Source organism: Oryctolagus cuniculus, chromosome 7 (genome assembly GCF_964237555.1).
Source record: "Oryctolagus cuniculus chromosome 7, mOryCun1.1, whole genome shotgun sequence".
In the NCBI taxonomy this organism is placed as follows: Eukaryota; Metazoa; Chordata; class Mammalia; order Lagomorpha; family Leporidae; genus Oryctolagus; species Oryctolagus cuniculus.
This window is the reverse complement of record NC_091438.1, coordinates 43,853,059-44,128,788: the sequence shown is the minus strand read 5'-3', so window position 1 is coordinate 44,128,788 and position 275,730 is coordinate 43,853,059. Positions and strand designations below refer to the sequence as shown.

The window sequence follows — 275,730 nt, the reverse complement described above, 5'->3', positions numbered from 1 at the left end:
GAGGAGCAGGTAATGAAACTGAATGATGATATGCTCGAACCCACTCCTTTCAGTCCCCACTGCACCTCCACAGCCTCAGGGAACTTGGCAGAGGAAAGACTGCGCGGTCACAAATCGGGAGACACAAACACAAACACCTTGCTGAGCTCTCTGGCCTCCCCTCCTCTCCCTCCTCCCCTCCTCAACACCCTCTTTATCTTTCTACCCTTCCCAACTCTGGAAAACACTGGGTTACCAGAGTGGAAAAGATTCTTGGGTCAGCATCTGGAGCCTGAGGCCTCAGACTGTCTCCTACTTTTCCTGAAATGGGCTCACAGGTGGGATATGGGGTAGGGGTGGGGATTCATGGGGTGGTGCAAGTGACCTCTCCATCAGAGGTGGTTGGGGAGCCCAAATCAGGGATGCCTTGCTGTCAAATTGAGGCATTTATGAGGGCCATTGAAATTGAAATCTGTCTTCTCAGTGGTCTTAGCCTTTTGTTCAGAGCTGGGGAGGGTGCTGGGGTAATAGGAAAGGTAGAATTACAAATGAATACCACTGACTCACTATCTTACTCCAAAGGTATCTTGCCTTCTTTTCATCCTCCCTGTTTAAAAGTGAAAAACGCATTCTTGTAGACCGACGTTTCTGTGATTGAGAAGTTAAGTGTATTGTAGTTTCTAAGCAAGGGGAATGGGAGAACAAGATAGCACATCTCCACCTGAAGATGTTACAAATTTGTCCCACTAACTAGACGCCTTTTTCCTCCTCATCATCCTCCCATTCCCCTGCAGACGGGCAGCGGGCAACGTAGCCAGACCAGCTCCATCCCGCAGAAGCCCCAGACCAACAAGTCTGCCTACAACAGCTACAGCTGGGGGGCCAACTGAGGCCCTGCCCTCTTCTCCCGGTCCCATCTCCTGAGAGGGCTTCTCAGCCTGGAAACTATGGAAACAGCATCAAAGAGAGGAAAATGGGGGGAGGCCCGCTGCCCCCACCCCAGCGGCCCACCCTATGCCTCAGCTTCATGTCTGTCCCATCCCCACCCTGCTGTGTGTATTATAGGATTTGTATTTTTTTGTTTCCTTCCTTTCCTCTTCCTCCTCCTCTCCCCTTGCATTCAAGATTATGAAACTTTGCTGTGGGCCCTGCCCTGCCTTCATTCCTCCTGTTCACCCTGGTGGTGGATGGGTGAAGTGGGGAGGGGGGCCCCCAAATATATATCAGCCCAACAGCCCTAAGTCTCCTCCTTTATTATTAGGAAAACAAAACAACAACAAAATGGCGTCATGAATATGAACAGCATTGTCAGATGAAATTAGTTGAAGTGTTTTTTTTTTTTTTTTTGTACTGTGTCCTCGAATTTAATGGATTAATGTGTCTTGTATATATAAAAAGAAAACCTCTACCTTCAGCCTCTGCCCATTCTTGCTCCGTCTAGGACATCCTCAGTCTCGCCGGTGACCAGCTTGGTGAATAAGTATTACTGTACCAACTGGGCCGCCTCTGGCGGGCCCCGAAGGCAGTGGAATAAAATATCTTCGCCCTTTAAGAACTCTGACCTTAATGTGCTAGTATCTTGCCCCCTAAGAATCTCACAACCCGGTGACTGGAAAGAACCACCACAGATCTCCATTTCCTCAGAAACCGCTGCGTCGAAGGGAGAGGGGTGCAGGCGGCTGGCCGGGGGGCGGACCCAGGGGAGGAAGGGCGGCGCCCAGTCCGAGGACGACCTGGCCCAGCGCGGGAGCCGCCGCAGCGGCCGTGCCCACCCCTGAGACCAGCAGGTCCAGAGCGGGGCCCGCGGTGGGCACGAGAGCACCTGGAGAGACGCCTTCAAAAGTCAACGGCATGGAAACTTCCTTTCCGGGGCTCTTCGCTAACTTCCCTTCCCTTAGCTCTTAAACTTCAAGTCCTTTATCTTGCCGGCTGCAGAACTTTAGAACAAAGAACCCTGTATAGTTAGGACAAACTCCTAGGACCAGTAGCTGGAGAGAGGAAGCTCCCTTGCCCCCGTCTCTCCTCAACCCTGGAGAATGGTAAAGCATTTTGTCCTCTCAGACGTCATCCAGATCAGTGTGGAGACAAAGCGGAGGGCGCCACGGAGCCCAGGCAGCGTCTGCAGGCAGTGGGCCACCGCTGCCGTCCTCGGGCGTGGGGCGGCGGGGCGAGGAAGGGTCTCGGGCCGGTCCGTTACGCGCTCGGGCTGCCCTCTGGCGGCTTTTTCCGGGAGACCATCAGAGTCGAACTCTCGAAACCCCTGTTGGATCGGGTTGGTCGACAGTAAGGAAAATCGACTTAGGATGGCGGAGATCACTGGGAAGTGGAAATGCGCCGCGCCCGCTCCCCTTGCAGAAAACCGCTCTCCAAAAGGTTGGGTGAACACAGCTTTTCACGTTTCAGAACCCTCCGCCCCGCTTCCCCGCCCACATCCGGCTTACAGACGTTTTACGACAATTCGTCCGGATCGCGGGTTTGCTTTCCGGTAGCGTGGACGGACGCTCCGCTCGGTTTCCGACACCGTCGCGCAGGCCCCCTCCTGGGCTACGTGGGGGGGAGGGGGTTCAAAGGTTCAAGTCCCAACACGGGAATGAGCCTCTTTGACCTCTTCCGGGGCTTTTTCGGCTTTTCTGCACCTCGGAGGTGAGAGTAGGTCCGGGTCAGAGAAGGGAGAGGCTCTTCTCGGGGCTGCTTGACCCCGTCACCCTATTTCTTGGAAAGAAAAAAGAAAAACAACCTTTCCCCACCCTGCAACTTCTGCGGAGCGCAGGAGGTCGCAACCTTGAGCACTCACCCCGGGACAGTAATCAGGGCGGTCGTTAAGAGGCGGAGAAACAGTAACCTAAGTCTCTCCTACCTAGGGTGATGCAACAGGGACCTGGGCGGGGAAGACAATGGGGGCTTGGGGAAGAGGAAGTGAGCCAGGTCCTGGGGAGAGGGGAGGGGCTGGGGGGCGCTGAGGAGGCACGGGGGAAAGATGCCCTGAGGGGAGTTGCAAAGTCAGGACCGACGGATGAAAACAGGAAGAAAAGCCAGAGCTGTCCGCTGATAGATTTGGACCTGACAACTTGCTTTCCAGTGGCCCCGCCTCCCCCCCCCCCCCCCCCCAGCTTCCTAGACCCCGCTTTTGCGTACTTTGGTACTTTGATTTCATGGCTTAAAACAGTGCTGAAATCTTGGTGGCCGATCTGCCTCCGCCTTCAGCCACAGAGATCCCTTCTTTGGAGGGATGACTCGAGATGAAGATGAGGATGATGAAGAAGAGGAAGAAGCCACATGGGGCCATGGGAGCTCCAGGTTTCCTGGTTCCCAACCCCCGGAGGAATTTGGATTCAGCTTCAACTTCAGTCCGGGAGGAGGGATGCGTTTCCATGATAACTTCGGCTTTGATGACCTAGTCCGGGATTTCAATAGCATCTTCAGCGAGATGGGGGCCTGGACCTTGCCTTCCCATGCTCCCGGTGTGTGGACTTCCCGGAGGGAGAACCCGTGGTTTCTAGGGGGCTGGTGGGTGAGTGAGCTTGCAGGGAGTGGGAAATGCGAGAAGGCTGATGATTTCAGGGAGCTTAAAGAGCCCAGGCTCTTTCCCACCTGCACCCTTTCTGCAGAGCTTCCAGGTCCCGAGTCAGAGCCGGCTGGTGAGAGACCACGGCGGGGACAGACGCTTCGAGACTCAATGCTTAAGTACCCAGATAGCCACCAGCCCAGGATCTTTGGGGGGGCCGTGGAGAGTGATGCAGGAACTGAGTCTTCCAAACCAGCAGCAGACTGGGGCTCCCAGAGGCCTTTCCACAGGGTGAGTACCCACCCCGTGTGAGCCTGAAGCCACTAACAGCACAGAGACCAGGATCCTCCTCGGAATCCTATACATTTGAGTTGGAAGTCCAGGCCTTCCACTTAACTCTGCTGATTTTACGTTTCTTGTAGGATCTCATTGGAGGGAGGGAGGGGAATGGGAGTTCTGTTTCTTTAAAAAAGAAAAAAAAAAATCCACCGGTTTAGATGAGTGCTTGTCCTGGGAAGCTTTCTTGGTAGAAGGCCGTGGAGCAGTAGGTAGAGTTGTCGGGACCGCAGGTGCTCCTCCTGGGGGCGGGGGTGGGGGGGTCAGGACTTAGGAGTAGTTTGAGGCTTTCGCTTCGGAAGGTGTCTCTTCATCTGTGTGGCTTCTTCTGCAGTTTGATGATGTGTGGCCTGTGACTCCCCATCCCCGGGCCAGAGAGGACAACGGTGAGTCTGGAGAGAGGGCGCGTGTTCCGTCCCCCGTCCCCCGCTGCAGATCTGCCCTGCCACACTGGTCCTCTTTCTTCCCCTTGGACTCTGTCTCCTGGTTCTTAATCTCGGTGCCTTTCCAGATCTTGATTCCCAGGTTTCCCAGGAGGGTCTTGGCCCAGTTCTGCAGCCTCAGCCCAAATCCTATTTCAAGAGTATCTCTGTGACCAAGATCACTAAGCCAGACGGGGTGAGTGAGTGAGAGAGGGGAGTGAAAGGAAGCCAGCCAGCGAATGCCCTGGAAAGAGGGCTCTGTCAAAAGAGACCGCTGACTCGCCCTTAGTGATGTTGGCAACATGGCGGGGGCTTCTCCCTGCAGGCCGTGGAGGAACGCCGGACTGTGGTGGACAGTGAGGGCCGCTCGGAGACCACGGTGACCCGGCAGGAGGCAGACGGCAGTCCGAGAGGCGGTGAGTTAGGGGCACGGTTCAAGGGGGTCCGCCGTGTCACTGCCTGCGGAAGGGACGCATTCTCTGTGGTCTTTCGTATTCTCTCCCCTTGCCCCGTCCAGGCTCTTCAGTGGCTTACTGTATGATTTTTTTCCCTTAGATCCAGAATTACCGAGGTCTCCATCCCTGGATGATGCCTTTTCCATCCTGGATTTGTTCCTAGGACGTTGGTCCCGGTCCCGGTAGCCTTGTTACCCCTCAGGGGTCTCCAGGTCCCCCTGCACTGCCCACCATCAGCGAACTGGGCTGCTTCTCCTGCCCACTTCAGGGGCTTGGGTGTGTGCACCAGGAGGCTGGGGCAGGTCAGTGTGTCACCTGCCCAGACTGACCAATAAAACCTCTATTTATGCTAATTTCTTGTTCTTGGTTTTGTCAAGGCTGTTTTATTTCCCGGAACCATGCAGAGCTTCTCAGATTATCTTGACTCACAGCCTTCTCCTTATTTGATTTTTTTTCCCCATTTCCAAAACCTGATTTGATAAGGAAGGATCAGATACCAGCAGAAAATCATCTTCGTACGAGATGACATAATTTCAGGAACATTCCTTTAAAAAGGATGCATCAGATTCCAAAAAAAAAAGGGGGTGGGGGATGTGTGTACCCGGGGTAGCTGCTTCCTCAGTCAGTCTCAGGGTCACTGAGTAACAGTTGTGAGATGATCTGAGGGTCCCGTGGATAAATGCTTCTGCTCCACTGGCACTGGCTGTGCTTCTGGTTTTTTTTGTTTGTTTGTTTTTGTTTTTAACTTTTATTTAATGAATAGAAATTTCCAAAGTACAGCTTATGGATTACAATGGCTTCCCCCCCATAACGTCCCTCCCACCCGCAACCCTCCCCTTTCCTACTCCCTCTCCCCTTCCATTCACATCAAGATTCATTTTCGATTCTCTTTATATACAGAAGATCAGTTTAGCATACATTAAGTAAAGATTTCAACAGTTTGCTCCCACACAGAAACATAAAGTGAAAAATACTGTTTAAGTACTAGTTATAGTGTGCTTCTGTTTTTATGTACATTTGAGGAAGTGTAAGCATAAGTAGCACAAATATCCCTAGTTCCTTTTCTCATCACGAAGGTTTTCACACTGGTTAAGAGTGACAGATCTGGGGCAGGTGTGCGGCACAGCGGGGTAAGCTGCTGCTTGGGGGGCCACACCCCTGTCAGGGTGCTGGTTTGCATCCCCTGTGCTCCAGCTCCCTGCTGACGCACCCAGGAAGGCAGCAGATCGTGACTCAAGTACTTGGGTTCCACCCATGTGGGAGACCAGCAGTGAAGCTCCTGGCTTCAGATCAGCAGAGCTGCAGCCATTGTGGGCATTTAGGGAGTGAACCAGCAGATGGAAGACCTCTCTCTCTCTTTCCTCTCTTGCTCTGCCTTTCAAATAAAAAAAAAAATATTAAAAAAAAAAATCATAGTTGTATTTAGTGGGACATATCTTCCCCCCTTTTTATTATTCTCTAATTTCTCTAGTATATAAGAATACTACAAGAGGGGCTGGTATTGTGGTTGAGTGGGTTAACTGCTGCCTGCCTATGGGGTACTGGTTTGAGTCCTGGCTGTTCCACCTTTTTTTTTTTTAAAAAAAAGATTTATTTATCTATTTATTTGAAAGGCAGAGTTACAGACAGAGAAAGACAGAAAGGTCTTCCAACCACTGGTTCACTCCCCAAATAGCCACAATGGGCAGGGCTGGGCCAGACCGGAGCCAGGAGCTTCATCCAGGTCCCTCAAATGGGTGCGGGGGCCCAAGGACATCTTCACTGCTTTTCCATGCTATTAGCAGGGAGCTAGATCAGAAGTAGAGCAGCTGGGCTGGCGCCGCAGCTCAATAGGCTAATCCACCTAGCGGCGCCGGCACACCGGGTTCTAGTCCCAGTCGGGGTGCCGGATTCTGTCCCGGTTGCCCCTCTTCCAGGCCAGCTCTCTGCTGTGGCCCGGGAGTGCAGTGAAGGATGGCCCAAGTGCTTGGGCCCTGCACCCCATGGGAGACCAGGAGAAGCACCTGGCTCCTGGCTTTGGATCAGTGCGGTGCGCTAGCTGCCGCAGCCATTGAGAGATGAACCAATGGAAAAGGAAGACCTCTCTCTCTCTCTCTTTCTCTCACTGTCCACTCTGCCTGTCCAAAAAAAAAAAAAAAAAGTAGAGCAGCTGGGACTGGAACAGGCGATACTAGCGCTGCAGAAACAGTCTATAGCAGTCTCTACCTGCTACACCACAGTGCCAGCCCCTGTTCTGCTTCTGATCTAGCTCCCTGCTACCATGCCTGGGAAAGCAGTAGAAGATGGCCCAAGTGCTTGGGCCCCTGCACCCATGTGGGAGATCGGAAGAAGCTCCTGGCTTTGGATTGGTACAGCTCTGACCATTACGGCCAACTAGGGAGTGAACCATTGGATGGAAGACCTCTCTCTCTGCCTCTCCTTCTCTCTCTGTGTTACTCTTTTAAATAAATAATTTTTTTTTAAAAAGGTTATAGATATCTCCCAAAAATGAGTTAAAGAATACAAAGAAAATAGAATTACAGCTGTCATGGTATTTGGGAGTTGATACCACAGATCAATGATGAAAGGTTGAGTTGTTTGGGGCTGGGATTGAAGTTGTGGCATAGTAGGTTGATCCTCCGCCTGCAGCTCTGGCATCCCATATGGATGCCGGCTCTGGTCCTGGCTGCTCCTCTTCAAATCAGCTCTCTGCTGTGGCCTGGGGAAGCAGTGGAGGATGGCCCAAGCACCTGGGCCTCTGCACCCATGTGGGAGACCCAGAAGAGGATCCTGGCTCCTGGGTTTGGATTGGCTCAGCTCCAGCTATTACAGTCATTTGGGGAGTGGACCAGTGGATGGAGGACCTTTCTCTCCGCCTCTCCCTCTCACTGTCTGTGACTCTATCCCTCAAATAAATAAATAAAATCTTAAAAAAAAAAAAAAAAAGCCACTACCTGCAATGCCAGCATCCCATCTGGGCGCTGGTTCAAGTCCCAGCTGCTCTACTTCTGATCCAGTTCACTGTTAATGCACCTGGGAAAGCAGTGGAAGCTGGGTCCAGGTACTTGTGTCCCTGTACCCATGTGGAAGACCCAGTTGGCTCCTAACTTCAGCCTCACCCAGACGTGACTGTTGGAACCATCTGGGGAGTAAACCAGCAGATGAAAGACATCTCTGTGTATCTCCTTCTCACTCTAACTCTGTAAACAAACAAACAAGATTTTGGAAAAACTGGGGGAAAAAATAAAACAGCATTGGATCTCTAATACATTCTGGTCCAGACAGATTGAAGACCTCTTTCTCTCTGTCTCTCCCTCTCTCTGTCACTTAGCCTTTCAAAAAAAAATAAATAAATATGGCCGGCACCATGGCTCACTTGGTTAATCCTCCGCCTGCGGCGCCGGCATCCCATATGGGTGCCAGGTTCTAGTCCCAGCTGCCCCTCTAACAGTCCAGCTCTCTGCTGTGGAAGGCAGTGGAGGATGGCCCAAGTGCTTGGGCCCCTGCACCTGCATGGAGACCAGGAAGAAGCTCCTGGCTCCTGGCTTCAGATTGGCGTAGCTCCGGCTGTGGCGGCCATCTGGGGGAATGAACCAATGGAAGGAAGACCTTTCTCTCTGTCACTCTCTCACTGTCTATGACTCTACCTGTCAAATAAAAAAAAATCTAAAAAAAATAATAAAGCCTTTTTTAAAAGGCCAGCTTCCAGGTTATCCCTCACTGGGCTCTCTGGGGTACCTGCTATGTGTATCCACAATTTCCGAGCCTGAAAATACTGAATATTAGCAAGGATGTGAGGAAGTGTATCCCTGTTATACTCCTTGGGAGAGTGTGGATTAATGCATCATTTTTTTTTTCTGTAAAGCAATCTGGCAACACTCTGAAATTAAATATGCACATGCTGAATGAGCCTGCAATCTTCTCTGTGGTACATGCAAGGAAAGTTGTGTCTAGATTCACAAGGGGTCACATCTAAGAACATTTATTGCAGCATCATTTAGGGAAGCACTGTAAGAACTGCCTGTTGGGATTTTTATTTATTTGAGAGGCAGAGACATCTTCCATCCCCGGATTCACTCCCCAAATGGCCTCAGTGGGTGGAGCTGTGCTGATCAGAAGCCAGGAGCCAGGAACTTCTTCCAGGTCTCCCACAAGCGTGCAGGGGCCCAAGTGTCTGGGTCATCTTCTACTGCTTTCCCAGGCCATAGTAGAGAGCTGGATCAGAAGAGGAACAGCTGGGACTAGAACAGGCATCCATATGGGATGCTGGTGCCACAGGTGGAGGCTTAACCTACTGAGCCACAGTGCCGGACCCACCAGGTGCTTCTTCTGGGTCTCTCTCCCACGCGGGTGCAGGGGCCCAAGCACTTGAGCCATCTTGTACTGCTTTCCCAGGCCATAGCAGAGAGCTGGATCAGAAGAGGAGCAGCCGGGACACAAAACAGCACCCAAACGGGAGGCTGCAGGCAGCAGATTTATCTGCTATGCCACAGCGCCGCCCTGAGGAGTCAGTATTCTTAAAAACTTCCTGTGGCCAGTGCTGTGGCATAGTGGGTAAAGCCGCTGCCTGCAATGCCAGCATCCCATATGGGCTCCGGTTCGAGTCCCAGCTGCTCCACTTCCGATCCAGCTCTCTGCTATGTCCTGGGAAAGCAGTAGAGGATGGCCAAGAGCATGAACCTCTTGCACCCGCGTGGGAGACTCGGAGGAATTTCCTTGTTCCTGCCTTCGGATGGGCTCTGCTCCGGCTGTTGTGTCCACATGGGAGTGGACCAACAGATGGAAGACTCTGTGTTTCTCCCTCTCAGTAACTCTGCCTCTCAACTAAATAAACAAATATTTTTTTAAAAAAGTGAAAAATTCAGCAGAGATATTAGTAGCTGCACGATACAGAGAAGAGAGTCTATAGCTTAATTCCAGGCCCCTTACAGGCACACACATGCCACCACCAACAGCAACAACACCAGAAGAGCAGAGCAGGATCCAGGATTTCTACAGACTACTGTCTATCATGAGCAGTTTTCAACAAAAATATAAGACAAGCAAAGGGACATTAAACTATGACTCATATACGAGATTTTTAAAAAAGATTGTTTATTTGAGAGCCGGCGCCGCGGCTCACTAGGCTAATCCTCCGCCTAGCGGTGCCGGCACACCGGGTTCTAGTCCCGGTTGGGGCGCCGGATTCTGTCCGGTTGCCCCTCTTCCAAGCCAGCTCTCTGCTGTGGCCTGGGAGTGCAGTGGAGGATGGCCCAAGTGCCTGGGCCCTGCACCCACATGGGAGACCAGGAGAAGCACCTGGCTCCTGGCTTCGGATCAGCGCGTGGCAGCCATTGGAGGGTGAATCAACGGCAAAAGGAAGACCTTTCTCTCTGTCTCTCTCTCTTACTGTCCACTCTGCCTGTCAAAAAAAAAAAAAAAAAGATTGTTTGTTTGAAAGAGTTACAGAAAGAAACAGAGAGAGAGGTCTTCCTTCCACTGGTTCACTCTCCAATTGGCCACAACAGTCGGAGCTGTACCAATCCGGAGCCAGGAGCTTCTTCCAGGTCTCCTATGTGGGTGCAGGGGCCCAAGCACTTGGGCCATCTGCTCTGCTTTCCCAGGCCATAGCAGAGAGCTGGATGGGAAATGGAGCAGCCAAGACAGGAACTGGCACCCATATGAGATGCCAGCCCTTCAGGAGGCGGCATTACCTGCACCACAATGCTGGCCTCTTTACGAACTTTTAAAATCTCACTGGGGCCAGTGCTGTGGCATAGCTGGTAAAGCCGGCACCGTAGGCTCCTGGCTTCAGTCTGGCCCAGCCTTGGCTGTTGCCGCCATTTGGGGAGTGAATCAGGGAATGGAAGATCTCTCTCTGTCTCTCACTTTCTATAACTCTTTAAATAAAATAAATAAATCTTTAAAAAGTCAGTAAAAAACTGAAGCTGAGTCATCCAGTTGTCGAATTTAGCAAAGATTTCAAAGCAGGTACAGGGTGCAGGGGCCCAGGGACATGGGTCATTCTCTGCTGCTTTCTCAGGTACATTAGTGGGGAGCTGGATGGGAAGTGGAGCAGCTGGGACTTGAACTGGTGCCCATAAGGGATGCCCACAAGTGGGTTCACCCGCTACGTCACAGTGCCAGTCCCTCTTGCTCTCTTTTTTACTCTCTTTCCCTCTCTGTCACTCTGCCTTAGAAATAAATAAATAACTCTTAAAAAAAAAAAAAAAAAAAAGGAGGTCTTTTAGGCAGAAAGGAAGTGACACCAGATAGTAACTGGAATCTACAAGAGGTATGAAAGCCCTGGAAATAGTATGCGGCAAGTCTGGAAAACCTGGATGCTGTGTCTGGGTGTCTTCTCTCAGTTTCCTTAAAAATGCCATGATTGTTAAGGCAGTAATTACAGCGCTGTGTTGTTGAGTTTTTAACACGTATAAATGTAACATATTTTGCAAAGAGGTAATATATTTCCCAAAATTGGCATAAAGGAGGGGAGAGAAATGGAGATATATTGAAGCAACGTTGGTCCAGGATTGAGAAGGAGGATCCAGGGAAGATAAAAGACACCACACACACACACACACACACAAACACACACACACACGACAGCAAAGTGACAGACAAATGCAAACATCAATAATTACATTAAATGTGAACAGACTACACTCCAAAGTCTTCGGACCAAGATTGTCAGGATAAAAAAACAAGAGCCTAAAAATGAAAAGGAAAGAAACCAGTGATGCAGGAGGGAGGAAGGCAGGCTGGGAGCATCATGATGGGTTTAGAATTGTGTATATGAAACACAAGAAATCTGTAAATATAAATAGAAATTTTGAAAATTTTAAAAATTAAGAAAAAAAATTGTAAAGCAAGATCCAATCATATGCCATCCACAAGATATGTGTTCCACATCCAAAGATATGCACAGGGTGAAAGTCAAAGAAAGGCCACACAGACAGCGACCACAGCCTGTCTCCCAGAGAGGACAGAGGGGAGTGAGGCGGGAGGCAAGAAATATCACTTGAGGCCGGCGCCGCGGCTCACTAGGCTAATCCTCCGCCTAGCGGCGCCGGCACACCAGGTTCTAGTTCCGGTCAGGGCACCGGATTCTGTCCCGGTTGCCCCTCTTCCAGGCCAGCTCTCTGCTGTGGCCAGGGAGTGCAGTGGAGGATGGCCCAGGTGCTTGGGCCCTGCACCCCATGGGAGACCAGGAAAAGCACCTGGCTCCTGGCTCCTGCCATCGGATCAGCGCGGTGCGCCGGCCGCAGCCGGCCGCGGCGGCCATTGGAGGGTGAACCAACGGCAAAGGAAGACCTTTCTCTCTGTCTCTCTCTCTCACTGTCCACTCTGCCTGTCAAAAAAAAAAAAAAAAGAAAAAAAAAGAAATATCACTCGAGACGAAGAGAGATATTTCATAACGATCAAAGGGCCAATACATCAGGAAGACAGAGAAATGATAAATGTTTACGTACCCACGTGAGGCACACTTGAGTTGCAAGGAGAAGTAGCCCACTGAACAGTTACAGGTAGGAGTCTTCCTGCCCCTCCCTCAGAACTGCTAGAACAAGTGGAAGGATCTGGATAACACTGTCAACCAACCTGACCTAGCCGACATGGAAACAGCCAAAAAGAGCAGTGAACAGTATGTTCAGGTTCACCTGGGAAATTATCAAAGTCCAAAAAATAATTCTCAATAAGTTTGAAAGCAAGGGGCGGATATCATGACTCAGCAGGTCAAATGGTGGCTTGGGACACGGCATCCCATTTCACTGTCACTTGGAGTCCAAGCTATGCCACTTCTTTTTGTTTATTTTTTATTTGATTTTTTTTTTTTTTTTTTTTTTTTTGGTCAGGCAGAGTTAGACAGTGAGAGAGAGAGAGAGAGACAGAGACAGAGAAAAAGGTCTTCCTTTTTCTGTTGGTTCACCTCCCAAGTGGCTGCTATGGCTGGTGCGCCGCGCCCATCCGAAGCCAGGAGCCAGGTGCTTCCTCCTGGTCTCCCATGTGGGTGCAGGGCCCAAGCACTTGGGCCATCCTCCACTGCCTTCCTGGGCCACAGCAGAGAGCTACACTGGAAGAGGAGCAATGGGGACAGAATCCAGCACCCCGACCGGGACTAGAACCCGGGGTGCCATTGCCGCAGGCAGAGGATTAGCCTAGTGAGCTGCGGCGCCAGCCTATGCCACTTCTTAACCACCTTCCCGATGACACATCGTGGTTCAAGCGCTTGGGCCTCTGCCACCCATTCAGGAGGCCAGGCTGGAGTTCTTGCCTCCTGGCTTCAGCCTGGCCCAGCCCTGGCTGTTGCAGCCATTTGGGGAGTGAAACAAATGGATGTAAGATCTTTAGCTTTCTTCCCCCCCCCCCCTCTCTCTCTAACTCTACCTTTCATATAAATAAATGAAATATTTTTAAAAATGCTTGGGATGGGGGCTGGCGCTATGGATTTAGTGCCAGCATCACATATAGGCGCTGGTTTGAGTCCTGGCTGCTCTAATTTGATCCAACCCTCTGCTATGGCCTGGGAAAGCAGTAGAAGATGGCCCAAGTGCTAGGCCCTCTGTACCCATGTGAGAGACCTGGAAGAAACTCCTAGCTCCTGGCTTCGGATTAGTGCAGCTCCAGCTGTTGTGGCCAATTGGGAAATAAACCAGACCAGCGATGGAGGACCTCTATCTCTCTCTCTCTCTCTCTCTATCTCTGTGTGTGTGTGTGTGTGTGTGTGTAACTCTGACTTTCAAATAAATAAATAAATCTTTTAAAAAAATACGTGGGATGGGAGCCGGCGCAGTGATGTGTTGGTTAAAGCTGCCGTCTGCAGTGCCAGCATCCCATTCAGGCGCCGCTTCGACTCCCAGCTGCTCCACTTCCCATCCAGCTACTGGCTAATGTACCTGGGAAAGCATCAGAGGATGGCCCAAGACCTTGGGCTTCTGCACCCATGTGAGAGACCCAGAAGAAGCTCCTGGCTCCTGGCTTTGGATTGGTGCAGTCCCTGCCGTTTCGGCCATCTGGGGAGTGAACCAGAGGATGGAAGACCTCTCTCTCTCTGTAATTCTGTCATTCAAATAAATCCTTTTATACATAAATAAGTAAATAAATCTTTTAAAAATGCATGGGAGAGGGGTCAGCACTGTGGCGCAGCGGGTTAAAGCCTGGGCTTGCAGTGCCGGCATCCCATATGGACACCGGTTCACATCCCGGCAGTTCCACTTCCGATCCAGCTCTCTGCTGTGGCCTGGAAAAGCAGTAGAAGATGGTCCAAGTTCTTGGGCCCCTGCACTCAAGTGGGAGACCCAGAAGAAGCTCCTGGCTCCTGGCTTTGGATCAGCGCAGCTCTGGCTGTTGCGGCAAAATGGGGAGTGAACCATCGGATAGAAGACCTCTCTCTCTCTCTCTCTGTAACTCTGACTTTTGAATAAATAAATAAATCTTAAAAAAAAATAGGTCTCTTTAAAAAAAGAGAGAGAGAGAAAATGGAAAACCCAAATAGACATATCTGTATCTGTATATCAAGTAAAAAAAAATTAGAATTTAAAATCTTTTCCTGAAGAAAAGCTGGGCCCAGATGTTTTACTGGTGTCTTATATCAGAACTGGAGGTAGAAGTGAGATGCTATCTTTGGGAAATGGAGAAAGAGGAATATGTCCCAGCTGATGCTGTGACACGGCCAGAGAATGAGGCCACGTGAGAGCGCCAGAGCACTATGCACACAGGTGCAGATTTTTCCAACAAAATATTGGCAAACAGAACCTAGTAACACATTAACCAAATTATTCACTGTGACCACAAGTGGGGCTTCTCCCAGCAGTGGTTATGGTTGGTTTAGCACACAACTGATGTGATGTCATGTTCGTACAAAAAAGACAAAATCCGCATGACCGTCTGGCTAAAGACAGAAAAAATACCGGACAAATCCAACAGCTGGGTGGGAGAGAAACCAAGGGAGGCCGGCCTGGTGGCACAGCCTCAATGCCAGTGTCTGAGCTGACCTCGTTCTCCGTTGCCTGCTTCCATCCAGCCCCCTGCTAATGCGCCTGGGAAAGTGGTGGATAGTGACCCAAATACCTGGGCCCCTGCCTCCCACATGGGAGACCCAGATGGAGTACCTGGCTTCAGTCTGGCCCTTCCCCAGCCCTTGTGGCCATGTGGGAAGTGAACCAGCAGATGGAAGATGTCTCTCTGTCTCTCCCACTGTCATTCTGCCTTTGAAATTGTCGCTCCCCCTCTTCGTGGAGGAACGACACTAAACCCTGCCTGGGCTTCATATCCGAGTCACGGCACCATTATGTCGCTCCCCCTCTTCGTGGAGGAGCAACACTAAACCCTGCACTGTTCTTTCGTCTGCTCGGCCCTCCCCGGGTTTGCTGCTGGTTCTTCCCGGGTTGGCTGCTATCCCTTCCACCTCCGTGGAAGGGCAGTTCCCCCTGGCCGCATTCCCCACTTCCGCAGGGGAGCGGCACACTGCCGGCCGGCTCTCTCGGGGGCTGCACAGGTGTTCCTCCAGCTAGATGTTCCCCTTAGATGTTCCTGGTGAATGCCGTCTCTCTCCTCCTTTATAGTCCTCCTCCGCCAATCCCAACTCGGCTGCCCACACGCCGAGCACGCTGCTCTCCTCCAATCAGAAGCAAGTCCTACAGTTTATTAGCTGAACTGGAGGCAGCTGTGTAGAAGCTGTTTTCTTCTCTCCCAGCACCATATTGTGGGAGAGCAGATGCATAGAATAAGTCTTAATTCCAGTAACTTAGTCTAGTCCGAGTTGCTCCCCACAGAAATGAGTAAATGAATAAATCTTTTTTTTTTTTTAAATAGATGTAGGTGGTGGCTTTAACCATTACGCCACAGCACCAGCCCCAATAAATCTTTTTTAAAACCTCAATAGGGGCCAGCGCCGCGGCTCACTAGACTAATCCTCCGCCTGTGGTGCTGGCACCCCAGGTTCTAGTCCCGGTCAGGGTGCCGGATTCTGTCCCGGTTGCCCCTCTTCCAGTCCAGCTCTCTGCTGTGGCCCAGGAGTGCAGTGGAGGATGGCCCAGATCCTTGGGCCCTGCACCCGCATGGGAGACCAGGAGAAGCGCCTGGCTCCTGGCTTCAGATCATCGCGGTGCACTGGCCACAGCGCGCCGGCCTCAGCGGCCATTGGAGGGTGAACCAATTGTAAAAGGAAGACCTTTCTCTCTGTCTCTCTCTCTCACTGTCCACTCTGCCTGTAAAAACAAACAAACAAACAAACAAACACAACTCAGTAAGGCCAGTGCTGTGGTACACTGGGTTAATGCCCTGGCCTGAAGCACCGGCATCCCATATGGGCACCAGTTCGAGACCCGGCTGCTCCTTTTCTGATCCAGCTCTCTGCTATGGCCTGGAAAAGCAGTAGAAGATGGCTCAAGTCCTTGGGCCCCTGCACCTACATGGGAGACCCGGAAGAAGCTCCTGGCTCCTGGCTTCAGATCGGTGCAGCTCCAGCCATTGCAGCCAATGGGGAGTGAACCATCAGATGGAATCTCTCTCTCTCTCTCTCTCTGCCTCTCCTCTCTCTCTGTGTAACTCTGACTTTCAAAAAAATAAATAAATCTTTAAAACCTCAATAAAACCTCAGCCTGGTGAAGGGTGTCTACAAAAAGCCACTGTTGGCCGGTGCCACGGCTCACTTGGCTAATCCTCCGCCTGTGGTACCGGCACACCAGGTTCTAGTCCCGGTCGGGGTGCCAGATTCTGTCCCAGTTGCTCCTCTTCCAGGCCAGCTCTCTGCTGTGGCCCAGGAGTGCAGTGGAGGATGGCCCAAGTGCTTGGGCCCTGCACCCACATGGGAGACCAGGATGTAGCACCTGGCTCCTGGCTTCAGATCGGCACAGTGTGATGGCCATGGCTGCCATTTGGGGTGGGAGGTGAACCAATGGAAGGAAGACCTTTCTCTCTGTCTCTCTCTCTCTCACTAACTCTGCCTGTCAAAAAAAAAAAAAAAAAAAAAAAAAAAGCCACAGTTAATGTCATCTTCAGTGTTGTCAGATGGGAGTTCCTCCAGCAAGGTTAGGACAAAGCAAGAACATCTGCATTTCCCACTTCCATTCGGCACTGGCTGGGGTAAGAGAGACAAGGAAAGGGGTAAGGAACGAGAGAGGAGACACGGACTGGGAGGGGAAAGTAAGATGCCTTTATTTATCAGCACATGACCCTATACTTGGGTAATTATAAGCGGGTGTTCACCTTTGTGTGCATCTAATAGGACATTCCAGGGGCACGGGGGCGGGCGCAGAACACGTCCCGTGTGTGCTGGAGGTGTTCAGCAGAGCTGGCCTCTGATGAGTAAGCGGAAGATGCTCCCCTGCCCTCACCCCTGGCCAGAAACTGTGCAACAGCTGTCTCACAGGCCTGACCCCACGAACGTGCAACAGGCAATACTGAGACTGTTGAAGAACTCCGCTGTGGCAACGGAAGCATGTGGTGTAAGGACGCTAAGCATATATCGCTCTAGAAACTGAAAGTGAAAGTAACCTTTTTCCTTCTCTTTTGTCTTTTAAAATGTTTGCATTGCATTTATTTTTTAGTTATTTGAAAGGGAGAGAGACAGAGAGAGATCTTTCACCTGCTGATTCACTCCCCAGATGCTGGGGGCTGGACCAGGCCAAAGCTGGGAACCAGGAACTCTATCAGGTCTCCCATGTGGGTGGCAGGGACGCACCTACTGGAACCATCCTCTGCTGCCTCCCAGGGTGCACATCAGCAGGGAGCTGGATCAGAAGAAGTACAGGTTGGGGCTGGTGCTGTGGAGTAGTGGGTAAAGCCACCGCCTGTAGTGTCAGCTTCCCATATGGGCGCTGGTTCAAGACCCGGCTGCTTTACTTCTAATCCAGCTCTCTGCTGTGGCCTGGGAAAGCAGTAAAAGATGGCCCAAGTCCTTGGGCCCTTGCACCATGTGGGAAACCCGGAAGAAGCTCCTTACTCTTGGCTTCAGATTGGCCTAGCTCCGGCCATTGTGGCCAATTGGGGAGTGAACCCGCAGATGGAAGACCTCTCTCTGCCTCTCTCTCTCTCTCTCTTTCTCTAACTCTGACTTAAAAAAGAAGAGTAGGCACTTGGTTATGGAATGTGGTGAGAGGAAGACAGAGTGGGAGAGGGAGGGGGAGGGGAAATGAGAGAGGGAGAGGGGAGGAGAGGGAGGAGAGAGGGGAGGAGATGAGGAGAGGGTAAGAGATGGAGGACATGGTCGCTTCTGGTAATCTCCAGCCTGGAACACTGGGAGGGTGGCTGGTGGTTGGCAGCCCTGGACACAGATGCTGGTCACACATTTTGTGCAGGTTGGTTGGGGTTGATCTTGGGAGATGCACCTTCAAAGAACTGAAGAGGGCAGCATTGCGCAGAAGTGGCTGACACAGGGTGTGGGTCCAGCGGAAGCCTCAGTAGTTCTGGAATTGAGGCAATTCTTCAGACTGTCAAAACTAAGTCAAAAGCGCCAGGACTTCGAGTGTCCCTGCACCAGCCAATCCCTGGCCGCCGGAAATCCACTGGGAAAGCTCCAGACAACTTTTTTTTTTTTTTTAAGATTTATTTATTTGAAAGTCAGAGTTACAGAGAGAGAGAGAGAGAGGTCTTTCATCCACTGGGTCACTCCCCAGATGGCTGCAATGACCGGAGCTGCACTGATCCAAAGCCAGGAGCCAGGAACTTCTTCTGGGTCTCCCACGTGGATGCAAGCACTTGGGCCGTCTTCCACTGATCCAGCAGAGAGCTGGATCAGCCGGACCTCGAACCAGTGCCCATATGGGATGCTGGCACTGAAGGCAGAGACTTTGCTATGCCACAGCGCTGGCCCCCAGACATTTCTTTATGGACAAAGGTAATTTCCAGTGAGGGAAGCAGCTGTGTGGAGCAGCAGCTAACATTCCCAGGACTGGGGGTGGGCTCCCCACCCTGGCCGGGGGTCGGGGGAACACTGCCCTGTCCACCGCAGTTCCCCACTTGCACTGCTCTTGTTCTATTCAGATCCAAATCTAAAAAAAAAAAAAAAAAAACCAAACAAACCTCATTTTTATTTGAAAGGCAAAGTTACAGAAAAAGAGAGCAAGAGAGACACACAGAGAGACTGCTCCATCTGCTGGTTCACTCCCCAAATAGCCGCGATGGCGGGGACTTGGCCAGGTGGAACCCAGAAGCCTGGAGTTTCCTCCATGCCTCCCACAGGGGTGCAGGAGCACAAGCACTTGGGCCATCCTCGGCTGCTTTCCCAGGCCACAGCAGAGAGCTGCATTGGAAGTGGAGCAGCCTCATGGGATGGCAGTGTTGCGTTAGCAGCTTAACCCACTGTGCCACAACGCTGGCCCTCAGATCTGGATTTCTTATGGTCAGTTTGCCTTGTTGGGAAAAGCTTCTACATGATTCTAGTTGGTTTTCTTTTTTTGGAGGGAACTTCAAGAGAAGGGTTAATAGGCAAGTCAGTAGCCTTTACTGCTATGATGGTTTTTTTTTTTTAAATTTAAAAAGCATTCCAAAAATTAAAAAAATTAAATAACAACAACAAAGAACACGTATTGTGTAACTGCTGAACTTCTCAAGATGGCCTGGATGGCGCACCAGCCGCCCCCTGCGGCTCGGGTGTTGCTCCTTTACAGAACACACGCCTGAACGTGCGGGGTGCAAGCCTCAGGAGCCTCCTCCGTCCAGTCTCACCACTGTGTTTCGGCTCTCAGCCTGCTGCTCCGCAGGGCTGCCATGTTTGCCAGTGGTCGCTTCCGGCTCCTGCAGAGGCAGCACAAACCGGTGAGTCTCACGGCGACGCTTTCCAGTCGGTGACGTTCCTTCGTCGTCTCCCTCCTGCGGTGGCGACCAAACAGAACCCTACAAGGGCTCTCAAGGTCTGGAAGAGTCTCATCACCCTCCGCTGTACCACCGATTATAGATTTTCCTTGCCTGTGGCCAGCACCCGGCCAGGGCCAGGCAGGCAGGAGCGGGACGACCCGCACCTTCTCCCACGAGTGCAGGCGTGCCTCCACGCCGTCCTTAGCCCGAGGTCTCTGCTGTGAACACAGCATGGGAACGCCAGGAGAACCCACCGGGAACGACCCGAATGCCAAGCGGTTCCTCCTGTGGCCCGGCGCAGCCAGCTGGGCGAGTCCTTTCCTTGCGGGCTTCGCTCTCGCTCAAGGAAAGACAGGGAGGTTCAACTGGGACGCTTGGCTGTGAGCCCCCAGGGGAAACAACCACAGCTCTGCTTTCCAGGATCTGGAGGCCCTCCAGATCGAATTCCCTGAGGTGTTCATTGTGTGTGAAGGTTGAATTTCTAGCCCAGAACCATGCCGTTAATTCTCAGCATCACGGGGTGGCCACTGACGGGGCTGGGCGCTTGCTCTGGAGCGCCCCCTAGGGTACTGTCTTAGAGCTGGCCCCTCGGCTGCCTCTTGTTTTGTTTTTTCCTCCAGAAGAATCTTACATGCATTTTTTAAAAAAAAATTTATTTGTTTATTTTTTTGAAAGGCAGAGTTACAGAGAGGCAGAGGCAAAGAGAGCTCTTCCATCCACTGCTGCACTCTCCAGATGGCCACAATGGCCAGGGCTGCACAGATCTGAAGCCAGGAGCTAGGAGCTTCTTCCAGGTCTTCCGGGTGCAGGGGCCTAAGCACTTGGGTCATCTTCTACTGCTTTCCCAGGCCACAGCAGAGAGCTGGATGGGAAGTGGAGCAGCTGGGACTCGAACCAGCACACATATGGGACACCAGCAGTGCAGGCTGGGGCTTTGCCACAGCGCTGGCCGCGGTTCTATCAAGTTGGTGGCCTTTGAGTGGAGCCGTGTAAGACTGGTGGGGCCCTGGCCATGTGCGGTTGCTGCAATGTCCCATCCCTTGCTGGAAAGAATGTAAGGGTGAGGACTGAATACTCCAGAAACCTATGGAGAGTGGTGCTAGCTGGGTGCTCCCAGGGCAGGAAAGGCAAGTCCTCAGTAGCCATGGGCTCCACATCCATGGGTTCAACCCACTGTGGACCCAAACATTCAAGAAAAAAGTTGCAGGGGCCGGCGCTGTAGCATAGCAGGAAAAGCCGCAGCCTGCAGCACTGCCATCCTATATTGCTGCCGGTTCGAGTCCCAGCTGCTCCACTTGTGATCCAGCGCTCTTCTATGGCCTGGGAAAGCAGTAGAAGATGGCCCAAGTCCTTGGGCCCCTGCACCTGCATGGGAGACCTGGAAGAAGCACCTGGCTCCTGACTTCGGATGGGTGCCAACTCTGACTTTCAAATAAATAAATAAATCTTTAAAAAAATGGGGGGCTGGTTTTGTGGCTTAGTGCGTAAAGCTGCTGTCTGCAGTGCCAGCATCCCATATGGATGCTGGTTCGAGTCCTGGCTGCTCCACTTCCAATCCAGCTCCCTGGCAAGGTACCTGGGAAAGCAGCAGAAGGTGGCTTGGGCCCCTGCACCTGTGTGGGAGATCCAGAAGAAACTCCTGGCTCCTGGCTTCACCTGGCCCAGCCCTGGCTGTTGGGGCCATTTGGGGAGGGAACCAGTGGATGGGTGCTTGCTATCTCTCTCTCCCTCCCTCTCTCTCTGTAACTCTTTCAAATAAGGAAATAAATCTTTTTAAAAATGTGTGTGTCGTCGGTTTGCACCTACTAGAACACGAACACAAGCTCTAGGAGGGCAGAGCCTATGTTTTGTTAATCACTGCTGTTCTCCTTTCCTTGCTGAATGACCCTGATTGCATGGAGGCTTGCAACAAGCAGTAGGATGTGGCCATGTGCACCATGGGGTAAAGGTGGTGCGCATCCAGAGAAGGGAAGGTGGGGCTGAGTGCGAGTGTGAAGTCCCCAGCTCAAGCCATGGCAGGAGACACGAAGACAGCATTCTCTCACCAAGACAAGACTGCATGAAGGAAGTGCAAGCATTTAATTGTGTGGGTTCCACTCCCACAGTCTGTGGTCTCCAGGCCAGTCTCTCTGGAAGTTTACTGAGCTCTCCAAGCCTCCAAATGCTTTGGAAAAAGGCTTCCCGTGGCAGACAAGAGGCTCTGTGGAATACCCAATGGACTGTGAGAAAACAGCATTTGAACTCACTCGGCCATTAATTGTGTGATCCTGGTGGGGGAGGGGGAGCGTAAGGCTCAGTATCCTTATCTTGAGACTGGGACTTCGAGAACTAATGTTATCTGAAGCAGGTACTTCCCTCCACCTGTGGCATGGGTGGATGCCAGCCCCTGGCCGGCAAGTGGACGAGGGACAGAAGACGTAGAGCAAACTCCAGGCTCTGGCTGCACACATAGCATGCCCACGTACGCCCGCCCTCCCCTGTAGCCCTTGCACGTGCACAAAAGGCTATGTTCTCCAGCCCACACACGTGTGTGGACATTAGCTGCAGTTCGGGAGCCGAGCTAATTGGTTTTAAAGTCTCTTTCTTATCTTTCCCCTGGTAGGCAGTAGCTGGGCAAGTAGCAGTGTGGCTCTGCAGACAGAGGGAGCAGTCGCTGCGACACGGCTGTCCCCACCATGGCCTTCAGTCAGCTCCAGGCAGAAGTCAGGGACCACCTGCGGATCCACAACCTCCTGGCCCGACAGTGCCTGGCAGAGTTCCTGGGTGTGTTTGTGCTCCTGGTATGCAGGGGCGTGGGGGGAGGTGGACAGAGGTTTCTGGATCCTGCTGGTCTCCTGCCAGCCTCTGTTTTCCATCTTTCACCCACTTCCCTGTCCTCTTCCTCCTCATCTCTCCCCCTTCCTCTCCTACTTCCTCTCCCTCTCTCTCTTTCATTCCAGTCCCTTCTCCTTTCTCACTTTCCTCCCCTTTCTCCTTCCTCTTCCACTTCTTCCATTTCTGTTTCCTTTCCTCTTTTGCTTGTCTCTGTTCCCGCCTCTTGGCTGTTCCCTGAGCCGTCCCCGTCTCCCTCTCCTGGGTCCCGTGTTCCTCCTCTCTCCTTTCCCCCACAGCTCATCACCCAGGGCAGCGTGGCCCAGGCTGTGACCAGTGAAGAAAGCAAAGGCAACTTCTTCACCATGTTCCTGGGGGGCGCTCTGGCCGTGACCGTCGCCATCTACGTGGGCGGCAACGTCTCAGGTGAGGAGGGTGGTGCGTGGTCATCGGGGAGGGCAGCGAGTGTACGTGAGCGTGGGAGTCTGGTGGCGGTGGTCACAAGGCACATCCCTTGGTGACTCACGGACATTATCTCCCTAAGCTTTGCCAGTGCCCTCCCTGGACTGAGATACGCCTTTGCCCTCACCCAGCCCCTCCCCTTTCTGTATCTCTCCAATCCCCTTCCTCACACTGATCCCAGGCTCGCTTGGGAGGAATCTAAGGCAGGGCATTGAAGTTAAGTGCTATCCTTGTGTGCCCCTGCAGCCCTCTGGGGCTCCTGTCTGCCCAGGACCTCACCTGCTCCTTCCCCATCACTCGGGGCATCAGCCTGTCTGGCTGGAGCCTGAGACCCGGCGTACTGCAGCGGGAAGGAGCAGACAGGCCCAGGCGCACTGTGCGACCCCGCTGAGTCACCTACACTCCTGCGCCTCAACCTCCGAAGCTCTACGATGGAAATAACATTGTGTGCCTTGAGTGTTGTGGGAAGCAGCAGCGGCATGGCAGCGCCACTTAATGGACGCTGGTTTTCTTTCTTGTTCCTTCAAGGGGCCCACCTGAATCCGGCCTTCTCCCTGTCCATGTGCCTCCTGGGACGCTTCCCCTGGGCCAAGCTCCCCATTTATATCTTTGTGCAGCTGCTGTCTGCTTTCTGTGCCTCGGGAGTTACCTACTCCGTCTACTACGGTAACAGAGGGGGCAGGGGCGGGGCACCTGTGTGTGGGCGGGGGTGCCTCGGGAGGGTTTGGGTGAGCAAAGGTGGAAGCCTGGCTGTTCGTCTTCCCTGAAGATGCCCTGCAGAACTATACAGGTGGGAACCTCACAGTGACTGGTCCCAGGGAGACGGCCTCCATCTTCACCACCTATCCTGCCTCTTATCTGTCCCTGAGCAACGGCTTCTGGGACCAGGTGGGTGTGAGGCAGAGACCTTTGGGATCCCAGGCTACTACCGTCTAGGGGAGACCTTTGTCCTGTCCCTTGGGACCCCAGCCTACTGTCCAGGCTCTGGGTGGGATGTGGGGTGACAGTTGTCTTGGCACCTGCCCCGCTCCCCCTCCTCCCACCCCCAGTCCCAGCTGCCTAGGTTGGATGAAGCCGGATGACATAGATCCCTTTACTTCCATCAACTCCAAGGTTCTGGGCACCAGCGTTCTGATTGTGGGGCTCTTGGCCATCCTGGACAGACGGAACAAGGGCGTGCCTGCCGGTCTCGAGCCAGTGGTAGTGGGGCTTCTGATCCTGAGCATTGGCTTATCCTTGGGTGCCAACTGTGGGTACCCACTCAACCCTGCACGGGACCTGGGCCCACGGCTCTTCACCTATGTGGCTGGCTGGGGCCCTGAAGTATTCAGGTGAGAGAAGCAGCTCCTGGTGCTGTGCTCCACTGCCCTCCCTCTGCTAATGGCTCTGGCCCTGGTGCCCAGCTCTCTCCTCTTAGCACAGTATCCCTTCTGCAAGCCCACACCCCTCTTTAGAGACCCCTTTCTGCCCTTTGCAACAGAATGCTAAGATCCAGAGGTTGTGTTCTTGGGCCCGTCATATTATCTTTCGGGGCACTAGTGACGTCATCAGCAAATTGCGTATAGTCAAGAACTCCCTATGGCGAGAGGCTGGACCAAGCCCTCCTGGGGTTCCCTCCCTAAGTGCTATGCTTTAGTGTTAAGAGATTCTCTTCCCGGTGTCCCTCCCCCAGAACTACCACTGCTAGTTGCTGTCCTTGGGGAGAGGGGCTAAGGGAGCCACCCCTTATATCTCCCTTTTGTCTTTTGCTGGCAGTGCTGGCAACGGCTGGTGGTGGGTGCCCGTGGTGGCCCCTATGGTGGGGGCCGTCCTCGGCACGGCTGTGTACCACTTGCTGGTGTCTCTGCACCACCCGGAGGACTCAGAGCCAGCCCAGGAGGCGAAGCCTGCCCTACAGACTCACTCGGTCCAGACGCTGGAGTGTAAGCTGTGACCATGACAGCCCTCGCCTACCTGGAAGGCCACTGGGGACAGCCACCCAACTTGCCTGCCAGCCACACGGCCACTCTTCTTTATGCCAGATTCTCTGTGTACCCATCCGGGCAGCCCTTCCTCCTCAACCGGGAAAGATGCCAGACACGGGCGGACTGCAGGCAGACGAGGGTCAGGAACTCACGCCCCTCACCCCTGGCCCCACGAAGGGTATTCTGACCCTCAGGGCCTCTAGGAACGCAGGAGCGCCCAGCAGCCGCCAGGGGGCGCGCGCCCGGGGTGCCAGCCTGGGGGACCCCACGGGGCGCCAGGGCCCGATCACCTAGCGCGGGCCCGAACCCTGGGCACTTCCCTCCAAAGCCTGGGCCCGACTGCACCTCCCAGCTCTCGGAACCTCGGCGCCGCCCGCCGTCACCCTCACGGGGGCGCCTCCCTTACGCTGGGCCGCCCGCAAAGGTAGCCGAGGGTGAGGCACTGCCTCCACCCAAGGGGCGTGGTGCGGGCCGAGCACAGCCCTCGAGCCCTCGAGCCCTCGGAGACGGGCAGAGAAACTGAGGCACAACTCGACAGCTGGACAATCGGGGCCGTGTCGTTCAGGGAGGGGGTGCAGTCCAGTGAGGCGATCCAGGGCGAGGAGAGAAGGCGAAGGGAGTGGGCGGTGGCCCCTAGGGGCGTGATTCCGGGAGCGAGGGGAAACCGGCGTGGAGGAAAAGCCTCGTCGTTCACCGCGTCCCCAGCCCTCACGCCCCCCCTCCCGGGAACGTGCTTTCCGCAGGGAAGGCGGCGTTCTCCCAGTCCCTTCCCTCCGAATTAAACAGAACACCTCGGCGCTACCTGGCCTCGAGAATCGTTTGTTTCAGCCGCGGGGAGGATGCGAGGGCTGGGTTCCCGGCCCTGGAGCTCCCCGCGGGCCGGTGAAGACCCTCCCCCTGCCCCGCACAAACATGGCGGCCGCCGCCTCCCCTCCTCTCGGCCCTCCCCGAAACCCCCTCCCGCCCCCCGCCCTCTGCTGCCACTTCCGTCACTTCCGCCCCGCCGTGGCCGAAACTGACACAAAGTAGCGGGCCGAGGCCCCGGGGGGAGCGGGGCCGCAGCTGGGGGGGGCGGGAGCCCGCGGGGAGCCGAGTCGAGCGCCCCCCGTCCCAGCCCCCGGCATGGGCAGGACGGGGCCGCCGGGGCGGGCGCCGAGCGCCGAGCGCTGAGGTGAGGCGAGGCGAGGGGAGGCGAGGCGGGGGCAGCCGGGGAGCGGGGCCGGGAGATGCGGCCGCGGGCCGGAGAGACCCTGGTATCGGGAGCTGCGGGGATCCGCGGCGGGCAGTGGGCGACGAAGGAAAGGGGGGTGTCTGGGGGAGCCGGGAGGCTGTGGGCAGGGTGGGCGGAGAGGGTGCCCGCGGGGCGCGTGGAGAGCCGAGGCGAGGTTTCTGCAGCAGGGACGGAGGGGTGGCCGCCTGGGGGATTGTGTGCGTGAGAGCGGGAGTCCGGGTCCCCGGGGGCCGGGAGCCCGCAGGAGGGAGCGTGGGGCAGGCAGGCGCTGTGCCAGAGGAAAACCAGGGGGGACCAGGAGCTTTGGCAGCTCCGCGCTGTGGAGTCTTGGGTTCTGCCCATGGCCGGCGAAGGTAGCCTGGGATGGTGTTGGTTGCTTGCGCCTTGGATTCCATGTCCTCCTGTATCCCTGACCGGCCAGCCTCCGCTGAAGGAAGAAGTCTTGGTTGGAAAGGAGAAGGGGCCAGACCTAGGGGAGGAGCTGCTGTCCTCCATGGAGCACTGCCTCTTCCCGGGACTGGCTATTTTTATCCTAGATGTGGCTGCAGAGGGGGCTGGGGCTGGGGCAGGATGGCCAGGCAGGGCGACGTGGCCGATGGGCTTGACTGGTTCAGAAAACCCAGGCTGGAGGAGACTGCGAAGGAGACAGAGGGGGTCCTGGTTGCCAGGTCTCCCCCTCCCTTTCCCTTCCTGTCACTGCCGCCCCCCCCGGGGGGGGGGGTGGAGGTCTGGGGCAAGCCTGCTCTCCTCTTCCCCCGGGGTCTTAGAGGTGAAACAACTTTCCTGGTCGGTGTCCAGACTCCAGACTCCTGCTGTCAGCTCTTTCCTCGAACTCAGACCCAGGCCTCCCAGGTCCGAGTGTGGCTTGGGGCCCCCCTCCCCCTGGTGGGATGGGGTGACTTGTGATGCCTACCCCTGCATCCTCTCCTTGAACTCCTCCCTCTGCACCCCACCCTCCCATGACTCAGACTGCAGACTGGGTGGAGACCCTGGCCGGGGGCCCTGGAGGAGAGCTTGGCATCTTTCAACAAAATGTGGGTGAGGGATTTTCTTCCTGAGCCTGACACCTTGCCGGCCGTCACCGGGGAAGGGCCACACTGGAAAGGACTTCTGGCTTTTCGGTGCTGCCTGCGCTGGGGAAAGGAGAACTGGTGTGGGTGACTGGGCCGTGGCCAGAGTCTGTAATTACAGAGGCTGGGCAGACAGGCAATTAGTATCTTGGGGCTGGCCGGCTGGTGGGGTGCGCCCTGTAGACTGGAGACAGAACCAAGGTGGGGGGGGGGGGCAGAGACCGCCTTCCACTAAAAGAAAGGAGGTGACTGGCTGGCAGTTTCCTTTGGGCAGGGTTGAGGCTCTGTGACCCTGCCTTGTAGGCCAGGCCTTACAGCTCTTTAGAGGAAAGAGTACATAGGAAGGTGGAAGGGAGCAGAGCCTGCCTAAGTGATGCTGCCCCCGTGCGCACCCGGGCCATACTGCCTGGACTGGGCTTGAGGTGGGAGAGAGGAGGGGGACTCCCTGCCAGGGCTGGCCCAGAATGAGAGGAAGCCATTTGGGGACAGGCTGGCAGGAAGTGAAGGCTGCGCTCACAATGTGAGCTCCCTTGCCGGAGGTGAGAATGGAAGCCCCAGGGTGGGGGTGGGGGTGGGGGGATTGTAAGCATTTTGAGAAGGGAGGAGCCTGCCCACCCTGTTTCCTGATGTACTGCCAGGTGTTTCCTGGCTGATGTTCCCTCCACCCCACCCTTTGGGGGAAACTGTGCTTTCTAATAAGCACAGCCACAACTCTGCCACCAGGAGGGCACGTGAGAGCACCCGTCACCCCTGGGACGGATACCTTGAGCCCTGCTGACAACGGCTAGCCCCTTCTCTCTGCCCCCCACCCTAGCCTTGGCTTCTGCCTTATGGCATCTGAGGCAGAGGCATGAGGGAAGGTGGTGCCGTAGGCCCCTCTTCTCTCTTGGACCCATCAGGGCCTGGAAGAGGACAGGTGCTGGTCCGGGAGGGGCGGGGGCAGAGCTGGAGAGGGCTTTCGGAAGGAGCCTGCTGCAGGGAATGGAGGGTTACCTTCAGCTTCTTGACCTCTCGCATCTGTCACCTTCCTGCAGGGTCTCCCATGGGACTGCTGGGACCTTGCTGGGTGAGATGGCACTGTGTGCAAAAAAGCGCCCCCCAGGTAAGACAGGCAAGGAAGGGAATCCCCGAGACCATCAGAAGTGGGTGTTGGTCAATGTGGCTCAGGGAAAGGAAAGAGGGACCAGTGGTAAGGGTCCGAAGACAGAGACATTGAAACCCATCTTGGGGGAGCCTAGGAAACGGAATTCTTAAACTGGATCCCTGACCTGGGATCTCACCCCAGCCCCCCCACCCGGAAATACCTATACTTCTATCTCGGGGCACCTGCAGCTCCCACTTCCTGACCTGGGGAGCTGTGTGCTTGGCTCCCCTCCATCCTCTCGCTTCCCCGGTCCCCTCTGGTCCTCCTGGTTTTCCTGCGGGCGGGGTCGAAGGGAGGACAGCGGTCGTCCCGGACTACGCTAGCAGCTCGCTCGCCCGCAGTGGCCGGGCTGGAGGGGGCTGGGGGAGGGGGAGGCGGGGCTCGCGCGCTGCCTTTCGCCTACGCGGCGCGCTGGCGGGCGGCTGCCCTGCAGCCCGGGAGCGGGCGGGGGCGGAGCCTGGGGCGTGCGCACCGCGGCGCGGCCACTCAGCGCGCGCTGGCCTCCGCGGGGGGCGTGGGGGCGGCATCCGCGGCGGCGGCCGCGGCGCGGCTCTGCTCTCGGCGTCCCCCAGCGCGGGCGGCCGAGACGATGGCCTGGACTGCGTGTGGCGCGCGTGCCCGATGGCCGGGGCTCCCCTCTGAGCGGCCACAGCTCCTGCGCCTCCCCGGGGGCCCACCCCGTCGGCACCGCTGAGGCCGAGGACAGACAGACATTCTGCCCTCCCCCGCTTCAAGCCGGGATCATGACGGTCCCCAAGGAGATTCCCGAGAAGTGGGCCCGGGCGGGGGCGCCTCCCTCTTGGAGCCGAAAGAAGCCCTCCTGGGGGACAGGTAACGGGAGGCAGTGCCTAGCAGCTCCCTTGCGGCCGGGATTCCCCCCTTCAATTCCGTAGCCTCCCCTAACCTTCCCCAATGCTCTTTCCAGACCCGGAGAGCCTGGCTGTGAAGGCTCCAGCCCCTGCCTGCTTTCTTTGCATGATGTTTGGTGATTGCGCAGGGTCTCAGCCCGAAGGGCCCCCTCTCGGGAAGTTTCTGACAGTGAAGTGGCTTGGCTGGCAGGGACAGCGCTGTGCCCTGGTGTTATGTTACTGCAGTGTGCTCTGCAGGGGTCTTGGGAGGCCCCAGGAAGGGCCTGGGAGTGCTGCCCTTTGCCTCCGGGACGGGTGGAAGACATGTTTAGTGCCTAACCAAGTTACTGCCTGAGGTAGAGGTGACCCCGGGGGTGGGGGGGTGGCGGGTGGGCTGGGGAGCCCTTCATAGGAGCACACTTTGTTCTGAGACCTGAACTTGGCACCTGCCTTCCAGGGCCTGTGTGGGTTTCAGGATAGATGAAGTGAAATAGATGTTACTGAGTGACAGATGAGCTGTTTAGGAGAAATGTGTGCAGATGGTACAAAAAGGTGATTGAGAGCCAGCGTTTCTAATACATTTCATTCTTCCCTCCTCCATCTCTGTCTCCGTCTGCATGACCCATGTCCCTGACCCCCCCCCCCCCATCTCTTACTTGAAGATGAGCTTTGAAATAAGGTGATGTCATTGTGGGCCAGTCAGAAGCTGCTGCTGGCACCATGTGACAGGCAGAGGCTCCGGTAGGGGCACTGCACGTGGAGCTGAGATGCTGCCGCAGAGCAGCTCCGGGGCACAGTGACCCTCCAACTCGCCACCCACCTCACCCCCCAGGATGGAGGAGGGCTGTGCCTGCGCCTGGGTCTGCAGTGACCCCTGGGTGGGCCGGCGGAAGCTTTGTCTTTGGCTGTCCCTCCCTGGTTGTGAGGAAAAATGCATTGATAGCAGCAACAGAAGGGTACAGGGATTCCCCCAGCTGGGGCTCCTCCTGGGCGGTGGGGGAGAGGAACCGAGTGCACCCAGTGGGGACCTTGACAGCTGGCCGTGAGGGCAGAGAACTCTGAGGGTAGCCTGCAGCGCCCTGTGGCCAGGCTGTGGTGAGAGGTGGACTAGAGAGGAGAATTTGATGCCACCTCCGGTGTGGCGTGCACTCCTTAACACCGTATTTATTCTATGGAAAGAACCAGGGGCCCTTGGTGGAACCCCCACAGAGTGGGTGTGGGCCTGACCAGGTGTGGGTCCAGGCCTCGGTTGGCTCCTCCTGATGGCAGCATCGTTCTGTTGCAGAAGAAGAAAGGAGGGCGCGGGCTAATGACCGAGAATACAATGAGAAATTCCAGTATGCGGTGAGTGACTCCAGACCACTCCTCGGCTCCCCAGCCCGGGCGGAAGGCACGGGACATCCGAGGTCGGGGTGGAAGGCTGACTGCGGGAGGGGCGGCGGCTTCCCTGGCTGCTCTCCATCTGCTGTGCTGCTTTTTTTTCCTGCCACCACCTATCCATCAGTGAAGCAGGAGATGCTGACCCCGTGACCCTCCCTTCCCGCTCCTGTTTCTGCCTCCCAACTTAGGTTGCTGACTTTGGGGGAAGCATCAAACTGGTTTTGGGTTGAGGCTGGAGACTGCCTCATTTCTTTAAAAAAAAAATATTTATTTATTTGAAGGGCAAAGTGACAGAGAGGGGAGAGACGGAGATCAATCGATCTGCGGCCTGCTGGGTCACTCCCCAAATGCCTACAGCAGCTAGGGCTGGGCCAGGCTGAAGCCAGGAGCCAGGAACTCCATCCAGGGACTCAAGCACTTGGGCCATCACCTGCTATCTTCCCAGGCACATTAGTGGGAAGCTGCATGAGAAGTGGAGTAGCTGGGACTCGAACTGGCACACCCATAGGGGTGCAGACGTCCCAAGTGGCTGGTGGCTTAACTTGCTGGTCCCCAGTGCACACCCCCTGGAAGCTGCCTCATTATTTTCTCTCCCACTGCCACAGAGTAACTGCATCAAGACCTCCAAGTACAACATCCTTACGTTCCTGCCTGTCAACCTCTTTGAGCAGTTCCAGGAAGTCGCCAACACTTACTTCCTGTTCCTTCTCATTTTGCAGGTGAGTGACCTGTTGTAGATCCTCTGCAACTCACAAAGCCAAACAAAGCCCAGCAAGAGGAAGGTCTAGGGGGAAGGAGGCAGGGGGTGGGGCCTCAGAAGCATGCTCCTCTTTCCTCTTTGCAGTTGATCCCACAGATCTCTTCCCTGTCCTGGTTCACCACCATTGTGCCTTTGGTTCTTGTCCTCACCATCACAGCTGTTAAAGATGCCACTGATGACTATGTGAGTTGTTTTCATTCTTCTACCTGTTCCCCACTGCACACCCTGCATCCCTCCCCACAACGTAGAGCCACCTGCACCCAACAGAATTCCTTGGTGACCTTGGCACCCTATACCTTCTGCAGCCAGATCCATGCCGTCTCCTAGAGGCTGTATGGGGAGGGAGTCAGGAAGGGAAGTGATGTGTGAATGGGTTTGTATAGGCATTACCCAGCATGCACTGAGGCTCACAGGTGGTCCCGTTTTCTTGGAGCAGGAGAAGGTGCCTTACCTTTCTCAGTTCTCTTTTCAGTTCCGCCACAAGAGTGACAACCAGGTGAATAACCGGCAGTCTCAGGTGCTGATCAATGGAATGTGAGTCCTGTCGGAGACCGGGGCCCTGGGGAGGACGGGGTCCCCCGAGAACCTCTCCAGCCACTGACAGCCTCGTCCTGTCTTCTCCTTGCTCAGCCTCCAACAGGAGCAGTGGATGAATGTCCGTGTTGGTGATATTATCAAGCTAGAAAATAACCAGTTTGTGGCGGTAAGGGACGAGGCACCCTTCCAGGCCTACCGGGTCTCTTCCTCTTCTTGAGCAGACAGGGAGTGAATGCTGATTTACTGATTTCCACCCGTGGAAGGAAGGAAGTTGTCTTGAGTGGGGGACTTCAGTGCCATGTGAACGTGTTGGGGACTGGCCATTCTTGCACTTGGTGCTGAGCAAACCGAGGCTCCCCGGTGGAAAGAGTGAAGATCAAAGAGTCCGTTGCGGGTGGAGGTTTGGTTTCCGTGCTTCTCATTAGGTTCTCCCCGCAGGCGGATCTCCTCCTCCTCTCCAGCAGTGAGCCTCACGGGCTGTGTTACATCGAGACAGCAGAACTAGATGGGTAAGTGGCATGCCCGAGTGTCAGTGCTCTCCTTCTGCCCCCTTAGGTGTAAAAAGATTGTTTTTGAGAGAGTTCCCAGGTCTGGACTCTGGGGCCTTTTGGAAAATTTAGGAGTAAGAAAAGTTTTGGATGTGTAGAAGTACGCCACCACCCCTTTCCCCCAGCCCCTGTGTTTGCTGGGCTAAGCGGTGGGTGCTCCCCGGTCAGGTGGCCCTAGCTGGACTCTGGCGGGTGGGAGAGAGCCGGGACTCAGGAGACTGTCTTTCCAGAGAGACCAACATGAAGGTGCGTCAGGCAGTCCCCGTCACCTCGGAGCTGGGCGACATCAGTAAGCTTGCCAAGTTTGATGGTGAGTTGTCGCAGAGAGGTAGCCTTCAGGGGTGGAGGGGGGTTGGCTTTGGCATTTCAGTTTGTCTTTCCTTGTTGCTGGGCTGTGCAGCTCCCTGGGCTTTTTTGGGAGTGTCAGGTGGCTGCCGTTGCTTTGAGTGGATGGTCATTTCAAGGGGACCTCACAGCTGAAGGCCCCTCCCTTGCTGTGTGTGTCGAGAGGCGGTCAGCGTCTTCATTTTGCGTGTTAGCTCAGAATAGGATATGCGCTCCTCCAAACAAGACAAACTGCAGAGCGTGGGAAACGTTAATATCCTGGTCCCCGTTCTCCCGCTCCTTAGGCGGCCACCTTAACCGACATATCCATTCATACTTTTCATACACGTTTATATAAATATGATTGAGTGCAATCACACTATACCTAAATCTACTGTGTAAAGGAAGCTACCCGGCCCTTTTTAATAACTACGTGACATTTCATAAACTCGGTGTTGCATAATTTATTCACTGACTGTTCAGTTGTTTCTAGTCTTTTGCTGTCCAAATAACACTTTGATAAAACTTGTGTGACTGTTGATAAAGCTGGTGTGTGCTATTATTTCTGCAGAGTGGAGTCCCGAGGTGGGGTGGGGTTACTGGGTCCAGGGATACTTGTACTTTTGATATTAGTTCATGCTGCCTCATTGTTGTCCTGCAAAGCTGTGTCAGCTCACAGTGCCACCAGCGGTGTGTGGATGGGCTTCCATCTCCCTTTGTTCTTTCTCTTGGTTTTGCCATCTTGAGGTCAAGCCGTAGACCGAAGCTTGCTCAGTGACTCTCTTGTTTTCCCTCCAGGCGAGGTGATCTGTGAACCCCCCAACAATAAGCTGGACAAATTCAGCGGCACCCTCTATTGGAAGGACAGCAAGCTGCCCCTGAGCAACCAGCACATGCTGCTGCGGGGCTGCGTGCTGCGCAACACCGAGTGGTGCTTCGGCCTGGTCATCTTCGCAGGTGACGACGGGGAGGGTTGCTGCTCGGCCTCCCTCTGCCGCGGGCCGTGAGGCGGGGTGGGTCGGTAGAATGCGGAAGGTAGGAAGCTTCTGGCCCTGAATCCGGGCCTTTTGCCCAGTCCGCATCTCCGTTCGACCCTGATGTCCTCCAGTCTGGGGATCCGGGCAGAAGCCCAGGGGCGGGTGTGTTACTTAGCTCTCATAGCCCTTTCCTTCTTTTCTAGGTCCAGACACTAAGCTGATGCAGAACAGTGGCAGGACAAAGTTCAAGAGAACAAGTATTGACCGCCTGATGAATACACTGGTGCTCTGGGTAGGGGCTCTCATATTTGACTCCCAGCCCTTGCCCTCTGGTTCTCCCTGGGTGGCGCCCTTTGCACCCATCTCTCCTCCCTGGCTGGCAGGCAGGCAGGCTTTGGGTTTGGCTCTGAAGCCACTGGAAGGTTCGCTCCTCAAAGGCAGTGTTTATTTCAGGCTCCTTTTAGACTTGGGAGATGTTATTTTAAAAACCTTAGGAACGTGCATGAATCAACAACTTAAAGAAACTAAAACAAATCATCCCTTCTCTGGACTGCAGTTACAGTGGTGACTTAGTGCAGCATGTGACCTTCTGTTTGCTTTTGCCAAGACAAGGAGCCCTTCATGGGATTGAAGAGGGAATTGAAAGAAAAATCTCCATTTGGAAGATGGTTCGCAGGGTCTTTGCCCCCAACTTCTAAGAAGGAAGGATCCCAGAGGGAACAGTTCTGTGTTAGTTTATGGCAGCTCCTGAATCTGTCCCTTGTTCAGCTGGAGATCTGAGCACTTTGTCGGGCTCCCCTCCCCTTCCTGTACCCCCGCTGCCTGCCCCCCTACATTACCAACATGCAAAGGCTGGAGCCAGCCTCTTTGAGACGTAGCGTAGGCCCTGCTTTTAAAGGTGTGTAGAAACCTAGCCTGGGCCAGGGGTTAGGTTTAGTGTGCAGATGCTCACGTTGCCCCCTAGTGGTCCATGGGTACCAGGCTGCTCTGCTTTGTTCCCAAGCCTCAGTGGTAGAGGCAGCATTGGAAATAGATGTCAGGAATTAGACCATGGGCTCAATATTTTTCTTTCAATCACCAAGACTTTAGTTTCTGATGTTTAAAAGTGTTTTTTTTTTTTTTTTTTTTGATTGCTTGTTTGAATGATCGAGAGACACAAAAAGAGACAGATTTCCATTCACCAGTTCATTCCCAAACTGCCTCCAACAGCCAGAGCTGGGCCAGGCCAAGGCTGGGAGCCAGGAACTCAGTTTGAGTCTCCCACATGGGTGACAGGGGCCCAAGTACTCAGACGTCTTCTGCCGCCTTCCCAGGGTTTACATTAGCAGGAAGCTGCTTGGGAAGCAGGACCTGGCCTCAAACTAGGCACTCCGATGTGGGACGTGGGCATCCCAGTGGTATTTTAACTGTTGTACCAGACGTACCAAATGCCTGTCCCATGTGACTTCTGACTAATCAAGAAATCTGTATTTATGAAGATGTGGTTTGTTTCCCTGGTTAGCAAAAGAGAGGAAAGGCGGGCATTTGACACAGTGGTTCAGACACCACACACAGCATCCCATATCGGGGTACCTGGGTTCCAGTCCTGGCTCTGCTTCTGATTCAGCTTCCTGCTGAGATGCACCCGAGGCGGCAGCAGGTGATGGCTCAAGTACTTGGGTCCCTGCTTCTCACAGGGGAGAAATGAATTGAATTGCTGTCTCCTGGCCTCAGCCTGGCCCAGCTGCAGCTGTTGGAGGCATCTGGGGAGTGAACCAGCAGATGGAAGATCTCACTGCCTCTCAAATAAATAAGTAAAAAGTTATTAAAAAGTTTAAAAAGAGGACAGTGTGTTTGAGATCATGACGAATATAGTAACTTGGCTTCTTTGTTGGCTTGTGGAGGCTCAGCTCAGGTGAGTGGATACTTTGTAGTAGACTTCCTCCTTCTGTTGACCGTGGCTCACTGCAACTCCTACTACCTCAGGAGATTCCTGGGAGTTCCAGGATGCCAGGCTGATAGCTGCCAGCTCTTTGATTGTCCCCGTTACACAAATGAGAAGGCGTGGAGAGAGAAGGCCACGTGGCTGTCAGTGGCCCACGGGAACCTGTCGCTAGTTCTGGGTGCTTTCGGTAGAGCGCGCTGCCAGCTTAAAGATGCCTGTGCCTTTAAGGACTCAGGACTTGAGTAGTGACTGCCTTTAGGATGCACTTGGTTTTGAGGGCCTGCGGAGTGTCAGCCAAGCCTCTGCCTCTCGTTCTTCCCCAGATTTTTGGCTTCCTGGTCTGCATGGGGGTGATCCTAGCCATTGGCAATGCCATCTGGGAGCACGAGGTCGGGATGCGCTTCCAGGTCTACCTGCCCTGGGACGAGGCAGTGGACAGTGCCTTCTTCTCCGGCTTCCTCTCCTTCTGGTCCTACATCATCATCCTCAACACCGTCGTGCCCATTTCACTCTATGTCAGGTACGTGCTCTCCCCCCTGGGGTCTCTGCAGAGAGCCCGGCTGCTTCCTTGGAAAGCTCTTTTCTCCGAAGGTGAAATCCTGGAGAAGAAACGTGGGGTCCTCCTCTTTCTGTGCGGTGAACATCTTACGTTCTCTGTTATCTGTGCGCACAGCAAGGTTGTTACCGCGGGTTCCTGGCACTTTGGATTGTATCAGAGCAAAAACCACATTTATTTATTCAGCGCGCATTTATTGCATACCCTGTGTTTGCACACGTGTGTGTGCAGATGAGTGTGCTCAGTGTCACGGCACAGAGGTGAATGGGGCTTCTTTCCCCTGGGAGCTTGTCTAGCAGAGGAAGAAAAAGCTAAACGTGTCATAAAGCCGGAGCAAGTACTGTGGAAGGCATCCTACTTAGAGTCTTCTGTGCGTCACCAGGGAATGCAGAGATGTGTCAGGTGGCCTCTGCCTTTGAAAGCAGCAGGCCAATGGTGGGGTGGGTAGGAGAAGTGTCACGGTTCCACGCAGGAGGCGCCAGCTGCCCTGGGGGCTGGGACTGCCCTGCTCCTGTGCAGGTCATCAGGGCATGTGTTAAAGAGGCAGCCGCTGCACTGGGCTTTGAGTGCCGGCTTGGAGAGGGAAGGTGGAGCCGGACACAGAGGGCTGGGAACGAAGGCTTGAAGACGGAACTGAGGAATGGCGTGGGAGACGGTGGGGCAGGAGCGTGGACTGTGAGTGAGGGGCTCCGGGAGATAGGACTAGAAAAGTAAGCTAGCCCCTGACTGGGGAGGGTCTTGAATCTTTGCCTGTTGACTTTATGCATACTAAACTGTTAGAAGATTTTGGAGAAAAAAAAAAATCTAAAGAATCTGTTCTCAAAATGCATTCTAAAGGAATCTAAAGGGTGCTTCAGGCACTGTTGGCCATCAGTGCAGCCTGAATTGGGGTCAAGGAGATGGGCTGTTGGCGGCAAAGAGGACGTGAGCAGGGACTGGCCAGTGAGGGCTGCAGGGAGGCGGGGATGCAGGAGGCTGACGGGGGTCGAGGGTCGGAAGGAAGAAAGAAACTCACCCATTCAGTGCTTTGCACTTGTGATAAGGGAGCCTCCAGCCTTTTTTTTTTTTTTTTTGTAAACATTTATTTATGTATTTGAAAGGCAGAATGATACAGACAGAGAGAAATAACTTCTCTTTGCTGGTTCATTCCCCAAATGTCTGCAATAGCAAGGTCGGGGCCAGGCTGAAGGCAGGAACCAGGAACTCCATCCTGGTCTCCCATGTGGGTAGCAGGGGCCCAAGGGCTTGGGCCATCCTCTACTGCCTTCCCAGGTAAATTAGTAGGAAGCTGCACCAGAAGCTGAGGAGCTGGGGCTTGAAGAGGTACTTCAGGTATGGGGAGTTGTCACAGGCGGTGGTCTAACCTATGCCACAGTGCCAGCCCCAGCTGGTTACATTTTTTTTTTTTAATATTTATTTATTTGAAAGGTAGAGTTACAGAGAGGCAGAGAGAGAGAGAGAGAGAGAGAGAGAGAGGTGTCTTCCATCTGCTGGTTCACTTCCCAAATGGCTGCAGCAGCCAAAGCAGTGGTGGTCCAAAGCCAGGAGCCAGGAGCTTCTTCCAGGTCTCCCACGGGGGTGCAGGGCCCAAGCACTTGGGCCATCTTCCACTGCTTTCCCGGGCCATAGCAGAGAGCGGGATCGGAAGTGCAGCAGCCAGAGCTTGAACCGGCGCCCATATGAGATGCCAGCACTGCAGGCGGCAGCTTCAGCCGCTACGCCACAGGGCCAGCCCTATCCTGTTACATTTTTAAGGAAATGCTTTATGGAGGTACTCAGAGCTCTGCCTATTGTTCATCTCTGTTCACACAGATTTCCCAAGCAATCCTTACCCCGCCCCCCAAGCGTCTGAATCTTAGTGCTGACCTCAGTGAGAAGATAAACATTTCTGAGCCGAGGGTGTGCCGAGTGGGCTTTCCCAGGGCGTCAGGAGGAGGGGCAGGGCTCTCCCAGGGCGTCAGGAGGAGGGGCAGAAGGTTCTTGGTTTAGTCCTGCCTGCTTGTTAGCCATGTGACCCCAGGCAGATCCACAGTCACTCACACGTCACAGGGTGTGTCTTCACACGTAGAGTGAGAACAGTAATACTTCTCACCTGTACAAGGAAAATGAGAATTGGATTTTAAATATTAAGTTCCTCTGCAATCAGAGTGGCAGCAGGTCTGGCACTGCCCTTGCGTCTCCAGGTCATTGCTGTTGAAACATTCTCTTGCCTGCAGCCTCACTCTGTTTTCCCACCTCTGGCTTTGCTGTCCACATTTTGTGCCTAAGGTCACTCGAAGCCCTTGGTCACTGCCCAAGAAAGTTTTCTTTCTGAGTCTGGTCAGGTGACAGTGTGTACGTCTGGGGGACGACGGGAGGGGGGACAGTAAGCTGTGTGGGAGCAGGTTGTGATTCCTTTCCCACGATCTCACTTTGCCTGGTGGTGGCGGGGTCCCAACAGGAGCCCCCGGCAGGTCAAAAGCAGGGCTCTAGTTACGGCCCTATTGCTCCACTGTAAACATGGGGTCCTTTCTGGAAATGAGGTCTGTCCACGTCTCCAGGGTACTGATCAGCAGAGAGGAGTGCACGAGATGTTAAAATGTGCTGGGGTGAGGGCGCCGGATTCTGTCCCGGTTGCTCCTCTTCCAGTCCAGCTCTCTGCTGTGGCCCGGGAGTGCAGTGGAGGATGGCCCAAGTGCTTGGGCCCTGCACCCCATGGGAGACCAGGAGGAAGTATCTGGCTCCTGGCTTTGGATCGGCACAGCACACTGGCCGTAGTGGCCATTTGGGGGGTGAACCATCTCCTCTCTGTCTCTCTCTCTCACTGTCGAACTCACTGTCAAAAAAAAAAAAAAAAAAAAGTGCCGGGGTGGACGTGTGCTGTGGCAGGTAAAGCAGTGATGGCAGCAGCCCATGTGGACCCTGACTCGAATTTGGCTCCTGTGCTTCGGGTCCAGCTCCCTGCTAATGTCCTGGGGAAGCCATGGAAGACAGCCCAAGTGTTTGGGCTGCAGCCGCTTGAGGGACCCAGATGAAGCTCCTGACTCCTGGCTTCGGCCTGGTCCAGCCCTGGCCATTGCGGCCATTCAGGGAATGAACCAGTAGATGGAAAGATCTCTCTTTGTCCTCTCTCTGTAATTGTGACTTTCCAAATAAATAAATATTTAAACAAAACAAAACCTTATGCCATTATAACTTGATACAAAGGTACTTCAAAAAATTTGTGGAACATGCAATTGAAAGAGAAGATTATTTTGGTGCAAAAAATTATTTTGAAGCCCACACCCTGTTTTTCCATGATACACATTTTCCACGAACTTTTGAAGACCCCCCAGGTATCATTCCCCAGATTGTCTGGGCCCCCTTGCTCCCGGAGCCAGCACCGGCACGTGGCCTGAAGGCTGCAGAGCTGGGGTGAGGAGCCCAGGCGAGCGTGGAGGAGAGCGCTCTGCCGTCCGGGGGCAGGGAGGGTGGCTCCAGAGCCAGCCCCGGTCTTCTTCCCTGGGACGGCCCCTCCCTGAGGGCCACGGTCTTCTTCCCTGGGGCGGCCCCTCCCTGAGGGCATCTGCGTGGCCGTGGCGTGCACAGCACCCTCATTATTTCTCTCTCTTTTTTCTCTCCCCCTTCTCCCTCGCGCTTTCTCTTGTTTTTCTCTGCATGGTTTCTGTATTATTAGTCCTGAGGTAAGAACTGGCTGAGTGCCTTGTCTGCAGTCCCTTTTCCTCCTCTGCCTGTGCTGTCTGTCCTGCCCTGGCCCTGTGTACCTTTCTGTCTAGAGCGTCAGCAGGGGTCGGGGCCGGGGCCGGGGCCAGGGCCGGGGCGGGGAGTTCCCTTGCTGGCCGGCCGTAGGACGCCGGCTCCACCTGCAGGCTCTCCTTGCCCTTTCCTGCCCAGGTGCCTGTGCCCAGGTGTCTTCTCCAGTCTCGTTTCTCCCCAGGCCGCAGGCCTGCAGCAAAGGCCCCTGTAGGTGGGGCACCTCCTCCCCTTCTTGCCCCAAGCGTCGCCTGCTTTCCCCCCTGTGCAGCGTGGAGGTCATCCGCCTGGGCCACAGCTACTTCATCAACTGGGACAAGAAGATGTTCTGCACGCAGAAGCGGACGCCTGCCGAAGCCCGCACCACCACGCTGAGCGAGGAGCTGGGCCAGGTGGAGTACGTCTTCTCCGACAAGACAGGCACCCTCACCCAGAACATCATGGTCTTCAACAAGTGCTCCATCGGCGGCCGCAGCTACGGTAGGGCCGGGCCTCCCCTGGGAGGGGGTGGGACCGGGAGCCCCGCAGCTCTCTGACGTTGCTTGTCCTTCTTTCCTACTTGGGCCTGAGGAGCCCTGAAAGGGTCCTTCCTGTATCCCGTGTCGGGAAGCAGATACTGAGCCCTCGGCCTGGTCTCGGCTCTAGGCAGTCGGGGAGCTCCTTGACTGTCTGAAGTGAAGCCCAAGACGCTGGCCTCTGGGCATCCTGGCCAGGTTGCACCTTGGCCGTCCCAGTGGAGTGCTAGACTCTCCCCAGGCTGCCGCTCGGGGCCTTCGTGAGTCTGGAATGTGACCATGCTCTTTGCAGTGTGGCCCCATTGCTGTGGCCTTGCGGCTGAGCTGCTGGGATGGCTCGGGACAGGGTGTGCGGGGTCTGACTTTTGGGCACTGTGACCCCTGGTAACTGCTTTTCGCACTAACCTGGACCTTGAGGTCAGTTGTAAGGCTTGGTCTGCTGTGTGGGCCTAACGGGTGGCGGGCACCCAGGGAGGCCCACTGGGCGGTGGGCACCGTGACCCTGTCGTGGCCACTGGGCGGTGGGCACCGTGACCCTGTCATGGCCAGGGTTCTGGATCCAGGGTGCCTGTTGCCCCCTGTCTGCAGGTCGGCAGTGTGAATGGGGGTGGCATCCGCTTGTCTGTTGGGGTTGGTTGAGGATTCCGGGCGCTTGCACTGGGGATTCTGTAATGGGTGCTTTTCCCTGCTGCTGTAGAGACCACCAGCTCTGACATGGCTTCTTCTGTCCTGGCTGTGTGTAGGTGACGTGTTCGACGTCCTGGGACACAAAGCTGAGCTGGGAGAGGTAGGAGCCTGTCTCCATAACTGTCCCTTGTGCCAGCTAAACCTGCCCTGTGTGCCTGACCGGAAGCAGTTGCCATGATTAGTGATGTGTTGTCTGGGCAGGTGTGGAAGCTGCTTGGCAGAGGTGGACAGGATACCGGGCTGTCCTCCCGAGGGCCGGGAGGGCAGCGGCACCAACCCCCACTCCCCGCCCTGGGGGGCAGCTCGGCGGCCCAGCCTTTCCTGAGCGCCTTCCTCCCCGTTCCAGAGGCCTGGGCCCGTCGACTTCTCCTTTAATCCTCTGGCTGACAAGAAGTTCTTATTTTGGGACCCCAGCCTTTTGGAGGCCGTGAAGATGGGGGACCCGCACACGCACGAGTTCTTCCGCCTCCTTTCCCTGTGTCACACTGTCATGTCGGAGGAGAAGAGTGAAGGTGCGTCGAGGGGCCGGCCACTCCCTCTTCACCCGACTCTGCCCTGTAGGGGGGCTGCAGCTCCCTGGGGGCCCGTGGCCGAGAGGGTTCCCCTTGGACCAGGCGTGTTCTTCCTCCCGACCCAGGAGAGCTGTACTACAAAGCCCAGTCCCCGGACGAGGGGGCCTTGGTCACCGCAGCCAGGAACTTTGGCTTTGTGTTCCGCTCCCGCACCCCCAAAACAATCACCGTCCACGAGATGGGCACAGCCATCACCTACCAGCTATTGGCCATCCTGGACTTCAACAACATCCGCAAGCGGATGTCGGTCATAGGTGAGGGCCGGAGTGGGTGAGGGGCGCCTGCGGACCCTTGGTGTGTTTAGGTCGTGGGTGTGTTTAGGTCTTTGCCTGCTGGATTTTTCTGGCACTTCCTCCCGCTGCCCCATTGACAGTGCGGAACCCAGAGGGGAAGATCCGACTCTACTGCAAAGGGGCCGACACTATCCTGCTCGACAGACTCCACCACTCCACCCAGGAGCTGCTCAACACCACCGCTGACCACCTGAACGTAGGTGGGGGGGCCGGGGCTGGCAGATGCCTCTGCAGCTCTCCGTGGCAGCGGGAGGGGGTGGGGGCGCGACTGTGTTCTGTTTGGTTTTTCCATATGTAAACTTCGGGGGTAAAATGCGATGTCTGATACACATGCACACGGTGGCTATTGTAGCCAGGCAGATGCACCTGTGTGCTGTCTCACCTAGTGACGTGTGTGTGTGTGTGTGTGTGTGTGTGTGTGTGTGTAGGGATGGAATCCCTGAAACCTACTCTCGGCATTAATGGTCCTCCAGCTGTCCGTTAGCTCGGGTGTGACTGCTGACTCTGCCCCCAGGAGTACGCAGGGGAAGGGCTCAGGACCCTGGTACTGGCCTACAAGGACCTGGATGAAGAGTACTATGAGGAGTGGGCCGAGAGACGGCTGCAGGCCAGCCTGGCCCAGGACAGCCGGGAGGACAGGCTGGCCAGCGTCTACGAGGAGGTGGAGAGTGACATGATGGTACGGGCTGCCACACAGGCTGTGGGCGGGTGGGCGGGGCTCGTGCCTGCTCCTCTGGTGCCAGGGACCCTTGTGGTGTTTTCAGTTGCTGGGCGCAACGGCCATTGAGGACAAGCTGCAGCAGGGAGTACCCGAGACCATCGCCCTCCTGACGCTGGCCAACATCAAGATCTGGGTCCTAACCGGAGACAAACAAGGTGAGACTCAGTGGGGCAGAGCTGCCCCCGGACGCCAGCCCTGTTGGGCCTTGCACGGAGCCTCGGCCGTGGGGAGGAGAGTGCTGACCTTGTCAGGTGCCTGTCCATAGCTCCTGCGTTCTCTTGGTAGAGACGGCCGTGAACATTGGCTACTCCTGCAAGATGCTGACGGACGACATGACCGAGGTGTTCATAGTCACGGGCCACACCGTCCTGGAGGTGCGGGAGGAGCTCAGGTGAGCAGGAGGCTGAGGCTGAGGGCAGGGGCTCTGCACTCCCCGTGGGGGCTCCTGGACCCTGTTGAGGCTTGGATCTGTGCTTGGATCCCGGCTGCTGTCCTGGAAGACTGCTACTGTTTCATTGCCACGTCCTCAGGAAAGCCCGGGAGAAGATGGTGGACTCCCGCACTGTAGGCAACGGCTTCACCTACCAGGAAAAGCTTTCTTCTTCCAAGCTCACTTCAGTCCTGGAAGCCGTGGCTGGCGAGTACGCCCTGGTCATCAATGGCCACAGCCTGGTAAGCGTCTCCATTGGCTGCTGGGGCAGCGTCCTTCCGGAGGGCACTGTCTCCATGCGCTCTTGGATCTTACCTTGTCCTCGGTGCCCTCGGCTTCAGAGGGAGCTGTGGTCCTTGAGGGGACCGAGAGGAGCTGAGTCTCCAGAGGTCTCCCAGGAAGACTGTGGCGCTCAGGTCCCTGTGTTCCAGGCCCACGCACTGGAGGCAGACATGGAGCTGGAGTTCCTGGAGACAGCGTGTGCCTGCAAAGCCGTCATCTGCTGCCGGGTGACCCCCCTGCAGAAGGCGCAGGTGGTGGAGCTGGTGAAGAAGTACAAGAAGGCCGTGACACTGGCCATTGGGGATGGAGCCAATGACGTCAGCATGATCAAAAGTGAGTGTGGACTGTGCAAGCGTCTGGGCTCCCACCGAGGTCTCGGGTCCCGGAGTGGTGGCAGAAGGGGCTGGAACTCGGAATCTCAAGTGTGCAGCCGTCTTCACTCTCTTGTCCCCTCTTGTCTCTGCAGCGGCTCACATCGGTGTGGGCATCAGTGGGCAGGAGGGCATCCAGGCCGTCCTGGCCTCCGATTACTCCTTCTCGCAGTTCAAGTTCCTGCAGCGCCTCCTGCTGGTGCACGGGCGGTGGTCCTACCTGCGCATGTGCAAGTTCCTCTGTTATTTCTTCTACAAGAACTTTGCTTTCACCATGGTCCACTTCTGGTTTGGCTTCTTCTGTGGCTTCTCAGCTCAGGTAGTCGGCGTTCCAAGTCCGCGGTGTTACGTGTCTGTAGACTCCTTAAGGGTTGTGGGTGTATCTGCCCCGTTCCCCACTTCAGTCTGCCACAGCCCAGCAGCTGTCTGGTGTATGATTTGAAAAAATGCTGTTGTGGGCGTAGAGAAAGGAGCTCCAGACAGTCCCGTAGGGCCCCTGTATGTCACAGAAACTGTCGTCCTGTGCTGATTGACAGCCAAGAAAGAAGCAAGCGTGCATGCTCATTTCTGATTGGTCCCTGTTCTCTTCCAGACCGTCTACGACCAGTATTTCATCACCTTATATAACATCGTGTACACCTCCCTCCCAGTCCTGGCCATGGGGGTCTTTGATCAGGTATGGGGGAGTTCGGTGGCTCAGCGGGAAGGGAAGGCACTGTTGTGACGCCATGCGGTGGCAAAGGCTTGGGAAAGGAGGAGGCTGGGCCAGGGTATGTCCTTGACCATCATGAGCTAAAACTACAGCTTTTGCGGCCTTCTGTGCTGTCCGGCCCTCGCCCCAGGATGTCCCTGAGCAGCGGAGCATGGAGTACCCTAAGCTGTACGAGCCTGGTCAGCTGAACCTGCTCTTCAACAAGCGGGAGTTCTTCATCTGCATCGCCCAGGGCATCTACACCTCCGTGCTTATGTTCTTTATCCCCTATGGGGTGTTTGCCGAGGCCACGCGGGACGATGGCACACAGCTGGCCGACTACCAGTCTTTCGCAGTCACCGTGGCCACGTCGCTGGTCATCGTGGTCAGCGTGCAGGTATGAAGCTGGCCGTCCCTACAGCCGCTCTAGGCACCACACTCCTGTCTCTTGGAGGGCGGAGGGGCTGTGAGGGGTGCTCCTGCCTATGACGACTCCTTTTTGTAGATTGGGCTGGATACAGGCTACTGGACGGCCATCAACCACTTCTTCATCTGGGGCAGCCTCGCTGTCTACTTTGCTATCCTCTTTGCCATGCACAGCAATGGGCTGTTTGACATGTTCCCGAACCAGTTCCGGTTTGTGGGTGAGTCCCCGTCTGCCTCTCGGATTAATGAGGAGCCACAGCTGTTCTGGGACCAACAGGGTATCGGCCGGTCTGCACAGTAGGGACCCCTCACTCAGTGCTCTTTGTGTGTCGGGTCCCCTGCGGGTGCTGTGGAGATGGCAAGGTGTGTCTGACCCAGGCCCTGCCATGTCTGTGGACGTGAAGAAGAGCATGCCAGGCCGTGGGAGGGCAGGGCTGAAGGAGAGCACGGGTGGTGGGTGTCAGCGTCGGGTCACCTCCAGAGGTGGCGGCTCTGGGGGCTGGGGCAGGGGAGGCTCCAAGTCACTGGCTGTGTCTGGGGATCAGAGTGCACCAGCGAGGGTGGGGCGAGAACCCCTGTTGAGGATCAGTGGGAGACGGGCTTCCAGGGGCACTTGGAAGTCTCAGAATGCCAGACCGCCAGGTTTGCATTGGACTGGCTAGGAGTATTTAGTTGGAGGAAAAAGGGGAACAACATCAAAAGATTACTATATATATTTTTTTTTGTTTTGTTTTTAAAGATTTACGTATTTAGGCGGGCGCCGCGGCTCACTAGGCTAATCCTCCACCTAGCGGCACCGGTTCTAGTCCAGGTCGGGGCGCTGGATTCTTTCCCGGTTGCTCCTCTTCCAGGCCAGCTCTCTGCTGTGGCCCAGGAGTGCAGTGGAGGATGGCCAAGGTCCTTGGCCCCTGCACCCCATGGGAGACCAGGAGAAGCACCTGGCTCCTGCCTTCGGATCAGCGTGGTGCACCGGCCACAGCGCGCCAGCCGTGGTGGCCATTGTAGGGTGAACCAACGGCAAAGGAAGACCTTTCTCTCTGTCTCTCTCACTATCCACTCTGCCTGTAAAAAAAAAAAAAGAAAAGAAAAGAAAAGAAAAAAAAAGATTTATGTATTTATTTGAAAGGCAGAGTTACACACACAGAGAGAGAGAGAGGTCTTCCACCTGCTGGTTCACTCCCTAAATGGCTGCAAGAGCCAGAGCTTTGCCGATCCAAAGCCAGGAGCCCAGAGCTTCCTCCTGGCCTCCCGCGTGGATGCAGGGGTCCAAGGACTTGGGCCATCTTCTACTGCTTTCCCAAGCCACGGCAGTGAGCTGATCAGAAGTGGAGCAGCCAGGACTGGAACCAGAGCCCACATGGGATGCCGGCACTGCAGGCAGCAGCTTTACCTGCTGTGCCACAGCTCCTGCTATAGAAAGATGGAACTGATAGTGTTGGCCAGCAGGAACCTTCTGTAGTCACCAAGCACAAGGCTGCTGAGCCCTGGTGCCGGAGTGGCTGTAGTGGTGTCAGAGAGAGGCTGGGTGGGAGGTCCTGCCTCAGTTGCTTCAGATCTGTTTGCCTGTGCAGCCGGTCAACATCCTGTCAGCATTCACTATATGCGAGAGAGACAGAGGACCTGCAAGTAAACAGATAACAGTGCCTGGAACTAATGAGTCCTGTACAGACCGTCAGGCAGGGTAGAGAGTGACAGAGTAGTTGGCCAAGCCTCTTGGGGAAGGGATATTAGAAAACCTGAATAAGGGGCAAAGGAGCAGGCTACGTGGCTCCACACGGAGGCCTCTGCAGCCGCGGGCCTGGGGAGGAGTGGAGGAAGGGAGGCGCTAGGTCGGGGGAGGGGTGGTGAAAATCTATCCAGACACTTAGAGCCCTCCCAGGGCAAAGTGAGCACTTTGAGTTGTAATCTCCATGTGACAGGAAACATTGGAGGGCCGTGATCGGGGAGTGTCGTCTATTGATGCGTGTTCTTAAAGGATGACTTTGTCCTAGGGGACAAAGGTGGGGGCGCCCATCTAGGAGGCTGTGACAGCAACACAGAGGAGGATGAGGGCGGCCTGGAATGCCGAGAACGGTGGTTGCAGGCCGTCAGTGTTTCGGACCCGAGGGGGAGAGGAAGGCTCCCGATAGACAGCCCAGTGTTCTGTGCGAGCGGCTGAGGGAGTGGTAGCATTTCCTAGCTGGGAAGATGAGAGCAGATTCGAGTGGAGGAGCCATGTTCAGCCAGGCACGTGGGGTTGAGGTGCCTGTTCGGTGTTCCACCGGGATGTCCAGTAGCCGGCTCTCGGAGGAGTGGGGCTGGGGTTTGGGGGCAGAGTGTGGAACTGGAGTCAAGCGTGGAGGTGAGATGGTTAGAGGGCAGGCAGGGAGAGGGAAGGTGGAGACAGCTGGAGTTTGGAGATCGGAGAAGTGGAGCTGCCAGAGATCGAAACCCCCAAGTCAGGAGGCTGCCCTGGCATCTGCTCCATGACTTCTGAGGCCGCTGCCTTCTGTCCACCCCCAGGAAATGCCCAGAACACCCTGGCACAGCCCACGGTGTGGCTGACCATCGCGCTCACCACTGTCGTCTGCGTCATGCCCGTGGTCGCCTTCCGATTCCTCAGGCTCAGCCTGAAGCCGGACCTCTCTGACACGGTGAGGGGCCAGCCGCCGGCTCCACGGCAGGACCAGTGCGGCAGGGGGGCCTCTGCTTGCACCCGCGTGCAGCTGTTTCTGGCTCCTCCTTGGGCCAGACGCCTGTGTGCCCACCCTGGGTGCTGTGGGTCCCTTCCCCCTGGGGATGTCCCCTGACCGCCGGCTCCGTCCCTGTGTCCCCTCCTCCAGGTCCGCTACACCCAGCTGGTCAGGAAGAAGCAGAAAGCCCAGCATCGCTGCATGCGGCGTGTTGGCCGCACGGGGTCCCGGCGCTCCGGCTATGCCTTCTCCCACCAGGAGGGCTTCGGGGAGCTCATCATGTCTGGCAAGAACATGCGGCTCAGCTCCCTCGCGCTGTCGGGCTTCACCGCCCGCTCCAGCTCCAGCTGGATTGAGAGCCTGCGCAGGAAGAAGAGTGACAGCGCCAGCAGCCCCAGCGGTGGGACGGACAAGCCCCTCAAGGGCTAGAGGCCAGAGCTGCAGTGCCCTGAGCAGGTGACCGGAGCACGCGGGGCTGGCTGGTCTCCGAGGGGACAGTGCCGGGGAACTGCTGGTCCTCACGCCCTGTCTCTCCTCCCCGCTGGACTGTCCTGCTGGGCCCTCCAGGGTGCTGGGGCAGCCCCTGGCTGAGGCCCCTCCCACCGGCTGGGAAGGTAAGGGGCGTGGGCCCCCAGGGCAGCGCGGGGGCCGAGGCCTGGGGCCCAGGTGTGGAACCAAAACCCAAGAAAAAACTGTGAGAGATTGGGTCTGCCCTGTGCCCTTGCCCTGCCTGGGAGCCCACAGGGAGACTCACCTCCGTATTTTTTTACTCCTATTCCCCAAGAGGGGCCCTAGTGGCCCTTGTTCCTGAATTACACAAGAATGTATCATGCCGGGAAGCCAGGGGCCCGCTGGGGCCTGTGGGCCCCTCACGTGGTCCCTCTGTCCTCCATTTGTGTTTGTATCCAGTTTGTTTTTGTCTTTTATTTGGCAAGTGGAGGAGGCCTTTATGTAACTTTTATGTTGTGGTTGGTGTCTTAACTGGTGAGAAGAGGAAGCTGGCACACACTGGGGTGCCCCAGCCTGCTGGAGTGGTGGGGAAGAGCCACATCTCGGGGTGGGGGGCTCCAGCAGCTGGGGCTGTCCCAAGACAGAGGAGCTGATGAGGGGGCGGTACCTTTCAGCCGGAGGGTGTTGGGAGAGTAGAGAGGAGGGTTTGGGCCTGTCTCCTTCCTCACCTTGAGAGTCAAGTGCTACCCTCTGCCCCCAGCAACGCCCCTGCCCATGCTCCTGGACCCTGGGCTGGGGCCTGGGAAAATGGCCCTATCGGTTTCAGGGAGCCACAGCTGGGTATGAAATTTGTAGAGAACAGGTAGTTTTCTTTCATTTTAGAAATCTAGGCCCAAGTTCATTAGCAGACTCCCTCTGACCCTCCTCCCTCCTTGTCCAGCACTTTCTTGAACCTACACCCCAGGTGAGGCCGGCCTGGAGGGGAACCTGGCCTCTGTTCTCCTCTCCTGGTAAACAAGGGGCCCCGGCCCTCTGGGCCCAGCACCTGGCAGAGGCCGTAGAGCCGAGTGCTGGGTGGCCCAGGCCAGCAGCCCGCCTACTCTGCACAGGCCTCAGTGGGAGCCTTGGCCCAGCCCGTCCTCTCTCCCTCCACCACCCCTGCGAAGCTGTCCCCGGAATTAGGTGTTGGCTGGGTAGCTGCTGCCGATCAGCCTTGGGAAGAATCCTTGCCTTCGAATGCTGTGGAGCTGGGCGTGGCATGTGCAGGCCTTGAACATCTGATGCGGGGCGGTCCTGGAGCTGGAGGTGGCTGCGACGGGGTGGGGAGGGCTTTGACAGGGAAGTCCCTTTGGCCACAGTTTACAAACCCAGGATCATGTCTGTCTGTGTGTCTCTCAAGGTGAGAGTGATTTTTATACCAAAGAGGAATTTTTTTTTCATATTTGGTTTGTCTATATTATATAAATATATATATACAATTATATATATATATATTATTTTTTTGGTTCTCTCTCGTTTTTTAGGGAGGGAGGAAAGTACCAAGTTGCATTGAGCTGTAATTAAGGAACATTCTGTATAATTTATGACACATTTCTATACTTGCAAAATTATATCATTTTATGGATATAAGAGAAAAAATACCTTTTTATAAAATTCCAATTTCTGAGAAGTGTGTAATTTGTCTCTTTTCTGCTCTTTAAGCGAGACTAGGGGTTAGGAAGTCAAGACAAAGTGTCTGTCTACTGGGGTTGGGGGGTCCACCTGGGCGAGCTGGGGAGACGGGAGCCTGGCTGCTGTGCGGGCCCTCCCCAGTGGAGAGTGTTCAGCGGGTGCTGGGTGCTTAGGACCTTGACCCATTTGCTGTGCCGAGCACAGGCCACCCTCGTTCCTGGGCCGCGCTGGGTGGCTGAGTGCCTGCAGGAAAACCTCCGGGAGGCTGGTCCGTGGCTTTGCCTTTTGCCCTCCCCCCAGCCCGCCTGTTCCCTGCTGCAGCCTCACAGCCGCACGTCGGAGACCCTGGGTTGTACAGACCAAGACTCAGAATTTGAGGTCAGCCCTGGAAGATGGGGAAAACAGAGTGGAGTGAGGCCCAGGGCTAGGGTCAGTACAATGCTGATGGCCGACAGTGGCCTGACCCGGCCGGCCCCCAAGCTGGCCGCCGCCTCCACCCCACCAGTCTGGTCCCTCACCTCCCTTTCTTCTCAGAAACAGAGTTCCAAGGAGGCTCTAGGCTCAGAGGGAAGGCTTGAAGATAAGATCAGTTTCCCTCTTGAGAACCAGTCCCGGGGGCACAGCCTGATCCCTGCCAGCGACCATCAGTGCTCAGTCTCCTGAGGCTGGTTCCAGCCCCACCCCGCCCCCAGCACCCCTGTACTTCCGGCCTTCCCTTTCCCACCACTGCTCAGCTGTGGGGAGCTTGCAGAGGACAGCGGTGCTGTTCCGGCCACAGAGAGGATTTTCTCCCTGCTCCTCAGCTGCCTGAGGCTCTCTGCTCACCCTGTCTGAGGGGCAGGGCCACCACTGAGGCTCACAGACACGGCTTCCACCTGTGCACAGCACGGTCTCGCACCTGCGACTTCCCACTTCCTCCCGGCTTGCTACAGGTGCCGCTTGACCCAACTCCCTCCCTGCAGGAGCTCAGGGAGGACTTGGGCACCCGCCGTGCTCCTGTGCCTTCCCAGGGGTGCCATGCCTGTCTGATGCCCCGGCTGTGTTCACCCTTGACCTCCTTTCTGAGAGCATTGGTCTCCCCTCACTAGAGTTGCACACCCCGGGCCCCGCACATCTCCCATTCTTCACCTTCCACTGGTGCGCAATGCGAGTCCTGCAGTCTCCCCTTTCCTCCTGGGCACTCACTCTTTTTAAATAAATAATTGTTATCTCATAGATTTTTTAAAATTTTTATTCAAAAGGCAGAGTTACAGAGAGGCAGAGGCAGAGAGAAAAGTCTTCCATCCACTGGTTCACTCCCCAAATGGCTGCAACAGCCAGAGCTGGACCGATCCAAAGCCAGGAGCTTCTTCCAGGTCTCCCACACAGGTACAGAGGCCCAAGGACTTGGGCCATCTTCCACTGCTTTCCCAGGGCATAGCAGAGAGCTGGATTAGAAGTGGAGGCGGGACTCGAACCAGCGCCCATATGGGTTGCCAGCACTGCAGGTGGCGGCTTTACCCACATTGGTCTCTTGCTGGTCATGCTGCTTGGGGGCAGTCCAGTGCTGGATCAGCCCATCTTTCGGGGTGAACCTCACGCCGTGGAGCTCAGCACTCAGCACGCTGCCTGGCAGCACAGGAGGCGGCAGAGCTGGGAATCTGAGGTCACCTTTCGCCGCCTTCACCTCTCCTCACCTCCTCCCCACCACTTCCTGCCTTGGCCTCAGCACAGGGCTCTACCTCCTCCTTCCCAGAAATGATGAAGCTGCAGTGCCCTGGGCCACGATTTCCCCGTAACTGTGACGCCACACACTTATGCCCCCAAAGTCAGGCCATTTAGATTGGGATCCAAAACACAAAGAAATTCCTGGGCTCAGGACCACCTTGGGTCCTGTCAGGGAAAGCAGAGCGCGCAGGTTGGACCCGCGGACGCGCAGGGCAGCACCACCTGAGTGCAAGGGGGGGAGGTGCTGAGCAGGACTGCGGGGTGGGGGTGGGGGTGCTGCTCTTGGGAGATTCCCAGCGGCTGGGAGACTCCCTCCACCAACCTCGGGGCCGAACGCTCCCTCTGCCCTGTTTTCAGAATGCTGGGGAAGGCTGCACCTTTACCTTGGCATGCGGTGGGGGAGGGTCTGTGTTCAGAGCGCTAAGGTCAAGGATAGCTCTGGCTAGCTCTGGTTAAAGAGAAGTTCTCGTGAAAGACTTCAGCGCTCTACGCTGTCCCGGCCCCTGTGAGAGACACTGACCCCTGATGGACCTTGCCAGCCCTCCCTGGAAGCTTCTGGTTCTCAGTCGCCAGCAGCTCCCTGCCGACACCCAGCTGGGAGGGTCTAGCCTTCATCTCTGTGGGCTGAGAGAGCAGCCCTTCCCCAAGAGCAGTCTTCCCCAAGCATTTCCCAGGACCTAGGGCTCATTTATACATAGATGTGCGCATGGATGTCTAGGACAGGTGTCTCCTTTAAGAAATGAGTACTTTGGGGATAGGCATTCAGCAGTGGTTAACATGCTTCTCGGGAAGCCTGCAGCCCTATCTGAGTGCCTGGGTTTGAGTCCTGACTGTTTCTGATTCCAGTTTTCCTGCTGCTGCCTACCATGGGAGGCAGCAGGTATTGGCTCAATTAGCTGGGCCGCCGCCATCCACATGGGAGACCTGGAGTGAGTCCGGGGCTCCTGCCTTCAGCCTACACCAACTGTACAGAGTACTTGGGAAGTGAACCAGAGGATGGAAGATCTCTCCCCTCTGTCTCTGTCCAGTCTCACTGATTTTGAATAAATAAATAGCAAATTCCGTTTTTAAGTTTTCTTTCTTTCTTTCTTTCTTTTTTTTTTTTTGATTTATGTATTTATTTGAAAGAGTTACACAGAGAAGGAGAGGGAGAAAGAGAGAGAGAGAGAGGTTTTCCAACCACTGGTTCACTCCCCAGTTGGCTGCAACGGCCAGAACTGAGCTGATCCAAAGTCAGGAACCAGTAGCCTCTTCCGGGTCCCCCACATGGGTGCAGGGGCCCAAGAACTTGGGCCATCCTCTACTGCTTTCCCAGGCCACAGCAGAGAGCCGAATCGAAAGTGGAACAGACGGGACTCGAACTGGCACCCATATGGGATGCCAGCACTGCAGGCGGGGCTTTACCCTCTATGCCACAGCACCTGCCCCAGGTTTTTATTTTTTTTAAGTGGATATTTTGGACAGAGAATGAGGGAGCCCAGTAGGGCAGCCTGAGGGAGGTATGCCAGGACTGGAGATTCTGCAGAAACCTGGCCTGGATAGCAGGCCCTGAGCCCCCAAACCCTGAGCCTCCTCGGGGAGGGCACAGCAGGGGCTTGTGTGGGCCTCAGCACCTTGGTGAGGAGAGAGCCCAGGTTTAGTCAGGGGCCTGCAGGAGGTGGGTCAGGTGGCAGGAAAGGGCCATGTCCTCATCCTGTCTGGCTCTGAGCAGCCACTCTTAGCTCCGCAGTGCGCACCGAGCCAGCAGTGCCGCTCTTATGGGATAGGGGTGCTTCTGCCCGAGGCACTGGGCTAAAGGCTGCAGGGGCCCCGGGTGCGCAGGGGAGGAGGGTGGGATGCACAGGGCTGCTTTGCACACTGTGTGCGGCGCGGGAATGCAGTGGAGAAGGCAGGTGGCTGCCTACTCCAGGGCGCGGCTTCCGAGACACCTGTGGGGCTGGAAACTGTGGAAGGGAGCGTGGGCCTGGAGAGAAACACCCAAGTCCGCCCTGTGGCGATACAAAGGATCCGGGAAGAATACGGGCTGGCGGGTGAGCTCCGAGGGTGTTCTCTGGGTCCACCAGCGACAGCCAGACTTTGCCCTGGCCTCTGGAGCCAGCCTGGTGGGCGGGGCCAGCTGGCCGGTTCAGCTTTTCTGTGTCCCCAGGTTATTGATTGTTTTGGCTCCAGTCTCCTTTGAAAATCCAGCGGAAGTTGTGCTGTAAAACGCTTGTGTGCGTTCACAAAGTACTTCTCTAGTTCCTCCTGCGCCACTTGGGCTGGCCGTGGGTCAGGGCAAGCCAGCAGCCCAGGCGTGTGTGCGGTGTGTCCAAGTGGGAGGAGTTGGAGATGAGGCCAACAGTCTGGGAACGAGGCTCCGTCCTCCCTTGATGGATGCCTTCGCAAGGGCTTGCGAGGCCAGCTCTGAATTTATTTTTTAAAATATATATATATTTATTTATTTGAAAGATGGAGTTAGAGAGAGAGAAATCTTCCTTTCACTAGTTCACTCCCCAAACGACCAGGATGGTCAGGGCTGAGCCAGGCTGAAGTCAGGAGCCAGGAGCTTCTTCCAGGTCTCCCACATGGGCGCAGTGGCCCAAACAAGGGCTATCTTCCATTGCTTTCCCGGGAGCATTAGTAAGAAGCCGGAACGGAAGTGGAGCAGCTGGGACTTGAACCCCCCTGACTCAGCCTGGCTCACATGGGCTGCTGGTGTCGTCATAGAAGCAGCTCAGCCTGTTGTGCCACAGCGCCAGCCCCCAGCTCTGATTTTTAGATCTTTGGCTTCCCAGCCCTCAGCCTGCCCGCTTTCTCTTTGCCTCTGCTCCCCTTGCCTCTACTCTGTAGTGTGTGAGGTCTTGCATTCCACAAACCACAGCTTACAAGTCCAGCTCAGGCTGCACCCCGCCGGAAGGGTCTACTCTTTGAAGGGCACCTGAAGTGTGTGTGTTGGGGGGTGGTGCTGCATAGACCCTGGACAAGTACTTGGGGCTCTGTGGGTAGAAAATGCATGTTGAGAACAGGGTTGCAGGTGAATGACCCCCTTTTAAGTTTTCGACCTGTGATGGGCTGATGCCTTCATAAACAATGAAAATGGAAAATGATTGCTGCTTGGATACTGCAGCAAAGTCAAAGTGTCTAAGTTCTGTGCTTGGCTCACTGTGGACCACTAGCAAGCTGCCTGTTGGCGGTTGCAGACCCACACTCTGAGTGGTCCTGGCTGGAAGGAGACACTGTGGGGTCCAGCTGGGCGAGTCCCCAGGCCCCTCTGACTCAGCATGGCCAGAGGAGGGCCCTCACTGATGACTGATGGTGGTGGTGGTGGGGGGTGCGCTCCATCAGCCTGACCAGTAGTGCTTCTTGCTTGAGTCTCAGAGTGGTGTAAGGGAGGTACTGGCTTTTGAGATAGGGACCCTTGAACAGCGTGGAAACTCCCAGATCATGACCTAGACCTCCACCAGGCCAAGGAGAGCGAGGGAATCAAGACAGAACACATACTCATAAGTAAGAGAAACCTGGTTACTATACAGAAACCTTTGCTCTTACATAGCCCTCTACACACTGAAGTATGGGCTCTCCAGAAATAAGATGCCCAGACGCTGTGATGGCCTTGCTGGCCTGCTGTCGCCTTGTGCCGGTTGGAGGAGCCCCGGGTGCCCCCCGCCATGTGCCGCTGGCTGATCCCTCACTCTGCCTGCATTGTCTTCTGGCTCCTTGCTTGTGTGAGTGCGGATTCTAATCACGTGTTGGTTTTCTTAATTCTTTCCTCCCAGTGTTAATGTCTTTGTTCATAAAATGTTTACTTTGAGCTTTTGAAATCATAGCTGAGTGACAAAAGGCGGGCCCCAGAGGAGAAGGGGTGGGTGGCGAAGTCCAAGGAGGAGGCGGCATGGAGTGCCTGGCACCATGAATGCCTGGGACTGCTTAGGGCGACGGTGCAGGCTAAGCAGGGCCTCAACACAGGAAGGGTCAGCTGACAAGAAGATGCCTGCAACTGCGCTTCCACCCCTCCACCACAGTCTGTACTGAACGGCTGGAGGGGTGGCGCAGCGGGTTAAGCCACCATCTGCAGCGTGGGCATCCCACATGGGCGCCTGTTCGAGTCCCAGCTGCTCCACTTCCAATCCAGCCCCCAGCTAATGCTCCTGGGAAAAGCAGTGGAAGATGGGCCAAGTGCTTGGGCCCCTGCGCCCACGTGGGAGACCTGGATGAAGCTCCTGGCTCCTGGCAACAGCTCAGAGCTGGCTATTGCCGCCAGGCTTCTAGGGAGTGAACCAGCGGATGGAAGATTCCTCTCCCCTCCCACCCCTGTCTCTTCCCTTCTCTGTAACTCTTACAAAGTAAATAAATCTTAAAAGAAACAGAGTTGGGGCTGGTGCCATGGCTCACTTGGTTAATCCTCTGCCTGCCGCGCCGGCATCCCATATGGGCTCCGGGTTCTTGTCCTGGTTGCTCCTCTTCCAGTCCAGCTCTCTGCTGTGGCCTGGGAGTGCAGTGGAGGATGGCCCAAGTGCTTGGGCCCTGCACCCCATGGGAGACCAGGAGAAGCACCTGGCTCCTGGCTTCGGATTGCACCGGCCGTAGCGACCATTTGGGGGGTGAACCAACGGCAAAGGAAGACCTTTCTCTCTGTCTCTCTCTCTCACTGTCCACTCTGCCTGTCAAAAAGAAAGGAAGGAAGGAAGGAAGGAAGGAAGGAAGGAAGGAAGGAAGGAAGGAAGGAAGGAAGGAAGGAAGGAAAAGAAACAGAAACAGAGTCACCCTTGGTAGCCACACCCGTTGGGAAAACAAGGCATCGCAAGATGCATCCACAGACAAAGGCTCACCCAGTGGCTGCCTTGGAGTCCTGTCCGTGACACTGTTAAGTTTCCAGAAAGAAAGCCTCTATTTTGATGAGCTCATAGAAACTAGTAAGCACTTCTGTAAATCTAAAAATAGTAAAACTCAAGAATTCCTAGAAAAAAAGCAAATAATGCTGTACGTGTGCTGGCTGTTGAGGACAATTTTAGACATTGGCTGAAGGTAAAACTCAGGGGAAAATGCTTTGTTTTGAATTAAGTGAGCCACTGGTTGCCGGATGACAAGAAGTAAAAAAAAAAATTTCATACTGATGGCAGTCTAATACATAGCAGGAAAATTTCTGAGACAGCCTCAGCATTACAGCATTTTTAAAAAGATTTATTCATTTGGCCGGCGCCGCGGCTCACTAGGCTAATCCTCCGCCTTGTGGCACTGACACACCAGGTTCTAGTCCCGGTCGGAGCGCCGGATGCTGTCCCTTTTGCCCCTCTTCCAGGCCAGCTCTCTGCTGTGGCCCGGGAGTGCAGTGGAGGATGGCCCAGGTGCTTGGGCCCTGCACCCCATGGGAGACCAGGAGAAGCACCTGGCTCCTGCCATCGGATCAGCGCGGTGCGCCAGCTGCAGCGCGCTGGCTGTGGCGGCCATTGGAGGGTGAACCAACGGCAAAGGAAGACCTTTCTCTCTGTCTCTCTCTCTCACTGTCTAACTCTGCCTGTCAAAAAAAAAAAAAATTAAAAAAAAAAAGATTTATTCATTTGAAAGGCAGAGTTACAGAGAGAGAGAGACAGAGACAGAGACAGAAAACGAGATCTTCCATCTGCTGGTTCACTCTCCAAATGGCCACAATGGCCAGAGCTGAGCCGATCCAAAGTCAGGAGCCAGGAGCTTCTTCCAGGTTTCCCACATAGGTGCAGGGGCCCAAGCACTTGGGCCATCCTCCACTGCTTTCCCAGGCCATTAGTAGGGAACTGGATTGGAAGTGAAGCAGCTGGGACTCGAACCAGCACCCATATGAGATGCTGACATCACAGACATTGGCTGTACCCACTACGCCACAGCACCGGCCCCAGCATTACAGCTTTTAATTAAAACTTGTAGATTTTCCTCTGGAATATATAAGTTATGGAAGAAAGCTATTTAACAATGTAAGTTCAAGCGGCTGAGGTGTGTCAGAGCAAATCCTTAAACAAACAGGACTGCTATCAACCGACTTGTACCGCGCCAAGGTTCAGACTGTGAAGCCCTAACCTCCAGCGCCTGTACTTGGCATGAGGACGTAGGTGAGGTTAAACGAGGTCACGGGGTAAGGCCCTGATTTGGCAGGATTGGTGTCTTTATAAGACACCAGCCACCACTCTCCCTCCGCCTGTGCTCAGAGGAGAGGCCGTGTGAGACGAAGCAGCCTCTGCAAGCCAGGAAGAGAGCTGTCCGCACAGCGCAAACCCCGGGCACCTCCACCTGGGCCTGCCAGCCTCCGGAACTGAGAGGCCAGCTCTGCCGTTTGTGCCGCTTTGTCGTGGCCACGGGGCTGGTAAACACAGGCAGATTTGACAGTTTTGTTCAGCTTAGAAGGCAACTCTTTGGGGGTGGGCGTCGTGGTGCAGCAGGTTAAGTTGATGGCATCCCATCTCGGAGTGCCAGGGGTTCCAGTCCCAGCTCCTCCACCTCTAATCCAGCTTTCTACTGACACACCTGGGAAAGCAGTGGGTGATGGCCCAAATGCTTGTTCTTCTACCCACGTGGGAGACCAGGATGTAGTTCCTGGCTCCTGGCTTTAGCACCAGCCTAGTCCTAGCTGTAATGGGCATTTGGAGAGTAAACCAGTGGATGAGATTCTCTCTCTCTCTCTGCCTCTGAAATAATAAATAAACATTAAAGAAAGGGACCGTTGCTGTGGCTCGCTTGGTTAATCCACTGCCTGTGGTGCCGGCATCCCATATGGGTTCCGGGTTCTAGTCCCGGTTGCTCCTCTTCCTGTCTAGCTTTCTACTGTGGCCTGGGAGGGCAGTGGAGGATGGCCCAAGTGCTTGGGTCCCTGTACCTGTATGGGAGACCAGGAGGAAGCACCTGGCTCCTGGCTTTGGATCGGCGCAATGGCCATTTTGGGGGTGAACCAACGGAGAGAAGACCTTTCTCTCTGTCTCTCTCTCACTGTCTAACTCTATCTGTCAAATAAAAAAAATTATAAAAGAAAAAAAAGTACTATTGGGGCCAGTGTTGTGGTGCAGCTGGTTGGGCTTCTGCCTGTGATGCTGGCATCCCATATGGGCGCCAGTTTGAGTCCCAGCTGCTTCACTCTGATCCAGCTCCCTGCTAATGAGCCTGGAAAGGCAGTGGAGGATGACCCAAGTGCTTGGGCTCCTGCACCCCCATATGAGACCCGGATGAAGCTCCTGGCTCCTGGCTTCAGCCTGGCCTGGCCTTAGACTTTGCAGTCATTCAGGGAATGAGCCGGTGGATGGAAGATCTCTCTCTCTCTCTCTCTCTCTCTCTGCCTTCCAAATAAATAAATAAATAGATTTTGGTAAAAAAAAAAAAAAAGCATTGTAACCATTTTATTTTTTAATTTATTTTTTTAAAGATTTATTTATTTATCTGAAAGAGTTACACAGAGAGAGACGGGGGGGGGGGAGAGAGAGAGAGGCAGAGAAAGAGGTCTTCCATCCACTGGTTCACTCCCCAATTGGCCACATGGGCCAGAGCTGCACTGATCTGAAGCCAGGAGCCAGGAGCTTCCTTTGGGTCTCCCACATGGGTACAGGGACCCAAAGAACTTGGGTCATCTTCTACTGCTTTCCCAGGCCATAGCAGAGAGCTGGATTGGAGGTGGAGCAGCTGGGACTTAAACTGGCGCCCATATGGGATGCCGGCACTGCAGGCAGGCAGCTTTACTGGTTACACCACAGCATCGGCCCCATAACCATTTTAAAATGTACAATTCAGTGGCATTAAGTTCATTTATAATGTTGCCAAGCAACATTCCACATGTGGGCTCCCAAGAAAACAAACACCAGCCAGGAGTTGTGCCTTCTGAGAAAAAGAACCTTTGTTGACAAGGTGCCAAGTAAGGGGATGGGGGGAAAATCCAAACCCATTTCCCGATTCAACATGGAGTTCGGGTAAGTAGGGTGCGCCTGGGTGGCACCAGGTGACGGGACGCCACGGGTGCAGAGAACAGGGCTGTGGAGAGTCCTTGAGCAGGTACATGAGCTGGTCTCGCTTCCACGTGCTTTGCGAGCGCAAGGACGGCTGCTGGTGTCATGGGAAGTGTGGCCCGCAGCCTTGAGTCAGCGCTAAGGTGAGCCTGTCTGTACGGTCTGCAGCCGTCCTTTTGGCTGTGGCTGGTTCCGTCTGGTTTTATCAGTGGCCCTAAAAGGCAACTCACCAGATTTTTAGCAAAGACAACTATTACAGTCTAGCAAGTTACTGTGCAACAGCCAGGCAAATGACTATAATGGGCAGGTAGGCTGTTAGGCACCTACGGGAAGCTTGCTGTTAAGCAGAGTGGGGGAGATTCTTCATCGCCGATGGCTTCAGTATGTTGTTCAACTGTTACCTTGTCTGCTTCATTCACCCAAACAGAAACTCCATATCTCTTCCCCTCTCCCCAGGACCTTGGCAGCCACTCCTCTGCTTTCTGTTTCTGTACGGGTTGGTCTGTCCTGGATATTCCATGTAAATTGAAATATACAGTAGGTGGCCTTTTGTGTCTCCGGCTTCTTTCACTTAGCATGATGTTTTCAAGGTTCATCCATGCACTTTTTGAAAAATAAATTTATTTATTTATTTGAAAGGCAGGGCAACAGAGAAGGAGAGGGAGAGAGAGGTATCTTCTGTCTGCTGGTTCACTCCCCAGTTGGCTGCAACAGCCAGAGCTGTGCTGATCCGAAGCCAGGAGCCAGGAGCTTCCTTCGGGTCTCCCACATGGGTGCAGGGCCCCATGACTTGGGCCATCTTCTACCACTTTCCCAGGCACAGCAGAGAGCGGGATGGGAAGAGGGGCAGCCAGGACTGCAGGTGGTGGTTATACCCACTACACTGCAGCGCCGGCCGCTGTTTCCACCTTTTGACAATCGTGAATAGCGCTGCCACGCACACTGTGCGCAAGCCGTTGTCCGAGTCCCTTCAGCTGTTTCGGTGGTACACCCGGAGTGACATTGCTGGCCATATGGCAAGTCTGTGTTTACCTTGCCAAGGAATTGCCAGACTTTTCCACGGGGGCCACCCTGCCTTCCATTCCCGCCACAGCCTGCGAGGGTTTGAATTTCTCCACATGTTGGCAACATCTGTTATGCTCTTAAAAGGGGAGGCTACAGAGCAGTGGAAGGTGTGGTGGGCCCGCCGCCCACACGAGCTGGCCTATCAGACACTTTGTTGGATGAAGGATGCCAGGCACAGAGACAGCCTTCCACACGGGTTCATGTGCACCCAAACCACGAGGCAAAGCCAGCAGTAGTGTGAGACCGAGGAGGAGCCTCTGGGACGCCTTGGCCAGGTGTAGAATAGGTGTAGAAATGGTCTTTTCTTTTTCTTTTGAAGACTTATGTATTTGAAAGGCCCAATGACAGAGAGAGGGAGGCACAAAAAGCAGATCTTCTCTCTGCTCATTAACTCCCCAAATGCTTGCAGCAGTCAGGGTGGGGCCGGGTTGAAGCCAGGAGGCAGGAACGCCATTCGAGTTTCCCACATGGGTGGCAGGAACCCAAGCACTTGGGCCGCCATCCACTGCCTCCCAAGCACCTTAGCAGGAAGCCGGATTGGATGTGCAAAGTAGCCAGACTTGAACCAGGTCCCCTGCTAGGGGATGTGGGTGTTCCAAGGGGCGGCTTTAGCTCTATGCCACAACTCTCACCCACAGGTGTAGAAATGTTCTGTATCTTTATCTGGGTGGGGATTTCAAGGATGTATAGCTATGCCAAAATTCATTGAACTATACACTTCAGATTGATACTTATAATAGCTATCTATATTGCAATTAAAAAGTTTATTTAAAAATGTAATGTATCACAAGCTTCAATACACCCGATATCTAGAAATAATTCTGGTAAGTCATCTACCCACACAACGACGAGCTGAGAGAGCCCCTCAGGCTCTGTCCCAGAGACCCCCATCTCCGCGAAGGCAGCCGCTGTCCTGACTGCTGTCATCGTAGATCGCTTTGCATCCGTGGACTGAGGCAGTACGCACTCCTTTGCGTCCGGCTTCTTTTACATTCATGAGATTCACCAGCACCTGCTGCGGCTCTCTTACCCCAGGTCTCCCGCTGCACTCCGCACCCGGGCCCCCAGAGCGTCTGTTCTCAGACTGAATCGTGCGCGCTCTTCCAAGCTGACTGTCTCTACCCGGGAAGTGCTGTGCTCTGTCCGTGTGTTGGAGGGGAGAAGTCCCCTCACTGGCTCAGATGCACCTGGGTCCGTCCCTGACCCCTTGACTGCTCCAGTGCTGGGTGTGTGTGTGTGTGTGTGAGTGAACAGTTGTGTAATGACCACCAGTCCTGTGCGCAGATGTGCAGGGGATGGCGTTGCTCTGTGGCAGCTGAGCCCAAGCCATTCTTACTCCTGGTTATATTGTTATCCATAAGGAAACGGGGCGCCGAACACAGAGGAGACAGGATACAAACCCACAGCCAAAACGAATTTATTCAAGAAAAATACATTCACAGAGGTGGGTGGCCAACCGCCAGCATGCACGGAGACCGGACATGTGGCAGAGGGCCAGGCCTCAGCGGGCTGCGCCTTATGTATCTCAGGGTGGCCTAAAGGGGGCGATAGACAACGGAGGTGAGTTTCTCCACGTTTTTTCAGGTTTTGCAAGGGCTTTCAAACCTGGAAAACAATGCAGGGAGCGGGGTGGGGAACAATGCAGGGTGTGAGACTGAGCTGCTCTCTTCAAAGGATGCAGGGTAAGCGGTACATTCCGATTTTATCTACTTCCTGGCAAGGAGCTAGAATGGCCGAGGCTTCTGTCTTTGTTCCGGTCAATCCTGACTGAGTATGGATAAGGAGATGGGGCACTGCTGGTTTCTTTCTGGCTACTTCCTGCTGATCCGGGGCGTTGATGCGGGGCGGGGTCTCTGTACTCTGCATGGGATTGATGAAGAAGAGTGGTCTTGTGTTGTGCCTTTGGGATGGCTCAGGATGCAGCAGTCATTCGTTCCTACAAGAACTTTTCACCCGGAGCTGGCAGGGGAGGGGGCCGAGCCCCTGGGGAGAGTCAGACTGGTTCCAGGAGATCTAGGCCATCTTGTGTGACCTTATGGCTTTAAATCACACCTCCAGGGTGGCTGCAATCTTTCACCCAGAGCTAGCAGAGGAGGGGGGTCTGAGCCCCTACGAAGCCAGGCTGTCTCCAGGAGACCCCCCCCACTATCTCCATGAGCCCCAAGCCAATCAACACACATATGTGAAGCCCCCTGTCCAATGGGCACCCCCAGTAAGATGACCCGATGCCTTCAAAACCCGGGACACTTCCTCAAAGCCAGCGGCGGGCTCCGGCACTCCGCCTGGGCTCCTCTCGGACCAGATGCTTTTTCTGTCATTTACCAATCAAATAAAAGTTTCTTTTCTGTCTAATAAAAGTTTCTGCCTCTTTGCAAATTGTTTCCTGGCTTTTTATTTCTATACTAAGCCGAGGAGAAGAACTCCGGAGACTCGCTCCAGCAACCCCCTCCCCTCCGTGACTGGGAATAGGTGTGCGCCTGGACACTCCGTCATGTTTGGTGCTTACGTGCTGGTGGGGATGGAGCTAGTCTGGCCTGCTTCTAGCCCCAGGCTCCCTCGTTTCCAACCCCTGGCTGCTGTCAGGGCTTGGGGCGAGGACTGCTCTGGCTTCTTGAAGCTGCGTGGGATGAAGTAGGGACACTGTGGTCAAGACAGGGTTCCAGCAGGAGGAGACCTCTTTGGGGGAGGGAGGCAAAGAAATGGTCTCCATTCGAGGTTTTGTGCGGATGGCCAGCTGGAATTTTATGGCTTCAAGTCTGGAGGAAACAGATCGAAGAAGCAGATTAAATACACAGGGTCTGAAACAAAGGACAGAGCCTTACTAGAGGACCTAGAGAAGGTGCCGTCCAAAGCAGCAGGGAGTTTTCCCCTTGAGGGGCAAATAGAGACGGCCAGGAGGGGCCAGGCATTAAGGCCTGGCCAGGTATATGTGAGGCCCAGACCTGTCTCTCTTCACATGGGGTACTGGAAGAGGCATCCTAAGGGAGGTGGGAACCGGCTTAGGGAAGACACCCCACTGACTCCCGTTACTCAGCTGGCCTGAACAGGTTAGTATCGAAGAGGCGGCATCTCTAAAAGGACATGTAAGGTTCTGCCTGCAATGTGACTGACCCTGGGCCATCCCCTTAGCACCAACCAGCAGTGTGGTTACTTACGGTGTGGAAGCTGTGGGGAGTGAAGGGATCTCTCAGCTTAGGGCGGTCAACATTACCAGTCTGGGTGCAACCCGGAGACAGCAAAAAGCACCTGATCCCAAGAGAGAGAAGCCCCAGTGGATCAAATGTGTGTGTGTGTGTGTGTGTGTGTGTGTGTGTGTGAGAGAGAGAGAGAGAGAGAGAGAGAGAGAGAGAGAGAGAGAGAGAGATTGTTTTATTCAGGGCAATTTGGAGCCGGAACGGTGAGGGGACAGTGCCAGGAGCCCAGGTGGGAGAGAAAGGCAAAGGTGATTTCCGGAGAGCCCTCTCCCCAGCCTCCTCCTGGGCAGACGCTGGCCCCGAGGGCTTTCAGGTGGAGGGAGGAGGCCCAGCCCACCTCAGCGCGGCCACTTCTGAGGTCACTCTTCCCCTGCCACCCTTCCTCAGAGTGCAGGGGCAACCAGAGGGCCAACTTGCAGTGTTCTGGCTCCTTAAGAGACTCAACTAATCTAGAGCCCTTCCCTCCCCTCCCCTCCCCTCCCCTCCCCTCCCCTCCCCTCCCCTCCCCTCAGGTTCATTACCTTGGGGGTAGGGGTGGGGCTCCAGGAAGAGGATGGGTGTGGTGCCTGGAGGCGGAAGTGTACATCTTGATTGGGAACCTTGAGGGTGGGTGAGGGCCTGGGGGGAGGGGGGGCAGGGAAAAGAGGGCACCTGTAAAGTCCCAGCTCGGTGGGACTGGAGGGAGAGATTGACTCGGAACCCAGTGAGGACGTGGCTGGCTGTGCTGTCGCGGCTTCACTGTGGCTGCAGACACACGGGCACCTCTGTACCCAGGGTGGCGCGGGCCTGCTCTTCCTGGCCAAGCCCGTCATCTGTCCTTGCCTGGCAGTCAGGGTGGGCCTGACAGTCCTTGCTGCTGGCTCCCCTCCTACGTGGCCTGGGGCCTGCTCTGTATATCACTTCGGTCTGTAAGGCACTCCGAACTCCTGTTTGGCCTTGTTCTGCCTCCACGTTTGGTTCACATTTCACTCAGTGTGGAATTCTAGGTTGGAAATCCTTCCCCAGCGCATTGGTTTTGTTTTGTTTTGTTTTGTTTTGTTTTCAGGATTCACTTATTTATGTAAAAGGCAGAGTGACAGAGAGGGAGACACAGAGGTCTTCCATCCACTGGTTCACCCCACAAATGGCCACAAATGGTGGAGCTGGGCCAATCTGAAGACAAGAGCCAGGAGTTTCACCCGGGTCTCCCAAGTGGCTGGCAGGGGCCGGAACACTTGGTCCATCTTCCGCTGCCTTCCCTGGCACCTTAGCAGGGAGCCGTCAGGACTTGAAGAGCGCTGCAGGTGGTGGCTTAACCCTGGGCACCACAACGCCGGCCTCTCCCAGCACTGCTGGTGAGGCTGAGCCATGCTGATCCCTGGTTGTGTTGAGCAGCACACAGAAACACACAGCGATTTACACGGGGATTTCACTACAACAGAAGAGGATTCTGGGGGTACTTGAGGGCTGGGGGTAACACACATGGAAGAATACATTTGAAAGCTGAGGCTTCCCCTAAGGCATGATCCAGAAAGCATCAAGAAATGAAACTGGAGGGCAGTATTGGGCTGAGAGGGCCACTGGTGTGTGGGCCCAGGTGAGTCGTGGCAGTGGCCAGGTGTGTGGGGGGGTCTAGGCTAGGGAGTGGCAGGAGGGCCACAGCACAGCAGGGCGGGGGAGGGGGGTGTCTGGACTGGAACACCCCAGGGTGGCCTTTAGTATGCAGGGGGTGGGGCAGCAGGAAAAGCCCTCCCTGCCTCCCCCAGCCTCTCCAGGGCCTTCTGCCCACAAAGCTGCAGAGAGATGCCCGGAGCTGTCACCCCCACTGTCACCGAGCTGTGAGGGTGAATGTGGAGCCGAGGAGGGACACATTCAGAACCGGCGCTCTGGTCCCTAGTGGTGATTGTTTTCCCGCTCCCTGGAAGTCTGCAAACTTCCTTCAGGGTCACCTTGGTGTGAATCCAGGATGGAACAAGGACATAAGCCTGAGCCATTCTCCCTCACTGCCCACATAGATAAACACTGAAGGTACTCCTGGCCCTGGGATCTCAGTTGAGTCTCTCACCCCCATTGCTTTCGTACTCACCCCTACAGCCACAGGAAAGACCAGTTCCAGGAATCCCCCTCTGCCTGCTGCCCCCTACCCCACCCCCCGCCCCAGCCCTCCTATGTTCCATCATGGGCACGTGGGCAGTCGGTCCCCCAGCTCTACGGATTTATTTTCTCTGAATAAATTCGGTCTGGCTGTAAATTTGTACACGGCCTGCTTTCCATTCTGCACCTCTTTTCCTAACAGGCTGGTGCCCCGTGTGAGGAGGCACCATCTGCAACTCTTCTCCTGACACCGTTGTCTTCAGTGTTTCCTTGGTGTGAGTCTAGGTTCATCCCTCGTTCCAGGCAGGCTGTGGGCCTTCCAGCCCAGAGACTCACGTGCTTTAGTTCTGAGAAAACCCCTTGAATTATCTTACTAATTTCTTCCCCTCCACTTTTCTCTTTTCTCGCTCATTCTTCAGTGTACTTCTTGGACTGTTTCTCTGATTTCCTTATCTTTTTTTTTTTTTTTTAAGATTCATTTTATTTATTTAAAAGATAGAGCTACAGAGGGAGGTAGAGACAGAAAGAGAGGTCTTCCATCCACTGGTTCACTCCACAGATGGCTGCAAAGGCCGGAGCTGCGCCAATCTGAAGCCAGGAGCCAGGAGCTTCTTCTGGGTCTCCCACGTAGGTGCAGGGGCCCAAGCACTTGGGCCATCCTCTACTGCTTTCCCAGGCCATAGCAGAGAGCTGGAGCAGAAGAGGGGCAGCCGGGACTCAAACCAGCGCCCATATGGGATGCTGGCGCTTCAGGCCAGAGCATTAAACCGCTGCACCACAGCACCGACCCCAAAAGTAATATATTTTAATATCTTTCTGGAAAAAAAAAAGACTTCTAGGGCTGGCATTGTGGTACAGTGGGTTAAGCCTGTGATGCTGGCATCCCATAGGAGCACCACTTTGTGTCCCTGCTGCTCCACTTCTGATCCAGCTTCCTGCTGTTGTGCCTGGGAAGGCAGTGGAAGATGGCCCACATACTTGGGCCCCTGCACCCATGTGCAGACCTGGACGTTGTTCCGACCCCTGGTTTCAGCCTCGCTCAGCCTTGGCTGTTGCAAGCATTTGGAGAGCGAGCCAGCAGATGGAAAGTCTGTCTGTCTGTCTCTCTTTGTAGCTATGCCTTTCAAATAAATAAAAGTAATCTTGAAAGAGATAGAGGGGGCGTCGGTGCTGTGGTGCAGTAGGTTAATCCTCCGCCTGTGGCGCCAGCATCCCATATGGGCTCCGGTTCTAGTCCCGGCTGCTTCTCTTCCAATCCAGCTCTCTTCTGTGGCCTGGGAAAGCAGTAGAAGATGGCCCAAGTCCTTGCACCCATGTGGGAGACCTGGAAGAAGCTCCTGGCTCCTGGCTTCGGATCAGCGCAGCGCCGGCCGTGGCGGCCATCTGTGGAGTGAACCAACAGAAGGAAGTCCTTTCTCTCTGTCTCTACCTCTCACTGTCTGTAACTCTACCTCTCAAATAAATAAATAAAATCTTAAAAGAGAGAGAGAGAGAGAGAGAGAGAAATAGAGATCTTCCATGTACTGGTTCACTCTCCAAGTGACCAGGAGCCTGGAACTCCCTCTGGGTCTCCCGCGAGGGTGGCAGGGCCCCAAGCTCTTGGGTTGTCTTCCTCTGTCTTCCCAAGTGCATTAGCAGGGAGCTGGGTTGGAAACGGAGCAGCCGCGACACCACCAGCTCCCTGATATGGGATGCCGGCCTCACAGGCAGTGAGTGGCATAACATGCTGCACCCCAACGCCGGCCCCCAATGTCCTTCCTGCACAGAACCCATTTTTGCAAATTGCTTTTCATTCGGCTTTCGCTTGTTTGCCTGTATCTTCCGTGTGAGGGTTTCCCGGCCACTTGCGAGGGGGCACTGAATCAGCCAGGTCCCAACAATGAACACGTGGTTCATTCCCAGGAGGCTCATTTCAGGAAGGTTTTCTTACAAAGCAGAGTCCAGGGGGGCTGTGAGCTGGGGCTGAGAGGCGCAGGCAGCCTTCCACGACCCACCCACTGCGGCGCAGCAGAGGAACAAACCCTGAGCTCGCGCCCCTTCCCCGCTCCTGTTTTCTTCCTGGGCCCCGCCTTGGCCAGGCGAGCGGGCAGTCAGAGGTGGGGGATCTTGCTCCTGCGGTGCACACCCGGGCTCCTCCCAGGGCGGCAGCCGGGAAGACAGGCCGCCAGGGGTTGTGGAACATGGAGACTAAGACGAAGACTGCAAGTGTGTAAGAGTGTGAGTGAGTGTGTGCATATGAGTGTGTGTGAATGTGTATTTGTGTGTGTGCGCATGACTGTGTGTATGAGTGTGTGTATGTGAGTGTGTGTAAATGTGCATAAGAGTGAATGTGTGTATGTGTGAGTGAGTGTATGTGTGTGTGAATGTGTAAGAGTATGTGTGCATGTATGTGTGTGCATGAGTGTAAGAGCGAATGTGTGTGCATGTGTGTAAGTGTGTGTATGTGTGAGTATGTTAGTGTATGTGTGTATGTGTGAGTATAAGAGTAGGTGTGCATGTGTGTGTGCGCATGAGTGTAAGTGAATGTATATGTGTGTAAGAGTGTGTATGTGTGAATGTAATAGTGTGTGAGTATATGTGAGTATGAATGTGTGTATGTGTGAGAGTGTATGAGTGTGTAAGAGTATGAATGCATGTGAGTGTATGTGTGTGAGTGAATGTGTTTGTGTATAGGGGGGTGTCGCTGGTGGATCTTTAGGCCTCTCCTCTTGGGCTGGTCAGATTTCCTAGGGGAGACTCCCCAGGTCTGGCTCCCGGCGCTGTGATCCCTGCCAGGAGCCGAGAGCTGGGGGGCACAGATATCTTCCATCCTCCTTTAGCAACTGTGTGTGCTCTCCCTGTGCCAGGTGTCCCCCGGCTGAGAGGCCCTCTGCTGTGCCAGGACCAGGCAGAGGACCAGCCTGCAGACGCTGTGGGGGAGGGCGAGGCGGGGGGAGCCGGAGCTCGGCCTGCCCCTTCCCTGGCTGCCTCTGTGTCTGTCTCCTCCCAGCCGCACGCAGACACGCTCAGTTCCAGAAGGCCCTGGAGCTGCCCGCTCTTGAGGCTTTGGAGGATTTGTGGGCGGTAAGTGGGGCTGCTTCACAGCTTTCCCTGTTGACAGTTTAGGATTTGGTTTCTTCTCTTTATTTGTAAGATTTATTTGAGGGGCCGGTGCTGTGGCATAGTGGGTAAAGCTGCTGCCTGCAGTGCCACCATCCCATATGGGCACCAATTCAAGCCCCTGTTGTTCCACTTCCAATCCAGCTCTCTGCTATGGCCTGGGAAAGCAGTGGAAGATGGCCCAAGTCCTTGCACCCACATGGGAGACCTGGAAGAAGCTCCTGGCTCCTGGCTTCAGCCTGGCCCGGCCCTGGCCACTGCGGCCATCTGGGGAGTGAACCAGGGGATGGAAGACCTCTCTTTCTCTCTGTCTCTGCCTCTCTGTAACTCTGCCTTTCAAATAATGAAATAAATCTTAAAAAAAGAGAGAGATTTATTTGAAAGACAGAGTGAGAGATACAGACAGAGATCTTTCATCTGCTGGTTCACTCCCCAGATGGCCACAGTGGATCAGAGCTGTGCCAGGCTGAAGGCAGGAGCCAGGAGCTTCGTCCAGGTCTCCCACGTGGGTGCAGGGGCCCAAGGACTTTACCCAAGCACATTAGGCAGCTAGCTGGGAAGTGGAGCAGCTGGGACCAGCACTAGTTCTCACATGGGATTCCGGCATCGCAGGTGGCGGCTTAATCTGATGAGCCACAGTCCTGAGATTTGGTGCTGTCAAGTCGGAGGCGTCAGTTACCACCCAAACCCTGGTGGTTTCCTTGGCTCCTGGCTGGTCTCTGGCAGTCTCAGACCTTCCTTGGCTGAACGGCAGTGTGTTTGGAGTGGGCTCATGGGAGAGGGGCAGTAGAGGGCTCTGGGCCAGGAGCAAGAAGTGTCTTCCATGGCTTGTCCTTAGCTCTTGGGGCAGGGCTTGGGCAGGGAGATAGCAACGGAGGCCTGGCTGTGTGGGGCCTCAGCCACTTCCTGTGGCTTCCTCTGTGGTGCCTCCACAGCGTGTGTGCACACATCACACTATACAGGGCTATGCTAATGCAATGCCTCCGTTTCTGAATGCAGGCCAAATTCTCCCGTCTTCGTGTCTTTGTTCATGCGACTCCTATCACTGGGGTCTTCTCCCTCCCAAGGCCGCCATCTCTACCTGTAGAAATGTACCTACATGGCCCAGCTCCGAGCCGACTCCCCTCTGAACCTGCTGCCGTCGCACGAAATAGGAACTTCAATGCTCAACCCTGTGACGAGGCACGACCCCACCCCGTCTGGGAGCTTCCCCCCTCCACCTGGGAGCTTTTCTTTTTCCTTTTTTTTTTTTAAGAGTTATTTATTTATTTGAGAGGCAGAGTTACAAAGAGAGGGAGAGACAGAGAGAGAGAGAGAGAGAGAGGGAGAGATCTTCCATCCACTGGTTCACTCCCTAAATGGCCGCAACAGCCAGGGCTGGGCCAGGCTGAAGTTAGGAGCCTGGAGCTTCTTCCAGGTCTCCCACATGGGTGCAGGGGCCCAAGTACTTGGGCCATCTCTGCTGCTTTCCCAGCCTATAGTAGAGAGCTGGATCGGAAGTGGAGTACCCGGGACTCGAACCAGCGCCCATGGGATGCAGGTGGAGGCTTAGCTGACCAAGCCACAGCGCCGGCCCCTATCCGGTAGCTTTTCATCAATGTAATGAAATACCTGAAAGAGCCTACTTTTGTAAAGACAAGAGGGGTTCATTGGGCTCACAGAGTGGGAGTTCACACTGCGAGATTGGGTGGATGCCCCTGGCTAACCTCTGGTGGTGGCTGTGTTGCTGACGGAGTCCCACAGTGGCAGACATCATGCGGTGAGAGATGTGTCTGTCTCTGTCTTTCTCCTTGTAAACCCATCTGGCTCAGAGCTAAGATTCTGCCTGGGACACCTGCATCCCATATCAGAGTGCCTGGGTTTGAGTCCTGGCTTCACTGCGACCCCAGCTTCCTGCCAGTGCTCACCCTAAAAGGCAGGAAGTATCGGCTCGCATAGTTGGCTTCCAGATTGAGTTCTTGGTCCCTGGCGATAGCCTGATCCAGCCCTGGCTGTTGCAGGCATTTGGGGGACGAAGCAATGGATGGAAGATCTCACTCCATCTTTCTGCCTTTCAGATAAATAGAATAAAAAGTAAAATAAGCCCACCAGGATTCAGTCATCGGGGCTTCACTCTAATGAACCAATCGTTCCTGTCGGTCACTTCCCAAAGGCCTTACTTCCAAATACAATCGCTGGATCAAGTTTCCACCCTCTTTGTACCACTAACATAAGACTTGGGGGTCTATATTGCATGAGGTCAGGAACCAAATCACATTCAAACTACCGCACAGGGGCAGAACAGCCGAGACTCGAATGAGCGCTCTGATCTGGTACAGGCTGGCTACACCGCAGAGCTGGCCCCTGAGAGTACTGATCCAAAAGTTCCTAAGGTGGCGGGGGGCCCTGTAGTACGGTGAGTTAAACCCCCTCTTGGGATGCGGGCATCCCTCATTGGAGTGCCAATTCAGCTTCCTGCTAATGCACCTGCTTCCTGCTAACGCTCTCGGCTCTGGTCTGTTCCAGCCCTGGTTGTTGCAGACATTTGAAGAGCGAACCAGTAAATGGAAGGTCTCTCTCTGTTTCTCCCTCTCTTCACTTTTCAAATGAATAAATAAATGTTAAAAAAAATTAATAGCTTAAAACTGCCAAACACACACACACACACACACACATCACCAAACGAATGGCCCACAATGCCGCCTCTGTCGCCCTGAGGGGTTTGGCAGTAAGTCCATCTGCAGCACTGCTTCCTGAACTTCTGCACCCCAGAAACGCCGCCCTCACCCCGCGGTGACTCCATCCGCACTTCCTCCGAGATCCTGGTAACTCCCAGGCTGTATTCTGCGCCCACGTCACAGAAGTGGAGCTCCTTTTGTGTCCGTCCTGCCAGGCTCACCCATGCGGTAGCGTGCGTCAGGATTCCTGTCTTCCCAGGGCTGAGTCACGCCTCGTGTGGATGGGCCACGTTTCCGCTATCAGTCACCTCCTGAGGAAATTTTGGGTGTTTTCCAGCTTCTGGCGCTTGTGAATAGGGCTCGTGTCTGAGCCTGTTTGCTGCTGCTACGACAGGATTCCCACGCGCAGCAGTGGCTCCTGCTACTGGAGGCTCGCAGGTCCAACAGCAGGGCGTCAGCATTCGGCAAGGGCCTTTGGGCTGTGTTGTCACGCGAAGGAAGGGCGCCTGAACACGAGTGCGATAGTTCGGGTCGAACTCTTTTATCAGTTCTCTCTTGTGATAACTAGCACATTGCTGCAATAATGACATTAATTGCCCAGTCAACTCTTTTTTTAAAAAATATTTATTTATTTATTTGAAAGGCAAAGTTACAGAGAGGCAGAGACAGAGAGAGACAGAGAGATCTTCCATCTGCTGTTTCACTCCCCAGATGGCTGCAATGACTGGGGGTAATTTGATCTGAAGCCAGGAGGTTCTTCTGGGTCTTCCACGTGGGTGTAAGGGACCCAAGGACTTGGGCCATCTACTGCTGGATCAGAAGTGGAGCAGCTGGGACTTGAACTGGTGGCTATATGGGATTCTGGCACTGTAGGCAGTAGCTGTACCCGCTACACCACAGTGCTGGCCCTGCTGTTGGAATTTTGATAGGGATTACCATGAGTCTGTAGACTTAGGGTAGTATTGTCACCTTAGCAATATTAATTCTTCTTTTAAAAAAAGATTTATTTATTTGTTTGAAAAGCAGAGATACAGAGGGAGAGAGATCAACCTCCCATCCTCTGGGTCACTCCCCAAATGCCCACAACAACCAGAACTGGTCCAGGGTTGGGTCAGGTAAAAGCCAGGAGCCAGAAACTTCTTCCAGGTCTCCCACGTGGTTGCAGGGGCCCACGTACTTGAGCCATCTTCTGCTGCTTTCCCAGACACATTAGCAGGGAGCTAGACTGGGAGTGGAAGAGCTGGGACTTGAACCGGTGCGCATATGGGATGCTAGCACTGCAGGTGGAGGCTTAACCTTCTGTGCCACAGCACCAGCACCAGCAATATCAATTCTTCCAAACCATTAACATGGGATGTCTCTCCATTTGTTTAGGTCTTTAAAATTTCTTTCAGCAATGTTTTTTAGTTTTCTGTAGGTGCTGCTCTAGAGTACAGAAAAAATATTTAGACTTGGGGCTGACGCTGTGATGTGGTAGGTTAAGTCTCCGCCTGTGGTACTGGCATCCCATATGGGTGTTGGTTGGAGTCCTGGCTCTTCCACTTCTGATCCAGCTCTCTGCCATGGCCTGGGAAAGCAGTAGAAGATGGACCAACTCCTTGGGCCCCTGCACTCACGTGGGAGACCCAGAAGAAGCTCCCTGAATGGCTCCTGGCTTCGATTGGCCCAGCTCTGGCCATTGCGGCCATTTGCAGAGGGAACCAGCAGGTGGAAGACCTCTCTCCTCTCCTCTCCTCTCCTCTCCTCTCCTCTCCTCTCCTCTCCTCTCCTCTCCTCTCCTCTCCTCTCCTCTCCTCTCCTCTCCTCTCCTCTCCTCTCCTCTCCTTCTCTTCTCCTTCTCTCTATAACTCTACCTCTCAAATAAATAAATAAATAAATCTTAAGAAAATTTTAGACTGCAGATAAACAGTTGAGTGTCAGTGGAAGTGGGTGGGGCAGGAAGCAGAAAGTGGCCCAGCGAGCATCGCCAACATTGAAATAGCAGGTTGATGAGGAAGAGGCTGGGAAAGAGACTGGGGAGGCCCCTCAGTCTCTAAGCGAAAGAGACTAGGAGGAGAGTGTCGTGTTGAGGAATCCAAGAGTGTATTAAGGAGGAAGGAAGGGCTGGTGTCGTCTTGTAACGGGTTAAGCTGCGGCTTACGACGCCGGCGTCCTTTGTGGGAGTGCCTATTCTGACTCAGCTCCCTGCTGATGCACCTGCAGAAGACAGCCCAAGTCCTTGGGCCCCCGCCTATCATGGGCATATCCACATGGAGTTCCGGACTCCTGGCTTTAGCCTGGCCCCACCCTGAGCTTAAAAAAAGAGAAAAGAGGGCCAGTGCTGTGGCACAGCATGTTAACGCCCTGGCCTGAAGCACTGGCTTTCTATATGGGCGGCGGTTCGAGTCCCAGCTGCTCCTCTTCCGATCCAGCTCTCTGCTGTGGCCTGGGAGAGCAGTGGAAGATGGCCCAAGTCCTTGGGCCCCTGCACCCGCATGGGAGACCCAGAAGAAGCTCCTGGCTCCTGGCTTCGGATCGGCACAGCCCTGGCTGTTGTGGCCAACTGGGGAGTGAACCATCGGATGGAAGACCTCTTTCTCTGCCTCTCCTCTCTCTGTGTAACTCTGACTTTCAAATAAATAAATAAATCTTTAAAAAAAGAAGAAAAAAGAAAGATGTGATTGAGAAGCCCTAGAAACATTAAAAACGAGGGTTAAAATACATATTTTAATTATTTAAAAAAAGGTGTCTATTGAATTGAGTGTACCGGCAGTTATTTCTTCATAGCTCTTGAAACATCTGAGATGATCTATTTCCTCTGTGTGTTTCTGGGAATTGATTGTCTCAGTCAAATGCCTGCACCGTGAGGACGGCCTTAGTCATGACCACTGTTGTTATGTGCCCAGGCCAGTGTTGCTGAGAAGTCTCTTGGCACAGGGCTGGAGAAGGAAAGGGGCCTTTAGAAAGGGCAGGTGCAGGGGCCGGCATTGTGCCATAGCTGGTTAAGCTCCTGCCTGTGACATCAGCATCCCATATGGCTGCCAGTTCGAGTCCCAGCTGCTCCACTTAGGATCCAGCTCCCTGCTAATGCTCCTGGGAAAAAAGTGGAAGGTGGCCCAAGTCCTTGGGCCCTGGCCACTCATGTGGGAGACTCCGGAAGAAGCTCCTGGCTTCGGCCTGGCACAAGGCACAGCTGATGGAAGATTTCTCCCTGTCTCTTCTCTCTCTGTAAATCTAAAAAAAGAAAGGAAAAAAAAAGACAAAAAGGCAGCTGCAGGGGGGAGAGGCGGGTGGAGTGAGAAGGGAGTAGGGGTGAGGAAGCAGGGCCAGTAAGTTCTGCTCTTTCACTTAGTGTCATGTGAAGTTTGGGGAAGTGACCAGAGAGGGACAGCAGTGCAGGGGAATTGTCCTTTTCTCAGCATAGGAGAGGAGGTCAGTCAAGCTGACGGGAAGGCTCAGGAGAAGGGGCATGGCTCAGGGCCCAGGGCCTGGAGAAGGCAGGAGGGGCAGAGCCTGGGAGGTTTGGGCCTCGGAGGAGAGGACACACCTTCCACTTCTTTATCCCTGAGTTTGTGTGGTGCCAGCATCCAATAAATATTTATTAGAAATGTAATATCTTTCCTACTGATACACGCTAAGTTAATACTGTGTCCCTGGCACTGGGCTAAGAAAGCCAAGTCTATTGTCTCATTTAATCCTCATGTGCAGCCTAGAATTTGTGTCCTAGTGTTGAGAAAGGTTAGCTAATACAAAGATTTGAACTCAAGTCTCTATGAGTCAAAAGTGTTTTTACATTTTTATTTATGTGGTATTTATTCTTTTAAATAGCCTCACTGGAATGTAATTCACTACCCTCCCTTTTAAAATATTTATTTATTTATTTATTTATTTATTTATTTATTTGCAAGTCAGAGTTGAGAGAGAGAAAGAGAGAGAGATCTTCCATCTGCTCCCCAGATGGCTGAAATGGCTGGGGATGGGCCAGGCTGAAGCCAGGAGCTTCATCTGGGTCTTCCACAGGGGTGCAGGTACTTAGGCCATCTTCTGCTGCTTTCCCAGGTGCATCAGCAGGAAGCTGGATCAGAGGTGGAGCAGCCGGGACTCGAACCAGGCGTCAGCGGAGACTATGGTGGTTGGGCATGAGAGTGCAGCTGCAGCATCTTTTCAGCTTTCTCCTTCCTGACTCTCTGGAGGCCCCTAACTCATCCTTTTAAATGTGTGATCACATGGCTTTTAGCATGTTCACAGATCCCAGTGTGTAATTATCACCAGTCAATTTCATTTTTAAGGATCTATTTATTTATTTAAAAGGCAGAATTACAAAGAGAGGGGGAGAAACAGAGAAAGAGAGAGAAAGAGATCTCAGCTGCTGGTTCACCAATTTTATAACGTCCTCCTTCCTTTGAAAAGAAACTCCATCACCATTAGCTGTCACTCACTTAGTCCCTCCTCCTTCGCTGTAGGCAACCACTAATCCACCTTCTTTTTTTTTTTTTTTAATATTTATTTATTTATTTGAAAGGCAGAGGCCAAGAAAGAGAGAGAGAGAGGCGGCGGGGTGGGGGGTGGCGGGGAGCGGGGCGGGTTCTTCCATCTGCTGGTTCACTCTCAAAATGGCTGCAACAGCTGGAGCTGCGTTGATCTGAAGCCAGGAGCCAGGAGCCTCTTCCAGGTCTCCCATGTGGGTGCAGGGGCCCAAGAACTTGGGCCATCTTCCACTGCCTTCCCAGGCCATAGCAGAGAGCTGGATCGGAAGTGGAGCAGCCGGGACTCAAACTGGTGCCCACATGGGATGCTGGCACTGCAGGTGGCAGCTTTACCCATTATGCCACAGCGCCAGCCCTCTACCTTCTGTCTCTGGAGTTTCATGTGAATGAAGTCTTAGAATCTGTAGACTTTTGTGCCAGGCTTCTTTCACTTAGCCTAACATTTTCAAAGCTCAACTGTAGTATACACCATGGATTAGTACCTCGCGCCTTTTTATGGCTGAATACTGTTCCATCATGTGGATATACTGTCTTTTGTGTATCCATTCCTGCTGATGGAAGATTGTGTCATTTCTACACTGTAGCTGCTGTGAGCATTGCTGCTGTAAATAGCTGTGTACAAGTTACTGCGTGGAGGAAATGTTTTAGCTTCTTTGAGTAAACACCCAGGAATGGAACTGCTGGGTCACCCTGCGTTCACTCATTTGAGGAACTTCCAGGCTGTTCTCCAAAGTAGCTACACCCTTTGAGATTCCTACCAGCAGAGGATGAGGTTAGCCTTCCTCGCATCCTCTTGCAAGCTTTCCCCCTCTGGGACGTGTCGCTTCAAACTGGTGTGCATTGTGGGGACAGGGAAGTGTGTCATGTATTTGGGGAAGAAACTTGTGAAAATCGTGAATACAAACAGGATTTGTTTTCCCCTTGGAGGGAAATATCAGCAGAAAAAAAACAGGTTGTTTGGTAATCTCTGCCTCTTCCTCTGACTGCCGCAGGTGGTGAGGTTGCCGTAAAGCCGACGCACAGATTGTTATCGGGCTGACGTTAGCCGGGCATTCACTGGGGGATGCTCAGGACTGGCCTGGGTCCTTGGAGGTCGATTTCTCAATGAGTCCTCACAAGAATCCTCTACAGGCGCAACGCTAACTGCTTCCGCGTTACAAGTGAGGAAAGGGAGGTTTAGAGAGATTTTAGAAGTTGCCCAAGGTCCCCCAGCTGGCCAGTGGCAGAACTGGGTCTGAGGTTCGGGAGTCTACTTACCCGGGGGTCTGCGCATCAGTAGCGGGACCTCCACGGCTGAGCCCTGAAGCCCACTGCGGAGCGCGTGCTCCCCCGGGGTGAGGGAGAGTCCCGCGGCCTCTGCTGGGGCACACGTGAACAAACTCGTGTCTCTGTGAAATCCAAGTTTGGCCTGCCTTGCAGGAAAGGTGGACCGGCCGGCAGAAGCCCCGTCGCTGACAGGAGATTGACTGGGCGGCTCCATCCACTGCCAAACAGTTTTCTAACCCCTAACACTGTTCCACCCACCAGGCTTCCAGAGGTGGCCTCTGGGAACACCCAGTGACCCCTGTTCATCTTCACTGGTGATATAATGAGTTACAATGAACCCGTATTTGAATGGACTTCTCTGTCTATAAAGAATATGTTGTAGCACCGGTTCGAGTCCCGACTACTCCATTTCTGATGCAACTTCTCGCCAATGCACCTGGGAAGGCAGCAGAGGGTGGCTCAAGTGCTTAGGCCTCTGACATCCACATGGGACACCTGGATGGAGTTTCTGGCTCCTGGCTTCAGCAAGGCCCAGCCCTTTTAGGGGATAGCATATACCAAGTATCAGCGTTGCTATGAACACGTTACGTATGTTAGCTAATTTAATTCTCCTAGGAGTCTGATGAGGGTACGTTTGCTTTCCAGACTTTGCAGATAGAGAATTGAAATACAGAGAAGTTAAGTAACTTGTCCAGGGACAGATAGGGAGTGACAGACTGAGCTGTGAACCCCGGCAGTCTGGCTCCTGAGTCTGTGGACAAAGAATTATACTGTGTATTGTTTTCAAAAAGTCTATATTCTCGAAGGACTCTCATGCTACATCCCTGAGCAGCATGAGTTAGCTCCCCTTCTCCACCCGCCCCATAATGCCTCCGGTTTGTATGTGGATCTTCAAGCTCCTAGTTTGCTTAATCTTGTAATTGTGATGCTTTTTGCAAAATGTGGTAATGGGGCCAAGCATTGTGGCGTAGCAGGTAAAGCTGCCATCTGCAGTGCCGGCATCCCAGATGGGCGCTGGATCTTACCCTGGCTGCTCTGCTTCTGATCCAGCTCTCTGCTATGGCCTGGGAAAAGCAGAAGATGGCCCAAGTCCTTGGGATCCTGCCACCTATGTGGGAGACCCGGAAGAAGCTCCTGGCTTCAGCCTAACTGAGCCCTGGCTGTTGTGGTCATTTGGGGAATGAACCAGCAGATGGAAAATCTCTCTTTATCTTCCTCTTTCTCTGTAACTCTGACTTTCAAATAAATAAATACATCTTTAAAAAAATTTGAATTGTGGTTTTATATGTGTGTGTATATGTGTATGTGTAATTTACCATTTTAGCTATTTTTAAGTGTATAGTTCAGTGGCATTAAGCACATTCCCATGACCGGGCAATGTTCTCCAGAACCGTTTTCATCCTGCAAATAGAAGCTGTGCACATGAAGCAGTAACTCCCAGCTCTGCTCCCTCCTCCCCGCAGCCCTGGCAACCACCATTCGCTTTCTGTCCCTGTGGATTTGACTGCTCTGGGCACCTCACGAGAGTGGAGTCATTCGATAGCTGTCCTCTTGTGTCTGGCTTTCTCTCTTTCTCGCTCTCTGTAAAGATTGATTTATCTGAAAGGCAGAATGACAGAGGGGGAGACACAGAGGTCTTTCATCTGCTGGTTCACTCCCCAGATGGCTGCAAGCCAGGGCTGGGCCAGGCCAAAGCCAGGAGCCAGGAGCTCCATCAGGTCCCCCATGTGGGTGGTAGGGACTCACGTACTTGAGCCATCCTCTGTGGCTTTCCAGGAGCATTAGCAGGCAGCTGGATTGGAAGCAGAGCAGCCAGGGGTTGGGGGTCCCAAGTGACAGCTTAACTCCCTGTGCCACAGCCGTGTATGACTATTTCACTTAGCATGTCTTTACCATGTTGTAACTTGTGTTAGAATTTCCTTATTTTTAAAGATATATTTATTTATTTCAAAGTCAGAGTTACACAGACAGAGGAGAGACAGAGAGAGAGAGAGAGAGAGAGAGAGAGAGGTCTTCCATCTGATAGTTCACTCCCCAATTGGCTGCAACAACTGGAGCTGTGCCGATCTGAAGCCAGGAGCCAGGAGTTTCTTCTGGATCTCCCACACGGGTGCAGGGGCCCATGGGCTTGGGCCATCTTCTACTGTTTTTCCAGGCCACAGCAGAGAGCTGCATCAGGATTGGAGCAGCCGGCACGTGAACTGGTACCCATATGGGATGCTGGCGCTGTGAGCCAGGGCGTTAACCTGCTGTGCCACGGCACCAGCCTCTTCTTACTTTTTTTTAAAAGAAATTTTATTTATTTGAAAGATGGGAGAGAGAGAGAGAGAGAGAGAGAGAGAGAGGGGGATTTTTAGCACCATTCTTAGAGGGCTGATAAATGTTTGTTCCCTTTCTTGTAGTATTTATAGAATGCCAGAATTTCATTACTGCTAGAAAGCATCACAATTCAAATTAAAACAGAAGTCCTGTGTGACCCAGCAGTCCCACTCCTGGTTATATACATAAGAAACAGAAGGCAGGCACTCAGACACGGCTGCACATCACATTCCCGGCTGCATGAGTCACAGACCAGACGTCCACTGCTGGAGAGGTGGACAAACAAGGTGAGGCACATACACACAACGGGACCTCACGTAGCTCTGAAAAGGAAAGGGTGACACTTGGCTTAGCGGGGAAGATGCTGTTTGGGATGTTTGCTTCCCAATCCCGGAGGGCGTTTGCACACCCGTGCCTGGGCCTCTGACCTGGCTTCACTCCCAATTCCAGCTTCCTCCTAGGGCACACACTCAGAGGCAGTGATGGGCCCCTGCCACCCATGTGGGAGACCTGGCTCCTGACCTCAGCCTGGCCATTGTAGGCATTTGAGAAGCAACCAGTGGATAGGAGCTCTCTCTGCCTCTTTGGCTTTCAAATAAATAATAAAACAAACAAAAACAAAACACAAACCCATGGGGCTGGTGCTGTGGCACAGTGGGTTCATCCTGTAGTGTTAGCATCCCATTTGGGTGCCAGTTAGAGTACTGGCTGCTGTACCTCCAATCCAGCTCTCTGCTAAAGGTGCCTGAGAAAGCAGCGGAAGATGGCCCAGGCCCAGGTGCACCCATGTGGAAGACCCGGAAGAAGCTTCTGGCTCCTGGCTTTCCTCTGGTCCATCTCTGACTGTTGCGGTCATTTGGGGAATGAACCAGCGCAAGATCTCTCTCTCTCTTTATGTGTGTAGCTTCCTCTCAAATAAATACATCTTTTTTTAAGAATCAGCATTTCAAAAAACAAACCCAGATCATATTGAGGTGTGTCGCAGACGGTGAATAGGACATCATTTTGCCAGAGCTGAGGGAGCTGTGAAAACCCTTAGGCTGTAAAAGTGAGGGTGCTGGACCCTGGCTGGGGCCTGGCTCTGAGAGGGCAACTGGCCAGGGCCACTGAGTTCACAGCCTGCGGGCACGGCCCCCCACCCCCACCCCCCGCCAGTCTGTACTGCTGCCTGGCCATACACCTCTTTCCAGGCTGATGAGAGGGGAGGAGGAGAGGGGTTTCTGGGAGGAGCGCCTTCCAGTAATTACTGAGTGGGGGCAGGTGGGGGGCCGGGGAGGGGTCCGCACACAACGCCACCCCACCCCACAGCCCTTCAACGAGTGGCTCTCGCCCTTACTGGGCGACTCACAAAGTGACTGGAGAACAAATGTGACTGCTTTCAACCCTGGCCGCGGAGCAGGGCCGAGCCTGGGGGGTGGGGGCGGTGTGGGGATCCCAAACAGCCGCTTTGAGCCAGGCGCCGTGGGCTCCGGACCAGCGGGGTCACCAGCTGCCACCTTTGGCCAGCCCCGCCGTCTCTCGAGGCCTCAGTTTCCAGATCTGCACAGCGAGGGAGGGGGAGCCGAGGACGACTAAGGCCCTTTCGGGTTCAGAATCATCTTCTGTGCGGATTCTGCGGAGCCACCCAGAGGCCCCTCTCTGAGAAGTCGGGAGCGAGAACTTGTTGCCGGGCGCCCGTTAGCCCAGAACTGCCCCCTCTAGGGGAGGCAACCGGGAACTGCAGGAACACTAGGGAACCAGAGGGAGTCTGGGGGACCAACAGCTGGTGACCCAAAGCCAGAGGCTGCTCCTCTCCTCTCCTCTCCTCTCCTCTCCTCTCCTCTCCTCTCCTCTCCTCTCCTCTCCTCTCCTCTCCTCTCCTCTCCTCTCCTCTCCTCTCCTCTCCTCTCCTCTCCTCCCCTCTCCTCTCCTCCCCTCCCCTCCCCTCCCCTCCCCTCCCCTCCCCTCCCCTCCCCTCCCCTCCCCTCCCCTCCCCTCCCCTCCCCTCCCCTATTTGCAACCCTAAGTGCCCGCTGCGATGGTAGGGACAGACGTCCGGCAGTGACTTTGGCCCTGGGCCCACAGAGCCTTCCGTCACGGAGAGTCCTGGGCCCGTTGCCAGACCTCAGGCTGACGCTGCCAGTTATCAGCTGTGTCTTCTTGATCGGTCCGGGCACCTCTCTGACCCTCAGTGCAGCCGTGTGGAAATTGGAGGCATGAACACCTCCCAGCCCGAGGGGAGAGCAGCCCAAAGGAGCCTGTGAAAACACCGTGGCAGCAGCAGATGCTGGCTCAGAGGTTCGCAGTGCGTGCTTGGTCTTTGCTGCTGCTTGGCTGCAGGATTTCGGCCTTTTGGGGAGTGAAGCAGCTGTGATCCAGCCCTGACAGTGTCTCGTTCCTCTTTTCTGCAGGCCGCACACACTCCCCATTCCCAGCCTGCCACCCACCCTGCCACTGTAGCCAACGCCACATCCTTCTGGGGACCAGGAGGCCTGTGGGAGACACTGGGGACCCCACCGGTGCTGGCATGAGGGCAGGTCAGGGAGAACGACGCAGGTACGTTTGCCTCCCTTCCTTATCAGCACTTCCTGTAACATCTTGGAATGCTGGCCCAAGAATTCGAGCTTCCGCTCAGTGTGGGGGTGGAGGGAGGTCAGAGAGCCTGCTCTGAGTTGCCCTGGGGAGGGCCACGTTGTGCCAGGCTCTGTGTGGCCATGGGGGTGGATACAGAGCTGAGTTTTATGGGATGGCAGGGAAAGTGGGGTAGCAAAGACGATCTGAGGGCTTAGCAGGTTCTGAGGACCTGGTAGGATCTTGTGGATGACAGGGTTCCAGGGAAGCGGGGAAGAGACCAGACAGCTCCCTGGAGAAGGGATCTAAGCTGAGTCTCAAGGGTCAGTAGGGCAGAGGACGAAGGAAGTGAGTGCGTGGCAGAGGGGACAGCTTGAGAAAAGGTATGGAAGTGAGGAGCCGTAACTAATACTGTGGAAACGTGATTGTGTGCAAGGCATAGCGATGCAGAAAATGAGCCTGGAAAATAAAGATAGACCAGATTTTTTAAATAAAAAAAAGTATTTATTAGAGACAGAGTAAGCTCCCATCCATAGGTTCATGCCCCAAAGGCCTACAGCAGCCTGGGGCTGAGTTGGGCCAAAGCCAGGAGCTGGGACCTCCATCAAGGCCTTCCACATGGGTGGCAGGAACCCAGCTACTTGGGCCATCACCACTGCCTCCCAGGGTCCCCATTAGCAGGAAGCAGGAGTGGGAAGCTGGAAGAGGGAAATGAACACAGCTACCATTTATCTTTTTTAAGATTTATTTATTTGAAAGTCAGTTACACAGAGAGAAAGAGAGAGGGAATCTTCCATCTGCTGGTTCACTCCCCAAGTGGCTGCATCAGCCAGGGCTGGGCCAGGAGCTTCTTCCCGGTCTCCCACATGGGTGTGGCAGGGACTCCAGTACAGCTACTCTGATTTGGTATGGGGGCATTCTAACCATCATCTTAACCGTAGGGTAAGTACTCACCCTCAGACCTCTTAATGTGAACTGTAACCCTAACAGTTTGTATATTGTTGCTCTTACCTTATAAATCAGGAAACGGGCTGAGAGAGGTTAAGTGACTTCCCGAGATGCACTGTCAGGAAGAGGCAGAGTTGAGATGGGAACTGGATCCGCCTGGCTCCAGAGCAGAGGCTCCCCACCGGGGGAGAGAGAGAGAGAGAGAGAGAGGGAGAGAGAGACAGAAATGCTTTGATTGCAGAAGCCAGGTGGGGCCCCAGTTGCTTGTTCTCGGTTTCAGCATCCTCTGCTAGACTCTCCTATGGGGCAGCCACGTGGCCTCACGGTGGAGACACCTGTGTCCCACATCAGCGAGCCTGGGTTTGCTTTCTGGCCCTGGCTCCTGACTCCAGTCTCCTGCTGATACAGACCCTGAGAGGCAGTGTGTGGGTCCCCACCAGCCATCAGAGACCCAGAAGGAGTTCCCCGTCACTGTGGGCACTTGGAGAGCAAACCAAAGGAGGGTGACTCCTCTCTGTGTCTCTGCCACCCAAATAAGTACAGAGCAATTTTTGAAAGACAAGGAAATTCTCCTATCTGAGCCAAGGCCCTTAGCAGCCTTCCGGTTTCTGTGGTCCCACACAATATTTTCAGGTCTGCGTGATCCACAGAGAGGAAGGGGCAACCACAGTGGGAACCACCCTGCCGCCCTTTGGCAGCCCCATTTTAAACAACAGGAGAGAGCGCTGATGGCCAGTGTCCTTTCTTCCCATGTGCTGGCCTGGCTGAAGCAAGCCCACCCAAACAAGCCCCATCGTGGGTGGTGTCGGTGCTCGTGTCTGGTGCACCCAGGGGGGTGGTCCCACCGGCAGATTCAGATGTGTGGGGTCTGAGGACTGCACTTCAGGAGCCCTGTGTCTCTGGCCCATGTCCTGCCCCTCTGGGGTACTGTCCGGCCGTCCCCACTCCAGCTGACCAGGAGCCCTGGTCTGGGGTTAGGATCCACCTGAAGCCCACCTTGGGGATGCTCAGTCTCCTGAGCAATCGCTGGTCGAGAAGCTTCTTAGCCTGAACTCATTTCAGCTTTTTTCGTCCTCTCCAAATTTGGCTCAGGAACCACCGTATCAGTTTCAGGCTATGTGGGAAACCTTGGTGGGCCCCTTCCTGCAGTCCCTGTGGTCAGTCCGGGGAGTCAAATGCTGGTTTCTGTCGAGTCGGGAGGGTGTGTGCGCAAGTTCTGACATCTGAGGGAACACCTGTGGCCCAGAAACTGTGACAGGTGTTTAGACGCCAGCTTCCAGAATTTTCACTGTAACCCTGTCCAGTGTAGGCTCCTTCTTTCTTCCTTTATTTATTTGAAAGGCAGAGTTACACAGAGAGCATTAGAGATCTTCCATCTGCTGGTTCAATCCCAAATTGGCCAAAGCCAGGTAGAAGCCAGAAACTTCTTCCAGGTCTCTCACACAGGTGCAGGGGCCCAAGCATTTGGGCCATCCTCTCCTGCTTTCCCAGGCCATCAGCAGGGAGCTGGAAGTGGAGCAGCCGGGACTCGAACCTGCGCGTGTAGGGGATGCCGGTGCAGGCGCGCTGAGCGCACCCCGGCGGTCTTACTTCTGACAGGTGAGGATAGGGAGGCTCAGATTGTGAACTGCAGTCACAGCCGCGGTAGAGGGCAGGTCTGGATGGAAACCCAGGTCCCTCTGAGCGACTCCAGAGCGCAAACCGGTTTTTTCTCGCCGCTGCTCCGCCTGTGAGGAACAGAAGCCGAGCGCTCCAGAGAGAGGAAGCGGGAATCTGCTGGGGTCAGACCCAGACGCCGGGGGTTTTAGGGCTCCGCAGGTGACTCTGGCACACCCGGGGCTGCGAGGCGCAGCTTTACTGCGCGGGGCCGCGGCACACCCAGGTGCCTCTTGCACAGCGCAGTCCTGCTCACGAAACCAAAAATCAAAAGCGAGCGGGTGAGCGGCGGCGGGCCTGAGGGAGGGGCCCGCGGGCCCCCGCCCTCCCTCTCAGGTGTGGCGCGGCGGCAGGAAGCCACCCCCTCCGGTGGGCCGGGGCGCGGGGCTGTTGCGCCATCCGCTGGGCTTTCGTAACCGCACCCTGGGACCGCCAAGAGACGCTCCAGCGCGAGTTCCTCAAATGTTTTCCTGCGCTGCCAGCACCGTCTGCCGCTCTGAGTCATGTGCGAGTGGGAAGTCGCGCTGACACCGAGCCGGGCCAGAGGGTGCCGCGCCGGGCCGAGGGACTCGCGGTGCGCGCCGCGCGCCCGCCTCCCGGGGATGGCGGCTGCCTTCGGGGCCCGAGCCCGCCTTGCCCTGGCCGCCCGGGTCACCAGCCGAGGAGGAAGCAAGCTGGCCGTCCGCTGCGCGCTGCTGGCCGCCCTGCTGGCGGTGGGGGCCGCGGCACTGGCCCCGGGGGGCTGCCCCGTGCTGGGTAAGGGCTTGGGCGCCCGCGGCGGGCTGGGCAGCGGGTGGATAGGGGAAACCGCCGTGGCCACCGCAGTCAGCGGAGAGATTGGAGCTGGGGAACAGCGGTGTGACAGCTCCCCTTTCTGTGGCGAGCTGTGCTCCCTGCGGGCACAAGGTGCAGGCCCAGGGCCGACCGGCTTGCTCGGGCGCCCCCTGCTGCGACTTCGGTCTTGGGCCCCGCGCGCCCCGGGGCTGTCTGGTCTGTGGCTGGGGAGCGCCCTGCGGTCTGTGCGCAGGGCTAGGTGTGTTCTCGGGAACCCGACTCTCCAGTCTGTTTTCCGGCGCCCCGCGTTTAAGTCTCGCACAGCTGTGCCCGCAGTGGCGCTAACCGACGATGAACGCGGGCTGCCCCTAAGAGGGTGCTGTTCCCTGCAGCTGCTTAGGGCCAGCCCTCCTGTCCCCCCTTGCTTTGGGGCTGTGTGTGTGTGGCACCCCTCTTGGTTCTGCCCCAACGGCTGGGTGTCTGTGTGGGTGACTGACAGTGTGCGCTGGCGCTGAGCCACAGACCCTACCTCTGCGGCTCTCGCGTGGTGGCACCAGCTCTGGCCAGCCGACTGCTCTCCTCCCAAGAGTGACACTGAGCGGGAGGCTGGTGAGGGACTGGGACCTCCTGAGGCTGGTCCAGGCTGGCCTCCCCTTTGAGACCAGGGTTGGAAGCCCTGGAGGGGCGGGGTACTTGCTCCTGCTGAGTGGTGTGCCCCACTGCGGTCCCAGCTGCCTGTCTGGTCTTTCCTCTAGAGCAGCTGGGCAGCTGCCAGTTCCAGGTTTATTTGGGGGTCTGAAGGCTTCTTTAAGACTACAGTGGAAAATTAAGGGGCAGCGTGCCGGCTTTTGGAGCAGGTGCTGTCGGCTGTGGCTCTAGCTACTCCGACCTGCTGTGCTCCTGCCCCGGGTGAACACTCGGCTGGGTCTCTCCCAGCTGCAGGCTGTGTGCTGCAGCTGGAGGCTGGGTTCCAGGGCCTGCAGCCTCTCTTCTGCATGGTTGTGGTCCTTGTGCTTGGAAGAGGAAAGGGAGGGACCCCTTTTTCAACACTGGCAGAGCTGCCACTGGTGATGGATGTCTCCTGCTGTTTGCTGAGCCCCTGCTGGATCCGCATGTCACTTTGTCTGACAAAGAGGAGGCTGAGGGTCAGAGAGGTGGAGAAAGGAAGTTCTCAGGTGCGATGGGTGGAGGCCCACCCCCTCCCGTGACTCTAAGACCCACAAATGTAGAGTTCCACCAGTAGGCCGGGCTGGGGGTGGCTGGGGACAGTGGAGACTCTCTCCTCTGGCTGAATGCTGGGGTGGAAGAGGCTGAGGGAGGGGAAGTGGAGGTCTGGGCCTGCCCATCATGGTGTCAGGGGCGGGCAAGGCAGGGTGGAGGTCTTGGTGGGCTTCCTCGCCTGCCACTCTGCCTGCGGGACAAGGCACCTGCCCCAGGGGCCACTGCTGCAGGTGCCGCTTCCCTTTGCTGTTACGTGGCTGCCAGGTCCTTGGCTACAGCCTGCTACAGCCAATTCCCCCTTTTCCTGGGGGGTCCCAAGGTTTGGACAGCCTGTGAAAGGCAGAACTGAGAATCTGGGGAGGAAGTGAAAGCCCTCCCGGTTCAGAGGGAAAATGCAGAAATGTCAAAATACCCAGCTTCTCTCCCACACCCACACACCCAGCCCGTAAACTGGAAGGTGAAAAGAAAGAACTGGTACAGGAAGTGTGGAGCAAATGAGTGTGTGTCCCGCTCCAGAGCAGCGAGGGGCAGCGGGCAGCCGAGCTGGAGCTGGCTTAGGGAGTCCCCCGGCTCTCCAGCCGGCACGGGCTCACCTGCCCCGTGCCCAGGCAGAAGCTGCCGGTGCTCCTCAGGTGTATCTGCTGTCCAGGGGGCCTGGACGTCTTCCAGACGCTCTGCTGGGCTTGGCAGGCCTGGATGTGGGGGAGTTTCCTCTTCCTTCCGCAATGTAAGCAATGCACAAACAGGCACTTGTTGCACCTTTAAGTATCTCCAAGTCTTGTTTTCAGCATCTAAATTTCTCTTTAGGGCAGCCTCTGCTTTGCCCCTGGGGCCGACCTGCACCCCCGCCTCACCCTAAATCGGTATCTGTTGCAAGAGCGGCTCTGGCCCTGGCACCAGATTTGGGGCATTGTGAGTGTGGGGTGGAGGCTTGGTAAAGCTGTCGATTCTGGGCCCTCACCCCAGATTTATGGAGTGTGAGCGAGCAGAGGGGAGGGAGGTCTGGAAACGTCCTTTCGGCTGCGTGCCGCTCGTGAGTGTTTAGGCACTGCCCGGTTTGAGGATGTCCACCCATCTGGTGTGACTGAAGACTTGGCTGGAGTCCTTCCATCACGGGACTCCCCGTGGCAGAGTCTCTCCCAGTTTTGTCCCTGTCCCTTGTTTGTACATCGCAGCAAACATTGGCTGGATTCCGGGAAGTCTGTGAGGCTCACATGGGATCAGCCACACAGATTCCTCCCAAGAGGAGATGGTCAAGTGCAAAGCATCACGCCTGGGCTGGCCCCCCCCCCCCCGCCCCGCCCCGCCAGGTGTCTGTAAGAACTACACAGTGACCTGGTCGCTTTCTCACTGCCCTGAACACGCGCCTCTTTCCTCTTCTCTTCTTTTCCTGTCCCGCCAGGCCAGCCTGCCTGGCACAGACGAGACAGGCAGGGCGTTCCCGGTCACCAGATCTACCCTGGGTCTGAAGCTGCAGTCTCTAATGCGCAGCCACTGGCCACCTGCGGCTTCTTACAGGTAAATTAATTACAAGTCCACCAAGTGAAAAGTTAGTTTTGGAGCTGCGCTGGTCACCTGTCAAGTGCGGCAGAGCTGCGGGTGGCTGGTGGCTGCGGTACCGGACAGCGCGGCACAGGGCAGCCTCCCCATTGTTCCAGAAGATTCTCCCGGGTGGTGCTGGCCTGGAGCACCGAGCAGCTTCTTCCAGAGGTTTTCCATTGTTCCTTTTATTTCTCTCTGACTTCCCCTCTCCTTTAGCTGAACACCGCTCTCTTGTGCAGACAGTGACGCAGGCTGTGGAGCCAGACAGCTCTCTGCCCCGCCTTGCCATGTGAAGATGACTTGACCTTGGGTAAATGCTTTAATTTCTGTGAGGCTCAGTGGCCTCATCTAGAAAACATAAACACTGGGGCCGCTCTGTGGTGTAGCAGGTAAAGCCGCTGCCTGCCACGTCGGCATCCCATGTGGGCACTGGTTCAAGTCCTGGCTGCTCCTCTTCTGATCCAGCTCCCCGTTAATGGCCTGGAAAAAGCAGCAAAAGATGGCCCAAGTGTTTGGGCCCCTGCCACCCGTATGGGAATCCCGGATGAAGCTCCTGGCTCCTGGCTTCAGCCTGGCCCAGTGCTGGCTGTTGTGGCCATCTGGGGAGCGAACCAGAGAATGGAAGATCTCTTTCTCTCTCTCTCCCCCTCCCCCTCCCTCTCCCTCTTTCTCTGTAATTCTTTCAAATAAATAAATACATCTTAAAGAGAAAACATAAAAATCCATATAATCAATCCTCCATGTCTGTGGAGTCCACATCCGCAGATGGATTGGAAATATTTTTAAAAATCACATCTGTACAGACTTTTTTCGTCATTTACTCTGAAAGCAATGCAGGATAACAACTATTTGCGTAGTATTTACATGGTACGAGGTAGTACAAGTCGTCTACAGATGCTTCAGGTCCACAGGAGGATGTGCAAAGGTTAGACACCAATGCTATGTCCTTTACGTAAGGGGTTTGAGCTGCCGTGGCTCTTTGGTATCCTCGGGGCATGGGTAGAGGCCCTGGACTCAATATCTCCAGGACACTGAGGGATGACTGTATTACCTCCCAAGGTTGTTGTGATTCACGGAGCTAAGTGCGGTGTTACGCAGAATGTTAAGAAAATCACTAGCACGCAGGAAGTGCTTAGATAAGAGGGCTTCACTGTTCCTTTATTCTAGAAATATGTATATAAATATATATCAAAATATATAGCAATATCTAGCTATACTGTGTTCTAGGCACTATTTTAAGAGCTGGAGTTGTAGCAGGTGAACCAATTAGACAAAATCCCCAGCTTATGGGAGCTTCCTTCTAGTGCGGAATGTTACTGAATGGTGTAATGTATAGTATGGTGGCTACTTAGCGCTAAGAGGGGAAGATAAAGCAGGGAGTCAGGCCCTGTGCGTGTGTGTTGGGGACAGGGTGGCTGTGGAGCAGGTATTCTACGTGGGAATCTGCAGTGAGAAGACCTACAGGGAATATGAAAATATTAAGTGAGTCCTTACACTCCCACCTTGAGCGGGAAAACTCCTGTGGCCTCTTTAACCACCTGTTCTATCTGAGGGTCTGCTCCAGTCTTCCACACAACTCCCAGGGGTCCTGGGTGCTGGAGAAGCTGGGGGCTGTCTCTGCAGAGCCCTTGTCTCCGGCTGAACAGGGAAGTGCTAAATGTCAAGTCATCAACTGTAAGCTGCATGGGAGGCTTTGCAGAGGTGGCCCTGAGGGTGCGGTAGCAAAGGGGAAGATGGCAAAGAGTGCTCTGAGCCTCAGGCTGTCTGTGTAGGTGAAGCCCCTGGGGACTTTCTCCCGGGGAGTTACTCTGTGTGCTTTCCCCTCCCTTCTTGCCTCCAGATCAGGGCAGAAGAGGCCAAAAGTCCCTACTGGTGAACTTCTACCCCAAGGAGTGAGCCCAGAGCCCCTACCTTCCAGCAGCTCCCCATGGCACCTGTTCTCTGCATCGGTGCCTTTCCCATCAAAGGATCCTCTGGTCCTCCCGTCTCTATGGTGGCTATGGTTGCCATTGCCACCTACTGAGTGCTAGCTGTGTGCAGGGAACTGGGCTCACCTTTTGCATGCGTGATCCGGTTTACTCTTGGCAACAGGAGCACTGGCCCCTTGCACGAAGGGCATAGGCTGCAGCCCTGCTGCACCGGAGGTCATCGGTCAGTGGTCACTGCTGCCTGGGTGGAAACGGAGTTGTCCACTGGACAACCTAGGGGAGATGCTGAGAAGGAACTGGACACCGGGCTCAGAAACTGGGGAGTGAGGACGGAGCTCCAGCTAGGAATCTGGGAGTCGTCTGTGGGCAGATACGGTTTTAAGCCTTGCGATCACCTTGGGTGAGGATGTAGGGAGAGAGGGGAAAGGCGCCGGGCATGAGCCCTGGGCGCACCCACCCTCTGAGGCTTCAGGACGGGGAGCCAGCAATGAGGCAGTGCGGCAGGGAGCAAGCAGGTCAGGGGAGCTGGTGTTCTGAAAACTGGATGAGGACGAGGTTTCCAAGAAGAGGGAGCTGTGTCATCAGGCAAGAGGATGGTGGGTTTGACCAGGAGATTCGGCAACAGGCAGGTCACTGCTGGTGACCTTGACCTGGGGAGTTTTGGCAAAGTGGGAGCCAAAGGCCGGTGGGAGAAGATGCAAGAGAGAAGGGAGGGAGGCAGTTGGAGCCAGCGAGTGTAGACAGCTCTCGAGGAGGCTCGCTGTAAACAGGAGGAAAGCAGTGCAGGGTGCCTTGGCGGATGACAGGGAGGTTTTTTTTTTTTTTTTTTTTTTTTTTTTTTTTTTTTTTTTTAGATGAGCCTACGTCAGCATGTTTACTTGCTAAGGGAGAGGATCTGGTGGAGACCAAACAGTTGACAGAGAGGTGAGAATTGCTGAAGCAGCTGAGTAGGCGAGATGAAACCCAGGCTGCAGGCGCAGAAGTGACAGCCCCTGCTCTGCACCTGGCTGTGTTCACATCACCTGTGTTGCCAACGGCAACCCCTCTCCCCTTCCCCAGAAAGGGGCAGCAAGGTGCTCCTCTCCTTTCCCAGTGTCCTCATGGGGAACTGCCACACCACAGGACGGGGTGAGAGTGCCCGCTGCTGTAGGGCCCCGGGGCGTGTGGGGGCCGTCGCATGGTGGCTTGCTCCTTCTGTTCACCCTTCCGGTCAGATGGCCTTGGTGTGGCTGCTCATCGCTCTGCGTGAGCTTCCCCCATCTCAGAGGGGCCGCTGATGTAGCCGGCGGGCAGGCCTGTGTCCCCGCTGTGCACACTCACCTGGGAGGGGACCTCTGGCTGAGGCATTGCAACCCTTCGAGCATGGTAATGCCCTGGACATGGCGACAGGGAGAGTGGTGCTTGGTTGCCGTCATGGACCCTCTGAGCCTGTTTTGATGGGAGGCCAGGGGGCAAATGGTGTTCATGTCGTGGGAACCACCATGGCAGTCCCATCTTTGGAAAGCTTGCGGGTGTTCTAAAGCACTCCTGAGAGTTTCACATTTCCTGTCTCTCTCTCCTTTTTTTTTTTTTTTTTTTTTTTTTAAGACTTATTTGAAAGGCAGAGCAACAGAGAGAAACAGACAGACATAGACACAGGGAGGGACGGAGACAGAGAGACAGAGATATCTTCTGTCTGCTTTTTCACTCCCCAGATTTCTGCAACAGCTAGGGCCAGGCTGAAGCCAGGAGCCAGGAACTCCATCTGGGTCTCCTACGAGGGTGGCAGGGCCCTGAACACTTGAGCCATCTTCTGTTGCTTTGTGGAACAGGGACCGGCGCTGTGGCATGGTGGGTAAAGCCGTCACCTGCGGCACCGGCATCCCATACAAGCATTGGTTCAAGTCCCAGCCTCTCCACTTCTGATCCAGCTCCCTGTTAATGAGCCTGACAAAACAGCAGAAGATGGCCCAAGTGCTTGGACCCCTGCACCCGGGCGGCAGACCTGGAAGAAACTCCTGGCTTCTGGCTCCTGGCTCCTGGCTTTGGATCAGTCCGGCTCTGGCTGCTGTGGCCTTTTTTGGGGAGTGGACCAGCAGACAGAATATCTCTCTGCTTCTCTGTAACTCTGCCTTTCAAATAAATAAGTTAATTTTTTTCTATAGATTTCATTTATTTATTTGAGAGGTAGAGTTAGAGAGAGAGAGAAGGAGAGACAGAGAGAGAGGTCTTCCATCTGCTGGTTCACTCCCTAAATGGCCGCAACAGCCAGAGCTGGGGCGATCCAAAGCCAGGAGCCCAGAGCTTCCTCCAGGTCTCCAACGCGGGTGCAGGGGCCCAAGCGCTTGGGCCATCTTCTGCTGCTTTCCCAGGCCACAGCAGGGAGCTGTATAAGAAGGGGAGCAGCTGGGACTCGAACCAACACCCACATGGGATGCTGGCGCCACAGCTGGAGGCTTAGCCTACTACGCCACAGCACCAGCCCAGTCAAGGCTTGCATGCTTGACCATGGGGCCCAATGGACTAGAATTTATTTATTTATTTATTTTATTTACTTGAAAGTCAGAGTCACAGAGAGAGCAAGATCTTCCTGTCTGCTTGTTCACTCCCCAAATGGCCACAAGGACTGGAGCTGGGCCAAGCCGAAGCCAGGACCTTCTTCTGGGTCTCCCACATGGGTGCAGGGGCCCAAGCACTTGAACCATCTTTTGCTACTTTTCCAGGGGCATCAGCAGGGAGCTGGATTGGAAGTGGAGCAGCTGGGACTTGAACCGGTGCCCATATGGGGTGGTGGGGTTGCAGGCAGTGACTTAGCCCATTGTACCACCATGCTGGCCCCTTACTGAATCCCCTTTCAATGGCCATTCAGTTGTTGCCCAGGTTGCTGTCACAGACAGTGCTGTGAGAAATAGCATTGTGTCTCCTGGAGGTTGTGTGTGTACAGGTGCACGTGCAGGATCTAGTCCTCAGAGCTGAACTGAGAGGTCAAAGGCCCTGTGAGTTGTAATTTTGAGAGTAAATGAGAGGTGTACCAACTTATGCTCCTCTCCCAACAGCACCGTGAGGGTGCCTGCATCCCCACACCCTGGCCAGCAGTGCTCTCTAACTGATTTGTATGCAGAAAATGGTATCTGTATGGAATTCATTTGCATGTATCTTATCTGAGATTGTATGGGTTTTTCCCTGATAACATACATTTGTATAATCTGTTTCTGCAATCTGCCTATTCATATGCATTGCTCATTTTTTATTGGGATGTTGATCTTTTTTATCATTTACTGGAACTCTTAATGCCTTTAGTCCAATCCCTTGTGATGTGAGTTGTGAATCTTTCCAGTTCATCATTCAGCTTTTTACTTTTTTTTTGGTAGTAGAGGGTGTTTTTTGCCACACATTTTTTTAAACTCAAGTTAAATTTATCCACCATTTTCAAGGCTTCCAGGTTTTGTGTCATGTATAATAAGACCTTCCCAGTACAAATATTATTTTATTTATTTACTTATTTTTATTGCATTTAAAAGGCAGTGTGACACAGAGAAGGAGAGACAGAGAAGAGAAAGAGATCTTCCATCCAATGGTTCACCCCCAAAATGCGCACAACAGCCAGAGCTGGGCCAAGCTGAAGCCAGGAGCCAGGAACTCCACGTAGTCTCCCACATGGGTGATAGGGGCCCGAGCACTTAGGCCATCATCCACTACTTTCTTGGGTGCATTAGCAGGAAGCTGGATTGGAAGTGGAGCAGCTGGGACTCCAACTGGCACTCTGATATGGGATGCTGGTGTTGCAGGCGGCAACTTTACCCTCTGCCACAGCACCAGTGCTATGCCAGTATTATTTTAAAAAGTCCTCTCTCTGCCCACCCCCGATTCTTTTAAGAATTTTAGAAATTTAAATATTTGGTCCATTTTGAATTTATCATGTGTGAGTTCTGAAATCTGGTTCTGCCATGTTCTCTAGCGATCACCAGACATTCCCAGTATTGAACAATCTACCTTTTCCCCACTGATTTTAGAAGTTAGCTTTTTTTTTTTTTAAGATTTATTTTATTTATTTGAAAAGCACAGAGAGAGAGAGAGAATCTTCCATCTGCTGCTTTACTCCCCAAATGGCTGCAAAGGCCAGAGCTGGGCCAGGCCGAAGCCAGGACCCAAGAGCCTCTTCCAGGTCTCCCACGTGGGTGCAGGGCCCCCAAGGACTTGGACCATCTTCGCTGCTTTCCAGGCGCATTAGCAGGGAGCTGGATCGGAAGTGGAACAGCCGGAACTGGAACCAGTGCCCGTGTGGGATGCGGGCATTGCAGACGGCGCCCCAGCAGTTACACCACAACATTGGCCCCTAGAATTTACCTTTCAACCAAATTCCTGCATACTTGGATTTCTGCCCCTTGGTGTGGTGAGCAGTTAGAAGCACACATTCTGAGGCCCAGTTGTCTGGGTTTTGGATCCGGTGTCACACCTGATTAGCTGTATAACCTCCGCTTCCTCTTCTGTCAGATAGGGTACAGGGAAGTTCAAGTCAGGGACCCAGGGAACACACTTGGAGCAGTGCCTGTTGGAACTTCCAGTCTCTCCTGTCGCTTTCTCTTTCTCGTCCTGCGCCAGTGCCGCACTGTTTTAATTACTGCCACCTTGCGATACACCTTGATACTTGCTGCAGCAATCCCCTGTCGTTGCTCTGCACTTTCAGAATTTTCCTGACCGTTGTTGCTGGTTTACTTTTCCATTGGAACTTTATAATCAATCTGCCTACTTCCAACAAAAAAGGGCTTTCTTTTTTAGGATCAAGTAAACTTCAGATTAATTTAGGGGGCATGGACCCATTTATTTATTTATTTGAAAGATTTATTTATTTATTTGAGAGTCAGAGTTATATGGAGAAGGAGAGGCAGAGAGAAAGGTCTTCTATCTGCTGGTTCACTCTCCAAATGGCTGCAACAAACAGAGCTGCGCTGATCTGAAGCCAGGAGCCAGGAGCTTCTTCTGGATCTCCATGCAGGTGCAGGGACCCAAGGACTTGGACCATCTTCTACTGCTTTCCCAGGCCATAGCAGAGAGCTGTATCGGAAATGGAGCATCTGGGACTTGAACCGGTGCCCATATGGGATGTGGGCACTGTGGACGGCAGCTTTACCCGCTGTGTTACAGTGCCAGCCCCAGCATGGACCCATTTATAAAGCTGAGCCTTCTGCCACCAGAAAACGGTTGGCCTGATGGGGCTTATTTATAAGGAAAGCGCCTGTCCAGGCTTCCCAAGGGCGGGTGTGCCTGTTGCACTTCTGTCTGAATTACTTCCTTCACGGTGGAGTGGAGTGAGCAGGCCAGTGTGTGCAGGTGTGTGTGGGTTCATGAGCTCTTGGCCTGGGGTGTAGGGAGGGGGAGCTGGGGGTGTGCACTGCAGTGTGGGGGGACCTTGGGCCTGAATGGGAGTGTCTGGCAGTTAGAACCTGTGCACAGAAGAGTGACAAGTCGAACTACTTGACAAATGCTCATAAGCCCAACACAGCCCTGGACCCGGCCCTCAGCTCCAGGAGCCGCCCCAGGTGGAGAGGGAGTCACACCTCCCCCTGGGACTTTAAATCCTGGTGTCCTCTCTAGAGAGGTGAGGAGGGAGGGGGTTGGCAGGTGCAGCATGCGGTGGGTGGGGGGGCAGCAGGCAGGTCCCCTCCACACCTTCCTGAAACGCCTTGCAGAAACCCCGACTGGGACCAGGCTCCTGGTTAGATGCCAAGGGCAGGCACATCCAGAGCTGGGACAGGAGGATCCTCCGTGCTGCACTCCTGGGAAGGCCAAGGGCCGTGGAGGTGGCCAGGAACCCAGAACATGGAGCCCAGGGGTTGGGCGCCGGCTGCACCACATGCCGGTGGCATGACTGTGGGGCCCCGGTCCTCCTCCTTAGGAAAAGTGAGCAGGTGGCCCCGAATCCTCATGAAGAGCCTCCTTATCTTGGCACCCGCTCGCTGGCACTGCCCCTGCCCTCTGCCTCCTTCTGGGCAAAGTCCCATGAGCATCCTCCCTGGCCATCAATGCCTTCCTTCCCCGGCCTGCTCAGCACTGCCTTAATCTGTATTTCTCAACCCTCTCCTTGGGGTTAGCCCAGGGTGGGGGCCTTGGGTGGTTCGCCACCCTCCGTAGATATCTTTTCCTCTGATTAGTTTATAATTACAGAGGGTGACCAGGCCTGACCTTTCTGGGCTGCGGCCAGGTGGTTATCTCGGGTGCTGCCAGGGAGGAGGGAATGTTTTTGTCCTGAGGCCCGGGGCCTCCCACAGGGTCTCTGAGTCAGCCTCCAGCTCTACCTTTTTATGGGTCCAAAGGAGCCTCCTGCCAGCCTCTCTCCCAGCCACAGCTGCGGTCCGTGGTGGCTGGAGAGGAGGGCCCAGCCAAAGTCAACACTAACTCCGCCAAATACAAGACAAATACGAGCAGGTACAAGAAGCACAAGCAGTTCGCGGGAGGGCAGGGGCGGGCCTTCCCTGGGGAGCCTACAGGGCATTGTGGACAGGGAGGGGTTGAGAGCTGAGTTAGGGAAGGGCTCCCTGCACCCCCCCCCCCCCAACACACAGCTCAGAGCCTGGAGGAAGCCTCGAGAGAGCCAAGGGGTGACTCCTCTCCTTTCCTCTCCTCTCCTCTCCTCTCCTCTCCTCTCCTCTCCTCTCCTCTCCTCTCCTCCCCTCCCCTCCCCTCCCCTCCCCCCCCTTTCTTTCTTTCTTTCAAGATTTACTTATTTGGAAGGTAGAATGACAGAAGAAGAGAGAGATGAGTGAGAGAGAGAGAGAGATTTTCCATCCTCTGGCTCACTCCCCAAATGGTCACAACAGCCAGAGCTGGGCCAGGCTGAAGCCAGAAGCCTGGAACTCCATCTGGGTCTCCCACATGGATGGCAGGGGTCCAAGCACTTGGGCCATCCTCCGCTGCTTTCCCAGGTGTGTGAGCAGGGAGCTGGATTGGCAGCAGGGTAGCTGGGACATGAAGCTGCGCTCTGATATGGGATACTGGCATCAGAGGCGTCAGCTTGACCCACTGCACCAGCCCCAAGGGGGTGACTGGATGTCTGAGAGAGACCCCCATGACGAGGAGGCTCACTCACACCCCTCACAGCCCAGGGTCCCCTCCTTCCCACTCTGTGGGAGTGGAGAGGTCTGAGAAGAGCAGGGAGGAGGTGGGGAGGAAATTGGGAGAGAGGTAGACGGAGGCTGGGCAGCCTAGAGGAGGGGTGCTAGGTAGTGGCGGAGCAGAGCGAGGTACCTGGGCCAGAGGAGCGGACGGCTTCGCACAGACCCACCTGTGCCCTGAGCAGATCCCTGCTCGCTGGCGGTGTGTATCTGGGCTGCTTTCTTAACTTCTCTGATCTTGTGTTGCCTCAGCCATGGGTCTGCCTCCCCACAGGGCGCTGTGAGGGCTGGAGGGCCCCTGGGTAAGGCACCTGGCAGGGGTAGGGATTGTAACGGTTGTTCCTGCAGGGGGCCAGGTTCAGTCAGGAGAGGTGATGGAGAGCCCTGGGAGCTTGTCCTGGCCCCTGTGGGACCCAGCACTACATTGCTTTCCATTTGGATCTGAGGTGCCTCATTCTTCCAGAAACTTCTCAGCACCCACCCTCTTTCAGATTAAGCCCCTTCTGGCTGAGAGGGGACCCGCTGGCTCCTCCTGACCCCTTCTGAAACCCTGGGCCATGCAGTTGAGAGATTGGGTGTTGCTGGAAGCCACTCTGGGGCTGCCAGGTGGCCTGGGCAGCCGGGCCCTGCGTCCCTGCTCTGGGGCCGCGGCATGGGATCAGCAGGCAGGAGCTAAGCCGGTGTCCTCGGTGGCCGGCCTGGCAGCTGGCTCACTGTTACATAAACGGGGCCAGGAAGCTGAACTTGTTTTTGCTGGCAAGAGCGCAGTGAGCTGCAAGACAGTTGAGAAATATGTGTCTCCGTGCGCGTGTTTTTCTCTGGTTATTGACATTTACAAGTTTACTTGGAAAAGAGGGAAACAAGTAGAAAAGCAACAAAGCTGTCCGGGTTTCCGGCACTGAGGTTGGATTCCAAACAGGGAAGAACTCCTCTCTCCAGAGCTGAGCTGCGGGGTCCCTGCTAGAAGGGCGCCTGGGCCGTGGGGAGCGGGACTCCGCGGCCCACAGGGCCGTGGGGAGCTGGGGCTTGCTCGCCAGGGTTTCCTGGGACCTTTGTTCTCTCCCCTTTGAGAAATGGGAAGCCAGGAGGTCGTGGGAAGTTCCCTCCCCTAGAGCTCTCCAGGGAGACTGACGCGTTCGTCAGAGGGCACTGGGCTGGCCTGGCCAACAGCCTTCTCCCAGAGTTAGCAGCTGTGAGAATAACAGATCTGAAGACGCACTGGAGTGGGTTTTCAAGGAGGGTACGGTCCCCAGCGAACAGGTGCACCTCCTGCTCTTTGAGAGCTGATGATTGGCATGACGGGATGCCAGCTTGCAGGGGTGGGGGCCACCGGGGGGCCTCCACCTCCCAGCCTGGCCCTGCATCGCTCAGGGACAGGGACAGGGACGAGCCCACGCTGCCTATGAGTCGCTGGCAAGAGCAGGAATAGAATTCGGGTCTCGTGACAGCTCAGAGCTGCTTCCTCTGTGCCACACTGCCTTCCCCTCTCAGAGATAGCGGGGTGCTGAGCTCGTGCCAGCCCAGCCGCACCCGTGAGCCGTCAGTGACCAAACCGAGGCCCTGGCCGGCGCAGGCAGCAGGCATGGTGATGGCTGCAGAGCAACTTCTGGGAAGTTTGTAGCAAGTGAGCCTGCCTCCACTGGTGTGTTTTAAATTTCAAAAACTTGTTTATTTTTCTTTATTTAAAAGGTAGAGAGATAAAGACAGAGATCTTCCTGCTAGTTCCCTCTCCAAATGCTGCCAACAGCCGGGGCTGGGCCTGACCAAAGCCAGGAACTCATCACTCAATCTGAGTCTCCCAAGTATTTGAGGCATCATCAGCTGCCCCCCAGGGTGTGCCTTAGCAGGAAGCAGGGTGGGAAGCAGAGTGGCTGGGACTTGAGCCGGGCACTGTACTCCCATATGGCCGGTGGGCAACCCAAGTGGCCTTAACCATTGCACCAAACACATCCCCCCTGTTTTAAATTTTTTTTTTGACAGGCAGAGTGGACAGTGAGAGAGACAGAGAGAAAGGTCTTCCTTTTCCATTGGTTCACCCCCACAATGGCCACTGCAGCCGGCGTACCGCGCTGATCCAAAGCCAGGAGCCAGGTGCTTCTCCTGGTCTCCCATGCGGGTGCAGGGCCCAAGGACTTGGGCCATCCTCCACTGCATTCTCTGGCCACAGCAGAGAGCTGGCCTGGAAGAGGAGCAACCGGGACAGAATCCGGTGCCCTGACCGGGACTAGAACCCGGTGTGCCGGCGCCGCTAGGCGGAGGATTAGCCTAGTGAGCTGAGGCGCTGGCCAAGACTTGCATTTTTAAGAAAGCAGCTCACACTGGGTTCTAGTCCCAGTCGGGGCGCCGGATTCTGTCCCGGTTGCCCCTCTTCCAGGCCAGCTCTCTGCTGTGGCCAGGGAGTGCAGTGGAGGATGGCCCAAGTGCTTGGGCCCTGCACCCCATGGGAGACCAGGAGAAGCACCTGACTCCTGGCTTCGGATCAGCGTGGTGCGCCAGCCACAGCGCACCAGCCGCGGCTGCCATTGGAGGGTGAACCAACGGCAAAAGGAAGACCTTTCTCCCTGTCTCTCTCACTGTCAACTCTGCCTGTAAAAAAAAAAAAAAAAAAAAAAGAAAGAAAGAAAAAAAAAGAAAAAAGAAAAAAGGACAGGCACAGGCTTGCAGTCTGGGTTCCAAACTGCTGAGCAATCGCTCAAGGGTGGATGCTAGATTGCATGTTCTTTGCTAAATTTCAGCCTGTGCAGCGCCTGCCACGCCCTGCCCCCTCCCTCCCCTCTGGCACACCTCCCAGGTCCTGCATATGAGGCTGGTCAGGCTTGGGTGGCAGCGTGTGAATGTGGGGCTCGTCTCCCAGGCAGGAGCGCCCCTAGGGGCTGCCCCCCACCTGCTGTCCTCTGTGTCTCCCCTCTCTTGTGGCCCTTCTCTCCTAGGGAAGAGAGACGCAGGGACAGAACGAAGGCTGAGCCCAGGGAGGGTGCCTTTTGTCCACCTGAGCGTCCGGCCTGCAGGAGCAGCATGGGCTGAGGCTCCAGTGCCCAGCGGGGAGGGAGCGCAGAGCCGCGAGTGTGGCGGGCTGCTCTCTGGCCTGAAGAAGCTGCTTGTCCTGAAAAATCCGCCCTCGCCCCACCCACTCCCCAGTGCCTCCTGCCCGCCAGCTCTCTCCTCCTCCCTGGTTGTAATGACAGATCCAGGCAACACCGTGACACACACATGCAAACATGCCGCGGTACTCTCAGAAGTTCATGGTAAATGCAATTAAAGGATAAATTTATTCTGGTGCAAAAAAAAAAAATCAAAAGATTTATTTATTTATTTTTGACAGTTGAAGTTACAGAGAGAGAGGGAGAGGTAGAGAAAGAGAGCTTCCATCCTCTGGTTCACTCCCCAGATGGCTGCAATGTCCAGGGTTGGGCCAGGAGCCAGGAGCTTCCTCTGGGTCTCCCACGTGGGTGCAGGGGCCCAATTGGGCCTTCTTCTGCTGCCTTTCGCAGGCCATTAGCATGGAATTGGATCAGAAGTGCAGGACAGCCGGGACTTGAAACAGTGCCCGTGTGGGATGCCAGCATTGCATTTGGCAGCTTAACCTGCTGTGCCACAATGCTGGCCCCAGGTGCAAAACATTTTTGAAATCTATGCATACTGTGGATCTTCAAAAAGTTTATGAAAAAATATTCCTTTTTTTTTTTTTTTGATAGGCAGAGTGGATAGTGAGAGAGAGAAACAGAGAGAAAGGTCTTCCTTTTGCTGTTGGTTCACCCTACAATGGCTGCCGCGGCTGATGCGCTGCAGCCGGTGCACCGCGCTGATCCGATGGCAGGAGCCAGGTGCTTCTCCTGGTCTCCCATGGGGTGCAGGGCCCAAGCACTTGGACCATCCTCCACTGCACTCCCTGGCCACAGCAGAGAGCTGGCCTGGAAGAGGGGCAACCGGGACAGAATCCGGCGCCCTGACCGGGGACTAGAACCCGGTGTGCCGGCGCCGCAAGGCGGAGGATTAGCCTAGTGAGCCATGGCGCCGGCAGAAAAAAACATATTCTTGAAAAAAAAAAAAAAAAGCATGTATTTCACAAATGTCTTGTACCAAAATAAACCCTTAAGAAGGGGTTTATTTTCATGTATTTGAAAGGCAGAGTAACAGAAAGGGAGAGAGAGAGGGAGAGGGAGAGAGAGAGATCTGTCTTCTGGCAGTCTCCCCAGATGGCCACAATGACCAGGGCTGGGCTTGGCCTGGCTGAAGTCAGGAGCCTGAAACACCATCAGGGTCTCCTGAGTGGGTGGCAGGGGCCCAAGCACTTGGGCCATTTCTGCTGCTTTCCCAGGTGTGTTAGCAGGGAGCTGGGTTAGGAATGCAGTAACTGGGACTTGAACCTGTGCTCATATGGGATGCTGACTCTGTGTCCCAACACCAGCCCAATAAACCTGTTGTTAATTCCTTTTTCCACAACATTTCTGAAGTATCCTTATACACGCACACACACACAACACTGTAGAAATATGTATACTCACATCTCATTAGAAGATGACTATAAGTGACTTGTGGGGAATTTAGAAACTACAGACAGAGAACAGGAAAAGAAAGAAATCAGCTGTAGTCCTACCATTTGGAGAGGGGGAGGAGGTCCTAGGAGGGCACTGCGTCCCCTTCAGAGGCTGCTGGGGAGGTCCCCCGCCCCCAGGGGTCCTGACACTGATGCAGAGTTCTGGGTCAGGAGACAGAGGCGTGCGGGCAGGGGAGGGGCACTGCCTCCCACTCTGACTTCAGGAAGAGTGTTTTCTTATGGCCTTCTGAGTATTTGTTGTAATTGTTCTGCGCAGGGTGCTTTTAACGCACAGTTAACACCACATTGTTCACGGAGTGCAGGGCTGTGACAGACAGCACTGGCCAATGGGTGGTTTATAATTAATCATTCCCTATTTTAAAAAAGCCAACAACCAGTGACTCAGTTGTAAAGACTTAGAAAACCATCGCTCAAGCTCTCTGGCACAGGAAGCAGCATTGTGTTGTTCCCTGCAGTTCTGCTTTTGTAGAAGAGAGGAAAAAAAGTCTTTTTATTTGACATTTCTCCGGGCTGCCCAAATGCTTTGGCCATTGTTGGTGAGCACAGGAGCAGAACAGCCCCTGCTATTGTTTGCACTGGTCACTGCACAGGGCCAGTTTCCATCTGCCCTGGGGCAAGGCAAGTGACCGCAAGGACATGTGTCCTGAAACAGGCACAGGCAGAAGCAGAAGAGAGAGCCCCCTCTGCCCCAGACTCATTTTTTCTCTCTGCACCAGCTCCTGGTTGGGAAAAGCTGGCTCCTCTGCCCACCGCACAACGTGAGAGGCACAGCTGGGCCACCAGGGACCACCGTGCCACCTGCCAGAGGTGCTCCTGGGAGCCATGGAGTGGCGACTCTGACCCTGTGGGCACCTCCTGGCTGTCCTACATTAAGCAGACACTTATGAAGCACCTACTGAACACTCTGATGGGTGATTAGCAAGAACTTACAGTCTTGTGGTCGTGGTTGGAGGTAGGGGCCTGTTTAGGTGCGGGTGCTTCAACAAGTTCATAGAACATGCATATTATCGGTCAAGTCCATGTTTTCCGTGAACTTTTTGAAGTGCCCTCATGTACTTGCATGTCGCTTCATGATAGGGTGGTGTATTCTGAGGATGAGCTGTTGGGTGACTTTTGGTTTTGTGTAAACATCATCTCATGTACTCACACAACCTCCATGGTATTAAGTCAGTCACCTGACATGGCCTCTTGATTCGATTAAGAAATGTAGTGGGGCTAGCGCTGTGGTATATGAGTTAAACCATTACCTGCAGTGCCGGCATCTCATATGGGCATTGGTTCAAGTCCTGGCTGTTCCGCTTCTGATCCAGTTCCCAGCCAATGCACCTGGGGAAGCAGTGGAAGATGGGCCAAAGTACTTGGGGTTCTGTACCCACATGGAAGACCCAGATGAAGCTCCTGGCTCCTGACTGGCCCGGTCCGACCCTGGCTGTTGCGGCCATCTGGGGAGTGAACCAGCAGTTGGAAGATCTCTCTCTTTCTCTATGTCTCTCCTTTTCTCTCTGTAACTTTTTTTTTTAAAGATAGATTTATTTATTTGAAAGTCAGAGTTACACAGAGAGAAGGAGAGGCAGAGAGAGAGAGAGATAGAGAAAGAGAGAGAGAGAGAAGGGGGGGAGAGGTCTTCCATCTGTTGGTTCACTCCCCAAATGGCCACAATGGCTGGAGCTGCGCTGATCCAAAGCCAGGAGCCAGGAGCTTCTTCCTGGTCTCCCACATGGGTGCAGGGGCCCAAGGACTTGGGCCATCTTCTACTGCTTTCCCAGGCCACAGCAGAGAGCTGGATTGGAAGTGGAGCAGCCGGGGCCCGAACTGGCGCCCATATGGGATGCCGGCACTGCAGGTGGCGGCTCTACCTGCTATGCCACAGTGCCAGCCCCTCTGTAACTCTTTCAAATAAAAAAAAAATCTTAAAAAAAAAGGGGCTGGTGCCGCGGCTCACTAGGCTAATCCTCCGCCTTGCGGCACCGGCACACCGGGTTCTAGTCCCGGTCGGGGCGCTGGATTCTGTCCCAGTTGCCCCTCTTCCAGGCCAGCTCTCTGCTGTGGCCAGGGAGTGCAGTGTAGGATGGCCCAAGTCCTTGGGCCCTGCACCCACATGGGAGACCAGGAGAAGCACCTAGCTCCTGGCTTCGGATCAGGGCAATGTGCCGGCCGCAGTGCACTGGCAGCAGTGGCCATTGTAGGGTGAACCAACAGCAAAAGGAAGACCTTTCTCTCTCTCTCTCTCACTGTCCACTCTGCCTGTCAAATAAATAAATAAATAAATAAATAAAAGAGAAATTAGGGATTGTGTGAACCTATTTTTTTTAAAGATTGATTAATTGATTGATTTCAAAGGCAGAGTTACAGAGAGGCAGAAGCAGACAGGGAGGTCTTCCATCCGCTGGTTCACTCACCAAATGGCCACGACTGCTGGAGCTGGGCTGATCCAGGAGCCAGGAGCTTCATCTGGGTCTCCCATGCCAGTGCCAGGGCCCAAGAACTTGGGCCATCTTCCACCACTTTTCCAGACCATGGCAGAGAGCTGTATCAGAAGTGGAGCAGCCGGGGCTCAAACGGGTGGCCATACGGGATGCCAGCACCACAGGTGGTGACTTTACCCAGTGTGCCAGCCCCATGAACCTAATTTTCACAGGAGGCAGGGACAGGTGGTTGGCGTAGTGGTGAATATGACACTTGGGTGCCGAGTCTGCTCCTGAGGCCAGCTTCCTGCTACTGCACAGGTAATGACACAAGTGCCCAGGTCCCGCCCCCTGGGCAGGAGACTTGGCTGGAGTTTCCAGCTCCCAGCTTCAGCCTGGGCCATCACAGGCATTTTGGGAGTAAAACAGTGGATAAGCACTCTCTGTCTACCAGTCAAATAAATAAAGTCAATTAATAAAAATTTTAAACATTAAAGTAAGGCAACAATAAACCCAGAATTCACAGTGTGTAGGTGAGGCAGCTGGAGGATGGGGAAGCCCAGGGAATTTTAGACAATGATCATAATCATTTTTTTAGATATTTTTTTGTTCTAAAGGGAGAGAGAGAGAGACCGACCCACCTCCGTATACTGGTTCATTCTTCAAATGCTTGCAAAAGATGGTGCTGGGCCAGTCTGAAGGCGAGAGCTAAAAACTCAGTCTGGATCCCCCATGTGGGTGGCAGGGCCCCAGTGACTTGAGCCATCACCTGGTGCCTCCCGGGGTGCTCCTCATCAGGAAGCTGGAATCCGAAGTGGAGCTGGGACTGGAACTTGGGCCCTCGGACATGGCACGCGGGCGTCCCAAGTGGCATCTTTAGCGCTATGCCAACCTCTCACCCCGACATCTTGGCATGAGCTCCTGGGTGTTTTATACTTCCTAACTGTTATGTGCATCACACACATTAATTTGCATGTGTTCAATGTCAGCAAGTGAAAGGGAAACTTGGAGGGTGGCCAGGCAGGGTCCAGCGCCGGGTGGAGGCCATCTCTGCCCCTTTGACGCCTGGGTCCCTGGTCCCTGAACTGTGGCCTGTGGCCCATCTGGATGGTCAGGCTCGCCTGGCTGTGTGTGTGTGTGTGTGTGTGTGTCTGTCTCTGGCTCACCTGGGAGGGTGAACCTTACTTTTTCCTCACTGATGGCCACCAGGCAAGAGCTGCAAGCTCTCTTCCCTAGCGAGAAGGCTCGGCAGGTCAGAGGGAGACCCTGTGCTGGTCCTTGGTGCTGGGAGCGTGGGCAGGCACTGGTCAGGCGCTGGCAGCTGCCAGCCCTTCTGGAATCTTGGGCAGCTTTATTGCTGCTGTTGGTGGTTGACACACAGTGATACGTGTGGTTCGAAGGACAAAGTGTGCTCAACGTGAAAACTGGCCACATGCCCTGGCCTCCATTCCCTCAGCCAGTGAGCTGGGTAATTGATTGGCTAATAAATCAGACCAAGGTGATTGAGCTAATTTCTTTCTTAGATTCTATGAATCTATAACTCATACTCCAAATAAAAACACGTACTTGTTCCTTTAATCTTTAATCTTATTTTCCTTGAGCACACATGATTTTTTTCAGGGGTGGGGAATGTATTTGTGGGGTTTTTGTTGTTTTGTTTTTACCTTTCGATTTGGGCTTTAGAATAAAAATAGTAGGTCCTCGGTTGTTTAAGGACAGGTAGGCGCAGGGTGCCAGGGGAGCGTGGGGCTCAGCTCACTTCCTGGGGCTCCCGGGCGTCTCCTGACTCCTTTCTGCTTGAGTTACCTTCTGTATCCCGGGCTGTCCCACTGTGACTAGCCTGTGCCTCCGCGTCTTCCTGGGCACCGCGTTCCCGGGAGTCCCGCCTGGCTCCCTGGCAGGCATTCCCAGGGGCATGCATTCATTCGGGCACTTGCCAAGTGCTGGGTGAGGCGAAGGCTGAGTGTGAGAGGAACACAGTGGGACAGAGCGGACAGGGACCTCTCCAAGGGCGCGGAGAGCTGCGGCCCCACGGGTCAGTGGGGGCAGCTGGTAGAGGGTCCTGGGGCCCACATAAGCTTGGACTTTGTCCTGTGGACTCTGGCAGGCCTCTGAAAGTTTTGCTAAGTAAGCGAGTGGAGTGGCCAGGGATCAGGCAGCCGCATAGGCAGAGGTGACAGTGGCCTGGGCCTGTGTTTGTGATTTGACAGACGTGTAATACCGAGCCTTCATGACCGCTCCAAATCACACATGGAGTCCCCCTGTCATGCTGCTGTGGGCTCGCTGATCGTGTTACTCTTTCCCTAGAGGTGGCGAGCAACGTGGTGAGCAGCCAACCGGGAGCCAGTGTCACCCTGACCTGTCCAGGTGAGGAACTGGCAGACAATGCCAATGTGCAGTGGACGCTTGGGGGTCCACCGGAGACCTCACGCCATGGCCTGTGGGCTGGTGTGGGAAGGAGGCTGCTGCTGAGGTCGGTGCAGCTCGGCGACTCTGGAAACTACTCGTGCTACCTGAACGGCTATCCCGTTGGCTCTGTGTGCCTGCTGGTGGACGGTGAGTCTTGCACCCAGAGTGCTCTGATGCTGGGGGGGGCGGCGCCGATGCCTGGGTGTTCCCCAGAGATGCCCTGCTGACCCTACTAGTTCCTTGGACCAAGGATTTTGGGGAAAGGCCCCTGACACCTGCCAGTGAGATGCCAGGGGAGTGTCCTGCTGGTCAGGGCACCAGGCTGCTGGCAAACGCTGCCCGGCTGGCCTTGTGAGTTAGGACTTATGGCAGGCTGGGTAACAACAGCGTGGGGCCCGGGGCCAGGCCACCTGGGCTTGAATCTGCAGGGTCTTCCACCATAACTAAAATTAACATAGTATGAAAACGTTATGCATAGATCACAAACTTTTTTTTTTGCATGGAAATAAACTTATCCTTCTTTCTTTTTTCAGATTTATTTTTATTTATTTGAAAGAGTTACAGAGAGAGGTCAAGACAGAGAGAGGTCTTCCATCCACTGGTTCACTCCCTAAATGGCTGCAACAGCTGTAACAAAGCTGATCCAAAGTTGGGAGCCAGGAGCTTCTTCTGGGTCTCCCATGGAGGGGCAGGGGCCCAAGGACTTGGGTCATCATCTACTGCTTTCCCAGGCCACAGCAGAGAGCTGGATGGGAAGTGGAGCAGCTGTGACTAAAACTGGTATCCATACGGATGGAGGCACTTCAGACCGGGGCTTTAACCTGCTGCGCCACAGCGCTGGCCCCAAATATCCTCTTAACTTCTCTGCCTTTCAGATTCCTTTCTGATGAAAGAAAGTCAAGTTTATTACCTTACCTTAGAGCTTTTGCAGAGATGAAATGAGTGTGTGTGTAAAAATACGAGGGATCACTTGGGAGCTCAGTGTACCTGTGCATGGTGCTGAAAACGACACCCGTGCTGAGCTCAACAAAGATCCCTTCTTATGTTTAGAGTTAGCAAGTGCTTAGCTGCCGCCCGCCTCAGTGAAGGCTTGGTGGAACAGGTGTCCTGGATGCCAAGCCCTGGGCTAAAGCGCCTTCTCCCCTGAGCCTCATCCTCTCCCTGAGTTAGCTCGGTTAGCCCTGGGCCGCGTCCTCCTTCCCGGCCCCGCCTGCAAACACTTCTGGGCGTTAATCCCAGTCTCCATTCAATCTGTGTGTGGCCGAGCTTGGCCGTGCTGTCCTGGGACAGGACAGGCCCCAGGGCCGCTGGCAGGGGCTGAGCCGAGCGCCCTCCCTCGGCAGGGCGAGGCCGTGCAGCCGCAGCCCGGGAGCCCCGGCGTGGGAATGGCCGCACGCCCCGGGGAGCCCCACCCCCTCCTCACTCCGGCTGTTCTTTCAGTTCCCCCCGAGGAGCCCCGGCTCTCCTGCTTCCGGAGGAGCCTCATCAGCCCTGTGACTTGTGAGTGGCGTCCTCAGAGGCCGCCGTCCCCGACGACCAAGGCTGTGCTGGTGGTGAAGAAGTTGTAAGTGCCCCGGACTGGCTGCGTGTCTGTGCCCACCCTGTCCTCACCGAGGCCCCGCAGAGCGGCGCTGGCCAGCCGCGGATGCCAGATTTTATGGTTAGAAAGTAACTCCTTAGGCAGGAGGAGGAGGAGGAGGAGGAGGAGGAGGAGGAGGAGGAGGAGGAGGAGGAAATGGACGGGAGCCTGGAGACTTGGGTCTGGCGCTCAGCTCAGGGTGCTTCTGCTGATGGCGCTGTGGGCCATGGGTGACCGCTGAGCGCCTGGGGAGGGAGGGAGGTGGGGAGGGGAGCGAGGCCGTGCTTTCCCTGAGGTGTGCCCACTGTCACCCGCTAAGCCCACCCACTTGTCTATGACCTGAGCAGCTGTGACCTCAGCATCTGCCTGGGGCTCTGGGAGATGGCAGGTGAGCAAGTGAGGTGCTACCCTCCCCCACCGCAGGCTCAGCCTGTAGCCCAGAGACCCCACCTCACAGGCTTGGATGGGGGGGCAGTGCAGGGCAGGAGACGGTCATGGCCTCTCGTGACTGCGCCCATCAGCAGGGGGCGGGGATGCCTGACTCACTCAGATGTCTTCAGTCTCCCCAAATCCTTTTCGGGACTCCCCTGCCGGAAATGCTGCCCCCTCCTTGTGAACTCCTCCTGCGCTCCCGAATGCCCCACCGTAGCTGCTGGGGGGCGGCATGTCGGGGCACCCTGCCTCTCCCGCAGTGCCCTGAGGCTGTCCTGCAGCCTCCCTTGATTGATTTCTGCACACTCCCTGCTCCCACCAGTGCCAAGAGCACAGAACCTGGTAGGAAGTCAGAACTCACCATCCACCTGACACCCAAGTGCTTGGCTGAGCCCTCCCTGCGCCGCACTGGGCACTGGACTGTGTGATTTACAGATGTTTCCCAGTTACTCCTAACAGACCCCTAGGGGGTGAGTGCCATTAACAGTCCACTTTTTTTTTTTTTTTTTAAGATTTATTTGCTTTGAAAGGCAGAGTTGCAGAGAGGGAGAGAGAGAAGGAGACACAGAGAGATCTTCATCCGTTGGTTCACTTCCAAATGGAGGCTGGGCGAGGCTGAAGCCAAGAGCTAGGAGCTTCTTCCGGGTCTCCCACATGGGTGCAGGAGCCCAAGGACTTGGGTCATCTTCCACTGATTTCCCAGGCACATTATCAGGGAGCTGGGTCAGAATTGGAGTAGCCAGGGCTCAAATTGGCGCCCATATAAGATACCGGCACAGCAGACAGTGGCTTAACCCATTGTACCACAGCATTGGCCCCAACAATCCCACTTTGGGGGCTGGAGTTGGGGTCCCTTAGGTTAAGCCAGTGACTGTTGGCAGTCGCATCCCATATGGGCACTGGTTCAAGACCCTGCCGCTCTACTTCCTATCCAGCTCCCTGCTAATGCACCTGGGAAAGCAGCAGATGATGACCCAAGTTCGTGGGCCCCTGCACCCACGTGTGAGACACAGATGGAGCTCACGGCTCCTGGCTTTGGCCTGGCTCATCCCTGGCCATTGCAGCTGTTTGAAGAGTAAACCAGCAGATAGAAGATTCTCTCTCTCTTTCTCTGTCATTCAAATAAAATCTTAAACCAAATTCCCATTTTCAAAGGAGAAAACAGAGACTCAGGTTGAATAGCTTACTCAAAGTCGGAAAAGCTACGCACAGCCAGGCCAGCCCGCTCTGGGATTCAAACCTTGAAATTACACTTAGAAAAAGCCTGAGCTTCTAAACCCTGCACCTCCCCTTCCTGAAACCGTGCAGAAACAGAGAGGGAGCTCCGCCCTCGCTCTGTGTCCCACAGCCTGAACGGCCCGGCAAATGACTTCCAGAAGCCGTGCCAGTATTCTCACCACTCCCAGAAGTTCTCCTGCCAGCTGGCCATCCCGGAGACAGACAGGTCTTCCCACATCGTGTCCCTGTGCGTGGCCAACACTGTGGGCAGCAAGTCCAGCCGATGGGAGGTCTTCGACGGCTATGAGATCCGTACGTAAGCTCTTCCCCAACGCTAACTGTTTCCTTCCCTGATTTCCGAGCAGCTGGTGGGGGTGTGGCTGTGGGAGAGTTGGCGCCTTTTGGGCATTGCTTGCCAGGAGGTCTGGCTGGAAGGGACCAGGGCCCCCCGCCAGATGCGCGTGGGGAGCGCTCTGCAGCTGGGGCTGCGGGTGTGCGGAGCCTTCCCCGGCTTTTTCTCCCTGTACCCGGCTTGCTGCTGCGTCCGAGCCACGCTCTCTCTCCTGCAGTGCAGCCCGACCCGCCTGCCAACATCACGGTCACCGCCATGGTCGGAAAGCCTCGCTGGCTCCATGTCACCTGGCAAGACCCCAGCTCCTGGAACTCCTATTTCTACAGGCTGCGGTTCGAGCTCCGGTACCGGGCTGAGCAGTCGCAGGACTTCACAGCATGGATGGTGAGTTCCTCTCTTCCTTCTGGACGGAGATGTGCCCCTAGACACGTGCGGGGAGAATGGAGGCGCGGGAGCAAACAGTGGGTTCCAGGTCCTGCTCCACAGCTCGTGAGCCTCTCAGGCCTGTGCGTGGGGAGGAGAGGGAGTCGGGGGACAGACTGAGCTCTGAGCGTGGCCGGCAGGAGTCCATGGAGAGGGGGAGGGGGCAGTTGCGGCCTTTGTGAGCCCCAGGGAGCCTCTGTGGGCTGGAGGACCCGGGCTGGGCTGGCGGTGGGGTATGCCCCTGAGTCACTGCATGTCCCGCCCTCAGGTAGAAGGCCGGAGTCACCGCGTCACCCGCCTGGGGGCCCAGGGCCTCCAGCACCATAGCATCATCCATGACGCCTGGAAGGGCGTGAGGCATGTCGTGCAGCTCCGGGCCCAGGAGGAGTTTGGGCATGGCTCATGGAGTACGTGGAGTGCCGAGGTCCTGGGCACCCCTTGGACAGGTACGGCGGCGACGGCGGCGGCGGCGGCAGAGGAAGGTAGGGATGTTTTCACTTGGTGATGGTGTCAGCCCTACAAGCCCATGACAGGTTACCCCACAACAGCATTTTTTTTTTTAACGGAAGGAAAGCAATGTGCCTTCCCTTTTCTTTTCTTTTCTTTTCTTTTCTTTTCTTTTCTTTTCTTTTCTTTTCTTTTCTTTTCTTTTCTTTTCTTTTCTTTTCTTTTCTTTTCTCTTCTCTTCTCTTCTCTTCCCTTCCCTCTTCCCTTCCCTTCCCTTCCCTTCCCTTCCCTTCTCTTCTCTTCTCTTCTCTTCTCTTCTCTTCTCTTCTTTTCTTTCTTTCTTTCTTTTAAAGATTTATTCATTGAAAGTCAGAGTTACACTGAGAGAGAAGGAGAGGCAGAGAGAGAGAGAGAGAGAGAGAGAGAGAGAGAGAGGTCTTCCATCACTCTCCTAGTGGCTGCAATGGCCAGAGCTGTGCTGATCCAAAGCCAGGAGCCAGGCACTTCTTCCAGGTCTCCCACGCAGGTGCAAGGGCCCAAGGACGTGGGCCATCTTCTACTGCTTTCCCAGGCCATAGCAGAGAGCTGGATTGGAAGTGGAGCAGCCAGGGCTCGTACTGGTGCCCACAGGGAATGCCGGCACTTCGGGTGGTGGCTCTACCCCTATGCCACAGCGCCGTGCCCCCCACAGCAGCACTTGCTTGGGATCCTGTCCAGCCAGGCTCTATGCTGCTGCTCTGCCTGCATCACCACTTGCAGCTGCCTCGGGCTCCTGTGGCCCAGGGGGCCCTTGTTTCTCTTCAGGGCTTCTCCCCTGCTATTGGGCCAGCCCGGGCTGGGCGCCGGGAGGAGGCAGAGTAGGTAGGGAATCATCCCATGACTGGACTGAATGAGCCACAAAGAGCTGTAGCCCAAAGAGCTGAATCTATACAGTTACTGATGCTTTTTATATTTGAAAAGATGTTAAAGGTAATTATCATTGCTTCTGGGGAAATTCTAAAATTACTGTTTGTTGTAAAGCAAACAAAATGTATAGAAGATTATAATTATCACCAGTATTTTCATCTGGGAAAACCAATGAGAACTTTCTTTTTTTTTATATTTCATTTATTTATTTGAGAGGTAGAGTTATAGACAGAAAGAGGGAAAGGCTGAGAGAGAGGTCTCCCATCCACTGGTTCACTCCCCAAATGGCTGCAACGGCCAGAACTGAACCAAATCCAGGAGCCAGGACGTAGGAGCAGGAGCTTCTTCCAGGTCTCCCACGCGGGTGCAGGGTCCCAAGCACTTAGGCCATCCAGGCTTCAGATGGGCCAGCTCTGGCCAGTGAGGCCATTTGGGGAGTGAACCAGAGGATGGAAGACCTCTTTTTCTCTCCCACTCTCTCTGCCTATCAAATAGATAAATAAATCTTTTTTTTTAAAAAAAGTTTTATTTAGCAATGGCGTGATTAATTTTTCTTAATCGGTGGGAGGGTTTTTGTTGTTGTTGTTGTTGTTTTTTTTAACTTTTAAAGTTCTTATCACATGACTACATGGCCATGGCAATGAAGGACAGAGGGCCTGGAATGCTAAGCAGTGGTCCTTGGTTCTCTTTCCATTTCTAGTCCTGCCTTCTGGAGGGAGCTGCACAACCCTTTCTCTTTCTGATGGTGCCCTCCCCACCCCATCCCCCTTACTACAAACAGCAACCCTACCTGACCACTTGCTTTTCTACCACAACCCCTTGAGACATTATCTGTTGGTATCCTGGAATCAAAGATTAGGATTTGGCAGGATGAGAATGCAGGCGCCCCCCTGCCCACAGCCTGAGGGTGGTCACCCGGCCTCTGCTTGAATGCTCCCAGAGATGGGGAGCTCACGACCCACAGGAGCTGTCAAGTTTACTCTTCCCAGTATCTTGTTGTAGACCTGTTTCCAGGCTCACTTTGGGCTCACATCTCTCTGGCCCTGTGGCATAATTGTATCAAATAAAATATTCTCAAATACTTAGCAAGTAAGAAAGAGTAAGCAGCCCATTTGTTGAGAGTGTGTGGCTAAAGAAGAAAGGACAGGACTGAAATCAATTGCCCCGGCCACGTTCTGCCAGCCCTGGCTCCAGGTTTCTTGTCTGGGCTGCACATGTCCCTGGGTGGGGTGGGGTGTGATAGGCGTGGCTCTTCCCTGGCTCTGTCTTGGGAGCAGGGGAGTCCTTGCGTTCCCGCGCTGGGGAGATCTGAGGCAGAGGCCTTGGGGCCCGGGTTGTCACCGATTTGGGCATGTGCCGTGTGAGAGGCAGGCTGAGATCTGTGCGGGACTTTCCCTCCTCCTGCTCACCCAGAGGATGGGCCCCTGTTCTCATCAACTTTTCCTGCTTCAGCCTCAGTAAGATGGGCAGCTTAACTGCTGCGTTTTATTTAGGAAGATCACTTAAACAAATCAGAACATCCGCAGGCTACACTGTGCTCGCTGGATCTGTCTGCAGTGTGAGCCCGCGCCCGCTGGTTATCCGAATGCTGAGGTCAGGGAGGCCTCGTGGCTTTGCAGTGTTTGCTCTAACCTTGTGCAAGGGGCATGTTCCAGGTCCAGGCTGACGCTTTTGACCTTGACCTTCCCTCCCAAACCGCTTAGTTGAGACCATCACGAGCAGTTTCAGAAATGCCATGTTGTTGGAAAATTTCTTCTTTTAAAAATTTTTAATCGTGGTAAAATATGCTCGTAAAGTCACTGTTGTAACTACCCCGAGGTGCATGGTTCTCTGGTGTTCGGTACATTTGCATTGTTGTGCAACACCATCCATCTCCAGCTTGCAAAATGGAAACCCGATGTTCTTTAGACGAACTCCCGTCCACCCACCCCTTCCCCAGCTGCTGGCAGCCAGCGCTTGACTTTCTGCTTCTGACATTTATTTGTTTATTTGAAAGACAGAGCAATGGGGGGTCGGGGGAGAGATCTTCCATTTGCTGGCTCGTTCCCCAAATGGCCGAAACAGCCGGATCTGGGTCAGGCTGAAATCAGGACCCCCAAGCTCCATCGGGATCAACCACGTGGGTGGCAGGTGCCCAAGAACTTGGGCCAGCTACTGCTGCTGTCCCAGGTGCATTAGCAGGGAGCTAGATTGGAAGTGGAGTGGCCAGGACTTGAACTGGTGCTCTGATATGGGTTGTGGAAGCCCCAAACAATGGCATAACCCACTGTGCCAAGGTTCCCACCCCTCTGTGAGTGGAATCATATGGGTCTTGTCCCTTGGTGACTGCTTGTTTCACTTAGCATGAAGTCTTTAAGATTCATTCATGTGGGAGCCAGTGCTGTGGCGTAGCAGGTAAAGCCGCCACCTGCAGTGCCGGCATCCCTTATGGGCGCTAGTTCAATATCTGGCTGCTCCACTTCCGATCCAGCTCTCTGCTATGGCCCGGGAAAGCAGTAGATGATGGTCCAAGTCCTTGGGCCCTTGCACTTGTGTGGGAGACCCAGAAGAAGCTCCTGGTTCCTGGCTTTGGATTGACGCAGCTCCGGCTGTTTTGGCCATTTGGGGAGTGAACCAGCAGGTGGAAGATTCTCTCTTTCTCTCTGTCTCTGTCTCTCTCTCTCTCTCTGCCTCTCCTTCTCTCTGTGTAATTCTGACTCTCAAATAAATAAATAAATGAATCTTTTTTTTAAAAAAGAGATTCATTCATGTGGTAACTTGTCAGTTTCCTCCATTGTTAAGGCAGATGCTGTTCCACAACAGGGAAGAACCACTTTTTATTTACTCACACATCTGTTGCTAGACACTTGGGTTACTTCCACCTTTTTGTTTTTCAAAGAGATATTTCTTTTATTTGAAAGTCAGAGTTATAAGGCAAGAGGGAGAGAGAGGGAGAGACAGAAAGAGAGAGAGAGAGAGAGAGAGAGAGAGAGAGAGATCTTCATCTGCTGGTTCACTCTTCAGATAGCTGCAATGGCCAAGGCTGCACCAGGCCAAAGCCAGGAGCCAGGAGCTTCCCCCAGGTTTCCCACGTGGTTGCAGGGGCCCAAGCACTTGGGTCACCTTCTGCTGCTTTCCCAGGCCATTAGCAGGGAGCTGGATGGGAAATGGAGCAGCCGGGAAATGAGCCGGTGCCCACATGAGACGCCAGCATCACAGGCAGCAGCTTTACCCACTATGCCACAGCTTCCACCTTTTGGTTTTCATGAATAATGCCTCCACAGACACGGACACATGTCAGTCTGAGGCTCTGGTTTCAGTTCTGTGTTTATATGGTGAAGTAAAATTGCTCCCCCCATTACTCTGCCTATCAAATAAACAAATAGAAAAACAAAGTCAGAAGAAGAAAGTTGAATGCTGATTCTCAGTGGCTGGGGGAAGGGGTGGGTAGACCAGATGGTCATCTTCAAAGACTGGAGAGTTTCTATTTTGCAAGATGGAGAGGGATGGTGTTGTGCAACAATGCAATGGTAATTCTTTTTTTAAAAAAAAAAGTATTTATTTTTATCTACGTGAAAGGCAGAGACAGAGGAGAGAGAGAGGTCTTCCATCTGCTAGTTCACTCCCCAAGTGCCCCCAACAGCCAGGACTGGGCCAGGCTGGAGCCAGGAGCCAGGAGCTCCATCTGTGTCTCCCACGTGAGCAGCAGGGGCCCAGGCCCTTGTGCTGTCACCTGCTGCCTCCCAGGATGCACTGGACTGGAAGTGGGACCCAACAGGCACTCCGTTAGCAGACGCCGCTGTCCCAGGCAGCGGCTGAGCCCCTGCCACAAGCCTCATAGCACTGAAGGCAGTTCCAGTCTTCTGTTGTGGAGCAGCCACGTGCGTTCTCCGCAGCAGCTGCGCCATTTACATTCCCACGCGAGTGCACGCAGCTCCCGGTCTCCGTGTCCTCGCCAACCCTTGCTGGTTCCCACGTTTCGGGTAACAGCCGCCTTCCGAGTAGAAAGTGTTGTCTCATGGTGGTTTGGGTTTGCATTTCCTTAGTGATCAGAGTTGCTGCCTGTGTCTCGTCCTGTGTCTTCTTTAGAGAAAGGTCTCTTCCAGTGCAAGGCTGTTTCTCACGTGAGCCCCGCTCGGCCTCGCTGGCCCTGCTCCCTCCGTCTCCTGGGGTAGCCGTGACGGATCTCCGGGTCTGCTCTCTTGGGATTCCTCTGGAGCCCCCAGGGGCTGGCAGCTGCTGGGGCCCCTCAATGCACGCTGCTGCGCGGGCTGGCTTGTGGGGTCCTCTCCTGTCTGGTCACCTGCCCCTGAATCTGGTCTTACTCGTGGACGCCCCTCTTATGAGTTGCTGGCAGCTTCCTGTCAGAGGGAGGCGGTGCAGCAGGCGCCATCAGGCCGGCCCTGGGTGTAGCCGCCAACTGGGGAATGGGGTTGCATGACATTGGTAAAGAGCCTCAATCTTTTCATCCGTAAAATGGGGATCCTATGAGCCATCTTGTCTGCACTGAGTGCAGTGAAAAAATACGCTTTAGCAATGACAAACTGTAGTCCAAATGTAAGGGGATTGGCAGTTATGTGCAGTACTGCTTGCTGGGGTGAGAGAGTGGGGCTGTGGGCATCCCAGAATCGCTGTCACGGGTGCCTCCTTGAACCCCCCTGAGTCAGAACCTGGAGGGGGAAGCTTTCCTGGTGACTTCAGTGTGTGCTGGGGGCCCAGCAGGGGGGCGGCCGTGTCATGTAGTGAGATGCTGTCTGCCAGGGAGCAGGCATTTCTACGTGCCATGGCCATTTAGAGACAGCAGGAAGAGCTTCCTGGAGGAGGCGACACCTGAGTCGTGTCTTGGAGGGTGTGTAGGAGTGTCCCAGGTGGAGAATTCCACCAGGTCTCCCGTGCGGGTTGCAGGCTCTCAGGTCCTTGAGTCATCACCCCTGCTTCCAGGGTCTGCATTAGCGACACGCGGGTATCGAGCTCAGTATTCCAGGATAGGATGAGGGTGTCTCAGCTGGTGACATATGCGCCAAGCAAATACTTACCCCTATGTATATATGTAAATTTTTTTATTACAGAAAGTATGTAGAAGGAAACTATAATGGGGGCCAGCATTGTGGTGCAGTGGGTTAAGTTGCCGCTCGCAAAGCTGGCATTCCATATCTGAGAGCTGGTTTGAGGCCCAGCTGCTCTGCTTCTGATCAGCCGCCTGCTGACGTGCCTGGGAAGGCAGCGGAAGATGGCCCCAGTATTTGGGATTTGGGGCCTGTCTCCCACATGTGAGACTGAAAGAGGTTCTGGGCTCCTGTTCAGCCTGGTCCAGCCCAGGCCGTTGAGGCCATTTAGGGACTGAGCCAGCAGGTGGAGGCTCTCTGTTTCCCCTCCCTCCTGCCCATCACTGTCACTTTCAAAATAAACAAATCTTAAAAAAAAAAAAAAAAGAGAGAGAGAGAGGAAAATGGAGATGTTAATAGTGCTTATATCGGGTGAGGTGCATCCTTCCATTTTTCTCCTGTGTGTGAATGTGTGTTTGTTACTATACAATAAATAAGACTTAGAAATATTTCTTTAGAAACTTTGTCTCTGTTCTCCTCCTTGCCTTGCGTTTTTTTTTTTTTTTTTTTTTTTTTGACAGGCAGAGTGGACAGTGAGAGAGAGAGACAGAGAGAAAGGTCTTCCTTTGCCGTTGGTTCACCCTCCAATGGCCGCCGCGGCTGGCGCGCTGCGGCAGGCGCACCGCGCTGATCCGATGGCAAGAGCCAGGAGCCAGGTGCTTTTCCTGGTCTCCCATGGGGTGCAGGGCCCAAGCACCTGGGCCATCCTCCACTGCACTCCCTGGCCACAGCAGAGAGCTGGCCTGGAAGAGGGGCAACCGGGACAGAATCCGGCGCCCCGACCGGGACTAGAACCCGGTGTGCCGGCGCCGCTAGGCGGAGGATTAGCCTAGTGAGCCGCGGCGCCGGCCTTGCCTTGCGTTTTTCATACAAAATGCCTTCAGTGGTTTTCTTCATTACCTTTTCAAAGCTGCATCATAGTTCTGATTGACACAGACAATTGGGCGTGTTTGTGGGCCCGGGGGATGCTCCACTGGGCAGACGGACACCTGGTGTGATGTCCGAGCTGCTTTTAGCAGCTCTCCCGTGATGTGGCTCCATCAGCATTTTTCAAAAAGATTTATTTATTTATTTATTTGAGTGGTAGAGTTACAGACAGAGAGATGGAGAGACAGAAGTCTTCCATTCGCTGGTTCACTCCCCAAATGGCCGCAATGGCCGGAGCTGAGCCGATCCAAAACCAGGAGCCAGGAGCTTCTTCCAGGTCTCCCAAGTGGGTGCAGGGGCCCAAGGACTTGGGCCACCCTCTACTGCTTTCTCAGGCCATAGCAGAGAGCTGGATCGGAAGAGGAGCAGCCAGGACTAGAACCAGTGCCCATATGGGATGCTGGCACCGCAGGCAGCAGCTTTACCCGCCACCCAGCACTGGCCCCTTGATCATCGTCTGTGTGTCTGGTTCCTCGTGGCTGGTGGCTGGGTATTTCCAGCTTTGAGGAACTTTTTCTGCTCCTCAAGCCCATCAGACAGGACTCACAGCTCACGGGCCCTGAATAATGACCTCTCCTTCTGTCCACAGAGCCCGAGAGCCCTCCGGCCTCGTCCCCCGCCACGCAGGTGAGTCCACGTTCTTAGAGAAGGGTGGGGGCAGCAGTGCCCAGTGGTTAGGCATGTAGGCCGGCACCTGCCAGAATCTGGTTGAAGTCCCAGCTCCGCCACTTAGTAGAAATGTGGCCATGGCGAGTGACCTGTCCTTTCCCAGCCCCTGGAGAAGGGGGAGCTGTTCGGCCATGCTGGGGCCCGGTCCACGGAGGTCCCCTGGGTCTAATGGCTACTGTTTTGCCTCTGAGCTTTTTGGGCACTACTGGTAGCTTGGCCTGAGTCCCTCCCCCGGGGACTCCTGCTGTCACAATGTGCTGGAAAGAGGATTTCCTGAAGCTGCTTCATTCCTTGAGTAATCCAGTTTCCCATCCGTCTATATCTCCTCCCCGGTCCTTGATTCCCTAAGCCTGGGGCTCAGCCACTCTGGGAGCGGCACTGCCCGGGAACTGGATCCCTGCTGGATGCAGTTCTGTCCCAGCGCCTGCGGGAGAGGGCCTGGTGCAGTTCTAGGAATGACACTGGCTGAGCACTGGCCACGCTCTGCTATACTCTGAGTCTTGCATCTTGTTTGATCCCTGTGCTAATCCTACAGGGAGGCCATGTGCATTCCAAAATCCACCCGAGGGCCCGCAAGTAGTAGGGATGGAGCCAAGATCCCAGCCCATGCTTTTGCCAGTAAGCTGCGTGACCTGGCCCCACACCCGTGTCGATGGGGGTGTTTCCTCTGAGGTGTGTCTTTTAACTTTGGTGGAGAAGCTGGGAAGAAGTCCTTGAGTTAAGCTGCCAAGGCGTGGCTACAAATAACCCAGATAACAGTGAGAAAGATAGAGATAGACGCCCCTGGTGTGTGTAAAGGGCTCTCCGAGGACGTGACGGCTGCGTCAGCTGTGACTGATGGTGCGACTATCTTTCAGGCCTCCACTGCTACTGACGGCAGCTCTGCTCCCTCCAGAGGTTCTATAAACACAACCAGCCTCCCAGGTAAGGAGCGGGTCTTTCTGCATTCCTCTGGGGCAGAGTTTCTCTGCAAAAAGTCCTTTGTCATCTGGACAGGTTAGCATGGCACCAATGGCCGAAGTCTCTCTTCCATCTGCTGGTCCATTCCCTAAATGGCCGCTACGGCTGGCACGCTGCACCGATCTGAAGCCAGGAGCCAGGGGCTTCCTCCTGGTCTCCCACGTGGGTACAGGGGCCCAAGGCTTTGGGCCGTCTTCTACTGCTTTCCCAGGTGATAGCTGAGAGCTGGATTGAAAGTGGAGCAGCCGGGACTCGAGCTGGTGCCCACATGTCGGCACTGCAAGTGGCGCCTTACCCACTATGCCACAGCGCTGGCCCCTCTCTTACCCTTCTCGGCTCAAGTTGGATGCTGTGAGCTAAGATCTGGTGAGGGGCCACAAGCCCTTGGCTATAGGGGTCTTTGATTTCAGTGTTCCTGGTTTCCTGTACCTGCAGGACCAGGTAAACTCGCACACACTTGTGTCCAGAGCAATCACTGGTGCTGTGTTTGTTTCACCAGACGGGAGTGTCACACCCCTGGAGGTGTGACAGCCGAGCAGCACTGTCTGAGAAGGCCTCGGCCTCATTACGTTCACCCGGGCAGGTTCCTGCAGGCACCTGCTGCCGGCTGCCCCACCCCCACCCCCACCCCCACCCCCACCCCGCTGCACCATCCAGCTGCAGTGCACCCACAGTTAGACACCTGGGGCTGAGGACTCACTGGGAATTAAAGCCGCCCTTGTTCTCAGGGACTCTACTCTCTGTGATCAGGCTGCATGGAAGAGCTGTCATGGGAGCCCAGCATGAGACCGGCAGGGAGGGAGGCCTGGTGGAATTTATTGTTGAGAGAGCTGGGGACTCTCAGCAGGCGCTGGCCACGCCTACCATTGATCTCATCCAAGAATGGGCTGATGACTCCTGCGTTTCAGCTCCGACCCAGACAACTCTGCTGGGGTGGCAGGGCCCCCTGGGGACCTAGGAACCCAACTCAAAGTGCCTAAAGGAAATGCTTGGTGTCCCCCCGCCCCCCACCTCTCCTGCCCAGACCCGGTCTTCCCCGTCTGCTCCGTCTTGGGAGCCGGCACCACCTGGCAGGGCTGCTCACATGCCGGGGATCAGGGACCCTGCCTCCTCCACCTCTCATCCCCCGGTGGTGTCTCGCTGGGACCTGTCAGCGGCACCCTGAGGCACACCCAGAAGCTGACCCCTTCTCCCCACCACCAGGGCCGACAGCTGCTCGAGTCACGGCCATCTCATCCAGCGAGGCTTCAGGAGCCGCCACCTCCTTGTCCTAACCCAGACTTTTCCAACCAGCACCCAGAGTGGCCCTTAAAACACAACCGGAGCCCTCCCTGGCTCACCACGGGCTCTCCCAGAGCAAACCAGCAGAGTGCACGTCTAGGGGAGCTGTAACAGCTACATCATCTCCTAGCTGTAGACCTCGTCTCCTCCACCGTTCCTCTCGCTCTGCTCCCGCCAGGCTTCCTCCTTGCTCTTCTCCACACGTTGTGTCCCAGGGCCTTTGCACTTGCTGCTTGCTCCTCCTGGGTCAGCTCCTTCCCACCACCGGGGTCTCTGCTCAGATTCCTCCTCCTCAGGGAGCCCTTTGCTGGCCCGGGGGGGCTCACAGAGCCCCCTCCCCGGAGCTCTCTCCTTTCCCCGTGCTTTGCTTTGCTTCATTGCCCCTGTCATGCTGACATCACAGTGCATCTCCTCCATTGGAATGGAAGATCCGGAGGGAAGGACATTCGGTCATGCTCTTCTCTGTACCTCTGAGGCTTGGAGCAAAGCCCGGCGCCCAGCAGGCACTCGATGAGGGTCTGCTGAATGAAGGAAGGAAAAAGCCGTAAAAGCTGACAAAATTCTAATAAGCGAGTGAGCCAAGCACCCAGCTTGTCCCTGTGGGGGTGGGTGCGTAGTCGGAGGAGCCAGCCCCGACTCCGGTGGGCATCGAAGCAGTGACTGGTTTGCGTCTGGGCTGGAGGAGCCTGGAGCCTGGGCAGCTGTGACTCTGGCATTCCCAGCGGAAGGGGAGAGCAAAGGCTTGGCTTGGAGGAACCCGCTGTCCAGTGCAGGGTCTCTGGCTGTGGTGGGCAGGCCTGGCTGTTTGTGTCGCTGGGTTGTTCTTTTGTCCATCCAGTGAGCTGTTTTGGAGACACTGCCCTGTGCCGGGTGCCTTGAGAGCCCCTGGGAGGGCCACAGTGAAATCCACGCGTGTGGATTTGAGGGAGCTCACTCCAGTGATGCAGCTGGAGGAGTGACCAGGGAGGCCATCACTGGCTCCCGGGGTATGGGTGGGGACCTCGCTTCTCAAAGGAAGTGACCTTGGCTCATCTGAGACTGGGGGGAATAAAGGGGGCTGCCAAGGCTGGGAGGGAGAGAGCATTCCGGGGTCGGAGTGTGGAGAGCCTAGCGGGAGGGAGTGTGGCACCTGGGGTTCCTGGATGAGCTTCATGTGGGTGGGCCTGGGCGCCACGCGGTGGGGGCAGACAGGAGAGGACGCCCAGGGGACAGCTGCGCTCGGGTTCCTGGTGATTGCGTCGGAGCCTCTTTGATGTCATCTTCAAGGGAGCTGCCATTGAAGAGGTCCCCGAAGCCTTCGGTGTCTTGAGTGCCCTCTGTGCTTCGTAAGGACAGACAGAATGCCACCAGAAAGGCCCCCAGAAAGTGAGGGGGCAGCCCGAGTCTGGCCAAGGGGCCCAGCACCTCTGGGAGGTGGAGTCCTGGGGTCCACCTGCTCATGCCAGCGGCTCTCCTGGAGTTGGCTTTGGCCAGAAAGCCGGCAGCCCTGCCCAGTGCTAGTCAGCGGAACCGCCTCCTTCTCCAGGTGGGGGTCCTGTGGGGCTTGTAGTTTTTATAACGATTTATGCATTTATTGATTTATTTGAAAAGCAGAGTATCAGACACACACACACATGCACTTAGAACTGTCCATCCACTGGTTCACTCCCCAAATATCTGCAACAGCCAGTCTGGGCCAGCCAAAACCAGGAGCCAGGAGTTTCATCTGGGTCTCGCACGTGGGTGTAGGGGTCCAAGCACCGGGGGCATCTTCTGCTGCTTCCCAGGCCATTAGCCGAGCTGAATCCGGGGCGGAGCGGCAGGCGCGGAGCCAGCTCTGACGTGGGGCGCCGGCGTCACCAGCAGCTGCTTAGCCTGCTGTGGCTCAGCACTTGCTCCTCTCTGGGCCTTTGATGGCACCTGCTGAGTGGTTTTCTTCTGCTTTTTCTACCCCTTTTTCTCCTCCTGCTCATTCTTCTTTTTCCCTCTCAGAAGATGATTCCTCCCCAGTCCCGCTGTCCACGTTCCTGGTGACTGGAGGGAGCCTGGCGTTCGGGGCGCTGCTCGGCGCTGGCGTTGTCCTGAGGTGAGTTGGGTCCCGGGAATGGCCAGTGGGGTCTTCCGGCCTCCTGCTGAGCTTCGCTTCGCCACGGAGTCGCCAGAGATGCACAGAGCGACCATTTGTCTGCTCATACGCTCATCAACAAAGGAGCCCAGGCACACATGCACGGCACCCAGTGTTGGGCCATAGTGCCATGCGGGTGCTGCGGGAGGCAACAGTGGACAGGATAGATGCTGTCTTATGATGAGGAAGTTGGGCCCTGAGGGGTGACGACTTGTGTGTCGAGAACCAGAGGAAGAGGAGCCCAGTATGTCCTATGGTTGAGAGGGTTTGTGCATGCCTGTGTGTGTGTGCATATGTGTATATGTGTGTGCATGTGTGTATGCATAAGTGTGGGTGTAGCAGTACCGGGGAGGCCTGGAAAGGGAGGTAAAGGCCTCTGGGCCTGTCTCGAGGGCAGAGAATGGCCGTTGCAGGGTTCTGAGGAGGCCTTGCCCAGCTCTGCCATCTTCCCAGATCATTCTCTGCGGTTCTGAGGCTGCATGTTACAGGGGACGTAAAATACAGGGGACGCCGGGAGCCCCCGTGTCTGGGCCAGAGATGACAGGAGCCTGTGCTAGGATGGTAGCGGAGGCATGGGGAACCAGGAGTAGACTCAAGGCTGACCAGAGGTAGAACTGGCTGGGTTTGGTGGCGAAGTGGAGGAGGAGGAAGAAGGAGAGGAGGAATCGGGGTCCTGGCCTCAGCAGCAAGGCCGGGATGGGCAGCCGAAGGGACAAATCCGAGGGGCGCTGGCATGTAGGGGGAGGGCCTATGACGGGACCCCAGGGGAAGCCAGCGGTGGGAAGCTGTGCGGGGGAGGTGGGAGAGTGGTGCTGTGAGGACCGGAGTGGGGGGTGCACCACGAGGATGGCCGTGCTCTCTTCCACGGGCCACACTGCCTGAGAAGCAGTGCACGGAGAGCACGCACACACTCAGATCTGGGTGCCTGCCATGCAAGATGTCCCTAAGAATGTCCACCTAGAGATCCCAGCAGACCCGCGGGGGGCGCCCGTCCCCATGCTGCCTGCAGCCGTGGTTCACGGTGGCCGGGGTCCCTGTGTTCCTGGGCTTGCTGTCTCCAGAAGGGCCAGCCTCTAGTGAAGTCGAGTGGCCAGGAAATACTGCAGATCCCCAGAGGTCCCGTTTCCCTGCAGGAACTGAAAGTTTGCATAAGCTGAAGCCCTGGAAGCAGCCAGGCGGGGCCTCGGGCAGAGTGAACTGTAAGGAGACAGGAGGGGAAGCCACGCCCCTTCCTTCCCTTCTCTCACCTGCCTGCTGCTCGGTCTTTGAGGGTGTTTGGGAGGGAGGAGTAGGAACTGGGCAGGGAGCTCTCCTACTCCCAAGGGTGGTCTGGGGTTGGAGGATTAGCAAGAGGGCCAGGCCGCTTGTGTTCAGGGCTGTTCTGGCTTTGATATTTCAATGAAGTGGTCCACACCCAGGGGTGTGCAGGAGGTGGGGAGGGGGGTCCTGGGAGGGAGTGAAGCCTTTTCTACCCTCAGGCCAATGAAGGGTGGGGGGCTTGTCCACACTGGGGGGATTCCTGGCCTCAAGGCAGGCAGGTGCCCCCGCCTACTGCTTCTGGCTCTACATGACCAGGGCCCCCAAACAGGCCTTTCCGTAAGCTGCCACAGACCTTGCGCAGCGGAGAGTGTGATTTAGTAAAGAGAAAGAGGTGGAGTTTTACAGCCAGGAAGGCCAAGGCCAAGACTCAAACCCACAGGTCGCACTCTTTGGGTGGGGCCTCAGGCGTCATCTTCTTTAGTTTTGCAAACGAGGAAGCAGCTCCAAAAGGTAAAATGACTTGCTCAAGGACTGGCAAGAGCCTGGCCTAGGGCGTCCACTGGAGGCCGGTGCAGCTGCTGGCGCCCTCTTGGTGTCTGTTAATCACTAACAAAAGCATTAGGTAGGCGGCAGATCTAGTTTGCTGTTCTGCGGATGATGCCTGAACGCTGCTGGTTGCTAAACAACCAGAGTCCCTGTAGGCACAGGCAGGGCAGTGCTCCGGGCTGAGAACAGCCAGCAATTTATTTCCTAGCCTGCTGAGTTTCCATTTGCTTCCATATAAGCCAAATGCATTTGGAAAGAGGCCAGTCATTTCGAGTGGTGAAAAACTTCTCTATTCCCCAAATCCCTTCTGTCGAGAAGAGGGGATGAAGTCAGAGAGACTGTGGGAATCTGAGGGTGCCAAGACAGCCGAGCCGCCCAGCCACTGGGATGGTCACAGTTACACAGGCAGAACGGGAGATGCACGGCCATGTTCGTCCTGGCGGCCCTGGTACCTGGTCCCTAAGCATAGTACTTTCCTAAATATGTTTCCAGCAATATTGGTGATAATTTTACAATTTTTTATCTGTTTTTAAAAGAGTATTCTTTAAAAAAAAATTTCAAATTTATTTATCCTATTTGAAAGGAAGAATAGAAAGAGAGAGAGAGAGAGAGAGAGATCATCCACTGATTCACTTATTTGAGAGGCAGGGTTACAGACAGAGAGAGAGACAGAGAGGAAGGTCTTCCATCCACTGGTTCACTCCCCAAATGGCTGCAATGGCTGGAGCTGAGCAGACCAGGAGCCAGGAGCTTCTTCCTGGTCTCCCGTGTGGGTGCAGGGCCCAAGCACTTGGGTCATCCTCCAGTGCTTTTCCAGGCCATTAGCAGAGAGCTGGATCAGAAGAGGAGCATCCAGGACACAAAAGAGCATCCAAATGGGAGGCTGGCACTGCAGTCGGAGGCTTAGCACAATGTTTGCCCCTGAATCCTCCCTTTTAAATTTAGCATTAGAACATACTAGTTTTCCACAATACGTAAACACCACTTTCATCAGCTATAGACTTCTCTGTTCCGTAGAGTTTACCCAAGTTCACTTAACCAACGTCTCACCACGAAGCATTTGGGCATTGTTTCGCTTTTATAAACAACCCTGTGTTGAACATCTTTTGCCTAAAGTTTTTTTCCCCATAGCTGTGTAGTTTCTTTAGAGTGTATTTCCGGGGGTGGGGTTCCTGGACCAGGGAGTCTGATTATTTTGCCACCCAGAGTACAATGGGCACTTTCACCAGGGAGAACTGCATCCAGTCAAGGACGCCGCGGAGCTGCAGTAAGCACCCCTGCTGGGCCCTCTTCCTAGTGGCCAAGTCCTTAGTAATGTTCTACAGATTGTTTATTGCATTTGGAGAGCAGGCCAAGAGCCAATGGCAGATTTGGAGCCAGCTATCAATTATGGATCATAACAAGGACAGGAATAGCCTGCCGATATAAAAAAGACATCCAAGGAAAGTCCCCCAGTCTTGTTTTTGACATCGGCTTCCCCTCGTGCCTCACGGCCCTTCCCGGAGTCACTGACCGGTGAGGGAAGCGAGAGGAGCACCTTTCTCCTGCTGTCGGGGGAGCAGGTGGGGGAGGCGAGGCCCGGGCCCCTCGGGAAGGCGCTGTGGCTGTACCTTTGAAGATTGGTATCATCTCATGATCTCGCCTTCCTTTCAGCTGTCAAGTGACTTCTCAGTTACCGAGTGCTGGCTTTGGGCCCAGCCCGATCAGAGAGATGTCTATCTCTTTCCTGTTTAACGTGGGCTTTCCTGTCAGATGAGTCAGCCCGTGTCCGAGGGTGCCCCCGGCTGGGCCTGTGAGCACTGACCGTGTGCAGGCAGTGGATGCAGGGGTGTGGGCAGGATGGGCACAGGAGGGCTGCGGGGAGGCCATCACAAATCACAGGCAGCGCCTTTTTTTTATTATTATTATTTGAAAGGCAGAGTGACAGAGAGACAGAGCAAGCTCCTCCATCCACTGGTTCACTCCTCCATCCACTGGTTCACTCCTCCATCTACTGGTTCACTCCCCAGAAGGCTGCAACAGCCAGGGCTGGGCCAGGAGGCTGGAACTCCACTGGTCTCCCACATGGGTGCAGCGGTCCAAGCACTCGGGCCCTACTTTCCCAGGTGCATTAGCAGGGAGCTGGATCAGAAGTGGAGCAGGCGGGATGCAGGCTGGCTCTCCTATATGGGATGCCGGGGTCACAGGCAGGGGCTTCACCTGCTAAGCCACAACGCTGCACCCCCACTTTTAAGCAAATGAACTTGGGGCTGATGTTGTGTCCCTGGTGAGCACCTCTGGAACAGGCCAAGTCAAGGACCTGTCATGTTACTTTGGGGTTCCATAAAGGGATACTCACAGCCTGGGTGTGCCTCAGTTTCCCCATTTGTAAGTTAGACCAACTGCACACGCCTGTTTTCTTGGGGGTATTTTTGAGGCACCACCTCTTCAGTGCATCCCTGGTGACAGCAGCTGATGGGGTAACCAGTTGTCACCCCTTGGGTCCCAAGCCTGGAGCGCCAGGCCCCTGGGGCCGCCAGTCGGGGCACTAACCATCCTCATGGTTTGTCTTCTTGTGTCTGTGTTGAAGGTTCAGGAAGATGTGGAAGCTGCGAGCTCTGAAGGAAGGCAAGGCGGGGGTGCACCCGCCCTACGCGCTGGGCCAGCTTGTTCCCGAGAGGCCCAGGCCCATCACCGTGCTGGTGCCCCTCATCTCCCCACCCGTGTCCCCCAGCAGCCTCGGCTCTGACAACGCCCCGGGTCCCAGCCACCCAGACGCCGGCTGCCCGCGGAGCCCTTATGATGTCAGCAACAAAGAATACTTCTTCCCCAGATAGCTGTGGGGGGTGCCCGAGGTGATGGAGCACAGCCCCTGCCCCCCTGGCCTGCTGTCCAACCCGTCCGGCCCGTCCGGCCCGTCTGGCCCGTCTCAGGGGCTCCACATTACAGAGTTGCCTGCCCAAGGCGCTGCACTGGCGAGCATCCACTTACCACATCTGCTGAGCAGGAAGAGCTGGCGGAGTTTGCACGCCATCTTTTCCAAACGCCTTGCTGCACGGTGAGGGGCTGGGGCGAGCTCGGGCCACGCTGGAGACAGCCTGTCTTGGACACTGGGCAGGGAGGGGCTGTCCCCCACCCCCGGCGCCCAGCACATCTCTGCTGTTGGACTAACGGAGATGGACCTGTGGCCAGAGTTCCCTCTCTCAGCCTCGGGGCTCCCGGCTCAAGTTCTTGAAGCCCACAAACCTTTGCGGTGCAAGGACAGCTTTTCCTTAGGCCTCCCCAACTGGGAGAAGACCTTCTCTCCGCTCTTTCTCCCCTGCACTTGACAAACAGCGGGCAGGGGCGTGGGGGTGGCCAGAACTATCTCAGGGCCTCCTGCTTTTTAAAGGGAAAGACAGAGTTTCTGCTCAATGTGAAAGATAATCCCAGGCATTTTCGGGAGACAGAAGCAGCTGCCTGAGTTTGATCTCCCTCAGGATCTCAGGACTTTGGGGTCACCACGGTCCCCTGTGGCAGCCGAGGCCACAGCAGCCTCAGGAAAGCCCTGTTCTCAGTCCACTGCCCCCGGAAGGAGAGTGGGCCCAGGGCGGGCTCCGTCCAGGGCTGGGCAGAGCTGTGCTTCCTGCAGCTTCCTGCGTCTGGTGGGGAAGGCAGTGTTCACGGGAAAGCAAAATGTATTTCGGCAAGAATGTATTCTACTGTGCTTTTTCAAAAACTGCTGCTGATTTCCTCCGGCTGGGTCGCAGACCCAGGACCAGCCGAGGGTGCGCAGGCACGTGGCGAGGGGGGAAATCGCCCTCCGTTCGTGAGCACAGAGCCGAGGCAGGCGAGGAGGGAGGAAGAACATTCTCCCTTCTCTGAGAAAGGTCTGGTTTCCTCCTGCAGTCTGTGTTTGTCTTACAGAGTGAAAAACTGCCAGCTTCGAAGGGTGCTTGTGACAGCTCCCCGGGGCGGCCACCCAGGGGCCGGGGCCTGGCACAGGCCTCCCACGCTCCACAGGCAGGGCCCCAGGAACTCCCCACCCCCGCACGGGGCACGCGGGAGGGCCATTAAGAAAGCCCCTTCCTGTGGTGCCTTCCTCTTTGTTATCTGGCTCCTTGGGTTAGCTTCGGCCCAGATCGTCCTGGGGCAGGGACTGTCCGCTGGGCTGCCGCTTCATCCGGGCTCTGGGAGTGCCGCCGCGGTGGGGGCTGCCCACGCCGGGGAGCTGTGATTCACAGGAGCCGTGACAGCCCGGGCCCCAAGTTTAGCAGACCACCAGAGTTTCCCAGCAGTTGAAAAACAGCCCCCATGGCCAGACAGGTGGCTGTGCTCCTATTGCTGTGTGCCAGGCTCCGTGATTTCCATCGTCGGCGTGGTCTTTCCGTTTTAGACCCCGGTGCTGCCGTGGGCAATACAAGCAGGGCAGGTGTTTATGGGGGGGGGGTTTATTTGTTTTGGGGAGTTTATTCGCCCCTTCAGAGCTTCTGGGGCCCGAGAACAACCAAGCGTGCTGTGAAAGGGAAATAGTACGCGGTGCAGTCCCAGGAGGGCTCTTCAGTTCTCCACCCCGTTTTACCCACGTGTGGTGTTTGGGAGCTGGGGAAGATGTGAAACGCAGATAGCTCGCTCTCTGAGAGCCAGGCAGCTCCCTCTCCAGGTTGCTATCGCTTTCATTATTATTGTTAACGAAACTGCTTGCTTTTTTTTTTTTCTCTCTCTTGTTTTGAAGAGGGTTTTTTCCCCTTTATTTTTCATAAGCTAGTGTCAATGAAGGAAGAGCAGTTGTTTTCTCTGGGCTGCGGCTCTTGCTCAGCGCACACAGGAAGACACCAGCAGCTTTCTCCATCCTCAGTTCCTGGCATGGCCGAATGTACGTGGCCATCTGGGGCTCACTCGGACCTGTCCGTACAGCACCCGGAGCACAGCTGCCTCTCACCTGACGCCCAGAGCCCTCAGCCACGTGGCCAGGTGCAAAATGCTGAGCCAGAGACCCTGTGGGTCAGCGGTGGGGATCGTCTGGCCGAATCACTTGGTCTGGCCCTGCCAGGGACACCGCAGGCGGGACTTGAAACTCAGTACCTGCACGGCAGCTTCATTTTTATGTCGATCATTTTGTGTGGCCCACAGCTGCTGTTATCAATAGCCAATGGCCCTTGGAAGAAAAAAGGTTCCCCTTTTTGTGGCTCCTGTTAGAAAAGGCAACAACTTACTCTGACTCGAGGTCTCAGTGACAGGGAGCATTAATTCTGGTAGCATTAATGCAAGGTTGAAATCAGATTTCCAGGGGAGGGCTCTGCTGTGGTGGAGCCTTGCCGGTGCGCTGTGTTGGCCATGCTCTGAGCTCACTCAGTCCTGCTGTCTGGAGAAAGCAAACGGGCAGACAAGGCATGGGACCGCTGCTGGAGCTGGGTTGGGTGTCCCCCCCTGGTGGTGAGCAGGCAGGAAGCAGCCACCACGTGTGCATCTCCCAAAGGATGCTCAGGGCCAGCCTGTGTGGCCACTTTGGTACTAACCTGTAGCATCTCACTGCCGGCCTTAAGGCTGACGCCCAGCTCTGGGTCTGTCTGAATGTGCAGAAGGAGGGGCAACCCATGATGCTCCGGGGCAGAAGCCCCACACCCAGCTTTTCATGTAGCAGCTGGCAATAGGGCTGCCGATGGCAGGGCAAGCCAGCAGACTCAGGGGCCGAGCCTGCCACCCACTCCCGAGTGGCCCCGCCGTGTGTGTGTGTGTGTGTGTGTGTGTGTGTGCCTGCCTTCCATGTGGCGGGGCGCCAAGTCCAGGAAGTTTCTATGGCAATGTAACGGTTACTGAAGAACATGGCCAGGTTTAAGACCATATACTCAGACGGAGATGTGCTTGAGAAGCAATGGAGTGTGTCACAAAGCTGTTAGTGGAGAGAGAGCGTGCGCTCGCCTGTTCAATGGAATACCTCAACTCTGCCTTGTCTTTTGGAGAGAAATAATAGTTTTAAGAGTTTTTTTTTTTTTTTTAACCTAATTACCTGAAAGCAAATACCAAAGACGGATGTCTGTTTGGGGTGAAGGGTCAATATATAGTTTTCTTATTTTTTTATCAACTATTTTGCATTTAAAGTGAAAGCTGTCTATGTTAGAAATAAACACTTTCTAAAAATACTGCTCAGAAGTCACTTCCCTTGGGCGTCGGGGTCATGTGCAGGAGAGGCCCGCAGGACGACAGGGGTGGGGTGGGGAAGGCTGGGTGACAGGCGCCGGTCGGTCGTGGGGGTTGGGGGACGCTCGCTCAGCGCAACATGGAGGGACCCCTGGAAGAAAGCAGAGCCCTTCGACAGAGCAGCGGTTTCTCCGTGATAAGCGTCGCCCAGAGCGAGTCCCGTCCTGGGTTTCTGGAAGGGGCGTGTGTGCCCCTGTGTGCTCACGGCGCCCTGACCAGAAGGCGGGAGGAAAAGGCGGGAGGAAAAGCCGGGGGCCCAGCCGCCCACATCTTCCAGGCAGAGGGGCCGGCGGCGACGGGAGTTCAGGGCTGCGGAGGAGGAAGCCCACAGATTGCGGAACTCAGACCGAAAGGCAGAGCGTGAGAGGCTCCGCCGGCGCCGCCTGCAGGACGCCTCGCTCCTCCCTGGCAGAGGCGGCACCGCTATTCCCCCGGGCACGGCGGCCGGCGAGGCTGCGTGGGACTGGGAGGGAGGAGCCGGGAAGGGCAAGGGGCTGCTCCCTTGCTGCGCGTGGCGACGCTGCGGGGAGCAGGTGGGGACTCAGGGGAACTGGAAGGAAGACTCCATCACTGGCACGCCCCCCCCCCCCCCCTAAAATATTTTATTTACTTGAAAGGCAGGAGTTACAAAGAGAGAGTTCTGCCATCTGCTGGTTCATGCCCCAAATGGCCCCAAGAGCTAGGGCTGGGCCAGGTTGAAGCCAGGAGCTTCTTCCGGGTCGCCCCCGTGGGTGCAGGGCCCAAGCACTTGGGGCATCTTCCCCTGCTTTCCCAGGTGCATTAGCAGGGAGCTGGATCAGAAGGGGAGCAGTCAGAACTTGAACCTTGGGATGGCAGCGCCGCAGACCCTGGTTTAACCTGCTACGCCGCAGCACCAGCCCCGACCCTGGAGCCACAAAGGAAGTAGACCTGTCCCTGCTAGGCCCAGGCAGGGCAGGAGGCAGCGGCTGCACCCATCAATGGCAGGGGTGTGTGGATGCGGGGCCTTGAACCCTTCCAGGGCAGGCTGCTGCGAGCCAGCGCCAAGCGCCTATTGCTTGGAAAATAGCAGGTAGGACAGTGACGGCGAGCCCCTCTTTCTTCAAACCAACCCCTGGCTTCTTAAGAAAGTCCCTGTGGCTGCCATATGTGTGTCACTTAAAAAAAGAAACGAAACCCCACTGCCTCAGCCTTGTCCTATTTGATTCTGAAACTTGAGTAAGACGAGCTTTTTCGGTAAAAGCAGGAAAACAGCATACAGGTGTGTGCAATCCTCAGTTAAGGGTGTTCCTTCTTTTTTTTTTTTTTTTTTTTTTTTTTTTTTTTTGACAGGCAGAGTGGACAGTGAGAGAGAGAGACAAAGGTCTTCCTTTGCCGTTGGTTTACCCTCCAATGGCTGCCGCGGCCGGCGCGCTGCGGCCGGCGCACCGCGCTGATCCGATGGCAGGAGCCAGGAGCCAGGTGCTTTTCCTGGTCTCCCATGGGGTGCAGGGCCCAAGCACCTGGGCCATCCTCCACTGCACTCCCTGGCCACAGCAGAGGGCTGGCCTGGAAGAGGGGCAACCGGGACAGAATCCGGCACCCCGACCGGGACTAGAACCCGGTGTGCCGGCGCCGCTAGGCGGAGGATTAGCCTAGTGAGCCGCGGCGCCGGCTGGGTGTTCCTTCTAAGAGAACTTCAGATCGCTTAAAAGGCTGCCCACATCCCCAAAACAAATAGTTAGCAGTCGGGGCAGGTGTTCAGCCTGGCGGCTAAGACACCACATCCCGTGTCAGGGTGTCTGGGGCTCAGCCCACTCCCCCCTGGAGTGGTACCGCATTCCTGCTAATGCTCACTCTGGAGAGCAGCCGGTGTGGCTCAAGGACTTGGGTCTCTGCCACCCACGTGGGAGACCTGATTGAGTTCCAGCTCCCAGCTTCAATCTGGCCCAGTCCCAGCCCTTGTAGGCATTTGGGGGAATGAACCAGCAGATGGAAACTCTTTCTTTCTCTAATAAATAAATATTAAAAGAAAATAGTGGGGCCGGTGCTATGGCTCAGCAGGTTAAAGCCCTGGCCTGAAGCGCTGGCATCCCATATGGGAGCTGGTTTGAGAGCCAGCTGCTCCACTTCCCATCCAGCTCTCTGCTCTGGCCTGGGAAAGCAGTAGAAGATGACCCAAGTCCTTGGGCCCCTGCACCCGCGTGAGAGACCTGGAGGAAGCTCCTGGCATCGGATTGCCACAGTTCCGGCCATTGCAACCAATTGGGGAGTGAACCATTGGATAGAAGACCTCTCTCTCTCTCTGCCTCTCTTCTCTTTGTGTAACTCTGACTTTTGAATAAATAAATAAATCTTTTAAAAAATACCTTGCTGGGCAATGGGAAGCTGCATTTTGATATTTCATTATGATTTTATAAAGAATGAAAAAAATGTCTAAAAGATTTATTTATTTGAAAGGCAGCGTGATGGGGGTGGGGGTCCTCCATCCATTAGTTCACTTCCCAAATGGGCCAGGTTGAAGCCAGGAGGCAGGAAATCCATCCAGGTCCCCTAGGTGGGTAGCAGGGGCCCGTGTACTTGGGTGGTTGGTCATCCAGCTGCATTCCCAGGCGCATTATCAGGAAGCTGGATCAGTTCAGAGCAGCTGGGACTGGAATGGGCACCCTTCGGGGATGTCAGCATCTCAGACAAAGGCTTAACCCTCCCCGCCACAGCGCAGTCTCCCAAAGAATGAAATTCATCAGAAGGGCAACTGTATCCTATTTTGGTTTCTGAATTTCTGCGCTGCTCAGTGAGAACGAGATGATGAAGTCCCGCGGGAGCCAGGAGCCGGCAACAGGGGAAGGGGACGAGCCTCGGCCGGTGGGCGCGGTCCTCAGAGCTGGCCCTGCTGTGCATGGGGTCGCCACAGCCAGGCGTTGGAGTCCTGGCTCCCCGCTCAGGGATTCCAGCCCTGTAGGTTTGATGAGAGCCCCCGAAATCTCAATGTGACCTGCAGGAGTTTCTGACACCAGTGGTGATGAACCCTAACTGTCGCCGTGAGGTGGGGTTTCACGCTTCAGAGCGTGGTGTGCCTCCGTGGGTCACGTCCATGGGCGCGGCCAGCCTCAGGAGGGGGTCAGACCCTCAGTCCCACAACTGTAAGCTCCACAGGTCACTGTGCCGTGTGGGGACCACAGGCAGGAGGCCACCGTGGGCACTGGTCAGCAAAGGGGTACTGACGTAAGCCCCGCTCCGGTTCCTTAGGCGTCCACAGACCCTTTCGGTAGAGAGGGTCTTTTGAACTGAGCCGCACTGGTGGCTAGCACCTGCTGGTCCCCTGCCACCTGCCGCATGGGCGGGATTTCCCTCACCCTAATGACGCTGCGAGGAAAGCATTTCCGCCTGGCGATGGCCGACGTGACTGCTGCACGTGCAGGTGAGGCTTCGATGATGTGTGAGTGACTGGAGAGGCTGGGCGGGACCCCACACCTGCATCTCCAGGCCCCAGGGCCCAGCCCCCTTCCCTGCTGGGGGCCCGAGCAGCCAACTGCCTCGGAGGCCTCACCCACCCCTTCCCCAGGCACATGCCTCGTCCCGTGCCGGGGTGGGCGGGGCAGCCTAGCTTGCTCACCCACTGGGAGCTGCCTGCATCCCTCACTGGGTTTCTCATGCCATCAGAGTGAGCAGGGGCTGGGAGCAGAGCCCACGGAGTCGGCAAGCGCCAGCCGCTCCCAGGGGTGGCCCTAAGGCAGCCACCTCACAAAGATGGGTCCTGCAGCCAGTTCCTCAGACCCACTGCTCCCTGGGCAGGGGCTTAATCAAGCCAGGCCCGCTCGTCTGTAACCATGTGCACCGCCGAGCCATGCAGGGGTGATCTGGTTCTCTCGCGCTGCCTCCCTTGTGCAAATTTCGATGGGCTTCCTCCAAACTCCTCAAATGGCGCTTGACATGTGATGCGCAGATCCTAACGCAGCCCCTGGCTCTGGAAGGAGAAATGGTCCCCGAGCTGGGAAGGGCCCCTCCCTCTGGTGGGTTCCCATGGGTCCCAGTGCAGCCAAGTGCAGCCAGTGCCCAGCCCAAGCCGCACAACTAACAGGCTGTGCTGCCTCTGGGAGCTAGTGGTGCGTCAGCCTAGGGCACCAGGGAAGGGGACTAGAGGTGCCAAGCAGAGCAAAGGTGGGAGGTGAGGGCCAGGGAGGTGAGGGCTGGGGTGGTGAGGGCAGGGGAGGTGAGGGCAAGGGCCAGGTTGGGGAGGCAGGTCTTTTTTTTTTTTAAGATTTTTTTGATCTATCTGAAAGAGTTACACACAGAGAGAAGGAGAGGCAGAGAGAAAGAGAGGAAGGGAGAGAGAGAGAGAGAGAGAGAGAGAGAGAGAGAGGTCTTCCATTCCACTGGTTCACTCCCCAGTTGGCCACAATCGCTAGAGCTGCGCTGATCCGAAGCCAGGAGCCAGGAGCTTCCTCCAGGTCTCCCACGTGGGTGCAGGGGCCCAAGGGCTTGGGCCACCTTCTACTACTTTCCCAGGCCATAGCAGAGAGCTATGGAGCTCCACTCCAGAAGTGGAGCAGCCAGGTCTCAAACCGGCACCCATATAGGATGCCGGTGCTTCAGGCCAGGGCGTTAACCCACTGCGCCACAGCCCGGCCCCTGCAATATATTCTTTGAATTTACGTATTTACTTATTTAGTTTGTTTGAAAGGCAGAGACAGAGATCTTTCACAGGCTTCGCTTTCCTTTTCCCTGTGTGCTTAGTAAACAGTTGTTTTGTGTGTGTGTGTGTGTGTGTTTTGACAGGCAGTGGACAGTGAGAGAGAGAGAGAGAAAGGTCTTCCTTTTTGCCATTGGTTCACCCTCCAATGGCCGGTGCGGCGCACCACGCTGATCCGATGGCAGGAGCCAGTACTTATCCTGGTCTCCCATGGGGTGCAGGGCCATCCTCCACTGCACTCCCTGGCCACAGCAGAGAGCTGGCCTGGAAGAGGGGCAACCGGGACAGAATCCAGCGCCCTGACCAGGACTAGAACCCCGTGTGCCGGCGCCGCAAGGTGGAGGATTAGCCTAGTAAGCCGCGGCGCCGGCCCCCCAATAAATCCTTTAAAAAGTTGGTTTTGAGCTTCACAAGAGAGCGAGCCTCAACTCCCACAGATGGGACAAAGGTTCCATAGTGATCATTGGTTAAGGATCACAACAGAGCCTGACTGGGACAGGTACAGCGGTGAGCGAATGCTCGCTCAGGACCAGGGCAGGCCAGGTGCGCAGCAGAGAGACCCCGCGGCGCTGTTCCCACCCCCGGGACAGGCGGGCTCTGCAGGGCTCCAGCTGTCGGCCGCGCTCCCACTCCGGGGTCCGCGCATTTCACCCGTGGCGGCTGCAATGGACAGCTGCAGCTGTGGCCACAGAAAGCAGTGTTTCCTGGGGCGGCGTCTCCATCCTGGATGAAGCAACACCACGCTAGTTAGTTCGCTGGGAATATCATTTATTTAGGGGTACACTTCAGAATAAGCCACCTTCAGAGGGCAACGCGGGCCACAGTGGCTACTGCGATGCATCCAGGCATTTCATGGGCTAATTCTGATACAATATAAATTACCAAGGCGCTACAGATGGGCACCTGTACTACACACATTCTTCAACTGCTTTTTAAAAGGTAAGGTTAGTTGGTATTTAAAATGTTCAAGTCCTCTGACAAAGTATCTCAACGGTTAAGAATCTGACAAAGAAACGCCCCCACTCGGTTTTCATTGCCAGCAAATTCACTGAAATACAACTTGAGCTTCTAAACCGCACGGCTCCGCCGCAGCCCGGGGCCCTCGGGATGACGGTGTCTCAGGGCCCCATCCTGATAGATGATGCAGGAGAGGATGCGCTGCAAGATGGCAATCGCTTGTACCCCCTGTGGTGGACGTGTCAGAAACCCTTTAGAAACCCTACCCGGAAAGGTACGGCTGTTTCCCCGACTGCACTTCTTGCTCTCTCCATTAGATGGCAGCAACACACCATCTTTGTAGGCAGGGGCGGTCCGAAGGGGCCGGGCCAAGGCCCACTGCCCACCCACTTACTTTTCTGGGTCCACATTAGTACGGTGTAGAATTTGGAAGACAAGAACCAAGAATATTGACTCTAAAGATCTAACGAGACCCACGAGTGCCGGTTGTGGAAAATCAGAAAGGGACAACTCAGAAAGGGAGCCATCACTGAAGGCTCCACCCCAGAACCAGGCAGAGAAGTGACACGCAATCCAGACTGCCCCGGACCGCCAGGGAGGACAGGGCATTAACCTCCCACGGAAAAGGGTGTTTCACAGAACGGAAAGCTCGTCCGTGTTAAACATCAGCTGTATCCAATGACGACAGTCAATGACAGAGCAGTGACATCGTTAAACAATCCAAGGAACAATTACAGGCTCTTTTGCACCTGCCCAGGCACTGGGCTGTCCCCTCCCCCGCCATCCTGGGCACAGGCCGCTGAGTGAACAGTCAGCACAGGACCGTGGCTCCAAGGCGCAGGACCCAGGCTCACTTTACAGATGCTGTGGCGTAACGTAATGGGTTAAGCATCCCATACAGGGTGTTGGCTGTGTCCTGGCTGCTCCACTTCTGACCCAGCTCCCTGTTCACAAGCCTGAGAAGGCAGTGGAAGAGGGCCCAAGGACTTGGGCTCCTGCACCCAAACGGAAGAACTGGATGAAGCTCCTGGCTCCCGCCCAGCCCACTTCTGGCATTGCAGCCATCTGGGGAGTGAACCAGCGGAATGAAGATCTCCATCTCTCTCTGTAACTCTGATTTTCTCGAATGGATACATCTTTTTTTAAAAAGCACTTTGCCTATGCCCCTAGGGAGTGCAGACAGGGCAGCACTTACCATTTTGCATTCCTATGTTGCAGACACACAACTCCAGTGGCTGAAATTCATGCCGATAAAAGCAGGTTTGGCACCAGAGTTGCGAGACGCGTCTCGTGTATCCCAACAGACTCGGGGTAACCAGCGGAGCAAACGTACCCGCGGCTCAGGGCAGGCCATTTGTGTTTTAAAGGAGGGTGATAAGGGAGAAAGAACACAGGCAGGGCCCATGTTCATTCACAGACATTACTCTTGCCAGGAAAGATTTTGGGAGACAATGTGAGCTTAGAACGAAGGCTACGGGGAGAGTATCCCCATCTAGACAAACAGAAAAGGCCAGGCACTCAGAGCAGGGGCAGCTCAGGGCTGTGGGTCAGCCGGAGGCTTAGCAAGGAAGCCATCGGGACCCCTGCTGGGCAGAACTCCTCTTGGAACACATGGTGCTTTGTGCCACCACCCAGCTGGGAACCCCTGGTTTTGTCGGCCTGTGTCACAACCTCAAGGAGAAAACAGCAGCCCGCCACCGCCCCCCGCCTTCCCCTAATCTGCCACACTTCCTATGACCTCCAGGACAGCTGTGGAGCACCCGGGCTACACATGAGCCCCACATCCCTTCCGCCTTTCCCCGCGTACGGAAAACAGACGCGCGTCACAGACCAGAAGAGGAAGCAGAGCCGTGGGCACGGGACAGAAGCTCAGTAACTCACGCTCAGGCTGCCTGCGGAACGGGATTTCATTACACATTCATCAGAATCGCTGGGCGTGGGCCAACGATCATTCAGTGCACAAAGAGAAGTCTAACAACGCTTTCAGCATTTATTAAAATGAGGATAACTGCTTATATTTTCTTTGAAGAATAAGGTTAAGCAAAAAAAAATAAGGTTTCATTTTTGGAAGGTTAAAACAAGTTTAACACAGGAATGATTTGTATATAGAACAGAATAAATATGTGTTGGATGGACTGAAACTCTCGCTACGGAAAATTCAAAGAACACCTCGCACAGTACACAAACCAAGGCTTGTTTAAAACATTCTAACGGTACTTAAACACAGAACGTTCTGTATCAAATTTTTAAAAATCAAAGATCACACAACCCTGTGGCTAAGATCTTAACAGAAAAGCAACAATTTACTAACGTCTAAGTGGTAACAAACAATAGTAGCTAGAAACATACATTTTCCTAAAATTGACCAAGCCAACCTTTCTGTGTGTATTTAAAAGCAGCTTATGGAAGTAAACTTTCCTCGGGTGACAGCACGTTGCCACCTGGACCAACCCCACGCACACACACCCCTGCCTGTTGTAACGACGGCGCTGCTCAGCCGTCCCGCCATGCCTGTATTTCACAGTAGGTGACTGGGGATGGCAGGCCTGTGACAAGCCATCAAGATGCCAGTACTCCGGACCAACGCAACACCTTAAGTGGCTACAGCTGGAGAAGCCTTCGGCCTCCCAGGTTCTCCTGGGCGGTGCAGACCAGGCTGGCGTGCACGGCAGCAAGCAATCCCGGTTGCACTGCAGACCCAGGGTCTACAATCAGGTCCCAGAGCTGCACTTGTCTTTAAATTTACTAAAAATACAAAGCAAATCTAAATTTAGAGCAATTTTAAATGATTGCATAGCAACTAAAATGCACAAAGGCAACAGATATCAGAATTTCTATATAATCATCCAATAAGGAAATAGCGGTTGAGCTTTATAAATTTTCAGGATTTTAAAAAATCAGAAACGGAACCTTGGGGGAGCATTTTATTTTATGATTTGTTATTACCATCATGAAGCCAGCTCTTCACAGTACACCGGTGACTGCTAACTCTGCGGCGTCTTCCTTCGTCTTCCCGCTTCCGTCGGTGACCTGCTGAAAGCCTGCCGAGGACAGCTGAGACCAGGGACACCACTTCCTTAGAGAGGCTCACGGAAAAGGAGCGCATTCTCACGAGCTCCAGAGCTGAGCTGGGACGCGTGGGGACAAAGGACTCCCTGCCCAACGCTGGCCCCACGGCACGCAGCAGCCACGTGGATGCCCTGCGGCTTTGCTTAGGCACCAGGCATCCCAGGCAGCCACCGGCCTGCGCGCTGCTGGAGGACTTGGATGCTCCTGAACTCTCTGCTTGCCTTTCCCGGGGGCCACAGCCCAAACAGCATGCCCCGCTCTGCAGGCGGAGGCGGCAGGGAGAAGAGGGGCAGGTAAGGAACCGAGTGCGTGGAATGGACTCACAGTCCAAGCCTCTCCCACAGGTGCATGGGGCCTCCCAGCCCCGCCCTGTCCCCGGATGAGCGGGTTGGGGCTCACGGCGGCCCAGTCTTAGTGCAGCTTGTTGTGCACGGGGTGGAGCAAGGTCATGTGCTCGGCGCCTTTGAAGGGCAGCTTCTCGGAGGAGTAGTAGCGCACGAGCTCCGGGATGCTGCCGAACACGGCGCTGGTCTGATCCAGGGTGAATCTGTTCTCCTTGGTCTGGGCCACGATGATGTGCACGCAGCCTTGACTGGTCCTGGGGCCAAGCACACATCAGGCAGGGCACATGAGTGAGCGAGCCCGGGAGCTCCCCACCAGCCCCCGCCACGATGCTGGCCAGATTCCTGGGGGGCCCAGGGGTCTCCTCCCCTCTGGGAGTGGACTGCACAGAGACTTGCTGCTCACAAGTCGGGCAGCCCAATCGCGCGCGTCCTGACTGCCCCGAGCCATCAGGTACGGCGCCACAAGGATGACGGGGAAATGCCAACTCCCGCCTAGCCCTCAAGTTACAGAACCTGTGCTTACACCGACATGGGGCGGCACAGGCGAGGCGTCAGCCGTCCACTCTCTCACCACGGCCAGAAAGACGGGTGAGGTTTCTTTCTCCTTGTGTCCAGAAAACAACCCATGAATGCCGCCACTACTACTGCTGCTGCTGCTACTGCTACTGCTACTACTACTACTACTGGTGGTAGTAGCAGTGGTGATAACAATTAAAACTGCTTCCTCCTCCACTTCCCGGGCAGAAAGACTTTGCCCACTTGTGTGTAATGATGGCTGGCACCGCAGGCTCCCAGATCTGAGCGCCGGCGCCGACGTCAGGCTGCCGGGCCGGCCCGCTCGCTCGCCGACAGTCAGGCTGCCGGGCCGGCCCGCTCGCTCGCGGTGCTCGGCGCCCTCCCCGCCCCCAGCGGCCCTGCAGCCTGATTGTCTCAGCGGCAGGGGCTCAGCTTCCTCAGGAAGGAAACGCCGTCAGGGCTCCTGACAATGATCCTCCAATGCAGTGGCACCGCGCTCACAGAGCAGCGAGAATTTCCATGACACACGCTCTGGGGCCGGAGTTCTCTGTGCACAGGCAGCACGAGCGGGAGGTGAGGCAGCACCTCCTTCTCCACCAGCCGGATGGGTATCCAAACTGCAGGTGGCATTTCGGTGGTCAGGGCATCTGATTTATTAAAGCCCTCCCCCCCCCACCAAGGCGAGGGAAGAGAAGCCTGACCACCCCATAGGAGTTACTCTTTTGATGGGGGGCCGGTTCTCCAAGTGGGAAGGCCCACTGCAGGCCAGGTGATGTGAGGTGCAGATGGACCCATGTCCAGCGGTAACGAACCAGGACCCCCACTCTGGCGGCAGAATTGGGACTTGCACCCAACCCCAACCGAGCACGTCATCACGGCAGTTCGTGGGAATGCCCCTGAGCTTCTGGCGACACGCGACCCTGGGGGCACCTTCCCGAGATCTCGTTTTGGACAGGGAACCTCCCCGGGACAGGAAGGGCCATCACGGGGCACCCCCCCGCTCCTTGAAGGCGGTGGGCGTGGGTACTTACTTCAGCGCGATGGAGTACCTGCTGCTCCCCGACTCGCTGTTTCGAACCAGGTAGCCGGCTTCTCTGCAGGGCTGTAGCCGGCTCTCGGCCTCAGCTCGGGTGATGGCGCCATGGTACCACCTGCAAAGGGGGCGGGGGAGACGCCTGAGTGCCAGATCCAGACCGGGCATCGTGCCACAAAGCACTGCTTGCAATGAACTCCTCAGCAGCCTGATCCAGGTCCTGGTCCCACTCAGAACAGACAAAATACAGATGGGAGGGAGGGGGGAAGGGGCTCTGGCTCTCAAAGCCTCGCAATCCTACCAGAGGGAGTTTGCAGGCCAGAGTCATTTAAAAAGTTTTCGCCCTGGCTAGGAGGACGGAATTGTAAATTAAGTTTCTTGAGATGTGGTGCACTTCCATCCTGCACGAGTGTGCCGGCCTGGGAGAGACGGGCTGCGTACCGAGCCCCACGGCACAGGCGAGGAAGCGCACGCAGCACAGAAGCGGACGCAAGCCTGGCAGAGGGTCTGTAGGGGACTCACGGCTGCTTCTCCAGGGGCAGGCCTGGGTCCACTTTCTCGCCTTCGCTGTGCTCAGGCAGGGCTGGCTTCAGGATCTTCTGGGTCCAGCTCTTCTGCCGGTGGTGCTGCCTCGGCGCCTCCTCCTTCACGGCCGCTCGCTCGGCGCCTTCGAACTGGACTGCAAGGAAGATGCCATTCACCGTGGGGCCCCGAAGCAAGGCGCCCTTCTTTGCGCCCGCTCCGCTCAGGAGCTCTGCGAAAAGCCCTGGGCGGCGGAGCTCCTGCTGCCTCTGGTGCCTGACCCCGCTGCTGCTACCCGCGCACGTGCAGCCCCTGTTCTGCTGGGCGTTCCTCAGCTTCAGAACACGACAAGAAACCACTTCACTGCACTCAACACACACGCTCAGCATTTTCATAATGAAAGACCGAACACGTTCATGGCAGTGGCTCCTTGCAAGAGTGTGTGTGTCTCATTCTATGAAACCAAACAGTTTTTTCCTATGACGTGACAAAAACAAAAATCAACTCAGAAACACAAAGATAGGAACACACCAGAGGTGATGACATCCAGGCTGGACGGGAGACAGTGAGGAAGTGGCAGCACCGATACAGGACCACGACAGCAGCGGACACCCGCAGAGACCGACCAAAATCAGTACTCGACTCAGTACTCGCTTTCAAACATATTACTGCCTCCATCGGACCTTTTACACTGGCTACACTTTTTGTTTTTTAAAGATTTCTTTGAAAGGGAGAGTTAGAGAGGGAGGAAGTGGGGGGGGGGGGAGGAAGAGAGAGGGAAGGAGGAGAGAGAGAGCGATCAATCTTCTATCCACTGGTTCACACCCAAAATGGCCACAATGGCCAGGGCTGGGCCAAGCTAAAGCCAGGAGCTTCTTCTGGGTCTCCCACATGGGTGCAGGGGCCCAAGCACTTGGGTCATCTGCTGCTGCTTTCCCAGGCGCATTGGCAGGGAGCTGGATTGGAAGTAGAGCAGCCAGTGGCTTAATCCACTATGCCACAGCGCTGGCCTCACACTGGCTATACTTTTAGCTGCAAACCTGACTATATAGTTAGAGTGATGTTATTGTTAGAAATGATGTGGTCAGCCAAGTAGAGAAGCTGTACCTTGGGAGAAGCAGGAGGGAGGAATATCTTGACTATTTATTGACAACCTACTCACCAACTTTCTCTGAAGTGATTTAAAAAATTCACACTTGAAGAACTGGATTTCTTTAGGAGGATTTTGAAAACAAGACAGAAATCCCAGCTTCACCCGGCTTCCCAATCACCTCTCCCTGTAGCCATTCTAGCCAGCACTGCCATTTTATACACAGGGATTTTAACCAGCACCGACTCACACTGGAGAAAGCTGCTCCCGGGCTGGGCTTGGGGCGCCGAGGGTTAAGCTGCCACCTGCGACAAGGGATCCCAAATCTGAGCGTCAGCTGGGGCCATTTGAGAAGTGAACCAGCGGATGGAAGAAGCTTTCTCTCTGTCTCTCCCGGTTACTCTGCCTTTCAAATATATTTTAAAAAATCTTAAAAAAAAAAAAAAAACCCAGAATTTATTTTATATATAAAGAAAGAAAAAGCTGCTCCCTGCCCAGAAGCTTCACTAGTGGGAAAATAAGTGCTCAGATGTTTTTTCAGCAGTCACTTAAGGCGCTTCCACAACAGCTGCACCCTGGGAAGCGAAGGACAAATAAAGGCACCCACAGGATCAGAGAGAAATGCGACACCAAGGCTCCGCTTCAGTCCTGGCCTTTATCCACAGTGAGGTTCTTAGCTCCCAACCTCAAGTTCCTCGGAAAAAAAGAGACGTGCAGTGAGGAATATAAAGGAAATGGATTTGGAAAACAGGCAAAATCCTCTCTTCTTGTTCATCTGAAAATTACAAAACATCACCGTCAACAACAGTCACCCTGCTGTGCGACTGAGCAGAGGATGTAATCCACTGATCTGGCTGACTTTGAACCTGCTCACCAGCCTCTCCCGGCCCCTCTCCCCTCCCCACTCTGGTACCCAGGATCCTACTCCTGACTTCTTCGAGGCCACTTTTCCATATTCCACGTGAGTGAGACGATGCAGTGAGGGAGGCCTGAGGTGCAGGAAACCCAGATGCATATACTGAGGCACCACACTGTGCTCAGTGAGCGGTATACTTAGTGCTAATCAAAATCAAAATTTCTTATTTATCTAGGGGAGAGAGATAGATAGATAGAGAGAGAGAGAGAGAGAGAGAGAGAGAGAGAGAGAGAGAAACTCCCCAAGGTGCCCACAACGGCCAGGGCAGGACCAGGCTAAAGCCAGAAAGTAGGAACTCAGGCCAGGTCTCCCACGTAGGTGACAGGAGCTCTGTGGCCTGCGGCTTCCTGGGGTCTGCATTAGTGGAGAGCTGGGGTTGGGAACCAGACCCTGGCAGCCTTTCGTGGGACGTGGGCATCTTAATTGCTAGGCTAAAGCCCACTCCTTTTACTTTTAAATGCCTGGCATCCAAGTTTTGTTTTTTATTAACATTTTTATTGATGATTTACTTGACAGCCAGAGCCAGACACAGAAAAAACTCCCATCTGCTGGTTTACTCCCCCCAAAAGCCCAAAAGCACCCGACAAGCAGACAGCCAGGCACTCAATGTAGGTCTCCCACGTGGGCGGCAAGGATCCAGCCAGTGCCCCAAGCAGCGTTTTAGGCAGAGTGCCCGCCACTGCCTTCCCCCTCCCCCCTCCCCCAAGTCTTCCAACAGAGGGGCTGGTGGGCGGGGCTCCATGGGCGGGGCTCCAGTAGGGGCGTGGCGGCCGCAGGCCCCACCCTCACCTGACAGCGCCCGAACGATCTGCTCCCTCTTCCACTCCCAAGGCTGCTCGTACTCGGCAGCCGGCCGCTCGTCGCTCTCGGGCAGCCGGCTGTCCGGGGGCCGCGCCTTGCCGTCGGGCTCATAGGGCGTGTCGTAGAGCTGCGGTGGCTTGGCCAGCAGGTCCTTGGAGCTCCGTCTCTTGGCCGAGGCCTCTGGCTTCCCGCCGTCCTGCCCAGGCTCGCAGGGGCTGTCCCGTAGCTGAAGCGCCTTCACCAGGGGGTCTTTGGAGCCGCGGCGCCTGATTTCTGAAAAGCACAGGTCACACACACTAGGTGGAGAGCAAAGGCGCCCCGGAGCCCGGTCACCTGTGCACCGATGACTGCCCCTGTGGTTAAGGGTGGCAGGCCACCCACGTTCCTCCTTAAGGGGCTGGCTGTTTCCCAGTGGGACTCCAAAAGCGGGAGGCCGGAGCCCACAGTGTCCTCCCTCCGGCCAGGCCACCGCTGAGCCAGACAAGGCGGGCAGTGGAGGAGTTGGAGCAGGCAGCGCAGGTGCGGCCGGGAGCACCCCAGGGAGCCGCAGCCTCCAGGAACCTGCTCCAGCTCCTGCTGTCGGCTCTAAGTTCACCTTCCAAGTTTTTAAAATCCTGCTGGCAAGTCCAGAGCAAAGCCTTTTTAACAAAGATCAGCTGAGCGCTTGAGATGCTACAAAGCAGAGCTGCATACCTGCACAGGGGCCACACTTGCAGGCATCTGACAGAGTTCTTGACTTGGGGGCTGCTTCAAACATGGGGGGGGGGGCAGCCAGACCCAGGCACTAATAAACACATGCGGTTTCGCAGGAAATCAAAGCAGAGAGGTGTGAGGGGGCAGCACCAATAACCCAACGCTGCCCTTTCTGCTGGTAGGCGCTGCCCTGGGTGTGCTGCCCGGCCCCCCGCACTGACAGCCACGCCAGTTCCTTGCGCATCACAGAAAGGCAGGCTCCAGAAGAGAAAGCTGGAGGGAATCATCCAGACCAAGGCGTGGCGGAGCCTGGATTCCAAAGCAGGAAGCCGGGGCCCCACAGCCACATTCTTAGCTACCAGGCCAGGGGCCATTCCAAGTGGAAGAGAAATGGCAGATGAGCCGACTGACAGAGAGGGCCGTTTCCAGGGGAGGAAGCTGCCCGCGCCGAGGCACAGAGGTGGGCACTGGACAGGGTTGCTCCTGCCAGGGGGAGTGGATGGAGAAGCCTAAAGCACAGAATGCCAAGGGGCAGAAGCTCCAAAAGCAAGGACGAAATGTCTGGATTGTTCTGCAGGCAATGCACTCATACTTCGTTTTTAGAACAGGGAGTAGCAATTATATCCATGTTTCACTGGAAGATACCTACACACACACTGTACAGCCTGGCCCATGTATCAGGGTGCCAGAGTTGGAGTCCCAGCCCTGCCCCCAGTCCAGCTTCCTGCTAACGTGCACCCTGGGAGGTGGCAGGAGATGGTTCAAGTAGTTGGGCTGCTGCCACCCACGTGGGAGACCTGGATGGAGTTTCTGGCTCCTGGCCGGATCTAGGGATGTTGTGGGCATTTGGGGAGTGAACCAGTGGATGAGAGCTCTGTCTCACTGCTTCTCAAATTAAAACAAACCAATAAGCAAACAATCAATTGTTAAAAAGTAGTACAGTCTGTGTGGAGGCACAGAAATGGATGGGAAAAACCTGATGCAAACTGACCAAGCAGCTGCTAACCAGCCAGCCTAGCACAGTGGCATGGGGACTGACCAGCCTGGAGCTTCTAGGTGGAGGAGGAGATGAGTCTGTGAGTTTAGAAAACCAGAGCTGGTGACAGAGACCACGTGGAACTCCGGTTCCCTGCACACTGCACTGCCTCACGCCCACCGTGTCCTGGGGATCTTCGAATCCTTTGCAACTTTGTCCTTTGGAGAAGCCTTTCCTGCCCACCTTCTCCTCCAACGCCCCACAGGGCGATGAGGGGCCGTGGTGGTGCCAGCCCACTCCCACCCTGCCCTTCTCCCACGGCACGGATTTCCCTGTGGTTGCGTATGCCCAGTGTGATGGAGACCACCAGGGAAGGGACCCCCGTGCCTTACGTGTACAGCACGTGCAGTTGTGAAATAATGGCTACGTGCACGCATGGACGGGAGGCGGGAGGGCGGGCAAAGGGCTCTGGAGCCTCTCCCGGCAGGGGGCAGCGTGGATGTGCGGGGGCCATCGAGGAGTTGCTCCTGAATGGATCGCTACTGTGGGAATGTGGGAATGAAGGCACTCGCTAGAGCAGAGGAGGGCAGAGTGAAAGCCAGAGGGGCTCAGAGGCAGATCCCCGGCTCCCTCAGCCAAGCGTGGCTGGAAGTGGACAGGTGGGCAGGAAGAGGATCCAAGGACAGCAGCACCCGGGAGAGAGATGATGGAAAGACTTTCCCTCTGTAACTTCCGAACAGGACGGTGGACAGGAGAAGAATCAGCCACTCCCCAACAAGGAAAAGATAGCAACGAGAGAAAGACACCAAATTCAAAACCTGTCCATAGGTGAGGTTACCGTTCCGCTGCGCGGGGCCCTCCGCTCTCTCATGAGCGTCACTGGGGAGCCGCTGACTTAGCAGGTCCGGGGTGCATCCTGGGAGGCAGCTTCTGAGTGTCCCCGGACAGTCCATCAAGCAGCGAGCCCAGGACCTCTGCCACACCTCCCGGGTCTCGGCGGTCCCATCGAAGTTCTCCGCTCTCCAGAGCGAACCTCTCCTGGCTGGCCCCAGCCCGAGGATGAGGGCACTGTCAGCTCCCCAAGTCCTCTACATGGCCATCTCGGGTCCCCAGGCCAGGCCAGATGCCTGGGGTCATCCGAGGTCAGGATTCTATCTCTGGCCCAATCTCCCGACTTCCAATCCTACAGCTTTTTTTCTTCATTGCCTATTCTAGATGGGGCTACGGAAAACAAGAAACAAAAACATACTCTGTTCTTGGTTCAGTTAAGATAAGGCTGGAATTTCTAAAAAAGAACTTTTCCTTAAGAACTAAGAAAAAGGAAGCAAGAAAACACAAAGGAATTCCAAGGATGAATTTTGAGTTCTTAGGTTTCTGATCAAAACTTGTTGACCCTCGTGGAGAACGTCTGGCACTGGCTGGGAAGTCCTTCCTCGGGTCCCCTTCCCTCCTGCCCCAGCTGAACCACGAGGAAGACGGAGGGATGCTGGCTCCCAAGGAAGTTCAAGTCAGTTGGCATTAAAATGCTACCCAGTGATAAGGATCTTAAGTTCTTCCTTCGCTTGCATTTGAGGTTTTCTTGTGTAATGAGAGCCTTATACAGAATGCTACTTCAAAAAGCTCATGAAAAATGCGAGGGATAAGTTTATTTTCGTAGGAAAAAAAATTGCAGTCTGTACCAGGGGGTCTCCAAGGTTTGTGCAGTGTGTACTGTAAGAGAACTGTGCATGGATTTCAACATCTTTTGCCTGGGCTTCTTGCACCAAGACAGACATCTTTCATTTCTACTTGCTCTGAGCTTTTTAGGTCCTCTTGCATTCCTCCCTGTTATGGGCTGCGTAACAGTTTGGATGTCCCCACAAAGGTGCATGTTTGGGGGGACTGACCCCCAAAGCCTTATGTTAATGGATAATGGACTAAGAGGGAGACAAGCTAATTATGGCACCCAGCAGAGGGGGTCCAGCGGGAGGCTCTTGGTCACTGGGGGCTTGCCTGGGAAGGGGACTCTCCAGAGAGGGCTGGTTCTTCAAGCTGAGTCCAGCCCAGCTCCCCTCTGCTCCTTGCCTCACCCTGGGATCCTCCCTCGTACCTCTTCTGCCACCCACTGTCCTCATCAGAGGACCGATGGACAGGGCAACCTAACCTTGGACGGAGAGCTCTGATCAACTTCCTGCCTCCCTCCCCCAGTAACTCTGCTCAGGTCCTTGTTACACAGTAACAAGAAGTTACAGGGTACACTGGGAGAGCTGGGAGCCTCCCCGGGAAGCCCACAACGAGAATGAGCCTTCCAGCACCAGGCAGAATCTGCACACTATCATCTGCTGAAACAACCTTCAATCAAGGGAAAAACGGCTGTGCACAGGTCCCCGCCCCTCCACGGGGAGTGACCCCCAGTCCATTCCAACACCTGGCCACCCCTAACCTGAGGCGCCATAGAAACAGAAACAATCGCAGGGCTGCGAGCCGACCCTTCCTGCAGGGAGAATAACTCCTGACGTGCAGAGCTGGCTCCAAGAGGAAACGAGCCTGAGAAGGAGGAAATGGCAAGCGGAAGCTACACCCTGGCTGCCGACAGAGGCCATTTACCACGGCAGACCACGGCGCATGGACGGTGGCAGATAAACACTGGTTCGCAGCCATCGCCGAAATGCAGCGCTGACCTGCAGCACTCAGCGTGGGCAACGGGTGGCGTGAAACCCGGCGGGGGCTGAACAGGAGCGCTCAACCGCCATCTTGCCGCCATTCACTTTTAAAACCCGGCTGAAGACGAAGGCTTTCTTTACCAGACTGTCGCAGCGAGCTGTTCTTGTTGCTCTCGAGCGCTCAGAACTCTGACGATGGGGCTCTCTCGGGAGCGTCTACAAGGTGCTCCCACGAGTCACTGCATACCCAGTGTCTCACCGAGGCCTCCTAACAGTGACATCTGTGTGATCCCATTTGCACAGGCAAATAAACTGAGCCCACAGCGATGCAGCAGGTGGTGAGGAGCCATTTACTCCAGACTCCAGAGCCCCTGTCTTTCGTTATGCTCAAAAGATTTCATGTCAAATGTTAATGACAATTTCTAAATAATGCACCCTTTCTTCTGATCCCTTTCATATTTCTAAAACATTAAATTTGGAGCCTCATGGGGGTCTATTTTCCTCTTGGAATCAGAAACAGGGCTGGTAGGCAGCTTTTTTTAAACTCACATCTTTTATCACTGCATAAGCTTTTGATTTAAAGTTTCTTTAATTGTTTCTTAAAAGATAAATTGAAATATCTGAACAAAGCAGGGGTAAGTCAGAAACCATGACATTCACTAAGTAGGGACAAATTACATAAATCAGATTTCATTTATAAATTTTTCCTTAATCCTTTTATTAACAGACTTTTTTTTTTTTTTTTTTTTTTTTTTTTTTTTTTTTTTTTTGGACAGGCAGAGTGGACAGTGGGAGAGAGAGACAGGGAGAAAGGTCTTCCTTTGCCGTTGGTTCACCCTCCAATGGCCGCCTCGGCCGGCGCACCACGCTGATCCTAAGCCAGGAGCCAGGTGCTTCTCCTGGTCTCCCATGCAGGTGCAGGGCCCAAGGACTTGGGCCACAGCAGAAAGCTGGCCTGGAAGAGGGCCAACCGGGACAGAATCCAGCACCTCGACCGGGACTAGAACCCGGTGTGCCGGTACTGCAGGCGGAGGATTAGCCTAGTGAGCCGCAGCGCCGGCCTAACAGAGACTTTAATACCAAGGTTCTTCTTTAGACTGGACTCTGTTTACCAGAGGTGGGCACGCCTGGCCCGTGGGCCATATAAGGCCTTGGAAATCATTTGGTCTCACTCTGCCAAGGCTGCTGCAGGCGAGACTCGAAACTCAAGAAATCTACAGCAGGCTCCTTTTTAAGTTGATCATTCCATGTGGCCCGCGCGGATGATGTTATAAATATCCACATGGCCCTGGCAGAAAAAAGGTTCTCCACCCCTGCTGAGTTTAAACCAACAAAACCATTTGGAAGCAAAAGTAAAATTTAAAACCCATCTTCAACTGGAGTTCAATAGCTAAAACCAAAGGTTGCTGAATGACCTGGTATCTCCACTGTTGAGCTGTACAATTTGGATATTATTTAATCTTTCTGTCATATAAATTTTCTTCAACTTATTTTTTAAAAAAACTCTACTTTAGCCGGTATTGTGGCATACAGGGTAAAGCCGCTGCCTGTGGCACCGGCATCCTATATAAGTGTGGGTTCGAGTCCCAGCTGCTCTGCTTCTGATCCAGTTCCTTACTAATGGCCTGGGAAAGGCAGAGGAGGATGGCACAACAGTTTGGATCCCTGTCACCCATATAGGAGAACTGGATGAAGCTTCTGGCTTTGGCCTGGCCTGGTGTTGGCCATTGTGGCAATCTGGGGAGTGGACCAGTGAGGTAAGACCTCTCTCTCTCTCTGGCTCTTATAAATAAATAAATCTCTAAAGAAATAAAAACTTACTTTATAGTGTTGTAGGATTTAGGGAAATAATTTGGCATAGTTTGCCTCATAGGTCCTCAATATAGCTATATAATACCAACTGAAGGAAGAATTCGTAAGCTGATAGCTGTCTTAAGGAACTTCTAAAGACCCAGCTAACATTACAGTTAATTTTGGGGGCCATGCAGTGGGTTAAGCACCGGTGTGCAGTACTGGCATCCCATATGGGTGCCGACTTGATTCCTGGCTGCTCCTCTTCCAATCCAGCTCCCTGCTATGGCCTGGGAAAGCAGCAGAAGATGGCCCAAGTCCCTGGGCCCCTGCATCCACATGGGAGACTTGGAAGAAGCCCCTGGCTCCTGGCTTCAGCCTGGTACAACCCTGGCTATTGCAGCCATTTGGGAAGTAAACAGCAGATGGACGATCTCTGTTTCTCCTCCCTGTGCCTTTTAAATCAATCAATCTTTTTAAAAAAATTAAAATTTGGTGGCTAAAACTCATAATGCTAAGTTATGTAGAATTTTTCTGCTAATTACTAAGCTAAATGTTCCTGCTAATTTAGCAGAAAAAACAGAGGCTTGGGGCTGGTGTGTGGTGCAGCGGGTTAATACCCTGGCCTGAAGCTCTGGCATCCCATATGGGCATTGGTTCTAGTCCCGGCTGCTCCTCTTCCGATCCAGCTCTCTGCTATGGCCTGGGATAGCAGTAGAAGATGGCCCAAGTCCCTGGGCCCCTGCATCCACGTGGGAGACCTGGAAAAAGCTCCCGCCTCCTGGCTTTGGATCGGCGCAGTTCCGGTCGTTGCAGCCAATTGGGAAGTGAACCATCGGATGGAAGACCTGTCTCTCTCTCTCTGCCTCTCCTCTCTATGTGTAACTCTCTCGAGTAAAAAATAAATAAATCTTTAAAAAAGGAAAAAGCGGCTTATGCTAGTATTGCCTTGTATTAACAGTTGTATCTTGTGAACAAGACTTTGGATAAATCTAAGGGAGAATTTATTTATGAATTCATGACTGTTTAAAGTTTAGAGCAGGGGCTGGTGTGATGCTGGTTTGGCTGCTCAGCTTTCAATCCAACTCTCTGTTTATATACTGGGGAAGGCAGCAGAAGCCAGCCCAAGTCCCTGGGCCCCTTCCACCCGCATAGGAGACCCGGATGGAGTTCCAGGCTCCTGGCTTTGGCCTGGACCAGTCCCAACCTTTCTGGCCATCTGGGGAGTCAACTAGCAGATGGAAGATCTCTCTTTCTCTCTCTCTCCCTGTCACTCTGCTTTTCAGATAAATAAAATAAAACTTAAAAAAAAAAAAAAAAAAAGCGGGTAAAGCCACCACCTGCAGTGCCGGCATCCCACATGGGCGCCGGCTGGAGACCTAGCTGCTCCATTTCCAATCCAGCTCTCTGCTGTGGCCTGGGAAAGCAGTGGAAGATGGCCCAAGTCCTTGGGCCCCTGCACCCACGTGGGAGACCCAGAAGAAGCTCCTGACTTCGGATAGGCCCAGCTCTGGCTGCTGTGGGGAGTGAACCAGTGGATGGAAGATCTCTCTCCCTGCCTCTCTGTAATTTTGCCTTTTAAATAAATTAATTAAAAAAAAAAAAAAACTTGAAAAAAAGACCCCAAGTTTCAGGCGGGGTGAGCACCGTGGAGAGGGTGAAGCTGCAGCTTGGGAAGCCGCATGTGCCGCTGGATGCTGGTTTGGGCCTCTGTGCTCTGCCCTCGACCCCGCTCCCTGCTAACGCTTCTGGAGGCAGCAGAGGAGGCCCAAGTGCTTGGGTTCCTGCACCCGCGTGGGAGACCCGTTGGAGATCCTGGCTCCTGGCTTTGTCCTGGCACAGCCCTGGCTGTTGTGGGCATTTGGGGAGTGAACCAGTGGGTGGAAGGTGTCTCTCTTTTTCTGACATTCAGATAAATAAATTCTTAAAAAATCAGTCAAGACCAAAGTTATGGCGGGGGATGGGGGGAGTTGGTTCCAGGGAGCCTTGGTCCCAGTGACTCGGCCATGGGAAAGTCATCAACTTCTTCCTGCCCCTTCTTCCTCTGTGCCTGACAGCCCCACGCTCTACTTTACGACGCACTCGCACTTTCTCAGTGACTTTTCTTCTTCTTTATTGCTGTTAGGTCTGACTTCCCTTACGTTGTGAGGTCCAAGGGCAGGGGTCGCGGGGTCGTCTTTACAGTATGCTGGAGTGCAGCACAGGGCCTAGTCCACTCTGAGTAAATTCTTAAGAAGGGTGGTGTTGGGTTTTGTGAAAGAGCACCACGGGCAGTATTCTAGATGCCCACGACGACGTGGAAGCCAGGCATGCTATTCCCACCTCACAGGGAGACAAAACGCACCTGCATGGGGTGGCAGCAACACAGCTCCGACTGCCCCCCTCCCCTCATCGTGAGATCCCATTCCTCAGCGCCCCCTCCACGAGCCAACCAAAACCCCCAATCTATCTCAAGAAACACAGGAAATTTCCAAATGTGGACCTGACAACCGAGCTCCTGAACTTACAAAAAAAAAAAACAAAAAAAAAAAAAACCAGCAGCAAATCTTTTATTTCCAGCTTCCAATAAACTCACTTCCTGTTATTCTGTCCAGCCGCGAGTATGTTCCCTACAGTGATTGGGGTGTTTGTGACAAATGAGGGGGCTTCAACATGTTCAGAATGTCCAACGTTTTTGCATCAAAATAAATGCAACTTTCAATTCCATTTCCATGAAGATTTTGAAGTTCCTTTGTATATTTTAAATGAGGAAACTTTAAAATCCATGACTATAATTTTTCAAAGTTGAGAGCAAATACTTATTACTAATTTAAGAAGTAATTTAGATTTTTAATAAAGCTGAATTTATCCACTCATTGAATACATTCATTTCGTACTCCTAAATGAATTTATTCACATAAACTATTTAAGACAGAGCTAGAATTTAATAAACACTCAAATATTAAAGGGTAGCTATTCTTATTAGGGCATTTATTTCACGTTGGGCAATTTTGATTTTTAAATTCCCTGTTCCCAGTGTATCTGCATGGAGAGATGCCCACTCAGGGGTCACGTTTATTTCTGCCAGCATCATTTCAAGTGTGCCCCACGGGCCAGGTGCAGTGGAAGACCTGTAACAAGGGGGCCTCCACTGTGGTCCTAGCTTATGGAGCTCTTGTGGCAATTACATGAAAAAAAAAAAAGGTATATTCATTTTTAAAAAGCACAGCACTATTACCAGTGTGGCTCCCCAGTAAACAGCTGGCACAGTATAAAATATTTTGAGCAAGGGACTGGCACTGTAGCATAGTAGGTTAAGCCTTGCCTGCAATGCTGGCATCCCAATAGGGACACCAGTTCATGTCCAGGCTGCTCCACTTTTGATCCAGCTCTCTGCTACGGCCAGGGAAAGCAGCAGAAAATGGCCCAAGTGCCTGGACCCCTGCACCCACGTGGGAGACCCAGAAGAAGCTCCTGGTTTCGGATCGGCCTGGCCACCACCATTTGGGGAGTGAACCAGTGGATGGGAGACCTTTCTCTCCCTGTCTGTAACTCTGCCTCTCAAGTAAATCTTAAAAAAAAAAAAAAGTTAAGTGAAAGAGGATGAGAATAAAACCAAAAGGACAAAGAAAGTCAATCAAATTAAGCATTCTTTTGGGAACTGCCTTTTTCTCAATTCTATATTCTTTTTCCTATCCCTTCCAAACCTCAGGTATTTTTTAAAATTCTGACTGAGTTCATTTTCACTTCCTTTCATTCACAGATTTCATGAGGGGTCACAGTGGGTGCCCCGCAAGGTCGCAGCCTGGCCGGGCCCGCCCACCCCGAATGCGGTGCCTTATCTCCAGGAGCAGAGAAGCAGGAAACAGAGCCGGGCCTTCCTGTTGCCGCCGGTGTCCTTCTGAGGCCGGCTCAGCCCTGCAGGGTGTTGCCGCGGCCCGCACAGTGCACGGAGCAGAGCCAGGGGCTCCTCTCCCAAGCAGGAAACGCATGGGGCTCCCTGGGTAGCGCTCGGAAGCGACTTCTTCATTACGGGTCAAAGGCGGCTCGGGAACATGAAGCGAACAGATCACCAACTTTAAGACCCGCAAATAAATCTAAATACCTAGTTTACGTTATTCTTAAGCACTCTTATATAGGCTTAAGAAAACTGCGAGTAAAAGGGGGAAATGTTCACCACCACAAATGACGCTGCGTGCTAAGCGCACAATCACCCGGACTTGAAAAGGTGCAAGATTAGCTGAGCTGGGTCTCAGGCGGCTTGCCTTGGGGGGCTTGGCTCCTGAGAGTGATAAACTATTCCTTCGTGATTAAATTTCTTTTGTGAGTTGGATTACATATGTGAAAGTTTCCCAAAGTGGCCAAAAATACACGTGATGAGGCAATCTTAATACCGAAAACAAATCACATCCCGAGCAGATCTGCAAAGCCCTGTGGAGATCTTGCACAGAATCAGAGAGACGCTAAGGACGCCTGCAGATTCCTACACTGAAGCTGCCTGGGCACTCCCATCTGGGGTCGGGGTCTCCTCTCCATTTCTTCTAGTCAGCAGGGTCTGGTTAAAGAGCTTTCTACCCCCCTCTTTCCCGAAAATGCCCCGGTGACTACTTCACAAGGCCCCAAGGGAGTGCGCTGAGAACCCAGGCACCGACCTGTGATCATCTGCTGGGCGTCATACGGCTCCATGTACCCGTCGTTCTCCCCTACTCGCTCCGCATCCCTTTGACCCTTGGTCCGTTTGGCATCATAAGGGTCAGCGTAGTCTTCTAGAATGATGACCTGAGAAGGAACCAGAGGGCAGATTATCAGGTTCCGAACGGCAACGGTGTCCAGGTGGCCACTGCCTCTCCCACGGATCCAGAGAAAAGCCAGTGTCTCTAACCAGCTCCAGAGCTTTTACACTGGATCAGGTGGCCCAGCTGGGCACAAGCATATGAATTTGGCGGAGAGGGGAGTAACTGATTTGCAACCATTCATCCAAACTCTTTTCCTTACCCCCAAGTCTCTCTTCACGTTCCTTTCTCTCCCTGTAACACACCATTTACATTGGAAGGCAGCTGTCGCTCTGAGCATAAAAAGATGAAGCTGGTCTACTGCATACCCCACACTGTGGGCCTTCTAAACTCCAATCAGCTGCTCACAGCGAAACCGCGGGTCAGCTACCAGCACTGGCCAGGCACCACGAACCTGACGCTTGCTTCCTTCCCACAGGAGTTCATAACAGCTCTGAAGAGACAGGCTTCAGAGAGGAGAACCGGCTCACTAGCAAGCAGTAGTCCAAGAGTTCTAGGTTCAACAGTCCCCAGGCCCACGGAGTCCTGGGCTACAGATCGGAGAGGGTTTTGCTGAGTGTCTGCGTTTGACAGCATCCACCTTCCCTCCCCAAGCAGGAGGTGTCTGGAGGGGTGGTGTGTGCAACAGTTCTGCTCTGCAGTGGCCGGTGACAACACGGAGGTCGGGGAGCCCTTCTTGGGGGGGCAGCTCCCAGCCGGCTCCGCAGTCTCCAACTGCATTCCCCAGAGTTCATGGAGCAGAACCACTGGCTCTGGCAGGTGGAGTTCAGGGGCGTGAACAGACTGGACGGGAGTCCTGTGCTTGGCAGGAGACAGCCTAAAAAGCTTCAGACATCCAGAAGTGACAACCATGAAAATAATCAGGCCACCAGCGCACAGGACGGAGCCCCACGCCCCCCGGTCCATTCTTCAAGACCGGCCCCACCCGTCTTGCAGATGCCCGGCATGAGGAGGAACAAAAGACGGAGCCCAGCAGCCAGCTGGACCGTGAGGAACAGATGCGCTAAGGCCACATCCGTCCCTCCCCAGTGCCCTGCTCAGTGCACGGCACCGGGCCTGGTGGAAAATGCACGCAGAAATAATAGGAGTGCCCAGCGCAGGCACACGTGGTCTGTGCTGCGGGCTCCTGGCTCTAGCCAGGTAGACAGCACGTTTGAGGCCAGGGCAAGAGAAAAGCGAAGTTCTCAAGACAGAAAGTGATGGCCAGGGCTGGAGTCAGAGATCTCAGTTTGACTCTCCTCTCTCCCCCAGAAGAGAGAATATCAAACAAACCAGACCAGACCTACTCCTCCCTTAAGAACGGACAGCCCCTTCCCGAGTTCCTGCTTCTTTTCTCAACCTTCCCACGCCGACGGCACCCGGAAACCCTCCAGCATGCGAGAGGCAGGCGACACTTTCTTCTCTCTTGAGCTGTGACTTCTCAAGGGCATTTCCTGGTCACAGTCTGTACTCCCCAGAGACCTTCACGTCCTGTGCGCCATATCCCATAAGCCGCTGCACACCCCATGTCTCTGGAAGGGATGAAGGAGCTGTGATCCCGGAGTGTGGCTGAAGCCCTGGGCAGCTCTTTGGGAGATGCATAGCAAACAATGATGGAATTTCCAGACCAGCAGAGAGTGGGGGGTGCGTTTGGGGCTGTGTCCCAGGAGCCCTGAAATGCACCCTTGTAGAGTTCGCAGATTACCACTCCTCAGGTTCCAAAGTCTTCCCCTGGATGTCAACGTTTCAATAAAACACTGGGGTGAGATGCCTCTCGGAAGGCCCACATGCCATCTCAGAGTCCCTGGGGCTGAATCCAGCTCTGCTTCCACCTCCAGCCTCCTACCAGCGTGCACCCAGGGAGGCAGCAGAGGATGGCTCAGGCACTTGGGTCCCTGCCACCCACATGGGGAACCAAGAGTTCTGGGCTCTTGGCTTCCGTGTGGTTCATCAGCTCTGGCTACTGCCAGCATCCGGGGGAGTAACCAGTGGATGGCAGATCCCTCTACATACGTCCTTCTATCTCTTTGTCTTTCAAACAAGTAATTCAAAAAATAAAATAAACCACTTCTACAAAGGAGTCAAATTTAGCAAAGCAGGCCTGCATCATTCAATCCCTCTTCTAAAAACTGCTAGCAAAATTAAGCGGGACGAACATTTCTGCTACGTTCTCCACCGCCACGAATGAGGGCTTTTCAAGATTTAAAGAAAAAGCCTAACGATTTTAAATGGTCACGGAGGAGTCGCCGAAAGGTAGCAGGGAAAGGCCCTTAGGACACCCAGGCTCACGCTTCCGCAGGTGCAAAGCAGCTTGGGGTTCGGCAGACTCACTCAGCTCCCCTCCCACGGAGTGTGGTCCCCCGAGGCCTGATTCTTACCGTGTCCTGCTGTTTAGCCAGCTTGCCCTTGTCCAGCTCGGGGCCCAGGGAGGAAGGGGAAGAGGATGCCGAGGATGAGCTGCTACTGCTGCTGCTGCTGCTGCTGCTGCTGCTACTGCTGCCGCCGCCCGGGTAGCTGCTCTTGCCGTTCTTCTCCTGAGCGTCCACCTTGATGAGCCGGTTGATGTAGGTGCTGCAGCCCGAGCTCTTGGCCGCGCTCCGGTGCGGCTCCTCCTCGGTGGTCCGCGAGTTCTTGCGGCCCTTGCCCGCCGCGGCTTGAATCAGACCCTGCAGGCTGTCCCGGGACAGCCGGCTGTCCTTGGGGGCCCCCACGCCGGACCTGCTGCCCCCCAGCTCGGCCGCCGAGTTCTTGCGGCCCTTGCCCGGGACCGGCCCCACGCCGCTCGCCTCCGAGTTCTTGCGCAGTTTGCCGCCGCCCGCGCTCCCCGGCTTGGCCCGCTCCGACGCCGTCTTCAGGTTCAGGGGGAACTCCTTGAACCACTTGGCCGCCATGAGGGGGGCCTGGGCGGCACGGCTCAGGAGCGTGGCGGCCGCGGCGCAGGCGAGCGAGGAGGCCCAGCCGGGACACGGAGAGGCGCCAGGGGTCGGGGGCCACTGCATTCCCCGGCCCTGGGGCGCTGGAGGCCGCGGCAAGGCCCCGCGACGGCTGCTCCGCGCGCCCCTGACCGGCCGTCGCCCACGCCCAGCAGAGTGGGCCCCCGCGTTCCGGGGCTGGAGGCCGGGGCGCCGCTCCGGACACGGACAGCAGCAGGCACGACGCGCGGGCGCCCCGCCCAGGGCTCGTCTTCAGCACCGGCACAGCCCGGGGACACCGCGGCTCTCCGGAGGCGGAGGCGCCAGGGGCTTCCCCTTGGCTTTTCCTCCCGCGGAGGCAGAGGCCGAGCCCACGGAAGCCCCCGACGGCCTTGCCCACGCTCGCAGGGACAAGAGCGGAGGCGGCAGAATGTCCCCGGCGCCGAACCCGACGGCGGGCGGGCAGGCCGGCGGACGGACGGACGGCGGGCCGCCCACCTCCTGCGCGCCCCTCCCCTCGGCTCCTGGCGCCTCCCAGCCCCGCTACCTCCCGCCCGGAGCCGGGTGCGGCGGGTCTTTGGGGACCGGGGCACGAGACCACAGCAGCGGCTGCACGTGCCGACTGGCCGCGCCCGCGAGGGCTCAGGGCCGCCCCAGCCGCACCGACTCCCCCGTCTGCCCCGAGCCGGTTTCTCACGGGCGCTGCCTTCAAACGCGGCCGGAGCGCGCCACGTGCGCCGCGCGGACCGCAGACTCAGGAGGGACGGCCCTCGGCCCCGCGCGCTCTGCAGACTCTCACAAGTGGCGCCGGGAGGCGGCGGCCACTTGCCCCCGCGCGCCCCTGCTCGCCGGGAGAGCGCAGCCCGCAGGACCGGCTCTTCCCGCCCGGCCCCACCGCAGGCCGCTGGGGATTGGCTGTGGCTCGCTGTCCCGCCCCGCACCCTGCGCCCCGCGGCGCCGAGCAGCCGGAGCGCGCGCGGGGAAGGCGCGAAGGCTGTGCGTGGCGCAGCGGCCGGACGGCGAGGCCACGAGAGGAGGTACGGCTTGCGGGTTCCCGGCCCAGGCCGCCTGGCGGGGGCAGGGGCTTCAGGGGGCGGGTGGGGACATTGCACCCCCTTCCCAGCCTGCCGCAGGAGCGCCCCGCTGTGGCCCCAGACGCCCCTGCCCGGCGCTGCCCCCGACCCTGTGCAGATGGGAAGCGCTTGGTGTTCCCCTCCTTTCGAAGAAGATTACAAAAGTTTTTTTTTTTAAAGTTTAAACTTTATAGAAGTCAAATCTTTAGTTTAAAAAGCACAGACGCACACAAGACCTACGTAAGCTGCAAGGGCACGCGTTCTAAGTCCTTGTGAAAGAGCCGGAGCCAGAGAAGCGGAGCGAAGCTGGCCACCATCTGTGTGGGTCGGGGGACGCGGCAGGAAGCACTCCTACCGACCATCCTCCAACATACTTTTTATGTTAAATTAAAAAAAAAAAAAAAAAGCTTTGCTGAGCTTAATACTGGAAAAGCCACCTGTCTGCTGCGCGCGCTGTGAGGGCTTTTCGTTAGCGCGTTTACACCTGTCACTGCAATCTAATTTTTACTACAGCTCCAATGCTCCACAGAAGCGACCGTGCATGCCGTGGCCATCTCTATCCGCCCTTGCTGCCTGGTCCTGCGTTTGCCTTTTGAGGTGACCTTTTGTGTTGGGCTGCTTCCCCCCTAGCGTAGACTTCTGCCATGCAAACACGTGGCGGTAGTGCATTCCTTTTATATTGCCAAATAATATTCTTTTGGCGTGGATGTACCCCAGTCGTTAGCTGGCACACATGTGAGATGTTTGCAGTTTCACGCTGTTGGCCCCCCTGTGAGTAGGTGGTTGTGTGGACAGACTGCTGGGGTCACTCTGTGACTCTCTGGGGGACTGGTCAGACTGCCCTCCCCGCAGCGGCTGCCCCCACTGCACTCGCTCCCGGGGACGCTGGGGTTCCCGTTTCGCCACACCCTCCGCGCTAGCTCTTGTCCCTTCTCGCTGAAGCCGGTGGTGTGACTCCCGGGTCCCTCATAGCTGAAGGTGGGGGGCATCTTGCCATGTGCGTATGGGCTTTGTATGTATGTTTTCGGGGGAGTGTCTGGGGCTCCTGTGCTTGCTTTGTTATTGAGTTTGAAGACTGTGGAGTTACATGGTTTGGATTTTTTTTTTTTGCGTAGAGGCACTGAGCGTTCGTGGCCGAGTTGCCACGCGTTATTGTCTCAGAGCTGCGGGACTTCACCTGCACCGGAGCCACAGATAGCGCTGCCTGCTGGAGTGCCGGTGAGGACCGCGTGGGAGCGGACGTTAGCCGCGGGCATGGCACCTGGCAGGCCCTGCGTGGCGTCTCTGAGAGGTGGGTGCCTGGGGTGCAGGGGCCTTGGCGCCTGCCCTGTTCCGGAAGCCCAGACTTTCCTAGGGATTACCAGGAAGTTGGGACTACCACTGATTGCCTCTCAGTGTATAGTCACCCGTATTTAGGTCTTTTCATTATCTTAACCATTTTTAGTTTTATTTAGATTTATTGACAGCCAAAGCTGTTTCCTTCCACTGCTGGAAAAGCATTACTGTTTTATTTTAAAATTCACCATTTGTTTTTTTTTTCCTAAATAAAGGAAAATATTCCTTTAAATGACTATGACAGACTTTTGGTTTTTGTTTTTGTTTGTTTGAAAGGCAGGGAGACAGAGCTCTCCCATCTGCTGGTTTATTCCTCACTGGGCTAGGCCCGAGTGGGAACCCAGAACTCACTGTGGGTTTCCCCCGTGGGTGGCGGGGACCCAGTCATTTGAGCCATCATGGCTGCCTCCTGGGGTGTGCACTGCCAGGAAGCTGGAACGACTCCACTATGGAACGTGGCATCTGCACTGCTACACCAGAGGCCAGCCCCAGCCTGGTTATGTGTAGGAAAAGCAGCAAGGCTTTGGAGTTGCAGGCCTGGGTTACTTGAGAACTTAGGAGAGTTTTAAGCAAATTGTCTGGTATCTTAGGGCTTTGGTTTTCCCATCTGAGAGGTGGGAAGGTAGGTAATGCCCCGAGGAGCTGCAGGAAGGTGCTGTAGTCAGCATAGTGACTCCCTGATACCTGGGGAACCGCGGAGCTGTTTGGGTTCCCGTTTGGTGTGGGCAGGACTCACAGCTTCGTCCATCTTTTTTTTTTTTTTTTTTTTTTTTTTTTTTTTTTTGACAGGCAGAGTGGACAGTGAGAGAGAGAGAGACAGAGAGAAGAAAGGTCTTCCTTTGCCATTGGTTCACCCTCCAATGGCCGCCGCGGCCGGCGCGCTGTGGCCGGCACACCGTGCCGATCCGATGGCAGGAGCCAGGTACTCATCCTGGTCTCCCATGGGGTGCAGGGCCCAAGGACTTGGGCCATCCTCCACTGCACTCCCTGGCCACAGCAGAGAGCTGGCCTGGAAGAGGGGCAACCGGGACAGAATCCGGCGCCCCGACCGGGACTAGAACCCGGTGTGCCGGCGCCGCAAGGCGGAGGATTAGCCTAGTGAGCCGCGGCGCCCGCCTAAGCTTTGTCCATCTTAATTTCCAAGGCCTTGGCCGGTGCCGCGGCTCACTAGGCTAATCCTCCACCTGCGTTGCCGGTACCCCAGGTTCTAGTCCTGGTTGGGGCGCCGGATTCTGTCCCGGTTGCTCCTCTTCCAGTCCATCTCTCTGCTGTGGCCAGGGAGTGCAGTGGAGGATGGCCCAAGTGCTTGGCCCCTGCACCCGCGTGGGAGACCAGGAGGAAGCACCTGGCTCCTGGCTTTGGATCAGTGCAGCGCACCAGCCATAGCGGCCATTTGAGGGGTGAACCAATGGAAGGAAGACCTTTCTCTCTGTCTCTCTCTCTCACTGTCTAACTCTGCCTGTCAAAGAAAAAAAAATTTCCAAGGCCTTGTTCTCACCCCAGGCCAGCCACAGCACCGTGAGGGAGGGGTGTGGTTTTAAAGGTGCTTGTGGTACCTGCATCCATTTTTCTTTTGCATTTTTTTTCTAAAGACGTATTTGCTTGTTTGAAGGGCAAAGTGACAGGGAGAAAGGGAGATCTTCCATCTGCTGGTTCACTCCTCACATGGCTGCATCAGCCAGGGCTGGGCCAGGCTAAAGCCAAGAGCCGGGAATGCCACTGGGGTCTCCCACATGGGTGCAGGGGCCCAAACACTTGGCTCATCCTCTGTTGCCTTCCCAGGTGCATTAGCAGGGAGCTGGGTCAGAAGTGGAACAGCCAGGACTCGAACCAGTGTGCATATGGGATTGCAAGTGGTGGCTGCACCACAATGCTGGCCCCTTGGATTCATTTTCTATTTGCTGCCATGACAAGTCATCACTAACCTGGCTCATTCACCACAGACACGGTGTCTTATAGTTCAGGGGGTCAGAAATGTGACCCTGTCTCACTGGGCTAAGCCGGGGCCGTCCCCAGGGCCACATCCCCCTAGGGAGGCTGTACTTGGACAATCCGTTCCCATGGCTTTTCCAGCTTCAAAGGCTTCAGCATCGCTTGGCTGGCGGCCTCTTCCTTCATCTTCACAGCCAGCAACACGGGTGGAGTCCTTCTCATTCCACAGCACATTAACCTTGCTTTGAAACCATTCTCTCTTTTTCTGATCCTCTCCTCTGCCTCGCTCTTGCATTTCCAAGGACCCCTGTGATCACACGGGGCCCCCTCAGATGATCGGTTTTAAGGGCAGCTGATGAACAGCCTTAATTGAAACCTGACATTCACGATGCCTGCGAATAGGATGTGGGCCACTCCGAGGGCGGGTGGTTTTTTGCCTACCCCTGCACCTGCTGGCAGCCGTGTCACAAGGACTGACCGGTCCTGGCGCCCTCTCACTGTGGCTGGTTGGCTTTGCGGGTGACCCTGATGGAAAGCGGCTGCGCCGTGTAAGTCCCTCCCTTCGCTGACCTTCAGCAGAGCCCCAGCCTTCTCTCCCCCTGGTGCCTGCTCACCAGGCCCCGAGTGAATAGCCCCTCGCCCCCGGATCTCCCGCCCGTGGATTCTACCCCTGAGTGCGCGTTAGCTGCTAGTGACTAGCACAGGCCTCCCTCCCTCCTGCACTGCTGCTCCTGGTCCCCGCTTCCGTGTCATTCTGACCGTCTTTCATTCCCCTACGCCATCTTCAGAGTGATCTAGCACCCGATATGTTTCTGTCCCTGCTCTGGTTAAACCCGCACTCAGTTCTCCCAGCAGGGGGATGTGCGGACTGCTGCGCCTTAGCCTCGGCTTCTCGCCTGCCTTTCCAGCTTCCTCACTGCTCCTCTGTGTGCACTTTCCAAGCCTTCCCCTGCCTCTGGGCCTTTGCACATGCTGTTCCCAGTGCCTGGACCTCTTTCAGCCTCCCTGCTGTGCCCCACCCCTTTCTCCTTGCCCTCTGCTCAGTGTTAACTCTGGGATACACAACCCCCATGACCCTCATTGAAAGTGCTGGATTCCTGGTGTGCCTATAAACTCCCCCCCCGTCCCAGGGTGAGCCCCACTTGGAGGCAGGGGCCCGCGCAGCTGTACATTGAGTGCTCCCTGAGCAATTGAGTCCAGTGTTACCACTCAGGAATGTGGGTGGGGTTTTGGAGGGTGGAGATGGTTTATTTATATCATTTTAAAATTATTTTTTTCAAATACATTTTATTATATGTATTTAAAATAGGCAACATGATGTTTTAAAATACATTGCTGAGGGCCGGCGCCACGGCTCACTAGGCTAATCCTCCGCCTTGCGGCGCCAGCACACTAGTCCCAGTCAGGGCGCCGGATTCTGTCCCGGTTGCCCCTCTTCCAGGCCAGCTCTCTGATGTGGCCCGGGTGTGCAGTAGATCTACTGATTGAGTCCCCAGATGCCTGCAATGTCCAGGGGTACACTGTGCTGAAGCCAGGAGCTTCGTCTGGGTCTTCAACGAGGGTAACAGGGGCCCAAGCATTTAGGACACCTGCTGCTGCCTTCCCAGGCCATTAGCAGGGAGCTGGATTGGAAGTGGAGCAGCCAGAACACAACTGGTACCTATACGGGATGCCAGTGTCCCAGGCGGCTGTTTAACCCACTGGGCCACAACACCAGCCTGCTTCCTTTTTAAAGGCTGAGTAGTATTCAGGTATATATGTATACTGTGTTGTAGGATATGCATCCCATTAGTGGGCGCTCAGGTCATTTCCATGTCATGACTGCCGTGAACGGGGCTGCCGTGAGCGTGAGGGTGCAGATTCTGCTGCCTCTCCTTAGCTCTGCGTGTGTTCCCAGCGCAGGGCTTGCTGGGTTTGCTGGTGAAGAAGGTGTGAGCACTTCCTAAGTCCTAAGTCCTCCGAGCCCTAGGACCTTGTGCCTGCCTCCTGGGCGCAGCTGGGACTCGAACCGGCGCCCATATGGGATGCGGGCACTGCAAGCGGCACCTTTACCCGCTTCACCACAGCGTCGGCCACAGTATTTTTAAATCAAGAACAAGATGCAAGTATTTGTGTTAACCTCTTCTGTTTAACATTCCATGGGGTGTATTAGGGCAAGGAAGGAAAGAAGAAATAAAAAGTGTAAGCACAGAACAGAAACAAAGCCGTCATTATTTGCAGATAATTGCCCAAGCTGAACGTAGGGAAGAATCAGTGACTGAGAATTAGCACAGTTGAATACAAGATAAATACACAAAAGTCGATTGCATTTCTCCACAAAGCACTAAAAATTCGAAGAACTTTAAATATGATAAAAGTTATAGAAGACGTCAATGTAGGACATTTTGGAACTGCTGAATGGCTGAAGGGAGGCTTCCCAAGCGGCAGCAGCATGTTGTGGAGAAGAAGGCTCCGCTGGGCGATTCTGGACATGACCTATAGATTCCATGCATTTTTAACAAAATACTCGAAGAGGGGCTGGCAGTGTGGCACAATGAGTGAAGCTGCTGCCCGTAGCACAGGCATCCCATATGGGTGCCAGTTTGAGTCCTGGCTGCTCCATTTCCGATCCAGCTCCCTGCTAATGCACCTGGGAAGATGGCCCAAGTGTTTGAGCCCTTGCACCCATGTGCAAGACCTGGATGAAGCTCCTGGCTCCTGGCTCCTGGCTCTGGTCTGGCCAAGCTCTGGCCGTTGCGGCCATTTGGGGCATGAACCAGCAGATGGTAGATGATCTTTCTGTGTCTGTGTGTTTCCCTCGCTATGTAACTCTGCCTTTCAAATAAATAAATAAATCATTTTAAAAATGTGGGGAAAAAAAAAAGAAACGAAGCAGCAGTAGCCAGTTTCCAGGTATATATTTGTTCCTGATATTGAAGGGAACGCCATCTAAGTTACATCATGCAGAATGATGTTTGCTGTACGTTTTTAAGCCCTTAATCCGTCTGGTATCTGCTTAGTGTAAGTTATGCAGCGAAGCTCAATTTCTTTTTCCCTTTAGGAGAACCCGGTAGCCCCTTCTTTGCCAACTGATCTGCAATGCTGCTTTTTCTAGACCTTCCTCACCACATGCATCTATGTGTGGACCTATTCCATGGTTCCCTATACTTTTCTTCCTTCTATTTTTTAAAAAGATTTATTTATTTGAAAGACAGAGTTACAGAGGGAGAGATCTTCCATCTGCTGGTTCACTGCTCAAATGGCCGCAGTGGCTGGGGCAGGGCCAGGCCGAAGCCAGGAGCCAAGAGCTCCATCTGGGTCTCCCACTTGGGTGGCAGGGAGCCAAGCACTTGAAGTATCTTCTGCTGCTTTCCCAGGAACGTTATAGAGAAGTGGGTTGGAAGAGGAGCAGCTGGGACTCGAACTGGTGCTCATTAGGTGGTGCAGCACGGGCCTGACCGCTGCTGTTTCTGTCAGTATTGTATTGTGGTCCTGCTCAATGCAGTAAGGCCGGGGGAAAAAAGACATAAAAATTGGAAGGAAAAAGAAAAGTGTCGTTTGCAGACGATAGAATCGTGATAGAAAATCGTGACGTCCGTGACCATATCTCCAGCCTGTACCTCTCCCTTGAGCTCTAAACGTGCAGATGGGTTGCCTGTCCATCGGTTCTGCTAGGATAGTGGGAAGGGGTTGCGAGCTTGGTGTCCAGAGCCAGGCTCTGGGGTGCCGCTGCCTGCTCCTCCCACAGGCAATGTCATATGTCTGAGACCCCAAAATACTCTCTCAGATGGCATGTTTTCCCACACTTGGCAGCTACTCTGTCAGCAGGGTGTTTTGATGCTACCTTAGGAATATATAGAGAATCAAATCATCTTTTGCATAAGGGAGGAGGAGAGAAGACTATCTGTTTAAATTTGCAAAAATAAGCAGCAGAAGGATTAAAAGCAGTACAGGTGGTCACCTCCTGGGGGGAGGAGCCAGGGTGAAGGAAGCTGGCAGCAAGGTTCTGAGTTTGCCTCCTGCCATTTTCTGGCCTTTAGGGAATGCATTTGCATTATTTATTTATTTATTTATTTATTTTGACAGGCAGAGTGGACAGTGAAAGAGAGAGACAGAGAGAAAGGTCTTCCTTTTGCCGTTGGATCACCCTCCAATGGCCAACGCGGCTGGCGCGCTGCAGCCGGCGCACCGCGCTGATCCGATGGCAGGAGCCAGGTACTTCTCCTGGTCTCCCATGGGGTGCAGGGCCCAAGCACTTGGGCCATCCTCCACTGCACTCCCTGGCCACAGCAGAGAGCTGGCCTGGAAGAGGGGCAACTGGGACAGAATCTGGCGTCCCGACTGGGACTAGAACCCGGTGTGCCGGCGCCGCAAGGTGGAGGATTAGCCTAGTGAGCTGCGGCGCCAGCCGCATTTGCATTTTCATAGTTATAAAACAAAATGTAGGCCTTGAAGGCATTCTCCAAACACGGAACACAAATTGGTTCTGTAACCAACTTGATGTTGGAAAAAAGAATTACTCGAATTGGCCCTAAAATACAGTGGGTTTTTTTGTTTGTTTTTGTCTTTCCATTTCATTTGAAAAGCAGTGAGACAGAGATCTTCCACCCACTGGTTCATTTTCCGAATGCCCACAACAGCCAGGGCTGGGCCAGGCTGAAGCTGGGAGCCAGGGAACTTGGTCTGTAGCTCCCAAGTTGGGAGAGAGGAACCCAAATACTCGAGCTGACATCTGCCTCCCAGCGTGTGCATTAGCAGGAAGCCAGATTGGAGGCGGAGTAATCAGAACTCAAACCACACGCCCCAGTTTGGAATGCAGGTACCCCAAGTGGTGTCTTAACTGCTGTGCCAAATGCCTGCCCCTAGAATATAATATTTTTACTACATTCAGTAAGATATACTACACTAAAGACAAGCCAAGAAGTCTTAATAATTTTATAGTCAATAGTAATATTGATCTTGTAATTTGAATTTGTTATATATTGAATTAGGATAAAACAAGTCATTAATGTTAGGAGTTAAGGTTTTTAGCATAAAGGAGAAAGTAAAAATTAAATAAAAACTATAAAACTCATGTAAATTGAAATCCATAGGATAACACGATTGCCTTTCTCTGTAAAGACTCAGGTCCTGCAGTGCCAGTATCCATATGGGCGCCAGTTCTAGTCCCGGCTGCTCCTCCTCAGATCCAGCTCCCTGCTGTGGCCTGGGAAAGCAGTGGAGGATGGCCCAAGTGCTTGGGCCCCTACACCCACATGGGAGGCCTAGGAGAAGCTCCTGGCTCCTGGCTTCAGATTGGCCCAGACCCGGCCATTGCAGCCATTTGGGGAGTGACCCAGCGGATGGAGGATCTTTCTCCCTCCCTCCCCATCTGCTTCCTCTTTGGAATTGCCTTTCAGATAAATAGATAAATCTTAGCAATTTGCGGTATGTTAAGGTAAACAGCCCTTTACCTGCCAAGGTAAAGTTCCAGTGAAATAACCAGAATAACATAAAACGTCTATTTTCATGCGAATATTTTCATCAGTCAACACTCTTAAATATAAGTGAAAATAAAAATTTCTGAATGCTAAATCTTAAAAAAAAAAAAAAAAGAATGAACACACAGGGGAGTCTTGTGTGGAGGTGGGGCTGGTGTTTCCTGGAGTGTGTGCTGTGGGGTCTGTGGATGAAGCGTCATTGTGGTGTTTGAGGTTTGTTTCGCAGTAGCGTGGTGGCAAGGAGGGTGCGAAAGAACAGAATGGCTGTGAGTTCAAGTTACCGAGGCCTTGTGATGGGTGGAGGAGAGCTGTAACACTATTTATGTGAATGTTTCAAAGAAGAATACCCAAGAGTAAGCTAAGAGGAAGTCCAGTGGACCAAAGATGGGTCATTTGAGCAATAAAAATACTACACTGGGGGCAAGCATTTGGCCTGGAGGTTAAGGTGCTGCTGAAGGCCTGTGCCCTTTAGCCGAGTGCCCGGGTTCGAGTCCTAGCTCCGTTCCCGAGTCTGCCTTCCTGCTGCTGTGAGCCGTGGGAGGCAGCGGTGATGGGTCAGGCCGCTGGGTCCTTGCCACCCACGTGGGAGACCTGAAAAGATAAACAGAAGTCACTGGGTACAGTCGGAGATGGAAAGGCAGTAGTCTATCAATATAAAATTTGGTAACTAAAGGCAAAAAATAAGTATTTATCCTGCTTTGCCAACATAAATGTTATTTCAGGGCAGACAACCCTAGTGCATATTAGAAAGTTGCTTGCAGAAGAAATCTAGCTCATAAATGTAGAGGAAATTTTAGAATTAGGAGATCAAGGTGTGTACATAGGCTGCTGGTTAAGATGCCCATGTCTGTGTCACAGTACCTGCCCTCTGTACCTCTGGGTCTGACTATAGCTTGCAGACCCTTGGAGACAGCAGTGATGGCTCAAGTAATAGGGTCCCTTCCACCTACGTGGGGAGCCTGGGTTGCATTCCTGGCTCTTGGCTTCAGCCTGGTCTAGTCCTGGCCATTGTGGTTATTTGGGGAGTGAACCTGTAGATGGAAGTGCCCATTCTCTCTGCCTTTCAAAAATAAAAAGAATTAGAAAGTCGCCATTTTTGCAAATCCCAGTAAAATACCTGTGTCAGACAGTGGTCATGAGAACACGCTTGCTTCATGAGGACCAACGCTGGGGGCGATTTTACAGTGAAGGGAAACGGGTGTCACTGTGTGAGCTTGCCAACTAACTGTAGCGTCACTGGAAGTGAGACACCAGACACGAGCTCCCTAAAGTGATGTGGCCTGGGCCAGCGCTGCAGCTCACTAGGCTAATCCTCCACCTGCGGCGCTGGCACCCCGGGTTCTAGTCCCGGTCGGGGCACCGGATTCTGTCCCGGTTGCCCCTCTTCCAGGCCAGCTCTCTGCTGTGGCCCGGGAGTGCAGTGGAGGATGGCCCAAGTGCTTGGGCCCTGCACCCCATGGGAGACCAGGAGAAGTACCTGGCTCCTGGCTTCGGATCAACGCAGTGTGCCGGCCCCGGCGGCCATTGGAGGGTGGACCAATGGCAAAGGAAGACCTTTCTCTCTGTCTCTCTCTCTCTCACTGTCCACTCTGCCTGTCAAAAAAAAAAAAGTGATGTGGCCTGAAGATGACCACCTCCTCTTTATCCTAGCTGAAAGAAAACAAAGCACGCGTGTGTTGTACCTGATCAAGCCCTGGGGCTGGTTTCCAGGTGTACAGGGAGTGGAAGATCAGGTTGGTGCTGCCATAAAGCAACAGTGCTCTGGTCTGCAGGTAGCTGGGCCCGTGTCCACTCAGAACCCCGGAAGGAGAAAGGAGAAAGGAGGGGTTGGAAGATACTTACAGAGATGTAGAAGAGACTTTGGACCTCGTGTTAATCCTGACGGGGATAAAACCAGATACTTTTGAGACAAGTGGTGAAAGTTCCTGCTCACTGTTCACACAGAAGTTTTGTTAGCTTTCTTACTTTGCTGATGGCACCGTGTCTGTGTAAGAAGGCACCCTGTAAAGCGGTACAGTACCTGGGGACAGAAAAATGCACCAGTTACGGCACAGCAGTAGTGGTGGTTGAGGCTCGGGATGGGTTTAGAGGGCTCATTGTACTCTACTTCTATGTATCTTTGGGTTTTTTTGGTTTGTTTTTAATGACAGAAAGGCAGCTATGTCCAAATCTGAGCACATCCTATCCCAGCCACCGTGGAGTCTCGCTGGAAGACGGCAGGGGCCTCTTAGCTTATCCCCCTCTACCTGTTCCTCTTCAGTCCCCACACAGCGGCGGGAGCGAGCCTGAGGGATGGTCAGCAGGTCTTGGTGCCCCTTCACTTGGGAGCCTCAGTGCTCAGAGCACCCCCCCATCCCCCTGCAACCCAGTAAGGCCAGATGTGAGCTGCTCCCCTCCCCCACACATCCTTACCTGCTCAGGCCCCTGCAGCCGAGCCCGTATATCCTTGCTAAGCCTCCAGCCGGCCTTAGGGCCTTTGCACCTGCTATTCCTGCGGCTGAGCCTCCTCTGCTCCCAGGGTCACCCTCGCAGGGCCCTCCCTGGCCCTTCTCCCTAGGTCGCAGCGCCCCTTCCTCCTGTGCTCTCTGGCTCATGTCTCTCTCCCACTTGCCACGGTCACACTCACCACGCACATCACTTACTCCTCCTCCCCACGATTTATCTACTCCAGAGAAGATGAGCACGGGACACAGGGGGGGTCTGTCTGTTCTCTCTCTCCTTTTTGGCTGATAGCAGTTGGCTTTATTTTTTTTTTAAAGATTTATTTATTTGCAAGTCAGAGTTACACAGAGAGAGGAGAGGCAGAGAGAGAGAGAGAGGGAGAGAGAGAAAAAGGTCTTCCATTTGATGGTTCACTCCCCAGATGGCCACAATGGCTGGAGCTGTGCTGATCCGAAGCCAGGAGCCAGGAGCCTCTTCTGGCTCTCCCACGTGGGTGCAGGGGCCCAAGGACTTGGGCCATCTTCTACTGCTTTCCCAGGCCACAGCAGAGAGCTGGATCAGAGGTGGAGCAGCCGGGTCTCAAACTGGCGCCCATATGGGATGCCGGCGCCACAGAGCCGGCCCCGGCTTTATTTGTGATTCTGGATCTTCCTCAGGCCACACCACAGTCGGTTCAGAACACTCCACCGTCTACTCTGCTGCACCGAAACCATCTCTAGCAGAGCTGGCGCTTCATAAATCCTGCTGAGTGCAGGAATGAGAAGTAGAGCCGGTGCGCACGGGGGGCTTCTTCAAGGGCTTTAATAATCAAGGATGGCAGCAGGAGGGGCTGTGAGGGCCAGGGCGCGCCGTGCGCGTGAGTGTTGAGACGGAGGAATTACAGCTGGTGTGTGTGCAGGGCCCAGAGGCTTGAGAAGGCGGGCAGCAGGCATTGGTGCGAGGCACAGCGGTCCAGACGCGGGGAGGGCTGGGGGTTCCCCTTTGGTTGCTTCTCATCGCTGTGAGTAGAGCCACGGCTATCCTATCCGCAGAGTAGGAAGAGGGCGTGGCAGGCCTGTGCAGTGCTTCTGGGGGGTGGGGGTGCTGCTGACGAGGAATAGGGAGTAGGAATGCCACAGGCGCTTGGCGCAGTGCAGTGGGGGACCCTGGTGTCTCAGCAAGGACACTGCAGGTGGGAGTGGGACAGGATGCATGGGAGGGGCTGAGTTGCAGGAGAGGGAGGGGGGCAGGGTCTGAGGACCCCAGCCCTGGAGAGGATGAGCAGGGAGATGGGACTGGGTCGGCGTGAGGGGCGAGTGGTCCTTGGCAATGACAGGTGTGGGGATGAATGGCAGGGAGCGCTCGGTCCCTTCCTGTTCTCCGTGTGTTTTTCTCTGACTTTTGTCATTCCACGTATTTTAGAGATGTGCCCACGTCGGCACTGGCAGCTGTCGTCAGTAGCAGCACTTCTCTGTAGGAGTCTACCACAGCCTGTTTACCGGCCGGTAGTCACCCCGAAGCTTAAATCGCACTATCTGGAATGGTTTGTATTGGACCATCGTGAACCTGCTAACACCCCCATTTCCCACGTCATGGTTCACACTAATATTTCCCCAGCGTTCACTGCCCCTAGCAGGGCTTTGGTGAAGCGGCTGGCACGTGTGCGTGTGCGCACGCGTGTGGAGCGTCTCTGGGTGTGGGACGCCAGGGCCCCACAGTTCACACAGCCTGACTTGCACTTCCTCTGTGCGCTGCCTGGTGTCCGGTGCCACGTCGCTGCCCTCCTGGTTCTTAGCGCATGGGGGACCGCAGTGAGCGCCTGTCTGTGCTGGGGCCGTGGTTAGTACCGCTGTGGAGCCCTTCGGCGAAGTGGCTGCAGACGGTGGCCTGAGAGGGACACGCCGGGGAGTGAAACCGTCAGGAAGCAGAGAGCACCACCGACCCGTGACCTCCACAGGGGCCAGCAGTGTGTGTGTGTGTGTGGGGGGTCACTGCTGATATTTCTGTTTTGCTTATCTGTGGTTTTTAAATATTTCTCCAACAAACACTTAATGTTTTTATAATTAAAAAATCCTAATAAGTTATTTTCATTATTTAAAATAGCTATCTATAAAGGAGTCCCAAAGGGACGGGAGGCAATTTTAGCTTACTATACCAGGGCTTCTTCAAATCTGTGATCCATCAACACATTTTAAAATAAGCAGATGCAGCCATGGAGAGGAAGAAGAAAAAAGCCCCAGTGAGGGCATGCCTTCGGATTCTAGGAATTCCCGATCATCGGTGTCGGTGTCGTGGCAGCAGCAGCCTGTGCCGGTGCAGTGGCCTCAGGACACACGGATTGAAGTTCCATGGGGGTGGGGGAGGGGTCCTCTCCTCCCGCCCGCAAGCAGTTTCTGAAAAGCAGAGCTTCCTGAATCACCTGATGGCTCAGAACGGTTTTTGACCTTGGTTGCAGATTAAAATCGTCTGGGGTGCTTTTAAGAAATATGCACGCTCCAGTCAGAAACCCAGCAATTTTGTTTATCTGGGGTGGGCTAGGCATTGCACTGGTAGTAAAATAAAGGAAGGGAGCGAGGGAGGGAGGAAAGGATAACTCCAAGTGGAATCTCATCTGCAGTCAGCTCTCAGAACCATTGCTGTAGAGAAAACGTTGACAAACGTTTTCTGTAAAGGATCAGCAAGTTCATGGCTTCTGCGTTTGAAGGCCCATCTGTGTCCATGGCAAACACTCGGCCCTCTGAGGCAGCATGGAGGCAGCTGTGCACAGTAAGTCAGTGAGTGTACATGGCTGTGTTTCAATAAAACTTTATTGACAAAAAGTGGCGGGCTGGGTTTGGCCTAGAGCTTCAGTTTCCTGATGCCAGCTACAAAAGATACAAAATAGCAGTTTCCTCTTCTAGTAATGGTGACACCGGAAAGGAAAGCTGCAGTTTGGCACGATAAATGGAAAGAAGGTAGGATTTGAAGTTAGAAGCCTTGCTTTCAACTCCTAACTTTTTTTTTTTTAAGATTTCTTTATTGATCTGAAAGCAGAGTTACAGAGAGAGAGGGGAGAGAGAGAGAGAGAGAGAGAGAGAGAGAGAGAGAGAGAGAGATCTTCCATTCACTGGTTCACCTTCCTAAATGGCCACAATGACCTGGACTGAACCAGGCCAAAGCCAGGAGCCAGGAGCTTCTTCCGGGTCTCCCACGTGAGTGCAGGGGCCCAAGCACTTAGGCCATCTTCTGCTGCTTTCCCAGGAGCAGAGAGCTGGACTGGAAGTGGAGCAGCCAGGACTAGAACTGGCACCCACATGGGATGCCAACCCTGCAGGCAGAGGATTAACCTACTACGCCACAGCGCTGGCCCCAGCTCCTGATTCTTAACTGGCTGTGCAGTCTTGGGGGAGTTGGTTTACCTCTGTGGTCTTTCCCTTGCGCCACTGTGAGGTGAGGGTGGTGGTAACAGCGCCCCCCAGGGTGGGCAGAGAGACTGGGTGGGACGAGGCTTGTGGAAGAGCTTCGTAACTGAAATGCTAAGCACGCACTGCTTGTGCTCGCAAACGGCTGGGAGCTCAGCATCTTGGAGAGCCATGTGTAAAAACATTAAATGTGGAAGAGCGAAGCAAGCTGGGAAACTCGCATTTAAATGTAGTATAAACACGGGAGACGGAGAAGAGCGAGTTCTACGGAATGCATTTCTCTTTTCTTCAGCCAGCAAAGTGACTCGAGATTCGTAAGAGTTGCTGTTAAGGCCGGCGCCGCGGCTCACTAGGCTAATCCTCCACCTGCGGCGCCGGCACCCCGGGTTCTAGTCCCGGTTGGGCTGCCGGTTCTGTCCTGGTTGCTCCTCTTCCAGTCCAGCTCTCTGCTGTGGCCCAGGAAGGCAGTGGAGGATGGCCCAAGTGCTTGGGTCCTGCACCCCATGGGAGACCAGAAGAAGCACCTGGTTCCTGCCTTCTGACCAGTGTGGTGCGCCGGCCGTAGCAGCCATTTGGGCAGTGAACCAACAGAAAAAGGAAGACCTTTCTCTCTGTCTCTCTCTCACTGTCTAACTCTGCCTGTCCAAAAAAAAAAAAAAAAAAAGTTGCTGTTAAAAGATTGTGTAAATACACGTTTTGTTTGTTTGTTTTCCAAAATAGTTTTTTTGGGGAAGATTCAATTTTCTTTTGTTTTAGGAAATCTGGGTATGGCACAGCCCTGGTGGAGCGGCGGGGCTCAGGGGGAGCTGAGAGCCGAGGCTGAAGCCCCTGGTGGGCGCTGGGCGCTATCTGGCCCTCGGGAAAGCAGAATCCGTAGGGCACGACCGAGTCAGGAGGGAGAGGGCTGGAGGACATGGAGGCATCAGGCAGCTCTTTCTACAAGTTCGGCAGAAAAGAGAAAACTAGGGTGTAGTTCAGGAGTGTGTGAGGGCAGTGTAGACTTTATCTCAGAGTAGGGGAGGGGCAGGCTGGGAGGGAATGGGGCCAGGGTTCACTGGAGAGGGAAGCAGCCTGGGGCTATGGGGGACTGTGGCCCTATCCCAACAGTTGAGAAGCAGTAGAAGTCACCTCCTCCTGGGAGCCGGCCCTGACCACCTCTGAATCTGGGTTAAATACCCACGGCATGTGCCCCTGTAGCCACCCATGCTTCCTTTTTGGGGAATTATCACCCTGTGATGAAATGTTCAGTACTCTGACGACTTCTCTGTACCTCTCTCTCGACCGTGGAGCGTCATGGAAGTCTGTCTTGTGTGTCTGCATTTGCAGCGCTTAGCACAAAACCTGGCACCCACAGCACATCATGGATTTTCGTTAAGTAGGTGTTGAATGGGTGCAGGTGGCCTGGCTGGGGATCTGAAACCTGGAGAACGGGCTGTACGTGGTGCCTCAGGGTGTCCTTGTCTTTCACTCGCTTTCTGTCTCCCGCGGGACTACAGCCCTGTGCGTGTGCACAGACACGGAACGGCTGCAGGCGGCAGCGGCCCGTGTGCCTGGTTTGCTTTGGGAAGCGCTTCCTCTCCTCGCTCTCCGCTTTGCCCCATGCCCTGATGTTGCAGCCCGGCCTGCGGTGCCCCAGGCTGCGCCCAGGGTGCTGTGCAGAGTGACACCCTGGCCACCACTGCCCATGTTCACAGCCCCCGGCTCAGCACTGCTGCTGGCTCGTCAGTACAGCCCTGGCTCACTGGCCCCAGGACCTTGCTGTTTTTCTGGTCACGTCCTCTCTCTGCTTCACGTGGTCCCTCACGTTGCCCGAGCCGGGGCCCAAGTCTGCCACCCTCTTGGCCAGCTTGTGCGGCCAGCGTGGCAGCTCCTGCATGGAAGAAGCCCGGGGCCCGGGCACCCTCTCTGCCTTGCTTCACAGCTTTGCGTTTGTCAGCCTGGGCTCGGTGCAGGCGGTGGCCCTCGGGATCCAGGAGCTGAACAGCAAGCTCTTCCACAAGCAGAGACTGAATTCCAGCAGGAGACCCCAGGAGGAGCCCTGACTGGGTGGAGCAGCCCCCCCCCCCCGCCCCCAGCGGCCAGCTGGCCCGTGTCCTGGCTGCTTCCTGGGTCTCCCCTCCTTCGTCCAGTCTCACAGTGGAGGCGGCAGGAGCCGGGGCTGGATAAGACAGCCTTTAAGATCTTTACCAGGGGCTGCTGCTGTGGCGTAGCAGGTAAAGCTGCCACCACCTGCAGTGCCGGCATCCCGTGTGGGCACTGGTTTGAGTCCCGGCTGCTTCACTTCCAGTTCAGCTCCCTGCTATGGCCTGGGAAAACAGTGGAAGATGGGCCGGGGTGGGGGGTGGGGAGGCTTCTGGGCCTCCCTTTTCTCTGGCCTTGTCCTCTGTCATCCGCCACTGCGGTGCTGGAAACGGTTAGTGCATTCCTCTGTCCCGCAGTTGTTGAGGGTGAGTTTCGTCCTGTGCTCCCAGGACGGGGAACTGAGAGGGACCTGTGGGTCTCACTTGCTGTCTCTTATAGGGGGCGGGCAGAGGGGAGGGGGGAGCAGTAACAGTGCTATTAACACTGGCTTGAGTAACCAGGACACACAATTCCCATACACTGGGAAGTTTTTTTTTTTTTTTTAATTATTTTATTTATTTGAAAGGCAGAGTGACAGAGACAGAGTGAGAGAGAGCTTCCGTTCACTGGTTCATTGCCCAAACACCCACAACAGTCAGGGCTGAGCCAGGCTGTTGCCAGGAGCCAGGAATTCCATCCAGGGCTCCCACATGGGTGCAGGGGCCCATGCATTTGGGCCATCTTATGCTGTTTTCCCAGGAGCATTAGCAGGGAGCTGTATTGGAAACCGAGCAGCCAGGACTTGAACTGGCACTCTGGTATGCGAGTATGGCATTGCTGGCAGCAGTTTAACTCACTGTGCCACAACACCAGCCCCACATTTGGAAACCTAAAAACACATTCCTAGGTAAACAACACGTGGGTCAAAGAAGAAATCCTAACAGATATTTAAAAATACTTAGAACTGAGCAAAAAAAGAAAATATTACCAATGAGAAGTTTGGGATACAGTGAAAGTAATACTTAGTTCAATCTTAAACGAGCGAAGAAGGAAAATTGAAAAGGAATGAATTATGAGTTGATTAAAGAAGTCGATTGAGGGGCAGGTGCAGTGGCACAGTGGGTTAATCATCCGCCTGCGGTGCTGGCATCCCATATGGGCACCGGTTCTGGTCCTGGCTACTCCACTTCCGATCCAGCTCTCTGCTGTGGCCTGGGAAAGCAGTAGAGATGGCCCAAATGCTTGGGCCCCTGCACCCGCGTGGGAGACCTGGGAGGAAGCACCTGGTTCCTGGCTTCGGATCAGCGTAGCTCCAGCTGTTGCGGCCAATTGGGGAGTGAACCAGCAGATGGAAGACCTTTCTCTGTTTCTCCCTCTCGCTGTCTGTAACTCTACCTTTCAGATAAATTAAAAAAAAAAAAAAAGTCGATTGAAAAAAGAAGTATGAGGCTACTTTAGAAGTGTAAGGAAAATGGAATTAAGATATAAGTTTATTTTTTAAAGAATTTGTTTATTTGAAAGGCAGAATTAGAGACAGACAGAAATACAAAGAGCCCTTCTGTCTGCTGCTTCATCCTCAGATGGCTACAACAGGAGCCCCGAGCTCCGTCAGCTCTGCCACCTGGGTGCAGGGGCCCAAGTACCTGGAGCATCCTCCACTGCTTTCCCAGGAGCCTTAGCAGGGAGCTGGATGGGAAGTAGAGCAGGCGGGACTTGTCAGCGCTCACTTTGGATGCTGGTATTGCAGGCAGCAGCTTAATCTGTGTTGCAGTGTTGGCTCTGCAAAAAATAAATAAATAAATAAATAAATAAATAAATAAATAAAAATTGAATCCATGGGTACAAGGAGTCTTCAAAAAGTTCGTGGAAAATATGTGTTAAGAAAAAATATGCATAGGAGCCGGCGCTGTGGCGCAGCGGGTTAAAGCCCGGCCTGAAGCACCGGCATCCCATATGGGCTATATGGGCTCCGGTTCGAGACCCGGCTGCTCGTCTTCCAATCCAGCTCTCTGCTGTGGCCTGGGAAAGTAGTAGAAGATGGCCCAAGTCCTTGGGCCCCTGCACCCACGTGGGAGACCCGGAGGAAGTTCCTGGCTCCTGGCATCGGATCGGTGCAGCTCGGCTGTTGCTGCCATCTGGGGAGTGAACCAGCAGATGGAAGACCCCTCTCTCTCCGTCTCTACTTCTTTCTGTAACTCTGTCTTTCAAATAAATAAAAATAAACCTTTTAAAAAATGCATGTATTTCCAAATTTTTGCAACAAAATAAATTTCTTTTAATTCCATTTTCATGAACTTGTTAAAATAGTCTCATGAATCTATATAGTATATATTGAAATGTTGAAAAATAAGACTATAATAGAAGGAATCAGTAAAGTCAAAAGTTTATTCTTTAAAAAAAAATTAATAGGGGCCAGCACTGTGGTGCAGTGGGTTAGAGTTCCAGCCTGCAGCGCTAGCATCCCATATGGGTGCCGGTTCGAGTCCCGGCTGCTCCTCTTTTGATCCAGCTCTCTGCTATGGCCTGGAAAAGCAGCAGAAGATGGCCCAAGTCTTTGGGCCCCTGCACCCATATGGGAAACCTGGAGAAGGCTCCTGGCACCTGGCTCCTGGCTTTGGATCAACGCAGCTTCAGCCATTGCGGCCATCTGGGCAGTGAACCAGCGGATGGAAGACGTCTGTCTCTCTGCCTCTGCCTCTCTGTATCTCTGTCTTTCAAATAAATAAATATATCTTTATTTTTTAAAATCATGTACTTCTTCCTTTTCCACTTATTTTATTTTACTTTTTTTAAAGATTTATTTATTTTATTTGAAAGGCAGAGTTACAGAGAGGCAGAGGCAGAGAGAAAAAGAGAGAGGTCTTCCATCCGCTGGTTCACTCCCCAGATGGCCGCAACAGGCAGAGCTGTGATGATCTGAATCCAGGAGTCAGGAGCATCTTCTGGGTCTCCCGTGTGGGTGCAGGAGCCCAAAGACTTGGGCCATCTTCTACTGCTTTCCCAGGCTATAGTGGAGAGTTGGATCGGAAGTGGAGCAGCCAGGACTCAAATCAGCGCCCATATGGGATGCTGGCACTGCAGGTGGAGGCTTAACCCACTATGCCACAGTGCTGGCCCCTAAATATACCTTTTAAAAACAATGCACTTCTTAGGTACCCCAGGTGTATGCACCCCTTAGGGACCCCAAGTGTAGTTCCCCAGGCAGAGATGGGGACCATGAGGAGACACGGCCCAGGGGGCCAGCAGCCATCTGGAGGGCGGCAGTGAGCAGACGCAAGGCTGCGGGCTGGGCAGCGGCTCCCGCCCTGGGGGTGCTGTGAGTAGGGTCAGGGCCTGGTGTGCGTGTGGGGGCACCTCCCTCCCCCACCCCCACCCCAGCCCTTGCTGTCTATGCTCTCCCTGCTCAGACCCACCAGCTAATTCTGGAGCAGCTGGAGCTCTTGGCACAGCGGGCCAGCTGGTAGGAATGTCCCAGAGCTCAGGGAAGGGAGAATCCCAGCTGTTGACAGGTCTGGGCTGGTTCCTGCACGGTCACGGCCGTGGGACTGCATTGGAATCAGCTGGGTGGCAGCTGCGGCGAGGCTGCCTTGCTCTCTGTGGCTCCCACGTGGCCACAGTGCGTTCCCAGCATCCTGTTTCTGGGGGTGTGCCTGCTGTGCTGACTGGATGATAATTATGTCGCTTGTCCTCTGAAACTTAATTTCACACACTGTCAAAATTGGGCTTGTCATGTGTATCTCTTAAATCATGAGAATAACAATTAAGCCCAAAATGATTTAAAATGTTTCTGAGCTAATAACCATCTTTTATCTGTGAATTGGTTCTTGGGGTTGGGATTCAGAATGAAATTCTAAATTAAAGGCCCCTTCCACGCTCAGCTGGAGGAGGGTGCGTTAGTGCAGGGAAGTGGGCGCCGTGACCCTCCTGTTCTGCCAGTGCAGACACCAAGGGGCTCACCCCGAGTTAAGCAGACAGTCGGTCCTAGAACCAGGCCTGGCGCCCAGGCAGGCCCTAGAACCCCCACTCTTGGCCGCTCTGCTATCCTGCTGCAGGGCTCAAGTGCCTGCTGCCAGCCCAACCAGAGCGTCACATCCAGGCAGGTGCAGTAGAGAACAGAAGAGGAAGGCACGGCCGAGAGAGCCGAGAACCCGCCCCAGCACCTTTTGTGTTGACTTTCTTCATCCCCCGCCCGCATGAGGGTACTTCAGAAAGTTCCTGGAGAACGGAGATGAAACGTAAGTTTGCTTTCTTGCAAAAAGTTATACAATCCCCCATGTAGGTTTTTTTTTTAGTCATCTGTGTCTTCCTTGTCTTCACTGAGCGCGTCCTGTGCCAGGCTTTCTCCAGGCCTGGTGCTGTCAGCATTCAAGGTCATTGCTGGCAGGGGAGTGTGATTGTGATTCTGTTCTTGAGAAGCTTCTGTTCCGGTGGGAAGGCAGGAAAAGCTGGTGTCAGAGGGGCCGGCGCTGTGGCACAGCGGGTAAAGCCGCCACCTGCAGTGCCAGCATCCCATATGGGCGCCGGTTCAGATCCCGGCTGCTCCACTTCTGATCCAGCTCTCTGCTATGGCCTGGGAAAGCAGTAGAAGGTGGCTCAAAGCCTTGGACCCCTGCACCTGCGTGGGAGACTTGGAAGAAGCTCCTGGCTCCTGGCTTCGGATTGGCACAGCTCCGGCTGTTGTGGCCATCTGGAAGGTGAACCAGCGGATGGAAGACCTCTCTCTCTCTCTCCCTCTCTCTCTCTCTGCCTCTCCTTCTCTTTGTGTGTAACTGTGACTTTCAAGTAAAGTAAATAAATCTTAAAAAAAAAAAAAAAAAAGCTAGTAACAGGTATGAGCTAAAATAAGATAGGTGGAACCGGCATGCTGCGGGTACTTCTGAGGGTGGCCCCTGGGTGGGCAGTTGGGTCCGCACCAGCTAGGAAGGCCAGAGCAATCTAGACAGAGGGAGGAGGCCTGTCAGTGGCAGGAGGTGAGCCTGGGGGAGGGAGCGCGGGAAGGAGGGGCAGGGCAGTGGCCCTGGCAGGCCCAGTGCAGACTGGGAGATCTGATGTGAGCACAGTGGGAAGACACAGGCGATTCTGGTACTGGTGTAATGGGATCTGATTTCCATTTGTAAAACATGGGGTAGTGAGGTCAGTGCTGTGGTGTAGCAGGTTAAAGCCCTGGTCTGCAGTGCCAGCAACCCATATGGGCACCAGTTCGAGTCCCAGCTGTTCCATTTCTGATCCAACTCTCTGCTATGACCTGGGAAAGCTGCAGAAGATGCCCCAGTACTTGGGACCCTGCATTCATGTGGGAGACTCAGAGGAAGCTTCAGGCTTCTGGCTTGGGATTGGCCCAGCTCTGGCTGTTGTGGTCATTTGGGGAATGAATCAGTGGATGGAAGATCTCTCTCTCTCTCTCTCTCTCTCTCTCTCTCTCTCTCTCTCTCTCTGCCTCTGCCTCTGCCTCTGCCTCTCTGTAACTCTACCTTTCAAATAAATAAATAAATAAAACAAATAAGTCTTTAGGAAAAAAATCCACACAACAACTTTTAAAAAACGGCGTTGCAGGGCTGGCCTTGTGGCTCAGCAGGTTAAGCTGCTGTGTGCGATGCCAGTGTCCTATATGAGCGCTGGTTTGAGTCCCGGCTGCTCCACTGCCGATCCAGCTCCCTGCTGCGGTGCCAGGGAGGGCAGGGAACATGGCCAAGTGCTAGGGTCCCTGTACCCACGTGGGACACCAGATGGAGCTCCTGGCTCCTGGCTTTGACCTGGTTCAGCCCCTGCTTTCGTGGCCATTTGAGGGAGTTAACCAGCAGATAGAAGATGTCTCTCTCTCTCTACCTTTCCCTCAGTCTCTGTAATTCTCCCTTTCAAGTAAATAAATCTTAAAACAGAAAACAAAAAGTGGCATTGCCTGCAGGCCGTTGGGTTGTGGGGCGAGCGTGGCAGCCGGGAGCATCCTGGAGGCCATTGCTGACGGCTGGTAGGAGGTGGCAGTGTCTGGCAGGAGTGGCAAGAGGGGAACACAGGGCTTCGGTGTGTTTGGAGGAACTGGGTGCTGATCTGTGTGCTGTGGGGAGTGGGGACAAATGAGTTTGGCCAGAACCACCTTGTCCATTGTGATGCCATTGAGAAAGCCAGGCTGACGGAGCCTGGGGAGGGTCTGTGCTGGGCACACTGTGTGTGGGCCTCCCAGCTGTCTGTCAGGTGGCAGCTCCACATCTGGGCAGGATCCCAGAGAGGGGCGGGGCTGGAGAGCCGCCTTGGAGCGTCGTGGTGTGCCCCTGCACAGGAAACTCTGGAACAGGAGGCAGCCTTGGACATGGCTGTGGGGACGCGCCCAGGCCTGGGATGTGCCAGCCTCCAGTGGCCGAGCTGGGAGAGGAGGGAAAACCAGCCGGGGCCACCGGGAGGCAGGGAAGAGGGAGTGGGTAGAACATTACCAGCAGCCAGGGGCCCGAGAGGAGCCACCAGCCCTGGCAGCTCACAGGACGCCTGAGCGGAGGGGACGGTGTGGAAGCAGCCAGCGCTCCTGACTGTGCCTGTGTGAAGTGAGCAGAGCAGATGTGGGGTCAAGTCAGGGTCTTCGTTCGTCCATAGGGGAAAGGTCCCCACGGGAGGGGGACGGTGGGGGAGGAGGCGGGGCCTGCAGGGAGGTGGGGAGGGCGAGCTATGACATGGGGATTGCCTGTCTGACCACCCCTGTGTCCGGTGATGAAGAGGCAGCCGCACTGAGTGGGCACGGGCGAGCAGTGGGCTTCCCAGGGCCTGCGGGGGATTGTGGTGCCGAGTGCTCCTGCGCAGTGGCTATACACACGGCAGAGAGTGGGGGGCAGGTCCTTGCGTATTTCTAGGGTTGGGAGATTTGCAGGTGAGGATGATGGGGGCAGGGGGTGGGGAGCCAGCATGGGTTGGTGCTGCGTGGTTGTACCAGTGGCAAGACACCTTTAGCCCTCCTCCCGCCTCCTCCCAGCACCGCCATCCTCCCCCGTCTCTTCTCTTTCCCCCAAGAGCTGTCCACAGGGTCCTGCCCAAGGGAGGCAGTGCTGGCCGTGCCTCGCTCCACCTCCAGCTCATCTGGGAACGTAGGCCCCACCCCATGGAGCATGGCCTGGCAGCAGCCTCCCTACCTACCCTTCCTTTCTTCTTTTTTTTTTTTTAAGATTTATTTATTTGAAAGAGCAACAGAGAGGGAGACAGAGAGGGATCTTCCATCTGCTGGTTCACTCCCCAAATGGCAGCAACAGCCAGGGCTGGGCCAGGCTGAAGCCAGGAGCCAAGAATTCCACCCGGGTCCCCCACGTGGGTGGTAAAGACCCAAGCAGTTGGGCCATCATCGTCTGTTCTCCCAGGCACATTAGCAGGCAGCTGGATCAGAGGCAGAGCAGCTGGCACTCGAACCAGCACTCTGGTGTGGGAGGCCAGTGTCCCGAGCAGCGGCTTCCCCCCCGGCCCCGCCGCCGGCCCCGTCCCACTTTCTGAGAGCCTTGTCTTTGGGTTGACGCCTGTGTTGGCACAGGGGCCAGTGCTGCTGTCTCCGGTCTCAGAGCTATTAAGACACTGAGGGCTGTCTTTTCTTTTTCTCTGGGGAGGAGCTTGCAAAGCCGCTGCTGGTGAGGTCCTGAGCTGCCATCCGCTCCGAGACCCCCCCTTCACAGCCCCCAGCCCGCGCGGGGCCCCAGCTCCCCACAGCCGCATGCCCTCCCCACCCCCCATGTGTAGGAAGCACTCCTTCCCCTTCTTGCCCCAAGATGCTTTCTCAGAGGATGTCCTCCGGCCCGCCTTCCCCACGTGGTGGGCCGGGCCAAGGCCGGGGCAGGGCGGGTGGGGGGGAGGGGACAAGAGCCGTGCGCTCCCTCCAGGACTTCACCTTCTGCCTTCCGGTGTGTGCACAGCTCGCTCCTGTGGCTTGCGTCGAGCCCTGTGAGACAGAGAGGCTGAGGGCAGCCTTCTTGGCAGTTCCCATGGAAATGAGGTGAGCACGGTACAGAAAGGCCACCAGGCCAAAGGCCCCTAGCAGCTGCTGTACCTGGCCCCGGACCCCAGTCCTCATGCCAGGGAGAGGCCGGGTCGCCTGCTGGGCTGGACATGCTGCGGCCCCTGCGGGTCTTGTGTGGCCTCTCATGGCTGTGGCCTTCATGGCCGCAGGTGACTGGGGCAGGAGTAGGGGCAGTGCTGGCAGGGCGTGGACGCAGGGAGGGGCTCTGGGCTCATTGCATGTCCTGCCTGGTGGACAGCAGAGGTCCGTGAGTCCCTGTGGCAGGCTGCACGCCCACCCAGCCAGGGCATCAGCCTGTCTGTGCAGAGCTGCCAGCTGCTCCCCCTCCCCAGCCCACCAGCCCCTGTGCCCACTGCACCGCCACTCCTCCCCTCTGTATCATGGTGCCTTGGGTGCTTGTCTGCCCCTGCCTCCTGCAGAGGGTGACCCATCCCCGCCCGCCCAGCATCCACAGGGCAGGTGTTAGTCCCCTTCCCTCCTCATGCACCTGCTTCCCTGTTCCCCTCCTTGCCCTTGGCCCCCTCACCCCCCACCCAGGAGCTCCTTCCCCGTGCTGCTGAGGGGATGCTTCCAGGACCTGCACTGGCTGGCCCTCATCTGCCATGTTCACGGGCCCGTCGGGCTGCTGCCGACTGGTGGTGTCCTGCCACGCACGTCACTGAGGTACGGGCTGGCCGGTGGCCCTCTTGGGCTTCTGTGGGAACCTTCCTGCAGCAAGTGTGGTAACGAGGGCCAGTGAGCCCAGGGTGGCCGCCAGGGTGAGCCTGCACCAGAACATGCAGATGCTGTGCAGCACCCTGGCCAGGGCCGAGGAGCAGCAGCCCTACCTGGTGCATCCACCCTGCCGCGGGGGACCTGCTGTCTCACTGAGAACCGCCTAGGCGACCGCAGCTATGCCTGGGACAGGTTGGAGGGCATGGGAGAGCCTGCCGGAAGAGCCACTCCGCACCCCTCACTTCTCCTCCTCTGGCTCTAGGTTCTTCCCTCCGGCTCATCTCTGCCTAGGATCACCTCCCTGCCCAAGGAGGGCAGAGGTGGAGCAAACTAGCTGCCCGCCTCCCAGCCTCCCCTCCACACCGCTTTGCTGAAGGCTGTGTGCGTGGCATGGGGCAGGACAGCCCTCACCTCTTGCCCTCCTTGCCTCCGGCCAGGTGCTGGATACTGGACAGGGTGGACACCTGGGCTGCGGTCATGTCCGTCGATTTTGGCCAGCTGCCCACCATCCCTGTGCATTCACTGCGCAGCCTGGACAGCGACACCTTCTGGGCCATCCCCCCTCCGGCTCAGCCGTTCAAGCTGGAGAAAAGTGAGGCGTCTCGCACCCCGCTCCCTCCTCTGGGACCACGGCCGGGTTGGGGCCGTGGGCGGCTGAGGCCCTGGGGATTCTCTTCCTGTTCCGTTGGGTGGCTCTAACCTCAGTCTGCAGCATCTGCCTCTAGCAAAGCTGCTGCATGTTTTGGCTTTCACACCTGGGCTGTGGAGCTCCAAGACTCGGAGAGGGACCTCAGGTGCTCTGCAAAAGATGGAGTCCTCTGGGTGGGGGCCGGGCAGGCTTCCCAGCTTTTAGCTGATCACTTTGAGTTTTGCTTGAGATTTCACTGGATCGGGGCTGGTGCTGTGGCGTAGCAGATTAAGCTGCTGTCTGCAGTGCCGGCATGCTGTACTGGCGTTGGTTTATGTCTTAGCTGCTCCACTTCCAATCCAGCTCCCTGCTGATGGTCTGGGGAAAGCTGCAGAAGATGGCCAAGTGTTTGGGCCCCTGTCACCCATGTGGGAGACCCAGATGAAGCTCCTGGCTTCAGCCTGGCCCAGTCCTGGCTGGTATGGCCAACCAGGGAGTAAGTAAGCAGATGGAAGATGTCTGCCCCTCTCTATAATTCTAACTTTCAAATAAATAAATAAATAAATATTTATATTTATTTTTTTAAAAAATTGACTTCACAGGAAAATGGTCCTGCTCTAGGAGGTTTGAACACTGGACGCAGGGTCTGCTCCCAATGTGTTCTTCCTGTGTAGATCCAGACACCTGTTGGGGCCTCAGTCTCCACGTCCTGGAAATGGGGAGGCCCCCTCCCTGCCCTGTTCCTTCTTGGTCAGGGTTAGGTGACATGTAGGAGTGAAAAATGCTGTGGGGGATCAAGAGAAGAGGTGAACCCCCCCCCCCATACACACACGAAGTAAGATGGAAAGGTGTCTCCTTGAGGTGCAGGGCCAAGCTCCCTGGGAGGCCGGCAGGGCTTGTGCCCAGTGGTCAGGGAGCGCCACCCAGAGGTCGTGTCAGGTCATTGCACGAAGAGAGGCTGCAGGCTGCCCACTGCTCTGGGTATGGGAAGGCAGCCCAGAGAGGAGGAGCCTCCTGTGCTCGCCAGCGCCCTGCCTGCCACAAGGGCCATGGTGCCCGGTCCCGAGGTGCCAGGGGCGTGCTGAGCCCTCCTGGCCCTGAGCCGCCGGAGGGCGTCCGACAGGTGTGCGGTTTTCCTTTACAGATGGGAAACTAAGTTTAGAGGGTGAAGACAGTCTCACAGCAGTAAGTGGCCTTGCTGGGGACGGCGCCCAGGCCCGATGCTGAACCGGGCCAGTCCTGCGTGTGTGAGCAGCCCCAGGGCCTGGTGCGGCAAGATGAGTTGAGTAAGGGAAGACCTCCTGGAGAAATGCGGATTTTATTATTATTATTATTATTTTTTTTTTTTTTGAGTGATAGCTCTCCCACCTACCAACTTAATTCCCAGACACCCTCAACTTCCAGGGCAGGTCTGAAGCTGGAAGCCAGAAACTCAATCCAGGTCTCCCACATGCGTGGCAGGAACCCAGTTCCTGCCTCCCAGGGTTTGCATCAGCAGGAAGCCAGAGTCGGGTACCGAACCCCTGTACTCCGCTGTGGGACGTGGGTGTCTCAGCTGGCATCTTAACCCTCGCTCGGCCAATGCCTGCCCCGCCTTGTTCCAGCATGAGAATGCTCGCTCAGCTGGTGAACACCTGTTTCGTAACCGCGTTTCCCCCACAGCAGCTCTGGGTGAGCAGTTTTCTGTCCCCAGGAGATCGGGCCAGTGGAGAACACTAGCTCCCAGACCCTGTAACTGCTATACACGGTAGTGACGCTCGCGCCGTGCCCTCCTCTCCTGCTGCCCCAGCTCTCGCTGGCGTGCGTGCTTCTCCAGGTGGCTGGAGTTGGCTGGGCGGGGCTGGAGTGCAGCCAGTGCACTTGACCTGGGGCCCCGCCCTGCTTCCCCTCCCTCGCTCCTGCTGCCCCACCAGGTGCCACTGAGGCTGTGCTGGGCTTGTGCTGTGCAGACCTGTGTTCCTGTCGGGGTTGTCCATCAGATTCTCAGAGGGAGAGTCCCTGGGGCTGTGAACTGGGAGATAAGCACCCCTGCCATGCATACCCTGGCTGCCCTCCCCAGGCCATGCTCAGGGCCTGCTGCGTGCCCTGCCCAGGCCGGAAACCCTGTGTACAGCCGGCATTGGGAGGAACAAGCTGAAGTTCCCCAAGGGGTCAGGTGGACCCGCTGGGGGCGGTCCTTCCTTCACTGTGTTTCTTTGCCTTCCAATCCTGTCCTCAAGTTTGAAGAGTTTGAGTGACCGGCTCCAGGTGGCATTCGGCCTCTCCCGCGTGCCCCAGGTCTACTCGGCCTGCCCTGCCCTCCTGCGCCCCTTTGACTCCCGAGTCCTGGAGGTGAAAAAGGCCAGACTGGGCCCAAGGCTTTCCGTTTCCATTTTACCTCGCTCCAAGCTCACCTCTCATGAGACATTCCTTTGTCTCTGGGTCTTGTGGGCACGGACGCTGGACCCACAGCCAAGACGCTTCCATTCACCTGAAAGCCTACAGCAGCCAGTGTGGTTTTTGTTACTTTCTTTTTTTCCCCTGCATCTCTTCCTTGTGCCCAGAGCATGACAGAAGCCGCCCCAGCAGACTCTGGGGATGGGGGCCCTGTCTGGTGTCCCCAGCGTGCCGTTCTAAGCGAGTAGAGCCTGTTTAACCAATGAACCATCGCCTTGGCAAATGAATATTGCTAGGTTTCTTGAGTCTGGGGTGACCAGTTCCTCTCTCTAGCTGCCCTACCCTGCCCACTAAAACTGCTGTGGTAACACCATGAAGCCAGTGGGCTGTGGGCCCCGCACACCCTGCCGGGGATAGTGCCCCGCTTCTCTTGGCCTCCTGGGTGGAGAGCTGTAAGGTCACAGAAAGCAGAGGGAGCCCCGGCTGGGGAAGTGGCAGCCCCGCGAAACCCGGATGTCTGCAGCTCACAGCCGCCGTGCCTACCGACGCGGGAATCTGAACCCCCGTTACTTCTTTAAATAACTTTACTGGAGCCAAACTATTTAAATAATTTTATTTGTTTCATCCTTTGGTAGATGAGAAAAATACATTACAAAATACATTGTACAGAGGACAGCCCACACTGCTAAGAACACAGTCCACATGCCCGCCAGGGCCGGTAGCGAGCGTGGGAGCGAACCACCAGGCGTGGAAGACCGTGGAGCAGCTCCTCCTGTGTCCCATTTACCTCACCCTCAGCGTGTTAGCACCCTTGGTCGTCAGGCAGAGGCGGGTGGAGTTGGAGCAGCGCTGGGTGGGGGTGGGACGGCTGAACCCCGCACCCACCTGAAGCAGCGAGGCCGTGGGATGTTAGAAGCAGGCAGGGGCGCTGTGCCCAGGCAGCTGGCCCCACGTGGGTCTTCCCGTGGCTGTCTGCGGGCACGGCAGCCTCGGCCCCACAGCGAGCTCCCCGACCAGCCGCGGGCAGAGTCCTGCTCAGGCTGTCGCCACGGCACGCCCTTCCACGCACGGGCGCCCGGCCTCGCCTCCCGCCCAGCCATTCTGCAGGCCCAGGGCGAGGACACGGAGTGCAGGCCAACCCCCTTCGAGGCAGGCTTTTCCAGCAGGATCCACCGAGCGGAGAGGCTTACAGAATCCGCGAGACTCCGGGGAAGGCGACTCACTTCCGAGCCGCACGCGTCTGCTTCCACAAAACCAAGGAATCGAGGCAGGAGGAGGGTGAGCGGAGCTTACCAGGGAGCGCCGTCCCGGAGGGCGGGCCCAGCAAGCGCTGCAGTTGCAGCCCTGTCGCAGCCGGCTGCCGAGACGCAGGTCCCAGAGCACCCTCGGCGGCCGAGCCCCAGCCCCGCTCGGTTCATCTGAAGCAGTCCCGTGCAGCAGCCTCGGTCCCGTTCGCGAAGTCCGTGACTGAAGAGCAGTGAGAGTCGCGTCACCGTTTCCCCTGCCACGTGGTGGCTCAGCAGGCCGGCTCTGTCTGGGGGGCAAGCGCCGCGTGCTCCGGAGGCCTTCGGCAGGGTCTGGGGCGGCCGGGCGTGTGCTTCAGCTCCACCTTTTTCTTGCTTCAGCAGCCAAATGCAGCCTGCACCACAGCAACAGTGGACTTGGCCCCCTCCCCCACCTCCCAAGTATTCAGGGGCTGGGGGTGGGGTGGGATGTGGGGATAAAAATAAAGATGAGTCAAGACCAGCATCTTCAAATTAACAAACTGTAATTGTTTTCCCAAAGATACATTTTTCCATACACATCCATCATACACTGTAACCAAAAAAAGCAGTGTACATGAAATAAGAGAAAATAAATTAAAAATCCATAGCATAGGTAAGGAGGCTCTAGCCTGGAGCACAGCTGAGGTTCCAGCGAGAGGCGGCGGCTGAGAGTGTCTTTGAGAAGAATGCCTGCTAGCAAGGGTTCCAGCGAGGAGGCTGGCTGGTCTGAGTCAGTCTGGAGGACCTGAAACAGTTCTGTGTGTTTTTCCTTAGCGTTTAGAATAGCCATCACTGTCCTGCAATAGGCAGAGCTATCACGTCCAGGAAAAATGAGGGAGGGAACCACAGAGGCAGCGTGAGATCCAAATACAGCATTCATAGGTAATTGGTCCAGTGGTGCCTGGGGAGGGAGGGGTGACACTCCAGGGTTAGCCATCTTCCTTTGGGGGTGTGTACCAGCCTGCAAAGAAACAGAACTAAACACAGTGAGGAGGGGGCTGAAGTCCACCCTCCCCGCCCTGGTCCCCAACCACCTCAGACAAAAGGCTCCTAGGAAGGGGACGGGATGGGGACGGGGATGCGGACTGCCTGCTGGGAGGCTGAGCAGGAGGGAGGATGCCATTCCTCAGAGGGTGGTCATCAGAGGGGCGGGTCTAGTGGAGGTCCAGCCCCGGGTGCTTCTCTGGGAGTGGAGGGGCCGAGCTGAGCCACCCCAGCCTGCCTGGAGCGCTGGGGCAGGTGCCGTGTCCACGGACGGCAAGGCTCAGAGACCAGACGGAGTCCCTGCCATTGGGCCCCAAGTGAAAACCCAGGGGCCTCGGAGTGTCTGATCTCCCAAGTGCTGGCGCCAGCCTCACCGTTTTTTTCATGGATCTGCACCAAGGACTTGTAGGACTGCTGTGCTCTTGTCAGACTGTATTGAGACTGAGGAGAGGAAGGCCCCGGATCAGGCCGTGGCCACTGTGGCCTGAACACCCGCCCCTCCCCTCCCACAGGCTGCCACCCACAGACCCAGGAGTGCCAGCTCCCAGCACTGTTCTGGTGACCCACTACGCACCCTCCATGTAGTCCACACCCTACCCTTTCCAGGCCTGTGCCCTCCCAAAATCAGAGGCTGCCCCGAGGGCCTCCCACTGTGGGTACCTGAGGCCTCTCGGCAACGCCCCAGCCCAGGGAACTTATCTGCTCGATCCCTCAAATAAGGCAGCCTTGGCCTGCAGTGCCCGAGCCGCACCTGGCTGCAGCGGCCCCCCAGCCCCAGGCCAGGCTCCTTACTTTGTTGGCTCCGAACTGCACGCGTGCCTTCCCCTTCACCAGTGTGGCACTGATCTGCATGATCACCGACTCGATGGAGTAGGCACTGCTCCAGCCCTGGGTGACGGCAGGGACAAACGAGTCAGGACAGAGCTGCCGGAGAGACGCCTGCTCTCCAGGCGAGCAGCTGCTGCCCTGGGTGGGCGCCTGCCCTTCGCTCCCGGTACAGTCACTGCCTGTCTGCCTCGGGCAGTGGGGGCGCCCTGCCTGGTGGAATGAAAGAGCCACATTATGCCTACTGCCCAACTCTCAGGGGCACGTGAGGTAGAGCCCAGCCTCGCCTCGCCCAGGTGAGTCTGGCCAAGACAGGCTCACCTGTTTGGTGAGGAGTTCCATGCAGATGGCACCTCCACCCAGGACGTACCTGCAGGAGAAAGCCTGGTCAGTTGGACCTTAAAAAGCTCCAAGGCCCTCTCGGCCCCCGGCGCCGCCCGCTCCCCCTCGCCCAGCCACCACTCACCCTCCGGAGAGGACTGGAGACACAACCCTGACAAACGGTGGGTCAAAGGGAAAGTTATCCTGAGAGAGAGAGCCAGCAGTCAGGGGAGAGGCCGGCGGCCGCCCACACAGCACAGCCAGGAGCCGGGCCAGGGGAGGGGACCGCGAGGGGGTGGAGTCTCACTTTAAAGGAGAAGTTGAGGAGGATAAAGTCGGCTCCTTCTTTCTCTTTGAGGATCTGGAGGTCGTTGTGCAAAGCGCTGTCCTGGTCAACTCTGTGAAGCAGCGACCTGGTCTCAGGCCCCGCTCCAGGCCAAGAGGCCCAGGAAAGGCACCCCCGCCGGACGCCAGCAGCAGACCGACCCCTGCCCGCACCCGCCCGGGCGCCCAGGGGTGACGTGCTGGATGGCACCACCCTGGAGGGCCTGCCACGGTCCCCACACTCTCCCTCAGCCCCCTTCACGATCCCAAGTCCCCACTCACTTGAGGAGTTTGACATTCCAATCATACAGACTGTCATTCACGAGTTCGACTGCATAGTTTCCTGGAAGAACACGGCAGGTGTCAGGTGACGATCCAAGCAGTGAGTGGTCCCCAAAGCAGCTCCCACCCCTGACCGACACACAGAGGTCGGAGGCTGCAGGTTTGCCCCACAGGAACGTGCAGCCAATCCAAGCCACTGGCTCAGAGCGCCGTGCCCGGCGTGTGCCCAGACCCTCCTGTGGCACTCACCACCTTTGAAACTCTGTGATCGGTAAATATCCCTGAGCTCCTTCATCAGCCGGTCAGTGGCCTGCACCGAGCCAGACACCGCACCCTGCCGGGGAGGGTCACAAAAGCTCGTGGTCATGTGGTTTGCAAGTACACATGCTGCACCTTAGTCTGCCCTGCACTTAGGGAAGGTTTGGCCACACCCAAAATAGGAGTGCACCCCATATTGCTAAGCAATGGCTACTTCTCAGCCATTACCCACCAAGCCCTTCACCCAGCCTCTCCCTACAAGGCACGTACATTTAAGTAATCTTGCCTCTGGTTCTTTTTAATTTTCTCTAGGATGGCTAAGTTTTCTTTTCCAATGCCATCATCTTCTGATTTCTTGCCCTCGGCAGGCTCTTCCTCTTTCATTTCATAGTGATCTAGGTCTTCTGTGTCCTGCAGTGGGATCGAGAAAGCAACACAGGTTGGAGATAAGGGCCATGACCTTCCCCGTCTAGCTAAGGCTGACAACACAGCACCCTTCCTGTTTCTGGAACAGCTCCCAGCCCCATTTGCTCCACAGTCTGAGAATGAGGCCCGTGTCTTCTCTTGCCGAGTTCTGCAGCTACAGCAGAGCTGCAGTGAGGACCCAGGGTGACGGGAAGCTCCAGCGAGGACCGAGGCCCTAACTCTGGTCCCCACACTGACCCTGTTCCAGCTGCACCGACGGCTCTCCCTTGGCAGGACAAGTTCTTCCCTAATTCTCAGCAGACTGACTCTGGCCTGAGACTGTGACTCAGAGCTCATGTTTCACCAGGTGACATTAGACCCACGAGCTCTCAGGGGACAGCGTTGATGGCACAGCCAAACTGCCACCTGTGACATGGGCAGCCCACAGGAGCACTGAGTTCAGTCCTGGCTGCTCCACTTCTGATCCAGCCACCTGTTCCTGCTTCTGGAAAAGCAGCAAAAGATGGCCCAAGTGCTTGGGCCTCTGTCACCCACGCAGGGGACCCTGATGGAGTTCTGGGCTTCTGCTCTGGCCTGGCCCAGGACTGAATGATGCAGTCATTTGGAGAGTGAACCAACAGACGGAAGATCTTTGTCTGTCTGTAACTCTGCTTACAAATAAATCAATCTTAAAAAAAAAAAAAAAAAAGTTCTCAGGCTCCAGTCTCCCCCGCCTATGGCACAGGATCTGAATCAGGTATGCCAAGGCGGAAATGAGAAGGATCCAGAGAGGGCGGTGGGAGAGTTCACAGCAGGATTCGCTCCGTGTGCACAGGGGAGCCCACGCTGACACTGGGGGGATGGTGTGGAGGGCCCTCCACTGCCAGCAGCAGGCTTCAAGTATCAGCAGCCCCCAGCCCTCTCTTGGTATTAAGACCATTACAAAGTTTCAGAACTGGGACATTAACCCCATATTAAGAAACAAAGCGACCAGAGTGATCCTCCCTCTGGTGGAACACGGCAACCCAGTTATCACATCAGCAGCTAACATCTACGCAGCGCCTATGTCAGGTTCTATACTGGGGCGACGCACTCGCCAATTTCATTCTTCCAGCCACCACAACTTATTCCATCTTATCCCCAGCTGACAGATGAGTAAGTGGAGGTCCAGGAAGGTTAATTATGCCCCAAGTCACACAACTCTTCAGAGAGCTAAGATTTGAATCAATTTCTGTCTGGCAGTGAAACTCCAGTTCTTCACCATGATGTTAAATTCTCTACAAACATAAATGGTTTTGCAGAATACATCAGATAAATTTAGCCTTTACTGTGTACCACGTGAAGCATTTAATGTGCAGTGCCTCACTTAATCTTCAAGAAAACCATCGACAGTAGTCATTATCATCCCATTTTATAGATAAACTGGAGCTCAGTGAGATGAGCCTGGGTCAGCTCCATGGGATTCGGACGCCATCTGAACTTAACCTGCCAAAGGTTTACTTGGCTTCGACAGACCTGCACCTGACTCCAGCGTGGGAGGGGTGCCCGGCTGCTCTGCCACACTGGCTGTTCTCTCATCAGTAAGCCTTGTCTTCACTCCTCTCCCCAGTTCTGCACTGAACTGGAGCTCTGTACACAGACGCGGCAAGCCTACCTCTGGCATCTCCTCATCTTCATCTTCTGAAGACACATCTTCCTGTGTACACTGCAGAGGGGAGGGCAGAGAGGCAGATGTGAGCCCCAGTGGCTTGTGGGGTCACAGCCTCTGGCCTACTCCTCGGGTCTCCAGGCCTGGAGGCTGCGCACCTGCCCGTAACACTGCTGCTCTCTCCAGCAGTCAGATCTGGGCGGATACCAGCGCCCAGGCAATGTCTCACCACCAGCCCGGGACGCTCCTCCTACCATAAGCCAAGGAAGGGAAGGGAAGCAGAACAGCGGCCTCTCACCCACCTCACACATCTCGTCTAAGGCTCCTCAGCACCCTCCCTTCCTTGATGGTCTCCAGATTAACACTGCGTTCTGGGCTCTGAACAAGGGTTTGGGTCCCCAGTGGCCACCAACTGCTATTGCTAGGATCATGGTAACAACTTCCCTTCCTCTCAACATGAGGAATACTGCCCAGGAGGGCGCGCTCTGCTGGGAGAGAGGAGCTGCTGATGCCTCACTTAGCTAGATTCTCGGCTGGAGAAGAGGTGGAGAGTCGGGACGTGTGCTTGCGAGAGGGGGTGTGAGGTGACGAGGAACTACCGCAGACCCGCCTCGGTGCACCCCCCGAGCCCCGCCCGCCGCTCACCTGCTCTGCTGGCAAGGGCTGGTCCAGCATCTCCACATCGGGGTGCTGCGGGAGGTTGTAGAGCTTACACAGGTCGGAGATGATCCTCTTCAGATGCTGCAACAGCTGGGGGCGAGGGGCCAGAATCACCCAATGACCTCAGTGCCAGCTCCGACCCCAGGGGCTACCTGGCTCTCTAAACCTTCCGGGTCACGTGGCTGTGGGAATGAGTCCCGGGGCTGGAGCAGGTATCTTCCTGTGGCTTCCGTAAGCCAACTCCCCTAAGAAGCCTGCCCCCAAAATGTTCAGGCTGCTCTTCCGCCCACTTCCTAACGCCAGCCCCCTTCCACAGGGTGCCTTTGAGACACGGGCCCCACCCCAGGGCCCCTCACCAGAGTATTCCCTTTCTTTATGTCCACCAGCCTCTCCAGGACAGCAGCCAAGTTAGGGTCATCAGATTCCACCGACCAGATAGGGGGCACAGCAGGGTACGACTCCTGGGGGGGAGGGGGGAAGAGCAGAATGGTCAACACGGCGACTGCGGGAAAGGCCAGCTTCCGCCTGCCCTCTGTCCCCCAAGGCCTCTAGTGCCACTGCTTCCTCACCTCCACTCAGCGTGGCAGGTCAGCGGCTCCCCCAGTGGCTTCCCAACCACAGCCCCCAGCAGGACCCATCCACGAAGACACCTGAAACCTCTGCTCCTTCCTCTGGAGCGGGAGGACCCGCCCCGGCCCTTCCGCCTCTCCGCTCCACGAGCACGCAGGCAGGGCTCCCTGCACCACGGTCACACCGGCGTGAACAGAGCGAAGACCACACTACAGAGGAAGCTGGGAACTAGATCTGGTCTGCAGAACCCAGGAGTAAAAAGGCGCCAGGAGCCATCGCCCCCCCCACCCCCCAACAGAGCCGCCTCAAAGACCGCGTCCCCCCTGCCTTGGGAACCTGCCACCTTCTCAGTCCAGCCGGGGGCTGTGGGGCTCCACATGGCGGCCTGCGAGAAAGAGGCCTACGCCGCTGACATTCCCAGCATTCCTGAGCCACTGTGCCAAATGCAGCCTCACCAGACTCCCCTTCTGCCCGAACCAAGGGGGCCAGTTCGGGCCAAGTCTCCTTAATGGGAACTGCAGGGAGTCTGGCTGGTGACCCCCTACACGAACTTCCTGCCAGGCAGAGTAGCCGGTCGCCAAAGGGCTGCTGGATGGGTAGACCTTGAGGAAGTAGACACTTACTCCAAGTACAAAGTTAAAGCTGGAGGTTCCCACACAGGCCAAGGAAGCCTCCAGCATCCTTAACGCTGGAAGGAAAGTCATTATGGAAGACTCCAAGTTCACCTAAGCAAACCTCAGTCTTTCAACGGTAACTCTTGGGTGGGAGGAAGAAGAGAGAAACGGAAGGCAAGCATGAGTTTTGGTGGGGCACCTCGCAACCTGAGCCAGGCTTGCCTCGCTCAACCTTGACCCGGTCGGACTGAGGATACAGAAGCGTTTAAGGGGCACGTAGGCCCCAAGCACTACAGAAGTCTCCAGTGTGTCTATCCACAGTCTGCTGAGTGGGTACCATCCCCCAGCTCCCCAGCCACTGCTCTGGGCTTGGAGACCATCAGAGCAGGTGACACCAGCCGCTCGCCGCAGGTGCTGTGCCATGTGGAACCACACACTCCCCACACATCAGACACCACCCCTGCTCCTCCAGGTCTGGGGGCAAGGGGACAGGAGACATGGAGGCCTAGTAGGGAATGATGCTCACGAGGGAGAAACACCACTTGTCACTGCTAGGAATAGATGGGGGAGACCCCAGCTCACTGGATCACACGGGCACCAGGCAAAGCAACAACCTAGGGCTCCTGGCCACCTCCACAGGGAACTGGGAGGTGAGTGGCAGCCCTGCGGCCAGCCGGGGCGACAAGAGGAGAGTTAGAGGTTACACCACAATAAAAGGGAATCCAAAGGGGAGAAGGAGCTAGCGCCCAGCACACTCACTGGGTGAAATTCTGAGAGCAAAGAGGGGCTGCCTAACGGACGCCTGCGCAGGGCTCCCACAGGTGGCACCGACCTAAGTCAAGGGAACTATTGCCAAAGGGCAGCACTGAAACACACTGACTTCCAGACCAGGGCCTTCCAGCTGCGGCCAGGGCGCGGGTCTGGAAGCTTGACACAGGAGTCGCGGGAGAAAGGGGCATTCGTTGGTGGCAAGGTAAAGTTGTGGACAAGTGGCCAAAGGAGCCACCATCACGAGGCTTGGGTACGAGTGGGTTCGTGGAAAGGGGCAGTCTAGGTGCCATATGTCGGGGTGACCCTTGCTATCCGGGGTCAACGGAAGAGATGCTAAGTGCACAGCAGACCCTCAAGCGGGAAAACCAAGTGTGACCTGGAGAGGAGGACCCAAGCGCCTCGCGGGGCTTCGGCCTGAGCGCCCTCCGAGGGCAAGGAGCTGTACGTGGTGATCCCGAGTGCCTGCCGAGGGGCCCCCAGAGAGGCGCACGCGACAGGATCCTCACCGTGATGTTGCAGTGGATGCGGACGGGATCCCCAGGCACTGACCCCCGGGAGGGGAGGTGCGGTCCGGGCGCGGCCGCGGCCCCGGCCCCTCCGGCCCCGGCCAGCAGGAACTCGCAGCTCAGCTCGTCCAGGCAGGCGCTGGCAATGCGGAAGCGCTCGTGGCCGCGGTGAAAGATGGACTCGAGCAGCTTCAGCTCCCGCCTCAGGCAGGGCCCCGGCCCCGGCCCCCCTCCCGGGCCGCCCCCGGCCCCCGGCGCCGCCCCCTGGCCCCCCAGCTGCTGCCCCGGCCCCGGCTGCTGCTGCCCCTGCGGCTGCGGCTGCTGCATCCTCCGCTCCGCTCCGCTCCGGGGCCGGCGGGCCGGGAGCCTCCGGCCTCCGCTCCGGGCTCCGCCGCCGCCGCCGCCGCCGCCGCCGCCGCCGCGGTCCGCACTTCCTGATCCCCCCTTCGCCAAGATGGCGCCGCCGCCACCTCCGGGACAGGGCCCCCCCCCCTCCGCTCGCTGGGCGGCCCCCCCCCGGCCGCCGGAAGCCGCGCGCCCCTCCTCCCCTCCGCGGCGGCCCCGCCTCCGGCCCCCGTCACGTGACCTCCCTGCGCCGGCCTCCTCCACGTGATCGCCCCGACTTTCCCGCCCCCTCGTTCTCGTCAGCCACCCTGCACATGTGACGCGGAGCTTCGGGCTCGCCGCTTCCAGCGACCCCGTGCGTGCTTACGTATGCCGTGCGTGCCTGCACGCGGCGGCCCTTCGCCGGCGCTCCCCTCTCACGTGACCCGGCGCCGCGTGCTCCCAGGGGCTACCCGCGCGGGACCCTGTTTCCTGCGCTGGGCCCCTCTTCCTCCGCCCCGAGCCGAGGCGCGCGTGCCGGGCGTTCGGGTGGCAGAGAAGAAAGACGTGCGGGGCTAGCGTGGGCAGCATGTTCGTCTTGCGCAGCCACGCCGGTTTTCCACGCAGCGTCCCGAGCTTCGGCCCCACGGCCTGCCCTCTCCAGCCCGAGGGGCGTGTGGTCAGGGAAGCAGCCAGGGACTGGGGTCCGGGGGACTTGGAGTTTGGCACCAGTCCTGTCGCTGATGGGCTGCGTGACCGTGGGTTAGCCGCCTTCCTGCCGAGCCTGTTGCCTCAGCTAAACAGTGGCGGCTCTGATGCGGGTCACGCCCGCGTTGGCCACTCGCAGGGGGTCGCTGCGAGGAGACTGCGAGGGGCAGACAGTAGCTGACCTTTTGAGCTTTTCAGACCCCCACGGGTCTGGACGAGTGTGGTGAGGGGGCTTCCTCTAAGATGGACGGAAGGAGCTCATCGCTAGTCTAAACTCGTTAATCCAGCGGTTACAGGGAGGCGCAGGCCCGGGCAGCCCCCATTTCTCCACCCAAGCCTAAGTGGCTGAAACCTTGCAGTGGGTCAGCGGACCTGGCAGCCGCCGGGAGTAGGCGGCAGTGTCCGCGAGCGCTCGCTAGGTGGCGGTATCACAAAGGACAAAGCTGGCCGAGGTTCCAGAAATTCGGATCTGGTGTCTGCCAAGGGCAGGTGTGTGAGCCTGCCGTGGGGCCTGCTGAATTCTGGTCCAACTCAGCCAGTCATCCCCTTCCCCTTCCCCTTCCCCTTCCCCTTCCCCTTCCCCTTCCCCTTCCCCCTGGGCTTAGCCTTTTTTGGATGCTGACTGCACGTTTGGGGCATCCGCAGAAGGGCCCCCTTTGGCCCTATTGGGCCCTGGGTATTTGAAAGTGACTGCGGTAGCGTTCCTGGTCCTTCTGGGGCCGTATACCCCGTTTGCATGTCAGCTTTTTACCTGTGTGTGCGAGCTGGTAGCATAAAGCCTATGGTAAGGATTCTCACTTACTGGGCACTTCCTGAGCCAAGGCATTCTGCAACTATGTCTAAAATTCCCAACACCATTGCAGAGTAAGCATTTTTATCGCTGCTTTACAAGTGGGGAAAAGGAGTGACTGCCCGCGGATATGTAGCTTGTAAACGGAGATCCTGGGCACGGCTCCGAAGTGCACGCCCTGTTACCCCTCTCTCTTGCCTGTGCCTGTCTCAGGAGGTGTTCACGTGTCGCTGGACTCCAGTCCTTCCCCAAGAAGCCCCCAAATGCAGCCACTTGGAAGAGCTCGAATTCTACATTTTATAAGGGATCTAGTTAGAGAACAACGTGATGAGACAGGCGCACAGTGTGCAGATGTCTCCTGGAGTCACTTGATTGCAGCTGTGGGGGTGCGAGGGGGGGTGTGGGAAGGCGGCGCTGAGCTCCGAAGAGTGAAGTGGAACCCTCTGCGGGAGGGGGAAGGGCTGATGCTGACCCAGGGCTAAGGGGTGGCAGAGACGGGCTTGGGGTAGGACCTGGAGGGTCGGAGGAATGGAGAGATGCCTCTGCCTGGAGTAAAAGGGCCCTGGGATACCGGGAAGCAGATTTAAAGCCATGCTTAGAAATTTGGGCTTTATGTTAAGAACAAGAAAGATCAAAAAAAAAAAAAAAAAAAAAGGCAACTAGAAATAAGCCAGGCACAGAAAAAGACAGATGCTCCGTGATCTCTCTGGAATCCAAGCAAGCTGAACTCACAGAAGCTGAGGTGGTGGTTAGGAGGCTGGGGAGTAGGGGGCAGGGAGGGACGGGGAAGGGCTGATTACTGGGTGCTAAGTTAGAGTCAGGAGAGCTTCCGATGTTCTGTTGCACAGAGTGGGGCCTCTTAGATGTCAATAATGTATGTTTTTCTGAAACAAAGGCTAAGAGAAGGAATTTGTGAATGTTTTCACCATCAAGAAGTGAGGGGCCGGCACTGTGGTGCAATGGGTTAAAGCCATGGCCTGCAGTGCCAGCATCCCATATGGGTGCTGGTTCAAGTCCCGGCTGCTCCTTTTCCAATCCAGCTCTCTGCTATGGCCTGGGAAAGCAATAGAAGATGACCCAAGTCCTTGGGCCCCTGCACCCATGTGGGAGTCCTGGAAGAAGCTCCTGGCTTCGGATCAGCACAGCTCTGGCCATTGTGGTTATTTGGGGAGTGAACTAGTGGGTGGAAGACCTCTCTCTCTCTCTCTCTGGTTCTACCTCACACTGTAACTCTTTCAAATAAATAAAAGAAATCTAAAAAAAAAAAAAAAAAAAAAAGTGAAACATGCTTGCGGGGGTGGATATGATTGGCCTGATTTGAACATTATGCAGTGTATCTGTGCAGCAAAACATCACACAGTGCACCATAAAGATGTACAATTGTTATGTGTCAGTTAAAAAGGAAAATATTTAATCGTTAGAGTTTTGAGAAGGTCCAGAACCCTGGGTCACAAACAGTTGTAGCACCAACAGAGAATGGCTTGATAAAGGAGGGCTGAGTGTTGTGGAAGAAGCAGGAGTCGGGCTCACGAGTGTGTGCATGGAGGCAGGGAGTGGTGCACGTGTTGTATTTCTTGCTCCTTGCCCTCAGGAGCATGGGAGCCGACCCCGTCAGCTGCAGTTACATCTGCGAAGACTGCCCAGGGAGACACGCACAGCTTGCCACCAGGCAGGGCCTGGGCGACACAAGAACAGGGATCGAGGCGGGTGAAGACAAACTCCCAGTGAGAACATCGGGGTAGAAATTCCTTGGGTGGAATGGGGGAGATGTTCTGCAGTACAAAGAGGCTGGGAAGAAAGGCCCACGACAGAGGGGGAGGCGGGCAGAGGAGCAAGGAAGGGGTCAGCGTGGGCAGCGCTGTAGAGGAGAACCGATGGTCCCAATGAGGAAAGGGTACAAAATGCTTGCTGCTCCCCAAAACCTGTCTTTAGCAAGATGAAAGTGCTGAGCCCACTCCTCGTAGTTTCCGGTTTTACCGTGAGAATAGTGAGCAAGTAGGGAGGCCACCCTGCTGAGTTTTCAGTGTGTGGTGAAACCAGAAAGACCGTCCCGCCCTTCTGACAGTTTTTTGTCTTATCCTGAGACAGGATTAGGATCCTGGCCTTTCTGGGTTTTGTCCCCACCCTCTGGTGGATTATTAGCTGCTGTCCTGTTCCCTCTCTGCCCCAAAAATTGTGCCTAAAAGACTTGACCGTCACAGCTTCTCGGGTTGGCCTCTCTTGGAGCCCCGTCCTGGCTGCTGCGGCCGGAGGTGCCTGACGAAAATAAATCTTGCTTTGCTCACCGCCTTGTCTGGGTGCAGTTTCTTCTCTCCGTAGCAATGTTATGGCCTGAGCCTCACAGTAACCCTGGTAGCAACATTGCTTCTGGTGAATAATGAAATAATCAACAAACTTTTAAGCTTTGACTCAGCCATTTCACTTGGAAATTATTAAAGGGCTGTGTAAAAATTTGCCTACTCGGAGCTTCCTCTGTTATCACTCTTGACCTTCTGGAGAGAAAAAGATATCCCTAGAACTCATTCCCCACAGCACAGCCAGAGGGAGCTTTGAAAATCTCAAATCAGACCATGCCACTCCTGGTGGAGCACCCTCCAGTGGTTTCCCACTATGCATGGAATAAAATCCCGTGACCTGCTGTGGCCTCCACAGTCCAGCCCCAGCTTTCTTCACTGGTCTCATCTGCACTTCTCTTTCCGCTCGCTAGATTCAAGCTAGGCTGATGCCCTAATGGCTACTGTGTAGCTGTCAAAAGTGGTTATCAAAGGATACTTACTGGTATGGAAAGATGTTTGAGAATAGTAACCGGATAAGGAAGGTTACAAAACCATGTCACCATATGCTCCTTAAACAAACTAACTAAAGTATGAGGATTTGGCACAGTGCTTACAATGCTCCCTGGGATGCCTGCCTCCCGTGTGGAATCCTGGTTCCACTTCTGATTCCAGCTTCCTGTTAATACACACCTTGGCAGGCTGTAGATGATGGCTTAGGTACTTGGGTTCCTGCCACCCATGTGCGAGACCCAGATTTGAGTTCCCAGCTCCTGGGCTCAGCTTGGCCCAACCCCAGCTGTTGCAGGCATTTTAGAAGTGAATCAGTGAATGGGAGCTGTCTTGTGTCTCTACCTTTCAAACAACAACAAAAAATTAAAAGGCACATGACTTAGTTATGTATGCAACAGACATGCATTGGACATGATAAATTTGAACTAGAATATTCCAAGCAATGTTATTTTTAATAACTCAAAATAGGAAGTAACTCAATATCCATCAGTGGTGGAATGGATAAATAAAATATATTCATGCAATAGTAATAAAGCTGAAAGGACTACAACTGTATCCAGCAATGTCCATGAGGGATGGGTGTTCGGCACAATGGTTAAGACACTGCTTAGGATGCCTACATCCCATATCAGAGGGTCTGGGGTAGAGTCCTGGCTCTGTCTTGATTCCAACTTCCTGTTAATGTACATTCTGGGAGGCAGAAAGTGGTGGCTCCAGTAGTTGGGTCACTACCACACATGTAGATCTGGATTGAGTTTGAAGCTCCTGACTGCAGCCTGGTCAAGCCCTGGCTGTTGTGGGCATTTGGGGAGCAAACCAGAAGATGAAAGATCTGTCTCTGTCTCTATCTCTGTGGCTCTCTGCCTTTTAATTTAAAATGTCTGTGGTTTCATTAACATGATGTTAAAAGGACAGACACACATGGCAGGCATTTGACCCACCACTTAAGACACCAGTTGGGACAGCCACATGCCGTATCAGAGTGCCTGGGTCTGGTTCCTAGCTCTGGTTCCTAACTCTATCTTCCTGCCAGTATAGACCCTGGGAGGCAACAGTGATGACTCCAGTAATTGGGTTCCGGCCACCATTGAGGGAGATGTCGATTGAGTGTCCAGAGCCTGCCTCTGTCTTTAGTCCTGCTTTAGCTGTTGTGGGCGTTTGGGGAATGAACAAGCAGATGGGAGCGCTCTCTCTCTCTCAAAAGAAAAATATCAAACAAAATATAGATGCAAAATATTCTGACTTCATTTATAAGTGCAACAGGCAAAGTTAGCCTATGGTTTTAGAAATCAGAATGGTGATTACTTTTTAAATGTCATTTGTAAAAATTGTGGGAAAATACACATAAAAAGTTATCATCTTTTAAAAAAATTATTTGTTTTATTTAAAAGGCAGAGTTACAGAGTGAGGGAAAGAGAGAGAGAGAGAACTTCCATTCACTGAATCACTCCCCAAGTAGCCAGAGCCGGGCTGACCCGAAGCCAGGAGCTTCTTCCAAGTCTCCCACATGTGATCTTCTGATGCTTTTCCAGGCACATTAGCAGGTAGCTGGATTGGAAGTGAAGCAACCGAGATTTGAACTGGTGCCCATATGGATGCCAGCACTGCAGGCAGCAGCTTTACCTGCTATGCCACAGCGCCGGCCCTAAAATTTACCATCTTAACTGTTACAGAATGCTCGGTCCTTGTTCCTGGTGCCAGATCAAGGTTTTTGGAGTGAAGGAAAAAGAACATTTATTTTTGTAAAGATTTAGTTATTTATTTGAAAAGCAGAGTTACAGAGAGGCAGAGAGAGAGAGAGAGAGAGAGAGAGAGGTCTTCCATCCAATGGTTCACTCCCCAAGATGGCTGCAACAGCCAGAGCTGTGCTGATCCGAAGAGTTTCTTCTGGGTCTCCCACGTGGGTGTACAGGGGCCCAAGCACTTGGGCCATCTTCCACTGCTTTCCCAGGCCATAGCAGAGAGCTGGACTAGAAGTAGAGCAGTTGGGACTCAAATTGGTGCCCATATGGGATGCTGGCGCTGCAAGTGGCGGCTTTACCCGCTACGCTACAGTGCCAGCCCCAGGAAAGAGAACATTTAATCTGTTGACAGACAAGAGGGTTGCAGACTTCTGGGTCTCAAGCCTTGCTGGATGAGGTGTTTTGGGGATTATAAAGGGGCTACAAGGAAGGGGGTGCTGGCATGGCAAAGTCACTACAGAGCTGCAGGTCTCTGGTGTCAGGTGCAAGGCTCAGCACCAAATTGATGAAAATGCATTCCTTCTTGTTTCTTCATGGTGGTGCTTGAGAGCCACACAGGGTGACACAGGATCCAGCCCGACCTGCTCCTCCTGCTCTGGAAAAGGAGCTGAGATAGGAACAAGGCAGTTTTGAGCCTTAGGACCTGGGCAAGCGGGAAGCCAGCAGCCCCGCCCGAGGGGCTCAGCTTCCCAGCTTTACATTTAAGTAGTAAACATCGTTGCCTATGCTATCTTACACCTGGTTACACAACCATTGTGACATACACAATCCAGTGGCATCCCATGCCTTCATAATGTTGTGTAATCTGCACCTCTCTCATCTTGAAATAGTTTTGCCTCCATGGTGTTACTTTTGAAGAGAAAGGAATAGTGACTTGGGAGGCATAAGGGAGACTTCTGTGTGAGGGAACTCCCAAAAGATCAAGGAAAAAATGGAATTAAAAATAAACTTGTTTTGTTGCAAAGTATTTAAAAATGATTTATTTATTTATCTGAAAGGCATAAAGAAAGACAGACAGGAGAGAGATCTTCTATCTGGTGGTTCACTCCCAAACTGCCTGCCAGGGCAAGACCAGGTGGGAGCCAGGATCCCAGGACTCCATCCAGGTCTCCCACAAAGGTGGCAGGAACCCAAGTGTTTGGGCCATCACCTTCTCAGGCACATTAGCAGGATGATAGATTGGAAGCATGCAGTAGCTGGGACTCAAACCAGGTACTCTGATATGGGTCTCAGGAACCCCAAGTGGCAGCCTACCCTTCTGTGCCACAGTGCAAGCCCCCAATGCAAAAAAAATTTGTGTTCCATGTGCAGCTTTTTTCTTTTTCAAAGATGTATTTATTTATTTGAAAGAGTTAGAGAGAGAGAGAGAGATCTTCCATCTGCTGCTTCACTCTCCAGATGGCCACAGTAGCCAGAGTTGGGCCAGGCCAGAACCAAGAGCTTCACCCAGGTTTCCCACAAAAAATGGCAGAGTGCCAAACACTTGAACCATCTTCTGCTTTTCCCAGACCATTAGCAGGGAGCTGGATATGAAGTGGAGCAGCAGGAACGTGAACCTGCATCCATATGGGATGCCAGGATCACAGATAACAGCTTACCTACTGTGCCACAACGGCAGCCCCATCATGGGTAACTTTTCATAACACGCATTTTCCATAAACTTCTGGAAGACCTCTTATGTACTGGGAATGTGTATTCCTTTTTTTTTTAAACCTGGATGAGGGTTATATGACTGTTTATGTAACAAAAACTTATCTAACTATATACCTATAATACACATATTTTCCCATATGAATGTTATATCTAAGAACATAAAGATAGATATATTTACAGATACATGTATATATGTTTATTAACTGATTTTTTCCTCTGGGAGGTAAGGTTATGAGTTCATTCTGTACTTACTTTGTTATGCTAACTTGTGTTTTCCAATTGGTCTCCAGGAACACATACAATTACTTTGGTAATAAAAAATTACAAATAGGGGCTGGTGCTGTGGTGTAGCAGGTAAAGCTGCCGCTTGCAGCACCAACATCCCATATGGGCGCTGGTTTGAGTCCTGGCTGCTCCACTTCCAGTCTAGCTCTCTGCTATGGCCTGGGAAAGCAGTGGAAGATGGCCCAAGTCTTTGGGCCCCTGCACCTGCGTGAGAGACACGGAGGAAGCTCCTGGCTCCTGGCTTCGGATCAGCATAGCTCCAGCCATTGTGGCCAATTGGGGAATGAACCAGCAGATGGAAGACCTCTCTCTCTCTCTGCCTCTCCTTCTCTCTCTGTGTAACTCTGACTTTCAAACAAAGTAAATGAATCTTTTGAAAAATTACAAATAAATAAATATGATAATAAATAAATAATAAATTACCCATAAAATAGAAATAAAGAACAGCATTGATTTTGATGCCTCTCAGGAGAAAATGTTCCTTCCCATCAGAGGCAATAGGAGTGTGCTACCAAAATTTTACCCACTCACTGTGTTGGCCGGGGACTGATGCATCTGTATTTATCCATCCCCTGTGTAACTCTGGACCTGTCCTCACTGCCTGGCTCCCTGTCTTCCTGGTGGGGACAAGAGGAGTGTGTGGAGAGAGAAAGAGAAAGGGTGTTCCAGCTCTCCCTGGTTACTGTGTGGCTGCACTCAGAATTCACTCCTTACCGGGTTGAAGTAAAGCTGGGGAATTGGGGAAGCCAGGGTGGAGAGGAGGTGAATAGGATGCCTGGACTAGCCGGAGAAAGCACCAGGGACCAGCTGATGGCCTTAAGGAAGCCAGTGACCTCCCCCCATCATCCCAGAAAGAGATTTTCCTAAGAGAAGACTTTCAAAGCCCTCCTTCACCTGCAGCCCCCAAAGCTCCCTGGCCCACTCAGGAGTCTGGAATGCCTTTCAGCCAGCTTTCAAATGTGTTTTCTCCTCCTTCCCAGCAGCCCCTTGGGCACCATCCACCTCTCCCTATTCTGTGCCTCCGTAGCACCTCATTTATTTCCTCCTAGAGCAGCCACCGCTTTGCCAGCTGATTTCAGCCAGACTGTGATCCCCTTAGCAGGTGGGACTAAGCCAGTGTGACGCCTGCATCCTCCACACCTGCACAAGTCCTGGCAAACAGTGGATACCCGGACACATACGCAACTAAACTATGGAAGATGGGACTTTTCCTCACCCTTGACCCTTTATCCAAATGGAGTGACTACACACATTCTTTCTCTTTTCTTTCAAGTTTTCCCCATGGAAAATGCATATTATGAATAAACTATGCATGGATTTAAATTTTTTCCACCAAAATAAGTATTTTCATTCCATTTTTCACAAACTTTTTGAAGTTCCCCCACCTTCATTCCTCTCCTTTGGCTCCAAGATTTATTTATTTATTTATTTATTTATTTATTTAAAGATTGATTTATTCATTTGAAAAGCAGAGTTACAGAGAGAGAGAGAGAGAGAGAGAGAGAGAGAGAGATCTTCCATCAGCTGATTCACTCCCCAATGGTCACAACAGCCAATGCTGGGCCAGGTCAAAGCCAAGAGCCAGGAGAGTCATATCCAGGTCTCCCACATAGGTGACAGCTCCACTGCCTTTCCCAAGACGTTAGAAATAGGAGCCGGATCAAAAGTGGAGCAGCCAGGACAGGAACCAGCTTCCAGCATCACAGGCAGCGCTTCACCTGCTCCATCACAATGCTGCCCCCTGGTGGTGCAGATTTATGTCCACCTCCCGGTGCATCATGGGCCTGGTATTTGTCTCATTTCCTCTCCAGGCCTTTTCTGAAACTTGTCCTGCTTCTCAGATAAGCTTTTAGAGAGGAATTTTCAGGGCCAGCATACCTGAGCCCCTGCACCCATGTGGGAGACCCAGAAGTTCGTGGCCCCTGGTTTCACCCTGGCCTACTCCCAGCTGTTGTGGCCATCTGGGGAGTGAACCAGCAGTTGGAAGATCTCGCTATCTCTCTCTCTCTCCCTGTAATTCTGCCTTTCAAATGAATAAAAATAAATCCTAAAAAAAGGGAGATTTTTCCTCTACATATGAAAAGATGTCAGCTTTTAAAAAAAAAAAGATTGTATTTATTTATTTGAGAGGTAGAGTTATAGACAGTGAGAGGGAAGGACAGAAAAATGTCTTCAATCTGTTGGTTCACTCCCCAAAAGGCCGCAACAGCCGGCACTGAGCTGATTCGAAGCCAGGAATCAGGAGCATCTTCTAGGTCTCCAAAGAGAGGGCAGGAGGGCCAGCGCTGTGGCTCAATAGGCTAATCCTCTGCCTTGTGGTGCTGGCACACCGGGTTCTAGTCCTGGCCAAGGTGCCGGATTCTGTCCCAGTTGCCCCTCTTCCAGTCCAGCTCTCTGCTGTGGCCTGGGAGTGCAGTGGAGGATGGCCCAAGTGCTTGGGCCCTGCACCCCATGGGAGACCAGGAGAAGCACCTGGCTCCTGCCTTCAGATCAGCGCGGCGTGCCGGCCGGGTCGGCCATTGGAGAGTAAACCAACAGCAAAAGAAGACCTTTCTCTCTGTCTTTCTCTCTCACTGTCCACTCTGCCTGTCAAAAAAAAAAAAAAAAAAAAAAAAAAAAAAAAAAGAGAGAGAGAGAGAGAAAAAGAAAGCAAAGAGAGGGCAGGGGCCCACGCACTTGGGCTATCTTCTGCTTTCCCAGGCCATAGCAGAGAGCTGGATCAGAAGAAGAGCAGACAGGACTTGAACCAGTGTCCATATTGGATGCCAGCGCCACAAGCAGAGGATTAACCTACTGCACAACAGCGCTGGCCCCAAGATGTCAGTTTTACACCAGCCCTTTTCCTTAGCTGTTAAGCCTTCATGATAGGACAGGCACTGGTCTGGTTCATGAGCTAGTAGGAGAGGCAGCCCTCGCCTTGGATTCACTGATTCATTGAATACATTCTAGAGACATGAAGCAGGGCACCTGACCTAGTCCTTGGTCTAGCACAGCTTCCTGGAGGAGCTGACATTCCTGCTAAATGCTCAGAGTTAGGTAGAAGACAGTGAGGGGGAAATGGCTGATAGAAGAGCCAAAGCCTCTGAAGTATGGGGACTGGAGGTGTAGGACCAAATGTTCAAGGATCTTAATGACAAGAAGCGTGGGGCTGGGTGTGGAGTGGCCCAGATGATGTTGGAGAAGTGGGCAGAGACCAACAGGACAGAGCCATGATGTTGGGTCAGGAATCTTCTCGTTGAAACTGACAAAAAATCCACTTCAGCAACAAGAGGGGCTTTTACTGGCTCAGCAGCCAAAAGCTTAGGGCTTTCAAGATCAAAGAGGTCCCTGAGCCAAGCCGCCTCTCTCCTTTTTTCTCTCATTATTGCTCTCCTTGTGTTAGCTTCAGGGTAGACAGGTCTGTGAAACGGTGCCCTGATCTCCCTGGTTACATGGAAGCCACTGACTGGAGCAGAAGACAAGAGGAGTGAGAAAGGCTAATTGATGAGGAAGGCTGCTTATCTTTCCACACTCCCCAAGGCCTCTGGGGCTATCTTGTCAGGAAAAGCCCTGATCTTTCCACCCTAGACCCCCGTGGGTGGCTTCTGGAGGGGTCTATGGCGATAGAGAAGGGGACAGGTTCAGGGACTCTATCGCAAGACCCCAAAGCTTATGCTTTCTTAAAATAGCAAACCCACAGCCCCCTGCCTCTTTCTCTAGAGGCGTAAGCTGCATTTTTTCTGCTGCGTCTTCAGCCTCTCAGGGAGCAGGATCATTGGCTAAGAGGAAAAAGGAGGGCAGGCATCCCAGAAACCTCTCCAGTCTCCCGCCACCCGTTGGCCCTAGGAGGGAGGGCTTTGACCTACTTGTCGCCCTGGCGCGGCTTCTTCCCGCCGGGCCCGCCCCTTCCCAGGTCCTGCCCCAAGTACGGGCCACCGTCTGGAGGAGAGCCCTTGTCCTACCTCACGCACGCCCTAGCCACGCTGGACCAGCCTGGGACCCCCTTTCTCCCTGGGAGCCCGCGCTTCCGCCTCCGGGGCGGAGACTCCTCCCCCTCGCCGTCCCAGTCGCATTCCCTGGAAAAGCCGCCGGAAAAGCCGCCGCCTGCTTGGCCCGGGACGGGCGAGGAGCCGGTTCCTCTCGGCAGCCGGCTCGCTGAGCCCTGGGAAGCGCCGCGCCGTGGCCGCGAGCTCACCCGGGCCCCGCTGCAGCCGGCGCGGTTTCAGCACCACGGACAGCGCCCCGCCCGCGGCGTGCCCCAACCGGCGTGGATAGGGCCACGAGCGATGCCCGCGGCATGGCCCAGCGCCCCGGCCCCATGGCGCTGCTCCTCAGCTTCGGCCTCCTCGGGCTGTGCTCAGGTAAGGCTCCCGACCCTGGCCCACCGCCCAGGGCTCGCCGCGCTCGTCGCACGCCTGCCAGGCCAGCGGTAGAGGGGAGTCTGCTGGGGTTGGGGGAGAGAACCCCGTGACCACCTGGGAGGACCTCCCTGGAGGAGACAGTGAAGCAAGGAAGTAGAAATCTGGCCAGTGGTGCTGAGGAGGACGTGGGTACCCAGAGAAAGGAAGGTGCCCTCCCCAGCCTGTCGTGGTGGCAGGGGGGCCGGTTCTGAGGGCGGCTGGGGTCCCATTTTTGTGAGGTGTTATCTCAAGAACTCCTCCTGGAGGGGCACTCCTCTTTTGCTTCCCATAATTTCTCAGCTCCCTCATTGGTCTCCTGATGCAGGGCATGAAGGGGAGACCACACTTCTCGTCCTCTTGCAGGGCGGGACAGGAGCCTGGAACGACTAAGAAGGGGCTCTCTGAGGGGTAGGGAGGGTGTGTGTGGGCACAGTCGCAGAACAGGATAGAGTGTGCCAAGGGGCAGGTGCACCGGGACAGGCTCCTCCTGTCTGCGTGTGTCCTGGCAATCAATATGTACGCCCTGGACCACACAAATGAGGCAGCTCAGCTATTCCACTCCGACCCAGTGCCTTTTGGGGAGGGAGATGGTGTCATGGCCACAGGCACATGACAGATGGGCACTGACTAAGCAAAGGGGTGTGTGGTGGGACACAAAGATCTGTTCCCCTTTCTCCACCCTCCCAAACCCCTTACATGGCAGGTATTTGCGGGGAAGCCCTGGCTGCAGAAGTCTGAAGCCTTTGAAAGCACCCTCTGAGCAGCTCTCCCTTAACCCTCGCAGTCTGCAGGCCTCTCCTCGGGTTGTCTGGGCTCCTTGGCCGGTGGCCTCAGAGAGGAGTTTCTATTTGAGGGTTTTAGTTCTGCGGCCTCCAAGGGGGTCACCTAAGCTTTTTCAGTCCCCTCACACATGGAGCACTAGGAAGCTAGAGCCTAAAGGACTGTCCCCTTTGCAGGGGGTAGGGATCCTGAGTAGGCCCTCCCTCCTTGTTTACTTCCTGCCTGCCTGACCCTCCCTTTTGGCCCAGGGGTGTGGGGTACGGATGCAGAGGAGCGGCTGGTGGAGCATCTCCTGGATCCCTCCCGCTACAACAAGCTTATCCGCCCAGCCACCAACGGCTCTGAACTTGTGACAGTACAGCTCATGGTATCATTGGCACAGCTCATCAGTGTGGTGAGTGGGGGGTTCCAGCTGTTTGCCCAGCTATGGAAATCAGCCCAGCCAGAAGGGGTTAATAGTTGTGCTTCCTCATCTGGTGTGCCCAAGGTGTGGGGAGGTAGGGAAGGGGGCCCGCAGGCTGGGGGAGGGGTCTGCTCAGCAGCTTCTACTTCCCTGCAGCATGAGCGGGAGCAGATCATGACCACCAACGTCTGGCTGACCCAGGTTAGTGCTCCTTCCATCTCTCTCTCTCTCTCTCTCTCTCTCTCTCCCCCTTCCTCTCTCTCTCATATATATAATATATATTACATATACATATATATTTCTCTTTCAGTCTTCACAAAAGAAGCAGAAAGGTATAGACTTCATAGTTCTAAATAATTGTATCTAATCTTGGTTCTGTGACTTTAAACATATTCAACTTGCCAAGATTCATTTTCTCATTTACAAAATAGAGATTCTAATACCTTGGCTTAGCTGTGCAAATTAAATGAGCAAGATCACATACGTGACATTTATTCAGCAGAAAAGTCCCTGTGGGTGGGGAGGAGGAAGGCATCTATTCCCCCCCCCCCATTATTATTTATTTGGAGAGAGAGAGAGAGAGAGAGAGAGAGAGAGAAAAAACACTCTCACTTGCTGGTTCACTCCCCAAATGCCCTCAATGACTGGGGTGGGGCCAGGTCTGAAGTCAGGGGCTGGGAACTCATTTGACTGACAGGAGCCCAAACACTTGAGCCATCACCTGCTGCCTCCCAGTGTATGCATTTGGAGGGGGCTGGAATCAGGAGACACAGCCCAGAATTGAACCCAGCCATTCTGATGTGGACCAGGGGCATCTTAACTGTCAGACTAAATGGCTGCCCAGAACCTCCTTGGGCCCTATTGTCCCTTTCTTTGACCTTGAGCCCCCCCTCTCCTCCCTGTTCCAGGAGTGGGAGGATTATCGCCTCACCTGGAATCCTGAGGAGTTTGACAATATGAAGAAAGTCCGGCTCCCTTCCAAACACATCTGGCTCCCGGATGTGGTTCTCTACAACAAGTAGGTGACCCTGCAGTCCTGGGGAGGTTGGAGGAGACCAGGGGGAATGTCCAGGGAATGAAGGGGTCTTAGGGGAAATGAGAGAAATTGGCCTATGCTGTGGGGGCAGGGAAATCCGCAGACATACCCAGACCAGTGAGGTGGCATGTGGACAGCCCAGGGGAATTGGGCCATGAATATCACCCCACCACTCCCAGCCACTCCCAGTTCCCAAGCTGTGGCGGGAATACAATCAAGGATTGTCCACTCCTGGTGCCTAACGTGGTTCCAGAACAGGCTTTCCTGGGAGCCTGAGTGGAATCCAAGAACCTTAATGTCCCAGTTTCTCCTGCAGGTTCTATCCTGACTCCTGTAATAATCCTTCTTGCCTCTAAGCTACAAAACCTTCTCCCCCAGCTGATGGGACCATGTCCTGCCCCCACCTGCCCCTGTTCCCCTTCATGGCTTGGGGTTTCCCTGGCTTCTCCACCCTCACCAGAAGCAAACAGCTTAGACAACAGGGACAAGCAACAGACACGACCTCTCCCTCCCCCACCCTCTTCCGCCTCCCAGGGGCTCCCGTTCAGGACCCCTCTTCTCATCATCAGCCCAGCCATGCCCCCTTCTCGCTCAGGCGCTGGAAGGTTGCTCTCACGCCTGGGTCTCGCCTCCTCCCACTGCACCGGGGCCGGGTGTTGGCCAGGGTGGAGGAGCGCTGACGGTGCCCCTCCCTCGGCAGCGCCGACGGCACGTACGAGGTGTCCTTCTATTCCAACGCCTTGGTGTCCTACGACGGCAGCATCTTCTGGCTGCCGCCCGCCATCTACAAGAGCGCCTGCAAGATTGAAGTGAAGCACTTCCCGTTCGACCAGCAGAACTGCACCATGAAGTTCCGCTCCTGGACCTACGACCGCACGGAGATCGACCTGGTGCTCAAGAGCGACGTGGCCAACCTGGACGACTTCACACCCAGTGGCGAGTGGGACATCGTGGCGCTGCCGGGCCGGCGCAACGAGAACCCCGACGACTCCACGTACGTGGACATCACGTACGACTTCATCATCCGCCGCAAGCCGCTCTTCTACACCATCAACCTCATCATCCCGTGCGTGCTCATCACCTCGCTGGCCATCCTCGTCTTCTATCTGCCGTCTGACTGCGGCGAGAAGATGACCCTGTGCATCTCCGTGCTGCTGGCGCTCACCGTCTTCCTGCTGCTCATCTCCAAGATCGTGCCGCCCACCTCGCTGGACGTGCCGCTCGTCGGCAAGTACCTCATGTTCACCATGGTGCTGGTCACCTTCTCCATCGTCACCAGCGTGTGCGTGCTCAACGTGCACCACCGCTCACCCACCACGCACACCATGGCGCCCTGGGTCAAGGTCGTCTTCCTGGAGAAGCTGCCCGCGCTGCTCTTCATGCAGCAGCCGCGCCACCGCTGCGCCCGCCAGCGCCTGCGCCTGCGCCGGCGCCAGCACGAACGCGAGGTGGGCGCCCCCTTCTTCCGCGAGCCGCGAGGGGCCGACTCCTGCACCTGCTTCGTCAACCGCGCGTCGGTCCAGGGCTTGGCCGGGGCCTTCGGGGCTGAGCCCGCGCCGGCGGCGCCGTGTGGCTGCGGCCTCCGGGAGGCGGTGGACGGGGTGCGCTTCATCGCCGACCACGTGCGCAGCGAGGACGACGACCAGAGCGTGAGTGCAGCGGGCGGGGCTGCTGGGGGCTGGGTGTCCGTGTCAGAAACGCCCTCAACGGGAAATGAGAGTCCCCAGCCTGTGTGTGGATCTGGACGCTGGCTTGGGTGCTTTCCCAAGTGGCGCCGCCTACACTGGGACAAGTATTAGAAGACTGAGGCTTCATAGTATCTCGGGAGATGGGCCCAAACAGGAGGCTCTCTGGGTTTGCAGCTGGCCCCTGGCCATGACCCTGACCCTGACAGTCCCGCCTTCGTTGCCTTGGTCTCCAAGTCCAAGTTGTTAATCTGCAGCGCTCAGCTGGAAAGGAATCCTTTGTGTGACCCACAGAGGGCAAAATTGAGGCCGGGAGGGGCATGGAGGTGGGCTAACAGTTCCAAATCAATTTTCCCTTTCTGCACCTGGGTGACCAGGAGATATTCATGGAGATGGGGGCGGGTGGAGAGAGGGCTCCACGGGCTCCCTCCCCACCCATCTGCAACACTCCGTATCTGGCTGCTTCTGCAGTGGCTCCCCAGAAGGTGATCCCTTGGGACTGAGCTAGCGTTGGGAGGAGGTAAGGTGGGTGTGGTGACATCCCCCATTTTGGGTGGCGGCTCCTTCAGCCCTGAGGTCAGGCCCAGCTGTTGCCATGGTGACGGGGTGGGGCTGCACTCCGTTAGGGGGATGCAGCAATGTGGACACTATGGTTTGTGCAGGCTAGGAGGCTTCGGTTCCCTGGGATTGCAGATCAAGCTGGAGCTGAAGCTTGGGCAGGGACACCCTTCAGTCCTGATAGGAAAGAGGAGGGGCTAAGGGCCTCAGAGGTGGTAGAGGCCAAGCGGGAACTGTGGGTGGTGCAGGGACTCAGCCGGCTGCCTCTCCTGCTACAATCCACCTCTGAGCCGTGCATTTACCGAGCTGGCTGCTGGGGAGGCAGTGACTGACACAGCTGCTCCATGGGCTCAAACCCCACGTGTCCAAAACTGCGTGCTTGGCCTGCGGCCCTACCACCAACATATTCCTCCCCCATTTCCTCACCTTGCCGTAAAGGGCATCACCATGCACCTGGGGTTCAGACCAACACGCAGAGCAGCCCTGGACTCCTCTGTTTCTCACCTCCCCGTCATCCAAGTTGTCAACATTTCTATCCCGTGCACACAGCCTTCCAAATATCTCTCCGCTTCATCCTTGTCTCAGCATCTCCATGCAAATACCCGGCTCGAGGCCACTCTCAGCTCATGCCTGGACCAGGGCAGAGCGTCCCCGTCCCCAGCGCCCTTGTCACTGTCTCCCCTGCAGTGTGTGCCTCTTCCCCTTTGCTCGGGTCATGGGCTTATCTGCTTGACGGTCTCCTCCCTGCCACGGGAGCTTGGCACGAACGGTTTCCTGTGCTTGGAATGCTTATTTTTTTTTTCCTTTTAAAAATTATTACTCAGATTAATCTCTGCTCCAGTATTTGAGAGTAAGTGGCAGACACTGTAGCCCTTTCCTATAAACACTTCAGCATGTCTCTCCTAAGAACACAGTCACTCTCTTGCATGACCTAGATTCAGGGATCAAATTCAGGAAACTTGGCTTCTACTCATCCATCTAACACAAAGTCCACATTCACATTCCCCAGCTGTCCCCGTGCTGTCCTCCGTGGCACCTCCACCCCAGCCCAGGATCTCCAATTGCACTGAGCCGTCAGGTTTCCTTGGGTCTGGAGCAGTTGCTCAGCGCGGTTTGTACGGGCTGGGGGAGCGTCCCTGGGTTTGGGTTTGTCTGATCACTCCTTCCACTGATTCTGGACGCAGCCGGCTCCCTGTCACTGGCTCTTGGCTTCAGCCTCACCTTGGAGAGACCTTCCGAGAGCAGCCCTGAATTGCATCTTCTCCTCCATTTCTGTCAGTCCCCCACTACCCAGGCGGTGTCTCAGTTTTGAAAGTCTGTCTTGATTTTGTCCCCATCTCCCCTGGTGGAGTCCGCTACAGAAGGCTCTGGCTGGCCTTGCTCCGTCATTTCCCTCGGGCCCAGCGTGGTGCCATGGATACAGCAGGTGCACTTGGTCACGAACGGCTGATAGCCCGTCGCTGTCTCCTCTAATGGCCTGGACTGGCCTGGCTGGGTGCCACATAAGCCTGTGTGCCAAGGCCCTTCTGGCGAGCCCTGGGACTGGCTCTCAGCACCCTGTGGGCCCAGTCCCCACCCTCTGGGGGCTCTGCTAATGAAGTGGGTGCTGCCAGCTGGGGCTCCCCGTGTGCGAGGCCCGCAGCACCACTTGCCTGGGTTCCATGGGCTGGTGTGGCGATGATGAGTTAGACAGGGCCCCCGTGGCTCCTTAGCCACGGGGGGCAGACATGCAAACTGCAGTGATGTCAACGTGCCAGAAATGCGTGGCTCCTTCCAATCTGAAGGGTCAGGCAGGACGGTGGAGGGAAGCTGCCGTTTGATTTAGGCTCCTCACGTAGGGAAAGGGATTCCCAGATGCAAAGGGAATCCAGAGGCACAGGCGCCCGAGGAGGCACTGGGGGTTGCTAAGTCTGGATTAGGGCCTGGGAGGGGATGGAGACAGGCTCGTAAGGCACTGGGCTTCTAAGCAGGCTGGCTCACAGCCGAGCTTCAGAACAGCCACGCTGGGACCGCCGTGGGGTGGGGGAGGAGGCCGGCTGTGTGTGTGTACGTGGGGGCCCACGTGCAGTGGCACCTGCTCTGCCCCTCCCACTCCTGCCTGCCCCGCGTGGCTGACACAGGGCCTCCCTCATCTCCTGCTCGCAGGTGAGTGAGGACTGGAAGTATGTCGCCATGGTGATCGACCGCCTGTTCCTCTGGATCTTCGTCTTCGTCTGTGTCTTTGGCACTGTTGGCATGTTCCTGCAGCCCCTCTTCCAGAACTACACGGCCGCCACCTCCCTCCACCCCGCCTCCTCGGCCCCCAGCTCCAAGTGAGCCCTCCCTCGCCGCCGTGAACCCTGGCCCCTGCCCTCTGCTGTACAGTAGTGGTGGGTGCACAGTGCATGCGGGAGCTGCCAGGAAGCGGGGTGCTGCCCCCCAGAGCCATTCTCTGACCTCAGCGGGAGCCCCTCTCCCCGCTCCTCTGTCTGCAACAGCCGGGGAGGTGGGACCAGCTATATCTTCCTCCGCTTCTGCCAACCCTGGTGAGAGTGCTGGTGGCGCAGGCTTGAAGGCAGAGGGGACAGAATCAGCCACTGCCTCCAAGTCCTGGGAGGAGGGCCGAGGGGCAGGAGGTGGCCTGGCTGACACAGTGGTGGCTTAGGAGAAAGGACGGAGAGGAGAGGCCTGGGTGTGACTTTACTGGGCCTGGTGGGCAACACCGAGTGGGCAGTTCTTGCCCAGAGGGCTGAGTGTGGGGGAGGTGCCCAACGCAGTCCCCAGGCCCTGCCACTAGGGGGCCCCAAGCCTGCCCTTCTGTCCAGTGGAGAATTCTCTGTACCTCTTATACTTCTTCCTGTCCTTTCTCCTTGGGCTGAGGGTGGGCAAGGCTGGGAATTAGGGAGGCTCCCCACTCTGACACTCCAGGTGAGCTGCTAGGAATCTGGGCCGTGGAAGGGCGAGGCCACAGGGTGTTTGGTTTCTGTGTGAGAAGAGCCTTTTACAGTCAGGGAGTCCAGCAGGGTCTGTTAGAGACGAAGCAGTAGCTGACGGGGAGCCGAGGGGGGCGAACTCTGACCCTCCCACCCCACCCGAGATCTATCTGTCCAGGGGCCTGTCTTTCCCCCACTTTGCACTTCTGAGCGCACCAGGAAGCTAAGGGTGGACGGGGGCCTCCAGTAGACGGAGCCCAGTGCCCTCCACTCATCTCCAGCCTCCTGCTCCGCTCTCCCCTCCCTCTTCGCACTGGGCTGGAGCAGGTCGGAAGCAGAATTTTGGAAGACATCCCTAGTGGCCAGTAACTCCTCAGAAAGCTTCACTTCCTGCCCGTGGCTTCCAGGCAGCAGAAACCTGACGCTGCTCCCAAGGCCAGCTGGGAGATCTCCCAGGGGATCTCCCGCCCCGCCCCTACCTTGTGACTCACCCTGATTTGTGGTCCCAGCTTTGTAAAGTGCTGGGCTAGCAGATGGCAGGTCACAGAAGTCAGTCTGCCAGGTGCTCCCAAGGGGCCTGGCCTCACCCAGCCCATTCTGTCCTCTGGAGCACAGCTTCCCCCAGGCACAGCGGAGCCAGGGGCGGGGCTCACAGTGGGTGGGAGGAGGCAGGCAGAGGTGAAGAACTCTGGACAAGGATCGCGGAGTCTGGGTGCCAGCCCTGTCCCACTGCCTACTTCTTGGGCCACCTGGACCAAGTCCATTTGCCTTGCTAGGTCTCAGCCTCCAGGTCTGCAAGATGGGGACAGTGATGCCGTTTTCATGAGGTTGCGGCTGGACCGGTGAGCCGGTGGGAATGGGGCCACCTGTTGTAGCAGCCTCTGTCCCGCCCCCCCCCCCTTCAGTAAACCAAGTCCCCTCAAACAGGGCTTGGATGTAGAGGAGGGGCGGGGAAGGCAGTGAGTGCCTGGGCAGCAGCAGCACCAGGCTGGCTGCACCAAGCCCGGGGGAGGCGGCAGGCTTCCCTCTGCCGCATCCCCAGCAGGTGTGTCCCATCTGGGGGCTGGGCCCTTGCCCTGTCCCTGCCTCCCTTCTGGGTCAGCGCCTCCTGACACAGGTGGGCACTCAGATCCCTCCTGTGCTATCCGTGGAAGAACACAGTGGGCCACAGAGCCAGCACCCATGGCACCTGTGCCTCGGTGCAGCCCCAGCTGTCAGAGGCTGCGGCAAGGAAGAGAGGGGTCCAGGTATAGGAGGTGGTGACTGGACAGGGCCAATCCCTCCATCCCTGGGCACAGCCCCTTAGGGACCATCAAAACAGGAGAGGGCCACACTGCACGGGCAGGGTGTTAGCACGTGTCAGCGCGGAGGCATTGGCGAGCTCTGGGGAACCCACACTGTTGCCTCCTTTCCACAGTGGGGCTCTCTCGGGAGGGAACTGGGAGCCCAGCTCAGTGTGAGGCAGGCCTGCAGGAGGAAGGGAGAGCAGCGGGGAGCATCTCCCACCAGGCAGGGCCATGGGAGACTCCAGAAGCAGTTCTGTCTGCACAGGCACCCAGCACTGAGCGGGAGGGCAGCTTCCTGGCAGTGTGACGAGGGCACAGTGGGCACCGAGTCAGTGAAAGTTTAAAAGCAAACTACACACAGGCACCCCCCACCCACATAGGCCACATCCCCCAAGGGCACGGGGCGTGCTCCGAGGAGGCGGGGGTGGGGGGCGCTTCGGCCCACCTGTGCACAGCCCCGCTTAGTGAAGGGTCGGCTCTGTGCCGGTTCCTTCGGGCGCACCGTCTTCACCCTCACAGCAGCCCTGCAGGGAAGGGCCCTCGTCTTACAGAACAGCAGTGAGGCCGAGGGGCCGAGGGCAGCTGGTGAGCGGCCTGGGTCCAGGACCCGCCTGCCCCACGACCACGCTCTCGCTGTGCACTCCCAGGCTGGGAGAAGTGCTCCCCGGGGGTTAGGTGAGGGGCGCCCGGGGCCTCCCCCAAACCACTCCCCACGCTGCAGGCCTTGGTTCCATTGTCCCCTCCACTTTCAGTCTCCAGTGCCACAGTGCCACTCGGCAACTCTGACCAGAGAACAAGCAGCCTTCTAAGTGGCCATCCCGACAGGTCCGAGAGGTCCGTGGTAGTCACACTGCTCCTGAGGGAACGTAGGTCTAGCAACCCCTAGGACACCTCACTCACCGCCCACCGCGGCGCCCCCACGCCCCACCCTGCCCCAGCCTCCCTGGCCTGCACTACCCGAGTCCTTGCACTGGTCTAGCCCATGCTAGACTCTTTAGGGATTCAAGATTCTCGTAAAGAAAGTTGTTTCCAAAGCTGTCTTGTGGCTGTGATGTTTGTGGGATGGGGTTGGCAGATACAGGTGAAAAGGAGAACGCTGGAGACCAGACGCGGGAGAGATAAAGACATAACAGGAATCCAAAGTGCAGGCGCGTGGGAGCGTCTGCTGTGGCGTGACTGATCTTCTGACAAACCCACTTCCCAGATGGAAAAGCCATGGCCCCTGGGGAGGGCCCTCTCTAAAAGACAGGGCAAGGGGGAGGATCCGGGTCTGGGGGCTAGGGTGGCAGAAGGCCAGTAGGTGAAGCTACAGTCTGCCCAGCTCCCAGGACACTAGCTGGACCTGGGCTCATGTCCCAGAAACAGTACAGCGTGGTGGGCCCTGGTAGGGACAGCACAGCAGCGAGGAGCTCACCAAAGCGCTGCTCACCCGGGGGGGGGTGGGGGGGGAGCGTGCCAGGGCTGTCACCTGGGCACTGCACTTCCCTCTAGCTGGAGCCAGCAATGCCAGGTCTTTGAGGTTCCTGGGATCCCACAGCAGGTGGCGACATTATCCTTTTCCCTACTTATTTGAAAGGCACAGAGAGAGAGAGAGAGGGAGAGACAGAACTCCCCCATCCACTGGTTCACTCCCCAGACGGCTGCACCAACCAGGTCTGGGCCAGGCCAAAGCCCGGAGCCAGGAGCTCTGTCCTGGTATGGGGGCAGGCACCTCACCTGCTGCGCCCCACCCCGTCTCTGACTGAAAACTGTCCCGTTCACACAGCACGGTCTGTCAGACTGTGAGGACAGCCCGCGCTTCTGGTGCTGACGTAGCACGCACAGACGCCGCCTGCGCCCGGCCTCCCGACAGACAAGGCAGGCTTCACTGTGACTCTGCCCCTTCACTGCGGGTGCTGCGCACCCTCTGATGTCATTTTTAAAGGGTCAAGACAAGCCTTCTGGAAGTTCTGGAGTGAGTGACGACGTGGGAGGAGGTGCAGTCCCTTTGAAATTCAGGCCGAGGCTGTCCCGGACGCCGTCTGAGAAGGAAAGAGCAAGGCAGTTGTATCTCCCAGGTCTGCGGCCAGGCCTGCAGTCACTGCAAACGTGCACATCCCCACAGCAAACCAGGGCGTGGGGGGAGCACTGGGACCCATGCCGCCTCCAGGAAGTCTTCCAGCTGTGGGCCTGGAACTCTGGCTTCTCACAGCCCTGGGGCTGAGTCCTGTGACGGCGGTCCCTGGTGGGGAGGGTGCGTCTGGAGCTGGGGACACCCCTCCCCCACAGGCTCTGTCCGGGAGGCCCCTGAGGCAGCTCCTTGCTGCCCGCTGAGGGGCCCCTCCCCAGGTTCCACAGCAGAGGCACTGGCTCTATGAGCAGGAATTCCCAGACCGTGCGTCCCTCTGCCCTCTCTCACCTCCCCCAAGAAACCAAGACTTGCAGTTTTCTAACAATTAGATTCTTTTCTCTTTTATTTAGGAGGAATGTATATTGTTAGTCACTGTCATCAAGGATCACATAAAAGCGGAATCATAAAACCGGGCTGCAGCCATCATGGCACCCAAGCCTGTGCTGGGCTCTTCCCCGCTCTGTTCTGGGAGTCACTGCCAAGACCCCAAAACCAACAAAGTCCCCTCAGCTTGAGTAAAGCAAATAGCTTCAAGCACGGACACTTTTTACAAGTGATTATTCAAAGAATGCACAATAGCCACGGTTCAGACGAATCAGCTACAGAAATCATTAAAAAGAAAAGTGGGGGGCGGGATCCTGCTGATTAAAAACAAAGACTGGACAGGAATGGGCCGAGAACACGGGGTGGAGCCTCCTCCGTCCTGTGTGACGCACGCGGCTCCTCCCGCACCAGAAACAGATGCCCCCAGGGTCGCTGGAGATGGAGGGGAGGGCGTGGGCTCTGGTTTCCCAAGGCACCCCCCCTCCCCCCTCAGGCCGCTGAGACAGCTCTGCCAGAGATTCTAATGCCCGAGACACAGCAGCAGCCACCGTGCCAATGCGCCGGCAGGGAGACCCTGCACGGGGAGCCCAGGTGAGCAGCCTCCCTGCCCTGAGTGTGGACGTGGCTTCAGGCCCTGTTTTCCTGCTAGCTCCTTGGGAAGTCTGGGTGTGCTACAAAGACATCCTTGGTGTTTCCCAAACTCAGGTTTGCCTAGTAGGGTCCACTTTTGGTCTAAAGTACAGAGGCTATAGGAGCCCCAAGAACGAAAAGTGGGGCTGCGAATGCCTCCGCTGTGGAGGAGGGGGGTCAGGCCAAGCTGGGCCATGTGCTGGGCGACGGGGAGGAGGTCCTGGGCGCAGCGCATCTAAAGCAAGGAGCAGGCCCAGTCCCAGAGAAGGCAGTGCCTCTGCATCCTGCTACGCATGTCGGGCCGCCTGGCCCCAAAGCTGCGCTCCACGGAAAGGCCAAGGGCGCCGCCCGTGAGTTGATGGCGAGTGGAAGTGTGGACAGAGGATCCCACCTCACGGCGTCTGAGGACAACCTGCCCTTTCACCTGCAGGTACCGCCTTGTGGGTCGACTCCATAAAGACGCCCAACAGGCAGGAAGAGCTCAGATCTGTGTTTGCCCATGACCAAATTCTGAAGCCATCAGAATCTGGCAAATTTCATCATGGCAAAATGAAAGCACTTGGATGGATGAGAAAGTAGGTTTCTTCTGTTCCCCCCTGCACCCTTGGGGGTGGGGAGGAGAAACTTCATGATCACAAGGAAGGAATCTCGGGGTGGGGGTGGGGGTTTGCTGAATCTATAAATGAGATTATCAGTCCCTGACATGATTTATGGAGAATTGACTAGAACCTAATCAAGACCACAAGAGGTCAGTGTAGCAAACAGAAAGGAAAAGGAAAACACCTAAAACGAATCTAGGAGGCAGTGGACTGCAGGCGCTCAGTGACCGGTCACACTGTGCACGAGAGACAGCTCCCTCTTCTCTCCCCATAGGATTCTGCTTCTTCATCCGGGAAAAAAGAAGGGGCCTGGCCAGACTCCACCTAGCAATCCCCAAAAAAGCAGGTTAAATGGGAACCCAAAGTTCTCAGTATCACCAATTATGGTGCTATTTAAAAAAAAAAGGATAAAAAAACAAAAAGCCCCAAACCCTTGACCAATGTGATAAGGAATGCTACGACCTACCTCTCTCACCCCACTGCAAAGACTCCCCCCAATACATCAGTCACTGGGTACCGGGCAGAGGTAAAAGTTCTTTTCCTCCTGGGGCTTGCTTATCCAGTTCCCATAGCCCATGTCCTTCAGGCTCTTTTTGAAGTAGTTCTTGGCCGTCTCGTAGTCACGGGCAGCTTTCTTGGCCTCACCATAGGAGAGTTTCAGTAAATCTCTGCGGTAGCGGAAGGAGCAGAGCTTCTTAAATAGAAGAAAAATACTCTTTTTGGAGACCCGGGACAGTTCATTCCGTGGCCTGGGGAAACAAGAGTGCCTGCTGTTCACCTGGGTCAGGGAAGGCGGGAGCCCGAAGTGCAGACGCAGGGCAGGGCGAGTCGCACTGTGACCTCTGGAGACTGGCGGGTGGGCCGTGCTCCGGCAGGCCGGTCAGGAGGCACGCCTCCGCTCCCGCCACCTCCCTGCTCCTTACCCGTCCACGGTGCCTCTGGTTCCGTCCAGGATCTCTAGCTCGTAGCCATCAGCCAGACACCAGTTGACGCTCGTCTCCTTGGTCTTGCCGGACTGCCTTTTGGAGTCATAGACACTGACTCGGCCAACCTAGGAACCCCAGGAGCAACAGGAGAAAGAAGGAAACGTTTCAGGAAAAAGGTTCTGAAGCAGGACTCAAGACTCACAGCGGGGCTGGCTCTGTGGCATAGCAGGTAAAGCTGCCGCCTGTGCAGTGCCGGCATCCCATATGGGTGCTGGTTTGAGTCTCGGCTGCTCCACTTCCCATCCAGCTCTCTGCTATGGCTTGGAAAAGCAGAAGATGGCCCAAGTGCTTGGGGCCCTGCACCTGTGTGGGAGACCCGGAAGAAGCTCCTGGCTTCAGGTCAGCGCAGCTCTGGCCATGCGGCCATTTGGAGAGTGAACCATGGATGGAAGACCTCTCTCTCTCTGTGCCTCTTGTTTATTCTCTGTGTAACTCTCTCAAGTAAATAAATAAATCTTAAAAAAAAAAAAAAAGATTCACAGGCAACAGGGAATGTGGGGGGCCATGTCCTTCCCCCTTATTTAAGACTCTGGCTCATACTGAGTGGACTCTAGACCCACACACTGCACCTCGATTCAAATGAACGTCAGCCTAAGAGAAGGAAAGCCTTGGTAACCGCCGGGGAGGGTCAGTTCCCGGGACGGGAATGAAGGCTGCCCTGCTCTGTTGACAAGACTGCTAAAGAAGGAGAAAAGGGCAAAGGAAAACAGAATGAGGTTACAGCACCTTGGGATGGTTGACGATAAAGGGCTTCCGCAGTCCCTCCTCAAATGCACTTCCATCTCTTGTCATACGGCAGCAGATGGCGCGGGTCAGGTGCCCTTGGCTGAAAAGGTAACCTGTGCACAGAAAAAGAAATGTACTCACCTGTGCTTGCACCAAATGCTACGAGGAGGCAGAGGCACTGGGGAGGCTGAAGGTGTCAGAGGGAGGAACGGCCCCCTCATTAGGAAGCACCATTGGATTATGGCCGCCCCACCATGTGTGGGGTCACTGAATAGTTAGGCACAAGATCTAAGGCTCCAAGTCAGGCTGGGCCTGTGAAGAACAGGACACTAGGACGCTGCAGTTTTTAGCCGCTGTGTCTCTTGCTCATCTTGAAAGGGCTGGCCTGGCCTGATTTGACTTAGGCTTACAGCCTAAACCCATCTTCCCACCACGGGAGAGCAGGTGCTCACACACCAATCACCCATACTACAGAAAGGGGAGACGCCATGCCAACAGCTGGCGACGAAGCATGTGGTTTGCTGGGATTTGGCACAGGGACAGAGCAGTGCCAGCCCCCAGGGCAGGCCCCTTACCAAGTGTGACAGACTTGAGATACACGGGCTGCAGGAAGTGGGTCAGCAGGGCTCCCTGCAGGCCCAGCACATTCCAGCGCAGGATTTTGTCACTACAAGACATGGTTCGGAGCCTCTCCCCAAGTCGGATGCCATCCCACGTGGGCACAATGTCACTGGATTCCACAGGGATAGTGCCTTCTCCTGTGGGAGATACCTGGGTCAGACCCCCAAGCCACTGGAGCCACCCGCTCCCTGGCCTGCCGTTTAAGCTCCACTGGCTTGGGCCATCTCCGTCTCCACTCGGGCACAGCACCTGCGACATGCCAGGTGCTACGTGAAACCAAATCCCTGTCCTCCCAACTGTGTATGGGGACATGGGGTAGAGGGAACAGAACAGACACTGAACAAGTAAGCCAGTGTGTCAGGGAGAACTCTACGTGCGAGTGGGCTCTGAAGTGGGGTGGCACTGGGAACCTCCGGGCACGGAAGTCGGGAGCTGAGACAGAAGGCAGAAGGCAGAAGGCAGAGCTGCAGTGCATGTTTCCGACCAGGGAAGAGTGAAGGAAGAGGCCCAGGGGCAGCAAGGGGCTGCTTGGGAAGCTGACGAGGACGTGAGTGCGGCTGTGAGTGACAGGCAGGGTGGCAGGGGATGAGACGGGGAGGTCACCACAGGTTTTGCTTTCACAGCAGGTGCGGTGGGAAACCACTGCTGGGTGTGCGCTTGTTTTAAATCGCAATTCGCCTGCGATGTAACTCATGCACCACAGGATGCAGTGAGGCTCAGCAGATTCAGGGCCGTGCAGCCCTTGCCACCGTCAGCGGCAGGGTACTCCCGCACCCACAGGAAGCCTGCCTTCGGGAAGGCACTCCAAGCGTCCCACCAGCTGCTCCCGTCCCATGCAATCACTAGTCTCTGTCTGTATGCATCTGTCCATTCTTGATGTTTCATATAAATGGGATCTTGCAATGTGTCATCTTTTGTCACTGGCCTTTTCCACTTAACACTTCTTCTAAGGCTCCCCCAGGGTGTAAGCAGGCTCAACCAGAGCTTCATTTCTGGCCAGCACCCCTACACTGTGTGAACTGGTCATGTTTCATCCATCCGGGCACCAGCTGAGGCCACGAGCGCGGTTTCTGCTTTGTGTGGCTATTATGCATGATGCTACCACCAGCATTTGTGCGCTAGCCCCAGTGAATGGCTGGGTCCTGTGCTAACACCTCAGGGCACTTAGCAAGGAAGTGATCAACCACGCGAGGACTGAAGGGAATCGGGTGATTTGAGGAGACGGCAGGGAGACAGCAGAGGACAAGACAGGAGGAGGAGCTGGTGGACAGGGTGTGGAACCAGTGGACAGCAGGACCGGAGGGAGTCACCGCCTCGCCAAGGCTCTGCATCCCTCTCTTCCCCTTTCCCCTGCCCTCTCCAAGGGGGTCCCTTCCACTCGCACGGCTGGGAAGACCCTACAGGAGGAGCACTCCCGTGAGTTTATTGCCAGGCTGAGCTCCAGGTTGGTACCTCCACCTCCTGTATGCTTGGGAGATCCTCTGAAAGAACAAATTCAGAGTGGAGCCTTGATCTTCCCTTCCCCGTCCACCCCGCCTTGGGGCCCAGTGACGAACAGCGAAGACCTGGCAGTCTCACAGAGCCTCCCGTGGGACGCGTGAGGGTCACGTGGCACTCACCATTCTCTACCTTGGTGCGTAGCTTGCCTTGCTTGGGATTCTCGAAGACCGGGTAGTGGCGAGAATCTGTACTCTCCACATTACGGTCACTGCAGGACTTGTCAAAGAGCGCGCCATCTCCACAGGGAGCAGTGCTGCAGGAGAAGCGGGGCCTCTGTTACAGCTCACCCGGAAACAACCGCCCTCCATTTCCGGGGGCTCCCAGACCAGCTGGCAGAAACAAGGGACATTTCCTGAAGCCCACCCCGTGAGCCTGGAGGTGGCAGCGGCGTCTGTGAGAATGGCTGCACCCAGGGCACACAGTGCACACGCCATGCGGGGTGCTCTATCGTGTGAGGCCTGACCGGGGAGCCAGGGACGTGTTAGGATACTCAGTCCTGGGAGCTTGGCAGGGCGCGCTCTGACAGCAACAGAGACCATACAGACCTGATATAGAGATGAAATGAAACAGTCTTTTTTATCTGGAGCTTTTCTCCTCCCCTAGCAGGCTCAAATATACTTTCCTTCGCAGTCTGGGGGTTGTACTTCATTAACTCGCTGTAGAGAAACCTACGGAAACAAAGCCTGGTTAGAAAGATAGGTTTGATTCTGGCAAGAGCAGTTGCTTCTAAGAGCTGGCCCTACATGACCCCCAGGTAAGCAGAAACCCTAAGAACACAGCCCGGCACCAGCTTCCGGTGGCAAGAGGCGCTGGGAACCCTGCCTGCGAGGCCCCAGTGCGCCTACGGCAGAGCCAGCCTTCTGGCTCAGTCTCAGTTCTGCTGAGGGCTCCTCTCTATGGTGGCCACAGGGATTCTGGGGCGGGACAAATGGACTCCAGGGGAACAGGAGGCTGCTGCTTCCCCCCGAGCCTGTCCCTTCGTGAATGAAAGAGCAGGTGAAGCGGAGAAGGCTGCCGGGGCACGCAGGTCTTCAAACGCAGAAGGAAGGCGGCCGCAGCCTCAAGGCCCGGAGGACTGAGAGTCACTTTGCGTTTTTCACAACAGGCACGAAGCAGCAGCAGCAGCAAGGAGAGCCCTGACAACAGGCTGGGCAGCAGGACGCAGGCGACGGGTGCCGTGAGCCCTGGGACAGCTGGGCGGCAGGCCCGCCCCAGCCACCTGTCAGCACGGGCGCCCGCTCACCTGATGAAGCCTCTCCGGGAGATGATTTCGGCGTGGCAGTCATTGACCGTCTCTCCCTTCAGGCTGAGAGAGTCTCCTTTCACACAGCGATTCCCTGGGGGCATGTTGGAACCAGCAATGGAATCATCAAAGGCAAAAACCACGGGGGACAGGGATGTGTCCTCACAGCTGAAAGCAGAAGCAGCCTCGGGCCACCAGACCCTTGCCGCCCACCTGGTGCCCCCTAGGAACTCAGCACCCACTCTGCGCTGGCTGTGGTGAGAATGAATGCGAGTTGAGCACCTCTAATTGGAAATGCTTGGGCCCGGAGGTGTCAGATCCCAGAGGTTGGATAGTTTTGATTTTTGCAGTAGAATCCCTAACCTGAAAATCTGAACTCCAGTACACATTAGGTTGGTGCTCAGAGGTTCAGAGTTGAGCACTCTGGATTTGGGGCTTCTAGACTGGAGATGCCTGACCTCCGTTAGCAGTCTTTTCTCCCTGCCTTGGACACACCCATGTGGACTGCAGGAGACCAGGAGGACCCACTTCCGGGCACTCAGGGAAGCCCTCACTTACCAGTCCCCAAGCTGACGACGACGCCCATGTCATCGGAGTCCTTCTTCATAATGATGGCAGCCAGGATCTTGCGGCCCAGCAGGGAGGGCTGGAAACTGTTGGTGAGAGCGTTGAAGCACCGGTGACTCAGCATGGCGATCTGGTCGTGGAACGTGCTGCCGGTGAGAGGAAGCTGTGGGGACAGGAGGCTGTGTCAGGACCTGGCAGCCATGTCTGCGTCCACCATGCTTCATGGCGGCCAGGGACATCGATCGTGTTCTGCTCGCCTCGGGAGTCACCTTTCCCCTCACACCAAGAGTCCCACTTATATGTTCAATTAGGGCTCACATTAAAGCCTAGGAATAACTCACACGATGCAGCAAGTTAAGTGCCAGCTCCACCCAGGGAGGAGTCAGCAGAACCCCCTCCCCCCACAAGAAAGAGAGCACCAAAAGTAGACGTCTTAACTGTCTTTGGCTGTGCCTCTGGGGACCTGGAGAGGAGGAGCATAGTTCTTCTGAGACTGGCCCCTGTCACTGGGGTTACCTCTGTGAAACCCATGCGTTCTGCCTTCTCGTTCTCCCCAATCAAGACACGGAGAGCCGCATCTGCTGCTTCCTGTTTGCCTTGCTTCTTGCTGTGTGCGCAGACGGCTGGGAACCAGCGACCTCCAACTTTTGCTTGGTAAACAAACCTTTGCATGAGAAGTGGGGATAAAGACAAACATTAGATATTGACAGCTCTTCCAGGGAGGTTTCATTCTGCTTACGATGTGGCCAGACCTGCAGACACAAGGGCCCCTTAACAGCGGTTTCTAAGGCAGAATTTCCCAGATTATGGTCATTCATGGATCATGACATGATTGTTGTTAGATCCAGGTCGTTCCCCAAACTGACTTTCTAAAAATGCAAACGTACTTCATCATCACTGTAAATGAAAAAAGCAGTGTTACTTGCCCTAAGTTGAAGGTGGTTACACAACTGCATGTGATAAACTCAACTCACTAACTTCTGAGCAGGCACTGTGCTATCACCTACAAAGGCCTGGGCCTGTCTCCTTCATTTTTTTTTTTTTTTTTTTTTTTTTTTGACAGGCAGAGTGGACAGTGAGAGAGAGAGACAGAGAGAGAAAGGTCTTCCTTTGCCGTTGGTTCACCCTCCAATGGCCGCCGCTGCAGCCGGCGCACCGCGCTGATCCTGGCAGGAGCCAGGAGCCAGGTGCTTTTCCTGGTCTCCCATGGGGTGCAGGGCCCAAGCACCTGGGCCATCCTCCACTGCACTCCCTGGCCATAGCAGAGAGCTGGCCTGGAAGAGGGGCAACCGGGACAGAATCCGGCGCCCCAACCGGGACTAGAACCCGGTGTGCCGGCGCCGCAAGGTGGAGGATTAGCCTATTGAGCCACGGCGCCGGCCCACTGTCTCCTTCATTTTAAAGATCTATTTTTATTTATTTGAAAGGCATAGTTAGAGAGAAGGAGAGAGAGGGAGAAACAGACAGAGACAGCTTCCATCCGCTGGCTCACTCCCCTAATGGTCACAATGTCCAGGGCTGGGCCAAATATAGGAGCCAGAAGCTTCTTTCAGGTCTCCCACGTGGGTGGCAGGGGCCCAAGGACTCAGGCAGTACTTCTCTGCCTTCCCAGGAACATTAGCTGGGAGCTGGATTGGACTTGGTGAAGATACCATAGGTGCAACCAACAGAGCTTAAGGGTGGGTTGGCCAAAGATGTGAAGGGAGTGACGAAAAGATAGCTCAGGGTTTGGCTCAAGCATCTGAGTGGTGTTGCCGAGGTGGTAAAGACCAGGAGAAAAGAGGGTAAAGGAGGAAAAATCAAGAATCTTGTTTTGGACATGTTGTGTTAGGGGTTTAAACCCAAGAAGAAGTGACAGGAAGGCAGCTGGATAGAGGAATCTGGCTCTCTCCAGGCTAGAGACATAAACTAACTGGTCTTCTAGCACTCAGATATCTGAAGTCAGGAAAGAGGAGCCAGCAGAGCTCACATGAAGGAAGCAATCTGTTATTGTGTGAGTTGGCCAATAAACCACCACTAAGAAGCAGATAAGGGCATGGACAACTAGACGGAGGAAGAGGAAAGGCAAATCACGTACAAACGTGAACACAAGAATGATGTTACTCACTATTAAAGAAACTGAAAATAACATACTATTTCCTGACCCTTTTCTCCTTACGTTTTAAGACTGAAAAACTGGGCCCCAATAGGTAAAAATTCCAAGAAAGCACACAGTGAAGTCTGTCCTTCCGCAGAGGCACGCAGTTTGCAGTTTTTTCTTGGAACCCTTCAAGAACACAGTGTGTCGGCAGAGTTTGCAGCTCTCTCCTCCCGTCACTCCTCATCCTCTCACTCCGCGACGGACCCCGGAGAGCATTTCGTACCGGCGCCTTCCCCGTTTTCATCGCAGTCTACGACTCCCTACAGTTTCCTTATAAAGGAAGTGACAGAACTCTAGAACACTTCAAGTTTCTGGCTATCATCAACCACGCAGGATGCACATTTCTGTAGCAAGTACGTCACGTACATTGTGTGTGTGTGTGTGTGTGTGTGTGTGTGTGTGTGTGTGAGTTCGGGCTGGCAATGACAGACTGAAGGCACTCCTCTCCCTGGCTATAGTGCTAGATGATGAATCACTGTCAAAGAGTAAGCCTGATTACACAAGGAGGTTGAGCACCTTTTCATTTATTCATTCTTTTGTTTAATGAATGTAAAATTCATATTGTCTATTTTTCTCAGTGAGGAGTTCTTTAGAAATAACTAAAAATTAATAAATAAAAGTTAGTAATTTCTAAAGAAATTAGCCCTTGGGCTGCGGTTTATTACCAGTGTTCTCGCTCCAATGATCCCTCTGCTACGCGCCAGTTTCCTCTCACCACCTCGTCTCCTGGGCTCTCTCTGTTATGAAGGTAAGCTCTGTGTCTTGATTGGAGAGGTTTTGCTTTTCTAAAATCATCCCTGCTTTCTATCTAGTGATTTTATTATTTCACTTATTTTGCATTTAAATCCTGGGTCTGTTAGAGTTCATGTGTAGGGTAGGAGACAAACACAAAGTTCTGGTCTTTCAAAAAATTTGTTTTCAAGATGGAATCGTCAGCAGTTCTACCACTACTGTGCAATAATCCATCATTTCCCCACTGGCTGAAGCCTCATCTTCCTAACACATATGACTCTCACTCTGTCTGTCCCTACCTTCAGGTGTCCCAATCAGTGTCCACTGCGCTGCCTTTCTACTCACAGGCCGGCACACCATTACTTTATGCCTTATCTCTCTTCTTTTTCAGGATTCTCCTAGCTGCCATTCTTGTACATTTATTTTTTATAAGAACTTCAGAATCAAGTTTTCTACTTCTAAAGTATATTATAGTGATGTTTTGTTGGGATCACATTCAATGCACAAATCTATCTGGGGAGAGCTGCTATCGGTAAAATAGATTCTTTCAATCTATTAAAAATACATTTCCGGGGCCGATGCTACGGTGTAGCAGGTAAAGATGCTGCCTGCCATATGGGCACCAGTTCGAGTCCCAGCTGCTCCCCTTCCGATCCAGCTCTCTGCAATGGCCTGGGAAAGCAGTAGAAGATGGCTCAAGTGCTTGGGCCCCTGTACCCATGTAGGAGACCCAGAAAAAGCTCCTGGCTTCGGATCAGCACAGCTCCGGCCGTGGCAGCCAATTGGGGAGTGAACTAGCAGACGGAAGACCTCTCTCTCTCTGCCTCTCCTTCTCTATGTAACTGACTTTCAGATAAATAAGTAAATAAATCTTTAAAAAAATACATTTCCTCAGCATTTAATCAAGACTTCCTTTCTATCCTTCATAAGCATTCTACTTATGTATGTTTCCTTCAAGGACTGCACCTGGACAGTCTATCTTTTTAGTTGCTGTTATAATAAGGCATTTTCCTCCAATACATTTCCCAATTGCTTATTGTTACCTACAGAAAAGATTCTTAAATATTGTTGTATACTCCCCTGCTTTATAATTCTTTGTCTTTAGTATTTCTCCAGTTTTGTCTTAAGTATCCCAGATGTACAATTATATGATTAGCAAATAATAATTTCTATAGAAATTTTAAATTATCTATTTTTAAATTGATGATTAACTTCTATAGAATTCCTTAACAGAAAATCTAAGAGAAGCTGGCAATGTGGTGCAGCAGGTTAAATTGCTGCCTGTGAGGCCTGCATTCCTGTGAGCAGCAGTTCAAGTCCCAGCTGCTCCATTTCCGATCCAGCTCCCTGCTAATGCGCCCGGGAAAGCAACAGATGGCCCAGGTACTTACACCCTGCACCCACAAGGGAAACCTGGAAGAAGCTCCTGGCTTCAGATCAGCCCAGTTCCAGCTGTTGTGGTCATTTGGGGAGTGAAGCAGTGAATGGAAGATCTCACTCTCTAACTCTGCCTTTCAAATAAATAAATAAATCTCATTAAGCTGCTGGCTTCTGACTTTAGACATGTGTTCTTTTCAGGCTAGGAAGATATTCAATAATTTCTACTTATTGACAGATTGGTTTTCCAATCTGAATGAACACTGAATTTTACTAAATGTCTTTTTGAAATCTATGGGGATATAGGGATGACTTTTTTCCCCTGATGCACTAATAATAAATATCCTAATGTTGACTAATTTTTGCACTCCATTAAGATACCATTTTTCTTTTTTTAAAAGATTTATTTATTTGAAAGGCAGAGTTACAGAGAGAAAGAGAGACAGAGAGAGGTCTTCCATCCTCTGGTTCACTCCCCAAATGGCTACAATGGCCAGGTAATGGTGGGACCAGCACTGTGGCACAGGTTAATCCTACGCCTGTGGCACTGGCATCCCATATGGGTGCTGGTTCTAGTCCTGGCTACACCTCTTCCAATCAAGCTCTCTGCTATGGCCTGGGAAAGCAGTAAGACAGTCCAAGTCCTTAGGCCCCTGCACTCACGTGGAGACCCGGAAGAAGCTCCTGGCTTTGGATCGGCACAGTTCCAGCAGTTGCGGCCACTTGGGGAGTGAATCAGTGGAAAGAAGACCTTTCTTTCTGTTTCTCCCTCTCACTGTCTATAACTCTACTTCTCAAATAAAGAAAATCTTAAAAAAAATACAAAAAACAAAAAAGAGGTAATGGTGTTATTCTGTTTCTTAAACTGGGTTGTGATACATTAAGTATGATTTTTAGAAAAGGCCTTTATATCTCAACAATTTTTTTAAAGAGTTATTTGTTTGAAAGTCAGAGTTACAGAGAGAGGGAGAGAAAGAAATAGGGAGAGATCTTCCATCTACTGGTTCTCTCCCCAGGGAGCCACAATAGCCAGGGCTGAGCAAGGAGCTTCATCCTGGTCTCCTGCGTGGTGACAGGGGCCCAAACACTTGAGCCATCCTCTGCTGATTCCCCTCAGCCATTAACAGGGAGCTGGAGTGGAAATGGAGCAGCTGGAACATGAACTGGCACACAAATGGGATGCCAAGGAAGCATGTGGTGGCTTTCTTTACCTGCTAAGCCACAACACTGACCTCAATGAATACTTTTTAAAAAATGTGTTTACTCTCATCTACTTTAAAGGTGTGGAGAAGAGGAGAGATTGATTCTTATCGACTGGTCCACTCTCCAAACATTCCCAACAGCCAAGGCTGGACCAGGCCAAAGCCAGTAGCTGGGAATTCTGTCTGGGTCTCCCATATGGGTGGCGGGTACCCAAGTAGTTGAGTCACCAACTGCTGCCTCCCAGGACACATTAACAGGAAGCTGGATGAGACGCAGAATAGTTAGCACTCCAGCATGGGATGCCGGCGTTCCAAGAGGTGGTTTAACCCGCTGTATCACAACTCCACGGCTAACGAATAATTTTAAAGCTGTGAGCATCTAATCAATGCAAGAGTCTGCTAGATCTATATACAGTGCTGAAACTATAATAATCTCTAAGATTCACTGGTAAGTAAAGGAGTCACAGAATAGAGTGGAAGCTGTGATACATACTTATTTTTGTTTATGATAATGAAAGAAAGGAAAATGTGTGAATCATGTTCAGAAACTTTTCAAAGGTCTCAAGTAACTGGTAACAGTATAGAGGTCTGAGAAGGGAAATTAGGAGGCTGGAATAGAAATTAGCCCTTTTAATTGTAAATTTTTTCAATCAGTTTGAATGATTTTCTATGTACACACATATGTATAAATATTCCTTTAAAATTACAATTAGTTAAAAAAATTCCAAAGGATCCAGCTCACTGGAAGGCTAACTATATCCCAAGATGGCTGATGTTATGTCTTCTACGAGACTATGGAGACAGGGTTGTACTTGCTTCCCTCAGCTCTGTCATTGACAGCAAAAGCCCATCCCTTCTGTCCCTGGGTTGCAACCATCACACAGGTGACATACAGCTGTGGCCAGGGCTGGGATACTCACTTGGGCTCATGAGGAGGTCCGGACTGGTCAACCAACTTGAACTCAGCAGCAAAGCCGTGGGAGCGGGCGTATTCCAGCAGGCCGCCCACGGGGTTGGTGTTCAGGTACCTGACGAGCTCCCCAACCTTCCGCACTTTGCTGGGCAGGCCAGACTCCAAGGCCTCAAGGGACTCTGTGTTTGAACCGCCGGACTACAGGAGAATTAGCCAAAGAGAAGCATAAGCACTTCAGGAATCCCTCAGGGACGCCCCTGCATTCTAAACCACTCAGCTGTTAAACGAGCCCCACCTGGTCATCAGAGGCTGTGGGGTTGGCTGCCTCCTCCTGCAGGGCCTTCATGGCTTCCTCTGCCGCCATCTGCTTTGCCACTTTCTTGCTGGGGGCACTTGCAGTGGGAAAAGTCTGGGAACCCACTGCAACACAGTACTGGAACCTGATAGACGGTGAGAGAGAGGATTAAGATTTCAACCGAGGAGACTTGCCCAGCCCTCCTTTGCTACTGCAATGTCTTGCACACATCACCTCTGCGCTGTCATGTCTCATGGTCATTTCTGCCTTAAGCCAGCGCCCTTCACCCACCTCCAGCCCTTGGTTTTTCCTGGCCCGGCTAACCCCTTTCATCAACACTTCCAGGTCAACCCACTTTGACCTCCTCCAAGCCCTTTTCCCCTGAACACGTAAGTCTACAGACCTCAGCAGCGGCTCCTCAGATCTGCCCTCGTCCTGTACCTCTCTGTTCCCTAACGGTGACTTCCAAGCCTTGGACCTCCCTGGGGCTTGGTCCACAAGCAGCGATCAGGCGCTCGAGGCCCCCTTCTCCCACACGGAGACAGGGGAAATCGCTCAGTGAGGAGGAAAGAGGAAAATGAACCTGTGCTTTTAGAGAAAACCTTGGCAAAGAAACAGGACATACTTGGGGTCATGGGCAGGGCCTTCTTTAGACAGGAGACGGAATTCACAGGAGCTCCCCAGCTTGTGCACACACTCAAGCAACGTAGTGACAGGACTCTTTCCAGAAAACAGGGGCACTGCTGAAGGAGCACTGGGCTGAGGCTCTGCAGCCTGGAGAGAATGAGAGGCAGGAAAGACAAAAACCAAGAAAACACTGGTTAGTGAGTCCCTCACGACAGAAGGGACGGGGACAGGAGAATTTCTATCAGTGTCAGGGTCTCAGCGGCTCCCCGAAGCGAGAGGGGCTGCTGAGGACTTTCTAGGCAATGCAGGAAAGGACAGGTGATTTAACATTTTGGGGCTCATTTATCTCCCAAGAGAGAGCTGGACCCTGCCATCTTTCAGGTCGGTTTCTTTCTTTCTTTTTTTTTTTTAATATCTGACAGGTAGAGTTATAGACAGAGAGAGAGAGAGAGAGAGAGAGAGAGAGAGAAAGATCTTCCTTCCTTTGGTTCACCCCCCAAATGACTGCTACAGCCAGAACTGCACCAATCCGAAGCCAGGAGCCAGGTGCTTCTTCCTGGTCCCCCATGCGGGTGCAGGGGCCCAAGCACTTGGGCCATCCTCTACTGCTTTCCTGGGCCACAGCAGAGAGCTGGACTGGAAGAGGAGCAGCTGGGACTAGAACCAGGCGTCCATATGGGATGCTGGCACTGCAGGTGGAGGATTAACCAAGTGAGCCAGGGCACCGCCCCTCAGGTCTGTTTCAACTCTGAAGTTCTGTAAATCCAGTTATATAGGGGCAGGGGAAGCGTAAAAAAGAACTGGGTATGAGAGGAGAATGGTGGGGTGGTGAGGGGGGCTGGGCAGAGGGAAGTGCGGGGAGCCGAGTCTGAGAGGCTGTGCTGGTTCGGCCGGGGCTGCAATAAGAGCGTCAGTTAAAGTCCTGATGCTTCGCACACATCAAGAGTGCACTGCCCTCCTCCCAGAGGGCGGGACACCTACCTTCTCCGAGTTTTTCTCCGCGGAAGAGCAGGACGAGTCTTCTGATTTCCCACTGTCTTTGGCTTTGGCTTCTTGAAGCAGAATAGTCATGGCTTTCATGGCTGCATCCTGCTTGGCCACTTTCTTGCTGCCAGCCTCAGCTGGGGGGAACTCTCGGCCACTGATGACAACCTGGAATTTAAACCTGAGCGGGAAGTGAGTAGATGTGTGAACGCTAGTCTAGGCCATCCCTCCACCTGTTCCAGGGAGGCTCCGCCCTGGACTTTTCTGCTCCACTGAGGGGCTTTTGAACTGGCAGAGAGACAGAGGAGAGGCCAAGGATCTCCTGTCCCTCTGAAGGCTCAGCCTGTCCCTTCTTCCTGGAAACACAGCAACCAGTGACTTTCTTTCCACAGCTACAGCCTCAGGTGATAGGAAACTAGCTCAGGGGAACCCACCACCTGCTAACAATGCACTGAAAGAAAGTGGGAACAACAGATGAGTTAAACACTGCTAGCCTGGCCTCCTCAAGGGAAGCTCTTAGGGTAAGAGAGGCTGCTTGCAGTCCAGCCGCATGTTCCCAGACAAGACACCTGCTGCTTCAGGGACACATTTTTGTCTGCAAGCTACTCTAACACATACTTCACTCTCAGAGCCAGGCATTGTGGCACAGCAGATAAAGGGGCTGAGCATCCCATATGGATGCTGGTTTGAGAGCCCCCTGCTAATGGCCTGGGAAAGCAGCAGAAGATGGCCCTGCACCCACGTGGGAGACCCAGGGGAGGCTCCTGGCTCCAGCCTGGCCCAGCCCTGGCTGCTGCAGTCATTAGGGGAGTGAACCAGCAGATGGAAAATTTCTGTGTGTGTGTGAATCTGCCTTTCAAATAAATAAATCAATCTTTCGAACAATTATTTTAAAATTCAAATATGGGGCTGGCATCGTGGCTCACTTGGTTAATCTTCCGCCTACAGTACCAGCATCCCATATGGGCGCTGGTTCTAGTCCCGGCTGCTCCTCTTCCAGTCCAGCTCTCTACTGTGGCCCAGGAAGGCAGTGGAGGATGGCCCAAGTGCTTGGGCCCTGCACCTGCATGGGAGACCAGGAAGAAGCACCTGGCTCCTGGCTTCGGATCGGCGCAGTGCTGGCTGTGGCGGCCATTTGGGGAATGAACCAACGGAAGGAAGACCTTTCTCTCTGTCTGTCTCTCTCTCTGTCTCTAACACTACCTGTCAAATAAAAAAAAAAAATTCAAATGTGTTCAGCTTTTTGTTCAATCTGGAATTTCCTTTAGAAAGTAGGTCAACTTATTTCCTGGGTCTTCTGAAACACTTGGACACAACACCAATGTTTCTTATAACTAGAGTCCAAAGAATGACTGACCCCAAAACCTACCACTTTTATCCCAACTTTGGGGGGCGGGATGGCAGAAAAAGAAAAAGAATAACAGGCATACACTCTCCTCCCCACACAGCACATTAATTCTAGCCACACCAATTTCTGGATGGACATACCCTTTTTCTTAACAGCTCCCTGCAGTGCCAATGTGGTATCATTAAGAGGTCAAGACAAGGAGTAAAGGCCACAGGCAGGAATCCACACCCCCCAGAAACCAGCCTAGATAAATACAGTCATGTGCCACACAGCAACGGACCACATATGCGACAGTGATCCCCTAAGATTATGTTGCATAGTGGCACTTTGGCCACCTTAGCTTGTGTAATTACATTCCATGATGTTTGCACCATGACAAAATAGCCTAATGACACATTCCTCTGAATGTATCACGCTGTGAAGCAAACACAGGGCTGGATAAAAGTTAGTGGCATTCTCTCCCAGCCCTACCAGCCCTTGCCAGCTTCAGCGATTTCAGCTCTCTGCTAGGCCCTTCTGAGGCTCCTTAGTGGACCCATCCTTTTTTTTAAAAAACTTCTCCACTGGCCTGCAGGACCCTATAGTGTAGGGCCGGGCCAGCTGCCTGAGACTCGGACTTCCCAGCCCAGGAGCAGCAAGTGCAAGCCCAGCCCTGTGTAAAATCAGAACCATCTCTGACAGGCAGGCAGGCAGGCACCAACTTTTCTCCAGGAGCTGGGGCGGGGGAGTGCCAACCTGAGGCTGCTTGGCAGCACAACCCACCCTCACTGCGCATGTGCAGCCTGTCCCAACCCACCGGCTCCTGCACTCTCAGGCACTCGGCTTCAGGAGAGGAGGCCGGTACACAGAGGCAAGAAGGGAGCTCAGTCATCCTCCAGCCTTAGAAGGTAGGCGCAGCACCAAGGCACGAAAGCCCAGCATTTCTAAAGCAGCTTCACTTTAGCCAACAGTCACTCCACCCCCCCGCTCAGCCATGATTTCCTATTCGAAACACAGAGAAAGGGCCAATCAAGGGCAATTTAGCCAAGAGAAAGGAAGCAAAGGACGGAGAAAAGATGGTGGCCAACCAACACTGCTCACAACGTGGCTCGTGACTGAGCCGGTGTGACTGTGCCTGACCCCAGCCCTAGGCACTGTTCCTGGGTGGTCTCTTACCGAGGTTCGTGGGGTGGTCCACTCTGTTCTATCAGGTTGAACTCACAGGTCTGACTGGCAAACTGGGCATACTCTAACAGCCCACTGATGGGGTTCTTCAGCTGGCACTCTGTCAGTTTCTTGTAGGGTGAACACCGTGGCAAGCCATGACTGTAGAAGGAGGGCATCTCCATGATGGCTCGAAACTCACCTGGCGCTGCGTGGATACTATTCAAATTATCTGGGATGTCATCTGTGGCCCACTGGCCATTTTCAAAGTCAACATACCCTGCTTTGGAGGGGCCATTGTGATAAACGGGCGGTTTTGGCCTCGCTGGTTCTGGCCTGGCCTCTTGCCTACTCTCTAACTTTATGGCAGGCTCCTGCCCATTCTCCACTTTTTCTGTGACCATGTTATTCGAGGCATCGGACCTGGGTAAGTTGCAAGCGGGGAGCTCTGTGTTTCTTTTGGTGGCAGGGACGGCAGCTGGAGCGGTTTCGGCGACGCTGTTTGTGTTTCTCTTGATCTGCATCCTCTCTCGCTTCTTGTCTGTCAGATACCATATGGGAGGGGTTGCACCCTGCCTGTAGACATCCCCCTGCCTTTCCAAATCAATCAGCACCGCATTTACATCTCGGGCCTTGCTGAAGCCAATATTTTTAGCCACATTTAGGGCAGAGGAGTTAGACACTTTGAACAAGTAGTTGCAGATTTTCTCCTTGATCTCAGCCATGTCCAGAGGCTCAGGAGAGTCTTCTAAGCCAGATGTGAGGTTTCTATCTTCAGCTTCCAAACTGTGGTCTGACTTTGCGGTTCCCTGGCTACAGTGATCTGGATCCTCTTGCGCTAGTTCCAAGCCTGCTGTGCTGTGCTGGTTTTCTGCCGGAACTGAAACCGCGAGGCTCCACAGAGGGGGGTTTCCTTCCTTCTGGCGCAGCTTACCCCTCTTTGCCAGGGAGTACAGAGCTTGATTGACTCCCTTCTTTGGGACTCGGAGCTTCCCAGCCAGATATTTTGCTGAGACAGCCTCCCCTTCCCTGAGCTCCTCCAAGAGCCCTAAGATCCTCTGCTCCTGATCCTGGTTGATACTGAGGTCCTGGAAATGTGAGGCAAGCCCGTCAACACCTTTGCATGGCAGAACCCTGCCACGCGGCGAAGAGTGCTGGAGCCCTCTCTGGAGCCCCCTCCTTCTGATGGGCACGTCCCTGGGGACACCCCAGATCTCCGGCTGCCTGTCTCTGGCAGGTAGTCCTGGAAATCTTGGCCAGAGTCCTGGGGGGAATGGCGGCAGTGACTGTGTCTGCTTTCCAGTCAAGGGCACTTCCGGGAGCAATCCCTTGAGAAACCCTATTTGCTGGAGTCGGAAACAATGAATGGCAGATCCTGAGTCCCGCTGCTGGTAAGTGAGCTTGCTGTACTCATAACCTGGAGCCTGACGCGGGTGATATCTGTGGAGGGGATACCCCTGCAGAGCAACATGGCAAAAGAGAAAGTGAATCAAGGCTGCTGGGTGAGCCTGTGGAGCCCCTGTCCCTTCTCTGCCCGGGGTGCTGTTCCTGACCCCTAATAGCCTGAGTGGGTGACTGAGCCCAAGGGCCCACCATCTGGAAGTTGGGGGGGGGGGAGTGTGGGGGAGGGGAGCAGCTGGCAAAGCCCACAGCGCTTCCAGCAGCAGCAGCACGAGTTCTGACACTTCAGCATGGCCTCTCCAGCAACCTAACTTATTCTCTTCCCTCCCATATAGTTTTAGAGGGTCAAGAGGGAAATTTTTCACCCATAAAAAAATTATCCTTTAAATCAGAAAAACAAATGTTATTTTGTTTTGAAGACAAACAAAATCTGAACAGCAACCAGGAAATGCCAAAGGAGTGAGGGGACTAAGGAACAGACTAGGCCACAAGTCCTTCCCGAATCAGGCTCAGCCGGCACAAGCCCTCTTGGCTGCAACAGGAAGAAGTTCACATGGGGGCGGGCCACAGAGACCCACCTGCCCTTCCCAAACCTGGGAGGACCGGCACTTGATCTGAGAGGAGCTGGAGGACTTCCTTACGCATAGGGCGCTCCTCCTCACTCCTCAGTGCGGTGCCCAGGCTCAGAAACCGGCCCGATGCTCTCACCTAAGCCACCCAGGCTCACCTATTCCTCGCCCCCTCAGCCCTGTCCTCCTGCCCTCCTTGGCTACCTCCCAACAGCTGCCTCCAGGGCAACCCCATGTTCTCATGCTCGCCGCTCGTTCACCTGAACACAGAGCATCTACCCTCTGCCCTCACCTCCTCCCCACTGCTGATCCCTGCAGGGTGGTGAAAGCAGGAGGAGGAGGTACTGGTGGGACTGGAGGTAGGGTGTGCAGCCAGGGGAAGGGGCGATACGCAGCAACTGCCTTTCAGCTTTATGTCCCCCTCCTCCGACTCTCCTGAAGGCCCCAGAGGCAGAGGGTCCCTTCTTCAACAGCTTCAGCATTCTGCTCTCCCACTGGGGATTGTAGCATTCTCTCTCCTCACTCTCCCATGGGTTCCTCATCTTCTATCCAGTGACTGCCCCATCCCCACCTGTCAGCCACAAGATCAGCTGGCTCAGCTACTCCTTCTGTGTCACAGTTACTCCATCCTAGGCCACAATCAACACCTCAAACACTGAAACTCCCCCTGTGCTGGGTGAAGTCTTTCTGGAAAGGGCCACACGTTGTCACATTTGTAAAGCCAGCCCAGGGCTGCATTTGGCTGACTCCGGCTCTTTTCCGATGGTGACTTCCCAGTATTTCTACAACTTCTCCAGTGACCCTACCACAGCTGCCGGTCAGCCACTCTCGAATCTTCCCCATTCTGGGTCTCACGGTCAGTCCCCATCTCTCTCAAGACGTGCCTTTTCTTCTCCAGAGCTTCCAAAGGTGCTGGACAATGACACTGACTTTGCCTTGAACCCCAGCTGGGCTTTCCCTGTCTGGTGCCTAATTCACTCCAGCAAACACCCATCTGCTCACTGATGATTTGGCACTGCCTTTATACAAGTCTCTTTCCAGGGTTCAATGACTCAGCACCAAGGGTCTCTTCTCACCTCTCTTCTTCCTGTCTCTCCCTTTCTTCCAACCTCTTCTATATAACTGGCCCCAAGGTTTTGTCTAAGGACTCCTCCCGTGTAATCCACTCTCCTCAACCTAAACTAGTACTCTTAAGCACAGCACTCACATCCACCATCTCCAGCTACTGGGCCAAAGCTTGAGACTTACATTTCCAACTACACAGAGCATCTATCCATTAGGTAGCCCACCATTATCTCAGATGGCACAGTAGTCTCCTCTTAACTGCAGGGGATCCATGCCACATGCTAATAAAACTACTGTTTTTTTTTTTTCTATACACACACCCCTATGATAAATGAGGCAAAGAGGTTAACAACAACTACTACTAATAGAACAACTGTACTTTTACTGTGGTAAAACTGCCAGCGTCAATATTTTTGAGCTTTGAGGCCACTATTAAGTTACAAGAAGGGGTTACTGAAACACAGCTTTGCTATTCCTCCATGGCTGATCTGATAACCAAGGTTACTTAATGACTAGAAGGCAGGCACACACAGTGTGGCTACACTAGACAAAAAGATGATTCACATCCCAGGCAGGACACCATAAGATGCTTGTAGATTTCATCCTGCTATTTGGAGTCATATGCTACTTTAAATGTATGAATTATTTCTGGAACTTTCCATTTAATATCTTTGGATCACAACTGACCAAAGATAACTGAAACCACAGCAAGTGAAACTGTGGATTGGGAGACTACTGTAATCATCCCCCTTAAATCCAACACTTCCTCCTGGTGTTCTTGTTAGTGTTAAGGGTACCATTCTTCCAGGTTCTAAAGGCTGGGAACCTAAGCCATCTTTGCTGGGTGCCTGCCCTCCTCCCTCCCTCACCTCCTGCATTGAACAAGGCAGTTGCCTTGTCCTGTCTCGTCCACCATTTCTGTATTGTCTTTTAAATATGTCTTTTTCCAGTTTCAGCCTCACCATTACCTCTCACCTGAGCTACTGCCAAAGCCTCTTCCCTTTCCATCCCTCTACATGACAATCCAAACTATCAGCGTCTCCCTCTAGTGCCCCGCCTGTTGCAACTCTGATCCCTTCCTTACAGATCTCCTTAAATGCCACTTTTTTCAAGAGACTTCTGACTCTCACCTCTCCCAGCCCAAGGAGTTTCCTCTCCTTGAACTTCCACTGGGCACTTGTTACAACATTAACTTTACTTTTTATCACAGCTATTGGATTTAGAAAAACACAGATTACAGTATATCTGAAAGATATACAATAAATGCCCTAGGAATTACATTCAACTCGCCACTCCCAATATCCCAATAGAGTATTGATGGGGGGCTGCAGCTGACTCCCCGGTGAGCTCCCAGGAGGCGAGGGCTTCATTTCAGTTATCTTTCCATTTAGCACCTGGCACAAAGTTGATCATGAACCAACATTTGCTGAATTAATGACTGCATGAAAAAGACACCACACATAAGCAAACACATCACTGTTCTTGTTCCTTTTGCTGCACCTCCTCCCTCATCACTGTGAATGAACACAGAGAGTGCCCAACTCTCAGAACTGAGTTATACAGAGACTTCAGGGGGTTTCTGATCAGCTCTTTGGGTGACCTCAGGAAAAACAACTTTGCTTGAAAGCAAAGTTTCTAGTTATATGCTAGAAGATTTGAACTACGACTTTTGGCCAAGATCTGGAAAACGTCTGAATGTTCTTTTATAGAAGAGTTGAAGAAATTAGGATACATTCCCATTATGGAACAATACAGAGTTTTTTTAAAAAAATTACATCCATTTGTATTTACTTGGAGAAAAAGTAGGAATGCTATATTAAATTGTAAAAAAGCAAGCTGCAGGGTAATGTGTTATCTTTTTTGGAAACAAAATGGGGACAACCCATGAGTATGTGTGTACATGTGTGCGCATGCAAGAATGGACACAGAGAAAAGAAAGACAAGATGGTACATGAATGTGTTAATGGCTGTTTTAGGGAAGAAGGATTAGAGGAAGATTTTTTTAACCCCTTGAGGCCCCTATATCCCAAACTGTCCCTTGAGAGCAGCCATGCAGACTGCCACTGATAGTGGGTACAAGAAAGGGGAACCACAGCAATCACCCCCAAACCCCCCACCGTCCTCCTCTCCCACTTCCTATCCATTACCGCACAAACTAATGCAGCAATCATTAGCCTTTCCCCCCGAATCTCACTCTGTCTGGTCCCATGTGTCTAGGATCAAGGGATAAGCATCTCTGCCTTTACAACGCAGGCTCCACAGAGTGCTATGTCAGTACATGTGAAGAAATGCTTTTCTTTCAAGTCAGATGTCCTTAATCTTTTTTTTTAATTTATTTTTCATTTGAAAGGCAGAGTTACAGAGAGAGGAAGAGAAAGAGAGAAAGAGACGTTCCATCCACTGAGTCATTCCCCAGATGGCTGCCTACAACCAGGGCTGGGCCAGGTCGAAGCCAGGAACCTGGAACTCCATCCAGATCTCCCATATGGGTGGCAGGGGTCCAAGTATTCAGGTCATCCTCCACTGCTTTCCCAGGCCATTAGCAGGGAGCTGAACTGGAAGTGGAGCAGCCGGGACTCAAATCAGCGCTCATATGGTATGCTGGCATCACAGGCAGAGGCTTAACACACTACACACAGCACCGGCCCCCTCAATTCTTTTCAAGAAGAGCTTAAACAATATATGTGTATGCGTGCATGTGTGCATGTGAGTACGTGTGTGTGTGTGTACATGTACATACATAGGTACTTCAGAAAGTTCATGGAAAATAAAAAGTTCCTTTGGGTGTAAAAAGTTTTTGAAAGCCACGCATGAGGGCGTTCAAAAAGTTCATGAAAAATACATATTATGAAAAACTATGCATGTATTTAATATTTTTTACACTCAAATAAACTTTTTAATACCATTTTCCCACAAACTTTTTAAAGTTCCCTTGGATACAGCTTTTAAAAACTGGGATATAATTCACATTAAGTACAAGTTACCTTCTTTAGTGTAGAATTCTGTGTTTTTGGAGGCTGGCACTGTGACATAGTGGGTAAAGCTGCCGCCTACAGTGCTGACATCCCATATGGGTGCAGGTTCGAGTCCTGGCTGCTCCACTTCCAACCAGCTCTCTGCTGTGGCCTGGGGAGCCAGTAGAGATGACCCAAGTCCTTGGGCCCCCGCACCCACCTGGGAGACCCAGAAGACACTCCTGGCTCCTGGCTTTGGATCGGTGCAGCTCCAGCCGTTGAGGCCAAGTGGGGAATGAACCAGCGGATGGGAGACCTCTCTCTCTCTCTCTCTCTCTCTCTCTCTGCCTCTCCTTCTCTCTGTGTAACTCTGACTTTCAAATAATTAAATCTTCAAAGAAAAAAAAATAAAAGAATTCTATGCTTTGACAACTATCACCACAATCAATAAAGATAGCATTTCTATTTCCCTAAAAAGATTTCTTAGGGTCAGTGCATCCCATGTCGGAGTGCAGGTTTGAGTCCTGGCTCATCAGCTTCCAATCCAGCTCCCTGGGAAGCAGTGATGGATGATGGCTGGAGTACTTGAGCCCTACCACCCATCAGCTACTGCAGCCATCTGAGGAATGAACCAGTTGATGGAAGATTTGTCTCTCTCTGGTCCTTTGCCATTCAAATAAATAAATAAACGTTCTTTTAAAAATTTCTTAAGTCACTTTATAATCAACTTCTCCCATACCCAGCCCTCCAGCACCATGGATCTGTTTTCTGTCCCTAGAAGTTTCGGTTTTTTGGTTCAAGAATGGAACAAATGGATGGGTACAGTATGTGGCTTTCTGCATCTGGATTCCTTTGCTCACCTAAGGCATTTAGAGCCACCCAAGTTTTTGTCTACATCAACAGTTCATTCTTCTTTTCCCGCTGAGTAGATCCCAATTTAACCTGCTGAAGGACATTGAGTTTTTGCAGGTTTTTAGCTACAGTGAATAAAGCTGTTACAAACTTGCTCTCATCAGCAGTAAGAATGGCTACGTTCAATACCCTGCCCCCTCAGGAGCAGGAAGGGCAGCTGCTGAGGGAAAGAGCGGGCCTGCTGCCTGCATCCTATGTCAGCGCCAGCTCCACTCATGGCCGTTCTGCTTCCCATCCACCCTTGGCGGCAGATGATGGCCCAAGCAGTTGGGTCTCTGCCAGCCAAGTGGGAGACCAGAGTGTTCCTAGCTCCTGACTCTGCCCTGACTGTTGTAGGCATTTGGGAGTGAACCAGCACAAAGAAGATCCTTCTGTCTCTCTGCCTTTCAAGCAGGTAATATTAATAACAAACCCTTAAAAGTAACAGATGCTGCTGCAGGGGTCCTGTAGAACAAGTGTGTATGGGGGTGGAAGCAGCACAGGGCCTCAGCAGAGACAGTGAGTCAGCCTTGCCCCGCAGCCCTCTTCCACACCCCGTTCAAGCTTCAGAATTAGCGGCAGGATTCCAACCCTGAACGGCAATCCCGCGAGGCGAGAGGACACACACCCGCTCTCAAGATGCGTGTGTCACGCACTGCAACACGAATGCACGCCGAGGTTAAGTATGAGCCCGTCAGCGACAGAGTTAGCCCCTGGTGGTCGCTGCTCCGCGCCCGGCCCGGCTTACCTGCCGCGGGTCCATGGCGCCCCGGAGGCATTGCCCGACCCCGCCGGGCCGCCGGCTGCACCCCCTACTCGGAGGGCCCAACTGCGCCAGCGGTCGCGGTCGCGCCCACCCTCAGGAGCCCTCGGGGAGGCGGAAGGGCGGCCCGGGCCGGCTCGCGCGCGCTGGGCCACAAGATGGCTCCGGTTCAATTTCGCTTTCGTTTCCTCGGAAAGCCTTCCCTTTCGCAAAGTGTGGCCTGGAGGGAGGGGCCTGGGCCATCCGGCGGGAGCGGTTGCTCTCGGCTCCAGCCAGGAGTCTAATCCTCAGCTCAGGAGCCGGGCCACGGCCCCTGAGGGAGCCCCCGAGCGTTGGGGGCCCCCAATTCCCGGTGCGCAGCCCTCGCAGGAATACGCGGGACCCAGCAAGAGACAAAGGCCCGCGCTGGGGGAAGCGCAGGAGGCCTGCCCCGTCTCCCCCAGAGCGGGCAAGAATGTGACCATGGGTCTTTAAGGGGGGGAGGGGGTCGTCTTCCAACGAAAGTTCCCGCTGCGGACTAGGAGGCTACTACCGAATTACAGGCCCAAGTAGGCAGACACACCAGTAAAAAGTAGCAAGACAGTAACAGCCGTCAGCAATTTAGGATCTGCATCATAAAACCTCCAGGCGAGGGTCTTCACAGCGCCGTAAAAGGCAACTGTTGTTCTCACTTTGCAGGTACAGAAACTGAGGCTTGCATAAGGCCAGGAGCTGCTCCTAAATCTAAATCTAAATCTAGATGCGGAAAATTCCTTCTACACATGCTCAAGTTACACCATTACCTTCAAAAAGAACTCCTTATAGAGAGGAAAAACTTCAATTTATTTCGTGGTCAAATTTATCGACTTTTGATTTTGTAAAAGACATCTCGGAAAAAAATTCTACAGTTCACTTCCAGTATTCAACAGGTGCCCTCGCCTGTGAGAAATTTCTTCCTCTGTGTTTAATCTCAACACTGTTAATGCCCACTGCTTAGGTGACCTCCCAGACAGTGCGGTCAGGGCATTAGCTCCTCTGCTCTCCTTCCATCCCCCTAAGTGCTCATCAGTCAGGGGCTGTGCTCTTTCTAGCTTCAGCACCTGTGTGCAATCTACTGGCCCACAACACACTTCCCCTGGTGAAGCAGTCTTGGGACATCGCCTTGGATAGAGCACGCTCTCCCTCACTGAGCGCCCAGTGCGTGCCTGGTCCGTGTTAAGCACTGAGAATAGGACACAGCAATGCGCCCATTTTCAGCTGTCAGTTGGGTGGGAAGAAGGACACCTCACAATCCTCACAATATCATGGATCACTTGCTCACATATCTGCCTTCAGAGCAACCAGTCTTCTTGGGGCAGTGTCCTCCAACTTTGGACCTTCAGAGGTCAGTGAGTTGAATGAGTAACAGAGTGCTCAGTAGGTTAAACAATGGGAGAGTTAAACATCTCATTACATCAGGGAACAGCACAGTAAAGCCACAGTGAGTTACTGCCCATCAAGTCACCAAGAGGCAGTGCTTACCAAGGGATCAGAGTAGCTCCCACTCACTGGGGGAAACCAGTGTGCCATTATCTAGAAAAGGTGAGAATACCTGTACTCTACAATTCAGCAATCCCACTCTAAGAAGTTCAGAGTTGCCTTATTTGTAAGTCTCCAAACTGGAAACAATACCAGATACCCATCAAAAGTAGACCAGATCACTAAATAGTGGCATATGCCTGTGATGAAATACAACATGGCAACAAAAATAAAAGGAATCAGAACCACATGCAACAATGTGGAAAATTATATAAACACAGTGCTAAGTGAGATCAGCAATCCACATACTGTAGGTCCCAAACCAGGCGAGAGTGACTGCAGGACGCCCTCTGTAAGACAGGCTGTCGTAACCTGGACAGAGGAGGAGGGCGTGCTCACAGGGAAGGAATTATCTGGATGGTCCAGTTCTTGACTTGGGTTGGCTTTCCAACATTGATTAGGTTATCCAGTCGTGTTTAATCCCCGTCTCTCTCTCTCTCTGTGTGTGTGTGTGCGCGCGCGCGCACGTGCTATATATTTCACAATTTAAAAGATTAAAAAACTAAGAACTCTTCTGCAGCATCTCCAGCCCATTTCCCCATGTTCTCTTCTCCGTTTATGAATTAAGTCGTAATCACCCCTGTTTTCTTGCCTTTGGGCTAAACAATCTGAAAGCCTTTAACCCTTCTTCAAGAATGATCCAGAAAAGCTTTAGTTACAACAGCTGTGTAGGGGAAGTTGCACCACTGCTCCCCCACCCATTTTCATGCAGCATAGGATGGGACAGTGAAAAAGAAAGAGGAAATTTCTTTCCTAAACCAAGGGTCGGTTTATGCCTTGAAAGAACAACTGCTCTTGTCACTTAATCCTAGCAGCTCAGGTAACCGCACAGGCTCACTCATCAGCGTTTCCTCACTCTCAGGACCTGTTGTAACTCCCCCAGGGTTGGGAGGTGCTGACCCAAGTCAGGAGTGGCCTAAGGTGGGGACTCAACAAGTCAGATGAAGCTCTTAAAGCAATGGGTTCCCTGCTAAACCCTTCAAATAATACAGAGAAGCAAGCACAACAAAAATCCCCTTTCATCCTCCAGCGCTAATTCATTGGTGTCTGCCCTGCCAGGGTTTCCCAGTGTAAAAAGGCACCACACAGACACAGGTGCCCTTCCTGTAAAGAATGGCTCACTTCCCCAGGGACCTGGGGGAGCCACCTGCTGTACTGTGAAAAGACCCCAAGGCAATGCTTTGTGGGTACATGCCACCTAGAGCCACTTTATCAACCGCCTAGATGATTGAGTTACCTTCTACACTTGATCATAGCCAAAAGGTCGAGTGATTGAGTTACCTTCTAGAATGAAGTGCTTATAAATGAGTTACCCAGGGCCTTCACTCTGTATTCTCAGAAGTCTGCCTTCCACGCAGCACTGCCATGCTGCAGCTTCACATGTGCCCTCAGCAGGCTGACTTTCCCAGTTGTGGGGAGGGACACATTAGCATCAGAGCTACTGAATTGTTTTCGGTGTCCCGTCCTTGCTAAATTTTTTTTTTAGAATTTTTTTTTAAAGATTCATTTTATTTATTTGAGAGGCAGAGTCACAGAGAGAAAGAGAAAGGTCTTCCATCCCTGTTCACTCCCCAAGTGGTTGCAACAGCCAGGGCTGGGCCTTGCTGAAGCCAGAAGCCAAGAGCCAGGAACCAGGAGTTTCTTCCAGGTCTCCCACATGGGTGCAGGGGCCCAAGCACTTGGGCCATCATCTGCTGCTTTCCCAGGCCATTAGCAGAGTCAGATCAGAAGTGGAGCAGCCAGGATTTGAATGAGCACCCATATGGGATGTTGGCACCACAGGCAGAGGCTTAACCTAATATGCATAGTGACTGAGAGAGAGAGAGAGAGAGATCTTCATCCGCTGGTCCACTCCCTAACTGGTCATGATGATCTGGGTTGTCCAGGCCCTAGTGCCTCTAGAGGGGGCGAGCATAGGCCTGCCCACACCCCTATTCCAAGCCAGTGTTAGTGATTTCAGATTTCTGTTTTTTCAAGGCACCCGGTTTGTGGTAATTTGTGACAGTGGCTGGTCATAAGAAACTAACACAGCATCCTTGCCGGGCTGTGCAAACAGTACTGTTGTGGGCCTGGCATGGCCGCCAGGGATCGCTGTGTTGGGAGAGATCAGAGAAAGGCCAACACAGACTAGTTCTGACAGACAACAGGCATGTGCCGTCACAGTGCCCATTTCTTAGTAAGGTCACACAGTACCGCCTTCTCAGCACTGTGCAGCGGAACTGTAACTTCTTGTTTTGTCTCATTTTATTTTTTTTCCATGAAAGTCTCATTGATTTATATTTTTAAATGATAAAAATCTTATGTGAAAGAAATTTCCAAGACAAAAAACAGAACGAGCTGCTGGTAAAATTGTGTTTTGTGTGATTACAAGTTCTTAACTGGCTTCCCGGTGTCTGTGGCCTCCTGCCTACCCATCCTTCTCAACACAGCCTGAGTGGTCTGTGGAAACAGAAATCTGATCTTGACATGAAACTCAAGAAAATGACACACTAGTGTGTAAAGGAGGGAGGGAAGACAGGGAGCCAGGAGCCAGGAGCCAGAGGAGACTGGCATCTAGGTATGGGTCTGGCACAGGAGGGTAATGGGTTCACACAGGAGGGCATTCATTGGCACATCTGGCACAGGAGGGGATTGGGTCCGTTTCATTGCTGTACTTCAATAACTTGTGTGTTTGCTGCATGAATCTTTGATGCATACCAAATATTTACATCATTAACAAAAAAGCACTTTGATGGCTTCCCAATGCTCTTAGGATAAAGGCAAAAATCTGCATGTGATGGCTCAAAGGCATTGTATAGCCTGGCCCTGCTGGTCCCTCTCCCTCCTCCTGCCTGCCCCCATCAGCCTTCCTGGGTCTTGCTTTCTCTCCCCCTGCCACATGCTGTCTCCCTTCCTTTTCCAATTCGATTTTTATTCAGCTATTATTTCCACCCTTCAGATCCTGGCGGTCAATGCTTCCTCAGGAAGGGTTCCAACCAGAGCCCCCTCCCCATGAGCACCGGTTCCTCCGCTCTGCAGCATGTTTACACTTGCACTTTATACTTTCTGGTAAACAACCATCTTACCACAACTGCCATAAGGCTTAAGGTTGTATTTGTGTTTTGTTCATAAGTGTGTTACTTCACACAGAATATATAGGGGTTCAATTACATCAACAAGTTGAGTATTTCTCCCATTCAAGTCCTAACCAGGCCCAACCCTGCTTAGCTTCGGAGATCAGAGGAGATTAGGTGTGTTCAGGGTGGTATGGCTGCAGACCAAGTTGAGTATTTCTTATCCAAAATACTTGGGACCCAAAGTATTTTGGATTTCTAATTTTTTTCAGATATCAAAATATTTACATAAATCTAACGAGATATTTGGTCCCATGACTCAAGTCTAAACATGAGACTCCATTTATGTTTCTTTCTTTCTTTTCTTTTTTTTTTTTTTTTTTTTTTTTTTTTGACAGGCAGAGTTAGACACACAGAGAGAGAGAGAGAGGTCTTCCTTTTTCCGTTGGTTCACCCCCAAAGTGGCCGCTATGGCTGGCGCTGCGCTGATCCAAAGCCAGGAGCCAGGTGCTTCCTCCTGGTCTCCCATGTAGGTGCAGGGCCCAAGGACCTGGGCCATCCTCCACTGCACTCCCGGCCCACAGCAAAGAGCTGGACTGGAAGAGGAGCAAACGCGACAGAATCCGGCGCCCCGACCAGGACTAGAACCCAGTGTGCTGGCACCGCAGGTGGAGGATTAGCCAAGTGAGCCGTGGTGCTGGCCTCCATTTATGTTTCATATACATCTTACACACATAAACTGAAGGTAATTTTATCCAACATTTTTCAATAATTTTGTACATGAAACAAAGTTTATGGCATGGAATTTTTCCCTTGTGACACTGTGCCAGCATGCAAAAAGTTTTGGATTTTGGATTTCAGATTTGGGATATTTAACTTACTATGAAACCCTGAACACAAGCCTTTTCCTTCGGAGACAGCTCACAGCTATCAGATTCCCACAAAGCGCTGTGACCCCCAAATGGAAATTTTTTTTTTTTTCGGACAGGCAGAGTGGACAGTGAGAGAGAGAGGCAGAGAGAAAGGTCTTCCTTTGCCATTGGTTCACCCTCCAATGGCCGCCGCGGCTGGCGCACCGCGCTGATCCGATGGCAGGAGCCAGGTACTTATCCTGGTCTCCCATGGGGTGCAGGGCCCAAGCACTTGGGCCATCCTCCACTGCACTCCCGGGCCACAGCAGAGAGCTGGCCTGGAAGAGGGGCAACCGGGACAGAATCCGGCGCCCCAACCGGGACTAGAGCCCGGTGTGCCGGCGCCGCAAGGTGGAGGATTAGCCTAGTGAGCCGCGGCGCAGGCTATCCAAATGGAAATTAAGAGTCACCACTCTAAAGAGTGTTCTTGCTACCAGTGTACCTCAACTCTGGTTTGACCTCTTGACCCGACCCACTGTCTCTCCACTTCTTTAGAGTTTTAGTTGGCAATGGGGACCCCACAAGAGGGCTGCATTCCCATGCAGAGCTCACTAAAAAAGCTAGCTACGAAGCAATGAAGCCCAACATGGCAGCCTAGCCTGCACATTTGTCTTCCACCAAAAATAGCTACCAGAGCACTGACTCACATACACACCAAGAGACCACTTACCAGAAAGCCCTGCAAACACCCTCTCCTGCCTGTTCCTTAGGCAATACCTAAACCCAGATAACAGTGGCCAGCATGCATCTGGAGAGCCGGGTTCCCTAATATGGGGCAGAGTCTGTGTGTGAATTTTAAAAACCCTTCTTGGGGCCAGTGTTGTGGTGCAGCAGGTTAAATCTTTTAAAAATAAATAAAGTAAAAACACTTCTCACTTTCCCTGTTCTGAGAATTAACTCCTGGAGCCTAAAAGATGGCACTGGACTGATCTTCTGTTGGGCAGTAAAACTTGTATTCAGCACTCAAGCTTTTATGCCAGAGTCTCTGTTTTCCTTTAACAAAGCAAGGAAAGCAGGAATTACAGGCAAAGATGGAGACCTGTACACAAGAAACTGACCCCCTGATCACCTGTCACTCCCAAGCTGATTAAGCCATTGTAAAACCTCTTCTAAGTAGGTGCTGCTCGCTCACCTAAAACAGTCTCTAGGTTTAGGAAGTCCACAGAGAAAACTGTTTATCATAGCTCAACAGCCAAGATCATATTTACATGGGCCAGCATTGTGATATACTGTGTTAAGCTGCTGCCTGAAACACTGGCATCCCATATGGGCACTAAATTGAGTCCTGGCTGCTCCACTTCTCATCCAGCTTCCTGCTAATGTGCCTGGGAAAGCAGAGGAAGATGGCGCGAGTACTTGGACCCTTGCACCCAAATGAGAGACCTGGAAGAAGCTCCTGGCTCCTGGCTTCAGCTTGGCCCAGCCCTGGCCACTGCGGCCATTTGAGGAATGAACCAGTAAGATCTCTCTCCCTCTCTCTGTATCTCTGCCTTTCATATCAATAAGTAAATATTTTTAAAAACCATATTTACAATGGAACAGTTGGCCATTACCAGTAAAATGAGAAATTAAATGAGGGCCACCATTATCACTGTTATCTTATTTCTAATATGCATTTTTCACATCCTAACATTTCTGATATGAACTACAACAAATGTACATTAAATACAGCGCCCCCAAATCTGTCATGAAATTAAGCATGTTTATATGTCCAGTGGTCTTAGAATCAAAGAAATATGGTATTTAACATATATTAAATGTTGCCACATATGGAAATTCTAACATATATTTAACACAAAACAGAAATGAGGTAAACTATTTTTTTAAAAAAAGAAAAACAGATTATTTGCAAACACTGTCTCTCTAGTTGAATCAGTATTTTGGCACAGTGGGTTAAGTTGCAGCTTGGGATGCCTACACCTGTGTGGGAGGGCAGATTTGAGTCCCAGCCCTTCTGCTTCCAGTCTGGCTTACTACTAACATGTCCAAGAGGCTACAGAAGGTAGTCCAAGTGGTTGAGTCTCTGCCACCCATGTGGGAGACCCAGATGGAATTCTAGGCCCCTGACTTTGGCCTGGCCTGGCCTCAGCTGTGTGGGCATTTGGAGAGTGGGTCAGTGGGTGGAAAATCTCTCATCACTCTTTCAAATAAATAATAAATGTTTTTCTTTTAAAACAAACAAAAAAGAACCAACATCAGTCAAGGAATATGGCTGAACATAAGAGAAATATATAAAATAGCTTCCTTAAATATAGGGATATATATATATATATTCTTCATAACAAATAAGGCATTAAGAAAGAGAAATATCTAGGATTGAGAAACATTTAGGAATAACCTTAAGACATGTGTAGAGCTTACTTGTGGAAAAGTATAAGACTACTGAGGAATATGTGTCTTTAGAAGGATACGCTGCCAGCACAGTGGCTCACTAGGCTAATCCTCCGCCTTGCGGCGCTGGCATACCGGGTTCTAGTCCCGGTCAGGGTGCCGGATTCTGTCCCGGTTGCCCCTCTTCCAGGCCAGCTCTCGCGGTGGCCATTGGAGGGTGAACCAACGGCAAAAGGAAGACCTTTCTCTCTGTCTCTCTCTCTCACTGTCCACTCTGCCTGTCAAAAAAAAAAAAAAAAAAAAGAAGGATATATCACCCCCAAATGAGATGGCTGAGAAGTTTATGAATGCCAATGAAGCAACAGTTTACTGCAAATTCTAGGAGGTCAGGGCGTAAGAAGTAGACACTTGACAAAATGATAAACCCCACACTCAACAGAAGAATAAACAGGCAAGACTGGACACAATTTTTTAAAAAAGACAACCATGCTAATTAAATCAATGAAGTGCTGGTATAAAACAAGAGTGGAGCTATCTGCTAACAGACAAGAAGTTTTCTCCAAACAAACCCTAGTGTGTGTGTAGAAATCCAGTGCGTGATAAGGAGCCAAAAGCAGCAGTGAAGGGAAGGATTAATTCAACAGATGGAGCCTGGCCAACAGTTTAATTAAAAAAAAAAAAAAAAAAAAAAACTACAGTATTGCCTTATATTAATACCTCAAAATAAACTGCAAACGTATTAGAGGGCCAAATGTAGACACTCAAACACAAACTCAGAGTATATAACTTGATCTCTCACAGCACAGGAAAAGATCACAAAGGAGATCAGTAATAAATTCACTGCAAGTACATTTCTGTACTTAGAAAAAATTGCCAGGGTTTGAGAGTGTTGACAGTAAAAACATTTACGTATGCATCCTGGGATGTGGCAGATGATGGCCCAAGAGCTTGGGTTCCTGCCACCCACATGGGAGATCAGAATGGAATTCCTGACTCCTGGCTTGGGCTTGGTCCGGCCTAGGCTGTTGCAGGCATTTGAGGAGTTGAACCAGCAGACAGAAGCTCTCACTCTCACTCTCTGCTTTTCAAACATAGAAAATAAAATAGGAAAAAAAAACCTATACAAACGAACACACACAAGAATCACAATCATAACAAACAGGGCAGAGTTAATATATGTGTGTATAATGCCTACACACCTGGATGAGACGGCACCCAGATAGGCCAGCCCAAGGTTTACCTTTTAATCCTCACAACCACACTATGAGAGAGACACACTATTATTGTCCTCAAGGTACAGAAGCCTCCAGTAAAACTGTAGTTGATTAAACAGGCAATTCACAAAAAAGGAAGTGTAAAGGCTGCTAAACATTTAGGAAAATGTTCAGTCACCCTAATAATTAAATACGTGAAAGAAAACACATCACTATTTATGTTTTCACTCATTAAATTCACAATTTAAAAATAGATTACTCGGTTGGCACTGTGGCACAGTGGGTAAAGCCGCCACCTGTGGTGCCAGTTATCCCATATGGGCATTGGTTCAAATCCTGACTGCTCTACTTCTGATTCAGCTGCCTGTTAATGTACCTGGGAAAGCTGCAGAAGATGGCCCAAGTACTTGGGCCCCTTCCTTATCAGACTTCACAAAAGCACCCTCCAACAGCCACAAGGCACTCTTACAGCCTTGAAAAGGCCATCCTGTGCCTGTGCCAGAGGGCAGAGGGTATAACCTTATTACAGCTGTAGTTACACATTTGCATGATCGCTTGATTAATCATGTCTATCTTGCCTGAGCAGTAGTCCTGCACTTCCATGACCCAGCAGTGCTTTGGCTAGAGAAGGTCCTCACCAATCTTTCAATAGACATTAAGTATCAAATGAAAGGAGGGGGAGGGGTCTGCCTCTCTGGGAGCCCTCTCCTGACTGCTGCTGCAGGAGGGAGGTTTCTTTCCTTCCCCCCTCCCCTCCCCTTCCCTCCCCTCCCCTCCCTTCCTCTCCTCTCCTCTCCCCTCCCCTCCCCTCCCCTTCCCTTTCTTTCTTTTTTTTCTTTTACTGACAGGTAGAGTTATAGATAGTGAGAGAGAGAAACGGAGAGAAAGGTCTTCCTTCCATCGGTTCACTGCCCAAATGACTGCTACAGCCGGTGCTGCGCCGATCTGAAGCCAGGAGCCAGGTGCTTCCTCCTGGTCTCCCACGGGGTGCAGCGCCCAAGCACTTGGGCCATCCTCCACTGCACTCCCGGGCCACAGAAGAGAGCTGGACTGGAAGAGGAGCTACCGGGACTAGAACTGGGTGCCCATATGGGACACCGGCACCACAGGCAGAGGATTAACCAAGTGAGCCACAGCACCGGCCCCTCAGGAGGTTTCTGACAAATAAAATTTTGCTTTGCTAAGGAAGGAAGGAAGGAAGGAAGGGAGGGAGGGAGGGAGGGAAGACTAAACTGACAGATTCAATTAAAAGTTTATAAAACTAATTTATCTGAAAGGTGGAGAGACAAATAGATCTTCCACCTACCTGTTGGTTCACTCCCTAAAAACCCCAAGAGCTGGAGCTGGGCCAGGCCGAAGTCAGGAGCTGGGAATCAATCTAGGTCTCCCACGTGTGTGGCAGGAACCCACAAACTTGCACTATCCATCATCTGCTGCCTCCCAAGGAGTGCATTAGCGGGAAGCTGGAGTGGAGTGCAGAGCCGGGACTCAAACCCAGGCACTCACATACGGGAGGCGGGCATCTTAACTGCTGCGCCAAACACCGCCTCAGGTTCAACATTTTTACAAAGCAACTGTACTATGTCTGTCAAAAGCCTCAAACATGTTCATAACATCAGCTAATAATCAACAATCATCATTATTAACATAATCACATTATGACATAACCATTAGTAATTAAAAATGTAATGAATATTAAAGCTCATAAAAAACAACCTTGAGGAAGATAATTTGAAACTTAGTACAAGTAAAAAAAAAATTAGTACAAGTATTTATGTCCACTAGCATGGTTAGCCACAGCAAAAAACTGAAAACTGCTTTAATGTCCAAAACTAGAGACAGTCGAGTATGGTCTGACAGTCATAAACTATATAACATGAAAACGATTATTTACAGAGTAATGTCGTGAGTGATGTCAATTTCACAGTAAGTGGAACAAACATAAAACTCTAAATACAAACACAGCTTTGAAATCTGAAACGTCCAAGCCACAGACGGTGCTGGCTGCCTTTCTTTCCGGAAGAGTCCAGATCCTGAGAAGGCCAGACTTCCTCCCCACACCCACAGCGAGGGCCCTGATTGGTCTAACCCAGTCCTGGCAATTCCACTCCTCTTGCCAGTGACACATGACATACGCCTGTGGCCAGCCACCTACAGACTGGTGTGCACAGGGTGGCTATGTGTGAATAGAAACAAGGCAACAAGAGTACATTTGATCTATCAGCTCCAAATGCAAAACCTAAGGAAAGACTGGTAAGGAGACACATCACGCTACTTATTCTAGAGGCTGAGATGAGCTGAGTAGAGAGCATTCTCTTTCTTTTATAATTTTTTAGCAAGGATTTTTTCTTCTGCCTTTTTTGAATGTTTTGGTATTTGAAATGAAAGCAAGTTTTAAAGTTCACAACTACTGATCTTTAAACTACAGCCCAAGAATGAGTTGCTATTTATTTATTTATTTATGATTTATTTATTTGAAAGGCAAAGTTACAGAGAGGCAGAGAGAGAGAGAGAGAGAGAGAGAGAGAGAGAGAGAGGGAGGTAGGTCTGCCATCTGCTGGTTCACTCCCCAGATGGCCACAACAGCCGGAGCTGCGATGATCCAAAGTCAGGAGCCTGGAGCTTTTCCTCGGTCTCCCATGCAAGTGCCAGGGCCCAAGGACTTGGGCCATCTTCTACTGCCTTCCCAGGCCATAGCAGAGAGCTGGATCGGAAGTGGAGCAGCCGGGACTTGAACCGGTACCAATATAGGATGCTGGCACAGGAGGTAGAGGCTTTACCTGCTAAGCCTCAGCGCCTGCCCTGAGTTGTTATTTATAAAGGGCTTAGAACATTGCCTTGAACATTTTAAGTATCTGGGTAAATGTTGTGGAAATAAATACTACAAGGAAAAAGACTCAGAATGTGGAGAAAGGCTTATTACACAACCCATCAAAATTCAGAAAGAGGGGCTGGTGTCATGGGGTAGCAGGTCAAGCTGTGCCTGAGATGCTGGCATCTCATACAGACACCAGTTCAAGTCCCAGCTGCTCCACTTCTGATCCAGCTCCCTCCAAGTGTGCCTGAGAAAGCAGAAGATGCCCCCAGATGCTTGGAGCCCTACTATTCATGTGGGAAACCCAGAAGAAGCTCCTGGCTTCAGCCTGGCTCAGCCCCAGCCACGGCGGCCATTTGAGGAGTAACCCAATGGATGGAAGACCCCTCTCTCTGTCTCTGTAACTCTGCCTTTCAATAAATAAATCTTTAAGAAATTATTCAGAAATATTTAGGAGGAATGAAACATCACACTGGGTGGAATTTCCAACTGGTTTCTCTTCGTGCCTGACCTCCATAAACTCAAATACACATCGGGATAGGAGGCTCTGCCTTCCTGGGAGGACCTGCAGCCCTTTCAGCCCTTCCCAGTGGGCACTGCATCTATCCTGCAGAATCCTGACCAACACAATGCCAGTATTTTCTTCCTGTGGGCAGATTTTCATGAATTCATTTAATAAGCATTTACCGAACTCAAAGTATGTCTTAGACCCTATACTAGGATCTAGCAATAACAAAGCAAAATACCTTTCCTGTTGTTCTCAGAAAGTTGACTTTCTAAGGGAAGAGAGACAAGCAATAAAAATAAAGAGTACAATGTTGATTGTGAATGCTATGAAGAAAAACAATGCTAACTAAAGGTGGGAGGTAGGGAATGCAAGGCAAAGGCTACCAGCCTGGTGGAGAACCAACTAGCAAATGGCCAATTACCAAACAGAAATAAAACCTACAACAGAACTGTTGGTTCAGGTGTTTACAGAAGCAAAGAGAAGGAGTGCCTAGCTCATTGAGGGAGGTCAAGGACGGGTCCCGGGAGAAGCATGACCGGAATCCGAAAGTACCAATCAGGGAAGGGACAGGAGAGCACCTGACGGATGCCGCAATGGAATAACAATGTGTGATGCACAAAGCTAGATGTGGTCACTCCAGCTGGAAGACTCCAGAAGCAGCTCAAGCGAGACAGGAGCACACGTGTGACCTCATGCATGCATGTATGCACACACACTTGCAGTTCTCATCTGCTGCTTCTGCTTGCCTCACACCCCTGTACTTCTCTGTCCCCTGTGGTTATGGAAGGGCAGTGGACTTCTCCATCCCAGGAGAGGGCCTGGGATGCAGACCTGTCCAATCATGGCACCCCCTCTGCCAGTGATTGGTTTACAATGTGGAAGACAGCTCTGAAGTTACAGATGTGGAGCTGCCAAGAAGTAACAAATGGAATAGACAAAGAAAAGACCAACAAGACCCTTACACCATAATTTTAGCCCCAAGATCCAGCCATGCCTGAAGCTGACATTTGGACTTTCTAGTTCAGAAGTAAAACAAACAAAAACCCTCTTTTGCTTAAACTGGTTTATACTAGGTCTCTGCATTTTTCAGCTGGATTAACATACCCCTTTGAAGAAAAACTTCATGGTGTGTAGCATACAGCAGGGAGGGGAGGAGGTGCAGACAGAAAGGGAGGATGGGCTGCAGGGCCTCCCATCAAGTCTGACCAAGATAGCGGAATGGGTGGCTGCAAGTCATCTGGGCGAGCACAGAAACAGCAACTAGAGCTGCCTGGCGGGGAGACCTGAGGTGCGTCAGTCACGAGCCACACAGATGGGTTACAGAAAGCTTGGATGATCCCGACAGCTCATTATATAGCCCTAAGTCATCTTCAAACAGAGAAGCAAAACAGAACAGGTGACCCAAGACACTAAGAATCACAACTGCTTAAAACTAGTTTACTCTTTCTGGGGCCGGTGTTGTGGCGTAGCGGGTTAAGCTGCTAACTGCAACACCAGCATCCCATATGGGCGCCATTTCATGTCCTGGCTGCTCTGCTTCTAATCCAGGTCCCTGTTAATGGCCTGGGAAAAGCAGAAGCTCGCCCAAGTACCTGGGCCCCTGCCCTCACATGAGCGATTCGGAAAGAGCTTCAGGCTCCTGGCTCTGGTCTGGCCCAGCCCGGCTGTTGAGGCAATTTGGGGAGTGATCCAGAAGATGGAGGATCTCTCTGTTTCTCTCTAACTGTGCCTTTCAAATAAATCTTAAAAAGAGATAGAAACTTTGTAATATTTTGAACTCTTTATCCTTAAAGCAGAACAATTATTTAGTGCTCTCCAGAAAACTTAACTCAAGCAGCTGTACCCTTTAAGGTCCAAGTATAACAGATGTCAGAACTAAACAAATTGCTGTATCTCAAGAGATCACACAAAAGCCCCAAAGCTCAGATTTTGGGGTTCACATATTTGAAAACTCTAATCACTTGGTCACAGACAATAATACTGATCTTGAACTGAAACAGAGCTTCAGATTTTTCAATCCAGCAATCCGAAAGATGCTGATTACAGTGTTATGACAGAAAACTAGCAAACTTCAGGAGCTTTTGTATAGCAAGCACTAGGCTTCCCTCTGGCAGAAACAGCAATGCTCAAGATTTTTTTTCTTTCTTCAAATATTTACCAAAGGGGCCAGCACTGTGGTGTAGCAGGTAAAGCTGCCACCTGCACCCCATATAGGTGCCAGTTCAAGTCCTGGCTGCTCCACTTCCAATCCAGCTCTCTTTTATGGCTTGGGAAAGCAGTGGAAGATGGCCCAAGTTCTTGGGCTCCTGCACCTGCAGGGGAGACCCAGAGGAAACTCCTGGCTCCTGGCTTCAGATCGGCCCAGCTTGGGCTGCTGCAGTCATTTGGGGAGTGAACCAGTGGATGGAAGACCTCTCTCTCTCTGCCTCTCAAATAAATAAATAAATCTTAAAAAAAAAAAAAAAAATTTACCAAATACCTACTCAAACATCTACTATGTGCTTGTGAGACTTCCCTTTTTCTCTGCGTCAAAAGGCTAAATCTCACATCCGGACTGTGCTGGATAAAATGTAAAATAAAAGATCATGTATCATTGGACAATTCGAGATGTTACTCTTGCTTCTAAACTCTGTGATGCCTTTCTTCTCCCACTACAACAGGTCCACATTACCAGGATATTTGTCACTGAGAAAGAACACAACCCAAACTACATAGCCTCATGGCCGGGCTTCAAGTTCCAGCTCTGCCATTAACTTACGTGAGGACCCTGGCCAGACCTCATTGTCTGCATCTGTAAAGTGGGAATGCTTATCGCACAAATATAAGACAGCGCATGTAAAGTGTTTGTCACAGTGTCAGGCACACAGCAAGTGCCCAAAAGAGAAACTATGATTGACAGACTAAAGTGAAGTCCAAACCTCATTCCAGTTCCAGGATTTTGAGGTCTGCAGTAGAGAGGCTATGAGTTCTGAGGTCTTCCTCTCTCACCTAAGTCTGTTTTATCATAGCTGGTAGAATAGCAAATACCTGATACAGCAAAATGGCCCCCACTTCTCCAGCTACTATACCAAAACTCTGGCAAGGGAGCAAATTCAACTGGCTGGATACTGGGCCCTTCCTAACAATAGCGAGATACTTCAAATTCTGACAAGCCTGCAAGTCAGATATAATTATCCCTACTTTGTAGATAAGCCCAAGCAGGAGTAAGAGGTTAAACCACTCACTCAATGTCACACGGCTGCTGGGTGGCAGACCTGACTCCAAAGTTCATGCCCCTTTTCTACTTCATTGCCTCCTATGCAGCAGGCTGTTTCTACAGAGTGAAAAAGGTTAATTCTGGGTCTTTAAAACAGCAACTAGAAGCAGCCTCGTAGGTAGAGAAAGAAGTTAGGATTGTCACTCACGCTTGCTGACACTTTGAGCTCCTGCAGTGTCTGCCCCCAGTATCCTGCTCCAACAATCCCGCCAGCGCCCCCCTCCCCACACGGCTACAGTGCAGGCCTCGGGGTACAAATCTCCCGCCGCAGCAGCCTAACTGCACGCTCGGATTCCCTTCCCCCCTCCCCCGCCGCCAGCATTCAAAATGCAACCACAGGTAGCCCTTCGGAAGCCAGCGTCCCGAACTCCTGACATTCTAACGGAAGACCTGGCGCCGCCTTACCCTCTAGCGAGGCCCAGGGAGCAAGCCAAACAGATGAAGGAAGGGGAGGTGACGCAACTAGGCCTCCCGCACCAGGGCCAGACGGAGGCTGAGCGCGCCTGCCGTGACCCCGCAGTGGGCTCGCCAATGTGTCCGCCCACGCTTTCCCAGTGTAAGGCACGCAAGGGCGGCGGGTATTAATCCCCGGAAGGAGGCCCGGGCCCGCCGCAGTTTCAGGGAGCAGGCGCAAGAAGGCGCGGAGCGGGACGAGTCGCAGGCGGCCTCGCTCCCCGCGAGAGGGAAGCAGGGCCTCTGGTACCCAGCTGCCGGGCCCAGCTGGCACGAGCGACGGAGCATCGGCGCGCAGCTCGGCCGCCCACACCGCGCGCGCACGAGCGCACACACACACACACGCGCACCCAAGCGCTCGGGCCCCCGGCGCCCGCCCCGCGGGAGGCTGCCCAGCCCCGCCGTGACCCCCAGGCGCACCCCGACCTGGTCCTGCGTCCCCCCACGCCAGCCCCATGGGGCACCCCCGCGCTTTTCCTTCCACCCGCGCCAGAGACCGGGAAGGCCGCGAAAGCCGGGCCTTCCGGCCTAGGAAGGCGGTAACGGAGAAGGAGGGGGCCTCTTACCCGCTCTTGCAATTCCTCTGGACACAGCCCGACACCGGAGGTTACCACAGCCGCGGGGACCCGGGACCCTCCCCCCGCCCTCCCCCACCACGTAGCCTCTCTGCCTTCAGTCGGGAATCAATGGTCTGGTCGCAGATTGGTGACATCATTGGCGCGCCGGGCGTGGGAGGGAGTGCCACGTGACTGCCCCCTCTTTTGTTTGCGCTCTAGGAAAGCTAGGGTTTTTTGTTGCGGTCTTCCCCGTTTTCTTTTATTTATTTATTCTTTGGATCTGTTAATGGCGTTGTTATGCGCACGGTGCGGAGTGTGTCCTTTCCGCTTAGGATGCTGCGTTTTTTGATCGTGGCCTTGATTCCTTCTCTTTTACAACGTGGTTGGGCCGGAAGGCCTGAGAAGTTATGTAGGCCCACTCTCTGTTCTAAAAAAAAAAAAAAAAAAAAAAAAAAAGACCTAGGGGCGGCGCTGTGGCGTAGCGGGTAAAGCCGCCGCCTGCAGTGCCGGCATCTCGTGTTAGCGCCGGTTCGAGTCCCGGCTGCTCTACTTCCGATCTGGCTCTGCTATGGCCTGGGAAAGCAGTAGAAGATGACCCAAGTGCTTGGACCCCTGCACCTGTGTGGGAGACCAGGAAGAAGCTTCTGGCTCCTGGCTTCGGATCGGCGCAGCTCTTGCAGTGGCAGCCATCTGAGGAGTGAACCACACCTGGAAGGCCTCTCTGCCTCTGCCTCTGTAACTCTGCCTTTCAAATAAATAAATAAATCTTTGGGAAAAAAAAAATGGGCCTCAAGTCCACAGAGTTAGTTAATATGCAGGGTACCCTGCGGGCTTTGGATTGCCTGTTGAAATTAGCCTAATTCATTTAAAAATGATACTTTTAAAAAAATAAATAAAAGTTTTAACTTGACTCACCAGTTAACTCTCATCAGCCTCTAAGCAATCAGTCTTATACCGCTGCTTCCCCTTCAGACGTGGACTCAGCCTGAATTTATAGTCACTTAGCTATTACATTGTTTTAATATCTTTTCATATTTACATGTCTTACTAAGCAATGTATTTTTTATATTAGCTTTATGTGTGTTTTCAAACTTTTCAACAGTATACGGGACTTTTATTTCACAAATATGTTGAAATCCATCCTTGTTGAGGGAAATTGCATTTCATCCATTTTCACTGCTGCTTAACAATCCATTTACGCACCAGAATTTGTCCACTCTCCAGGTGCCATTTATGTAACTTCTAGTCATGTAGTTTCCAAAGGTGCTGTTATAAGCTTTACCTTCTGATGCCTCTGCACAAAAATTTCTCTTGAATAAATTTACCTGGGAGTGGAACTGATAGGTTTTTGGTATACCCGTGTTCAGCTTTACGTAATAGAGCCAATTTTTTTTTTCCAAAGTGGTTGTACCAGTTTACACTGCTACCATCATCCACATCTCTAACACTTCACATTTCTTGGTTTGTGAAATGATGTCTCACTGAGGTGAGGTGAGGCATCTCTTATATGTTCTTTGGGCAGCTGTAGTTCCGGTTTTGTGAATTGTCATTATAGGGGGTTTGAGGGAATTTGGGGCTAAGCAAGGAAAAAGTACCAGGAGGTGGCAGTAGGAGAACAACCTTTATCTGGGGAAGCTTGGCAGGTTTACATGCAGAAGTCTCTCACAGTGTGAGAAGAATCAGAAATTGTTGGGGTGGGGGTGGGGAATCATTCAAAAAGAGAGAGGGCAAGGAAACTTCCAGAAAAGAGGAGGCTTCTCGTGTCTAGGTAAGGTGTTCAGCAGCTTGTGGGAAGTCTCCCAAGAGCCGCAGCCAGCTGGGGACTTTATAACCACAGAGTTTATCTTTTCTACAACTAGCAGATGGTGGGCAAGAAGCTGTAAATGGTAAAAAAGAAAAAAAAATAAAACCACTTATTTGGGAAAATTTAAAAATACTTAGATGTGAAAATATTTGAGTTTGGTGCTGACAGGCTTTATAGTTAATGAATCCAAACCCCTGGGGCTGGCATTGTGCCATAGCAGGTTAAGCCTCTGTCTGCAATGCCAGCATCCCATGTGGGCACCAGTTCAAGTCAAGACTGTTCCACTTTTGGTCCAGCTCCCTGCTAATGCACCTGGGAAAGCAGAGGAGTGTGGCCCAAAGGCTTGGACCCCTGTACCCATGTGGAAGACCTGGGTGAAGCTCCTGGTTGCAGGCTTTCGTCTGACCCAGCCCTGGCCATTGTGTTCGTTTGGAGAGGGAACCAGCAGATGGAAGACCTTCCCCCCCCCCCCCCTTTGTAACTCTGAACTCTGACTTACTTGAATTACATAAATCTTTTTTAAAAAATCCAGACATTCTATGAAGAAATAAACAGCCTAGGGACCAATCCAGAGTGTTTGGGTTATTTACCCATTGTTTTAGTGCATTGGCAAATTTCTTATATACTTTAAATACTAATTCTTTGTCAATTATGTGTGTTGCCAATTTATTCTCCCATTGTGTCTTGTCTTTTCATTTTTTATTCTGGTAAATAGATGTTCTTAACTTTGAATTTATAAACATTTGCCTTGATTTTCCTTTCCCCTTGGTTTTACCTCTGAAATTAGTTAGTTTTGCTTTGGACATATAAATCCTTATTCACTCTGGAATTTGCTTGTTGTGTATGGCATGAGGTAGGGATCCAGTTTTAATTTTTACATACAAATGACCTGTTTTCACCTTAGCTATCATTATTGACTATCCCCACTTTCCCAACTATGTCATAAATCAATATTCCAATTATTTATCAGTCTATATCTGAGCTCTCTATTGTGTTCCACTGGAGAATTTGTCTCTTTTGATGTGACACCATACTATTAAATTATTACAGCTTTATAAAAAGCATCAGGGCAGGTGTTTAGCTTACCTATTAAGATACTGGTTAGGACACCTGCATCCCATGTCAGATTACCTGGGTTTCATTTCTGATTCTAGCTCCTAGTTCCGGCTTCCTGCTAATGTACATCCTGGGAGGCAGTAGTGATGTTTCAAGTAATAGGATTCCTGCCACCCATGTGGGAGACCTTGGTTGAGTTCTTGGCTCCTGGCTTTGGCACCCCTAAGGTGTTGCATGCATTTGGGGAGTGGACCAGCAGAAGGGAGTTTTCTCTCTGTTTGTCTCTATGATTCTTTTGCCTATCAAATAAATAGTTTTTATAATCTTTTTTTTTAAAGATTTATTTATTTATTTGCAAGTCAGAGTTACACAGAGAGAGGAGAGGCAGAGAGAGAGAGAGAGGTCCTCCAACCAATGGTTTACTCCCCAATTGGCCACAATGGCCAGAGCTTGCCGATCCAAAGCCAGGAACCAGGAGCTTCTCCAGGTCTCTCATGCGGGTGCAGGGGCCCAAGGACTTGTAATGCTTTCCCAGGCCATAGCAGAGAGCTGGATCGGAAGTGGAGCAGCCTGGTCTCAAACTGGCACCCATATGGGATGCTGGCACTGCAGGCGGTGGCTTTACCCGTTACGCCACAGTACTGGCCCATATAGTCTTAATCAGTAGTAGTGTTAACAGGGAAAACGCTGATGAAGGAGATGACCTTGGTTCCTCTCTCAAAAGAGAGAAAGTAGGAACTTTAAAAGTAGGAACTCAGAAGGGTGGTATCAGCACTTTTGTCATGCTAAAGGAAGTTTCTGGGGAGAAGCGTGCCTCTTGTATACTTTCTTTGTAATTATTTATTTATTTATTTTGAAAAGCAGAGTTAGAGAGAGAGAGAGAAGAGAAAAAGAGAATCTTCCATCAGCTGGTTCACTTACCCAAATGGTTGCAAGGCTGGAGCTGGTCCCTTCTGAAACCAGGAGGCTGGAGCTCCTTCCAGGTCCCTATGTGGGTGTAGGGCCCTAAGCACTTGGGCCATCTTCCGATGCTTTCCCAGCCATTAGCAGGGAGCTGGAGTGGAAGTGGAGCAGCTGGATCTGGAACTGGTGCGTATATAGGATGCAGGCTCCACAGGCAGTTATGCCACAGTGTGGACGCCCATCTGGTACACTTTAAAAGGGACTCCCCTTTTCTCATTCCAACAGGAACCTGACCTAGCTACCTTATTAGCCCATCTAACTCATCACAAAAAATCTTCTTTATTTTTTCTTCACCTTCTACCTTGGCTATTCTTGGTCTTTTAAAGGTTTTTTCTATTTTTTTTTACATATTTACAAGTTTTTCAAGTTGCACACAAACACATTAAAAAACCTCAACAACAAACATCTGTTGGTGTTGCAGTGAATATATGGAGAGGTTTGGAGAGTACCTATATTTTATGATTCTGAGTCTTTCAATCCATGCATAAGGGATAGGTTTCTTTTTATTAGGTTTTCATTATGTGCAGATCTTGTCTATCTTTTGTTGGGCTTACTCCTAGATACTTGATAGTTTCGCTGCTATCATGAATTATGACTTTTAAAAATATGCTAATTGTTTGATACGGGTATAGAAATAAATTTGATTTTTACATACTGATATTGTATCCAGCTGTCTTGCTAAATTCTTCTTTCTAATAATTCATCTATGGATTCTTTTGAATTTTGTAGGAAACAATCATCTGAAAATAATGCCAGTTTCCCCCTCCTACCCAGCCCTATTCCTTTTTATTGTTGTTGAAGTGTTACACTGGTTAGGGCTCCAGTATAGCACAGTGTTAAAATGGTGATGAAAGGGCAGTGGTGCTGTGGCGCAGCAGGTTAAAACCGCAGCCTGCAGCACCGCCATCCCATATGGGCGCTGGTTCCAGCCCCAGCTGCTCCACTTCTGATCCAGCTCTGCTATGGCCTGGGAAAGCAGTGGAAGATGGCCTAAGTCCTTGGGTCCCTGCACCAGTGTGGGAAGCCTGGAAGAGGCTCTTGGCTTTGGATCAACAGTTCTCCAGCCATTGCGGCCATTAAGGGAGTGAACCAATGAATGGAAGATCTCACTTTCTCTTTCTTTCTCTCTCACTCTCTCTCTGTAACTCGCCTTTCAAATAAATAAATAAATCTTAAAGAAAAAAAAAAAGATTTACTGAAGCAAGGAAGCCTGCTGCAGCAGTCGGGAGGGGAGCTCCAAGGGAGGAGTTGCCCAGAAACCTGTAGGTACCGGCTCTTTTTATGCATAAAACTGGCTACCTGAATTTAACCAATCAGAAGAGGAGCAGAATAACATGTACTCAAAGGCAGAAATAGCAACCAATCAGAGGACTAGAACAACAACCAGTCAGAGGGCTGGGATTTGTAATCCTGTCGAGTCTGCTCTCATGATAAAACTAAGTGTCACTAAAGGCAGCCTCTTGGAAGAAACAAGCAGCTGTCCACTCTTCACCTGCCGTACCGCTCTGCCCCTTTTCTCATTCTGACAGGGACCTGACCTAACTGCCTGTTAGCCCGTCTACCTCCTCACATGGTGGGACTTAGATATTTTATCTCTCCTTGAGTCAGTTTAGTAAGCGATATGGGCGTGGGCATGCGGCACAGGGAGCTAAGCAGCTGCTAGGTCATGTCGCAGTGCCAGTGGGGGCCCAGCTACTCTGCACCCAGCCTCACTTCCTGCTGATGTGCCTGGGAAGCAGTGGATGATGGCTCAAGTATTTGAGTTCCTGGGTGGGAGACCGAGATGGAGTTCCTGGCTCCTGGCTTCCATGTGGCCCAGCCCTGGCCACGTGGAAGTGAGCCAGCAGACAGAAGATATGTTTCTCCCCTTGTCTCTCCTTCTGTTTGAACCTGCTCAGCCACTGAGGGCTAAACTCCCAAACCTGATGAAACTAGTGCAGAAAGATAATCTAAAGGCTGGTGGAATGTTTATTGCTCAGGAAAGTGCTTGCCTGGGACATTCCAAACTGCTAAGAGGATGCATTGTTAACTGTACCGAAGAGCCTTTCTACACGTCCCCACCCACCTTATCAGGGTCCACGTGGTGCTCTGCGCCTCCACCGCCAGGCAGCTGCAGGAGGGAGGGACTCTGCCGGCCGCTCAGAAGGAGTGAAGCCTGGCTTCACACCCCCTGCCCTCTGCTGGGCAGCCTGAGCCCCCGTCCTCTACCTCTTACTCGGTTCCCTGCTTTTCTGCTTTGTAACTGGCATCTCCTCACCTTCTCTGAATACTAAAGTTCTTTTTTTATTTTTTTTTATTATTTTTATTTTTTGACAGGCAGAGTGGACAGTGAGAGAGAGAGACAGAGAGAAAGGTCTTCCTTTGCCGTTGGTTCACCCTCCAATGGCCGCTGCGGCCAGCGCACCACGCTGATCCGAAGCCAGGAGCCAGGTACTTTTCCTGGTCTCCCATGGGGTGCAGGGCCCAAGCACCTGGGCCATCCTCCACTGCACTCCCTGGCCACAGCAGAGAGCTGGCCTGGAAGAGGGGCAACCGGGACAGAATCCGGTGCCCCGACTGGGACTAGAACCCGGTGTGCCGGCGCCGCAAGGCGGAGGATTAGCCTAGTGAGCCGCGGCGCCGGCCCCTGAATCCTAAAGTTCTGACACCCAACATCTGCCAGTCTGTTTTTCAAAGAAATCAATCTTTAAAGAAGTAAAAATTCTGAACTTTACTTCTCATCACATACTCCATCAAGTTGCAAATACTTTGTAAAAAGTGATACCTGCCACTTAGTCCGTCCTAAAGAACTGAGGTCCCTGGAAATTAGCCATGTCAAAGTAGTTTTTTAAATACATATTATTAACTTTAAAAAAAGCAAAGGTGCCCTTTAGTGACTTTTTTTTTTTAAGATTAGGAAATAAAAAGAAGCCTTATTATGGCAGAGAAGGATTCTCTGATGAAGCGTTCCTGGGTGTTTTCTGCTGAAGCGTTGGCTGACTGTCTCAGAAAACTCTCACAACAAGCAGATGTTAATGTTACTTGGCCTTCCAGAAAGTCAGCAAGCAAAACACCTTGAGCAGCCCAAACACTGTAGCCATGACCTTGCTCATGACTGGTCCGCTCCCACTGCTGGACAGCCGCTGCTTTGCTTGTGCTTGGCCTTCAGGATTGTACTGGTAAATGTGTTTCACCTCCGGCTGCAGCTCTTCAAAGAAATGCGTTAGCACTTGACCCCACTTGTTTAAATTTCTGTTGAAAGCTCTGCTTTTGTCTGCACCAGCTTTGAGTGCAACAGTTTTGACACCCATTGAGTAGAAAAGCTCCTCCACTTTCACTTTTCAGTCAGAATTGTGTAAGCTGAACCAGAGGCGATATCTTTGGCATTGGCTATTGTTTCTGCTGTTAATCTTTGGTCCTCTTCATCTAGGGCAGGAACAGGTCCATTTTGTCCTTGCAAATGAAGGTGGATCATATGCCACTGTGGGCGTCTTCTTTAATGTCATTCCATTCCTCTTATTTAAAAAAACAAAGATTTATTTATGTATTTGAAAGGCAGAGAGAGAGAGAGAGAGAGAAAGAGAGAGAGCATGAAAGTGATATCTTCCATCCTCTGCTTCGTCCCCCAAATGGCCGCGATGACCGGGGGTGGGCTAAGCTGAAGATGGGGGACAGCAGTGTGGTGTAGTGAGTAAAGCTGCTGCCTGTGATGCCAACGCCAGCATCCTATAAGGGCACGGGTTCAAGTTCCAGCAACTCTACTTCCAATCTAGTTCCCTGTTAGTGCGCCTAGGAAAGTAGCAGAGGATGGCCCAAGTCTTTGGACCCCTGCACCCTCATGGGAGATCGGAAGAAGCTCCTGGCTCCTGGCTTCAGAGTGGCTCAGCTTCAACCGTTGCCATCATTTGGGGAGTGAACTAGAGGATGGAAGATGTTTCTCTCTCTCTCTCTGTAACTCTTTTTTTTTTTTAATTCTTTTTTTTAAAAAGAGATTTATTTGTTTGAAAGGCAGAGTTACAGAGAGAAAGAGGTAGGGCGGGGTCGGGGAGAGGTCTTCCATCTGCTGGTTCACTCCCCAAAGGTTGCAATGACCAGAACTGAGCCAATCCGAAACCAGGAGCTTCTGGGTCTCCCTTGTGACTGCAGGATCCCAAGGACTTGGGCCATCTTCTACTGCTTTCCCAGGCCATAGCAGAGAGCTGGATCAGAAGAAGAGCAGCTGGGACTTGAACTGGTGTCCATATGGGATGCTGGCACTATAGGCCGTAGCATTACTCACTATACCACAGCGCCGGACCCTGTAACTCTGTCTTTCAAATAGATAAAAAGAAAACAAAAATGGGAAGTAAAAGAAATACATAATAAGTGGCATAAATAGAAAATATAAGTAGATTTTAAACTCAAATATGTCAGCAATTACATTAAATGTTGATGGACTAGATAGTCCAATTATAAGAGGAAGGTTGTTAGACTGGATTTAAAAAACACCAATACATATTGATTATGAAAATATCATAGCTGGCACCGCGGCTCAATAGGCTAATCCTCCGCCTGCGGTGCCGGCACCCTGGGTTCTAGTCCCGATCAGGGCACTGGATTCTGTCGCGTTTGCTCCTCTTCCAGTCAAGCTCTCTGCTGTGGCCCGGGAGTGCAGTGGAGGATGGCCCAGGTCCTTGGGCCCTGTACCTGCATGGGAGACCAGGAGGAAGCACCTGGCTCCTGGCTTCGGATCAGCACGGCGTGCCGGCTGCAGTGCGCCGGCCACAGCGCGCCAGCCGCGGCGGCCATTGGGGAGTGAACCAATGGAAAAGGAAGACCTTTCTCTCTGTCTCTCTCTCTCTCTCACTGTCCACTCTGCCTGTCCCAAAAACAAACAAACAAACAAACAACAACAACAAAAAAACACTGGCACCGCGCCTCACTAGGCTAATCCTCCGCCTTGTGGCACCGGCACACCGGGTTCTAGTCCCTGTCGGGGCACCAGGTTCTGTCCCGGTTGCTCCTCTTCCAGGCCAGCTCTCTGCTGTGGCCCAGGAGTGCAGTGGAGGATGGCACAAGTGCTTGGGCCCTGCACCCCATGGGAGACCAGGAGAAGCACCTGGCTCCTGGCTTCGGATCAGCGTGGTGCGCCGGCTGCAGCGGCAGCCATTGGAGGGTGAACCAATGGCAAGGGAAGACCTTTCTGTCTCTCTCACTGTCCACTCTGCCTGTCAAAAAATAAATAAATAAATAAGAAAAGAAAGAAAATATCTTAAATACAGTACACAGAAAGTTTGGAAGTGTAAGGATGAATACACACAATACACACATTTATCTCGCAATACAAACATAAGAAAGCAGTTGTGGTAATGCTAACATCACACAAAGAAGACTTCGATGTAAGAAGCAAACAAAGAGGAATATTTCATAATGATAATATATCAAGATGATATAACAATATAACATTTGGATGTACCTAAGAAAACATCAGACCATACGAAGTAAAAAAAGGGACTTAACTAACTAAAATAAGATAGAAATCCTCAATAATAGTAGTAGATTTCAACATGCTTCTCTCGTTAATTAGAAAACAGTGCAGACAAAAAAATCAGTAGGGATAGAAAATATTTGAACAATGCATGAATTGTTACTAAATATTACATACAGAATACTGAAACAATTGTTGGATATACATTCTTTTCAAGTGTGCATGAATATTTACCAAAACTGAATATATGTTAGGCCATAGGACAACTCAACAAATTTCAAATGATTGAAATCAAACATAGTCTTTTCTGGCCACAGAAAGATTAACTGAGAAGCCAATAATAAAAAAGATAACTAGACTTTGAAAATTTGCAGTACACTTCTAAATACCTTATGGATTAAAGAAGTCACATGAAAATGAAAAGATCATTTGACTAAACATTGAGAATATCTACACTTAGTGAATGTAGCAAAAGCAAAAGTACTTAGAGGAAAATTTTTAACCTTAAAATTGATGGTATGTTGATTAGACTAGATACAGAAATAACAACAGAAAAAAGAAAGCCTGAAAATCAGTGATCTAAGTATCTATCTCAGAAAGTTAGAAGAAGAAAAACAAACACAGAGAAAGTAGAAAGACAATAACAGCAGCAAGAAATGAAATAGAAAACAAGTTTACAACAGATTCAATAAGGTACACATTGTTTCTTTGAAAACACTGATAAAATAAAAAAGGGAGCTGGTAGGACTGATCAAGAATAAAAGGAGACAAAACGTCTGGACAGGAAAGAGAAACCAGCTGTAGATACCATTAAAGGGTAGTAAAAAAAATACAGAAGCCTGGGTCCTTGTCCTGGAGTCACATATTTAATTGGTCTGGGAAACTGTCTGGACACAGGGATTTGCAAAAGGTCTCGGGAAATCTATTGTGAAATCTATTGTGAGGTTAAGAACATCAGCTGTGGGGTGGTCTGGTTGGGCCATTATTAAACCTTGAGTGTATGTGTGTGTGTGATTGTGTGTGTGTGTGTGTGTGTGTGTGTGTGAATTTTTCCTCCCTTTCACTGTTCTAGTGAGAAATCTTCCAGTCTCTTGCCTGGAGAATATAAGCCTGATAGCAGTCTGGGAATGAGCAAGGGAAGAGGGCCAAGAGCTCTTAATAATCAATAAATGAGGGGCCAGCACTGTAGCGTAGCAGGTTAAATCTCCACCTGTGATGCCAGCATCCCATGTGGGCACCAGTTTGAGTCCTGACTGCTCCACTTCCAATACAGCTCCTTTCCTGGGAAAACAGTGGAAGACGGCCCAAGTCCTTGAGCCCCTGCACCCACGTGGGAGACCTGGAAGAAGCTCCTGGCTCCTGGATTTGGACTGGCCTAGCTCCAGCTGTCATGGTCATTTGGGGAGTGAACCAGTGGATGGAAGACCTCTGTTTACCTCTGCCTCTCCCTCTCTGTAACTCCACCTTTCAAGTAAATAAATAAATTTTTAGAAACAAAATAAATAAATGAGCATACCCTTTATCTTTATTTTTAGAACAGTTACCCTTGGGCTGGGTTGTAACAAAGTGGGTTACGTCACTTTTACCTATAGTGCCTGCATCCCTTATGGATGCTGAGTGGAGTCCCAGCTGCTCCACTTCTGATCCAGCTCCCTGCTAATGCGCCTGGGAAAGCAGCAGAAGATGGCATGAGTACTTGGGCCCCAGCCACTACGAGAGAAACCTAGATGGAGTTCCAGGCTCCTAGGTTTGGCCTGGCCCAGTCATTTGGGGAGTGAACCAGCAGATGGAAGCTCTTTCTCGCTCCCTCTTTCTCTCTCTCTTTCCTTCCCCCCTGCCCCATAACTTTGACTTTCAAACAAGTAAAAACAATGACAGTTAAAATTTTTTTTACTAAAAATAAAGAAAATGACAGTTACTCTCGCCTCAGCTGGATCTGGTGACCCTAAACTTGATACCCTAAGTTCTGCTTTCTCAAAAAAAAAAAAAAAAAAAAAAAAAAAAAGGCCTAAGTACAGCAGTGGCATGAGCAAGGGGCAGCAGGAGGCCGTGCAGTGTGGGCAAGGGCTGATCTTTCAGCTGCTTCTCACACAGACTTCCACCTGAATTTCCTATTTTCAGTCCTGCATGGAAATATATTCCTACTGTCTGCCACTCATACCTTTGCCTGTGGTGTCACCCATTGTTTAGAAGGTTTTTTTAATTTTAATTTTTAGATTTACTTATTTATTTTAAAGTCAGAGTTACACACAGAGAGAAGGAGAAGCAGAGAGAGGGAGGAGTCTTCCATCTGCTAGTTCACTCCCCAGTTGGCCACAATGGCCAGCGCTGCGCAGATCCAAAGCCAGGAGCCAGAAGTTTCTTCCGGGTCTCCCACACGGGTGCAGGATCCCAAGGACTTGGGCCATCTTCTGCTGCTTTCCCAGGCCATAGCAGAGAGCTGGATCAGAAGAGGAGCAGCCGGGACCTGAACTGGTGCCCATATGGGATGCTGGCACTGTAGGCGGTGGCTTTACCCACTATGCCACAGTGCCGGCCCCTAGAAGTTTTTAGTTAGAATCAGATCCAGTCTGTCGAGCCCACCTTCTCCTTTTGTTGTAGCTCAGTTTGTTGAAGGAGCCATCCTTTCCTACTTCCCTCATTGACTAGAACCACCACGTTCATCGTCATAAACTACTGTAAACCAACACCCGCACACATGTGGTTCTCTTGACTCCATTACATTCCATTGATTTTGACAGACTTTATTTTAAATATTTATTTATTTGAACAGCAGAGTTAGAGATTCAGAGAGAGACAGAGACAGAGAGAGAGAAAGAATCTTCTATCTGCTGGCTCACTCTCCAAATGGCTGCAACAGCCAGATCTGGGATAAGTCAAAGCCAGGAGCCTGGAACTCCATCTGGGTCTCCCACATGGGTGATAGGGGCTCAAGCACTTGGACCATCTTCTCTTGCCTTCCCAAGCACATTAGCAAGGAGCTGGATTGAAAGTGCAGCAGCCAGGACTCAAACTGGCAATTATATAGGCTGCAGGCATTATAGATGTTGGCTTAACCTGCTGTACCACAATACTGGCTCCAATTTTGGTAGATTCTTGTACCAACATTGTGGTAGAATGAGAAGGCCATGCCAAGATGGCCACTGGCAAGTGAGCGTCACTCAGGGATCGCTTCTAACCCACCTGGCAACAGAGCCTGCCTGGCAACAGGCTGTGATTGGTTAGGACATAAACTGCCCCTTGACCGCATTGGCTGCCTTAGCTATTTAAGCTGCTATACCAACTGAAATAAACGAGTCTGTGGGCTGCTCACCTCTGTCCTGCTTTTACCCGACTCCCAGGGTCTGTGTGGTGACTCTGCGCCTCTTGCCCCCACCATACTCCTCCTCTCAGAACAAATCCACCTCAACATCTGGCACACCAATGTGACTGAGAAAGAGACAGCGAGTCGGACTCGGCGAGATCCCCCCTGGATTTCGGCAAGTAGGCCCCCTGGTGTTTTGTGTGCTGTTTGGTTCTGTGAGGGTGAGCACAGAACCTTCTCCTACGCCCCTTTCCTTGTCCTTGTCCTTG

General features: G+C 53.9%; 10 protein-coding genes and 1 long non-coding RNA gene across 73 annotated transcripts in view; 7 read left to right on the top strand and 4 right to left on the bottom strand.

Annotated features, from left to right (window-relative positions):
* UBAP2L (ubiquitin associated protein 2 like) overlaps positions 1–1,534 on the top strand; it is a 56,744-nt gene extending 55,210 nt beyond the window's left edge. For 14 of the 43 annotated variants that reach the window (XM_070077645.1, XM_070077644.1, XM_070077634.1 and 11 more), the window contains 2 exons: positions 1–9; positions 774–1,393. The exon at positions 1–9 is cut by the window's left edge and continues 42 nt beyond it. In XM_070077645.1, coding sequence (XP_069933746.1) covers positions 1–9; positions 774–869 — 105 coding nt within the window. In that variant the 3' untranslated portion in view covers positions 870–1,393. Of the gene's footprint in view, positions 10–773; positions 1,394–1,420 lie in introns of those variants that run through there. The other 29 variants (XM_070077652.1, XM_070077651.1, XM_070077642.1 and 26 more) reach the window with 3 other exon arrangements.
* LOC127493557 (uncharacterized) lies at positions 1,216–2,561 on the bottom strand. The gene is made up of 2 exons (XR_007923835.2): positions 2,421–2,561; positions 1,216–2,239 (listed from the first exon to the last, which is right to left on the bottom strand). It is a non-coding gene; the product is annotated as an uncharacterized lncRNA (long non-coding RNA).
* Positions 2,476–5,050, top strand: HAX1 (HCLS1 associated protein X-1). 2 transcript variants are annotated; one of them, XM_002715457.5, is made up of 7 exons: positions 2,476–2,622; positions 3,184–3,440; positions 3,588–3,775; positions 4,155–4,206; positions 4,332–4,438; positions 4,568–4,658; positions 4,798–5,050. In XM_002715457.5, exons 1-7 carry the CDS (start codon positions 2,570–2,572, stop codon positions 4,881–4,883), a joined length of 834 nt encoding a protein of 277 aa, XP_002715503.3. In that variant the 5' UTR covers positions 2,476–2,569; the 3' UTR covers positions 4,884–5,050. The 2 variants fall into 2 exon arrangements, with proteins under 2 accessions (XP_002715503.3, XP_008262605.1); XM_008264383.4 differs by having other exon boundaries at positions 2,484–2,622; positions 3,146–3,440.
* Positions 5,051–22,087: 17,037 nt separating this feature from the next.
* On the top strand, positions 22,088–25,492 carry AQP10 (aquaporin 10). Its single transcript, XM_008264381.4, has 6 exons — positions 22,088–22,234; positions 22,565–22,691; positions 23,256–23,393; positions 23,497–23,615; positions 23,841–24,058; positions 24,483–25,492. The coding sequence occupies exons 1-6, from the start codon at positions 22,130–22,132 to the stop codon at positions 24,658–24,660; spliced, it is 885 nt and encodes a 294-aa protein (XP_008262603.1). The 5' UTR covers positions 22,088–22,129; the 3' UTR covers positions 24,661–25,492.
* A 187-nt stretch (positions 25,493–25,679) lies between these two features.
* ATP8B2 (ATPase phospholipid transporting 8B2) lies at positions 25,680–49,498 on the top strand. 3 transcript variants are annotated; one of them, XM_051858641.2, is made up of 29 exons: positions 25,680–25,862; positions 28,027–28,094; positions 28,872–28,967; positions 30,270–30,328; positions 30,970–31,083; positions 31,209–31,307; positions 31,597–31,658; positions 31,755–31,827; positions 32,100–32,170; positions 32,440–32,519; positions 33,332–33,490; positions 33,714–33,802; positions 35,758–35,954; positions 39,994–40,202; positions 40,981–41,024; positions 41,271–41,436; positions 41,562–41,750; positions 41,870–41,985; positions 42,304–42,468; positions 42,554–42,665; positions 42,796–42,901; positions 43,041–43,182; positions 43,372–43,555; positions 43,689–43,912; positions 44,186–44,269; positions 44,436–44,681; positions 44,790–44,928; positions 47,213–47,343; positions 47,533–49,498. In XM_051858641.2, the coding sequence occupies exons 2-29, from the start codon at positions 28,064–28,066 to the stop codon at positions 47,809–47,811; spliced, it is 3,666 nt and encodes a 1,221-aa protein (XP_051714601.1). In that variant the 5' UTR covers positions 25,680–25,862; positions 28,027–28,063; the 3' UTR covers positions 47,812–49,498. The 3 variants fall into 3 exon arrangements, with proteins under 3 accessions (XP_051714601.1, XP_051714602.1, XP_051714603.1); XM_051858642.2 differs by lacking the exon at positions 28,872–28,967 and having other exon boundaries at positions 25,681–25,862; XM_051858643.2 differs by lacking the exons at positions 25,680–25,862; positions 28,872–28,967 and adding an exon at positions 27,246–27,531.
* Positions 49,499–84,811: 35,313 nt separating this feature from the next.
* On the top strand, positions 84,812–130,657 carry IL6R (interleukin 6 receptor). Of its 5 annotated transcripts, none has more exons than XM_051858640.2 (10): positions 84,812–85,196; positions 106,267–106,515; positions 107,809–107,932; positions 109,728–109,909; positions 110,167–110,333; positions 110,641–110,818; positions 118,326–118,363; positions 119,263–119,329; positions 122,621–122,711; positions 127,126–130,657. In XM_051858640.2, exons 1-10 carry the CDS (start codon positions 84,944–84,946, stop codon positions 127,370–127,372), a joined length of 1,596 nt encoding a protein of 531 aa, XP_051714600.1. In that variant the 5' UTR covers positions 84,812–84,943; the 3' UTR covers positions 127,373–130,657. The 5 variants fall into 5 exon arrangements, with proteins under 5 accessions (XP_051714600.1, XP_008262600.2, XP_008262597.2 ...); XM_008264378.4 differs by having other exon boundaries at positions 84,813–85,196; positions 106,267–106,326; positions 110,641–110,854; positions 122,618–122,711; XM_008264375.4 differs by having other exon boundaries at positions 84,813–85,196; positions 110,641–110,854.
* A 7,636-nt stretch (positions 130,658–138,293) lies between these two features.
* Positions 138,294–158,839, bottom strand: SHE (Src homology 2 domain containing E). Its single transcript, XM_002715456.5, has 6 exons — positions 157,846–158,839; positions 155,348–155,474; positions 144,603–144,887; positions 141,808–141,964; positions 141,284–141,403; positions 138,294–139,990 (listed from the first exon to the last, which is right to left on the bottom strand). The coding sequence occupies exons 1-6, from the start codon at positions 158,464–158,466 to the stop codon at positions 139,804–139,806; spliced, it is 1,497 nt and encodes a 498-aa protein (XP_002715502.2). The 5' UTR covers positions 158,467–158,839; the 3' UTR covers positions 138,294–139,803.
* Positions 158,840–175,789: 16,950 nt separating this feature from the next.
* Positions 175,790–185,590, top strand: TDRD10 (tudor domain containing 10). The gene is given in 7 exon segments (XM_070076775.1): positions 175,790–175,999; positions 183,020–183,131; positions 183,942–184,021; positions 184,583–184,714; positions 184,791–184,873; positions 184,876–184,951; positions 185,197–185,590. Coding segments are annotated over 7 exon segments (870 nt in total). The 5' UTR covers positions 175,790–175,874; the 3' UTR covers positions 185,459–185,590.
* Positions 185,591–189,514: 3,924 nt separating this feature from the next.
* On the bottom strand, positions 189,515–197,679 carry UBE2Q1 (ubiquitin conjugating enzyme E2 Q1). 2 transcript variants are annotated; one of them, XM_051858638.2, is made up of 13 exons: positions 197,197–197,679; positions 195,092–195,196; positions 194,721–194,825; positions 194,082–194,132; positions 192,293–192,433; positions 192,014–192,098; positions 191,765–191,825; positions 191,466–191,556; positions 191,304–191,362; positions 191,159–191,207; positions 190,805–190,900; positions 190,387–190,453; positions 189,515–189,929 (listed from the first exon to the last, which is right to left on the bottom strand). In XM_051858638.2, the coding sequence occupies exons 1-13, from the start codon at positions 197,521–197,523 to the stop codon at positions 189,844–189,846; spliced, it is 1,323 nt and encodes a 440-aa protein (XP_051714598.1). In that variant the 5' UTR covers positions 197,524–197,679; the 3' UTR covers positions 189,515–189,843. The 2 variants fall into 2 exon arrangements, with proteins under 2 accessions (XP_051714598.1, XP_008262596.3); XM_008264374.4 differs by having other exon boundaries at positions 189,515–189,989; positions 197,197–197,665.
* An 11,935-nt stretch (positions 197,680–209,614) lies between these two features.
* CHRNB2 (cholinergic receptor nicotinic beta 2 subunit) lies at positions 209,615–216,792 on the top strand. Of its 2 annotated transcripts, XM_051858636.2 has the most exons (6): positions 209,615–209,824; positions 210,892–211,037; positions 211,203–211,247; positions 211,955–212,064; positions 212,783–213,731; positions 216,471–216,792. In XM_051858636.2, exons 1-6 carry the CDS (start codon positions 209,761–209,763, stop codon positions 216,639–216,641), a joined length of 1,485 nt encoding a protein of 494 aa, XP_051714596.1. In that variant the 5' UTR covers positions 209,615–209,760; the 3' UTR covers positions 216,642–216,792. The 2 variants fall into 2 exon arrangements, with proteins under 2 accessions (XP_051714596.1, XP_051714597.1); XM_051858637.2 differs by lacking the exon at positions 211,203–211,247.
* A 2,753-nt stretch (positions 216,793–219,545) lies between these two features.
* On the bottom strand, positions 219,546–263,336 carry ADAR (adenosine deaminase RNA specific). 12 transcript variants are annotated; one of them, XM_070077626.1, is made up of 16 exons: positions 262,898–263,336; positions 238,603–240,047; positions 236,097–236,280; positions 235,114–235,262; positions 234,489–234,633; positions 234,201–234,391; positions 228,268–228,493; positions 227,821–227,992; positions 227,263–227,356; positions 226,565–226,687; positions 226,139–226,272; positions 224,474–224,656; positions 223,899–224,011; positions 223,110–223,237; positions 222,653–222,935; positions 219,546–220,544 (listed from the first exon to the last, which is right to left on the bottom strand). In XM_070077626.1, the coding sequence occupies exons 2-15, from the start codon at positions 239,313–239,315 to the stop codon at positions 222,689–222,691; spliced, it is 2,802 nt and encodes a 933-aa protein (XP_069933727.1). In that variant the 5' UTR covers positions 239,316–240,047; positions 262,898–263,336; the 3' UTR covers positions 219,546–220,544; positions 222,653–222,688. The 12 variants fall into 12 exon arrangements, with proteins under 12 accessions (XP_069933727.1, XP_069933724.1, XP_069933720.1 ...); XM_070077623.1 differs by having other exon boundaries at positions 228,346–228,493; positions 262,898–263,014; XM_070077619.1 differs by lacking the exon at positions 262,898–263,336 and adding an exon at positions 246,219–246,422.
* Positions 263,337–275,730: the final 12,394 nt, after the last annotated feature.

Excerpts from the sequence above, each read along its gene's own strand:
- HAX1 (XM_002715457.5), top strand. The coding sequence starts at position 2,570 with ATGAGCCTCTTTGACCTCTTCCGGGGCTTTTTCGGCTTTTCTGCACCT. Across the intron at positions 3,441-3,587 it reads CTTGCCTTCCCATGCTCCCG|AGCTTCCAGGTCCCGAGTCA; the intron begins GTGTGTGGACTT and ends CCCTTTCTGCAG. Across the intron at positions 4,439-4,567 it reads AGATCACTAAGCCAGACGGG|GCCGTGGAGGAACGCCGGAC; the intron begins GTGAGTGAGTGA and ends TTCTCCCTGCAG.
- AQP10 (XM_008264381.4), top strand. The coding sequence starts at position 22,130 with ATGGCCTTCAGTCAGCTCCAGGCAGAAGTCAGGGACCACCTGCGGATC. Across the intron at positions 22,235-22,564 it reads TGGGTGTGTTTGTGCTCCTG|CTCATCACCCAGGGCAGCGT; the intron begins GTATGCAGGGGC and ends TTTCCCCCACAG. Across the intron at positions 22,692-23,255 it reads CGTGGGCGGCAACGTCTCAG|GGGCCCACCTGAATCCGGCC; the intron begins GTGAGGAGGGTG and ends TGTTCCTTCAAG.
- ATP8B2 (XM_051858641.2), top strand. The coding sequence starts at position 28,064 with ATGGCACTGTGTGCAAAAAAGCGCCCCCCAG. Across the intron at positions 32,171-32,439 it reads GAGACAGCAGAACTAGATGG|AGAGACCAACATGAAGGTGC; the intron begins GTAAGTGGCATG and ends CTGTCTTTCCAG. Across the intron at positions 42,666-42,795 it reads CCTAACCGGAGACAAACAAG|AGACGGCCGTGAACATTGGC; the intron begins GTGAGACTCAGT and ends TTCTCTTGGTAG.
- IL6R (XM_002715338.5), top strand. The coding sequence starts at position 84,944 with ATGTGCGAGTGGGAAGTCGCGCTGACACCGAGCCGGGCCAGAGGGTGC. Across the intron at positions 85,197-106,266 it reads GGGGGGCTGCCCCGTGCTGG|AGGTGGCGAGCAACGTGGTG; the intron begins GTAAGGGCTTGG and ends CTCTTTCCCTAG. Across the intron at positions 122,712-127,125 it reads GGCGCTGGCGTTGTCCTGAG|GTTCAGGAAGATGTGGAAGC; the intron begins GTGAGTTGGGTC and ends TCTGTGTTGAAG.
- SHE (XM_002715456.5), bottom strand. The coding sequence starts at position 158,466 with ATGCAGTGGCCCCCGACCCCTGGCGCCTCTCCGTGTCCCGGCTGGGCC. Across the intron at positions 155,475-157,845 it reads TGGCTAAACAGCAGGACACG|GTCATCATTCTAGAAGACTA; the intron begins GTAAGAATCAGG and ends GTTCCTTCTCAG. Across the intron at positions 141,404-141,807 it reads CTGCCCCTGGAGAAGCAGCC|GTGGTACCATGGCGCCATCA; the intron begins GTGAGTCCCCTA and ends CCCCCTTTGCAG.
- UBE2Q1 (XM_051858638.2), bottom strand. The coding sequence starts at position 197,523 with ATGCAGCAGCCGCAGCCGCAGGGGCAGCAGCAGCCGGGGCCGGGGCAG. Across the intron at positions 192,434-194,081 it reads AAGATGAGGAGATGCCAGAG|GACACAGAAGACCTAGATCA; the intron begins GTAGGCTTGCCG and ends ATCCCACTGCAG. Across the intron at positions 191,826-192,013 it reads ATCACAGAGTTTCAAAGGTG|GAAACTATGCAGTCGAACTC; the intron begins GTGAGTGCCACA and ends GTGTTCTTCCAG.
- CHRNB2 (XM_051858636.2), top strand. The coding sequence starts at position 209,761 with ATGGCCCAGCGCCCCGGCCCCATGGCGCTGCTCCTCAGCTTCGGCCTC. Across the intron at positions 209,825-210,891 it reads CCTCCTCGGGCTGTGCTCAG|GGGTGTGGGGTACGGATGCA; the intron begins GTAAGGCTCCCG and ends CTTTTGGCCCAG. Across the intron at positions 213,732-216,470 it reads GCGAGGACGACGACCAGAGC|GTGAGTGAGGACTGGAAGTA; the intron begins GTGAGTGCAGCG and ends TCCTGCTCGCAG.
- ADAR (XM_017345850.3), bottom strand. Across the intron at positions 226,688-227,262 it reads TCCCGGAGAGGCTTCATCAG|GTTTCTCTACAGCGAGTTAA; the intron begins GTGAGCGGGCGC and ends TTGTTTCCGTAG. Across the intron at positions 223,238-223,898 it reads TTATCGTCAACCATCCCAAG|GTTGGCCGAGTCAGTGTCTA; the intron begins GTGCTGTAACCT and ends TGGGGTTCCTAG.